At 38.0% G+C, this 246,073-nt stretch overlaps 8 protein-coding genes across 29 annotated transcripts; 2 read left to right on the forward strand and 6 right to left on the reverse strand.

Moving 5' to 3' along the window:
* Nucleotides 1–4,446: 4,446 nt before the first annotated feature.
* LOC117325794 (rho GTPase-activating protein syd-1-like) lies at nt 4,447–104,097 on the reverse strand. The gene is made up of 6 exons (XM_033882253.1): nt 103,376–104,097; nt 61,404–62,979; nt 16,569–17,705; nt 9,010–9,170; nt 8,078–8,279; nt 4,447–7,550 (listed from the first exon to the last, which is right to left on the reverse strand). Exons 1-6 carry the CDS (start codon nt 103,448–103,450, stop codon nt 7,450–7,452), a joined length of 3,252 nt encoding a protein of 1,083 aa, XP_033738144.1. The 5' UTR covers nt 103,451–104,097; the 3' UTR covers nt 4,447–7,449.
* Nucleotides 104,098–126,375: 22,278 nt separating this feature from the next.
* LOC117325795 (BTB/POZ domain-containing protein 19-like) lies at nt 126,376–134,342 on the reverse strand. Its single transcript, XM_033882254.1, has 7 exons — nt 134,179–134,342; nt 132,333–132,558; nt 131,251–131,304; nt 130,949–131,077; nt 129,620–129,751; nt 128,498–128,623; nt 126,376–128,129 (listed from the first exon to the last, which is right to left on the reverse strand). Exons 1-7 carry the CDS (start codon nt 134,259–134,261, stop codon nt 128,007–128,009), a joined length of 873 nt encoding a protein of 290 aa, XP_033738145.1. The 5' UTR covers nt 134,262–134,342; the 3' UTR covers nt 126,376–128,006.
* Nucleotides 134,343–141,370: 7,028 nt separating this feature from the next.
* LOC117325799 (small glutamine-rich tetratricopeptide repeat-containing protein alpha-like) lies at nt 141,371–155,300 on the reverse strand. 3 transcript variants are annotated; one of them, XM_033882276.1, is made up of 12 exons: nt 155,190–155,300; nt 153,969–154,077; nt 153,182–153,300; nt 152,069–152,150; nt 151,715–151,814; nt 150,692–150,796; nt 150,214–150,352; nt 149,635–149,733; nt 149,322–149,359; nt 148,845–148,910; nt 148,290–148,399; nt 141,371–147,925 (listed from the first exon to the last, which is right to left on the reverse strand). In XM_033882276.1, the coding sequence occupies exons 2-12, from the start codon at nt 154,066–154,068 to the stop codon at nt 147,888–147,890; spliced, it is 996 nt and encodes a 331-aa protein (XP_033738167.1). In that variant the 5' UTR covers nt 154,069–154,077; nt 155,190–155,300; the 3' UTR covers nt 141,371–147,887. The 3 variants fall into 3 exon arrangements, with proteins under 3 accessions (XP_033738167.1, XP_033738164.1, XP_033738166.1); XM_033882273.1 differs by having other exon boundaries at nt 147,703–147,925; nt 153,969–154,074; nt 155,190–155,293; XM_033882275.1 differs by lacking the exon at nt 155,190–155,300 and adding an exon at nt 155,108–155,123 and having other exon boundaries at nt 147,703–147,925.
* A 159-nt stretch (nt 155,301–155,459) lies between these two features.
* Nucleotides 155,460–190,286, forward strand: LOC117325796 (splicing regulatory glutamine/lysine-rich protein 1-like). Of its 18 annotated transcripts, XM_033882255.1 has the most exons (22): nt 155,460–155,749; nt 161,447–161,580; nt 161,928–162,028; nt 162,674–162,829; nt 163,306–163,481; nt 166,519–166,652; nt 168,416–168,626; nt 169,883–169,969; nt 172,548–172,571; nt 172,891–172,914; nt 173,117–173,155; nt 173,507–173,542; nt 176,847–176,897; nt 177,224–177,364; nt 177,785–177,826; nt 178,281–178,328; nt 178,659–178,706; nt 179,049–179,096; nt 180,014–180,061; nt 188,363–188,590; nt 189,255–189,329; nt 189,492–190,286. In XM_033882255.1, exons 1-22 carry the CDS (start codon nt 155,583–155,585, stop codon nt 189,775–189,777), a joined length of 2,304 nt encoding a protein of 767 aa, XP_033738146.1. In that variant the 5' UTR covers nt 155,460–155,582; the 3' UTR covers nt 189,778–190,286. The 18 variants fall into 18 exon arrangements, with proteins under 18 accessions (XP_033738146.1, XP_033738150.1, XP_033738151.1 ...); XM_033882259.1 differs by lacking the exon at nt 180,014–180,061; XM_033882260.1 differs by lacking the exon at nt 179,049–179,096.
* A 1,924-nt stretch (nt 190,287–192,210) lies between these two features.
* LOC117326495 lies at nt 192,211–193,713 on the reverse strand. Its single transcript, XM_033883247.1, has one exon. It carries the CDS (start codon nt 193,711–193,713, stop codon nt 192,211–192,213), a length of 1,503 nt encoding a protein of 500 aa, XP_033739138.1.
* Nucleotides 193,714–199,478: 5,765 nt separating this feature from the next.
* Nucleotides 199,479–206,035, reverse strand: LOC117325800. Of its 2 annotated transcripts, none has more exons than XM_033882278.1 (2): nt 205,871–206,035; nt 199,479–203,508 (listed from the first exon to the last, which is right to left on the reverse strand). In XM_033882278.1, exon 2 carries the CDS (start codon nt 203,466–203,468, stop codon nt 201,876–201,878), a length of 1,593 nt encoding a protein of 530 aa, XP_033738169.1. In that variant the 5' UTR covers nt 203,469–203,508; nt 205,871–206,035; the 3' UTR covers nt 199,479–201,875. The 2 variants fall into 2 exon arrangements, with proteins under 2 accessions (XP_033738169.1, XP_033738168.1); XM_033882277.1 differs by having other exon boundaries at nt 205,778–206,035.
* A 3,778-nt stretch (nt 206,036–209,813) lies between these two features.
* Nucleotides 209,814–224,979, reverse strand: LOC117325801. Its single transcript, XM_033882279.1, has 2 exons — nt 224,888–224,979; nt 209,814–215,953 (listed from the first exon to the last, which is right to left on the reverse strand). The coding sequence occupies exon 2, from the start codon at nt 215,704–215,706 to the stop codon at nt 214,420–214,422; it is 1,287 nt and encodes a 428-aa protein (XP_033738170.1). The 5' UTR covers nt 215,707–215,953; nt 224,888–224,979; the 3' UTR covers nt 209,814–214,419.
* Nucleotides 224,980–229,082: 4,103 nt separating this feature from the next.
* LOC117325802 (actin-binding protein IPP-like) lies at nt 229,083–236,951 on the forward strand. Of its 2 annotated transcripts, XM_033882281.1 has the most exons (6): nt 229,083–229,168; nt 231,182–231,543; nt 232,258–232,386; nt 232,709–233,593; nt 233,996–234,216; nt 235,495–236,951. In XM_033882281.1, the coding sequence occupies exons 2-6, from the start codon at nt 231,294–231,296 to the stop codon at nt 235,738–235,740; spliced, it is 1,731 nt and encodes a 576-aa protein (XP_033738172.1). In that variant the 5' UTR covers nt 229,083–229,168; nt 231,182–231,293; the 3' UTR covers nt 235,741–236,951. The 2 variants fall into 2 exon arrangements, with proteins under 2 accessions (XP_033738172.1, XP_033738171.1); XM_033882280.1 differs by having other exon boundaries at nt 229,091–231,543.
* Nucleotides 236,952–246,073: the final 9,122 nt, after the last annotated feature.

Below are 246,073 nucleotides of genomic sequence, written 5' to 3' on the forward strand. Positions count from 1 at the left end.
CGGTTGGTATCTCCTTGACACCCGTCCTTGTATGACCGTGACGGTTGGTATCTCCTTGACACCCGTCCTTAAATTACCCTGACTGTTGGTATCTCCTTGACACCCGTCCTTGTATGACCGTGACGGTTGGTATCTCATTGACACCCGTCCTTAAATTACCCTGGCTGCTGGTGTCTCTTTTTACATCCGTCCTTACATGACCCTGGCTGTTGATGTCTCCTTGACACCCGTCCTTGTATGACCGTGACGGCTGGTATCTCCATGACACCCGTCCTTACATGACCCTGGCTGCTAGTATCTCCTTGACACCCGTCCTTGTATGACAGTGACGGTTGGTATCTCCTTGACACCCGTCCTTGTATGACCGTGACGGTTGGTATCTCCTTGACACCCGTCCTTGTATGACCCTGTTGTTGGTATCTCCTTGACACCCGTCCTTGTATGACCGTGACGGTTGGTATCTCCTTGACACCCGTCCTTGTATGACAGTGACGGTTGGTATCTCCTTGACACCCGTCCTTGTATGACAGTGACGGTTGGTATCTCCTTGACACCCGTCCTTGTATGACCGTGACGGTTGGTATCTCCTTGACACCCGTCCTTGTATGACCATGTTGTTGGTGTCTCCTTTGACCACGTAAAACAACTTACTGTAATGTTCTTTGGAGATCCGACTTTACCCAAAGAAAACAATGATTTGGTTTATTCAGATTCAGTAGTGAAAATGTTTTAAATTCTCTAAAACAACTGCAGATAAATCAGAAGCTGTACGCGTCGTCTTTGGAATGCCGTCTTACAAATACTCTCTCTGCTTTGAAAAAGAATGAGAACCTTTACTAAGAGATGTTAACGTCAAAAGCTATAGTAGCTTTATACAATTTACAAGACAGCATGCCTCTTTCAGTATATTCTTCTCCAAATAACAAATATAAGGTCATACAACTATACTCCAAACAACAGACTTTCCAACAGCTCATTCATACTGTACCCTCCAACTATTCGGATTCGGGAGGAGCTTGACTCTTCTTGCAAAAATGCACCAACTCTTCATACTTTTAAGAAAGAATAGTAAAATCGCTGTAGCCCTCCTCATTTCTTTATGTGCGACAGAAAACTTCATAGTTTCATATCGAGGTTATAACACAAGTGTACTACCATAAATAGTGCTGTAGCCCTCCACCATTCTTCGATCTCATATACCATAAAAACATTAAAGGACATGCCTTATATAGTGTTGGGATGATATCTATCATCTGTGACAATGATTGAAAAGTTCAATAACAACAAAAACACTTCATTTTGACAAAAATATTAATTCTCCTTTATTTATTCAACTTATCGATATAAATCTATCTAAACCAGACCGTAGTTAATTACAATAGACAATATGTACATTACGGTATTAAATTACTTAAATTCAAATTATTAGTTCAGAAGTTCTGTAACCCGCACATGCAAAACTTCTTCGGAACGACATTGTTGGTATATGTCACTTCCGGACCTGCCCGGTTGACGTCGAGAGGTGTACGTCATTTCCGGAATTGATCGGCTAACGATCTGAGGATCTAATATTCTCGGGTAGGTATATTTGTGTCACCAGAGACAATGTTTCTAGTGTATTGAAGAAAAATGGACGATGGTAGATATTTGAATTTTCATAATGAGACATGTACTTGAAAGAGTTATGCAAATATTGAAACAGAACATAAAAAATGTTTCTGAAAATGGATTTCAATTCAAAAATGAAAACAAATATATATTAAGATTTCATATAACCATACGGGAAGCAGAAAATCAGATCATTTAGATTAAACATTGTATTGAAGGAAATCATTTAATAATGAAGAATTTATTATTACATTTTAACAAACTTTCGGTTCCATATGAAATTCAATGAGTAGCTCACACATGATCAACAAGAAACATTCATTCAAAATAAATACAACTGGTGTAAAGTAAAGTAATCCCCTGTGGGATTCTGTTTGTTCTCAGTTATGGTATTGCAGTTTAATCAACTACCCAAACATTTTACTCTCACAATCATACTGTCTCACAATCTACAAGTTTATATTCCAGACATTGTACATTGTAGTTATGTTAATATACAAACTCGCTATTGTCTTTATATCCATTCATTCATTCATGTTGTATCAAATCAATTAGCTCACCGACAAAACAGACCTTTTTCATTAATCAATTTCTTACCTAATCTTTCACATAAAACAACACATTATTGTCTTCCAGAGTGTTCAAAGTGTCGCTAATGTGTTTTTATTGCATTTGTTTTTAAATGTGAATTATAACCCGAAGGTAAGAAAATAGACAGTTCGATTTCTGCTGATAAATAGTAACTTTATCCTGTATATAACGTCGGGAAATGAGGTTTGCTATTTTCGGAATGGATACAATACACTGTATATTAATCGAGACTGTCCTAGAAAGCGACATTCGGAACATCTCTGATGACTAAGGAGATATTTTAGATGTATACTTTCCCATTCCAGTAACATACTACAGACGCAGCCGACACAAAATTATCACAACAGAATGAGAGACGAATTTAACATTCTTCCAAACAGAAATGAAATAGCTACGGGATATCATCAAAATAAACGAGTATTTGAATGTTCTATTTGTGTTACAACGACTAGGCTATGTCATGGAAATTCTCGAGGATTTCTGAATGGATTCATATCAACAGGATGTGTCCATTCGGAATGATATGTATACAGAATGTGCATGGTTACAATACGATAATAAAGTCCGAGAAAATGTCAAGCTACAATATCAAATTACTGTGTAGGTAAATAGTCCAATGTTATACCATGAATTACTTATATATATAACAATCTCTTTGTACATAAACTTTGATTTGTTTTGTTACTACATCTACTAAATAACAATTAAACGATAAACAGTGTTTATATATAATAATTTTGTAACACCAATTACAGCCGCCCCGTTGGGCATTAGAGTAGTTTAAGCGTTTGAACTATTCGGAACACCTCGGCGGTGACTAATATAAGGTATTCTGAGCAATCTCTAGGCTTTTCACGTCGATGTACCCGATTTTCACAGTAAGGCAAAGTAAATGATCCATCTTCATTACAATAACCAGTCATCAAAAGTATTCGCTTCTAAAAGAAATAAATCTATTTGGAAAAATTTCGATAAACTACCGAATTTACCCGAACTATTAAAGATCCATGCATTAATCATGGCGCGAGAAATAGCGAAAACTAACCTCAAAAGCTAAGATGGTCGCCTGTCAACCAGTCTCAAAATTAAACAGGCACAACAAAAATTTTAAGAAATAGCAATAACAAGGACGGCATACGTCCGTAAGACGGACATACGACGGACATATGACGGACACGGACGAATGGCGATTTGAACAGCCAAACTTATAATGGTGGTGGACTAATAATCTCAGCTCAAAACACAGCGGAAATATTCCAGAATATTGGGTGTGTAGATGTAAGTTTGAGTGGAAACATTTCTGAGGGAGGATATGTATAAAGCGAATAAGTGAAATATTGGCAAAGGAATGGTTTGTGTAGCCCACGTGTCTATCACAATACACACATCTAGATAATGATCAGACAGAATAGATAGGAAATTAACATATAATGGATATATCAATTACAAGGGTAGCTTAATATAATTTGTCTGACACAATATCAGCTGTTGGTAAATTAAAATTCTAAATATTCGATTAAAAATTCATTTAAAAATCTCATTAAAATTCAGACAGTGTATAACATTATTGATTTATATTTTATAACAACACATCTTAGTAATGAAATATTGACTGGAATTAGAACCTCGGGATATTTACCTGAATATACGGTATAGATGACAATATGCTTTTATAACAATGCTTAATAAAAGATTTAGTGTCGTACATTTTAACATTCAAATGAATATGCAGAATTTGTATCATCTTATATTGATATATTGAGTTTACATAACGGGTTTATAACTTTTCTATGAATGAGCCTTTTGGCGATTAAGAAATGAGTTAAATTTAACAATAAAATATTGATACGAATATTAGATTCTATTTATCATATAGTTTAGAGGTTCTTATCATCTACATCCATAAATTTAATACTAATACAGCCATACGAGTATTAGATTCAATTATCATATAACTAAGTGATAATTATTTTCTGTATAAATAAATTTGATAATAATTAATTTTTATATAACTAAGTGGTGCTTATTCTCTATATAAATAACTTAGTGGTGCTTATTCTCTATAAAAATAACTTAGAAGTGCTTATTCTCTATATAAATAACTTGGTGGTGCTTATTCTCTATATAAATAACTTAGAAGTGCTTATTCTCTATATAAATAACTTAGTGGTGCTTATTCTCTATATAAATAACTTAGAAGTACTTATTTTCTATATAAATAACTTAGAAGTACTTATTCTCTATATAAATAACTTAGTAGTACTTATTCTCTATATAAATAACTTAGTAGTACTTATTCTCTATATAAATAACTTAGTGTTACTTATTCTCTATATAAATAACTTAGAAGTACTTATTCTCTTTCTCTTTATAACGTCACCATAGTTTTATTGTAGGAGTGCTACATGCATACATATCGTTTTTATATATTGCCAATATACCTCTGCAGCATTAGAATAACTTTTATTATAATTGATATACAGACATATATATATATATATAATCTCCCTTATTTTCACACCAACAATAAATTGATAAGCATCTTCTATTATCAGAATGACGACATTTGCTGTTTCAGTCATCCGGAACTTATTCAAACCGGAAGTTTTCATTAAGCAGACAAATGAGGTTCCGCTGTAATATCGGGATGTCTTCGCGTTTAATATCTCTTAAACCAAATCACATCCGGGAGTTGTACAACAGATTTGTAGATTTTCTATTGTTTAACATTGTAATAAACAATGAGTAATTAAAACCTCCTGAGTAACTGAGAAACGTCGTCTAAAATGACGGGAATATGTTTTAAGTAGTATATTTTTTTTTATAATTATACTATATTTTAACAGAAGAACTTATATAACAACATTACACAAATTAAATACAAAAAATAAAAAAACAAATGTAAATAAAATCTCTTGGTCATCAAATACATCGCCATCTAGATTTAAGTACAGGTTGTCTCCCTTCCCACGTAAAAACAACATAGATCCCGTTACTTTGGCTTTGCTGACTATACAATAACCTCTGTTTTCTTTCATAAAAGACACATTTTACTACCCTCGAAGTAAAACTGGTATGTATATCGGGGAGAAGAATTGTCCTTCTTGTGTAGGAAATGTGTTAATTGCTTGATTCCAACAAGGAAAATATTTACGGCATTGTTTACCTACAGGACAGACCGATTATATCTTTGGTGGGGGTTTAATTTCCCGACTTCCTGGTTGCTTACGTTCATACTATTGCCGAAGTTAAACTTTTCTTAGTATGTAAAAGTAACTGTTCAATGTTTCTATGGTAAAATAAGTGAAGATCTCTACCAGTAACACTCTCTATATTACCCTGATAGGACAGGAGTCATTAATGAGCGGTTACACTATAAATCACAGAGAGATACATCATAAAACATACACAGCCAATAACACTTATCATTAACATACTAAGTAATTAAAAAGAGTGTGCAAATTAATTGCATGGCAAATCTTTTTTTTTTCAATAATACACGGCTTTGATCTTAAAGTCTTATTCTCTTAGCAATTTAATAGCTCACTATAATTACTTGAACTGATGAATAAAAGTAACGAAACTAAAAAAAAAAAAAAAAAAAAAAATCCACAGTTAAAATCATTTTTGAAAAAGCCACTAATATATTTGAAACTATAATGAAACTATATAAGATTAGCGTACAAAATTAACGTATAAAAAAAATAACCGCATAATTGTATTAAGGCAGTATGTAATAAGACTTTGAAGAACTTAGCCCAGATTTGCATTGGTCATATATTTGATTGAGGACGGAAAAGCCACGCCAACATTTCCCGCCAAAAACAAGAGTGGGAATAGACAACAGGCTATATATAGCAACACAAATCTATAGACAAATAGTATGTATATAAATAGGATGAAATCGATTTTCGAAGCAGACACAACCTTGTTCTTAGTGTTCGTTAGAGATATATCACACACTCTAGACAGTGTTACTAACAAAGATTTATAAAAACAACTGATAGATACTGAAAATCAATGAATTCTCTCGAAATCTTATTTTCGTGGTACTAGTCAGTAAATATTACCGAGGAGGGTAAAAATTTGGAATGCTCACCAAACCTCTTATCAATCACTCCTCAATCAACAGCCACACGAATATAAATAATGTCGATTGGAATTCGTGAAAATGATATCTTCCAAATCCCACAAATATACATGTAATTAGTTAGTAAGTCCCTAGACGGCAGTATCTAAACATAACAAGGTTTACTTTGTATATAATAGGGAATCTATGATATACTGTTTACGGGATCTCTTTGGTAAAAATATTGCTAATTTATATACAAGTGACTTTTTAAAAAGACGTAAAACTGATTTTATAATTATGTTTACACAAACAACTAAACAACACCCATTCAACTCTCCCTTCAAGAAACTCTTACTCGTAACCATCAAACTTTTCAAGTGAACGCATGGCAAGATGATCAGTATACGCTGAGGTCTCGCTAAACGCGAGATTTTGGAAACCGGATTTGACGAGTTGGTGTGCATGCACTCTTTAAAGACGAGTTCGTATCTGAAGACACAGGAAAACGTCCAAATTAATGGCATACAATATCGTGTTTTTGATGACATCTCTTCACCAGTTAGGTGTACAGAGCTGATTAAATCGACCTTTGGACAGGGACTGGGAATATACTGGTCATTCGAATATACATCCGTGTGTCTGGACACTGATTGGAAATCTCTGGACACAGATAGTTCGCCTGGCCCTGAGAGATACGTTAGAGACAGTCGTCCCTATCAACTTTAGGAGGGCGAAGTCTGGTAATTCAAATTTTGACTTGTAAATGTCGGATTGCTTATAAAGCTGGACTGTTAGAATGTAATTTGTAATAAATAAATAAAAACGATTAATTTAGATCTCAAGACAGATGAAATTAAATGTGACCATTTTGTCTTTTTGGGGTACTTTGATATTATTGCTTCCAATAAATAAAAAAAAATATTGATTGATCCAGAGAGGCGTGTCTCCTAACGCACTGATATAGATCAGGTCTAATTTAGCGGAGGGGGGGGGGGCAGGGGCAGCATATTTGACCTTCCCTTCATTGTTAAAAGTAATAGTTCTTTGTTAAAAGTAATAGTTTAGACAGGTCTGTTGGTTGATGATATATGTCTGCTAGGTAAGGTCGGATTGCTGTGCTGATGTTGAAAACCTTTGACCTTTAACCTCGACCTGTTGGTGATTACTTGACAGTTGACCTAGGCTGGTCCGGATTGGTCAGTCGTGGGTTTTGATTCTGCTCTTGGTTCCTCCGGTGTGGGTGTTTGGGTATCAGCACCGTTTTCAAGCTTGACCATCTCTGTCGAAAAATTAAAGAATGGTAAATGACTGAAGATTCCCTGTGGTTGTGACGTTCATACAATTCTGAGGTGAAACTGGTATTGTGGGTCACCAACACATTTTCTTTCAATCTAGAAAAAATATTTTAAAATGATAACACGGAGTTTTAATTCTGACTTTTACGCTAGCTTACGTATCATATGGGCTTTATAAAACTCGTTGAAGAGTACTTCATTTTAACTTGCCTGACAAAAACGAAACAAACTTATCCCGTGTGAGTTAAACCTCGTTTATGATCATCTATTTATACATTAATACCTGTCAATAAAGCGCGCTGCAAAGTACATCCATCGTTAGACGTAACCGGCAATATGTTACATAATCGTTCATTCTGGACGTAGTTGACACCTTCCAATGGATGCTCTGGTGTGACATTTTGGTGTTGTGGGGTTTTCAAACTGGTATTAATCAATAATTCTATCTTCGTTACCATATAGTGTATTTACGACCACTTAGAGCATGCTATAGAGTTAATTTATGACTTACCGTAATTTTCGGGCCAGATGTCGAGAAGGTACTTTAGAACCTCAATGTGTTTTTTGAAGTCCAGAGTTTCTGAAGAGGACGCTGGGGATGGACAGAGTAGGACGGGACCGAAACAGCCCGCGAGACTCTCCACCGTCATCTTGTTCTTGTCAGCCTTGGATGCAATCTTCTTGAGATGATTTAGCACCGCAGCCATGGTTTCCTGTTGTAACAAGAACAGATTCTTGATGGCGAATTTCTTCGTGTAAATACTCGATAGAAAGATCAAACATTTCTCTTAACGTTGATATATTACAATGTGGGATCGTAAAATATAAAAATATCTTCTAGTGAGTTACACAGGGCCATCATAGCGAAGTCAGCAGTGGTATGTAAGTGAATTGTCGACCTGTAGTTCTGGATATCATGCGATTCGTTTCCCACTGTTGTTAAGTGAAGTAGCCAACAGCTACAACAATGGAACTCCGCCTCAAACATGGTACTGGTTGTTCACGAAAGACAGGCAGACATACACTAACTTCAATTTAACGTTTACAACCTCTACTGGCCTAGAGCCTGTTTAAAGTAGTCAATACTTAGAGAGACTTAGGGTATCAAATGACTTCACGTCTAAGAGAGATACATGCCGTCAATACCACGTGACAACATGAAATGAGATCTGTCGTCATGACATCTACTTTCACAGCGCGAGATCTTAATTGTCACTATATATGATCAAATGTACATATACGACTGCATGTATGTACATGGTTCGAATAAATGCCTACATACATTGATAATTGAGATATATGAGATCCCTTGGCATTGTTAAACACTTTGTAATTGAGATATTATATGAGATTTGTGTGAGAATATATTAGATCAAAATATAGCATAGCCTATCCTCGTATCGTACGACGGTGGTTTGGAGAATTACAGAACGTATGAAATACCTGATTGGCTTTTGGAAGGCACTCCAGTATACTAAGCATGAGTTTGGCGCTTCCATCCGGGTCGCTTGGCAACCGTACACTGAGGGCGTCCAGCAACATTTGGTACAGCGCGTTAGTGAAGAGAGGTTCCGGAAGCTCTCGTAGGTAATCCTTCATCACACCTGTAAATAAAGTAGTCCATTTTAAAACCTTCGACAAAGTGGTCAGTCAACCATAACAACTAAACCATGCAAGAAGTGTTGCTTGAGAGGCCACTTTGGAATTTAGACTGACCGAAATTAGGGTCATTTCAGGATTATTCCAATTTTTTCGTTCCTCAATGTCCAGCGGTTGACACAATAATTTAGTCAAATCACATAACTGAAGGTTATATGACCATATATAGACAACCACAAGCTTGACGACAGTACTAATTGATAACAAGGTCACCACAACGGTTAGAGGGAAGTATCTCGGAAAATATCTCGATCATAAGACGAGGGAAGTGACCGCACTAAAATTATACAAAATTGGAGTTAGTGAGAATGTTGTTCGAGGAAAGTTACAACACTAAAATTATACAAAAAAAGCAGTTAGCGAGAATGTTGTTCGAGGAAAGTTACAACACTAAAATTATACAAAAATACAGTTAGCGAGAACGCTACAGAAGATAAATACATGTACCACATCAAACTAAGAGGAACAGCTACAGTTAGCGAGATCGCTGTACAAGGAAAGTTACCACGTCAAAATAAGAGAAACGTGAATGACGAGGAAAACTAAAATCCCGGGAGTAAATCTAGAAAACTAGTGTACGGTTAGCGAGACCGTGGTAGCAGGTTTACCACGTAACGGTGAGGCGAGAGACCACAGTACGAAAAACGTTACAGCCATAGCAGTAAGACTACCTCTATAACAGCAAGCCTCGCGTGACTTGTGGAAATATACCAGGAAACGCCTGTTCGCTTTGGACTACGGAAGAAAAACGTCTCAAAAGTCTAGTCAAATGTACATTACATCCAAGTCATTTAACGATATCACGATTTAATGATCATCAAAAATATCGGCAAAGTTTCCAGTTATATCCCTTCCCGACAAAATACCGAGCACCGACATATGTATTCATGTAATACTGGAAACATATCAAGCTTGGTCATATCAAACATTTCTGTAAAGTATGGAAAGCATTTTAAGATAAATCAAAAGCGTTATGCTTATAACCACAAAAAACACAATGGCTAATGGCGGAATGTCCATCATCGCAAAAGCCAATCCTAACAACTTCAAACCGAGTGTTCATTTTTAAACTCTGCAGAATCAGCAGTTTTATTGAATCAGGGCTAGTGCCAGTACAAACGTTCCCCCGGGGACCAAGTTTTAAAACATTGTCGATAACATTCCGTGTGTAATATCAATTTATTACAGATTAAAGCACAGTTTCCCGTATGAATATTTTTACTTTTTTTTTTCAATAATTGAAATCAGGACTGCTTTTGAAATGGGGTTATAACTAGCTATTTTGCAAACGTTTGCATTAATAAAAACGCATGCGTGATGAGCCATTTCCGTCCTGACCGCGGAAGTGGTTATAAAGACCTAATTCATAACGTGAATATAATCAAATACACAACATCCTTTTATGTATGTACCATCTTACACTATAATATGTACAGCCTAATTTTCACCTACATGTAAGAAGATCAATCTAAGATCAATTTACACGTGTACGTACTTGTGTACATTTGTATGTGACATGTAAAGTACATAAATGTGTGCAAGTGTTTTGATGTGTTTGGAAAGGGATATATGTGTGATATTTGGGTGTGTACATGTGCACACACAATCAAATATAAGAATAAATGTTTGTTGGCACCTCCGACAACTTTACACGAAGCCCGTGTCCTGTATTGATTGTGTGAACCCCATTCTTTGTGTCTGGCGGTAAAGATTGGCTAAGGTAAGTGTCTGGGTACTGCCTCTACAACCTACACAAATAAATATCCCTGTATCAGATTATCAATTCTACTACAAAAAGACATTAGCATCATCATTAAATATATTTATTTCTATACAAAAGTGATTGATTCAAAGTCGCGTATGCAGGTTGATATTTCAAATAAATTTTGGATTGAAAAGAAAGCACTGCAGGTAATAAATTTTAGTTAACACTGTATTAAGCTCGCAAGCACTAACCAGACCAGCTCTGCCAGCGTCAGGGCCCAGGCGCGTGCTTGTGCATCTCCTATCGCTCTGGAGCCGTGTTATGCAACAACTAGAGCTGGCAATGACTCATTGTCGTCGATGTCTGGAGCCCGGCCGACAGTCACATGTCCCGGTTATTGTCTGTCACCAGTATTCACTATTGTCCGTAATCAGATTTATATAATACATATCATCACTCAATCATTGCCAAGCCAGACCATGCACAGTTGTGCAAGGTAACTTTTGTCACTAATCATAAGTATCGTGTCGTCCAGTTTCCGGCAATATCCGTCGTAAGTCTCTGTTAATGTCCGTCATCAGTCTCTGTCAATGTCCGTCATCAGTCTCTGTCAATGTCCGTCATTAGTCTCTGTCAATGTCCGTCATCAGTCTCTGTCAATGTCCGTCATCAGTCTCAGTCAATGTCCGTCATTAGTCTCTGTCAATGTCCGTCATCAGTCTCGGTTAATGTCCGTCATCAGTCTCTGTCAATGTCCGTCATCAGTCTCTGTCAATGTCCGTCATCAGTCTCTGTTAATGTCCGTCATCAGTCTCAGTCAATGTCCGTCATCAGTCTCAGTCAATGTCCGTCATCAGTCTCTGTCAATGTCCGTCATCAGTCTCTGTCAATGTCCGTCAACAGTCTCAGTCAATGTCCGTCATCAGTCTCTGTCAATGTCCGTCATCAGTCTCCGGTAATGTCTATCATCAGTCTCTGTCAATGTCCGTCATCAGTCTCTGTCAATGTCCATCATCAGTCTCTGTCAATGTCCGTCATCAGTCTCTGTCAATGTCCATCATCAGTTTCGGTCAATGTCCGTCACCAGTCTCTGTCAATGTCCGTCATCAGTCTCTGTCAATGTCCGTCATCAGTCTCCGGTAATGTCCGTTATTAGTCTCTGTCAATGTCCATCATCAGTCTCTGTCAATGTCCGTCATCAGTCTCTGTCAATGTCCATCATCAGTTTCGGTCAATGTCCGTCACCAGTCTCTGTCAATGTCCGTCATCAGTCTCTGTCAATGTCCGTCATCAGTCTCCGGTAATGCCCGTCATTAGTCTCTGTCAATGTCCGTCATCAGTCTCTGTCAATATCCGTCGTAAGTCTTTGGTAATGTCCGTCATCAGTCTCGGTAATGTCCGTCATCAGTTTCCGGTAATATCCGTCATCAGTGTTTGGTAATGTCCTTCATCAGTCTCGGTAATGTACGTCATCAGTCTCCGGTAATGTCTGTTATCTGTCCCCGATAATGTCCGTTATCAGTCTCGGTAATGTCCGTCATCAGTTTCCGGTAATATCCGTCATCGGTGTTTGGTAATGTCCTTCATCAGTCTCGGTAATGTACGTCATTGATCTCCGGTAATGTCTGTTATCAGTCCCCGATAATGTCCGTTATCAGTCTCCGGTAATGTCCGTCAACAGTCTTCGGTATTGTCCGTTATAAGTCTCCGTGTAATGTTCGTCAACAGTCTCCGATATTGTCCGTTATAAGTCTCCGGTTATGTCCGTCAACAGTCTTCGGTATCGTCGTTATCTGTCCCCGATAATGTCCGTCAACACTCTCCGGTATCGTCCGTTATCAGTCTCAGGTAATGTTCGTCATCAGTCTCCTTTATCGTCCGTCAACAGTGTCCGGTATCGTCCGTTATCAGTCTCCGTGTAATGTCCGTTATCAGTCTCCGTGTAATGTCCGATATCAGTCTCCGTGTAATGTCCGATATCAGTCTCCGTGTAATGTCCAATATCAGTCTCCGGATAAGAACACGGTAATGTCCGCCATCAACCCTCGGTTATGTCCGTCATCAGTTTCCGGTTTTGTTGGAATATGGAATGTCGGTGCTAAAGCATAATACCTAAGAAGTATATACTAAAGTATAAAATGGAACGTGGAATACGGATGGTGTATTAAGCATTATTTTGTTATTATATTTCAAGATTGATATTATACGAGAATATGTTTTCATTCTAATTTCATGTCTATATGATTTTTTCGTTGTATTAAATATCACTCCACGATTTTTTGCCTTGGACAGTCAGCGAGGGTCGGCTCTCTTACATGTATGTCATAATTGAAAATTGCGTCAGAAACCCCGAAAGAAGTTATGTTACTTGTTAAGCTTGGATAAACACAGGATGTGATGATTTCCACTTTAGCCTGAAAATCTTGTTTTTCAATTTAATAAGAAGCTAACTTTCTGAAGGGTTACCACCGAAAATAGAGAGAAGAAATCCTGAAATCCGTACATACATTTGATGCTAAAACGTGGCTTGATATTTCAGAATTGGTCACGTTCGATAATAATCTTTACTTACGAATGCCCGCACATATCGGAAAAAACAGTATATCTTCATGTGTAACAGAATATTGACAAAAAGTCATAAGCGTTTTCGGAACCCGGATTTTGTTAAAATCGCTTGCAGAACAATCAAAATTACTTGAACCTTTTTTAATCTGGAAATGTAACAGTAAACCGAAGGAAAAATCACCTGCAGTTATATATGCCAGACACAATTACTCATATACCAAATAATACCATTTTACAGTGCAAGTAAGAAATTCTGATTCAATTAGACTCCATCGTAATTTAAAATTTCGGTAATAACCCAGAAATTTCGAAAGCGTAGACCGAACATTTAACCGAGTAGATTTATTTTATTGTGGCCTGTACATGTATACCACGTCACTGTTCCCGGTCCCGGCGTTTTTTCCCTGTGTTGTTCCCGTTCCCGGCGTTCTTTCCCTGTGTTGTTCCCGTTTCCGGCGTTCTTTCCCTGTGCTGGTACGGGTAGTGTAGGCTCTGTTTTATTTAATGTTTATAACTAGTTAGAAATCAAAATGTCGCCCACTTCTGTTGAGTGAGATGCCGTATCCAAACACATGTTGACGAAATACAGAGAATTTATACGTAATCGTTATCAGACTAAACGTTTATGGTATCAAGGAGACATTAGACCGCCATCCTTACACGTGGGAACGATTCAGCTTCAATTACACGCTTTTATTCTCCTCTGGATATTCAGAGTCAATCGAACACTTGGGTATCATTAAATCAATTTCCATCAAGCGCTCTAAAGCTTTCAATGTAAATTGACTGGTCAGCAAAAATTTAAGAGATGCAAATTTTACACGTAAAAGAGTGAAAATACAATTGATGTCTAAACAAAACAAATCACACACAAATGTCTGTCTAAGCTCGAAGTAGAATCAACCGCACTCTACGATCAGCACGCCTAATCCGTATTTTACGGCTATTGATGGTGTGGTGTGCAGTGCCACTGCGCTAAGGTAAGGAGCTAATCAGGTTACGGGGTCAATGAAAGTGTGCCGCTCCAGGTAATCAATCAGATTAAACCGGCCAATCTAAAGTGATCTTATCTGTGCATGTTTTCTTTGAAAAGTAGGATGACGTCATACGCGTGTGTTTGGCTGCTTTTGAAATTCCAAGAGAAACGCTTTTAACAGATAACGTTTAGTCGGTCTTTACCAGTTATGATAGTATACCGTACATACGGGGAAAACCTCTCAACCATGGAAAAATGGTAATATTTTACAAAAAGTGTCAAGATAGGGTTAAACAGATGTAGGAGGTATGTGCTTAACATCTTCAAGAGACCAACCAACCAATTGTTTTTCTATAGACTTTAGTGTTAACGTTTTGGAGTATATCATAAAAATTCTTGAATTCAATATGGCAATTATGGTTTATAACAAAAGGTTATGGTCTCATATAACACTTAATAAAAAAAAAGTTGGGTCCTTCAACTTTCTATACACAGGGGATGTTTCAAAAGTCTATTTTTTTCAATTGGTTGGTTGTTCCCTAAACTGATGTAGGAGTTGTGTGCTTAACACCTTAAACTGATGTAGGAGTTGTGTGATTAACACCTTAAACAGATGTAGGAGTTGTGTGTTTAACACCTTAAACAGATGTAGGAGTTGTGTGTTTAACACCTTAAACAGATGTAGGAGTTGTGTGTTTAACACCTTAAACAGATGTAGGAGTTGTGTGTTTAACACCTTAAACATATGTAGGAGTTGCGTGATTAACACCTTAAACAGATGTAGGAGTTGCGTGTTTAACACCTTAAACAGATGTAGGAGTTGCGTGTTTAACACCTTAAACAGATGTAGGAGTTGTGTGTTTAACATCTTAAACAGATGTAGGAGTTGTGTGTTTAACACCTTAAACAGATGTAGGAGTTGTGTGTTTAACACCTTAAACAGATGTAGGAGTTGTGTGTTTAACACCTTAAACAGATGTAGGAGTTGTGTGCCTAACACCTTAAACTGGTGTAGGGGTGGAGGTGTGATTTACACCTAAATCAATCAATTTGGTAAATTTTAGATACTGGATAATTTTAAAAGAAGTCATTTCTATTTTAAGAGTTAACCTACGATTTCTGTTCTTTTTATTCTATCTTCAGCGAATCTGTACTGATGTTTCAAATCATCAGATTTCAATTTAGTGATCTATCAGAGTTACTTCCCTTTCTTTCACTCAGTCGTTTATGGTATAGTGATCGGCTTGACAGCTGATAGGGCTGAGAATCATGATGAGTCAAACTTTGCTTAAGCACTTTGTTTCTTGTGAATTATATCAAAACCTAACTGATTATATTTGAAATGTTGTGGTCTATATACAAAATATTGGAAACGCAAATTCATTATTGCGTTGGAATGTAATAATGGATTAAAACCAGATCGCAAAACAGGCATAGAAATTACATAAAAGAATGTCTGAGAAAGTCGAGAATAATCTTGTATGTAGAATAAACGACACATTCGCTGTGTGTTAAAATACATCTCCACATATGCTTGTATACATGTATAACCATATCTTAACAATAGAGCTAAATGATATTATAAATAAGTAAACACGCCTTTAGTGTAATTAACTAGTAATTAATTTCTGTCTTTCTGGTTGGCAGACTAATTGGAGTATACCTACTGTCGTATTCTTACGACGGCCACAGTAATGGGTTCACATGTAATAGTCCCAACGCAAGTTTTCATGTCCTTTCCCAGACACTGTACATACTACATATTCCAGGAGATTAAGGGGACATTGTCTCGACATTTGTATGCGTTAAACATTTCACAGTGCTCCTTAAGTAAGCATGCAAAATGGCCGATCGCTGTTTTAAAAATAGATCACTCTTGATATTGGTATAAGGATAAGTACTGTACAAAATCAGAGAAGTTTTAGGTAGAGTCTTGGTCACACACGCAAACAGATCCGTACTTTTTGGGTACAGTTTGCCATTGACTCAAGGTTAAAAATGAATTCAATATATGTTTGGAGAAAAACAATTAATACAAGAATAGTATGCCGTTTTTGATAAAAAAAAGAAATGTAACTTAGAACAAACAGAACTGACCTGTAATGACATGGACGTCAGATACGTTTTCAGGAGAGAGACTGACCGCCATTACATTCATTTCGAAGGCTTCCCTCAGCTGAGCCTTACGTCGAGCCGACCCACAGAGTCGATGTATGCCCACCACCTCTAAGCCGCGCCGTTCTATCTCGTCCACACACTTCTGTATCAGAATTGGAACATTCCGTGATTCCGTCTCACGTTTTATAACTGTCTCCAAGTCAATACCGAACACACCATTTTTCCGAGGAGAAGAAATTCTTTGAAAGCACACAGCTGGATCACGGTATAGAAAAGTAACATATAAAAGACCTTTGGGCTCCATTTTCAACGCTACGCTTTTTTTACCACTTCCGGTGATATAACTAGGAAGCATCACGGTGCCATGGAAACAGAGACGATGTTTGAAATTTGGATCCCAATTGTATATAAGAAAGGACACATCTTTAGCGTCCTCGAGTTCAACATCGAATGCTTCATCCCAATCAAAATTAACAGCACCTGTCCGTATCATGGTCCTGGCCTTGTTCATGGAGTCTACAGAGACAACACAATACAAATCTCTAAGGGACATCTTAGAAGATTTTAGACCTTGTCCTGATAAAACGTGAATTCCCAGAATCCCATTTAGACCGGAAGTTCTAGATAACTCTATCCGTCTTCGCATATCTGCCCTATAAAATTCGAATTCACTATATGCTATTTGAAGAGGTTTCTTAACCAATTGTAAATCTTTAAACCTAGAAGATGGCCGAGATATAGTTTTCCCGTCCCTGTCTATTGTCTTTGCCCTACTTTCAGCCGCACTTGAGGTAGATAATGAAGCAGGTATTCCACCACGAGAAACTGGATGGTAACCGGGCATTAGTCTTTGGTCATGCGTATGGGAGGTCTCTGCTGTCTCAGCCTCGCTTTGATATGTCCTATACTGATGTAGTGCGTCTGCGCTATGTTTGCGCACGAGCTTTGTATGAGCGGGTGTCTGAGTAGATGCTGCCTTACGAGCGAGAGTGGGAGATGTAGTTTTGGGCCCTGGGGGTACTGGCGGTGGTGGTTGACGAGGACTACATATATAACTATAGTCATCAGAATCACTCGTTGGTACTTTGGGGACTGGCATCTTGGGCGTCTGTACACCTGAAATGTAATAAAAGGTATTAGTAAAACTCATCTAGAGCTCGTAATGTAATGTAGACACTTTCCAGGACATTCAGAACAAGGCCCCGTACGTCACACTGAGACATACAAATCCATCTGTTTTTGTGTAAAGGTCTGAACGTAAAATCGAAACAAGAATACGTAGCGTGTACATATTTTGTACGTTATTATTTTATATTAATACCACATTAAATATCTATCTACAACCAGATGGAAACAGCAAATCTCACTTTCACGTTTTTCTCCCTCTTTATTAACTACAATGTATTTAATTAATTGATGATCAAATTCCAACTAATGTTGTAACCATTAATATTATGGACAACATATCAAATTATTAGTATCGCCAACATGTGTCATGTTTGTTTGCTAATGAGTATTGACTATGCGATATACTTTTATTATTTTCTATAAACTCCACATCACGAAAAAAGAGACATTTACAGGTTTAGAGCTTTGTGAACACAGACTAGGGGAACGAAACAAGGTTTGACATATTCGTTATATCAACCCATGTGTAGATGTTCGCCATCACAGAGTTGATATTGCATTTTGGCAAACTTAAGGGTACTTCTCGCCCAAACAAATAAAAAGCATTATTGCGATACACGACCACATCGCCCAATGACGTAGGAGCAATCAATTGACGTCATAAGACAACGCAATGCTGGTGATCATACTCTGATTCAGTTTAATTCATTTTATTGATCTTTTTTTCAATTCATAAAAGATACCAGGATAACATTGTTACACAAAATGGTAAGAAAACTCCACATAAACGGTCCACACACATACACACATACACGACCCCCACATATACACGACCCCCACACATACACGGCCCCCACATATACACGACCCCCACACATACACGACCCCCATACATACACGACCCCCACACATACACGACCCCCATATATACACGACCACATCGCCCAATGACGTAGGAGCAATCAATTGACGTCATAAGACAACGCAATGCTGGTGATCATACTCTGATTCAGTTTAATTCATTTTATTGATCTTTTTTTCAATTCATAAAAGATACCAGGATAACATTGTTACACAAAATGGTAAGAAAACTCCACATAAACGGTCCACACACATACACACATACACGACCCCCACATATACACGGCCCCACACATACACGACCCCCACACATACACGACCCCCATATATACACGACCCCCACACATACACGACCCCCACACATACACGGCCCCACACATACACGGCCCCCACACATACACGACCCCCACACATACATGACCCCCACAAATACACGACCCCCACACATACACGACCCCCACAAATACACGGTCTCCACAAATACACGACCCCCACACATACACGGCCCCCACATATACACGACCCCCACACATACACGACCCCCATACATACACGACCCCCACACATACACGACCCCCATATATACACGACCACCACATATACACGGCCCCACACATACACGACCCCCACACATACACGGCCCCCACACATACACGACCCCCATTTATACACGACCCCCCACACATACACGACCCCCACACATACACGGCCCCACACATACACGGCCCCCACACATACACGACCCCTACACATACACGACCCTCACAAATACACGGCCCCCACACATACACGACTCCCACACATACACGGTCCCACACATACACGGCCCCCACACATACACAGCCCCACACATACACGACCCCCACACATACACGACCCCCACACATACACGACCCCCACACATACACGACCCCCACACATACACGGCCCCACATATACACGGCCCCCACACATACACGACCCCCACAAATACACGGCCCCCATATATACACGACCCCACACATACACGACCCCCACACATACACGACCCCCATACATACACTACCCCCACATATACACGACCCCCACATATACACGACCCCCACACATACACGACCCTCACAAATACACGGCCCCCACATATACACAGCCCCACACATACACGACCCCCACACATACACGACCCCCACACATACACGGTCCCACACATACACGGCCCCCACACATACACAGCCCCACACATACACGACCCCCACACATACACGACCCCCACACATACACGACCCCCACACATACACGACCCCCACACATACACGACCCCCACACATACACGACCCCCACACATACACGACCCCCACACATACACGACCCCCACATATACACGACCCTCCACATACACGGCCCCACATATACACGACCCCACACATACACGACCCCCACACATACACGACCCCCACACATACACGACCCTCCACATACACGACCCCCACATATACACGACCCTCCACATACACGACCCTCCACATACACGGCCCCACATATACACGACCCCACACATACACGACCCCCACACATACACGACCCCCACACATACACGACCCTCCACATACACGACCCCCACACATACACGACCCCCTCACATACACGACCCCCACACATACACGACCCTCCACATACACGACCCCCACACATACACGACCCCCACACATACACGACCCTCCACATACACGACCCCCACATATACACGACCCTCCACATACACGACCCTCCACATACACGGCCCCACATATACACGACCCCACACATACACGACCCCCACACATACACGACCCCCACATATACACGACCCTCCACAAACACGACCCCCTCACACACCTTCTTTCGACTTTAATTCAAGGCTGATGTATGTTGCCTGATAATACCATTACAGACTAATGTTAGTCTCTGAACCTCAAAATAAGTGTGATATTGATAAAATGATAATCGATAGATTTTAATCATTGTAGATATCAATGATAATGGATAGCATTTCTGATAGCTTATATTAGCAGCTACCATTTTTAATACGTACAAATGCAGGAAATATATACCCACAGCATTGTTATAGTATGTTTAATTCTCCTGAAAGTAATATCTTGTATTTTGTATATATGAGGGTTGGCGACTAACCATGTTCTACACTATAGGATGGTACAGTTGTAACTTTCATATATCCAGTGTGAAATTTAATTAATTATTAAGATGAGCAATTTGCTCATTAATATGCAGTACAATTATTTACTAATTAATTCAAGGCTCATGTGTAGCCTGATAATACCATAACTATTACAGACTAGTGTTAGTCTCTGAACTCCAAAAAATAAGTATGTGACATTGATAATCTATATATTTTAATCATTGTATAATTTAACAATAACGGATAGCATAATTGATAGCTTTTAATAGATTTTATTCGTAATTAGTGTCTCATAAGCCAATAATGGCTGGATGTCAATATGTATTTTATTGTTCTTATGTACATTTTTTAATCAAGTATTGTATTGACATGTGACACTCAAATAAAATAAAACTTGAACTTGAACTTGAACTTTACATTGAGTATTAAATGCTTTCATGTGTTGTGTAAACATCAGAGTATAGCAGTATCTATATGGAGAATGTGTTGTGTAAACATCAGAGTATAGCAGTATCTATATGGAGACGGAATGATCGAAATCATAGTAAATCTACCACCATTATACAATTGTATAACCGTGAGGCATACCAGGATCGAGACTTATCAACTTTCCCCGTAAAAAAACTCTCTGTATTTGTCTTTTTTCTTATTCCATTGTTTCCTAATATAACAACCATGTATAGGCGATGGAAACAATATTCATGGAAATAAAAATGGATTTATAAGAATAATACTTTTGTAGTTTTACAAAAATCTTCTAAAAATGCTACATTAAGCTAGCCATACGTTGAAGAGACCTGTACAATACGTTGTAGTAATTCATGGGAGCACGATGAAGGTTTATGATACAGGGAACTTCGGGATGACACCGTTGAGGCTATACACACTGTCCTCGTTGTCAATTAAGTGTCATTTAAATACATCGAAGGAGAACCCTCGGCAGACTGTGACAGACCTGTAAAACAACAATGTAAAACCCATGACGGCTCTTAAAAGATAAGCAATGGAATTCTTAACGTAAGTTGTTGTTATATTATCAAACAAAGCCGATAAACGAATGTGTGGTCGCTTGTGTTCGGACAGAACTGTCATTGAACGATCTTACAATGGTGTGGTTAGGACAAGATGTACATTGTATGGGAGGGAGCTGATACATATCATAGTTAGTCTCCCCTTGTGAGCTCTTCAAAAATGGAGATAAAATATACTTCCGATTCGCCTGGTAGGGCCGAAACAATATGATTATTGCGAAAATGTCCCTATGTGATGCAGGGACCAAGTAGAAGTAAAACAAATAAAACATTAGCTTGATGCGTTTCAGAATTGAAGGTAGTTACAGACATCTCACAAACAGAGAACTAAAGAATACCAATAACTGTTAAACTTGAAAACAAACACAAGCTTTCTAATTAAGGCGTACGTGTCGGTAAACTATGGTTTATGTAAGGGAACAATGTCGGGTCGGTACTCGGTGGGTTTCCCGTCCACAAAATGACGACAGCAACTTGTCAAGTTTTTTTTCGGGGGCGAGTCACGATTAGCGATGTCCACTTTCTCCGAGTATTGATATTTTCCTGTTTTTGGACCAAGTGAAGTAGATGCAAAGTTGGTAACACAGTTGATTACTACTACGGTTGGATTGATTGCTACCAGGTTCTATCTTCAAAACTCCTATTTCTCAAACTCGTATCCTCCAAACCACCAGGCTACCACGTGCACGCTCTATCTCTCTCTCCCAGTCTCCCAAATCCCGACCAACATCGTTGCATCTTCCAAACGTTTAGAAATGTCGCTTTGGCGTGTTGGCGCGGAGAAATGTCGCTTTGGCGTGTTGGCGCGGAGAAATGACGCTTCGGCGTGTTGGCGCGGTGAAATGTCGCTTTGGCGTGTTGGCATGTTGGCGCGGTGAAATGTCGCTTTGGCGTGCTGGCGCGGAGAAATGTCGATTCGGCGTGTTAGCGCGGTGAAATGTCGCTTTGGCGTGTTGGCGCGGAGAAATGTCGCTTTGGCGTGTTGGCGCGGAAAATGTCGCTTTGGCGTGTTGGCGCGGTGAAATGTCGCTTTGGAGTGTTGGCGCGTAGAAATGTCGCTTTGGCGTGTTGGCGCGGAGAAATGTCGCTTCGGCGTGTTGGCTCGGTGAAATGTCGCTTCGGCGTGTTGGCGCGGTGAAATGTCGCTTTGGCGTGTTGGCGCGGAGAAATGTCGCTTCGGCGTGTTGGCGCGGTGAAATGTCGCTTTGGCGTGTTGGCGCGGTGAAATATCGCTTTGGCGTGTTGGCGCGGAGAAATGTCGCTTCGGCGTGTTGGCGCGGAGAAATGTCGTTTTGGTGTGTTGGCGCGGAGAAATGTCGCTTTGGCGTGTTGGCGCGGTGAAATGTCGCTTTGGCGTGTTGGTGTGTTGGCGTGTTGGCGCGGAGAAATGTCACTTTGGCGTGTTGGCGCGGTGAAATGTCGCTTTGGCGTGTTGGCGAGGAGAAATGTCACTTTGGCGTGTTGGCGCGGAGAAATGACACTTTGGCGTGTTGGCGCCTTGTCGCCGTTTTAAAACGCGACAAGACGACACTATATCTTTGAAATCTCGCTTTGGCGTGGTTCTATTTGAGAAGTAATCGGGGCTGTAAATGCGAATTCAAGATTAATCAAACAAACAGATTTCTTTTAAATTAGATTTTGTAACCAATGTGACCGAGGAACGAGTTCGAACTCACGCGGTGTTGATCTACATATGTACCTCAATATTCACCCTTTAACAACCCACCTAAACAATACAAAAATCAAACAATTCTGAATCGGCGACAGAGACCTTGACTATAACTATTTATAGTTTTGTTAATTCGTATTAAGTAAGACATATATACTAGTATCTCGATAATGTGAACGGAGATATCAAAATTGATTCACATTTCTTTCAAATCTTGTTCGTCAACCCAACCCGATACCTTGATGAATGGTAATGAATACTACCGTCAGTGATGACTGATGTATATATATACCCCTTATGGAGCCCCATGTTGTTCAGTTGGTTGGTTAATCAAATTATTGAGCCCCCGAGACCACATTGACGTAAGTGCCCTTTTGGGACCTCAGTGCTCGTTAAATCTACGCAGTGAGCTTTCTCGATCGACATGACTAGTAAATCTCCCCATAGCGCCCCTGTATCTTCTGTAAGTAATAAATTCCCCAAATGGAGCCCCGGTACATGCGATTATTGAGAAGTCCTGTTTTGGAGACCATGTACCCTTAATGACTGGTACACTTGTACGTTTCTCGAACTCTCTATCGGGAACTCTGTTGATGCACTAATGCATATATATACTTCTGGCTACACATTATGGTGGTGACCAATTAATACCCCCATGGAGCCCCAGAATTTGGGATTATAGCGCACGTCGTCTCATTATCGTGTCTTAATAACCCCATTGCGCCCCTGTACGTATGGAGCCCCAATGCTCGTGATGACGGGTGAATCACCCGTAATCCATTACATGACATGATGAAGTTGCACGTCCTGAGGTGAGAGTTATCCGAGTCGTATGGATTCAGCATCTGACACACGGGCTGTCAGCAGCTGCATCTGCGTGCTGGAATTTCAACCTCTGGCCTCCAAATCTCAAATCCCTTACCCGCGGGAGAAGTTAAAATCAAGTAATTTTAATTATAATTCTATAACACATTTTCTCGTGTCAAACGATAGCATCTGTGCTAAAATGTAAATCAGGGGAATGCGAACTTTGATGTAAAAAAAAAAAAATGGCATCACATTTAAAACGATTCATTAATGAAAATGAGTGAATTCCTACAAATCAAAATTAATCTCAATCATTTGGCTCTGATTTACAATCCCATATCGTCTGTATTGTCCGTCGGTGCTACCAGAATAGACATTTAATACTTCGCATTGTGTTTCCTTAAGGGTGATGAGTTATAGGTATCCGACTATATGTCTTCGTACGAAAACCTGAAGTATATATATAGCATAAACTACATTTGTATATGTAGATAGATCCGTTTACACGTAAATAAGTTTTTATTCCAAAATATCGCTGTTTAGTGCTATATTTATGAAGCCGTGATTCTATACAGATTTATTAGCCTCGCTCCCAAGGCTATACAATGTATTGAGCTTTAGTGTGCTATGGATATTTTGTAGTGGTGTCATGACTTCAATGCGCTGTACGGAAAGATCCGCAAGGAAAGTCATGGATAATTCAAAAAGGTTTCCGAAATCACGAACTCATTTGCTTGAATTTCGACTTTTTGACATATTTGTAGCACATCGTAGAATAGATAAGACGATGGACGAATAAAACGGACACTATCAACATGTCACACACACGGTAACGAATGGAAGACTGATAACACGCCATCTCGGGTGTTTAAGACCTGTTATCATCTCGGATGTTTGTGATCTGTTATCATCTCGGATGTTTGTGACCTGTTATCATCTCGGATGTTTGTGACCTGTAATTATCTCGGATGTTTGCGACCTATTATCATCTCGGATGTTTGTGACCTGTTATCATCTCGGATGTTTGTGATCTGTTATCATCTCGGATGTTTGTGACCTGTAACTATCACGGATGTTTGTGACATGTGATTATCACGGATGTTTGTGACCTGTTATCATCTCGGATGTTTGTGACCTGTTATCATCTCTGATGTTTGTGACCTATTATCATCTCGGATGTTTGTGACCTATTATCATCTCGGATGTTTGTGACCTGTAATTATCTCGGATGTTTGTGATCTGTAATTATCACGGATGTTTGTGACTTGTTATCATCTCGGATGTTTGTGACCTGTTTTCATATCGGTTGTTTGTGACCTGTAACTATCACGGATGTTTGTGACATGTGATTATCACGGATTTTTGTGACCTGTTATCATCTCGGATGTTTGTGACCTGTAATCATCACGGATGTTTGTGACCTGTTATTATCACGGAGGTTTGTGACCTATTATCATCTCGGATGTTTGTGACCTATTATCATCTCGGATGTTTGTGATCTGTTATCATCTCGGATGTTTGTGACCTGTTATCATCTCGGATGTTTGTGACCTGTTATCATCTCGGATGTTTGTGATCTGTTATCATCTCGGGTGTTTGTGACCTGTTATCATCTCGGATGATTGTGATCTGTAACTATCACGGATGTTTGTGACCTGTTATCATCTCGGATGTTTGTGACCTGTTATTATCTCGGATGTTTGTGACCTGTTATTATCTCGGATGTTTGTGATCTGTTATAATCTCGGATGTTTGTGACCTGTTATTATCTTGGATGTTTGTGACCTGTTATAATCTCGGATATTTGTGATCTGTTATTATCTCGGATGTTTGTGATCTGTTATAATCTCGGATGTTTGTGATCTGTTATAATCTCGGATGTTTGTGATATGTTATCATCTCGGATGTTTGTGATCTGTTATCATCTCGGATGTTTGTGATCTGTTATCATCTCGGATGTTTGTGATCTGTAACTATCACGGATGCTTGTGACATGTAATTATCTCGGATGTTTGCAGGTTTCAATTTTCTATGCCAATGGTTATAGCTGACATGTTTAGTTAAATACGATTTTTTTTTAAAAGGAAGAGCTAATTAAACTATTTGACATGAAGTAACACTGATTTAAACGTATCGAATGATGTTGCTGTTTAACTTTCCATTTTTTATCTGTTATTCCACCAAGATCCATCAATCTGTCCATAGCACACGACTCTCAGAAACACGAACCATTCTTTTCCTATCAATAACAAGAGGTCTATGAGTTTTAACGGTAACCTGAGCCATGATATATCTCAGTCAACGTGACCCTTTAAGGTCCCATCAAAATGTGATTTCCATATATAAACTATAGTAAAGTTTACCCCTTCCCTAGGTGGATACGTGTGTCCCCGGGGTAATGAAATTCACAATTTTAGCAAAGCACCTTAAAACCCTTCTATAATTATGAAGTGTATTTGATTCTATCTTATTTGGGTCTAAAGATGAAACTTTTTGAAACTTCAGTCAGTTTGACCCTTTTTGGCCTGCCCGTAGTCCACGGGGGTGGCGACCATATAATTCATAGTAGAGCTTTGTATCGCACGGTGGGTGGCGATACGATTCGTATCACGATGTATGAGAAGCTGATGACCTACAGATATCTAGTATTCCATCGTACAGTAGTCATGTTTTGTTTGTGGTATTTCTGGAATATTTAAGTCTTTGTCTACATTTGTTACAAAAAAAACATACGTTTTGTCCGTTTCCCACAAAGCGTTCTCGACTTTAGATAATTTGGATTTGAAAGAACTCTAACGGGCAGCTTTATTGGCCGCTGGGACGGCCCTGTCAGCCATGTTGTTTACTACTAAACCTAAGCTGACGTTGGTCAAGGGAGGTTACTACAAATTTTCAAGCATCGCGATACAAATCAAGAATAGACGATGTAACGATGCTACCCAATACATCGATGTATCGGTGAATCGTTACACTACTGATTTACAGTTCTGGTTGATTGACCTTTGGTCATGGGATGTTTCTGCACAATTTCATTGAAATCAGTTCAGGGGTTTCTACGGAGTCAAAATGAAAATTGTTTACGGACGGACGACGGATTACTAAGTCCCAGGTGACCTAAAAACAACTATTTACATAACCTTCCTACTCACATTATTTTGGTTGCTATTTTAGATTAAAGATTAATACAAGATTTATGATTTTTAAACTTTTTTCGAACTACTTCTAATTCTCTATTCGATATGTAAATCATATTTTCAATCTTTACTAATTCCACATACGAGATATTCAATACCCTCAATCCATGTACGATATATAAACAAAAAATGCAATCATTTCTTATTCCCTGTGTGCTATCAAACTTAAGTAATTTCCGGTACAATATATAAATCAAAGATGCTTGAGCTTTCAATCTTTTCTTAATCTTGTATGAAAGATAAAACAAACACTCGTTTATTCGTTTGTAATACCTTGTATTGTATTATTTTCACGCGTACAAATTACACAACGACATCAATCAACAGTAACAGTTCCCAGATGTAACATTAATGTTAACATGTTGATGAGATCACTAACAATATCATAGTGGTAGTTCAGCAACCTTTAATCGGTGACGTCATATTTCCCATTACGTGGCTATAAAACTCGATCGAATGATGTGCCGTGTGCAAACGGAAGAAACACAAACAAAAAACCACCGGAAGTGATTTAATTGCGTTGAAAGATTTGAAGCTCTAGATGAAAACCCCAAAGGCTTAGTTTTATGCTTCTATAGTAAATGTCTGTGGGCAACAGCTATTTCGAGATTTTTTTTATTACAGAGTGCTTCATCTTGCAGTTAAATTTGAAAGTTTCTTTCTCAGTTAATGCAAGGCTTTGGGTGTTGGACCACGGCGCCGTCTTCTACACGACAATGCCGAAAATAAAAACGGCGCAGATATTGTGGTATCGTGTTCGGCAGAGACATTCATATTTATCATCAGTTCTGTTCATTTAGGCTTTAAGAAATTATCAAACCTGGTATGGATATTCTTACTTCGTGGTTGGTGAATTCGGCCGTCTCCCGTTGGCGCGTTGGCGGAGTGACATTGCGACAGTGACGATATTTACGCGCTATTGCGACAGTGACGATATTTACGCGCTATTGCGACAGTGCGACAACACGACAGAGTAAATATTGGAAAAATACACCACAATACGACTTTTATGTCACGTCGTCAGAGTAGTTTTGGTGCGTTGTAAGAAATATTAATGCAAAACCATAATCGTTTCGAACAGCGGCAATACGATAATGCGAAGAGCTACAGCGCGAAGAGAGATGAAAGTAACCAGCCAACGTATCATATAAATGGTGTGTTATCTCGCGTTTTCGTGTCATTTTGTTGTTTTGTCGCATTGTCACGCTGTCGTTCCCGCCAAAGTGAGATAGCCAAAATCAACCATCATAGGTTTTTTTTTTCTTTTCCTTTTTATATATACTTATAAACGAACGACCCAAATTAATTACAAATTCACATTTCCCCATTATCCAACAGAATCACACCGTCATATTGTATCGTTTTATCTTAATACTCATAAATTAAGACAAAATCAACGAATGAAAAACTCTACCAAAGTCAGAACAGACTCCCAACTAAGTTAGTATCGGTAATGTGTATCACACCGCTTCTCTGCTTCTAAAGCACATGTTTAGGATGTGTAATTCTTTGTTTCAAACTGTTGTTATTGAGTAAAACTTAAAACATCTTAAAACAAATGGCCCAGAATAAAGAATAATTAGCACAGTTGAACTTCCATTTTCAGTGATATAAATGTTGATATAGAAATGCCAAACATACAATAGGACGAAAATCAGATAGTATACCTATCTTATCTAGTGTATTCCATAGAGAGCCTGAAAGTTCGAAAACACCTCGCGCCAAAAAAGCATTTAAATGTCGGCAATATCCCAAAGTCTCTTGGTAACCCTAAAATTGTATAAGGTGTATGCTAACAAATACAAACGTACATGTGCCCCTCGGAAAGACGACTTTAATCTTTAATTTCAAAATGGATTCGTCTCTACTTTGATGTTGGCGATTTCAAAGCATATCTAGGGACGCAAAGTTACATTTTCTTAAAAACAAAGAAAACGTTGTGTTTTTTTATTGATTGAAATAAAAATCTAAATTTTCAATTTGTAACTTAGAGAAAGGTTTTATAGTGAAGATTCTGAAGGAGATTAGTTTACAAAAAGCAAATATGTGATTATCTAACGGAAAAAATATCCTAACCAAAACAGGGGCTGGCGACTCTTGTACACACTACGGAAATCATTCGATATTTAATACGTCCCTACTACAGAACATCTCGGAAACATAGCTCTCAACAATAACTCTACGACTTGACATTATACTGTGACTTCAAAATACTCCAAAAAGAATTTCAGTTTGGAGATAATTTGATTAAGATATCAGTTATGCCGGAATGGGAGTATTCTTTCTCCTGAAAGTTATGTCCGGGTCGGAGTTGTCTTTCTCCTGAAAGTTATGTCCGGGTCGGAGTTGTCTTTCTCCGGTAAGTAATGCCCAGATTGGAGTATTATTTCTCCGGAAAGTTATGTCCGGGTCGGAGTTGTCTTTCTCCGGTAAGTAATGCCCAGATTGGAGTATTATTTCTCCGGAAAGTTATGTCCGGGTCGGAGTTGTCTTTCTCCGGTAAGTAATGCCCAGATTGGAGTATTATTTCTCCGGAAAGTTATGTACGGATCGAAGTGGTTTTTTCTCCGGAAAGTTATGCCCGGGTCGGAGTAGTTTTCCTCAGGAAAGCTATGCCCAAGTCGGATAGTCTTTCTCCGGTATAAAGAGTAAGAGAATATTAGGTCGGTGACAGTATACAGAGTAAGGGAAAATTAGATCGGTGACGATATACAGAGTAAGAGAATATAAGGTCGGTGACGGTACAGAGTAAGAGAATATTAGGTCGGTGACGGTATACAGAGTAAGAGAATATTAGGTCGGTGACAGTATACAGAGTAAGAGAATATTAGGTCGGTGACGGTATACAAAGTAAGAGAATATTAGGTCGGTGAAGGTATACAGAGTAAGAGAATATTAGGTCGATGATGGTATAAAGAGTAAGAGAATATTAGGTCGGTGACGGTATACAAAGTAAGAGAATATTAGGTCGGTGACGGTATACAGAGTAAGAGAATATAAGGTCGGTGACGGTATACAGAGTAAGAGAATATTAGGTCGGTGACGGTATACAAAGTAAGAGAATATTAGGTCGGTGACGGTATACAGATCAAGAGAATATTAGGTCGGTGACGGTATACAAAGTAAGAGAATATTAGGTCGGTGACGATATACAGAGTAAGAGAATATTAGGTCGATGATATAAAAACAACAACATTGTACAAAGTTATTAGTATTTTACCTTCATACAAAATAAATATATAAATACACAAATGAATCTGACGAATGTCGCTATACCAAGAAAATGAGTTAAAAGGGTTTCTGTGACTGTCGATAATATGCACTGTTATCAGCTCAGGCGGCAAACCTATCCATACTATACACCACTGAAAAAAGTTCATATCCGGGTCTCTCTTCGTTGTCATGGGAAATGTTTCAAAGACATCAATTGTATCAACGATGTGTCACCACGTCACGCCTTAGTCCGTAATCGTGTTTGGCGGCTCGCGCGCTCGTGGAATCAATCAATAGCAAGGTGCCCGTTATAATTTGTGTTTTAGTCATCGAGTGGGAAATGCTATTTTCACCAGGACAGATTCACTTGTTTGACTTTAAATTTTAAAACAAAGCAATCTGGATTAGGGTATGGGTGGTACAACTTTAGATGGTGACATGAAGACGTGGACTTTCTAGTTCTAAAGCCATCCAAATATGACGTCATTGTCGCATGCAACAAGATAAAGGGTGATGTTGCTCTATAATTTCATGTATATTGTGTAAAAACATAGACACGCGACACTACACTTAATTTGCCTTAAATAGAAATATTAAGACAAAGCCCCGCCCCCAACCTCACACATTACGTACCTACGTCAATGACACCTTGTTATGCCATCACGATCCGACAAAGACGTACATGTACATGTACGTGGATTACGAGGTATCACCACAACTTGATCCCGCCGATCGTATAACATGTTCGTCCGATTAAAATTAATAGCCTAACCGTGATAGTAGTAATGTTGGCGTAAAATATTGCTATGTTTTACACGTGTATGTGGCCTAAACCACGGTTAGAGGCGGTTTATTCCCATCTCGGGTAAATCTAAGGTCATAGCAATCATTAAATCGGTTTGTTTTAGAACGGAAACAATATTTTTAATATTTCCCAACAGAGATTTTTCCATAAAAAATGTTCTTACAAATCCCTGATGAGACGTATTACAAACGTAACAGTCACGCATCTGACTTAACTCTTCTGAATGATAGTAACCAATAGAACCACACAATCACCAATGAAATCCTTTGTTTTTATCTTTTTGACTGTTGTTTCAAACATCCTATAACATTTATGTTTACGCGTTCAAATGAATTTATCTATTCCAATGCAGTAATGTCCGTTTTTTGGTCAACTGATCCACAATATATATATATACATTGAAATATTCATTATTGTGTGTATCACACATTGTGTTGTACGTAATACGACACCAAAATGATCGATTTCAGCTATCAGTCATTGTCAGTAATATACATCATACTATTACATGTATTACGATTCGGTAACACTGCTAGACTAGACACGTCCCTATGGACTAGGAGTCCATCACTGCTCAATGACGCATTGTTGATTTGTAACATTGGTATTTACCTATAAAGCATCCACCCCGACCAAATTGTCCATTAAAGCATGCCGTACCTGGATATTTCATTGCCCTAGTCACACTAAATGGAAAATCGAATTCGTCAAACCAGTGTTCTTGCCAATTCACGGAAGCAGATGGCTATCTGGTTGACATCAACAAGATATATGATCTGTAATGAGTATGTATTTCAATTGTCGACGAGATTAATGAAGTATGTTGCGATGTGGTCTTTCGCAGGCTTCAACAGGTATAGGCCATGTCGATAGAGGGTGGATAAATATCTCATCGGGGCTACGATAACAATAGCCAAGGTTAATTGTAATCTCGTAGTGACGTCGAGCAACCGTATCATAGCAATGTATCAGAAACCATCAAACCAAAAGGCCAAACATACCCGTATACTTAACCTGGATGTTCAGGCAATTGTTGTATCATTCCTCATTGCAATGCACATTTAAATTTTTCAAATACTTTTAATTTTTGTAGTTTTAGAGATATATATTCTTCACAAAGTTCCAATGATATATCACAGAACATTTAACTGAAATATGATCAACTGTTCAGTAGGAGTAGGCTATGATTGTCGAACTGACTTCCAACACCTGATATCTAGTACTTAAATACAATATTGTTTTTTCTCTGGAATGGTCGTGGGGGGATATCAACCGTGCTATACTGGACCTGGATCGCTGGGCCAGTCCTGGTAGCATGATTGTGAAGGTGTCGTCATGTCTAATAAAGCGCTGTCAAAATGACAAAAGGATGATGGAAGCATTACAGTGAAACGTGCCACGCCCCATTTTAAGTTAACTCGTACTTAAAACCAAGTTAACTTAACGTAGTTTCATCATTTGGAAGTATGTACTTTGTAATCTATCAGATCATTCTTGTAACGTTCATCCCAAATATCCGGTCGTTTTTCAGGTACGACCTCCACATTAAGGAGGTTCCACTATACACTATACGAACCTTATATAATCCAAACGGAATGAACTGTAAAATGAAACAACACCACATCGGCGGAAATCAATATAGAAACAAATCCAATACACCCAGATCGACACAGACGGCACGGATATTAGAAAAGTCCTTCTGGCAAGATATACGTGATTCAAGTTCAAAGTTCAGTTAAAATGATATTATTTCCATTGCCGTGGTGCAAAGCAATCGAAGACAGTCTCGTAGTCCCTTTCCCCACGGACTGTTGTGCGACATTGTGTTTATGCTGAATTCGATTAATATGATAAATGTGAAAACTTAGAGAGAGCCACTCTCAGAAAATGTAGAGGGAGCCACTATCAGAAAACGAAGAGGGAGCCACTGTCAGAAAACGTAGGAGGGAGCCACTGTCAGAAAACTTAGGAGGGAGCCACTGTCAGAAAGCTTAGGAGGGAGCCACTGTCAGAAAACTTAGAAGGAGCCACTCAAGCCACTGACACCAGTACATTGTTCCGTTCGTGATTTTATATTTGTACTTGACAATTTAGATTTAAAATTTGTCAATTCAAATAAGACAAAAATGTTTAAACACAATTTCCGACATTACTACATCCCATTGGCTAGTGAGCGTCAAGGTGAAAATATGAGAATCTAGAAGTAGAATGTTTCTTTCTCTTATATAAAATATTGAAAATGATATTCGTTTTGAAAGAATTTGTAATTGTGAATCAATAAGCCTCCAGACCACACACTATGTTAGAATATCAGAACAGCTTAATATATAATACAATCAGTGTTGAACGTTTTATACAGAAATATGAAAATTGGTATCCCCAGTTATATGATACAATCTTCGCCAGAGCAACCAGTATTTTGTAGATCATATAACTTAATATTTCACTTTCATCCATAAGAATTGAATAGAAGATAAACATTTTAACACAGATAAATGTTTATCGAAGTTTTTAACCGGGCAATTCAGTAAAAACGCACAAGAAATTAACTGTCTGTTACAGTTGGACTCTTAGCTAGGGATCTGTAGGTAAGGGCTCTGTCAGTTAGGACTCTGTCAGTTAGGACTCTATTAGTTAGGACTCTATTAGTAAGGACTCTGTCAGCTAGGACTCTGTCAGTTAAGATTCTTTAAGTTAGGACTCTGTTAGTTAGGACTCAGTTAGGACTCTGGCAGTTAGGACTCTATTAGTTAGGACTCTGTCAGTTAGGACTTTATTAGTCAGAACTCTATTAGTTAGGACTCTGTCAGTTAGGACTCTGTAGCTTAGGACTTTGTTAGTTATGACTCTGTTAGCTAGGACTCTATTAGTTAGGACTCTGTCAGCTAGGACTCTATCAGTTGATATTCTTTAAGTTAGGACTCTGTTAGTTAGGACTCTGTCAGTTGATATTCTTTAAGTTAGGACTCTGTTAGTTAGGCCTCTATTAGTTAGGACTCGGTTATTTGGACTCTATTAGTTAGGACTCTGTTAGTGAGGACTCTGTAGCTTAGGACTCTGTGAGTTAGGACTCTATTAGTTAGGACTCTATTAGTTAGGACTCTATTAGTTAGGCCTCTATTAGTTAGGACTCTGTCAGTTAGGACTCTATTAGTTAGAACTCAGTTAGGACTCTGTGAGTTAGGACTCTATTAGTTAGGACTCTGTTAGTGAGGACTCTATTAGTTAGGATTCTATTAGTTAGGACTCTGTCAGCTAGGACTCTGTCAGTTAGGACTCTATTAGTTAGGACTATTAGTTAGGACTCTATTAGTTAGGACTCTGTAGCTTAGGACTCTGTTAGTTCGGACTATGTAGGTTAGGACGTTGTCAGTGAGGATTCTATTAATTAGAACTCCGTCAGTTAAGACTCTATTAGTTAGTGATTTGTCAGTTAGGACTCTATTAGTTAGTGATTTGTCAGTTAGGACTCTATTAGCCAGGACTTAAGGCTATTAGTTAGGACTCTGTCAGTAAAAAGCTTTGTTAGCTAGGACTCTAATAGTTAGGACTCTGTCGGTTAGGACCCTGTTAGTTAGATTCTATGTAAGTTATAACACTTCAGATCTAAATATAATATCGATTTTACAGGGACGTTTAAAACAGTCATGTGCATATATCACCATTATGGTTCAAATTGAAATATTATCATTGATTTTGATAGATTTATAACTACACTACAGGGATCATCAAGCATCTGCGTACTCGTTTATTTACTTTATTTATTTATCTATTTATTTATTTTACTGACAGTAATAAACAAGAACCATTCTGTTATAAGTGTAAGGGGTATAGCAATATTTAAATGGAATGATCATAAACCAACTCCGAAATCCAAGGGTTCCGTTCTCCTTGTAATTAGACTGGACATTCCTCATTCTGATAATACTTCTCATAGCGTTAAAAATCAACAAGTAAAATAGAGGCTAGAGAACAAAATCGATAGTCGCTACACGTGTACACGATATGAATGGGACGGTCCGTAAATAATGCAGAGAGGGAAGATCGATGGTGCTGGGTGTTCACGTCGTGACCAATGAAATAATGGAACACATCACTTGTTTCATTTGATGAATGAATGAATCATCACCAATACTATCGATATATATGTGTGTCTGGTGGTCGATTTAAGGCCAGTCACCCCGTAGATATGTCGCCTTAATTGGAACATCAACACACAAGCTTCCTCGTCTTAGCTCACTTGTATTCATATAAGCCAGACCTACTCGAGTAACCTATTTACTGGGGAATGTTGAAACATTTCGTTTTTTTAGTTCTGGATGCAGGGTACATACACATTTGTAATTTATAAGAATTAATGTGTCTAGACGCCAATATATCTGGACGTAACAGTTGTTTCCAACAATAGAGAAACATTGTTCTAGTCAACAAAACACTGAGTATTACATTGAACCTGATTGTCCAATAGCAACATTAACATTATATTGAACTTGATTGTTATACAGCAAAATCTGTATTGTTTAACTTGAGTGTTTATAGCATAATTAGCATTTTATTTAACTTAATTGTTATAAATCAAAATATCATTTTATGATACTATATTGAACTTTATTGCTATATAGCAAAATTAGCATTATATTGAACTTGACAGAAGTATTGAATGCATCCGTGTGACTATGTTAAATATTCATAACAAATTGATACTTGTTTCATAAAATGTATCGTACATTATGGTCGAATTGGAATCCTATGTACGTATAAGATACAGCATACACAGCGCAGGAACAGTGACCTTAAGGTAAATCTGGTGTTATTTATGTTATCTTAGATGTCTCTAAAATACATTGTTATAAAACGGTCATATGTGATTGAATATTTAACTGATACACAACAGTGTAGGTATTACTAACTAATGCACTGATAAGCTGCGGTATGTCTGATATTTCAAGGAAGTTGATTCTAACGTAAAGTACAGTACAACGCTCATGATAACACAGTATATCCTTAATACAAGTAATAAATTTGATAAGGTAATGTTAATTTCAAATATACGAGTTAATATTCTTCTGTATACTGGTATACTGACATTGGAAAGTATATAGCAATGATATATAAAATCAAAAGGACCAAGACCCGTTGTGTGACAGAGTAATGGTTGTCTCGTAAGCAGCGGATATATTTCATTTCAGGAATTTAATATATATACATGTATATCAGTAAAGAGTTCGTCGATCTGGTAAAACTACCCATCCTATACAGACGTACAAATGTACATACTGTTCTGGCACCTCATAAACAACAAAAGAAAAAGAAAGTATCATTCAGTTTGTCTATCATTAAGGGATCACACACTTTACTTTGACAAATGTACTATTAACTATAAGATAGTTCATTATTCTAATCAATCAACTCAGCACGAGAACTACCTCACCCAATACGTAATGATGAGTTAATCAACCCACAGTCGCCTTTGAAGTGACTAGCCTACATAGCTAACCCGATCGATTAGTACCAGACATCTACGAGGTTATCTGATGTACAGTGTAAGTCACAAGGACCCTACTTTATAGAACAAACTCGACCTCGATATCATTCTCACAGTGTTGACCTGGCGGCGTGGACATTGTAACTGATGACCACATTGCATGATCGTAAGAGGCGACTAAATTTTTGGGATCTTAACTTTTCTCTTCTATACAGCGTTCTTCTTCCTAATTTCTGACACTGCTTCACGTTTGGCTTTTAGCTGAGCGTTCGCCCATGTGGGGTACAACTTTGAGTTCTGTCAGCTGGCCGAGTCACACAAGAGTCTCTCTAACGCTAAGGTAGATTGGGAGCAAAGGGGCTTGCATAGAAAATGTGATTTTCATTTTTTTATATGACAGTGCTTTGTGTAATCTGTTAAGTACAAGGCCGGAAACTCCGTCAAGAGCGAAACGGCACCCCATCTCACTTCAATCGACTAAAAACACATTTATTCAAACTGACACGGTGCACACTATATGCGACCGTCATCAGGAACCATTCATTTTTAACCTACCGTGTCACTCAATACGAATTGTCAGTGACCACCAGACTATCAGTGACCACCAGACTATCAGTGACCACCAGACTATCAGTGATCACCAAACTATCATTGACCACCAGACTATCAGTGACCACCAGACTATCAGTGACCACCAGACTATCAGTGATCACCAGACTATCAGTGACCACCAGACTATCAGTGACCAATGTCCCAAGTACAAGAGTTCACGAACATAACAATACCGCCTAAGGGTGACAAACTGAACACGTTATCGTATAATACAGGTAGTTGTTTCGGTAGCGAGGTAGGACCGGAAGACTCATTGGTAGCAATGTAGTACAGGAAGTTGTGTAGAAATGTAGGACCGGAAGTCGTTAGGTAACCATGTTATATCGGATTTTTTGTTGTGTAGCATATCAACACACGAAAACACTGATATGCGTTGTATTATCGTCATAAAAATGTCACGTTAAAAAGTTTCGGGCAAGATAGTAACTTTCGAACAGAATCGTTCTTTTTCATGCTTTAAAAACACGAGGTTTAGCAAACCTTCAACATTCAAATAATGATCACATCCGAACATCGTTCACCCATTCGAAAATAATGTCGGTATCACGTGTACAATAATGCTGAAGGACGTTCAACCATCAGAGATAAAATAACAATACAAATGTCCAACAAAAATACATTCAACCAACCAACATGTTAAACTATTAGAAGGTGAAAAACAAAAGAAAAAATAGAATAAAAATTAATATAATGTTAAGATTTACCTTAAGGTACAAATTAGAGTAAGGATTTAAAGCATCATGAAGTGAAATTTATGACGAATAATGCATTATCTTTTGAGCTTTGTTGGCTTTTATTTTCGCTTTAAAGTTTAACTTAATTGGCCATAATTTGATGAAATTGAAATATCTACGCATGCCATATATATCATTAAAGTTTTAATCCAAAAGCAGTTTCTTCAGTATAGAAACTTCAAAGATGACTTCAGTAAAACTGTCAGCCTTCAGGGCGGCTATGAAAAATAACGAAGTTTTAATTACCACTTTTACGACAACAGCACACACACCACACAGTAGAAGGTCTGAAATACGCCTGTTTGACTTCGCAGGCGATCATTTCTGGATATATATTTTTTAAACTTTGACGCGAGATAGAGATCATGAGTATGGTTTAATGAGACAGCACTGTACACGATATTGATTAAAACTGCACACTGGCTTAACAAGGGACAGGTGTTGTCTATTATAGCCAAACAACGCTCTAATAAATCATTCAATAACGCCATAAGTAATTTAAATAACGTCAAAATTGATAATCATATGAAACGTTAAAATTGCTGGTTTCTTTAGAAAATTGTTCTCTGTGCGCACGGAGACTACATTTCAATTAATTCTCAGAAAGCCTGTTTCGATATCATATTAATTTGATATAGCTTCGAGTCATTTGCCAGAGAATCGTTTTCACGTCGTACGAAACACCAGTACACGTGGTATACATATATATAATCAATTTGGCGAGGTACCGGCAGACTGGTGACTCATTGTGGAGCTTCGCACAGGGACATTTCCAGCTTAATGGTGATATATATATAAAACAATATATGTATAACAAAAGACAATGACATTATTCCAAACCGCGTGTTACATAATAACGGCACTCCTATTGATTACAAAGCAGTTTAAACCAGTAGGGTGACAGCTAACATTGGTCGCCATTGGAAACGTGAGATGTATTTAGAAGCAACCGAATATTGCACCGGAAGTGACAGTGAGGGCTCAAGATGATTGAATGCAATAGACAAGAATTGACGTCATAGTATTGAAAAATCGACCAGAGCGCCACCATACGGAAATAATCAATGTAAACTTCGACAGGAATAGTGAGTTTAAACATGTCTTAGGAAGATAAATAACATGCTAAAATAGCATCACAAGATTTGTTGTCAATACTCTACCGCTTGTTTACGAACACAACGAGAAGAAACATTCAACAGAAAAGAAAGAATGCAGGACGCCCTAAAGCTGGTACGAATGCAACCCCTTCCCAAGGTGTGACACCACACATATTTAGTCGTGAACAATATTGACAAGGGGAACGTTTTTCAGTAAAATACTTCAAGACTGCCGCCTAAATTAATTAGTTGTTGAAACGGACCATTTTTTAAGTCATATGGGTATTCTGTGTACTTCTGAGGAGCCTTTTCTCGGTACTAACACGATAACGCACAATTCACATTTAAGAGATATAATTGACTCTTATAAGGGCAATGACATTATCAGCATGTACTCTGGATGGTGTAACTGGGTGAGGGTTTAATCCCTTACGGATTGGACATTTACACTAACTTCTAACTACAACTATTAAAGTAATCATACACGAAAACGATAGAGGCCTCTTTAAAACTAATTACTACAATTATTTCTTTAAAAACTCATAACTTAATTGACTAAATACTTTTGGTTGATTAAAAAGATGAACAAAAACTACAAGGTTAATCCAAGGTCATCCTGATTATTGGATGTCTGTAAGAACACATTAACGTTTTGTTAGTCGTTAAGGTTACAGTAATGTTAATTAAAGCTCGATAATAAAACACAATCAGAAAGATTCCCGCAGTCTGCCATAGTGTTCTTAGTTTAACGTGTATACGGTTACAGGGCGTCACCAGGGCAACGTACCGTGTTCAGATCTAAATGATCACGTTAATATTTACTGTTATTTCATAACAAATGGGTTTTTTAAGTAAACTAAAAACACTTTAGTCGAAAAAGAACCCCGACTTTATTGGTAAGACAAGACCTAGAATAAGGCGGAGATATATAGACAGCAGACGTATAACTAACAACAGGCCTTCCTATTGGAAGATCAACAAAATATGTACACAAATGTCCCTCCTCCTCATAAAATCTTATTCCAATTCCTCACCATGTAATTATAATAAAACTTGAAATGTATTAATTTACATCACCAATTCGTAATAGTGCACCAATCGAGAAAGGTTTATTGGACTCATATCTGTTGACACTATTTCATATGACCTTCGGGAACGTTAAAAATCCAGCAAATACAAATGCCTGGTTATATAGGGTATTTTTGAGACGTATTAACTAGACATGTATATTGTGATACGTTCGATCAGTTGTTTTCAGTTGAATGACATGGACATCTTTGGTAAGCATGGAGCCTATCGACTACAACTACAATGTTCTTTACGTCACCGCTGCTCTCTGCGTTTGAACTTAATCATATTTAGCCTTCAAAATTCTGGAGGAAGGCAGAAAAATGATAATCTAATCTATATGCAAGTTTCATTGAAAAAAATGAATTCAACTGCATCATACAATTGTCAATGATACCTAGGACGTGAACAAAATTTCAAAATAGATAAATATATATATATATATTAATGTTCCGAACTTCTCCCGCGTACCTCCTTTCGTACCTGAGTGGCAGCATCATCAACACTCTCACCCTTTCTACCCTATCACAGTCAATATGTTATTGGGATGGTCGCCCCCTGTAGCGGCCAATATGATGCTCCGCCCGTTGTGATCGATGACACTGGTCCGCCGTCGTCAATACAACTCCCGATCTCCCTAACTAATAGAATTAGGTCTATCCGATAAATTAGTGTATCTCCGAGGAATGGCGCTAAACCAGGACTTAATCTACACTAATTGGTACTTTGCATACTATAAGGTCACCTTCGCTGTGTTATTCAGGTCGCGTGCTGGTAAATGTCACACTTTAACGCCGGAATTTGCATATTATGCAGTTTTTTGATCATCAAACAAAACATAAAACGTCAAATAGCAAAAATGGCAGATTTGATATTAACACAGGACTAATACAAATCCGTCAATAGTTAATCCTCAGATTTGATATTAAGTGAGGACTAACACAAATCCGTCAATAGTTAATCCTCAGATTTCATATTAACACAGGACTAACACTAATCCGTCAACAGTTAATCCTCAGATTTCATATTAACACAGGACTAACACAAATCCGTCAATAGTTAATCCTCAGATTTCATATTAACACAGGACTAACACTAATCTGTCAATAGTTAATCCTGAGATTTGATATTAAGTGAGGACTAACACAAATCCGTCAATAGTTAATCCTCAGATTTGATATTTACACAGGACTAACACAAATCCGTCAATAGTTAATCCTGAGATTTGATATTAACACAGGACTAACACAAATCCGTCAATAGTTAATCCTGAGATTTGATATTAAGTGAGGACTAACACAAATCCGTCAATAGTTAATCCTCAGATTTGATATTAACACAGGACTAACACTAATCTGTCAATAGTTAATCCTGAGATTTGATATTAACACAGGACTAACACAAATCCGTCAATAGTTAATCCTGAGATTTGATATTAAGTGAGGACTAACACAAATCCGCCAATAGTTAATCCTCAGATTTGATATTAACACAGGACTAACACTAATCCGTCAATAGTTAATCCTAAGATTTGATATTAACACAGGACTAACACAAATCCGTCAATAGTTAATCCTGAGATTTGATATTAAGTGAGGACTAACACTAATCCGCCAATAGTTAATCCTCAGATTTGATATTAACACAGGACTAACACAAATCCGTCAATAGTTAATCCTCAGATTTGATATTAACACAGGACTAACATAAATCCGTCAATAATTAATCCTCCGGTTATGACTACCACTCTAACAGTTTTGATACATAGTAGTTAATACTTGTGGGGTAAATCCCGACTCTTTGGTTTATTTTGTTTGACGTAATATTAGCAGACAGGGTCATTTAAGGACGTGCCAGGTTTCTGAGGTTGAGGAAAGTACCCGAGTACCCGAAGAAAAACAACCATATATATTATCATTTTACTATTTTTTGTCTATGATACGTGTATATGATTTTAATGTGTAATATTCTAGTACACGTCAGATGATGGTTAATTATCAAAAGCTATTCTTTCATTTAATCAAGACGAGTGATTTTTTTTTTCTTCCATGCCAACCTCCTGATTTTGATATCTTATCAGTTCTGACTGTTTCCTTATCTCTGCAGTTCCTGCATCGGTGTCTCCTTAGTTATTGTGGCCTTGTTGTCTCCTTAGTTTTTGTGGCCTTGGTGTCTCCTTAGTTATTGTGGCCTTGATGTCTCCTTAGTTATTGTGGCCTTGGTGTCTCCTTAGTTATTGTGGCCTTGGTGTCTCCTTAGTTATTGTGACCTTGGTGTCTCCTTAGTTTTGTGGCCTTGGTGTCTCCTTATTTATTGTGGCCTTGGTGTCTCCTTAGTTATTGTGGCCTTGGTGTCTCCTTAGTTTTATTGTGGCCTTGGTGTCTCCTTAGTTATTGTGGCCTTGGTGTCTCCTTAGTTATTGTGGCCTTGGTATCTCCTTAGTTATTGTGGCCTTGGTATCTCCTTAGTTATTGTGGCCTTGGTATCTCCTTAGTTATTGTGGCCTTGGTGTCTCCTTAGTTATTGTGGCCTTGGTATCTCCTTAGTTATTGTGGCCTTGGTGTCTCCTTAGTTATTGTTGCCTTGGTGTCTCCTTATTTATTGTGGCCTTGGTATCTCCTTAGTTATTGTGACCTTGATGTCTCCTTAGTTATTGTGGCCTTGGTGTCTCCTTAGATATTGTGGCCTTGATGTCTCCTTAGTTATTGTGACCTTGGTGTCTCCTTAGATATTGTGGCCTTGGTGTCTCCTCAGTTATTGTGACCTTGGTGTCTCCTTAGATATTGTGACCTTGGTGTCTCCTTAGTTATTGTGATCTTGGTGTCTCCTTAGATATTTTGACCTTGGTGTCTCCTTATTTATTGTGGCTTTTGTGACTCCTTATTTGCTGTTGTCATTTCATGTCGACTTGTTATATTCAATCAGAAGTGTTTTGGATGAAACATGTACTTTAACAGATGACGTCTTGCGACAATTAAATAAAACTATAACAGCATTACGAGTCGGTTGTAACACAACCTTGGAGTCGTTTCCTAGACATTTTGAATAATGTATAATGTATTATTAAAAGGTAAACTGTATTCAGGTAAAGTATCCCAGTATCCATAAAACAACATGAATCTATTTTAGACGTACATGTTCCTAACACTAGCGTTATCCCATATAAAGCTAGTAAAGTAAGATCGGCAGACCCAATCTGATTACCGGTGTACAAACAGCACGGCCTGACTGACGCTCGTCAGCTAGAGTGCTCCAACGCAAGATTTAGTGTGTGAAAGTGGAAGTTGAATAATTTATAGAGTAAGAGGGAGTATATGTTCAGTAAGAATCGCTTCGTCTGTTCAATTCCAATGGAGCCTGTACTACCCGGAGGTGTTTGGAAATATTGATCAAAATTAACCCTTAGTACTTATAAACAATATCACTTTTCTGCCTTTTTGAAAACTTCATTGTAAGTTTTACTGTGAATTAATTGATCATAAACTGTGTTTTGGGGTTGGTTCTTGGTTTTAAGTACGTTTTGTTAGATGTAGTTAGCTACAATAAGATTACACGTCCCGATGTTTATTATTTCTATCCTATTACCTTCGTTTTATTGTTAATTAACGCGTTTGTATTCTATTTTATGATATATATTAACTGTTATAGATACAAAGGGTTTGATAGCATCACGCCTCATTACGCTTACATACCCAAGGGAAATATTTACGATCACATATTTGAAAATTGCAACTTCAAAACATATAATGTCACTTTAATGGACGATATGATAGTCAGACCAATTAAGTTTAGGGAACCGGCGCGTGACATTTTCAGATACATACTATAATACAGTATAGTAAAAAAAAAATTATCTGCTTAAGTGGATAATTGCATTTGCCTGGTTAATTATGGTCAAAATTTCCCACGGTAAAAACTTCTCTGGTTCCCGATCTTTAGCACAGTTTTGTTGTCACACATCCTAGTTTATCAGGGAGACAAGATGTGCACGGGGTTTAAATTTCGAAAAAAGAATACAGCCAACTTAGATTTGTCTCCTCTTTTCGACAATGGACAACATTTCAGATAGTCATGATTGGCGAGCTCAGCTAATTGATTTCTCGTTTATTAAACATGCCTATCAAGTATAACTGATCAGCCACATGTAAACACTACAATTTACACAAGTAATACCGTAAATATGTTTTGTTTGACATTCAAGTTAACACTAAATGGACCGCCATTGAACCCAAATACACACCTAATGAAGAGTTATAGTTCGTGGTTGAACCGACATGTCTGTATAATCAATAAACATAAGCTCTAAGCATAAACAGGCTTAACCTCATGACATGTAACAATAGAGCAGTATTATCACAATACAATTATACCCGTTCTTTTGTTGATCCTTCCAGCTTGAAATTGGCTGTTTCTCAGAGACTGAAAGGCGTCGCGCACGAATCTATAATGTACACACACCAATCGGGAGACTGGCAGAAACATCAGTGGAAAGATACGCTTGTGGTCCTAAAATAAGCTCTCCTACATATATATCTATGCGGATCAAGTGACATGCCATTGTCTCCTACACAGCTGGATTATTTTGAGATGTCAATATCGCCCGGATCTTAGCACAACACCAACCCAACGACGTCAACAAAGGGTCCCGTTACATTGGTATATGGGAAAGGCCAATGTCCTCAAGGAACACATAAAGCATTTGTGGATACAAACGAGTAGGAAGCCCAGCTGTCGGTGTCAAGAGGAGCTTTCCTAAGACGTCAATCAATCGCGGAAACATTCTACATTTAAGCAAGAAATTGGCAAAAGAGAAACAATATATAGCATGAAAGCTACATGTAAGACGACTTATCCACCATATCATAACACATAACATAAACATTTCTAAATCCTCTTAACTAAACATAAATTATTTTCATTTTCATATTATCTACTATAAGTTCTTAGAAACCACCCTCCCTTCTTTATGAATAATAACATATCGATAAAATACCCGACTCTATCTCACAAAAATCTCATTTCTATACCTTAACCCTTCGTCTCTCAATAATGGAGTCAATATGTTGATTAGAAATCCTGTATCAGCATGGGGACAAAATCGCAGCCAAAAATTATCAATTAATCAAAGGATGGTAATGATGCATCAGTGAACTTGCCATTAAACACTTATATATGACCTATTGTATAAAGTTAATTTGGTAAATTCCAAATCAGATTAATAAAATGAAATAACAAGGAAGAGGGCGTGGGAGTTATTCCCATAATAAAACTTACCAAATAAGTAAGTTTTCTTTTACATTTTGGATAACGGATTGCACAAAAGACATGCTAAATATTTACAAATCTTACATACAAGTTGAGAATTAGATGCATCATGCAGCTGTTTCGCCATTCTAGGTCAGGAATACCAAGGGCCTGGAGTGTTGATGCATAGGAAACTTCCAAAGTAATGACAAAGTCTAGATGTGAGGTGCAATTGCCCAATAATTCATTTTCTAATTTTAAATATTGAATTTCGAAAATTCTGAACAGTGCCAGGTTTCAAATGAATTAAGAAAAATTAACGAATTAAAGCTCAGCCATTATAGTCATACAAATAGTCCAAAGTAAACAATGTTACTATAACAACCATACCTCAACGAAACAGATAACTCCATCAAACAAACAAAGATACAAAGGCATATACAGGTAGTCATAAGTACAAAAATGATTCATTTCCCCAAACAAAAATGGCTGTTAGGGTTTAGGCCCAGAACAATCATAAATATTCAAACAAAAATAAACAAGAAATAAACAAAAACAAAGTATAAAGATAATTGCGCTAAGCTTTCGATCTGAACTGAAATGTTTTTGTCGGTTAACCTTGAATACTTCAAATGCCCCAAACCTTCCTCATGTGAACACCCAGCGGGAGTAACAATATCCTGTCAGGTTTAGCTACTTATGGTTGGACATTCGCTGTAAATTGCTTTGCTGTGTACTACAGTGTGATACACAGGTAGAATGGTCCTAACATTATAGTGGATTAACGTTATATTATACCTTACTCTACATATAACTACTCCACGACATGAGACTAAAGCCTGGAAGAGCAGGATTTATGGTTTGTACGTTTAGTTTAGAGTATTTTAACTATTTTTCACGTCAAAAGTATGTCATTATGTATGTCTGGTCGACACCAGACTTATGACATACCTACGAGAACAGACAATGCCTCACATTTAGCCGCCGTTTTTGTTTTGGTGACCTATACTTACTGGGTGTCGTCGTGACCTATATTTACTGGGTGTCGTCGTGACCTATATTTACTGGGTGTCGTCGTGACCTACATTTACCGGGTGTCGTCATGCCCTATATTTACTGGGTGTCGTCGATTAGAAGACGTTTACCCTTCAGGAACACATAGTATTATTCTGTTTGTACTTTCTCGTATTTATAGATTTTGTCCTCGTTTGATGGATTTTGAGTTAGACTTACGGTTTCATTGGCATGTCGGTATTTTCTGCTTCTTGTCGAAAGGCTATGATTATGTTCACGAATAATACATAGTGAAACGAATAAAAAATACGTTGAAATAAAACTACCTGAATTATTACTCATATAAATGTTATAAAGGGGGCCTTGAATAGATAGTTCACTGTTACAAAGATTCCATTAAAAAATAAGTTATGGATTTTTGTTAAAGTTATGGTTTGTTTCCACTCCAGGCTGAACTCCTTTTATTATCAACACTAACGGACTGAAATATATCATTGGTAAATTCAATTATTTGGCCAGATTTTCAAAAACATAAAAATAGAAAAAGACGTTAGAAACGGACGAGTGGATGTTGATGGAAACGTCTAGGGGTCAAAGAGAGCGGCTCCCCGTTGGTCTGTAGCGAGGAATGCTTTTATCCTACTTAAGTAATGCACAGGCGCCGAAATCATCAATATTTTAGGCTGTTGTCAAAGGTTTCTTATCTTAAACGGAGTTCCCCACACGTGATTCGAACCTTGCTAATTCATACATTTTATATTCAAAATATTGAAATGTATATATACGCTGGGACCATTTGTTGAATTTAATCAGTTATCTTGGAAACAACATTACGGGCGAAAAAACAGAGATATTCTCTATGGTGTAATACGTAGATCAGACTGATCAAACTCCAACATATTTATCTTTATATTATAAAGATAATACAAACTCCAACATATTTATCTTTATATTATAAAGATAATACAATACAATGTGTAGAATATGTCTGTGACTGTTTACCTGTGTGTTGTGTGTCGGATATGTAGAACTGTTTGGTGTCGAATGCATGGGGGCTGTGTGGTATCAGATGTGTTGGGACTGTGTGGTATCAGATGTGTTGGGACTGTGTGGTATCAGATGTGTTGGGACTGTGTGGTATCAGATGTGTTGGGGCTGTGTGGTATAAGATGTGTGGGGGCTGTGTGGTATCAGATGTGTTGGGACTGTGTGGTATCAGATGTGTTGGGACTGTGTGGTATCCGATGTGTTGGAACTGTGTGGTATCAGATGTGTTGGGACTGTGTGGTATCAGATGTGTTGGGACTGTGTGGTATCAGATGTGTTGGAACTGTGTGGTATCAGATGTGTTGGGACTGTGTGGTATCAGATGTGTTGGGACTGTGTGGTATCAGATGTGTGGGGGCTGTGTGGTATCAGATGTGTTGGGACTGTGTGGTATCAGATGTGTTGGGACTGTGTGGTATCAGATGTGTGGGGGCTGTGTGGTATCAGATGTGTTGGGACTGTGTGGTATCAGATGTGTTGGGACTGTGTGGTATCAGATGTGTTGGGACTGTGTGGTATCAGATGTGTTGGGACTGTGTGGTATCAGATGTGTTGGGACTGTGTGGTATCAGATGTGTTGGGGCTGTGTGGTATCAGATGTGTTGGGACTGTGTGGTATCAGATGTGTTGGACTGTGTGGTATCAGATGTGTTGGGACTGTGTGGTATCAGATGTGTTGGGACTGTGTGGTATCAGATGTGTTGGGACTGTGTGGTATCAGATGTGTTGGGACTGTGTGGTATCAGATGTGTTGGGACTGTGTGGTATCAGATGTGTTGTGACTGTGTGGTATCAGATGTGTGGGGGACTGTGTGGTATCAGATGTGTTGGGACTGTGTGGTATCAGATGTGTTGGAACTGTGTGGTATCAGATGTGTTGGGACTGTGTGGTATCAGATGTGTTGGGACTGTGTGGTATCAGATGTGTTGGGACTGTGTGGTATCAGATGTGTTGGGACTGTGTGGTATCAGATGTGTTGAGACTGTGTGGTATCAGATGTGTTGGGACTGTGTGGTATCAGATGTGTGGGGGCTGTGTGGTATCAGATGTGTTGGGACTGTGTGGTGTCAGATGTGTTGGGACTGTGTGGTATCAGATGTGTTGGGACTGTGTGGTATCAGATGTGTTGGGGCTGTGTGGTATCAGATGTGTTGGGACTGTGTGGTATCAGATGTGTTGGGACTGTGTGGTATCAGATGTGTTGGGACTGTGTGGTATCAGATGTGTTGGGACTGTGTGGTATCAGATGTGTTGGGACTGTGTGGTATCAGATGTGTTGGGACTGTGTGTCGGGTGTGTTGGGACTGTGTGGTGGATGGCTTTGTGTTTCGGTCCGTTATCGTCCTTGGAAATCTTGACTTGATTACATTATTGCATGTTTTCACCTATTGTTGGTTTAGTGAGACAACAAAATGTAATACCCAAACACGTGTTAGACTCCATCAAGTGACTACCTTTATTTGTTTTTAATGTTTGCACCGAGCCCACATCATTTTATCAATTTTAGCAGACAGTCTGCATGCTGAACTTAATGGGTTTTCAATTGATTTCTTCTAAATCTTTTTCAACTTCTAATGATATTACCATTTTACTTTTGGGGGTTCCTATTGACACACCATACGCTAATCTTCCTACAGACATGTACATATTTATATCTAGTTATACCCCTCCATACTGAAAAAAAAACCTGAAGTATAGGATACACGTACGTCAGTAGTTTATCTTAACGTATGTACAGAGCAGAAAAAAAATAAAACTTTGTAATTACAGCAGGTTTGTATTTTGAGGCGAAATCTAAAATAAAATGTCGTATGATATATAAATTGATTTGCGTAATTGTAAATTACTGCACGACTACACATTAAGCCGACAACATCTCTATACACACAACTTTATCCGTGCTGTGTTTCTTTCAATTTTAATTTAAAACGAGTTCACGTCAGGCTTATTCTCTCGATAGCTGTCAGTGGCAGACATCTTATAGATTTCTGCCATGTCAGAATGTGGCACTACCATTAAAGACACTACAGAAATGTCAATACCGTGAAGGTCATAACACAAACGGAGGTATTTAATACATGTAGTTTATTGTGCGCCCTGCTTTGTATAGGATATCATGCCGAGTTAGACAACGACGAGAGTTGGAAAACGTAAGAGACGGTGAAAGACAACCAAGAGGGAGAAGAAGAAGAAGAGAACGCGACAGAAAGAGAAAGACAACTAGGAAAGGACAAGAGGCGAGAGAGACAAAGAAACGAGGACAGGACAACTAGAGATCTAGAAAGAAAACTAGAAAATGTCTGTAAGATATAAATGTCTGTAAGATATAAATGTCTGTAAGATATAAATGTCCCGACACAGTTTAACGAGGATCGCATCATCAGTTCCTGATTAACTAGTTACATTACATCGGGACTGGACTTAACGGACATCGGTAACACTATATGCCACCCTCCCTCCATTTAATGGCGGGACAGAATTAACATGGAAAGGACAACGGACCAGAAAGAGAGACGGACGAAGACAACGACGAGATGACATGGTAAAGACAAGGAAATAAAACGAGGAAAGGACAACGAGATAGACAGAGAAAGACGAGGAAAAAAATAGGAACAAAAGGTAGGGAAAATATCGTGGATAGGACAATGGGACAGAAGAAAAAGGCAACGACGAGAGGACAACGGGACAGACGAGAGCAATGAGAGACAGTGAAGGGACAAAGACAATGAGGAGAGGACAAAAGGACAGAGAGAAAAGAACAGACAGATAGGCAAAATAAACACAAGAGGAAAAAAGGGAGAAAGGGAGAGAGAAGATGAAAGAGAGACAGGGACAGACCGACAAGGAAAGACAAGGTCTGGAAATAGAACAGAGACAGAGTCAACGAGGGAAGTGCATATTTATTAAAACCTCTTCCAAAGTAAAGACGATCGTGCACAATCTACCTCCGATCTTTTCCTCCTTTGTTGAATAGCACAAAGTCTCTCCTGTCTACTTTGTATCTTGCTACTTAAGTATAATTATATATCGTAGTGAGATGCATTAGGTTCTAAATCATTTGTTTCTTATTCCAACGGTTTATATTTACTCGTGTTTTGTTAAAGACAATAATCTCTGTCGATTTCAAGCTGGTCCCCATTACATTAAACCTGGTTTGTAAAATTCTCATTTACAGATGTACCAAGACATGTTGTAGGTTGATATTTCACAGGCCATTGACTATATATGGACGAACACATCATAGACAAAAGAGTTTAATGTAAAGAATATATATGTTGGCATCCCTTAGATCTAGTCTGTTTTTAATTTGACAAAACCTTCTCGATTACACCACAAATAATATAAAATCACGTTTGCTGTTAAAGTTTGATATTAACAACTGCGCCCTGATTCGTTCATATCACTCTAGTTTTGTTTACATTCCTTACATCCAGTTCAATAATTGAAAGACATTTCCTGAAGTCGTTCTTACTTCCTAAAGTAAGTGCCAACCATATGAAAACAAACGGTGATTTGCCGAGGTGATATGGTACAAACTAAACTTGAATCAGTTGCTGCCGTAATATTTTATCAATGAGAATATATCTACGAACTTGATGATGAAAGAACATTTAGTGAAATGCACTTGAACATGTTTTCACACACTTATTGAACCTTCGGGCTAAGAGTAATCAAACAGGCTGACAATGAATGCATTCGAGTGATGACATTTAATGTTATATATAACTTAAATGATGACCGCGATGAATGACACACCGTCAGATTATTCGATTTGATTTACCAGTCTTTATGGTTTCTACATTAAAGTATTTTCAAAAATAACCACTCTAGCGCATGTTTCCGGTAGAGTGGGATATTTTCCCTGTTTAATGCACTTAAACCAATCATTTGTCTTATTTAATGATTTCTATAAACTATGTATTTATGTAAAAAGTTGTATCAAATAATTTGTTGAAATAAATGTCTTTGAACACAAACTCATCACCAAACACTGATTACCGACATGCAAACAAAACCGTAATTATATCTGAAAATCGATAAAAATTTGAACATAATAATGATTTGTATGGAGACACTCACATTATTATTTTAATAGTTTTCAAATTTGGGTTTTAACCATTATTTTTTATATCAAATACTTCCATATGAAAATGCTGGTGACTTAAAAGTCACAAATGTAAAGTATCGTTAAGTTATAAAGTAGTCTTTACCACTACTCTCTCGAAATATCACTACAAAAAATATCACATCAAAATCCTATTCTAAGAAACATTCAATTAAACCATGTTGGAAGTGTGTATCATAGAGAAAACACAAATCCATAATGATACAAGAAAAAACACGTTCTATTATAAATATCCAAACAACGGCATACTTCGCAATGAAGGCGTTATTTTCCTGTTCAGCTGTGATTCTGTGTAATTAACACCCTGGTTGTATGGTATTTAAAGTCAAATACTCTTTTTTTTTTTAAATAACATGTTATTGCACATGAAAAATTCCAAAATGAATCTTAATGATACATATACCAAATTGTTATCTGGTATATAGGTAAAAGCAATTAAAAATGTACGTGTATCAGAGATATTACGATCATATTCTGATTCATATTCATATTTTTTATTTATCAGTACCTGGTACTGTAATATAATTTAAATTTTGAGTTCATCGAAAAATAAACCGTGTTGTTAATCCTCGATATCGTGTATCTATTTGGTATATATCCACCAGTGAGCGAGGTCCATCAATAATAACCAATTGTATCTACTGGTACAAACAGAAACATATTAGTTCAGCTTTCAGATATATCGATCCAGTTCGCTATTATATCATCTAATACACACACAGCATTAACACCAGTCAGTTTATTGGAAAATTAAGTGGCGAAATGTATTGTGGATATATTCTATCAGAATACAGCATCCATTGATTAAAACAATAAACCAAAGATGAGTCAAAATCGATTTGTTTAGTTTTGTTGAACTGCTCTCACGCCCAAATGAAATTGTAACAATTCTTCTTAACAGGACAAGTTTAGTCAGCATACACACTACTGAGAAAATTAAAATCCTGCTTATATCACCAAAATATAGTATTTTGAAATACTATATCACAATTATACAAATACAATATTAATATATTGGACGGGGAGATATTCAGCGTACTGTAATAACATCATTGAGTGAAATATGGTTTTCTTTGTTAAGTTATCGTACAGTTGAAGCAGACCGACAGAGATGACCTCAACACACGTTGAGTGAGTATCCACTCGCACACATCACACGCCATGCACTTCGATCTTTCAATATGAATCATAAAGATCTGTTCGCAGCTTTCGTCCTCGTCTGCAGTGACGGGCACCTGATAGGCGGAGGTAATCATGATCTAGGGACGGACCATGGAATGAACTGCTCCCTTCAGTGGGAAAAGTTCAAATCTTGTCATTTGTGACAGGCTTTCATCGCTAAATGTAATTGAACAGATCTTAGTTATTCTATCGGAAACAGTTGCTGATGTAGCAAAACCAATTTCAGTAAGAAGCCGTTGTCTTGGCCTGTGGTACGATGAAATATCAAACAACAGTTTATGTCATACTGGGGTACATTATGATGCAGTCTTGTTACATGAATATTATATACCAACAACAGACACTATACATATTTTGATACACCATGATTAACAATTTTTTAGAATCGATTATTCCAATAATTAAACACAGCAGGATTCACCCAATATCAACGTTTTTCTTAAACAGAAATTTCATGAAAGGCACGTATAACATGACTAGTCTCCGAGTACGCAGTATTTAAAAAATGTATTGATCTATTGGTTATTTAAAGAATAGTTTTTCATTAAGCAAATAAAAACAGTTGCGCCCATGGGCAAATCTTTTATTGCTAATTCAAATAAGAGTATTCAGAATACTTCAAGCCAATAAAGTGATAACGGTTTCATAAGAACATGTATTGATTATAATCCAATGTAGATTGAGCTTTCGGTTATTCCCTTAAATGCGGGGCTTTGACCTTTCTGGATTCAAGTTTTATTAGGCGAAGCATTTTTATTACGCCTTTTGGCAAAAAAGTGTTACTTATTAGTTTCAGTAATTTATGCCTGAAGAGGCAGAAAGAAGGCGTGTTTGCAACTGAACTCGAAAATACACTCTAACGCTTTGAAATTATAATGGATTTAACCAGGAAATACAGCGTAAACAACATCCTTCATTAATTTGTTTTATTCACGGCAAGATCTTACTGTAAGTCGCTTTTTATGAAGGACACTTGAAGAAGAAATTAACATGCTTCACCAGGCTTTCTAAGTCGTTAAATCTGGAATTCTTTAAAATAAATCTGAAAAGTATATGTTCCACGACAAAAGGTCAGGATTCACATTCAAATCTAAGCATATCCTTAAAAAGCGATCTAACTGCAATTTTCAAGGTCATATTATAGACTAGGTCGGTCGATATGGGCAAGACGCTATAGGCCGTTAATTAAATCTACGCCGTTTATAACCCTCAGGGGCTCACATCGCGTTCGATTACGTCAACCCCGGATCCAGTATATCACCACAGTAATGTTCCAACGTTCTGCCATGCCGTGATTCGTATCGAACAAAACCGCGGATCCATTTCTAATCACACAAACTGTAAGACTATTATTTTGAGGTTATACCATATTACATTTCTGCAACGTGTACGACCTGAACAATATCCAAACCAGACACAGGGAATATTTATTACTGATGAAATCTCGCGCGACGAGATGAGATCAGCTGTTTTCATATCAATGTTTGGATCGCTTTAGACTCAAGACTGAAAACTTGAATCTGTAATGATACCGGTTGGTGATGTTACATTACAATATTCTACCGACATCTGTAATCCCAAACAGCTTTAGAGGGGATAAAAAGATCGCAGTATCTAAAATAGTGTTTAGAAGAACGAGAATCACACAGCATAATCTACATTTGGAGATCTTTCGACAAATTGGGGGTTTATGAAAAACATGCCATCTAGAAAAGTTAACCAGGAAGCCTTCCTCTGTGCCATTGTAGTGTTGGTAAACTGTAACTCTCTCTTCAAACAATATTTGATATTTTGGACTTTTGGACTTTTGGACCAAAATCAAATACACATTTATAACAATGAAGTGCTTTCAGGTCTCTTTGGATGACAAACCATGAAGTGACCTCAAACGTGGCTAGAGCTGTCGTTAAATACCAATATCAGTTTCCAATATTTTAGCACGAAACAACACCTCTGAGTTGATATCACCGAAGTAACATTTGTGGTTGTCCTATAACATTAAAGTCTAGACATTAGCTGGTATTTCACAGACACTTTCCTATTATATCACAGTACATAAATTGCCAGTCTAAGGTTTCAGCACATAACATTGATCGGGTCATCGTCATGGTTTCCACAATGACCATATATAGAAAAATACGAATTACCTCATCACCCAGGCAGTGGTAACACCACCCAGGCAGTGGTTACACAACCCAGATAGTGGTAACGCCACCCAAGCAGTGTTGACACCACCCAGGCAGTGGAAACAACCACCCAAGTAGTGGTATCACCACCCAGGCAAGGGAAACATCCACCCAGGCAGGGGTAACACCCACCCAGGCAGCGGTATAACCACCCAGGCAGTGGTATCACCACCCAGACAAGGGTGACACCCACTCAGGCAGTGGAAATAACCACCCAAGTAGTGGTATCACCACCCAGGCAAGGGAAACATCCACCCAGGCAGGGGTAACACCCACCCAGGCAGCGGTATAACCACCCAGGCAGTGGTATCACCACCCAGACAAGGGTGACACCCACTCAGGCAGTGGTAACACAACCCAGATCGTGATAACACAACCCAGGAGGGGTAACACCGCCCAGGTAGTGGAGTGGTTATTAACATAAAATTAGCTGACTTGGGAAAAGAAGGGGAAGAGTCTCAGAACAATGTACTTCCACAAAACTATGTTTTTATCGCACTTCTGCTCCGTGCATCGTGAATATTGATATGATGCAGTATCTGACAACAGGACGTGAGTGTATGATTCACTCAGGTTCTCTATCACATCATATTCTCTGGGCTGTACTTAATTACTTACATCATTCCCTGTGATAAGGCATTAGCGTGACAGGACAGGTGAATCATACCCACAATATAATAGTGAACATATACTTAAATGTCGAAAGTTTAATCAGGTTTTACTATCTCTGTCACAGCCCAAGGTCATATGAAGACGGGTCCCTTGAAAGACACCGCGAAAAACACATAAATTTAACGAGAAGAAAAACACTTCAGCTTTTACAATTGGGGTACATTTTGGTACTTGTCCCCAATACAGCAATAAACCAAAACGAAGCCACAATTCTTCAAGAGCTTCATCTTCTCGTGCGATAATATGTGGTGGTAGGCCGGTCTTGGTTTGTTCTGACATCTCCTAAGCAACATACATAAAACAACATTCCCAATTCTGTAGGGGTCTCACCTATGTCCCCTCTAAAACATGGTTTAAATCAAGTACAGTATATACTGTAATAACTAAAGCTAAAGGCACATGCATATGGTAGCTAGCAGAAAATCCTCTACTTTCCTTAACTAAAACGTTTGTTGGCAAATAGTAAAAACTGCAATAAACCATTGATGGGCCGGGTTTGAAGTCAGAATTTGTATCTAGTGACGTCCAAAAAAATATTTTCTAGAAAGACTCTAGATATGCTTAATCTAAAGGACTTAGGAGTGGAGAATTAATAGAATTCTATACATCAATGAATTCCTATTCCTATCTGCATTGTAATTACCAGGAAGTTAATTTTGTGTTTGGAAAAGTAAGAGTAAAATAAATTACATAATAAAGTGAATTATTCTTTATTAATACAATATTTAATCGCATAAGCTTTACTTTAAAGATCGTTTCCTTGTTTCCAAAATATCATTGTTAAACCACTATCATTATATTATAAAAATTAACTGTTGTGAATCATAAAAATATTCCTTATTCCATGTCTCTGTTACTATTACCCTTACAACACTGAAATTCCCCAAGCAGGAACATCGCTAAGCAATCGGTGTGTGACTTCCGTATTTAATTATATCGGAAAGGAGCCAAGGGAATTGTGGGTATTGATGTCATGGATTTATATTTAGAAAGCAGAAGTATTCTAAACCTTATTTCATGCTGCATGCTATTTTGAGCAAACCTTTTAGTAACTTATATCATCCAACATCTCATTGTGAAAACATTTTTTTTCATTTGAAATTAATTAACAACTTATCTGTTGTTCGATTTTCGAGAGGTTGAATTTTTCATCACAGCATCCAATTTACCTCCTGAACTGAACTGGTACTCTAGGAATTACAAAGCTTATTGTCATACCAATCTAATTACTTAATACAAAATTAATGAGGGCAGTTCTACCACAGGTTGGATCTGATTTCAATTGGTAGATTATGTATACTTATTCCTGAAATCGAAAACCTACAAAACATATATATATACACAAATAAATATCAATATGTAATTGTCAGTAGTATTCAAACAAGTGTTAGTTATGTAGTGTTAGTAGAATGTGTTATATATAGGTTAATACAAGTGTTAGTAGAATGTGTTATATATAGGTTAATACAAGTGTTAGTAGATTGTGTTATATATAGGTTAATACAAGTGTTTATAGACTGTGTTATATATAGGTTAATACAAGTGTTAGTAGACTGTGTTATATATAGGTTAATACAAGTGTTAGTAGAATGTGTTATATATAGGTTAATACAAGTGTTAGTAGACTGTGTTATATATAGGTTAATACAAGTGTTTATAGACTGTGTTATATAGTGGTATATAAAAATGTCAGTAGAATGTGTTATATAGTTGTATAAAAAAATGTCAGTAGAATGTGTTATAAAGTGGTTAACACACGTGGTAATAGAATGTCTTATAATTGTGTTATAAAGTGGTCAACACACGTGTTAGTACAATTTGTTATATGGTGGTTAACACGAATGTGAGAATAATATGTTATGTAGTGGTAATTACATGTGTCAGTAGAATATATTATGTAATGGTAAATACACTTGACAATAGAATATGCTATTAAGCGGTATACATAAGTGTTAGTATAATGTTATAAAGTGGTTAACACACGTGCTAGTAGAATGTGTTATAAAGGGATGCATGCAAGTGTTAATTCTATGTGTCATGTTGTTCTAAACACACATGTCAGTAGATTGTTTTAGACAGTGGTTAACCCAAATGTAAGTAGAATGTGTTATATAACGGTATACACAAGTGTTAGTATAATGTGTCGTATAGTGCTAAACACGTGTATCCGTAGAATGTTAGAAGAATGTGTAGTATATTCGTTAACACACGTAATAGTAGAATGTGTTATATAGCGGTATACACAAGTGTAAGTATAATGTTATAAAGTGGTTAACACACGTGTCAGTAGAATGTGTTATATAGTGGTTAACACCCGTGTTAGTTTAATGTGTTATATAGCGGTTAACACACGTGTAAGTAGAATGTGTTATATAGTGGTTAACACGAATGTGTGAATAATATGTTATATATATTGGTTAACACAAATGTCAGTTGAGTGTGTTACAAGTGTTAAACACGCGAGTTAGTTTAAAGTGTTATATTGTGGTTAACACACGTGTAAGTAGAATGTGTTATATAGTGGTTAGCACACGTGTTAGTAGAATGTGTTATATTGTGGTTAACATACGTGTCAGTAGAATGTGTTATATAGTGGTTAACATACGTGTCAGTAGAATGTGTTATATAGTGGTTAACACACGTGTAAGTAGAATGTGTTATAAAGTGGTTAACACACGTGTTAGTAGAATGTGTTATATAGTGGTTAACATACGTGTAAGTAGAATGTGTTATATTGTGGTTAACACGCGTGCTAGTAGAATGTGTTATATTGTGGTTAACATACGTGTTAGTAGAATGTGTTATATTGTAGTTAACACTTGTGTTAGTAGAGTGTGTTATATTGTGGTTAACACGCGTGCTAGTAGAATGTGTTATATTGTGGTTAACATACGTGTTAGTAGAATGTGTTATATTGTAGTTAACACGTGTGTAAGTAGAATGTGTTATATAGTGGTTACGGGTGTAATGTGGTTAACATACGTGTTATGTAGTGGTAATTACAGGTGTCAGTAGAATGTGTTATAAAGTGGTTAACACGAATGGGAGAATGATGTTATATATTGGTTAACACGAATGTTAGTTGAATGTGATATAGTGGTTTTCACACATGTTAGTAGAATGTTTTATATAGTGTTAACACACGTGTCAGTAGAATGTGTTATATAGTGTTAACACACGCGTCAGTAGAATGTGTAATATAGTGTTAACACACGTGTCAGTAGACTGTGTTATAAAGTGGTTAACGCACGTGTTAGTAGAATGTTATAAAGTGGTTTACACGAATGTGATAATTATGTTATATATTAGTTAACACGAATGTGTTATAAAGTGGTTAACACGAATGTGAGAATGATATGTTATATATTGGTTAACACGAATGTTAGTAGAATAGTAGTGTTAATTACATGTGTCAGTAGAATATATTATGTAATGGTAAATACTCATGACAATAGAATATGTTATAAAGCGGTATACACAAGTGTTAGTATAATGTTATAAAGTGGTTAACACACGTGTTAGTAGAATGTGTTATAAAGGGATGCATGCAAGTGTTAGTATAGTGTGTTATATTGTGCTAAAATATATAGGATATGTTATATAGCGGTTAACACTACTGTTAATAGAATGTGTTATATAGTGGAAAACACAGGTACCAGACTATTATTGGTATATGCACCGGTACCAGACTATTATTGGTATATATACCGGTACCAGACTATCATTGGTATATATACCGGTACCAGACTATTATTGGTATATATACCGGTACCAGACTATCATTGGTATATATACCGGTACCAGACTACTATTGGTGTATATACCGGTACCAGACTATCATTGGTATATATACCGGTACCAGACTACTATTGGTGTATATACCGGTACCAGACTATTATTGGTATATATACCGGTACCAGACTATTATTGGTGTAAATACCGGTACCAGACTATTATTGGTATATATACCGGTACCAGACTATCATTGGTATATATACCGGTACCAGACTATTATTGGTGTATATACCGGTACCAGACTATTATTGGTATATATACCGGTACCAGACTATTATTGGTATATATACCGGTACCAGACTATTATTGGTATATATACCGGTACCAGACTATTATTGGTGTATATACCGGTACCAGACTATCATTGGTATATATACCGGTACCAGACTATTATTGTGTATATATACCGGTACCAGAATATTATTGGTATATATACCGGTACCAGACTATTATTGGTATATATACCGGTACCAGACTATTATTGGTATATATACCGGTACCAGACTATCATTGGTATATATACCGGTACCAGACTATTATTGGTATATATACCGGTACCAGACTATTATTGGTATATATACCGGTACCAGACTATTATTGGTATATATACCGGTACCAGACTATTATTGGTATATACCGGTACCAGACTATTATTGGTATATACCGGTACCAGACTATTATTGATATATATACCGGTACCAGACTATTATTGGTATATATACCGGTACCAGACTATTATTGGTATATATACCGGTACCAGACTATTATTGTATATATACCGGTACCAGACTATTATTGGTAATATATACCGGTACCAGACTATTATTGGTATATATACCGGTACCAGACTATTATTGGTGTATATACCGGTACCAGACTACTATTGGTATATATACCGGTACCAGACTATTATTGGTATATATACCGGTACCAGACTATCATTGGTATATATACCGGTACCAGACTAGTATTGGTATATATACCGGTACCAGACTATTATTGGTATATATACCGGTACCAGACTATTATTGATATATATACCGGTACCAGACTATTATTGGTGTATATACCGGTACCAGACTATTATTGGTATATATACCGGTACCAGACTATTATTGGTATATATACCGGTACCAGACTATTATTGATATATATACCGGTACCAGACTATTATTGGTATATATACCGGTACCAGACTATTATTGGTCTATATACCGGTACCAGACTATTATTGGTCTATATACCGGTACCAGACTATTATTGGTCTATATACCGGTACCAGACTATTATTGGTGTATATACCGGTACCAGACTATCATTGGTATATATACCGGTACCAGACTATTATTGGTGTATATACCGGTACCAGACTATCATTGGTATATATACCGGTACCAGACTATTATTGGTGTATATACCGGTACCAGACTATCATTGGTATATATACCGGTACCAGACTATTATTGGTGTATATACCGGTACCAGACTATCATTGGTATATATACCGGTACCAGACTATTATTGGTATATATACCGGTACCAGACTATTATTGGTATATATACCGGTACCAGACTATTATTGGTATATGTGTACATGGATAGACAGATATGTGGGAAGCATGAATCATCGGTGTGAAGTGTGTGGTGCGCCCTGGAGCCTCGTTACATCGATCGATAATCGTCATTACCTGTTCGTTCCCGTGTAGAGAGTTGGCGCTGGAGTTTACACTGCTCCTGCTGTAACTCGTGTGACAGCGTGTTAAACTTCCGTAAGAGTTCCTCTAACTCCGTACTACTACTAGACGGTAGTTGAGGTATAGAATAGATAGGGTCATCATCACTCATACCACCCGCGTAAGTCTCGTAATCAGAGGAAAAACCCCGAGCATCTACCTGACTTCGAGTAGACGGAGGTGCATATATAACTTCCGAATCAGAATTGTAACACTCAGGAGAACGACTCCGAGGTAAGCGGCCATATTTGGCTTTAGAGTGTAACATTTCCCTGAATCCTCCTTGAAATTTCTTGGCCTGGTCGTAGCCTCGGTGTGATATGTAATCCTGAAGGGGCTGGCCCCCAGAGTAACTCTCTGACTGGGCCACCCTTTCCACCGCCTCGAACGTCATGTTACTTCTCACCGTCAGATTTGGCTGTTGTGTACCAATAGGAATAGCTTTTGAAGGTGATTTGGGGTTTAATTTTCTTGGCATTCCCCCACCATCAGAATACATGTACTTTAAGTAATCCCTGTCATTAGCACTGCCGTATTGACTAGGAGACAACGCAGGGCTGAAATAACTCCCAGCAGCTTCGTATGCCCCATCTGACATGTACCCCCGATGTCCGACGTAATGACTCTTACCGCCAGAATCAACACTCCTAGGTAGTGACCCCTCACTCGAATGTTCACTGTCTCCATCCTCATTCAGAAGTTTGGCCTCTGCCCTATGCGGACTGATAAATATACTTGCATATTGTGAAGCTGACCTATCAAATCGTGATGTACGCTTCTGTCCTAAATAATCGGTAGTGTAAGCACCTGAAGTGTATGGCTCAAATATATCCGGACATTTCTCGGTCTCCTCCAAAGCAGTGGCGGAAGATGACCGGCCTTTCTTAAGCACTACCACAGGTGGTTGCTCTTCCTGTTCAGTTATAGCTAACGACGGACATGAAGCATTTTTCTTATTGCAAGATTTTTTGGTTCGTATTTTGAGTATTAATTTCTTTGGAATGGACATTAGTATGACTACGTCATCGAGAGACATATGACCTACCTCCACTTTGTTCACGGTAAGAATTTCATCTCCTATATGAAGCAGACCATTGCTTTCGGCAACAGTACCCATCTGAATCCGAGATATAAACACTCCATCTTGCCTATCGATACCGTCCCCCTCACGAATATAAAATCCCAAGGTCTGGCCTGGCCGTTTCTTAATCTCCACGGTTTGGACAAGGTACGAGTTATCCATAGCTATGCTTTTTATTCCCATATCGGGGACACATCCATTGGAGGTAGAGTTATGAGATCTCGATCCATTACTTGGTGAGTCCCTGTCTATGCTCCCTCCGCCATCACCTCCGTACGCGCCGGCAGTCTGTGGACTCTGAGGCCGCTGTCGGTGTCGTCTGCTGCTTCTGCTTACAGCGCCACCTGTTAAGCTGACAGCTCTCGCTTTCGTTTGATATAATTTCTCTTCTGTGGAGCGTTTCGTCTGTTTGAGTCTGCCAGTCCCTTGTGCCATTGGATCCTCGTCTTCCTGCAAATAGCAGAGATATTGAATAGCATTCTGGTTTCTCTATAATATAATACTGTGTAAAGGATTGGGTTAACAACGTATTTTTCGATCGATAACCGGAAGAATGAGCCAGAGGGTCGCAATATCTGCTTTTACCTGGCAAAAGAGTTCCATTCAAGAGGGGATTATGCTGAATCCTGCATTGTCTACTAGCGGTGTGACGAGGTGAACAGACCTCTCTCTCACTCTCTGACAAGTCAGGGATAACAGTAGTGTCGGAGCATGTACGTTAACATTTAATATTGATAATAGTGGCGAAAGATCGATGGGGATGTGGAGAAAAATACCAAACTGAAATTGATTCTCGTCTAAGTAAACTCCCAGTATAATATACAACACCAAATATTTTCATGGGAAATACAACTGATAGCGATCTGCATTGTAACACACATTCTAGTCCGTGTATAAGAGTTTATCAATGATCAAAAATATTTTATTAATTTTCTTCACTTTCATTTAAATATCAACTAATAAAATATATATTGTTTGCTTACGTAAATATCTAGATTGTTCTATATGCTTTATTTGCGGATCTATATAGCTATATATACGGAGAGATTATGATCAGTTACACATATATCATTGCCACACCGTAGTTCCAAGTTGGGTATGATATCTTTAACATATTATATGATATACCTTCTTATGGAACATTACGATCCGTATAAATGTTTAATATGACATTGACTGAACGTCTACAGATCACACATAGTGTTCCGCGGCTCTATCAATATTTCATTTTCTTGGTTACGCAGAAATGAGTTGCATCAGAGGAAGCGAGATCTGATACATAATATGATTAATTAAATATTTATACAGATATGTGATACAGAATTATGTCAGTAGCAGCAGTATCAGATAAGGGAATTAATTCTACATTATCATGAATATAAAGTATATTGCCTATGTCGACCTTAATGAGGTAAAAATACAGACAACTTATGTCATAATTATAAAAGTACCATGATCCAATTAAATGGTTAAACACTTAGATAATAATTCAGGACGCGTACATATATCTGGAATATAGAAGATGATTTCATGGAAATCAGGTTCATTATACACCACAAGACATATTTGCATGATGAAGCATATTTAAAATACATTACTGAAATGGATTTTGCCGAGAGCTATTGTGTGTTGATATCTGGTACAGATTCCGATGCATTATAAAATGCACGGTTATAATTTCCGTCACGTTCAATGTTTTACACTGTATTTCAATTCTGTTTCTAATATTTTACTACACTTTTACCTGTATTAATTTGTTTGTGGCCAGATGACTTGTTACATAGATTTAAACTATTGTTTATAACATGCTTGATAAATTAGATTGTTTGTTTGTATCATACTGTATGTTTTTATTTTTTTTTAAAGAGTTTTATAACTTCCATGGTATTTTTAATGGGTTTCTCCTCGTTTTAACAACTTTTTCAGGCTAATGTTTAACGATTTCTATAAACGACAAAACAAAGTTTCTTAAATCCACTTATCTTGTAGGATTAGTACAGCGCTCATGTCGGAACACATCGTACTACATAGTGATCACACAGTTATGTAAGATGGCTTAACAACCAAATGTATTGTTATATGACTGACTTTCTGATTGTTCGAGACCAATGTTTACCGGAGATAGATGAACACCTGTTCCGAATTGGACATTGCAATCCCATAACCCAGGTTATCAATAAAACAGGGAAGTTCCGGAAGCTTCAGTATTTTTTACTAATAAAAAAGAGGACTGTCGATCATCGGGTTATAGCCATAGTAAACAAAACAGCAGACGAAACTATACTACCGGGCTTGATAAGAAACGTTTTAGCTGTACACTAATCTACATAATAACAAACATAGAAAAACGACATACTCTCAAGGAGACAAGGTGTAGATATTCAAACTTCAATGTGTATGTCTGATTGTGATGTTATATAACACGGGTCTGATTGTGATGTTATATAACACGGGGTCTGATTGTGATGGTATATAACACGGGGTCTGGTTGGGGTGTTATATAACACGGGTCTGATTGTGATGTTATATAACACGGGGTATGATTGTGATGTTATATAACACGTGTCTGATTGTGATGTTATATAACACGGGGTATGATTGTGATGTTATATAACACGGGGTGATTGTGATGTTATATAACATGTGTCTGATTGTGATGTTATATAACACGGGGTATGATTGTGATGTTATATAACATACGTCTGACTGTGATGTTATATAACACGGGTCTGATTGTGATGTTATATAACACGTGTCTGATTGTGATATTATATGACACGGGGTATGATTGTGATGTTATATAACACGGGGTCTGATTGTGATGTTATATAACACGTGTCTGATTGTGATGTTATATAACACGCGTCTGATTGTGATGTTATATAACACGTGACTGATTGTGATGTTATATAACACGGGTCTCACTGTGACGTTATATAACACGGGGTCGGATTGTGATGTTATATAACACGTGTCTGATTGTGATGTTATATAACACGGGGTCTGACTGTGATGTTATATAACACGAGGTCTGACTGTGACGTTATATAACACGGGTCTGATTGTGATGTTATATAACATACGTCTGATTGTGATGTTATATAACACGGGTCTGATTTTGATGTTATATAACACGGGTCTGATTGTGATATTATATAACACGGGTCTGATTGTGATGTTATATAACACGGGTCTGATTGTGATGTTATATAACACGGGGTCTGATTGTGATGTTATATAACACGGGTCTGATTGTGATGTTATATAACACGGGTATGATTGTGATGTTATATAACACGTGTCTGATTGTGATGTTATATAACACGCGTCTGATTGTGATGTTATATAACATGTGTCTGATTGTGATGTTATATAACACGGGTATGATTGTGATGTTATATAACACACGTCTGATTGTGATGTTATATAACATGTGTCTGATTGTGATGTTATATAACACGGGGTCTGATTGTGATGTTATATAACATGTGTCTGATTGTGATGTTATATAACACAGGTCTGATTGTGATGTTCTATAACACGGGGTCTGACTGTGATGTTATATAACATGTGTCTGACTGTGATGTTATATAACACAGGTCTGATTGTGATGTTATATAACACGGGGTCTGACCGTGATGTTATATAACATGTGTCTGATTGTGATGTTATATAACAGGGGTCTGATTGTGATGTTATATAACACGGGGTCTGATTGTGATGTAATATAACACGGAGTCTGATTGTGATGTTATATAACACGGTGTCTGATTGTGATAATGGACTTTGTAATCCTTATATGTAAAATACATCAACGTTCCCGAACACAACGCCGTGAAAATTCAAGCAGAAAAATTGAATTATTTTCTTGCGAAGAAAATCAATACTTTGGACTGTAGTCACACTTATATTCATTTCTCAAATAGATTTACAAAACCTCCCAGTAGAGCCTAACCAACAGGGCTTGATGAAAATCACATTTTTTTCCCTTTCAAAATCGATTAGGGTTCCAACCAGCGCACGTTTTGTGATTTCACCATCGTATATTGTGGTTCCACCACAGAGCAGACGACATCATTCATCACAACCGTCATCGTACTACATTAAAATGGGTAGTGTCAGTACGTCATTAGATACGACTACTTTATACATACGTATTCAATGATTTCAGTAAAGAAACGTATACCAGTACGTTTAAAAGTTAGTCCGATTTAATTGTTCTTGTAAACCTAAAACATGAATTACATGTTTCCTCCCACAGTAAGTGGGGTTTTCTGAGTCTTGGCGAGCAAATATTAAAACTTCAGGAAGAGTTTGATAAAATTTCATATAAAATGAAAACAAATTTAATATACTTTTTATCACATAACCCAGAAATCTTACATTTGACGGGTCTTAAAGTCAAAATGTAGATATCATGCAATGAAATTTCATTCAACATGTTTCACTTTTGTCGTAACTGTTTGTAACTGATAAAGTTAGCTATATAACATATGAAAACATATATATATATTACTTTCTTCTGATAATACAAGTCTTGAAATAAATTTGTTCGTTTGTTTCTTTGTTTGTTTTGTTTGTTTGTTGAACGTCCTCACAACAGCCTATTGTTCCATGATCAGTTCATACCGACTCGTGTTCCTCCCGAGAGCAGACATACTCATTACAATGTATATAAAAACAATTTGTTATTGGGCCATGCTTATTACATGTAAGATTAAATTTTGACACAAGAAATATTTTGTGTAAGTTTCGAGCATCAAATTTGAAATTTCCAATTGAAAAGTGAAAATGGTCTAGAGTCCCTCGGGAGGAAAGGCTTTGTTCAATATGTAGTAATAACTGTTTTGGTGATGGTTTTATTCAGTAATTACTTTAAGAGAATTGTATATACACACACAGGTATTACTGTACTAATTCAAATCAGTTGAAATGGAGGGAATATTTACCCTTGGCACTACTCGATTATTAACAAAAGGAAGTTTTATACAAAGAATATTGAACTTAATAAATATTTAAAAACGTCTCCACGTCATTTAAAAAAAGATACAGAATTGATACTCTTCATCGTTTACTCTGTTCTTTATTATGTGTTTGACTTCTTATTACACAAGTATACAGTGGTTTGATTGATTGAAATCAATCTTGAAATCTTGACAGCAACTTGGTAGGTGGAATACTAGCACGTGGATTGGTTCCGTTATCATGGCGTCAACTTGAAACTTTTTACAGTTAAACAGTTAAGTATATGGCCTACAATCAAGCTCCAGATAGTTTCATCCATCTATCTGACCACATGTTACACGTAGATGTAAGAACAGGTATGGTCATTTATTATCCCAGTGCTCTTAAACTTTCAATATTTAGAAATCATATACAGTGTATTCCAGCAGAGAACACTGAAGTTACGCTGTCTCTGACTTTGATGGGTGGTTATCCAATGTTAAAGGGGCAGTCTATTGATGATAAACACCGAAATGTACAGGAAAAAGGCATATCGTATACAAATATCGTATGTCTTTGCGGTAATTAGTGATACTTCGAATTAAGAATGTTTAGGACTTAATACTCGAAGAACCTTGGTTTATCTTGAAAGTAAAACTACCGTATTAATGGAAAGATTATAACTTTAACTACTTGGAAAAAATACATATTTTCCAGTAAGTTTAATTTTGACGACCTAAACTTTATTAAAACGAAGGAATGCCCCTTAAGGAAAAATAAAACTTTCTACTTTTTGTGCAACTCATAGAAAATTACATTGTCTGTGTAATCTTATGTTTGTCTTACACGGACAAACTTTATCATTATCGTGACTAAGGTCGCATGAAGGCCGTGAAGATGCATGAAATAACCATTCAACTGAACGACACTCTTACCGGCCGTATTTTACTGATACCCACATTACTATATAATGATTATCACACAAGTCGCCTCTAAATTTATCAACTTTCAGCAGGCAACAGCAAATGTGCGTTTTCTAATCCACAATCTACAAAAATCGGATAACAATGACATTAAGTATTGGCTAACAGACATACGATATGGTCATTGAAAATGCAACCAAAGTTTTCCGCTTTCAGAGATTACATTTGTATTCCCTCTAAAACCTCTTTATTTCACTGCATGCTGAGAGTGGAGTCGACTAAATGTAGGTACTCCTGCAGGCTCTTGTTTTGATTTCTTATTGCTATCTCATTGGCGCCTAGTATAACTCTGGCTGTCAGTGTCTGTTTGACAACCGTCTCGCATATGACCCCGGCTGTTGGTTTCTCATTGACGCCTATCCTCGTGAGTCTGGCTGTTGGTGTCTTGACACCAGTCCTCATATGACTCCTGTAGCACGTTTCATGATCCACTTAAGATTTCGGTCTTAGCTAAGTAAAATCTTAAGACTTAAGTCCAAGTTTAGTCTTAGACTTAAGTCTGCTTCATGATCCCGGGGCCAGGTTTCTCCTTGACACCAATCATCGAATGACTGGCTATTGCGAGAACATCACACCTCGTGCAAACCGACTTAGAATATAACCAAAGGACTGACAACAGTTACTGACACGTTATTGGGCAAACAGAGAGGAAAGTGGAGGGATGGTATGTAAACAGAACAGTATTGAGTGTTTTAATGATGATATGCACAGTCTGACATTCGGCGTTTGCGGCATTGTCCTGTAAAACAAATATCGTGATGGGAAACGACAACATTTAAATATTAATATGTATCAATATTGTAATTACAACTAGATTATCGTAGTTATTGATATCCGATAACTCCTGGCAGTAATAGGACTTTTCACTGTAGCTTTAATTAATATGTAAATAAGCATTAAGCGGGCATTGAGTACGAGTATGGCTATCCTACAAAACCTCTCATTAATTACTTCCGGTCTTTCCACACCAACAAAAGTGCATGTACACGCCATAATGGATCAGGTAAAAGAGGCGAAAAAAACGAAAATGGGGAGGAGGACATCTGTACGTTGCATTGTCATCGAAAAACGGCCGGCATTTTCTTCAATGGTTCAATCAAACGTGAGTTTTAATATAGGAAAACAAGTATATCAATCTATGTGATCTTCACCAGAATATACTGTTTAAAACAGTTGCTTTATTCATAGTTATATCAACAAAATATGCTTTATAAGTTAGTAAACTAAACCAGACATTTATACTGTATATAGAGACTCTATGGCTTGACGTGTCCTATGGACTAAATCAGTCCAACTTCTAAATTGTGCTGAACAAAAACACAACACAAAACCCAAAACAAAACAACAAACAAACCGTAGAATACAACACATTGTTCGTCTAGATCTGTGTATCTTCCCACTGGTTTCACTTTCAACTTTATTTATTTAATTCACTCCCACATCTATCGCATTATCGTCGGTGTCGGACTTTAAGGAATGCCGCCATTCCCCGAGTCAATAATAACCTTCATTTAACGAAAGTAGTTGGGAGGGTGTATAGCCACACCATGGATACACTCCAATTGGAAAGGAGACCTCAAGATAAATGTAAGGACAGTTTCAGGGGCTATGATGTGCAAGCTAGGAATTACTGGAAATCATTGGCTCTAAATATAGCCTGGTACCAAAGTATGACGATCGATACGACGCTACGGAATGGTTTTAATTTTCCGCCAGCTTCCCGGAATGTGGTGTTCCGGGGACACTATGTATCCAATGTAACTCAGGCATTCACCTGAAAGGAGGGCGGCTGTAATTCGCTTTCTGCATTAACGCCGTGTGTCTAAATTGTATAGCCTCCGAAATGACAAAAATATTTTTTAAATGGTATTAAAGAACTGTTGGGATTTCCATGGTGTACTATAGAAGGAGAGATGAACGTGTTTAAAGTGGATTCGGGGCACAAAGTAAATAATTATTTTAAATCAATCCGAAATGGAGACAAATTTGATTTGATTTATGCATTTTAGTGTTTTCTTTAATTGCGACGACCGTTGAATGGAACACTTAATCATCTCACAGACTCACTAAATCCCCCCTACCATCAAGGTTCGACATCTTCATTTCACTTCTCCTCCTTAACCAAAGTTCCGCCCCATCATTTATCTCTCCAATCATTCCCATCAAGATTCTACACATCAGTTTTTTTTCTCTCCATTCTTCAGAACAATTTAAGCTTCGAAATGGACCGGACTTGCCATTCCTTTACTTGACAGAAGGCCAAACCATGGAAATTCAGGTCATGCAAAGTCGCCGGAAATCGGAGAGACCAAGTCTACACCACGTTCGGGTAGATAACTAGCAATATTACCTACTATCGGCACGGAGTGTCCATGTCGAGTATCAAACAAACTAAACAGGCGGAATGAGATGAAACTATTTATTTGACAATTTATAGGTACATTCTTTGTATGTGTGTTTATTTACCCAAGTCTGAACTTACTTTGGAGAAACACGAAATAATTCGGACGAACTCGTGATTAGTGAAACGCCGCCGGAACCGTACACCTTGATACAAGATGCTCGCCAAGACGTTTCAGCTAACAAGTGTACAGGTTTATGTAAGATCAGTTTATAATTTGATTTTCGTAACTTGTCTACTTTTAAAGTCGTCAGCCATATTTTCTGGCCATATTTCGACAAAGCTGATAGTTTTTTTTAACACAGTCAAAATCTAATTTTACACTTTTACCTAAACAGTGTCTTGTATTTTCCCCGTCTGTAATGGACTAAATTGTCCAACAAAACAGCAGTCGTCCTTTTCATGTCTATGGCAACGCTTTGTGTACTCATTAACAACTAATCAAAAAGCCGTAAGGGCCTTAAGATCGATACTATACAAACCTTTAAAATAATGGTGGGCACAGATATCATTTCCTTGAACACAAAAACCCTTGAATCTAAAAAGGTTTAAATCTCGCAAGTGAAATAATCAATATCAGCAATTATTTTGTTGTTTATTTTCTCGACTAATTACCTCCCGACATCGGCAGGGGAACATTAGTACCCGGATGTTCAAATTCTGTCAAGCTTAATAATGTTTTTTTTACTGCAACATTCCCATGGATGGTGTCAAACGTCCTGAAGTAGTATACAGTCTTAATTAGTATAAATTAAAGTGATCCTCATCGGTAACATCAAAGATAGGATATAGTAATAATAATGGTCACTTAATAACACTTCTATTTAATATGCTAGATGACCAATTTTGATATTCGGTTAAGGTAGGACGTCAGTAACAGGAACTATACAAGGTTTGGAGGGGATATGTAGGACGTCACTGACAGGTACTGTATAAGGTGTGGGAGGGGATAGGTAGGACGTCACTGACAGGTACTGCATAAGGTGTGGGAGGGGATAGGTAGGACGTCACTGACAGGTACTGTATAAGGTGTGGGAGGGATAGGTAGGACGACACTGATACTGTAGGTACTGTATAAGGTGTGGGAGGGGAAAGGTAGGACGTCACTGACAGGTACTGTATAAGGTGTGGGAGGGGATAGGTAGGACGTCACTGACAGGTACTGTATAAGGTGTGGGAGGGGATAGGTAGGACGTCACTGACAGGTACTATATAAGGTGTGGGAGGGGATAGGTAGGACGTCACTGACAGGTACTGCATAAGGTGTGGGAGGGGATAGGTAGGACGACACTGACAGGTATTCTATAAAGTGTGGGAGGGGATAGGTAGGACGTCACTGACAGGTACTGTATAAGGTGTGGGAGGGGGTAGGTAGGATCTCTGACAGGTACTGTATAAGGTGTGGGAGAGGATAGGTAGGACGTCACTGACAGGTACTGTATAAGGTGTGGGAGGGGAAAGGTAGGACGTCACTGACAGGTACTGTATAAGGTGTGGGAGGGGATAGGTAGGACGACACTGACAGGTACTGTATAAGGTGTGGGAGGGGATAGGTAGGACGCCACTGACATGTTCTGTATAAGGTGTGGGAGGAGATAGGTAGGACATCACTGACAGGTAGGACGACACTGATAGGTAGGACGACACTGACAGGTACTGTATAAGGTGTGGGAGGGGATAGGTAGGACGACACTAACAGGTACTGTATAAGGTATGGGAGGGGATAGGTAGGACGTCACTGACAGGTACTGTATAAGGTGTGGGAGGGGATAGGTAGTACGTCACTGACAGGTAGGACGTCACTGATAGGTACTGTATAAGGTATGGGAGGGGATAGGTAGGACGTCACTGATACTGTAGGTACTGTATAAGGTGTGGGAGGGGATAGGTAGGACGACACTAACAGGTACTGTATAAGGTATGGGAAGGGATAGGTAGGACGTCACTGACAGGTACTGTATAAGGTGTGGGAGGGGATAGGTAGTACGTCACTGACAGGTAGGACGTCACTGACATTACTGTATAAGGTATGGGAGGGGATAGGTAGGACGTCACTGACAGGTACTGTATAAGGTGTGGGAGGGGATAGGTAGGACGTCACTGACAGGTAGGACGTCACTGATAGGTACTGTATAAGGTGTGGGAGGGGATAGGTAGTACGTCACTGACAGGTAGGACGTCACTGATAGGTACTGTATAAGGTGTGGGAGGGGATAGGTAGTACGTCACTGACAGGTAGGACGTCACTGATAGGTACTGTATAAGGTGTGGGAGGGGATAGGTAGTACGTCACTGACAGGTAGGACGTCACTGATAGGTACTGTATAAGGTGTGGGAGGGGATAGGCAGGACGACACTGATAGGTAGGACGACACTGATAGGTACTGTATAAGGTGTGGGAGGGGATAGGTAGGACGTCACTGACAGGTACTGTATCAGGTGTTGGAGGGGATAGGTAGGACGTCACTGACAGGTAGGACGTCACTGACAGGTAGGACGTCACTGACAGGTACTGTATAAGGTGTGGGAGGGGATAGGTAGGACGTCACTGACAGGTAGGACGACACTGACAGGTAGAACGTCACTGACAGGTACTGTATAGGGCGTGGGAGGGGATAGGTAGGACGTCACTGACAGGTACTGTATAAGGTGTTGGAGGGGATAGGCAGGACGTCACTGACAGGTACTGTATAAAGTGTGGGAGGGGATAGGAAGGACGTCACTGACAGGTACTGTATAAGGTGTGGGAGGGGATAGGTAGAACGACACTGACAGGTACTGTATAAGGTATGGGAGGGGAAAGGTAGGACGTCACTGACAGGTACTGTATAAGGTATGGGAGGGGATAGGTAGGACGTCACTGACAGGTACTGTATAAGGTGTGGGAGGGGAAAGGTAGGACGTCATTGACAGGTACTGTATAAGGTGTGGGAGGGGATAGGTAGGACGTCACTGACAGGTACTGAATAAGGTGTGGGAGGGGATAGGTAGGACGACACTGACAGGTACTGTATAAGGTATGGGAGAGGATAGGTAAGACGTCACTGACAGGTATTGTATAAGGTGTGTGAGGGGAAAGGTAGGACGTCACTGACAGGTACTGTATAAGGTGTGGGAGGGGATAGGTAGGACGTCACTGACAGGTACTGTATAAGGTGTGGGAGGGGATAGGTAGGACGTCACTGACAGGTACTGTATAAGGTGTGGGAGGGGATAGGTAGGACGTCACTGACAGGTACTGTATAAGGTGTGGGAGGGGATAGGTAGGACGTCACTGACAGGTTCTGTATAAGGTGTGGGAGGGGATAGGTAGGACGTCACTGACAGGTACTGTATAAGGTGTGGAAGGGGATAGGAAGGACGTCGCTGACAGGTATTGTATAAGGTGTGGGAGGGGATAGGTAGGACGTCACTGACAGGTACTGTATAAGGTGTGGGAGGGGATAGGTAGGACATCACTGACAGGTATTGTATAAGGTGTGGGAGGGGATAGGTAGGACATCACTGACAGGTAGGACGACACTGATAGGTAGGACGACACTGACAGGTACTGTATAAGGTGTGGGAGGGGATAGGTAGGACGACACTGATAGGTACTGTATAAGGTGTGGGAGGGGATAGGTAGGACGTCACTGACAGGTACTATATAAGGTGTGGGAGGGGATAGGTAGGACGACACTGACAGGTACTGTATAAGGTTTGGGAGGGGATAGGTAGGACGACACTGACAGGTACTGTATAAGGTGTGGGAGGGGATAGGTAGGACGACACTGACAGGTACTGTATAAGGTGTGGGAGGGGATAGGTAGGACGACACTGATAGGTACTGTATAAGATGTGGGAGGGGATAGGTAGGACGTCACTGACAGGTAGGACGTCACTGATAGGTACTGTATAAGGTGTGGGAGGGGATAGGTAGGACGTCACTGATAGGTACTGTATAAGGTGTGGGAGGGGATAGGTAGGACGTCACTGACAGGTACTGTATAAGGTGTGGGAGGGGATAGGTAGGACGTCACTGACAGGTACTGTATAAGGTGTGGGAGGGATAGGTAGGACGACACTGATACTGTAGGTACTGTATAAGGTGTGGGAGGGGATAGGTAGGACGACACTGACAGGTACTGTATAACGTGTGGGAGGGGATAGGTAGGACGTCACTGACAGGTACTGTATAAGGTGTGGGAGGGGATAAGTAGGACGTCACTGATAGGTACTGTATAACGTGTGGGAGGGGATAGGTAGGACGTCACTGATAGGTACTGTATAACGTGTGGGAGGGGATAGGTTGGATGTCTCTGACAGGTACTGTATAAGGTGTGGGAGGGGATAGGTAGGATCTCTGACAGGTACTGTATAAGGTGTGGGAGGAGATAGGTAGGACGACACTGATAGGTACTGTATAAGGTGTGGGAGGGGATAGGTAGTACGTCACTGACAGGTAGGACGTCACTGATAGGTACTGTATAAGGTATGGGAGGGGATAGGTAGGACGTCACTGATACTGTAGGTACTGTATAAGGTGTGGGAGGGGATAGGTAGGACGACACTAACAGGTACTGTATAAGGTATGGGAGGGGATAGGTAGGACGTCACTGACAGGTACTGTATAAGGTGTGGGAGGGGATAGGTAGTACGTCACTGACAGGTAGGACGTCACTGACATTACTGTATAAGGTATGGGAGGGGATAGGTAGGACGTCACTGACAGGTACTGTATAAGGTGTGGGAGGGGATAGGTAGGACGTCACTGACAGGTAGGACGTCACTGATAGGTACTGTATAAGGTGTGGGAGGGGATAGGTAGTACGTCACTGACAGGTAGGACGTCACTGATAGGTACTGTATAAGGTGTGGGAGGGGATAGGTAGTACGTCACTGACAGGTAGGACGTCACTGATAGGTACTGTATAAGGTGTGGGAGGGGATAGGCAGGACGACACTGATAGGTAGGACGACACTGATAGGTACTGTATAAGGTGTGGGAGGGGATAGGTAGGACGTCACTGACAGGTACTGTATCAGGTGTGGGAGGGGATAGGTAGGACGTCACTGACAGGTAGGACGTCACTGACAGGTAGGACGTCACTGACAGGTACTGTATAAGGTGTGGGAGGGGATAGGTAGGACGTCACTGACAGGTAGGACGACACTGACAGGTAGAACGTCACTGACAGGTACTGTATAGGGCGTGGGAGGGGATAGGTAAGACGTCACTGACAGGTACTGTATAAGGTGTTGGAGGGGATAGGCAGGACGTCACTGACAGGTACTGTATAAAGTGTGGGAGGGGATAGGAAGGACGTCACTGACAGGTACTGTATAAGGTGTGGGAGGGGATAGGTAGGACGACACTGACAGGTACTGTATAAGGTATGGGAGGGGAAAGGTAGGACGTCACTGACAGGTACTGTATAAGGTATGGGAGGGGATAGGTAGGACGTCACTGACAGGTACTGTATAAGGTGTGGGAGGGGAAAGGTAGGACGTCATTGACAGGTACTGTATAAGGTGTGGGAGGGGATAGGTAGGACGTCACTGACAGGTACTGAATAAGGTGTGGGAGGGGATAGGTAGGACGACACTGACAGGTACTGTATAAGGTATGGGAGAGGATAGGTAAGACGTCACTGACAGGTATTGTATAAGGTGTGTGAGGGGAAAGGTAGGACGTCACTGACAGGTACTGTATAAGGTGTGGGAGGGGATAGGTAGGACGTCACTGACAGGTACTGTATAAGGTGTGGGAGGGGATAGGTAGGACGTCACTGACAGGTACTGTATAAGGTGTGGGAGGGGATAGGTAGGACGTCACTGACAGGTACTGTATAAGGTGTGGGAGGGGATAGGTAGGACGTCACTGACAGGTTCTGTATAAGGTGTGGGAGGGGATAGGTAGGACGTCACTGACAGGTACTGTATAAGGTGTGGAAGGGGATAGGAAGGACGTCGCTGACAGGTATTGTATAAGGTGTGGGAGGGGATAGGTAGGACGTCACTGACAGGTACTGTATAAGGTGTGGGAGGGGATAGGTAGGACATCACTGACAGGTATTGTATAAGGTGTGGGAGGGGATAGGTAGGACATCACTGACAGGTAGGACGACACTGATAGGTAGGACGACACTGACAGGTACTGTATAAGGTGTGGGAGGGGATAGGTAGGACGACACTGATAGGTACTGTATAAGGTGTGGGAGGGGATAGGTAGGACGTCACTGACAGGTACTATATAAGGTGTGGGAGGGGATAGGTAGGACGACACTGACAGGTACTGTATAAGGTTTGGGAGGGGATAGGTAGGACGACACTGACAGGTACTGTATAAGGTGTGGGAGGGGATAGGTAGGACGACACTGACAGGTACTGTATAAGGTGTGGGAGGGGATAGGTAGGACGACACTGATAGGTACTGTATAAGATGTGGGAGGGGATAGGTAGGACGTCACTGACAGGTAGGACGTCACTGATAGGTACTGTATAAGGTGTGGGAGGGGATAGGTAGGATGTCACTGATAGGTACTGTATAAGGTGTGGGAGGGGATAGGTAGGACGTCACTGACAGGTACTGTATAAGGTGTGGGAGGGGATAGGTAGGACGTCACTGACAGGTACTGTATAAGGTGTGGGAGGGATAGGTAGGACGACACTGATACTGTAGGTACTGTATAAGGTGTGGGAGGGGATAGGTAGGACGACACTGACAGGTACTGTATAACGTGTGGGAGGGGATAGGTAGGACGTCACTGACAGGTACTGTATAAGGTGTGGGAGGGGATAGGTAGGACGTCACTGATAGGTACTGTATAACGTGTGGGAGGGGATAGGTAGGACGTCACTGATAGGTACTGTATAACGTGTGGGAGGGGATAGGTTGGATGTCTCTGACAGGTACTGTATAAGGTGTGGGAGGGGATAGGTAGGATCTCTGACAGGTACTGTATAAGGTGTGGGAGGAGATAGGTAGGACGACACTGATAGGTACTATATAAGGTGTGGGAGGGGATAGGTAGGACGACACTGACAGGTACTGTATAAGGTTTGGGAGGGGATAGGTAGGACGACACTGACAGGTACTGTATAAGGTGTGGGAGGGGATAGGTAGGACGACACTGACAGGTACTGTATAAGGTGTGGGAGGGGATAGGTAGGACGACACTGACAGGTACTGTATAAGGTGTGGGAGGGGATAGGTAGGACGTCACTGATACTGTAGGTACTGTATAAGGTGTGGGAGGGGATAGGTAGGACGACACTGACAGGTACTGTATAAGGTGTGGGAGGGGATAGGTAGGACGTCACTGACAGGTACTGTATAAGGCGTGGGAGGGGATAGGTAGGACGACACTGATACTGTAGGTACTGTATAAGGTGTGGGAGGGGATAGGTAGGACGACACTGACAGGTACTGTATAAGGCGTGGGAGGGGATAGGTAGGACGTCACTGACAGGTACTGTATAAGGCGTGGGAGGGGATAGGTAGGACGACACTGATACTGTAGGTACTGTATAAGGTGTGGGAGGGGATAGGTAGGACGACACTGATACTGTAGGTACTGTATAAGGTGTGGGAGGGGATAGGTAGGACGACACTGACAGGTACTGTATAAGGCGTGGGAGGGGATAGGTAGGACGTCACTGACAGGTACTGTATAAGGCGTGGGAGGGGAAAGGTAGGACGACACTGATACTGTAGGTACTGTATAAGGTGTGGGAGGGGATAGGTAGGACGACACTGACAGGTACTGTATAAGGCGTGGGAGGGGATAGGTAGGACGTCACTGACAGGTACTGTATAAGGCGTGGGAGGGGATAGGTAGGACGACACTAACAGGTACTGTATAAGGTGTGGGAGAGGATAGGTAGGACGTCACGTATAGGTACTGTATAAGGTGTGGGAGGAAGTGGCTAGGTAGGAAGGAGACCTATTCTTGGAGAGAATAACTGGTCAGATTTAGTTCGGTGATTGGGCTTCTCTATATCCACATGTACTTTAATTTGGTTGTTCTCATGTCAATCTACAGCCAAACTTTCCAATAGCGAATTACCATCTTTACGCCTGCCTAAACACGTAACCTACTTTATTATCTTCAGGTGTATATTTGAATTTAGCGCGATTTTCTTGCTATTCGCCATCCGTTTCCACGTCCATGATGTGTTCCTTAGCAACGGTTTCAAGACCAACCTCTCACCTCCACTATAACATAGAATTATATCATACCTACCTTCCCTGGGGTTATCCCTATTTAGACTCGCCTACCGATCACCATGGTGAGACTTGAATACATGTATGTAATGCTTCATTCACATCACCCATATCATTCCATATTGGCCTGAACTCTCCGAGACATTTTGGATAGGTAATTAAAGTGATACTGCGATTCTGTGTTTCTGATTTCGCCTCTGTGATATCGTTAGCCTAAGGTCATATTTCAAAACCTGATCAATATTGCCAATGTACTTTTACCGACTGACCAGTACAGTCGTCCGGCCACCTCGTTTGACCGCCGATCGCGATGACAATGTGAGCCGTTTATAACCCCCAGAACCAATATAAGGAAATTAATCGTTCTCCTCCGTTTGGTCGATATAGGTCGGCACGACGTTCGAGGTCACTGTGACAGATAGGATATCACTAGGACGTCCATACCAAAGGCTGGGCTATGATATCAGGAAAAGGTCAGAGGTCATTGACCACTTTAGAGTAAATATTAATTGCACAGGTCGATGATCAATCTCCACACAGAGATCGATTTAACGGTCCTACATGGCAATATATAGAGGTTACAATATGTGTTGTGAGACTATGACACCATTTGATCACATGACCACTATTGTGACGTCATCCTGAACCTAAGCTTAATACAATTGTTACATTGGTATTTGTACAAAATAACAACGCATGTTTGATATTTTGTATACATTATGAACTTATAGTGAACTAAATCGAGCGGTTCATGAGACATCTGGTACTTTCTTCGAAGAATCAACTTAACAGTACATGATATATTTGGCATATCTAACTGATTTTCTATTTATAGTATCAGTTACCTTAATCTTTGACCTCTGGGTTGCTCAAGCAATTTCGGGGAAGCACTGGCTAATGAGTGCAATCTGCTTTACAGATATTATACATATAAACTGGTTCTCAAAGCACTTCTTTTGATGAATACTTAATTTTCTTACAAAGAAATTCTATAATGCCATTTCTTTCTTTTTCTTTTAGTTAAGAAGGGTAATTTGTTTATCTGTTGCATTGTATACAATGTACTTATCCCTGACTTCCAGACACCAGTCACAGTGTAACTAGGACATACACGATTTACTCGGCAAGGTTATCTGACTGGCAGGAGACAGAGTAAATGGTTATGTTGTGTTAGTGAGAGTCTAGTTCAGCTAGATTGTATGAAGATATGCTTGCCAACAAACGGTGGTATATATTTCATGTATTCGTCAATGCAAGTTGAAGGTCGTATGACCACATCAAAGTACAAATAAAGTGTCCCGTGGTTGAGACGGTCGCTTGTCCCTGTGTCCCGCGGCTGATAAGGTCGCCTGTACCTATGTCCCGTGGTTGAGAACGTTGTCTGCCTCTGTGTCCCGAGAATGAGAAGGGAGGTCGCTTGTCCCTATGTCCCGTGAATGAAAAGTTCACTGGCCCCTGTGTCCCGTAAATGAGACGGTCGTCTGCCCCTGTGTCCCGTGAATGAGAAGGTCGTCTGCCCCTGTGTCCCGCGGTTGAGACGAACATCTGTCCCTGTGTCCCGTGAATGAGAAGGTCGTCTGCCCCTGTGTCCCGCGGTTAAGATGGTAGCTGGTCCCAGTGTTCCGTGGTTGAGAAGGTCGTCTGCCCCTGTGTCCCGTAAATGAGACGGTCGTTTGCCCCTGTGTCCCGTAAATGAGACGGTCGTCTGCCCCTGTGTCCCGTGAATGAGAAGGTCGTCTGCTCCTGTGTCCTGCGGTTGAGATGGTAGCTGGTCCCAGTGTTCCGTGGTTGAGAAGGTCGCCTGTACCTGTGTCCCGCGGTTAAGATGGTAGCTGGTCCCAGTGTTCCGTGGTTGAGAAGGTCGTCTGTCCCTGTGTCCCGCGGTTAAGATGGTAGCTGGTCCCAGTGTTCCGTGGTTGAGAAGGTCGTCTGCCCCTGTGTCCCGCGGTTAAGATGGTAGCTGGTCCCAGTGTTCCGTGGTTGAGAAGGTCGTCTGCCCCTTTGTCCCATGGTTGAGAAGGTCGTCTGCCCCTGAACCTCCCGTTAGTATATACCCCTTTACCTATACACTGTGCCTTGATCGGCTTTCGCACTCATTATTGTGAGTAGCACATGCTGACGGGGACCTGAATTCTGATTGTCTTGGGTTGATATGGTTCTCTCCAGACGTTAACAAAGCTCCAACATTACTATGTAATACTGGAATAGGTAAGAATAAGCAGACTTAACAACATCTCATGTCCTTGTGCTATCAACCGTCGACACAGTATCTCCAGATCTAGTATTGATAGTGTTGTTCCAGAAACTGACAAGGTCGTACAAGGTCATCCTACTTTGGGTCGAACAAAACCGAGCAATCACCGGCTTTTAGGGAAAGGTGCTAAGAGCCTGACGTTCAGTAACCTCAATAAAGCACAATTTGTGGTCTCGGAATACCGATATTGGGAGTCGATGGACCCAAGGCTGCAAGCGATGAGGAACAACGATTGTTGGTACAGCTGTGTACTCCATAAATGGACTTGACATTTCACAGCTTGTAAAAATTCAACATGAAAAGTACGAGGATATTACATTAGCATTTGGCACTCCGAAATTTGGAGTCAAATAACATCTAACTACAGAGGTATATCATGAAGTGAATTAATACTCTCAAATTAGCGTCTAAAAGAGGCTGAAAACTAGATTTTAAATGATATTTAAACATAGGTACCCTAACACAAGATAGACTTATTAGTACGGGGTGAATACGAGTCGTATGTTGTCATATCAACAGCGTTTACAGTAAAGTTTGCAATAAGACCATCGGTCCTGCTTCCGTTCTGTGCTAACTCAACTCAGCCTCAACATGTTTGCTTGTATTTCCCTTTCTTTTCTAATTTTTACTTTACGGAAACGGGTAGACACACGTGTGTCAAAGAAGATCCATTTGCAAGCCATATATAAAAGGGTATACATGCTTAACTAACAACTGAAAACCGTAATTTTGAAATTTTATAATGGTAAATAAAGATATCTTCGTGGTACCATTATTACAATGTCTCGTTCATGTTGCTTAATAACTTAAATAGTGTGATAGTTTTAGCTGAAAACAATCCTTTCGTCGTAACCACGAATCGACAGGAAATATATTCTGCTAACCAAAACAACGGTGTTCAATTTACATTTGTTACTGAGTAAAAGAAATCAAAATGTCGCATAAAACAGATCTCTGGTAGACAATATTTTCTGTGTGATCATAAAAACGATCGTACGAAACTAAATGTATTGTTCAGAATACACAATGTATGTAGATCGAAAGCCAGCAATCTATTTGACCTCACACCAATCTGTTGTGTTAATGGCTCCTCGGGCTAGACAAAGGTGGCACAACGCATCCGTCCCCAACCGAATCTATCACAATTTAAAGGGAGAAAGTGGAGAATGTGGGAAAGATTGAGTAGAGAGCTGGGATCTGGAGAAGGGATGGGACAAGAAAGATGGAAAGGCGTAGAGGGAAAAATAGTAATGGTGTAGTAGAGGGATGGTGATGTAACGAGGTGGGGGAGGGAGGATAAAGCAAAGGCGCAGGGGGGGGGGGGGGGGATGAAGCAACGCTGTGGGACAGGGATGGGAGGGGGAAAGAAAAGTAGCGGAGTGTGAGAGGGAAGAGAAGGTAAAGTAAAAGTAACGTCGGGGTAGGGATGGAGAAGGAAGGTGAAGAGTAACTGAATGAGACAGGGATGGGAAGGGAACGGGATGGGAAGGGTAAAGTTAAAAGGACGACCGGAAGTGTGTGTGTGGGGGGGGGGGGGGGGTGGTAGTTACACTGTAAAGCAACGCTCTGTGACGGGGATGCCAGGGAGGATAAAGTACGGTGGGGTTGGGAGGAAGTGAAGTAACGCTCTGGCACAGGAATGGAAAGTATTGGGTGGGAGAGAAAGAGTAAAGTAACGGAGTGAGTGAGGAAATAGGGTAATGAAATGGAGTGAGAGAGGGAGGGTAAAGCAACGGAGTGATAGAGGTAGAGTAAAGTAAAGGAAGAAGGGGGGAACAGAACTAGGATACGAGATGGAGGGTAATGGAGAGAGAGAAAAAAGGAAGGGTAAAGTAAAGGGTGGGAGAGAGGTCGTTAAGTATCTGGATGAGAGAGGGATGGTAAAGTTTCTTGGTGAGAGAAAGAGGGCAAAGTATTGGGTCGAGAAAGGGTAAAGTAACGGGTGGGAGAGGGAAGGGTTAAGTATATCGGGGTAACAGAGAGATGGTAAAGTATCGAGGTAACAGAGGGATGGTAAAGTATCGGGGTAACAGAGGGATGGTAAAGTATCGGGGTAACAGAGGGATGGTAAAGTATCGGGGTAACAGAGGGATGGTAAAGTATCAAGGTAACAGAGGGATGATAAAGTATCGAGGTAACAGAGGGATGGTAAAGTATCGTGGTAACAGAGGGATGGTAAAGTATCGAGGTAACAGAGGGATGGTAAAGTATCGGGGTAACAGAGGGATGGTAAAGTATCGGGGTAACAGAGGGATGGTAAAGTATCGGGACGGCAAAGGGATGATAAAGTATGGGGGTAACAGAGGGATGGTAAAGTATCGGGGTAACAGAGGGATGGTAAAGTATCGGGGTAACAGAGGGATGGTAAAGTATCGGGGTAACAAAGGGATGGTAAAGTATCAAGGTAACAGAGGGATGGTAAAGTATCGGGGTAACAGAGGGACGGTAAAGTATCGTGGTAACAGAGGGATGGTAAAGTATCGAGGTAACAGAGGGATGGTAAAGTATCGAGGTAACAGAGAGATGGTAAAGTATCGAGGTAACAGAGGGATGGTAAAGTATCGGGGTAACAGAGGGATGGTAAAGTATCGGGGTAACAGAGGGATGGTAAAGTATCAAGGTAACAGAGGGATGGTAAAGTATCGGGGTAACAGGGGGATGGTAAAGTATCGGGGTAACAGAGGGATGGTAAAGTATCGGGGTAACAGAGGGATGGTAAAGTACTGGGGTAACAGAGGGATGGTAAAGTATCGAGGTAACAGAGGGATGGTAAAGTATCGGGGTAACAGAGGGATGGTAAGTATCGGGGTAACAGAGGGATGGTAAAGTATTAAGGTAACAAAGGGATGGTAAAGTATCGAGGTAACAGAGGGATGGTAAAGTATCGGGGTAACAGAGGGATGGTAAAGTATCGGGGTAACAGAGGGATGGTAAAGTATCAAGGTAACAGAGGGATGGTAAAGTATCGGGGTAACAGAGGGATGGTAAAGTATTGGGGTAACAGAGGGATGGTAAAGTATCGAGGGAACAGAGGGATGGTAAAGTATCGGGGTAACAGAGGGATGGTAAAGTATCGGGGTAGACAGAGGGATGGTAAAGTATCGAGGTTACAGAGGGATGGTAAAGTATCAAGGTAACAGAGGGATGGTAAAGTATCGGGGTAACAGAGGGATGGTAAAGTATCAGGGTAACAGGGGGATGGTAAAGTATCGGGGTAACAGAGGGATGGTAAAGTATTGGGGTAACAGACGGATGGTAAAGTATCGGGGTAACAGAGGGATGGTAAAGTATCGGGGTAACAGAGGGATGGTAAAGTATCAAGGTAACAGAGGGATGGTAAAGTATCAAGGTAACAGAGGGATGGTAAAGTATCGGGGTAACAGAGGGATGGTAAAGTATCGGGGTAACAGAGGGATGGTAAAGTATCGGGGTAACAGAGGGATGGTAAAGTATCGGGGTAACAGAGGGATGGTAAAGTATCGGAGTAACAGAGGGATGATAAAGTATTGGGGTAACAGAGAGATGGTAAAGTATCGGGGTAACAGAGGGATGGTAAAGTATCGAGGTAACAGAGGGATGGTAAAGTATCGTGGTAACAGAGGGATGGTAAAGTATCGGGGTAACAGAGGGATGGTAAAGTATCGGGGTAACAGAGGGATGGTAAAGTATCGAGGTAACAGAGGGATGGTAAAGTATCGGGGTAACAGAGGGATGGTAAAGTATCGAGGTAACAGAGGGATGGTAAAGTATCGAGGTAACAGAGGGATGGTAAAGTATCGAGGTAACAGAGGGATGGTAAAGTATCGGGGTAACAGAGGGATGGTAAAGTATCGAGGTAACAGAGGGATGATAAAGTATTGGGGTAACAGAGGGATGGTAAAGTATCGAGGTAACAGAGGGATGGTAAAGTATCGAGGTAACAGAGGGATGGTAAAGTATCGTGGTAACAGAGGGATGGTAAAGTATCGAGGTAACAGAGGGATGGTAAAGTATCGGGGTAACAGAGGGGATGGTAAAGTATCGGGGTAACAGAGGGATGGTAAAGTATCGGGACGGCAAAGGGATGATAAAGTATGGGGGTAACAGAGGGATGGTAAAGTATCGGGGTAACAGAGGGATGGTAAAGTATCGGGTAACAGAGGGATGGTAAAGTATCGGGGTAACAAAGGGATGGTAAAGTATCAAGGTAACAGAGGGATGGTAAAGTATCGGGGTAACAGAGGGACGGTAAAGTATCGTGGTAACAGAGGGATGGTAAAGTATCGAGGTAACAGAGGGATGGTAAAGTATCGAGGTAACAGAGAGATGGTAAAGTATCGAGGTAACAGAGGGATGGTAAAGTATCGGGGTAACAGAAGGATGGTAAAGTATCGGGGTAACAGAGGGATGGTAAAGTATCAAGGTAACAGAGGGATGGTAAAGTATCGGGGTAACAGGGGGATGGTAAAGTATCGAGGTAACAGAGGGATGGTAAAGTATCGGGGTAACAGAGGGATGGTAAAGTACTGGGGTAACAGAGGGATGGTAAAGTATCGAGGTAACAGAGGGATGGTAAAGTATCGGGGTAACAGAGGGATGGTAAAGTATCGGGGTAACAGAGGGATGGTAAAGTATTAAGGTAACAAAGGGATGGTAAAGTATCGAGGTAACAGAGGGATGGTAAAGTATCGGGGTAACAGAGGGATGGTAAAGTATCGGGGTAACAGAGGGATGGTAAAGTATCAAGGTAACAGAGGGATGGTAAAGTATCGGGGTAACAGAGGGATGGTAAAGTATTGGGGTAACAGAGGGATGGTAAAGTATCGAGGGAACAGAGGGATGGTAAAGTATCGGGGTAACAGAGGGATGGTAAAGTATCGGGGTAACAGAGGGATGGTAAAGTATCGAGGTTACAGAGGGATGGTAAAGTATCAAGGTAACAGAGGGATGGTAAAGTATCGGGGTAACAGAGGGATGGTAAAGTATCAGGGTAACAGGGGGATGGTAAAGTATCGGGGTAACAGAGGGATGGTAAAGTATTGGGGTAACAGACGGATGGTAAAGTATCGGGGTAACAGAGGGATGGTAAAGTATCGGGGTAACAGAGGGATGGTAAAGTATCAAGGTAACAGAGGGATGGTAAAGTATCAAGGTAACAGAGGGATGGTAAAGTATCGGGGTAACAGAGGGATGGTAAAGTATCGGGGTAACAGAGGGATGGTAAAGTATCGGGGTAACAGAGGGATGGTAAAGTATCGGGGTAACAGAGGGATGGTAAGTATCGGAGTAACAGAGGGATGATAAAGTATTGGGGTAACAGAGAGATGGTAAAGTATCGGGGTAACAGAGGGATGGTAAAGTATCGAGGTAACAGAGGGATGGTAAAGTATCGTGGTAACAGAGGGATGGTAAAGTATCGGGGTAACAGAGGGATGGTAAAGTATCGGGGTAACAGAGGGATGGTAAAGTATCGAGGTAACAGAGGGATGGTAAAGTATCGGGGTAACAGAGGGATGGTAAAGTATCGAGGTAACAGAGGGATGGTAAAGTATCGAGGTAACAGAGGGATGGTAAAGTATCGAGGTAACAGAGGGATGGTAAAGTATCGGGGTAACAGAGGGATGGTAAAGTATCGAGGTAACAGAGGGATGATAAAGTATTGGGGTAACAGAGGGATGGTAAAGTATCGAGGTAACAGAGGGATGGTAAAGTATCGGGGTAACAGAGGGATAGTAAAGTATCAAGGTAACAGAGGGATGGTAAAGTATCGGGGTAACAGAGGGATGGTAAAGTATCGGGGTAACAGAGGGATGGTAAAGTATCGGGGTAACAGAGGGATGGTAAAGTATCGGGGTAACAGAGGGATGGTAAAGTACTGGGGTAACAGAGGGATAGTAAAGTATCAAGGTAACAGAGGGATGGTAAAGTATCGAGGTAACAGAGGGATGGTAAAGTATCGGGGTAACAGAGGGATGGTAAAGTATCGAGGTAACAGAGGGATGGTAAAGTATCGGGGTAACAGAGGGATGGTAAAGTATCGAGGTAACAGAGGGATGGTAAAGTATCGGGGTAACAAAGGGATGATAAAGTATTGGGGTAACAGAGGGATGGTAAAGTATCGGGGTAACAGAGGGATGGTAAAGTATCGAGGTTACAGAGGGATGGTAAAGTATCGGGGTAACAGAGGGATGGTAAAGTATCGGGGTAACAGAGGGATGGTAAAGTACTGGGGTAACAGAGGGATGGTAAAGTATCGAGGTAACAGAGGGATGGTAAAGTATCGAGGTAACAGAGGGATGGTAAAGTATCGGGGTAACAGAGGGATGGTAAAGTATCGGGGTAACAGAGGGATGGTAAAGTACTGGGGTAACAGAGGGATGGTAAAGTATCGGGGTAACAGAGGGATGATAAAGTATCGGGGTAACAGAGGGATGGTAAAGTATCGGGGTAACAGAGAGATGGTAAAGTATCGGAGTAACAGAGGAATGGTAAAGTATCGGGGTAACAGAGGGATGGTAAAGTATCGGGGTAACAGAGGGATGGTAAAGTATCAAGGTAACAGAGGGATGGTAAAGTATCGAGGTAACAGAGGGATGGTAAAGTATCAAGGTAACAGAGGGATGGTAAAGTATCGGGACGGCAAAGGGATGATAAAGTATCGGGGTAACAAAGGGATGGTAAAGTATCGGGACGGCAGAGAACATGTCACAGTACAGTAACAATATATATTGAGATTGATCTCGCATTATATCCTGCCGACGGGCGATTTTGGGATACCGGAATCAATACAGAGAAATTATCCTATAAATGTTGACAGTATGCCATTATTTGTGACGTATTATTGGTATTATCATGTGCTAATCGTCAATTTCCATATGTGCACGTGTAAAACACGATCGCTAATGTCGCATATTGACTCTATATATTGACTCGGTAAGCCGATACAGGCAGGCTGTCATCAATAATTAATTGAGGACAACTCGTTGTATCTAAGGATAATCCAAATAACTACGGAATGACATTTTATGTATGTATTAACAATTAGATATTTACACAATTGATCGAGAAGGAGAGAAATGGAAACACAAAGGTAAGGAATGTTTAATCAACTGTACCACAGAGCGGGAGAATTCAACACAGTCTTACCACTGGGATGAGGTACTCAACAGTCTTACCACAGGGAGGGGGTACTCAACAGTCTTATCACTGGGAGGGGGTACTCAACAGTCTTATCACTGGGAGGGGGTACTCAACAGTCTTATCACTGGGAGGGGGTACTCAACAGTCTAACAACTGGAATAAGGTACTCAACAGTCTTACCACTAGGAGGGGGTACTCAACAGTCTTATCACTGGGAGGGGGTACTCAACAGTCTTATCACTGGGAGGGGGTACTCAACAGTCTTACCACTGGGAGGGGGCACTCAACAGTCTTACCACAGGGAGGGGGTACTCAACAGTCTTACCACAGGGAGGGGTACTCAACAGTCTTACCACAGGGAGGGGGTACTCAACAGTCTTACCACAGGGAGGGGTACTCAACAGTCTTACCACAGGGAGGGGGTACTCAACAGTCTTACCACTGGGAGGGGGTACTCAACAGTCTTACCACAAGGAGGGAGTACTCAACAGTCTTAACACTGGGAGGGGGTACTCAACAGTCTTACCACAAGGAGGGAGTACACAACATTCTTAACACAAGGAGGGAGTACTCAACAGTCTTACCACAAGGAGGGGGTACTCAACTGTCTTACCACTGGGAGGGGGTACTCACCAGTCTTACCACAAGGAGGGGGTACTCAACAGTCTTACCACTGGGAGGGGGTACTCACCAGTCTTACCACAAGGAGGGGGTACTCAACAGTCTTACCACTGGGAGGGGGTACTCACCAGTCTTACCACGGGGATGGGGTAGTCAACACAGTCTTATCACGGGATAGGGAAGTCAACACCGTCTTATCACGGGGAGGGGGTAGTCAACACAGTCTTATCACGGGGATGGGGTACTCAACAGTCTTACCACGGGGATGGGGTAGTCAACACAGTCTTACCACGGGGAGGGGGTAGTCAGCACAGTCTTACCACGGGGATGGGGTAGTCAGCACAGTCTTACCACGGGGAGGGGGTAGTCAGCACAGTCTTACCACGGGGAGGGGGTAGTCATCACAGTCTTACCACGGGGATGGGGTAGTCAACACAGTCTTACCACGGGGAGGGGGTAGTCAACACAGTCTTACCACGGGGAGGGGGTAGTCAACACAGTCTTACCACGGGGATGGGGTAGTCAACACAGTCTTACCACGGGGAGGGGGTAGTCAGCACAGTCTTACCACGGGGAGGGGGGTAGTCATCACAGTCTTACCACGGGGATGGGGTAGTCAACACAGTCTTACCACGGGGAGGGGGTAGTCAACACAGTCTTACCACGGGGAGGGGGTAGTCAACACAGTCTTACCACGGGGATGGGGTAGTCAACACAGTCTTACCACGGGGAGGGGGTAGTCAGCACAGTCTTACCACGGGAGGGGGTAGTCAACACAGTCTTACCACGGGGATGGGGTAGTCAACACAGTCTTACCACGGGGAGGGGTAGTCAACACAGTCTTACCACGGGGAGGGGGTAGTAAACACAGTCTTACCACGGGGATGGGGTAGTCAACACAGTCTTACCACGGGGAGGGGGTAGTCAGCACAGTCTTACCACGGGGAGGGGGTAGTCAACACAGTCTTACCACGGGGATGGGGTAGTCAACACAGTCTTACCACGGGGAGGGGGTAGTCAACACAGTCTTACCACGGGGAGGGGGTAGTCAACACAGTCTTACCACGGGGATGGGGTAGTCAGCACAGTCTTACCACGGGGATGGGGTAGTCAACACAGTCTTACCACGGGGAGGGGGTAGTCAGCACAGTCTTACCACGGGGAGGGGGTAGTCAACACAGTCTTACCACGGGGATGGGGTAGTCAACACAGTCTTACCACGGGGAGGGGGTAGTCAACACAGTCTTACCACGGGGAGGGGGGTAGTCAACACAGTCTTACCACGGGGATGGGGTAGTCAACACAGTCTTACCACGGGGAGGGGGTAGTCAGCACAGTCTTACCACGGGGAGGGGGTAGTCATCACAGTCTTACCACGGGGATGGGGTAGTCAACACAGTCTTACCACGGGGAGGGGGTAGTCAACACAGTCTTACCACGGGGATGGGGTAGTCAACACAGTCTTACCACGGGGATGGGGTAGTCAACACAGTCTTACTACGGATAAGGGGTAGTCAGCACAGTCTTACCACGGGGATGGGGTAGTCAACACAGTCTTACCACGGGGAGGGGGTAGTCAACACAGTCTTACCACGGGGAGGGGGAAGTCAACACAGTCTTACCACGGGGAGGGGGTAGTCAGCACAGTCTTACCACGGGGAGGGGGTAGTCAACACAGTCTTACCACTGGGAGGGGGTACTCAACACAGTCTTACCACGGGGAGGGGGTAGTCAACACAGTCTTACCACTGGGAGGGGGTACTCAACACAGTCTTACCACGGGGAGGGGGTAGTCAACACAGTCTTACCACGGGGATGGGGTAGTCAACACAGTCTTACCACTGGGAGGGGGTACTCAACACAGTCTTACCACGGGGAGGGGGTAGTCAACACAGTCTTACCACGGGGAGGGGGTAGTCAACACAGTCTTACCACGGGGAGGGGGTAGTCAACACAGTCATACTACGGGGATGGGGTAGTCAACACAGTCTTACCACGGGGATGGGATGGTCAACACAGTCTTACCACGGGGAGGGGGTAGTCATCACAGTCTTACCACGGGGATGGGGTAGTCAACACAGTCATACTACGGGGATGGGGTAGTCAACACAGTCATACTACGGGGATGGGATGGTCAACACAGTCTTACCACGGGGAGGGGGTAGTCATCACAGTCTTACCACGGGGATGGGGTAGTCAACACAGTCTTACCACGGGGAGGGGTAGTCAACACAGTCTTACCACGGGGATGGGGTACTCAACACAGTCTTACCACGGGGATGGGGTAGTCAACACAGTCTTACCACGGGGATGGGGTAGTCAACACAGTCTTACCACGGGGAGGGGGTAGTCAACACGATCTTACCAAGGGGATGGGATGGTCAACACAGTATTAACACGGGGAGTGGGTAGTCAACACAGTCTTACTACGGGGATGGGATGGTCAACACAGTCTAACAACGGGGATGGGATGGTCAACACAGTCTTACCACGGGGAGGGGTAGTCAACGCAGTCTTACCACGGGGAGGGGTAGTCAACACAGTCATACCACGGGGAGGGGTAGTCAACACAGTCTTACCACGGGGATGGGGTAATCAACACAGTCTTACCACGGGGAGGGGATGGTCAACACAGTCTTACCACGGGGAGGGGGTAGTCAACACAGTATTAACACGGGGAGGGGGTAGTCAGCACAGTCTTACCACGGGGAGGGGATGGTCAACACAGTCTTACCACGGGGAGGGGGTAGTCAGCACAGTCTTACCACGGGGATGGGGTAGTCAACACAGTCATACCACGGGGAGGGGGTAGTCAACACAGTATTAACACGGGGAGGGGGTAGTCAACACAGTCTTATCACGGGGAAGGGTAGTCAACACAGTCTTACCACGGGGATGGGGTAGTCAACACAGTCTTACCACGGGGATGGGGTAGTCAACACAGTATTAACACGGGGATGGGGTAGTCAACACAGTCTTACCACGGGGAGGGGTAGTCAACACAGTCTTACCACGGGGATGGGGTAATCAACACAGTCTTACCACGGGGAGGGGATGGTCAACACAGTCTTACCACGGGGATGGGGTAGTAAACACAGTCCTACCACGGGGATGGGATGGTCAACACAGTATTACCACGGGGATGGGATGGTCAACACAGTATTACCACGGGGAGGGGGTAGTCAACACAATCATACCACGGGGATGGGGTAGTCAACACAGTCTTACCACAGGGAAGGGGTAGTGAACAGTCTTACCACGGGGAGGGGGTAGTCAACACAGTCTTACAACGGGGAGGGGGTAATCCACAGTCTTACCACGGGGATGGGATGGTCAACACAGTCTTACCACGGGGATGGGATGGTCAACACAGTCTAACAACGGGGATGGGATGGTCAACACAGTCTTACCACGGGGATGGGATGGTCAACACAGTCTTACCACGGGGATGGGGTAGTCAACACAGTCTTACCACGGGGAGGGGTAGTCAACACGATCTTACCACGGGGAGGGGTTGTCAACAAAAACTTACCTCGGAGAAGGGGTAGTCAGCACAGTCTTACCACGGGGATGGGGTAGTCAACACGATCTTACCACGGGGAGGGGTTGTCAACAAAAACTTACCTCGGAGAAGGGGTAGTCAGCACAGTCTTACCACGGGGAGGGGGTAGTCATCATAGTCTTACCACGGGGATGGGGTAGTCAACACAGTCTTACCACGGGGATGGGGTAGTCAGCACATTCTTACCACGGGGAGGGGGTAGTCAGCACAGTCTTACCACGGGGAGGGGGTAGTCAACACAGTCTTACTACGGGGAGGGGGTACTCAACACATTCTTACCACGGGGAGGGGGTAGTCAACACAGTCTTACCACGGGGATGGGGTAATCAACACAGTCTTACCACGGCGAGGGGGTAGTCAACACATTCTTACCACGGGGAGGGGGTAGTCAACACAGTCTTACCACGGGGAGGGGGTAGTCAACACAGTCTTACTACGGGGAGGGGGTACTCAACACATTCTTACCACGGGGAGGGGGTAGTCAACACAGTCTTACCACGGGGAGGGGGTAGTCAGCACAGTCTTACCACGGGGAGGGGGTAGTCAACACAGTCTTACCACGGGGATGGGGTAGTCAACACAGTCTTACCACGGGGATGGGGTAGTCAACACAGTCTTACCACGGGGATGGGGTAGTCAGCACATTCTTACCACGGGGAGGGGGTAGTCAACACAGTCTTACCACGGGGATGGGGTAGTCAACACAGTCTTACTACGGGGAGGGGGTAGTCAACACAGTCTTACCACTGGGAGGGGGTAGTCAACACAGTCTTACCACTGGGAGGGGGTAGTCAACGCAGTCTTACCACGGGGATTGGGGTAATCAACACAGTCTTACCACGAGGAGGGGGTAATCAACACAGTCTTACCCTGTGGATGGGATGGTCAACATAGTCTTACCACGGGGAAGGGTAGTCAACATAGTCTTAACACGGGGAGGGGGTAATCAACACAGTCTTACCACGAGGAGGGGGTAATCAACATAGTCTTACCAAGGGGAGGGGGTAATCAACACAGTCTTACCATGTGGATGGGATGGTCAACATAGTCTTACCACGGGGAAGGGTAGTCAACTTAGTCTTAACACGGGGAGGGGGTAATCAACACAGTCTTACCACGTGGATGGGATGGTCAACATAGTCTTACCACGGGGAAGGGTAGTCAACACAGTCTTACCACGGGGATGGGGTAGTAAGCTCAGTCTTACAACGGGGAGGGGGTAGTCAACACAGTCTTACCACGGGGAGGGGGTAGTCAACAGTCTTATCACGGGGATGGGGTAGTCAACACAGTCTTACCACGGGGAGGGGGTAGTCATCAAAGTCTTACCACGGGGAGGGGGTAGTCAACACAGTCTTACCACGGGGAGGGGGTAGTCAACAGTCTTATCACGGGGATGGGGTAGTCAACACAGTCTTACCACGGGGAGGGGGTAGTCATCACATTCTTACCACGGGGATGGGGTAGTCATCAAAGTCTTACCACGGGGATGGGGTAGTCAGCACAGTCTTACCACGGGGAGGGGGTAGTCATCACAGTCTTACCACGGGGAGGGGTAGTCAGCACAGTCATACCACGCGGAGGGGGTAATCAACATAGTCTTACCACGGGGAGGGGGTAGTCAACGCAGTCTTACTACGGGGAGGGGGTAGTCAACGCAGTCTTACCACGGGGAGGGGGTAGTCAACACAGTCTTACCACGGGGATGGGGTAGTCAACACAGTCTTACCACGGGGAGGGGGTAGTCAAGAAAGTCTTACCCGGCATGTATGAAGAAAGTTAGCAAGTCCGACTGCTGGAAATGAAACAAAATATTTCTCAGAAAATACGCGTGGGATTTTAATGTAAGTGAAAAACTAGAGACTGCGGCATCAGCTACAAAACCCGCGTATATCGATAGATTTGTCTGAGGACGCTAACAACATCCAACCACCCACTTAAAATAAATCTCAGCTCGGGTTTCTCTTCCTAATGTATGGAGGAGTAGTTATGGCATGGGTGAAAATAATAATCTAACCAGACAAAATAAGTAATCGGTCCAGGCGGAGAAATTACAGAACAACGAATCTGCCCCAACAAAAACAATTAATCTTCGGCGTATTTAAGAACATACATGTACATGTAGGTATAAAGCAATACTGAATCCGTCTGAAATACAATTTCTGCCAGGGCAGAATATTTTCATTTCACGTCCGAAAGACCATTTCTGTCCGGCAGATTATTTTCGTTTCACGTCCTAAATACTATTTCTTCCGAGAGAGGTTACTTTCAAACCACGTCCTAAATACTATTTGTATCTGGACACATCATTTTCACTTCAAATCTTAATACAATTTCTTCCCGGGCAGATTATTTTCAATCCACGTCTTAAAAACAATTTTGCCAGGATAGATTATTTCCAAACCACGCCCTAAATAATAATTCTGCCCGGACAGATTATATTTTGTATTTTCAAATCACGTCCTGAATACAAATCATTCCCGGACAGATTATTTTCAATTCACGTCCTAAATACAATTTCTGCCACGTGGGTTTTCTCCGTGTTGTACGGTTTCTCTTACAAAGACTTTATTCTATTTCTGTCTGTATAAATTATGATATTTCTATGCAGTTTGTTTTCTTCTTTTCTAAATAAGCTTCCGTATTTCAAATCCAAATGAGAAAATCAGATTACGCACACGACAAAAAATATGTATTTAATTATTTATGTATTTGTGGAATTGGATATAACAACGTATACATATAAAACGGATATGTTGAACTAACATGGTTCTGTATATCTCTCCGAACACTGAGCTCTGAGGTGTTTGATGTCTATAAAATGTTATAACTATTCGCTTACATTGTATATGGTATGAGTCGGCGGTAATAATTTATAGTGACGGACTATAGGACAACCATATTGAAGGAGCAATTTGAAATCTGTTTAAAGTCTAATCTGGGTATTTTCACACAAAGCTTATTTCAATCAGATTAAATGTGATTCGAGTATTGGAATTTTTAACATTGCACAAAAAAGTTTTAATGGATTTCAGCAAGTTATAAACGACTCATTCAAAACTGTATGTAGACATAGATTCATGAGTTGTTCACGAATGACATCATTTACTTTTAATTATCTTTAAAACTGAAGAAGATTGCTTCTAAATATTGAATGTTAAACAGGTATAAATGTCATAACAGGATAGCTGTGATATAGTAGGGACATCAGACCGGATGTACACCAATTTCACCATCAATATGTGGGGAATGTCCGTCCGGACGTACATCAATATGTGGGGGAATGTCTGACCGGACGTACATCAATATGTGGGGAATGTCCGACCGGACGTACATCAACACCAATATCACCATCAATATGTGGGGAATGTCCGTCCGGACGTACATCAATATGTGGGGAATGTCCGACCGGACGTACATCACCACCAATATCACCATCAATATGTGGGGAATGTCCGACCGGACGTACATCAATATGTGGGGGAATGTCTGACCGGACGTACATCAATATGTGGGGGAATGTCTGACCGGACGTACATCAATATCACCATCAATATGTGGGGAGTCTCTGACCGGACGTACATCACCACCAATATCACCATCAATATGTCGGGAATGTCTGACCGGACGTACATCACCACCAATATGTGGGGAATGTCTGACCGGACGTACACCAATATCACCATCAATATGTGGGGAGTCTCTGACCGGACGTACACCAATATCACCATCAATATGTGGGGAGTCTCTGACCGGACGTACATCACCACCAATATGTGGGGAATGTCTGACCGGACGTACACCAATATCACCATCAATATGTGGGGAGTCTCTGACCGGACGTACACCAATATCACCATCAATATGTCGGGAATGTCTGACCGGACGTACATCACCATCAATATGTGGGGTAATGTCTGACCGGACGTAAACCAATATCACCATCAATATGTCGGGCATGTCCGACCGGACGTACATCACCACCAATATCACCATCAATATGTGGGGAATGTCTGACCGGACGTACACCAATATCACCATCAATATGTGGGGAATGTCTGACCGGACGTACACCAATATGTGGGGAATGTCTGACCGGACGTACACCAATATGTGTGGAATGTCTGACCGGACGTACATCAATATGTGGGGAGTCTCTGACCGGACGTACATCACCATCAATATGTGGGGAATGTCTGACCGGACGTACATCAATATGTGGGGAATGTCTGACCGGACGTACACCAATATCACCATCAATATGTGGGGAATGTCTGACCGGACGTACACCAATATGTGGGGAATGTCTGACCGGACGTACACCAGTATGTGGGGAGTCTCTGACCGGACGTACATCACCATCAATATGTGGGGGAATGTCTGACCGGAAGTACACCAATATCACCATCAATATGTGGGGAATGTCTGACCGGACGTACACCAATATGTGGGGAATGTCTGACCGGACGTACACCAATATGTGGGGAATGTCTGACCGGACGTACACCAATATGTGGGGAGTCTCTGACCGGACGTACATCACCATCAATATGTGGGGGAATGTCTGACCGGACGTACACCAATATCACCATCAATATGTGGGGAATGTCTGACCGGACGTACATCAATATGTGGGGAATGTCTGACCGGACGTACATCACCACCAATATCACCATCAATATGTGGGGAATGTCTGAACGGACGTACACCAACATCACCATCAATATGTGGGGGGTCTCTGACCGGACGTACATCAATATGTGAGGGAATGTCTGACCGGACGTACATCAATATCACCATCAATATGTGGGGAATGTCTGACCGGACGTACATCAATATCACCATCAATATGTGGGGAATGTCTGACTGGACGTACACCAATATCACCATCAATATGTGGGGAATGTCTGACCGGACGTACATCAATATCACCATCAATATGTGGGGAATGTCTGACCGGACGTACATCAACACCAATATCACCATCAATATGTGGGGAATGTCTGACCGGACGTACATCAATATCACCATCAATATGTGGGGAATGTCTGACCGGACGTACATCAACACCAATATCACCATCAATATGTGGGGAATGTCTGACCGGACGTACATCAACACCAATATCACCATCAATATGTGGGGAATGTCTGACCGGACGTACACCAATATGTGGGGAATGTCTGACCGGACGTACACCAATATCACCATCAATATGTGGGGAGTCTCTGACCGGACGTACATCACCACCAATATCACCATCAATATGTGAGAGAATGTCTGACCGGAAGTACATCAATATGTGAGAGAATGTCTGAACGGACGTACATCAATATGTGGGGAATGTCTGACCGGACGTACATCACCACCAATATGTGGGGAATGTCTGACCGGACGTACATCAATATCACCATCAATATGTGGGGAATGTCTGACCGGACGTACATCAATATTTGGGGAATGTCTGACCGGACGTACATCAATATGTGGGGAATGTCTGACCGGACGTACATCACCACCAATATCACCATCAATATGTGGGGGAATATCTGACCGTACATACATCACCATCAATATGTGGGGAATGTCTGACCGGACGTACATCAATATTTGGGAATGTCTGACCGGACGTACACCAATATCACCATCAATATGTAGGGGAATATCTGACCGTACATACATCAATATGTGGGGGAATGCTAAGTCAAGGGAGTTAACTGTGATTATAAACTCGAAACCATGCTCATCATCAAACGGTTTAGAATACGTAGCTTTTGAACGAAACAAGCTACAAAAGTACATCCCTAGTAATTATGATCGATATAGTGTAATGGTATCCAAAGGCAGCGTCTCGGTGAATCAAAACGTAAACAAATACATTCCAGTGCTCTAAAGATTTAAAGTTCTGTTAGCTTGACGCTTGGTTCAGAATACCACCAACCACCGATAGACGCTACTGAAAGTCGTATATTAGTAATAAGGTCTGAGTTGAAACATAATAACAGCCTAAAATATGGTCACAACAAAAGTACATGTATATACAGATTTTAACTTAGGCGATTGAAATATTTTTACATCGATACAACACTTTTCCTTCTCAGCTACGTACAGTATATCAAGTAGTTACCGCCTCCACCCTACTTACAACACACATACAATACATGTATCTCCCACTCAAGTGACCACCACCAACCTACAGTTACCAGAAACACACCATATCTCCCACTCAACGTACTACCTCCACCCAACACTTACCATAAACAAACCATATCTCCCACTCGACGTACCACCTCCACCCAACACTTACCATAAACAAACCATATCTCCCACTCGACGTACTACCTCCATCCAACACTTTCCACAAACACACCATATCTCCCACTCGACGTACCACCTCCACCCAACACTTACCACAAACACACCATATCTCCCACTCAACGTACCACCTCCATCCAACACTTACCACAAACACACCATATCTCCCACTCAACGTACCACCTCCACCCAACACTTACCACAAATACACCATATCTCCCACTCGACGTACCACCTCCACCCAACACTTACCACAAATACACCATATCTCCCACTCAACGTACCACCTCCACCCAACACTTTCCACAAATACACAATATCTCCCACTCGACGTACTACCTCCACCCTACACTTACCACAAACACACCATATCTCCCACTCAACGTACCACCTCCACCCAACACTTTCCACAAATACACCATATCTCCCACTCGACGTACCACCTCCACCCAACACTTACCACAAATACACCATATCTCCCACTCAACGTACCACCTCCACCCAACACTTACCACAAATACACCATATCTCCCACTCAACGTACCACCTCCACCCAACACTTTCCACAAATACACAATATCTCCCACTCGACGTACTACCTCCACCCTACACTTACCACAAACACACCATATCTCCCACTCAACGTACCACCTCCACCCAACACTTACCATAAACAAACCATATCTCCCACTCGACGTACTACCTCCACCCAACACTTACCACAAACACACCATATCTCCCACTCGACGTACTACCTCCACCCAACACTTACCACAAACACGCCATATCTCCCACTCAACGTACCACCTCCACCCAACACTTACCACAAACACACCATATCTCCCACTCAACGTACCACCTCCACCCAACACTTACCACAAACACACCATATCTCCCAGTCGACGTACTACCTCCACCCAACACTTACCACAAATACACCATATCTCCCACTCAACGTACCACCTCCACCCAACACTTTCCACAAATACACAATATCTCCCACTCGACGTACTACCTCCACCCAACACTTACCACAAACACACCATATCTCCCACTCAACGTACTACCTCCACCCAACATTTTCCACAAATACACAATATCTCCCACTCAACGTACCACCTCCACCCTACACTTACCACAAACACACCATATCTCCCACTCGACGTACTACCTCCACCCAACACTTACCACAAACACACCATATCTCCCACTCGACGTACCACCTCCACCCAACACTTTCCACAAACACACAATATCTCCCACTCGACGTTTCGTGAGAGGCCTCTCTCTTACTCAACCTCCTCCCCACCTCTACCTCTCATCATCTTCCCCTATTTTCTACACAGATTTACATATTGCTACATCCGATTCATGTTTAGCAAATTTGATTAAAATGGAAACTAAAGTACGGTGATAAATCGCATTTTAATTTATTCCCAGGTAACTATGGAGTAGGTAACTCTTGATATGTCTCCTCCGGTAGACACAGTTCACCCTTCCCCAATACCGCTACTAATCCCTCCCCAAGCTAGTAATACAATGTTCTAATCCCGATAATTATCGTCGCCGGACACTCCTACACTCCCACAGCACCCGATGTAGTATTGATTATTTCTATTCTTTTTTACAGTTTCGGATCAGCTGTAAACTTACAACTAGACAAGACATGACAACATCTTTGAAATAACCGACACGTGTGTCAATAACACATTTACATGTATATATCTTGCACATACCCATCACCGATTTTACTACACCACCCACCATGCTTCAGTGAATTCAACAAACTTAAAACGACAAACATCTCCTCCCACGCTTCAGTAAATATCATGTTCTGCATGAGAAGCACTCCAGATGACGATCGCCCCAGCATCAGTACCAATTTTCTTCACATCGTCTGATCTTTAAAATCAATTTTGCCTACACTATCTGTAGACTCGCCCTCCCATAAAACAAACACAACTTCATAAATTGTTTATTAAAAAATCTACTTTCAATGACCTTTTTATGGGAGTTTTCCCCAAGACAATGCCATTGATTGCTATTTGTTTAACTGTGAAACAGTGTGGAGATGATATTTACAATACAGATCAAAGAGGTGCATTGTTGGGCAGGCGCACTTTATTTATGAAGTTAATAGTTAACTTCCGTGAGTGCTTCCGAGTTACAAACAAAACGTTCGGCCAAATGGCTGTTCAGTGTTCAGATAAACTGTATCAGTTCGTTTAGCTACACTTTCAAATGAAAGGTGATTTACTGTATTTCTAAGTTGAGATGTCATACGTGTTGCTGTCCGCGTTATTTTCGCGTTCGACTAATTGGTAGTGGACACGTGTCTACTTAGTATCTCAGTCGGTTGTTTGCCACTAGCGATTTGAAATTCCGTAAAACACGTATGATTTGATCCTAGGACCTAATATCGGACAGTTTTGGTTCAACACTCCGTTACATATTATCTAGGGTTGATCTAACCCTCTAGAAGTTCCATATCCCCCTTCATGTCAGGTTTGGCCCTAACATACAACCCCCTAATATCGTACATACATTTTAGGACTATGTGATCCAGCTGTGCGGTTGTAAAATATCCATGATTTTAGTATAATTTGGCTCCATTATAACCACTTGAAATTCTTTGTTCTATGGGAACTGATCACTGATATAATTATAATAAGATTTTATCTGATTTTGACAGAACTCAAAGGGAAAGTCAAAATTGGTCAAAGACAATAATTCTGATTCCATTAACATTGTGCAATATGAAGAAGCAATCAATGATTGATGACAACATTTTAAGGGTACCATATGGTCTCAGCCGACTAAAACGATATCAGAAACTGTTTTACTGTCCAAATTGGACCCCGTTAGTCTGGAAAACTACGCCGTCATCTGCCCTTTACTTGGGTCACTTTCATTTATACGGTTTTACCGGTTAAACCAGAGTTGTCATGTTATGGGTTCAGAGATGAACTATTGTAACCGGATGTCCCTTTCTGGTGAGTCTTGACAAACACACTTTTTAGGTCTGTATTAACATTTGCATGTCAGCCAAGACCTATCAATAAAAATGTCAAAATATCTTGGACGAGTCTGTCAGCAAAAACCAACATGTCCCGGGAGAGCACTGGCGATTGTCAGTGCTGTAATTCTCGCGATCTAAATCCCATCAGGACTACAATCAGCCTCGCGTTATACAATAACATGTATACCATAAGAACGTCATCTTGGCCATTGTTACAGAAACTAATTCAGTCATTTTAATTTATTACGAACAATACCCCCTTCATTATTGTTATTAAAAACGAAAATAATTTTAAAGAATCAACTTTTAATATATCCATATGAAATATTTCAGCATAAAAAGTACTTGTGTAGATCTGTATCCTCGAGAGCTGTATTGTTATATATGTATACCAAAAAACCAGTCAAACAGAGAAGCATTCATATTATCAGTAAGCATGCATACCCATACTTAACCAAAGGACGTCACACTTGACAATGCATACCTGTACATAATTCATAATTATAAAGACTACACAGAGGATCTGACTATAGACGCCATAGAAAGAAATCCGGAATAAAAAGACTCCGAAAATCGGTGGAAGTGCGTTAGCGTAATTTGTTTTTGGTCTTACTTTGCCAGTAAAGTCATAAATGCAATTTTGAGGGTATGATTCACAGTTTTATGCTATTTTAACTGCTAACCATATACAACGCCCATATTTAATCCACTGATGGTGCTAAACCTGACATTTCGAATAGCACCGTATTGCCATTAATGTAAAGGTCACATCAGCCCTCGGTTACAATAGAACACGACCATATAGCACCCTCTGTCACAGAAGGAGGAGGGGGTCAGAAGTTCAGTGATAATATCTCTCAGTGGCTATAAATATATATATATGAGATCAATTATTGTCATAGGGTATTGACAGACATACACCCGATTTATAATTCGAGCCACTGCCTCGCACGTTAAGGTGTTGTGTCGTGGACGTGTGTGACATTGTGATATAAATCCAAAACCAAGCTGGTCAGCAATATGTCAATGTAAGACATGATCACTGAAACTAATTACCACAAGCCTAGCACTCACCACCTCCCCCCACCCCCACTCTCCCCCATGATTAATCCATTCCTAAGACCCCTCCCCCATGTTCACATTTTAAACCCTAGTATCTGACATCGCTATTCAGAACAAAGTCGCATGTCATCAATATCAACACCCTAAACACCTGTAAAACCTGTAATCAAGGTTCTATAGCGGCATGTACCTGATCATACATCTTTTAAATATGTCAATATGGTATACGTTTCTCACCCCGATATACCGGAAATTGACACCCACGCCCCAGCATCCACCCCAAACCCCAACACGTGGCTTTTATGGCACGCGTAACGTGACATACCATAAGGGTACACTGTACCCGGAATGTTCACTTACCTCCTCTCGCCCACAGCAAAACATCACAGCGTTCCTCAAATCCAAAACCAAGCTGTTCAACCACGGCAAAAGCATGGATAAATGTTCCAATCATTTGATCCTGCAAGCTTTTCATATCTCCCTTAGATGTGATCTGTTAAAATCAGCTTCGATAACGAACTCATACATCGTTATAAGTGAATGCAGATATCAGTAATACAGATTATACCATGATGATGGGGATGGAAAGGCGAGTACCTGATATCTCCAATCATCGTCTCGACGTCCTTGTCCTGCAGGTGGAGGTGTCGGATAGAGTGTCGCCAACGACAGTCCAGCCACTGTAATATATGACATTCGTACCAGACATTTATCACAGTGTGTCACAGCTGTGCATTGGCACCCAGCACATTGTAAGGTATACGTGTGTGTACACAACAATGTTGACGGTCGAGGGTGTCTGCTGGAATATCGATGGCGATTGATCACAGTACATATAAAGGAGGCACTACACCACCAGTGCTATTCACACCGGAGAAAGTCCTCAAATGGAAGGGTCGGCGAGGATAATACAGACCATCGATACCAATATCCACTTTCCTTCGCGTCAGAACATTTCAGCAGAGATGACATTTGGTTATCGATATCCTTACACAGACTCTCCATCATCTGCCACAGAAAACATTCCCGCCATTTCTCGATCTATTTCGAAGCTGCTTGTCGTCTGCCGCCTCAAACCACGAGCCCCGCGCGCTCTAGTAGGTCGTGCTGGAGTGGACAGTCCACTGCGTGTACGTAATGCTAGGACCTATTGACTGACCGTTGACGCTAGGTGCCTTGGCTTTCCAATGGTTGGTATAGCGACCGTGTCTACGAATTGCAGCCATTTTAGATGCCCTAGCTCAATTTGATAGAAGCGTGCATTCATAAATAAAACATCAGGCGAATCTTTAAGGGCTTTGGCGGAAGTCGTAACTGCACGTTCCAGATCCGATTAAGCCCGCCTAGTATCGATATGTACTTGGTGAACGCAAGGTGTCTGTTAGGTAAGTAATAGTGCTACACAAACATTGGGTCCCAGGGTACCGCTGCCTAATGGTCCAATGTAAAAGATATACTAAAAATGTACTAAAGATGTACTTAAGTATAATAGTACCGTCACCAATCACTGCTCCGTCCACGAGTACCAAAGCTGCTAATATAAATGTCAAAGCCAACTATCACTAGGACGGTTACTTCCTCCGAATGTCGTCAAGTTCGTTCTCTGTGTAACCTTTCTATGGAGGCGGTGTCAGTATTGGAGGCGTTGTCAGCATTGGAGGCGGTGTGGATTTTTCGGAGGTGTTTTCATTTAAGCCTTTTATAATGTTTAGCACTTTAAAGATGTTGTCCTTTCGTTGAAGATGTTTCGACCTTTTAAAGTGGAATTGTTCGCTCCGGGGGCGTTCTGTTTTCTTTTTAACGTATTGGGGGCGTTATCTAGTTTTGGAGACTGTTGTACCCTTTTTCAGATGCTGTCCTTTTGAGGCAAGGCAGTGTGATCTGATGCTTTGAAGGTTTAGTTACCATTTCGCCTTAAGAGGTGTTGTCATTTGTATAGACGTTGGTACTTTTACATGTGTGACATTTTGTAGGCGTCAAAGTATTTGAAGTTAATGTGGCATTTGTGGGTGATTAATACATATTCAATGTAGACGTAGGTGTTATAGCGGTTACTACACGGTATGAAATGTGTTCAAATAGCTCTTAATGCAAACCGAAATTTATGAGTCTGAACTACATACCTATAACCTCACTGGCTGTTGGTGCAAAACAAGTGTTTGACTTTCTAAGAGTAAATTGTATTCTCATGCTAAGTATACCTGTGTAATTATATAATGACGTTAAAAGCTGTCATTAGCAGCTCGTGCGATGTCCAATAGCGATAATACTGACATCAGTGATAATTCCGGGTAATTTGTACCGGGATGATGTTATAATAACACGGGTACATCCTATATGTCGGTTATATAAATCCAGAGGTACTCGTACAACACAAAGCTATGCCGGCACTTTCTTAGTACATCACGTTTTGTGATGGTCACAATATAATGTGACATAAGTTGCCTGTCTGTAAGTCCTTAACCAACCATCCCTCTATTGACAACTGTCCCTGGGGTGGTCGTTTGTTCTACGTGCGCTTTTATCACATCACCACTAGTTGCAATAACATTAGTGATCATTAAACAACCAGACACTATGTGTGTCTGTAGAAACCCGTGTAACTGGTACTATCTAGCCTTAGTCATTCCGTCACCGATAAATACTATACTAATTTCTACTTCGCCATAACACTCGGACAACCTTGTGATTAACTTATCATCCCGAGTGATGGTTCTACTAGTATAAGCGTCGATAGACCTCCTTGTCGCCTTGCCGTCGTTACGGTTCGACGTGTAAGAATGCTTCAGCACGCACGTAACAAATAGGATGGTAAACAATGGTATATTAAGTTACTTTAGGTCATTACCACACAGGGTAACAATACCATCAGTGATTATAGGTCCCTTGGCCCTACCATTGATAAGGCCGTGCTACTATAGTAGTAGTAGTCGTAGTAGTAGTAGCGAGAATATCAATGGGCGCACGTTTGTTCCTCCCGAACAGATCAATATCTAATCGGAGCTCCTTGTCCGGCACCCTCACACACTAACAGCAATATCACGTGATCTCCAATAACTGTCCGACATTCTACCAACAGTCCATCATTACTTATTCCCAGGATTGATTATCCGTTGCTATGGTAACCACACATTTAAAAGGCACCGAGCGTCCTATATGACAGATCATAGATTGGTATTCAGTCTTCAATCGATAGGGAATTAGCCTTTTGCCACCAAAGCGTTTCTTCTCACCTTGACCGCTGGCTATTAAGGGGTTCTTTTGTTTAGCAAACGTGCGTCCAGTTCGTAATTTACGGTAGGAATGGTGCGAGCTACTGCTACAGAGTTTGCCAGGTACGACCAGCTGGATTAGAGAAATTACCCTTCCTGAAACTGACCGTTGTAATCATATTGTCAGTCCAGCCTCATTATCGATGAACTGATGTATGCGGTCAATCCTGGCGGCACGGCAGATCCTAGCGCCGTACTGGTATCAAGGTATTGGGCATTTACTGATTATCTGTTTGCGTGATTTGACCAGTGTAGTAAATATTTATTTCCACGTGTAATCACACTTATTGGTCATTATTGATCGACAGATAGTACACTAACCTCAGAAATTGCCTGAACCTAATCACCATCTGCTTTGAATCTCGATTTAATTCTTAACTTTCCTGAAACAATTTATCAGAATTCAGAATTGACTAAAAATCAGATATCATGTGTATTTTTACTACGTATAACTTCCTTTTTATTTCCAGATTTCGTTAACCCTCTTTCAATATTTCTACAATATATAGTAGTCAGGCGATGTCAGAGCTCAACCGCACGTCATTTGATTCCACAAATCAGGAATGAAGAGGCATGGTCACCTACTCTACCTCTAGGGTTTTCTTCGGGTATTCCGGGATCTTCCACATCAACACTTATTTGGGCTTCTATCCAGCCAACAAACATGTAACTGTATATTTAATCTAAAGTCCGATATACAGATCTAACATTATGGTAGAGGACATACAGGACAAAGTCCCTTTCCTAGGCGTGTAATCAGAGTTATAAAGTAGTTGTTGGGTATTGAGGTCTTACAGAGCTAACGATCCACTTGTCCGCCGGGAAGTCAGTAGATATAATTGTACTGTTAACATCGCTTTCCGTAAGTAACGGAGCGTGGTTTGAAACAGTCAACAAGACGCCAAACTATGACTCGAATTGTCTTAATTTGCTTTAGTATCGTAAAGCTAAGCCCTGTGAGGTACATTGTATGTTAAAACTAGGGGGAATCTTGTATTTGTACAGAATTTTGTACTTGGTATGGTAGCCAGTCCGCAGGGATTTGACATTGTTCTCTTACTGTGTACTTGTAACTGGAGAGGACGATCTACTTAGTATTTTATACTATTATCTGAGGGAAAACTTCGCGCCAGTGGTTCAATGTGAAATGGCAATATTGTTTGGGATTCTGTGGTCATGAACCACCGATTACAACCAACGAAAAAAAGATAATTGATACAAAATTCGAATATATTGGAACCCGTCTCCGTAACAAAGAAGGTATTTTTTTGTGAAGTACACCTGTAGACAATTAGGGGTTGAATAGAGGGGCCACTTTCTTGGCTCTGGTCCTGGCAGTATGTCCCTTGAAACATTAATTAATTATACGCATATAATATAATTGGTGGTCTTCAGAAATTCAATATAAAAAATTATGAATTTTATTGAACGATGTGACTATTACAACTCCCCAATACAAATATCGACATTTCTTTCGACCTGGTGTGTCATCTGTCGCCTCCTCCTTGGTATCAACACTTCACTAACGTGTCCTAGAAGGACGAAACTGATGTACAATGAAGTTTCATTCATATTGTCTCTGCTGTATCTAACTCTGGATTGGGTTTGAAAGGAGTTGCTATCTTGCGTGTCATTTGTACAATACTTTGACATATATTTCTTTCCCAACAGAGTCTTGATTTTTTTTTAAAAATCAAACAAAGATCTTTTAAGACTAAAGCAATATATTTCATCAGTTATTTGATAAAATAATTGACTTGCACTCTCTCCCACTAGCGATGACAATGGTTTTTCAAATATTCACTTATTTTCTTTTTTCTTTTAAGATAGGTTTCTCTCAAATCCTTTGGTATGACAGAATTCATGCCAGGATCATTTGAACCAGACGTAACACGTCACAATTTGAACGCCACACAATACACACGGGCGTTACTGGGCAGTGTACATATTAATCCCGCGTTTCTTACGTTTTATCACCACAAAGAATCGTTTACTCTCTTATGTCTTAACACAGCAAATAAGGTTGGTATTGATTGTAGAAAACAATTTAAAACTGATATTCTAATTTATCAAATGACTAAATTATTTTAGAAATAAATAAAGGACGGTCTTGTTAGGTTATATGTGGTATCTCATATTTTTGCTTTGTTGTCCACTATCGAAATCATCCCTTCTCTTGAACTAATCACCCCTTCGTTTGAAAGGGTAGGTTGAGATTAAGCATCCCTTCCCTTGAAAGAAATCGTAGTCATCGGGCTGATTTTCTTACTGTAAAAGAGACTTTGTTATATTCAAACATATACTACGTTGTGACAACGTCTATACAATGTAAATAAAACATATACCACATTGTGACAACGTCTATACAATGTAAATAAAACATGTACCATGTTGTGACAACGTCTATACAATAGGATATTCAAGAATCTTTCCCAGTGAATTGTCCTCAAGGCATGGGAAGATTCTAGATGTCACAATATGCTAATTGTAAGAATTTTACCCAATGTTCCCATTGCATGATCGTAAGAGGCGAAGAAATTTGGGAGCTTATCTTTTCTTAAAAAAACTGTCTTCTCTCTAATGTCTCCATCGACACCGTCTTCCTTTTTGGCCTTTAGTTTAGCATTCGACCCAGTGAGGAATTCTTCGAGTCTGTCCCATGGCCGAGACAAACCAGAGTCTATAAATTGGTAGTTGCTACTCCTGCTTAGCGCTCAGAATTTTTGGAGTGTAACGACTGAATTGCCTGTTGTCGGTATCATATGACCGGATGGGGTGTCCTGCTGGATGTCTTTGGCAGTATGTTTCGGCCAGGTAGCACTATAAGGCCTGGTCAGTTCTGTGCTTAGTCTTCCAAAACACAGACACACACTCACTCACCACACGTATACATCTCTCGCACAAGGGAGACCGTCCTTAAATGACAATATATGTTGATAGGACGTTAAGTAATACAAAACCAAACATGTTTATTGGCACAAAGATATATAATCCTTTATGTGTATACTATAAAGTATTTATAAGCATTAAAATGGAACTTATTTGGTTTATTATGTGTTTGAATTACTTGAGATCTTCATTATCTTCCATGATACACTCTACTTTATACTGATGAGTTTTAATCATAAGACAATTAAGCTTGGTTGTCAAAGCACTATCTATTTTCAAAAAAGAATGGGCATTTCCGGATCTTTTTAACACTGTCTTCCATGTTACTTCCGCTTTGTGATGGTAAAGTACAAATATTATTTTTTGTGATGATATCAGGAGGAAGTAAATAACTGTTTATCCACTTAACCTTTGTATCACTATCAATACTATAATCCTGTGATTTATTATCTCTGATATCGACCCGCATTCTCATTGTAAATATATAAGCATAAACTATTACCGATCAATGGTATAAGCTGCTAGTAGGGGGACGAGGCGGGATAATTGGGCCTGCTACACACAAGGCATTGATCTCTGTTTTATCATCAAATAATTGCCATTTGTATCAGTTGTTTCCCACGTCGTTACATGGACTATTTCGTCGCACGATAAACCTGTCACGGAGAGGCCCTAGTGTTCATAGATCCGCATGCAGTGCAATGTTGACTGTTCTCAACATTTCAAATAAAATTTTCTGAGTTAAGGACTTTGTGGATATCATTCTCCTTTCGAAAGCAATAAATATTATTGTGATACTTGATCGGTTACCTTCGAAATCAGTATATCAAAAAAGGAAGATGGAAAAATGAGACAGCATTTAACATGTTAAACACGCCTTTTCTCGTTCAAGTTGATGTTTTACACATTAAAACACTTAGTTTGAGTCGAAGTTTGTTTTGTCACTTTCCCACTTCAGTTGATATGATTTATATGCCATTCCTCTTTCACATGTGTACGTTGTCCGATGAATACCCGATATAAGCGTTTTGGTACCGATCCGGAATGACAAATTTCTCATTAGAGCCAAAACAAAGAAAAGGGTTATTTATCTAAAACTTAGCTACATGCCCTCTGAATGATTTACACATATGTTGAAAGTCAGTTTTCTAATTAGCTAGACTAAATTCGACTTTAATAAAATACTTCATCTAGACTGCCTGCATCACTTGACATTTACCAAATTGGCGTTTGTAACCTCAACGCTGATTGTCTCGTCAAGTCTCAACTCGATGAATGGGACAAGCTCATCAGCAACGAGTTTGAGTTAAAAAAAGAAGGTTGAACCCAGTGGGCATAAAACGTCTCGAGAACGTTGCATAAGGTTATATTTACATTCTGAATGTTTATTCTTCATATGAGCATACCAAGTGAAAATAAGCATTTGACCTTGAAGATGCTATGAATACAGTATGAAAACATCGTTCCACGTGCTGATTTTCCACACAATACATCAGTTAAATATTATTAGGCAAGAAAAATAGTCCCCGTTTCATTTCCGTAAATTGTGTATTCTTTGCCATCTATTCACATAAAATAAATCTAATTCACCGGGAATTATTGTATTAGATGTTACATGTATTTGATGTCTTTTTGTATTGAATTAAAAGGAAAAAAAAACGACTGGAAACTGCGGAAGTACACAGTAAACGATGGCATGGTGCATTGGCGGATGTTCCATTGATTTTGCATCTTTTCGTATATAGCTATCAAAAGTTAAATATGCTTTTTATTCTTATTTTTTTTTTTTTTTTTGATTTTCATTGCGGCTATGAATAACAGTAGCTATCCAGATATCTTCCGAGGTGCGCACCACGGGATATGTAGACAGCTACTGCTATTTATTATCTTTTTTTTTTTTAAATCCATTCAATCCCTGTGTAGTAACGTTGCAAATGGAAGTTTTGCTGAACGTTTTCATACAACGTTCTCAGATCGTTAATGTCGCAACGTTTTATTTACATTGTATAGACGTTGTCACAACATCGCACATGTTTTATTTATATAGTATAGACGTTGTCACAACATCGTTCATATTTTAATTACATTGTATAGACGTTGTCACTACGTGGTACATGTTTCTGTACCCCATCTTGAAGCACTACAAGTCAAAAAATTGTAATGCTAAGTTAGTCCGTGATAGACTCTATATCAACGGGGAATTATATACTGGATCAGGGGAGGAACTAGTAACAGGCGACAGAAACAATGTTCCTAGATGGACCCGTGGGTCCTACAGTGACGCTGTGACTGCACCACCCAGCGTACCCGACAACACCCCACGCAGGAATCCAATGAAACGAGCCCGTATCTCATCCTCGCCTATGGAAGCCACTCTTGGACCACGGAACGTTGGTAGTGATATCATAACTGTTAACCAACCACCAAACCAGCTACCAAAGTCTGTTAAGGGAGTTAGCAATGGACATGTTATCCAGGTGACGGCGGACGTTCATAGTTCAGAACCTTACGAAAGGCGATTCGCGAATGCAAAACATGAACAGTGTGGTAGGAACGATTTCGCGAATCAGAGAACCCGTCCAATCCACGACGATGGTGTTGACGATGATGGGATAGTGACAATCTCGGAAACCAGACCAGGGTATAACCGGCGGAATCTACATGATATCAGCTATTAGGATTGTGTGGAGGGAATCTCCATAACATCATGGAACATTTGTAGGAGTATCGCTAGTAAACTCGAGTCGCAAGACTTTGTTAATATTATAACTAAACATGATATTATTTGTTTATATGAATGTTGGGTGGAAGAAAATGAGGTGATAGAACTGGATGGGTATGACTGTTTTGCTTTCCCTCGTATGCATGGGAAAGGTGGTGGGATTGTTATATTTATTAGATCTTCTATTTCCAATAGCTGTAGTATTGTTGATAATATTTATGACAATATAGTGTTAATCAAACTAGCACGTGCGGTAACTAATGATGACACTGATGTGTATATATTTTCTTGCTATTTCCCTCCAATCAATAGCACTTTTTATGAAAAATGTGATACTGACCTGTTCGTGACTTTGGAAGAAATGGTTGCTTTGTATAAAGGTATTGGTAAAATATTTGTTTTCGGTGATTTTAATAGTAGGACTTCCTGTAAGGACGATTTTATCCGAGATGACACTATAGGGCATGATCCTGTGAAAGTTATGTCAAATATATCGTGTTACGCTCCAGATGTAAATAATTTCAAACGTAACAGTTCGGACAAAGTAATTAATCAGTTTGGCAGACAGCTTTTATCTTTATGTAAATCGACTAGCCTACGAATTGTCAATGGAAGGCATAAAGACGATCCCAATGGAAGTATTACATTTTATAATCATATAGGATCAAGTCTGATTGACTATGTAATGACGTTTGATGATAGCTATGATAGCATTGCCTGTTTTGAAAGTGGAGTTTTTAATGTTTTTTCTGATCATTCACCAGTATGTATTTCTCTACGAACTCAGGAGGTCAGCAATGAGTCAGAGAACAAAAACTTAGAACATAACATAAACTGTCCAAGTGTAAAATGGAATGAAGCGCATACGGAAATTTTTTTGAATATATTAGAATGTAACAGAGACGAATTATTAAATGTTTGTATGAATTGTGAGTTTACTCAGAAAGGAATTGATTATTGTGTTGACAAATTTACTAATACTTTGAATAATTTGTTGTTACCTTTATATTCGTGTACTCGTAAATCACGTTCACGATCAGGAAATAAGGTTAAAACGGAAGATAAACCATGGTTTAATGATGTTTGCAAACAAAGATATAATGAATATAAACTGGCATTGAGTATTTTCAATTCGAACAAATCAGAGGGGAATAGATACATTCTTTTATGTAAAAAACGAGCATATAAAAAACTAGAATACAAATTGAAAAGAGAATACAAAACTCAGCGGGGCAATATGATGAACTTCATGAGAAGGAGTAATCCAAAAATGTTTTACAAAACGTTTCAGAAAAGGAATAAAACAAGTAAATCCAATTGTTCCTTAGACGAACAAGCGTTCTTCAGGCATTTCCATGAATTATCTTCCACTGAATTACCTGATAATAAAATGGTTACCGATTTTTTAGATACATATTTTGATGGTGATATTGCAGGTTCTGTGTATCAAGAATTAGACTGTGACTTTACTGAAGGAGAAATTTTAAATTCTATTAATAATCTGCATAGTTCCAAAGCTTGTGGTAGGGACTTACTCATTAACGAATATTTCCTTAAAGGTAAGGATGTACTTATACCATGTTTAGTCGAATTGTTTAATAATATTTTTAAGTCAGGAAAGTATCCAAAATCTTGGTCTGTTGGCAATATAGTTCCGGTCTTTAAAAAAGGCGACAGGAATGATACAAATAACTATCGAGGCATCACATTAATTAGTTGCTTAGGTAAACTTTTTACATCAATTTTAAATAAACGCCTTATAGATTTTCATATGACATATTCGATGATTAGTGACGCTCAGTTTGGCTTTAAGAGAAATATGTCAACAGTTGATGCTATATTTGCTCTTCAGACAGTAATCAACAAGACGCTTAGAAACAAAAAGAAATTATATTGTTGTTTTATAGATTATAAAAAAGCATTTGATTTTGTAAACAGGCAAAATTTATGGTTTAAACTCATCAAAGAAGGGGTGACAGGGAAAATGTTGAATATTATACGGTCATTGTACAATGATGTGAAATGTTGTGTGAAATATAATAACATCATGACACAATTTTTCAGTTGTAAAAATGGATTATTTCAAGGGGAAAGTTTGTCTCCGATTATGTTTTCCTTATACGTAAATGACTGTGAAATGAATTTTTTAACGAATGAATGCCCTTCTATCGAATTACAAACATTAAACCTATTTTTATTAATGTATGCTGATGATATGGTATTGTTAGCTGAAACACCCGAGGGCTTGCAACAAATGTTAGATGCATTGCTAAATTACACCAATGAATGGGGTTTAACAGTGAATACAGATAAAACTAAGGTGTTAGTTTTTAGAAACGGGGGAAAATTAAGGTCAAGTGACAAATGGTTTTATAATGGTCACGAATTAGATAACGTTGATAACTTTAATTACTTGGGTGTCTTGTTAAATTACAACGGAAAATTCAGAAAAACTCAAGAAAAGTTAGCCGAACAAGGTAAAAAAGCACTTTTCGCTGTAGCCAATGTATGTAGGAAAAATTATTTCAATGTTGAAACACAGCTTCACGTCTTCGATATATATGTTGCCAGTATTTTAAATTATGGTTGCGAAGTATGGGGAATGCACAAAGCACCCGATATAGAAAAATTACACTTGAAATTCTGTAAGAATTTATTAGGAGTCAAGAAGTGCACACCAGATTGTATGATATATAATGAATTAGGAAGAATACCAATAAGTCATATTCGCAAGTTAAGAATTATCAAATATTGGTTTAAATTAAAAAAATCAGACAATTGTATATTACAAGCCTGTTATCAGGAAACGTTATATAATGAGAATGGGATATGTGAATACGTCAGAAATGAACTATTCCGAATGGGATTAGGATATATGTGGTATCAAGACAGTATGAGTGAAAGAGATTTTGATATTGTTAAATTTAAGATACATGATATTTTTCAACAAGAGTGCAGAGAAAAGATTGAATCTTCTTCCAAGTGTGCATTGTATATGCATTTGAGTGATAATTTTTGTCTACAAAAATACTTAGCAATGCCTATAGATTCAAAACATTTAAAAGAAATAATTAAAATAAGGATGTCATCACATAAGTTAAAAGTAGAGGTTGGACGTTATAATAATATATCACGTAACCTTAGGAAATGTAATGTTTGTAATAACGGAGATATAGAAGATGAATTTCATTTTATAATCAAATGTCAATGCTTTAAAGAGTTGAGAAGTAAGTTCATAAAAAAATATTATTTTACTAGACCAAGCATGTATAAATTTATTAAACTACTGTGCACTGATAACATAAAAGATATGGCAAATTTGGCGAAATTCATTTCCTTAAGTAATAAGAAACGAGACCGCCTGTTACAATGTTAGGCTGAATATTGAATAGTACGTATTGTACGTATTTTCGAAATTACTTTTGAGCAATTTGCTAATATATATGTTATTGATATATAAATGTCTAGAATATATAACTACAACATGTTTTTAATCCCCTATGCACTTTTGTAATTTCCATGGCAGAATTTGTAATTTGTGAAAACAATGTACTTAATTATTGAAGTGTGAGAGATATTCCTCTACACTATTCTAGATGTAACCGACCGGTGTTCATATGTGTGGTTCAGTGTGAGTGTGTGGGTATAGGTGTGTATGTGCTGTAGTGTACATGTGTGGATTGGTGTGTGAGAGTTTGTCTGTGGATCAGTGTGAGTGGGTGGGTGTGGATCAGTGTGGGTGTGTGAGTGTTTGTGAGGACTGTGAGAACTTGTTGTACATGTAATTTATATACTGATAAACCATGTGGTTTAAAGTAATAAAGAACTTGAACTTGAATTTACATTGTATAGTCGTTGTCACAACATCGCACATGTTTTATTTACATTGTATAGACGTTGTCACAACATCGCACATGTTTTATTTACATTGTATAGACGTTGTCACAACATCGCACATGTTTTATTTACATTGTATAGACCTTGTCACAGCGTGGTATATGTTTTATTTAAATTGTATAGACGTTGTCACAACGTGGTATATGTTTTATTTACATGGTATTGACGTTGTCACAACGTGGTAATGTTTTATTTACATTGTATAGACGTTGTCACAGCGTGGTATATGTTTTATTTACATTGTATAGACGTTGCCACAATGTGGTCTATGTTTTATTTAAATTGTATAGACGTTGTCACAACGTGGTATATGTTTTATTGAAATTGTATAGACGTTGTCACAGCGTGGTAATGTTTTATTTACAATGTATAGACGTTGTCACAACGTGGTATATGTTTTATTTACATGGTATAGACGTTGTCACAACGTGGTATATGTTTTATTTACATTGTATAGTCGTTGTCACGTCGTGGGACATGTTTTATTTACATTGTATAGATGTTGTCACTACGTGGTGCATGTTTTATTTACATTGTATAGACGTTGTCACAGTGTGGTATGCGTTTAATTTACATTGTATAGACGTTGTCACAACGTGGTTTATGTTTTATTTACATTGTATAGACGTTGTCACTACGTGGTACATGTTTTATTTACATTGTATAGACGTTGCCACAATGTGGTCTATGTTTTATTTAAATTGTATAGACGTTGTCACAACGTGGTATATGTTTTATTTACATTGTATAGACGTTGTCACTACGTGGTACATGTTTTATTTACATTGTATAGACGTTGTCACTACGTGGTACATGTTTTATTTACATGGTATAGACGTTGTCACAGCGTGGTATATGTTTTATTTAAATTGTATAGACGTTGTCACTACGTGGTATACGTTTTATTTACATTGTATAGACGTTGTCACAGCGTGGTATGTGTTTTATTTACATTGTATAGACGTTGTCACAGCGTGGTAATGTTTTATTTACATTGTATAGACGTTGTCACTACGTGGTACATGTTTTATTTAAATTGTATAGACGTTGTCACAACGTGGTATATGTTTTATTTAAATTGTATAGACGTTGTCACAGCGTGGTATGTGTTTTATTTACATTGTATTGACCTTGTCACAACATCGCACATGTTTTATTTACATTGTATAGACGTTGTTACAACGTCATACATATTTTATTTACATTGTATAGACGTTGTCACAGCGTGGGAATGTTTTATTTACATGGTATTGACGTTGTCACAACGTGGTAATGTTTTATTTACATTGTATAGACGTTGTTACAACGTCATACATATTTTATTTACATGGTATAGTCGTTGTTACAACGTCATACATATTTTATTTACATGGTATAGACGTTGTCACAACGTGGTTTATGTTTTATTTACTTTGTATAGACGTAACTAAAGGTTAAAATATCTGTCGTTTTCCTCCTCGGTTGTATCAGGTTTTTGCTGCTTGCTTCTAATCAGTGTCTCATTCGGTGTCTTCCTTATCAAAACCAAACCTAAGATTCAATAGACGCCCACGTTCATGACGACATATCTTTACGAGTTGCGAAGAATAGTGCAAGACTGGAGAGTTAATTCCATCACTGCTGAGCATGTTTATTCGTATTCAAACTCAAGACTGGCCACTATTCCATTACCTTATGACAGAACTATAACAATTTACAATGATATGCGCCAATGTTATTGTGTAAACCCCTTGTATCATTTTGTATGTCAATAAACCTGTGTACATGTTTGTATGTATTATTCTATCTGGCCTGCCGTCATTTCTCCTCTACCTCTCCACCTATTTCCCTAACTAATCAGTAGTGGCCAAATTGCATATGCTTAAAAGCAGACCGATTTACTGAAGCACCTAACCTTTTTTTCTGAATCCTTGTTTATAGTAAACCTTGCGACATGTTGTTTACAAAACGTTAAATACCGTTGAAATCTAATCCTCTGTAATTCAGAACATAGGTTTTTACTTGGTAGATCGATTTATTAAATGTTATCATGTTATACTATAGATGTGGTGATAGGCGAGACGTATGCTGGTGAGGATTCCCGAAATCATCATTAGATTGGCGTATTGAAGGAATGCCCATAATGTCAAGCATTTTGAAAAAAATATGCCTTATACACTCTGAATAGCCACAATGTAGCGGGAAACCTTTCTTCAAGATTCGTGTTTAGTGTCTTCCATGTTGAAGGAGTTCACTCCGCACCACGTTTCTCAGGTGATCACTCTCCGTTTTTTATGGGTTTTTTTCATGTAATTGTACTGTTGAATATTTATGTTTAATCATGTTGTTATTATCACTTATGCGCCGATAGGTCCACGGAATAAAATGAACTGTTCTGACCAGATTGATATAGAAAGTAATCGAAGTTTCGTTTTAAGAAGAAAACAATGTCATGTTTATATCCACGTGCCAAACAATTCATTCGAAACGTTTGCGGTCGATCAATTTAAGTGAAAACAAAAGTTGGTTTCCATACAATTTCCTCATTGTTGTCATTTACAGGCTTAGTACTGACGAATTGGGTAACTGTATCAAAGCGAGATAACATCTTTGATTTTTTGCTTCCATTGTTAGTGCCAAAACGCTCGCGGGGTTTTACTTTCCTTGCCGTTGAAAGATTTGCCTTAACTACCACACAAACCGTTCGGTTATTAAAACAGAGCCAATTACTCATGGTTCGTTACTTGTAATAGGTGGCTGCTCCAAATCGGCAATACGATGGTCGAATGGGGTCAGCAGAAATGGCCACCAATCCTACGTTATTGGTCTAGCATAAATAAATCAAACATACGATCTGACTTCATTTGTCCGGCAAGAATGAAACAGGATTAACATGATTCGACGTTATTTGGCCTTTATGTTTAGTGGCGGCTTCTTGTCCTAAAAAATCGCCCGTGTGCCAACAGCAATAATTCTATCCAGGAACAATTACATCAAATGCATTTTTTTTTTTTTTTGCATATATGAGTCACTGGAGTGAAGACTTTCTAAAAATGCAACAATGACATATACGCCACGAAACACCCAAAATCAAAATCCATTAAAAGAGCTTCGCCGCTGAGCAAGAATATCATATTGCATTGAACATGAAGCATTGCAATTTCCAGAACACATATAATTCTATAAAATATACATTGTAAACATAAGTTGCTAGCGAGAAGCTTACATCGGGACCAGACGTACTTGTCTACACAAGGATCAGGCGTACTTGCCTACATCGGGACCAGACGTACTTGTCTACACAAGGATCAGACGTACTTGTCTACATCGGGACCAGGCGTACTTGTCTACATCGGGACCTGGCGTATACTTGCCTACATCGGGACCAGACGTACTTGTCTACATCGGGACCAGACGTACTTGCCTACATCGGGACCAGGCGTACTTGCCTACATCGGGACCAGACGTACTTGCCTACATCGGGACCAGACGTACTTGCCTACATCGGGACCAGACGTACTTGTCTACATCGGGACCAGGCGTACTTGCCTACATCGGGACCAGACGTACTTGTCTACATCGGGACCAGACGTACTTGTCTACACAAGGACCAGGCGTACTTGCCTACATCGGGACCAGGCGTACTTGCCTAAATCGGGACCAGGCGTCCTTGCCTACATCGGGACCAGGCGTACTTGCCTATATCGGGACCAGGCGTACTTGCCTATATCGGGACAAGGCGTACTTGTCTACATCGGGACCAGATGTACTTGCCTACATCGGGACCAGGCGTACTTGCCTACATCGGGATCAGGCGTACTTGCCTATATCGGGACCAGGCGTACTTGCCTATATCGGGACCAGGCGTACTTGTCTACACAAGGATCAGACGTACTTGTCTACATCGGGACCAGACGTACTTGCCTACATCGGGACCAGGCGTACTTGCCTACATCGGGACCAGACGTACTTGCCTACATCGGAACCAGACGTTGTTGCTTACATCGGGACCAGGCGTTGTTGCCTACATCGGGACCAGGCGTACTTGGCAAGTTGCCTACATCGGGACCAGGCGTACTTGGCAAGTTGCCTACATCGGGACCAGGCGTACTTGGCAAGTTGCCTACACGGAAACATGAGAAAGAGACTGCATCTCTACTGTGCCATGAGTTCGGTGTAAGAAAGGTCGGCTTACTTAATGTGAAAAAAGTGAATGAGTTAATACTACACTAAATACCATAATGTTATCGAAACGAGTTCCATTTCTGAAATAGTTGTCCCAGCAGACCATTCCGACGATTCTTTGTTTGTTCCTTGCTTCATCAACTTCATTAACTCCTTAAATATCTTAACTTAAAACAAATAAGAAAAAAAGTTATCGTATTTAAAGAAATAATCTTGATTAAGGATTTTCCCTTTAATTGTGTGTAATGCTTTCTGATGGAAAGTTTTAAGAGGAAGTCACTTGTGTTAAGGAATTCCGATGAAGCGGGGGCCTACCTCTCCATAATGTTGTCGGTATCATCTACACCCCCTCTCGGGTTAACGATGGGGTTTCCTAGCTCACTTTAAACCTTTACTTTGTTCCTGTGTGCAAGTAACCTTGTTACAGCTATTGATGGATTTAATCAAATCATTAATTTGCCAGAAAAATGACGTCGGTAATCGAGATAATTATCGAAAGTGATCATTCCGTAAACAAAATAATAAATTATGATCAACGCACAAACTGTTAAAAGTAACATAAAGTTTGATCAAAATGCAATATAAAGCATCTCTTTTAACTATATAATTTTGATATCATTGTCCCCAAAGTTTAAATTCTAATGAATGGTTCACAATAAATATAATAATTATATTATGCTTATTTCGTGTTCTTTTTCAATCATCTGTTATCTCAAAAAGACAATTATTTGACGGGAGTATTCGCCTCTCAGTCTATATCTTTAACATGTGTTAAGGCCCATTTCGATTGCGAAACAAGTCATACTAAATTATGTAAATTACTCATGTTGGCCCGGATGGAATGCGCGAGAGGTGTTAGCTATACAGACGATCGAATCCGCTGAATGTTATGGCTCAGCATATATTGTTCTTTTACTAAATTCATATTCAAATCTGTTATTTCCGCTGAAAACTTGAGCAAAAAACAAAACGAAAAACAAATAGTGCGTAATAAATGCATTTTCCTTTTCGTAGGAACACAATATACAGGTATGGTAAACAACGACTAAGTCCAGCATTAATTGGAGATAGTTTCTGCGCTAGTCCGAGATTTTAGGAAGAAACTGTAACATAATACAATCAGTATAACTCATTCAGCAGTAAGTTCAACAGAGACCTTCAGTAGTTACTTTTAACAATTCCAAGAAAAACGAATTAAAATCAACATTGTAAGAAAGAAAACTTGAATGTTAAAACCCATATGCAATCTTCACTCTCTGAATGTTAAATCCAGAAAGGATTTTAATTTGTCAACTTTGTGTTACAAAATATACAACCTATGAAAAATAATAAAAAAAACAAAACAAGAGGCTCATGAGCCTTAACGGTCATCCGAGTTCGAAATACACACTGATAGTTGATGTTTTTGATTTTTAATTAAGAATTGACCAGTGTGACCTTTAAGGCAGGTCAAGGCCATTCAATTAAACAATTTTTTTCAGTCTGTTATCAAAGCATGTCACTGTCCGAATAGCATGACCCTTGGCCTCCTGGTTACCGAGAAGATTTGTTTGAAGATTTTAACATATTTGACTCCTGTGACCTTGAAAAAAGGTCATGGTCATTCATTTGAACAATTTTATTAGCCACTCATCCTAGCATACTACTGGGCCAAAATCTTGACTCTAGGCCTCTTAATGAGAAGTCATTTCAATATATAACATATTCGAACCCTGTGATCTTGAAAGTACTGGCCCAGTATCACGAGTCTTGACCTCTTACTTATTGAGAAGAAGTTGTTTAAAGATTTTAACACATTTGTCACCTGCGACCTTAAAAGTAGATCAATGCCTTTCATTTGAACAAACTATGTAGCCCTTCATCCCAGCATTACTGGCCCACAAATACCATGACCCGGGCCTCATGGTTATTGAGAAGAAATCAAAATGTAAATTGTTTATGATGCAGGAAGGACACTGAACAATGCCAGACAAAACGTGATTACATTAGATTACTTGAGACTTCACCTCAGGTGACTTAACAAAATGCCCATCTATGATTGGACTAAACACATACATGTTTATCAAGTGATAGTTAACTTAACTCCTCAATAGTAAAATATTGATTGTCTAAAATTAAGAGAAGTTTGGAATTCCAGTAAACAAACATTTCAAGTGTGGCCTCAAAATATGACAATAGCTCAGGTGTAGTCTTCAATAAAACAATAGCTCAGGTGTAGTCTTCAAATAAAACAATAGGTCAGGTGTAGTCTTCAAACATAACAATAGCTCAGGTGTAGCCCTCAGGTAAAATAAATAAAGTGAAATATTTTTCATCAATCATGAAAATTGATTTAAATGACAATGTAAATTTGACCCCGATTCCATAAACTAAACAAATAATGTTTAATTTCTTTATCTGTGAAATTTATTTTCAAATGATGTAGCTGTACAATGTTGGCCTTTTACCCAGCACAAATGAATAACTGCTATTTCATACAAGAGATACAGATTTTCATAATAAAGCTCAGTAATAGATTGTCACATTGGAAATAAACATCGCATTATGAATTGTACTGTGGAATTTGTTATGCCATACAATTACACTGTTGGAGCAAGAATAGCAAGTTTAAGAGATTCTTCACAAATTCAATGACAATCAGATATTACATATTTATCATCCAGGACCAAAACTAGGTTAAAGCAATGATCCAAGCTACCTTACAAAATTACACAAAAATAATTTGCCTTTAAAAAAGATTTTCTTTTCAAAACCACAATCTACAGAGAAATAAATTTGAGACAAATATTTCCAATCTCTGCCTACATAGTGGTATTACAAGACTGGTAAAATCTCTCCAAGGCTTTCGACAAATTAGTGAGAGTTTTGGCTGTAAAAATGGCCTTGGTGGGATCATATATCACAAAACATGGCACGAGGATAAATATTTCAGCAGTAGAGTAAACTATAGGTGATGAAAATAATCTCTAACCCTCAATCTGATACACAAAGGTACCTTGTTATTCTGAACCTAATTGTCAAACAAAAATTATGTTCCCAGAACTTATTTACCATAAATTGGTAAACCAGAAAAGGACTACTCCTCATTTTTTCCAGACTATTTTTCTGGCAGCAGAACTTATCATTTATCATGATAGTTGTAGTGATTCGTCATAAAGCTTCATGCTACAATTATTTTTTTCGGTTCCTAAATATCTATGGGAGACAACCTCTTATATAATATCAACACACAATATACTATACCTTCCAACTTAATGGTTGTCTACTAGTCTCTACAAAGTGGTAGCCACGAAAACAGAAAACATCAGACTCATATATAAATACCACCACAAACAATTAAACAAGCTGTTTTTAGTACGTGAATCTCTTGATTATGATATTTTACAGTCAAAATCAAGAAATTTATTGTAAAAATAATTAATAACTACTTTTAGTTTTTTTTTAATTAAAAGAATATTTAAATGTGTGTAAATATCACATACCGCTTGCCATTCAGTAATGGAATTTAGAATGATAATAAAAGAAAAACAATTACCATCACAGAATGGTGATTGCAATTCAAAATGCTGTTAAGTTCATCTCTTTGTTCAGTCAATACCAGTAGGGACAGCATAATGAGCTGCTTGGGACTTGATAAGTGTAGGATTACAAATAAAAATCTTTAAAATTTATATATACACATACAAAAAAGTACATTTCTCCAAAATATTTAACATACATTTATGTATATATACATGTATGTGGAACAAACATAACAAACTGCATCACTAACAAATATGTCAATTTCTCCAGAGCTTGGGTACCTTGCTCAACAATAAGAAACTGCAAAAATGTTAAACATGTATATTTGATTTGACCTAGATCAATATTACCATTTGATTTCTTAAGGAGATAACTAAATAAGCATAGATACACAGTCCAAGTTTCCTCTGGCCCTGACACCATGTCTGTAAAACCAGACATAGCGTCAGGGCCACAGGAAACCAGACATGGTGTCAGGGCCACAGGAAACCAGACATGGTGTCAGGGCCACAGGAAACCAGACATGGTGTCAGGGCCACAGGAAACCAGATATGGTGTCGGAGCCACATGAAATCAGCTATGGTGTCAGAGCCACAGGAAACCAGACATGGTGTCAGAGCCACAGGAAACCAGACATGGTGTCAGGGCCACAGGAAACCAGACATGGTGTCAGGGCCACAGGAAACCAGACATGGTGTCAGGGCCACAGGAAACCAGATATGGTGTCGGAGCCACATGAAATCAGCTATGGTGTCAGAGCCACAGGAAACCAGACATGGTGTCAGAGCCACAGGAAACCAGACATGGTGTCAGGGCCACAGGAAACCAGACATGGTGTCAGAGCCACAGGAAACCAGACATGGTGTCAGGGCCACAGGAAACCAGATATGGTGTCGGAGCCACATGAAATCAGCTATGGTGCCAGAGCCACAGGAAACCAGACATGGTGTCAGAGCCACAGGAAACCAGACATAGCGTCAGGGCCACAGGAAACCAGACATGGTGTCAGGGCCACAGGAAACCAGACATGGTGTCAGGGCCACAGGAAACCAGACATGGTGTCAGGGCCACAGGAAACCAGACATGGTGTCAGGGCCACAGGAAACCAGACATGGTGTCAGAGCCACAGGAAACCAGACATGGTGTCGGAGCCACATGAAATCAGCTATGGTGTCAGAGCCACATGAAATCAGCTATGGTGTCAGAGCCACAGGAAACCAGACATGGTGTCAGGGTCGAAGGAAACCAGACATGGTGTCAGGGCCACAGGAAACCAGACATGGTGTCAGGGCCACAGGAAACCAGACATGGTGTCAGGGCCACAGGAAACCAGACATGGTGTCAGGGCCACAGGAAACCAGATATGGTGTCGGAGCCACATGAAATCAGACATGGTGTCAGAGCCACAGGAAACCAGACATGGTGTCAGAGCCACAGGAAACCAGACATGGTGTCAGGGCCACAGGAAACCAGACATGGTGTCAGAGCCACAGGAAACCAGACATGGTGTCAGGGCCACAGGAAACCAGATATGGTGTCGGAGCCACATGAAATCAGCTATGGTGCCAGAGCCACAGGAAACCAGACATGGTGTCAGAGCCCCAGGAAACCAGACATAGCGTCAGGGCCACAGGAAACCAGACATGGTGTCAGGGCCACAGGAAACCAGACATGGTGTCAGGGCCACAGAAAACCAGACATGGTGTCAGGGCCACAGGAAACCAGACATGGTGTCAGGGCCACAGGAAACCAGACATGGTGTCAGAGCCACAGGAATCCAGACATGGTGTCAGAGCCACAGGAAACCAGACATGGTGTCAGAGCCACAGGAAACCAGAAATTGTGTCAGGGCCACAGGAAACCAGACATGGTGTCAGGGTCGAAGAAAACCAGACATGGTGTCAGGGCCACAGGAAACCAGACATGGTGTCAGGGCCACAGGAAACCAGACATGGTGTCAGGGCCACAGGAAACCAGACATGGTGTCAGAGCCACAGGAAACCAGACATGGTGTCAGGGCCACAGGAAACCAGATATGGTGTCGGAGCCACAGGAAATCAGCTATGGTGTCAGAGCCACAGGAAACCAGACATGGTGTCAGGGCCACAGGAAACCAGACATGGTGTCAGAGCCACAGGAAACCAGACATGGTGTCAGAGCCACAGGAAACCAGAAATGGTGTCAGGGCCACAGGAAACCAGACATGGTGTCAGGGTCGAAGGAAACCAGACATGGTGTCAGGGTCGAAGGAAACCAGACATGGTGTCAGGGTCACAGGAAACCAGACATGGTGTCAGGGTCGAAGGAAACCAGACATGGTGTCAGGGCCACAGAAAACCAGACATGGTGTCAGGGCCACAGGAAACCAGACATGGTGTCAGGGCCACAGGAAACCAGACATGGTGTCAGGGCCACAGAAAACCAGACATGGTGTCAGGGCCACAGGAAACCAGACATGGTGTCAGGGCCACAGGAAACCAGACATGGTGTCAGAGCCACAGGAAACCAGACATGGTGTCGGGGCCACAGGAAATCAGACATGGTGTCCGGGCGTCAGGAAACCAGATATGGTGTCAGAGCCACAGGAAACCAGATATGGTGTCCGGGCCACAGGAAACCAAATATGGTGTCAGGGCCACAGGAAACCAGACATGGTGTCAGGGTCAAAGGAAACCAGACATGGTATCAGGGTCGAAGGAAACCAGACATGGTGTCAGAGCCACAGGAAACCAGACATGGTGTCAGAGCCACATGAAACCAGAAATGGTGTCAGGGCCACAGGAAACCAAATATGGTGTCAGGGCCGCAAGAAACCAGACATGGTGTCAGGGCCACAGGAAACCAGACATGGTGTCAGGGCCACAAGAAACCAGACACGGTAGTATATGTCCTTAAGAACATTTTTTTCTTAATATGAAAAAATTCTAAAAAACTCTTTCTGAGCGTGAATAAATCAAACTCATTTGTATGCTTTGCATGCTTTCAGATATTTGGTTGCAATGTTATAATAGCAAAAGCTTCTTTGTATGAGTGTAAAGAAAGTATAATTTAAGCTCTGGACAAATGGACAATTGGTGTAGCATAACAAACAGATGGCAGCCATACAGCTCTGACAGAGAGGGATTAGTGGAGAGGATTAGGTGACATTTCAATGTTACTATACAGGTGGTCATAGGATTGTCATGCTGGTCTGGTAATGTATTGCTGAAAAGTCTGTGTTTCTGAGCTGAAGTGGTCAGAATGTCATTATCACAGACAGATGGCATTAGGCAGCAGAGAATTAAAAGTGTAGACAAATCACAATACTCGAGTAGTAGGACAGTCATATCAACCTCAACTCCGAGTCGTGGTCTGTATAGAACCAATACTTCTCGGGATCCTTATTTTAAAGATCGGGAAAGCAAATGGAACTCCTACAGAGGTCATGTAAGAATTGATTGAAGTTCGGGTAAATCACTGTTTTGACCAATAAGAACACAATATACACTATAATTAGTAATGGTGATTACACAATCATTATATGTGGAAACTTTGATTTTTGATATAATCTGTGTGGAAATATATGATTAAATAACTTCAAAAAAGTTTTTTATAAACGACAGTAAATGTCTAGAAACTTTGATACAATATATTATGTTGTTTTGTACTAAATCATTATTTTAATGCTTGTGATTAAATTTACTTATATCAAAGGCTTAAAGACATTTACTCCATACATCACAAATGAATTAGCTATAACATTTTCTACATACAATGTAACTAGACAACAAATGTTTATTTTACATAATATTGTAATTTCAGCTAATATATATACTTTCCATACACTGTACACAAGAGATGGCCAAGACAAACAAGAGTTATGTCCCTTCAATAGATATATGGTATTCAGAGCTAGTCGGCCACATGTAGTACAACATAGCCTTCTAGTGGCCTAGTATGCGATTGAGTGGTGTCCATCGTTCAGGGCAATGGGAAATGTCAGTGAAACAAAACGTTTCAAACTTCAATAAAATCATTACAATATAAATATACATTTGTGTATCTCTAAGCAATTTTTTATAAGCGCAGCAAACTTCTAGCATGAAGATATTTTTTGACAATATTAAGGAGCCTTGTTAGCTTTCATTGTGGCAAGATGTTTTCCATGCTTGGAAGACTTACCAGTGCCACAATCTTGGCTCTACTAGTGTTACAGCACCACCAGATATATCCCATCGTAAGCTGAGAGGATCATACCTTATCTTATATTTTCATTTTCTGATTTTTTCGTCTTCAGCTGTGATCAGCTCTTATAAACAGTAATACAATTGTAAGATAAGGAAATATTTAAAAAAAAAATGATAGCATAACTTCTTTACAGACCATCCTATCTTCAAAAAACAATTATATGTTTTATGAGTCCTAGACAAAAATGTTCACTGAATAACTTAAAGCTAACCAGACATTCTGAATCAGAACCATTCAATAAGGCATCACAAAATATAAGTAAATTCTATAAAGCGTTGTCATCTTATTCCTAAATATCTCAGTGCCCCAGAAATGTGTGGTGTTCACGGTTCATCGTTCCTGCTCTTTTCCTCTGAAGTGGGTTTTCAGCTTCACATTTCTTCATCGCATGGAATTTCCACGCATTGTTAAAAGATTCAACCTGGCAATGATAAACATTTTAATCTTGATATCTTTATGTTTGATATATACCCTGAAACATACATATATAGAAAATCTTTCCATTTTCATATTAGTATTTTTTTTCTCCTAAAATGTAAAATAAGATAAACAGAATATTTAATAGATTTATACTCATATGTGTTTTACAAAAAAAAATCCATTAGCAACAGGATAAGGAGTACCAGTAATATTTAAGTAAGATAATAAATCAATATGCTGGGTGTAATATCTGTGATACAACTTTATTTTCTGTTTTTATTGCCACCTAGGTAAACTAAGGCAGCCATAATTTACTTCAATGAATCTTACAAAAATGTAGATTTAAAATGATTTATTTTTTCCACTTACAGGTACAAGGTTATCTTTCCTGTTATCCTTTTCTATTTCCTCAATTTCAGATGATGCCATCAGAGCCAGTCTGACTCGAGGGATCACTTTCCGTGCTACTTCAGACACAGGCTTGTTTAGTACAACCTGGGAGTGAAAAAACCATTGGGTCATGTCAATACACAATCAAATGACAGATAAGTGTTATTTTTACAAGATATACATCATTTTCCCCTTCATTGTTGTTCCTGTTCTAACAAACAACATCGTTCATAATTTTAGCGGGTGATGGTCGGCATATTGTAAACAAGAATACCGCAGGGTCAAACAATATATGCTCGTGGAATGATATATATATATACTATACTATCTTGTATTTTCTGACAGTTTGAGGAAAGCAAGTACAGTGTACTCAATTAAGTCTTCAACATCAGAAATTGACAGCACTAACTTTTGGGAAAATAGTTGAAATTTTCAGAGAAACATAACTCTATATCATGACTCTAATGCAGTCTAAGATTCAAAGAAATCGGTCAAAACATGTATGAGAAAAATCCTAGAAAACAAATACTGAATCAAACAAAGGGAAATAACTTTTGCAAATATCATTGAATCAAAATTCTTTTCGGGGAAACATAACAACATATCAAGTCAAGATGATGAAGCCTACCAAGTTTCAGAGAAATCAGTTGAAAATGTAGGAAGAGATATCTGGACAAAAAAAAAAATTATACTGAAACAAAAAAAGAGGAATAGCTTTTTCAAAAAGTCAAATCAGATTCTTTTCCAGGATACACAGCTTCAAATCATGATCATAATATATACTAAATTTGAAAGAGCATTGTCAAAAAATGTAGATAGCCGGACAGACCAAATATGATAGGCATATCAAAACCTAATAATGTCAATACAAATTATCCTAGCTGTTCAATAACAAAACATACACAATTGTTTAAAAGTAGGATACATGTATTTGAAACTATGAGAACTACAAAAATCTGCCGATGATTTATATACTACTTAGAATATGTAGTTAAAAGACTCACTCAACTTCAGCAATCAAAAAGTGATCATAAAATTTTCTGAGACTTGAATTTTTTAACAGACTCAAGTTTCCTTCATGGAAAGTCTTGTATGACTTACAGCATTAACCGTGGCCCAGTCCTTGACAAAGTTGAAAATATCTAGCTCATCCATCTGTAAACCATCACTCCCCAACAGTTCCACCATGGCGTCCTCGGACAGCTCCTGGAAACCTTTTGACTTGAATACATTCTGAAATAGAAATCAATCCGAGGTGAAGACAAGGTCACCAGAATTGTCAGTATAAGCAACAGTCAGTCACTCTTGTATAGTATCTCCATTTAACTCCATATGACCCTAGCTGATATGTCATGTGACCTGCTGATATGTCATGTGACCTGCTAATACTGTATACCTGGTATTTTTCGCCCCAGGTTATTTTCGCCCTTGAGCAACACAAAATATATTCGCCCCGTTTTTATTTCGCCCTACACTACTTTTAAGAAATGTCTTTTCCTCGTTCACAATCGGAAAATTCCGTTCGGAATTCTCAATACAATTGCACTCGGAACACTCGGGATTTATTGTGTTCCCCCATTTTCTTTTCTTTGCATATCCCGCTGAGGTGTGAAATGTAATCAGGTGTGAAATATACAACGTTTACCTGTGTTCAGATTTACTTTTAGCCTATATTGATACAAATAGTATCAGGTATGCATGGTCTATTTTAAGCAAACACAATGAGTGGTAAGTTCATCGTGCCATGACTAATCAGAAGTCTACTGACCAGTGTTTTCTTTTGTTCATTTGTCATCGATGGAAGCCACAAGCGACGGTGAACTCATAAAATCAGCCTTCACAATGGCAACAATTTGATGCTATTTTGTGTGCATCACTTCAAAAAATGATTGGATTTTAAAAGTTACTAAGTATTAATAGCTTTTTTTAAAATCAAATATACTAAACCTAGTACGCTGTCTTAGCCCATATTCTCCATGTAACTCCACGTGATATTGCAAATTTACAAGGCCTAGATTTAGATCTAGATTTTATTTCACATGCATAGATAAATTGAATAAAACAATAAATTATTTTATAAATTTAGTGTAAATATATAACACGTGTTGCTTGTAATTGTAGGATAAAACACACTTGAAAAGTATGAGGGTATGTTTTGGATCTGACTACATTAGCTTATGTACGATAACTTGTAAATCCTGCAATTGAGCTTGAAATTTTCCGCTGTCATCTTAAATTCGCCCTATCATCAAAGGGCGAAAATGGCAAAAATTAAACGGGACGAAAATTACCAGGTATACAGTATGTCATGTGACCTGCTGATATCTCATGTGACCTGCTAATATGTCAGGTGACCAGCTGATATGTCATGTGACCTATGTCATGTGACCTATGTCATGTAACCTATGTCCTGTGAACTCTGACCCTTACATCTGTGTGTTCATCTATGAAGACAATAATGTGTTCCCGTAATTCATCCTGGTTATACGTGACTGCTGCCTGTAGACATTCTGGGGCATTCTGCACACTCAAGTTCTCCACGAGGTACTCAGAAGACAGCTGCAAATACACACACAGGCTCATTAAAATATCAACATTCTACACAACGTTCCAGTGACTTTACTGCCACAAAATCTCTAAATAAATTTTAATATTTGACTGCATTAAAGACACATAGACCTCAGTAATGTATAATATTTATTACCAGGTCAGTATGACCATGTGATACTCACCCTTCTTAGTTCATCCAATCCGTACTCCAACGATGTGGCCAACATATCAATTGCCTGAAAATTAAGAAAATATTTTGTTTTATGAAAAAATTTAAATTTAAATTCTTTATTTACTACTGCTTCATTCCAGTTTCCATTAATGTTACAATATCTATATGATATAGCTGAGATTAAAATGTGACAGCATTAGAAGTCATTTCCTTAGAAAAACAGAAAATTTCAGTCCATGGCTATTCTATCAATTCTAAAATGTTATCTCCACCTTTTAATTCTTACATTTTGGTAGAATATAACTACATCTTAATATTAGATAAATGTGAATCATTAAAATATCATGAATTTTCAGAATTCTAATGATTTTGATACACCAAAGCAAGTCCTTCCCAGAAGCAGAGTCAAGTTAAAGTCAGTTTTTCAAAATGTTCCCAAACCAGAAACACCATTTTAGTATTGACCTTCGGTTATTAAATCTTAATTTACAGTTTTCTGCATCAACAAATTCCGTTAAATTTCCACCACTGACACACAAATTGTATCCATACACATTCTTATCAATAAACACTGATCAGGGTACATAGTATACATCACACTACTTGAAGCATGTTTTTTATTTGCCTTTTATCCTTCATTTAACCATGACCCCACCAAAACACTGACTTCAGAACCTAAAACCATGGCTTCACCAAACCTTGTCCATGATTAACAAGCTTAGGATCCCTCACAGCAAACCTCATACTGTTAATTCAAAACTATTGAAACCTTGACTACAGGGCCGGCTAAACCATTCTCTAGACTTGGAGCTTTCCACAAGCCAGGAGGGGTGAGCTTACCAACATCAGTAAATGACCCACCATGGAAACTCAAGTTATGCTGTGGAAACAATCATCATATCCTGACACTGTTTGGTTGTAAACTTTAAGGATTATTTAAAAATTACTATGATGATGATGATGATGATGATGCAATAATGATAATGATGATGATGATGATGATAATGACGATGATGACCAACAACGATGACAGTAAAAATGATGATAAAATCAATCATTTGACAATGTCTTTTAAAAAGCACAACATCTTACTATTTTTGGCGTGAGTGTTACACAGTTTGTGTACAGGAATTCCATCAGGGCGAGGAATACTTCGGGTGACATGTCGGACAGAACGAATGGCACATCTCGATCTCCACTGGATCCTCGCTGAGCCTGGTCAGCAAACATTGCTTTAAACACTGCACATCGTGCAGACAAGATGACACGGTGGGCATATATTGGCTTTCTATTTGGTCCAATCAAAAATTTAATATCACTGAAATATGAAAGGCATATTATATTTAGTTATCTGGTGATAAACAAGAGAAAAGTGGGCTACAAATGTACAGACATATTAGATCGTACCAGTAATTCATTAGACACAAAACAGCTCAATCTTTATGACATTATAAAGACAATTAACACCCATAATAACTGATAGGAAATGCATCATCTAATTGTATAAATGTACTTTGTCCTCTCAACTATGGTTCATATCACCTGGCAGTGTTCCAGAGACCATAAATGCCAGGTATAGAATTATACATATACATATATATATGTGTGAATTATGGGATGGTTGTACTCAATTGGAGACTGAAAAGTTAGAGAAGGTGCTTGTTTAATTAACAGGCCTTCCTTCTTATGCAAGTATTGAAGATTTACATTTTGAAACAGAGTTAGATACTAGCTCTTTCTAATCATCAAAAATGAAGACAATTCCAACTTAATATAAGGTGCACAACCAGTGAAGTAACACCTGATGATTTGAACAATCTCCTCCGACCTACTGTAACTAAAATATATATAATACTGTCTTAGAAATGACAATGATTATAGACTTCCTCCTTTTGGGCTTTTTCTTACAAATATCTCCTTCATACCTTTCACTATTCCTAGCTGGGAGTCATTAGATATATCAGTGCAGTCATTGCCCTCCTTTTATGATTTAAAAACTCTCTCACCTTGTCAGATAAAATGGTAAGGTCAAAGGATTTTAACTAGACAAGGGACATACTGTTAGATACATATCATGTACTGAGTTACACAGTCAATTATTATATATATAGATATAAAACTATTAAAATAGTAAATCTATCTTTACACTGAAAAAAGGATGCATCATCAAAATCAATTACAAATCAGACTTTGCTGTAAGCCTATATATAAATGATAATTTTTTTCTTACTTTAGGTACATGATGTTATAGCTCTAATAAATTTTATTATATCATATTCTTTTCTATATATTTTTACTACAAGTTCAAGGATTACATATGCATGCACGTACACTGTCAACCTGCACTTAATTAAAAATCCATGCAAGCAGGTTAAATTGAAACTATAGTTTTGCATTTTTCAGTTAACAAAAGTTATAAATATACTGTAATTTTTCAAAAAAAAAATTTAAAGATTTTTTTATAATGAACATCATCTGTTGCTCTGTTGAGGCAGTTCCTGGTCAATTAATTCCATTCCTTATAACATGCAGTTAAATGAAATAATCTAATTTGCATTAAAAAAGAAATTCCAAATGTACCCATGGAGCTATGTGGGTAAGTTTAGAATTATAACTGTTTCAGCCCATTGTATACAGGTCTGTGAGGTCATTTCCCTTCATTTACAAAACAATAGAGCCATTGTACTATGGTTTTATTGTAGCCTTAAGCAACTAAAGTTGATTTAACCAGTTATTCATACCGTGTTTGTGAACTAGTCATTAATATATATGTGTATCCAGATACATATAGATAAGTGTTTATACTTCTGAAAATAGATATGAAATTATATTGATGAAAATGTCCCGTTACTGCAAGGCTATCACATGTACAGTACCTACAGTCGAAGACAAGTGTTATATATACAGATACCTTGTCTTGAAAATTATTTAGACTTACCTGTGTTCTTTGTTGTTAACCAGTTTCTTCATTTGGACGGCAAAGTCCAATATCTGTCCTTTCATAACCTTTTCCCCTGCCATATTTACAAGTTACAGGCACCGAAATAAGCCAATGATGAAGGTTCGTTTTCGTTTGTTGTCAAGCACCTGCTAATTTGTGTACTCAAACAAGTGGGTCATGTGCGTCAAGCGAACCCCTGAGTAATAACGGAAATAGCTAATTACAGGTAATGCTATTCTGAAAACTGACAATTGATATGATTCAGGCAAAAGTAATAAGTACAACAAAAGCTCTGTATTTTCCTTCATTAAAAAACGACAGCATTGAATTATTATGTTAACGCCATGGAGCAGATCAAAAGTTAACCTGTGAATACGAGTTATCGCCCTTAGGTTAAATTTTAGGTAGGCATTTTTTCTTCTTCTTTTTTTTTATGATTTTCTTTCACTGTTTTGTAAATAAATAAACAAAAGGGCCAAAAACGGATCTTAGTTTAATTGTAAGAAAAAACTGTACCACAAACTGAATTTTGAAAATTCTATTAGAGAAGCTTGTTTTTAAATGACATGCAAAAGTTAATATGAAGTGAAATACTTTTTTTCTTTAAAATGTTTGAACTTTTTACCAAAACTAACCTATGGACAGTTTAGTTTAAACACATTTATTGACTAAATCAATGACAAGATGATTAGGTACAAGTTATTACAACATAACCAACGTCAAACTCTTGAAGAACCTGTACCGTAATAGTTGAAGTCTGTGAACCAAGGAAAACAATATAAAAATACCAGCAGGCTCCTCCTTAATTAATTGATACACGATGAGTGTATCTAAAGCTATTTCATTAACGTTATATAGATTCTGGAACCATTCAAACCATTAATATTTACAGATAGGACATTTCAAAGAGAATGGCAGGCATTTCCACAAGGAGATCCACAAATACATGTGGATGTGGAATTATCGACGATATTGACTCTAAATCAGTCATAATTTAGAGAACTACAGTTATACCTTAATTTGTATGAATTATATTTAGCTTAAAACCGTAAAATAGTTGGAAGAATTTTTATCTTATTCAAACGAGATCTTTTTTTTAATCTTCCGAAAGTGACTGAAATATATCTTAAACAATGATATCGAGATTATTCCAAGAGCACAACTCGAAAACAGGAAAATGATTTTTAACTGCGAATTAGTATAGTTAGTGTGGTATTTTTTAACAATACCCCAACTAAAAATACTAGGATTCGAGGAAGGAAAATGATATATATATGAATTAATGGGGAAACGTAAATAATTACATTTTGTATACCTATGACTATAGTAAATAGTTCTTATGAACCCGTTTTAATTAATTGAACTGTAAAAGAAAATGAAAAAAAACCCAATAATAATCAAAATTAAAGAAAAAAGAAAGAAAGAAAGAAAGGCATGCTTGTATGTAGTTCCGTTGTCACCACTCTAACTTTCTTGGAGATTGTGACATAACCTGGATATGACCACGATTTGCAAGGCGTCTGTCGGGCACTGTCAATGTAACGGAAGACGTTTGATTACCCTGGAGCACCTGGTCCTATTACCCTTGTACCTTTATCAGGAGTCTCCACACAAATTTATATTTCTGTTAATTTTTTGTCCTCGTTTAATCAATTTGGAATTTGTTGGTTTGGGTATTATTTCGGTATTCTTTGTTAAATTGTTTTTTTAACAAATATATCGGAAGAAACCCCATCACATGTTATTATTACACAATACATGCAGTGACACAAGACGTGAGAACAAGTTACAGTAATGTTATCAACATTACCAGTCTAACAAATATAAACAAAGATTCATCTACATTAGCATTAACTTTCAATTTTCGCTTAAAATCTATGCACATTATTCAAATTTTGTAAAGTCACTAAATTCCTTAAATATATGTTCACTCGGTCCACACCGAATGAGGTTATAGTTACTGAGGCCCCTATATACTTCAGTAATCAATAAATATCTAAATATCATAATATAGGGACAACAGTTATGATTATATTAATATTACAAGTTTGTTATTTTTTTTTGGGGGGGGGGGGGGGGGGGGGGCTATGGATAATTATCGGCGATTACAGAGTGGGAAGCAGGAACTTGGTAAATATAGATATTTCAAATCTAGTATTGTGGTGACTGTTTAGGACAGACCTCCTAATACCAAAAAATTGTCCAAATTATAAGTGATCCGCTATCTTTAATATATTAAAGCAGATAACCTCAGAACATTCGGACTAAACCAAATACAGAAGCAGATACTTAATTTTCTAACTATTAAAGAATGTTAACAGTAAGAAAATTGCGAGGAACAAAACCTTCTCAATCCCGTATAAACCACAGAATTCTTCTCGAGATAATCCTACGCTTTCTCGAATGACAATCTCGATTCGGGTCATTTTCTATTCAAAGCATTATTGAGCAAACGTTTTAAAAGGATAAAACGAAACTTAGGTTCCTGTGCGTAAAATTAGTTACCTGACTTAATTCATAAAGACATATGTCAGTGTTCGAGCAAAGGTAGACTATCTTAAGAGTCCACATGTAGCTATTCACAAACATACTTGTTAGTCCCAATGGGAGGCTTTACAAACCTACATTCGAATGTTGTCTTTTGACGACATCATTACAGAGTGGGTTTAATTTAGATTTGAAGACGAGGCTACATTTCTCCGCTCCTTATCATCATTTCATATCTGACCCATCAGCTTGGCATGCACGAAAAAATATGCATTCAGAAAAAATACATTTTTATTTGAATAATCTTTACACAAAACCACGCAGGGAATTAGCCCTGGTCCTTTCATTATCTCACTTTTTATATTAATTTTCGCGTGTCTTCTTGTCATTGAGGCATTTGCTTGAAACATGATATTTCACAGATAATTTTGACACCTTCGGTAAGGAATAAAAACTAATAAAACGATAACATATTTGTCCCTTTGGGAATCGGTGATAATCAATAGAAACATTTCTATACTATGGGTGTTGGTAATAACTAATAGAAACATTTCTATACTATGGGTGTCGGTAATAATTAATAGATACATTTCTATACTATGGGTGTTGGTGATATTTAATAGATACATTTCTATAATATGGGTGTTGGTAATAATTTATAGATACATTTCTATACTATGGGTGTTGGTGATAATTAATAGATACATTTCTATACTATGGGGGTTGGTAATAATTTATAGATACATTTTTATACTATGGGTGTTGGTAATAATTAATAGATACATTTCTGTACTATGGGTGTTGGTGATAATTGATAGATACATTTCTATACTATGGGTGTTGGTGATAATTGATAGATACATTTCTATACTATGGGTGTTGGTGATAATTGATAGATACATTTCTGTACTATGGGTGTTGGTGATAATCAATAGATACATTTCTATACTATGGGTGTCAGTAATAATTAATAGATACATTTCTATACTATGGGTGTCGGTAATAATTAATAGATACATTTCTATACTATCAGTAATAATTAATAGATACATTTCTATATTATGGGTGTTGGTGATAATTGATAGATACATTTCTATAATATGGGTGTTGGTGATAATCAATAGATACATTTCTATATTATGGGTGTTGGTGATAATTGATAGATACATTTATATATTATGGGTGTTGGTGATAATTGATAGATACATTTCTATAATATGGGTGTTGGTGATATTTAATAGATACATTTCTATATTATGGGTGTTGGTGATAATTGATAGATACATTTCTATAATATGGGTGTTGGTGATAATTGATAGATACATTTCTATACTATGGGTGTTGGTGATATTTAATAGATACATTTCTATACTATGGGTAATAATCAATAGATACATTTCTATAATATGGGTGTTGGTGATAATTAATAGATACATTTCTATAATATGGGTGTTGGTGATATTTAATAGATACATTTCTATAATATGGGTGTTGGTGATAATTGATAGATACATTTCTATACTATGGGTGTTGGTGATATTTAATAGATACATTTCTATACTATGGGTAATAATCAATAGATACATTTCTATAATATGGGTGTTGGTGATAATTAATAGATACATTTCTATAATATGGGTGTTGGTGATATTTAATAGATACATTTCTATACAAAGGGTGTCGGTATTAATAGATACATTTCTATATTATGGGTGTTGGTGATAATTGATAGATACATTTCTATACTATGGGTGTTGGTGATAATTGATAGATACATTTCTATACTATGGGTGTTGGTGATAATCAAGATACATTTTTATACTATGGGTGTCGGTTATAATTAATAGATACATTTCTATACTATGGGTGTTGGTAATAATTAATAGATACATTTCTATACTATGGGTGTTGGTGATAATCAAAAGATACATTTTTATACTATGGGTGTCGGTAATAATTAATAGATACATTTCTATACCATGGGTGTTGGTGATAATCAAGATACATTTTTATACTATGGGTGTCGGTTATAATTAATAGATACATTTCTATACTATGGGTGTTGGTGATGATTAATAGATACATTTCTATACTATGGGTGTTGGTGATAATCAAGATACATTTTTATACTATGGGTGTCGGTTATAATTAATAGATACATTTCTATACCATGGGTGTTGGTGATAATTAATAGATACATTTCTATAATATGGGTGTTGTTGATAATTAATAGATACATTTCTATACTATGGGTGTTGGTGATAATTAATAGATACATTTCTATACTATGGGTGTCGGTGATATTTAATAGATACATTTCTATACTATGGGTGTCGGTGATATTTAATAGATACATTTCTATATTATGGGTGTTGGTGATAATTAATAGATACATTTCTATACTATGGGTGTTGGTGATAATTAATAGATACATTTCTATACTATGGGTGTCGGTGATATTTAATAGATACATTTCTATACTATGGGTGTTGGTGATAATTAATAGATACATTTCTATACTATGGGTGTTGGTGATAATTAATAGATACATTTCTATACTATGGGTGTCGGTGATATTTAATAGATACATTTCTATACTATGGGTGTCGGTGATAATCAATAGATACATTTCTATACTATGGGTGTTGGTGATATTTAATAGATACATTTCTATACTATGGGTGTTGGTGATAATTAATAGATACATTTCTATACTATGGGTGTCGGTGATATTTAATAGATACATTTCTATACTATGGGTGTCGGTGATATTTAATAGATACATTTCTATACTATGGGTGTTGGTGATAATTAATAGATACATTTCTATACTATAGGTGCCGGTGATAATCAATAGATACATTTCTATACTATGGGTGTTGGTGATATTTAATAGATACATTTCTATACTATGGGTGTTGGTGATAATTAATAGATACATTTCTATACTATGGGTGTCGGTGATATTTAATAGATACATTTCTATACTATGGGTGTCGGTGATAATTAATAGATACATTTCTATACTATGGGTGTTGGTGATAATTAATAGATACATTTCTATACTATGGGTGTCGGTGATATTTAATAGATACATTTCTATACTATGGGTGTCGGTGATAATTAATAGATACATTTCTATACTATGGGTGTTGGTGATATTTAATAGATACATTTCTATACTATGGGTGTCGGTGATAATTAATAGATACATTTCTATACTATGGGTGTTGGTGATAATTAATAGATACATTTCTATACTATGGGTGTCGGTGATATTTAATAGATACATTTCTATACTATGGGTGTCGGTGATATTTAATAGATACATTTCTATACTATGGGTGTTGGTGATAATTAATAGATACATTTCTATACTATAGGTGCCGGTGATAATCAATAGATACATTTCTATACTATGGGTGTTGGTGATATTTAATAGATACATTTCTATACTATGGGTGTTGGTGATAATTAATAGATACATTTCTATACTATGGGTGTCGGTGATATTTAATAGATACATTTCTATACTATGGGTGTTGGTGATAATTAATAGATACATTTCTATACTATGGGTGTCGGTGATATTTAATAGATACATTTCTATACTATGGGTGTTGGTGATAATTAATAGATACATTTCTATACTATGGGTGTTGGTGATAATTAATAGATACATTTCTATACTATGGGTGTCGGTGATATTTAATAGATACATTTCTATACTATGGGTGTCGGTGATATTTAATAGATACATTTCTATACTATGGGTGTTGGTGATAATTAATAGATACATTTCTATACTATGGGTGTCGGTGATATTTAATAGATACATTTCTATACTATGGGTGTTGGTGATAATTAATAGATACATTTCTATACTATGGGTGTCGGTGATATTTAATAGATACATTTCTATACTATGGGTGTTGGTGATAATTAATAGATACATTTCTATACTATGGGTGTTGGTGATAATTAATAGATACATTTCTATACTATGGGTGTCGGTGATATTTAATAGATACATTTCTATACTATGGGTGTCGGTGATATTTAATAGATACATTTCTATACTATGGGTGTTGGTGATAATTAATAGATACATTTCTATACTATAGGTGCCGGTGATAATCAATAGATACATTTCTATACTATGGGTGTTGGTGATATTTAATAGATACATTTCTATACTATGTGTGTCGGTTATAATTAATAGATACATTTCTATACTATGGATGTCGGTGATAGTTAATAGATACATTTCTATACTATGGGTGTTGGTGATAATTAATAGATACATTTCTATACTATGGGTGTTGGTGATAATTAAAAGATACATTTCTATACTATGGGTGTTGGTGATAATTAATAGATACATTTCTATACTATGGGTGTTGGTGATAATTAATAGATACATTTCTATATTATGGGTGTCAGTAATTATTAATAGCAACATTTCTATATTATGGGTGACGGTAATAATAGATACATTTCTACATTATGGGTGTTGGTGATAATTAAATGATACATTTCTATACTAGGGGTGCCATGTATTTTAGAGAGAACTTCTCTGTAAATACTGTTGGTAACACTTTTATATACTGTATAGTATTGTAAGCTGTACATGGATTTCCAAGGAAGAAATTGTTTACAACTTTTCATCGTTAAAGGTGAAAAAACAAACAAAGGTAAGTAATAAAAAGGTTAATGACATTTTATTCACAAATGTACAACTAATTATCAGATATTACTAATTATAAGCAGTACTTTACTAATGTTTTCGAAGTCAACATACTACAATGCATTGGCAACTTGAAATCTTATTTCATAGTGTACATTGTGTATAATTTTCATGAAAATGGTCACTTTCTTTGATTTGGTGAAAATTTTGTTCTTGCAAGTGCTACTGGAAAATAGAGTATTTGAATTTTCGATGGATATTCATAATTTCAATGACTCCCTGTTGAAGTTCGAAAAAAAAAAAAAATCAAAACAAAAACGTAAAGATAACATAATTTTGGTATACACAAGGGTTGACTTTGACAAAATGCCTTTGGCAAATATGAGCCTAGATAAGCAATCATATCACTTCTACAATGAAAGATAGTTTGAGAATCTCTAGGACAAATATTTTAAAGTTCTGCACTTGATTTTTTCATTGACTAGAACCACCAATATGCCAGGTGTATTACTTTTACCATGTATACTGGTTGTCATGACTATGGTAGGGTCCTAACAAGGGTTGGTATCTTACACATAGCACTACATAGAAGTAGTATAGTCCATTAAAGGACACACTCCTAATTATGAACTGTTCAATTGGTCTTTCACTTGCATACACACTTCACATTTACTTATAAAACCTGTCCTTACATCCCTAAACACCAAAATAGAGTTCTAACACATTTATATTGGAGAGGTCAAAAGATCAATTATAGTTGGGGAATCTCTTAAAAAATTAACTAAATGACTCTGGTATCCTACTCGTTTGCAACGAGACCATAATTATAAATTATGATTAATTATAATGAATATACAGCACTTGCAAAATAAGCCTTTTTAAGCAAAAAGTATTAACCAAAATAAGCCCTAATTATATAAGCATTAACCAAAATAAGGATCAAATAAGCCCGAAGAATTAACCAAAAAAATGGAATAAGAATATTAACCCCTACATATGGTCCATTCCTCAAGGTGCATTCCATTACATATATTACACTTGAAAAAAAAAAGATTTTGTCTTGAAAACAAAAGTTGCTTTTCCTGAAGAAAGAAAACAAGACCAGCATAAAAGTCTGGTATTTTTTTCTTTTGTTTTACTAATACAAATTACAGTATAGTATATACAATGTACTATTTATGAACATTTGAATATATACAAATCTTGTGTATTTCATATTATTGATTTTTATTTATATTACATGTATATCTAGATTCTATACAAAATTTTAGTGTGTTTCAGATTATGAAGATACACATACATGTATATAGAATGCAAAATCGGACTTAAAACCCATTTCAGTGACAGAAGTCTTGTAATGACACAGATAGGCCTATTATTCCACATTTACAAAACTTAGAAGTGATAAACATCCTAAATTCTATGTTCTATACATTGTATTCGGATCCACTGTACTGTTCCATGTTTAGTTATAAACAAATCTCACAAATTTTCAACTGAAACTAATAATTAATCTGAGAATTTTTTTTTATTTAAAAGATAACATTTCCCAGAAACTAATGTTTATAAATAGAAATACAAAGTAATTTATAATACTATGTATGAACACAACCACCAACAATTTAAAGATGCTACATCTTCAACAAAGAATGATTATGATCAATTGAAAACACAAAAAGGCCAATGTTTATTTTTATACAGTACCAAAATTTAATACTGTACACTAATACCCCTCCAAATCTTTTGAACTTCTAATTTATCTTTCAAATTCAAAATGAATAAATAATTAATTGCATCCAGAAAAAAAATTAACCATGCCCAGCCTCTATATTTTGTATGTCTTTCTGTCTTACAAGACAAAGTATTAGGACAACGTTATTTACTTGATATTCTTTTTTTAATTTGTAAATAAGATATATCTATACTGTGGGCACCATTTTATGCCATTTTGTGAGAAATGGTATGTATACTGTCGCTGATGTAGCATCTTCAAATCCAATCCTCGCTTTTGAAAATTAATGAAAGACAAGCTGATATTTAAAGTCATTTATGATAATTTATACAGTCACTTATAAATAAATATTCTTAAGAAAAAATATCTATCATTCAAAAGGCATTTTTCAATTTGTTATATACATAGAATTTATGACATGATATCCCTGCATATATTCTAACGCAATGATAAAATAGAATTTAAAAGGCAACTTCTGTATGCTTTATTCAGGAAGAAAGAAAAATTCTTTAAACAAAAAAAAATATTGACATTTAGTTTTGAATACATTTTGTATCGTGATATTATTTAACAATATCTATGGTGGCAATTTCTAGTGTATTTGTAGATACATTGTAATAAACTAGAATCTAGTCAGCCAGATTATGAGGTAAAAAAAAAAAAACAATCATTGAAGCTTGGCAAGCTCCTGTTCATGCAGACAATTTGACAAGACCCAGCTGTTCAAAATTTTCTAGCTGATATATCATGTTTTTAAATTAAAAAGCGTTGAATCCCAATATTTTAAAATTTCCTCTGCACTATTATACTGTGGTATAAACTGTAGTAAGCCAGCAGAAAAAAAACACAAAATTTTAAAAATATCTTGTGCATCATATTTTGTGGAGTGATTCCTGTTTACTGTAAAAATAGCATTTATTATATAACTATACACAGTAAATGTTTCAAATGATAAACATTTTTAAATATCTGAAACCTTTTGTGTAGATGAAGATTTTGAATCACATAATGCTAATTTGTTTGCAGATTTTATCAAAAAAATACACTTGTATAAAAGTTATGAATTCAGGAACTGAAGACTTCAAACATCCTGACTAGTAAATGAATTGTCATCATGCCTGATAATTACAAACCAATAATCACCAAACTATTCTTTATACTTTAATTTATAGGAGATTTATTAAGGGTTCATATCAAAACAGTATAGCACTGTTCTAGCCCTGGTAAAATGGAAGTATAATCTGCTAAAAAAATCACCCGAAGCAATTTATTGCAGGATAACACAGTATTTAAAATAAATCAGAAGTCAAACTGAAGTCAGACTGTAACCTTGGTATTCTCAGTATCCATGGTAACAAAGTTCTCAATGCCACTTTATCCATGTAACAAAGTTCTCAATGCCACTTTATCCATGTAACAAAGTTCTCAATGCCACTTTATCCATGGAACAGGATTCTTTAAGTGACACTGTATCCATGGTAACAAAGTTCTTAAATGATAATGACGCCACGATAACAAAGTTCTCAAACTGGCATCAGTTCCATGGTAACAAAGTTCCCAAAGTGACATTTCGTACATGGTTACAATGTGCGAAACTTCAACTTTAACAAATTTGAAATATTCATGATACTATGAATGTCACTGAGAAATAATTCTATAAGAAAAGCTGGTTGTGTTCCATTTTCTATCATTTAGCACATTCTCAACCACAACAGCTTATCACTTTTCCATCGGTCAGAGTGAAACTAAGGGAAGTAACTCTGGAAGATCAAACAGTCGTGAGCAGGTCCAGTACAATTAGACAACCGGGTAAATTTTAATGATTATTTTTCTAAGTATATATTTATAACTCTTAGTATTTTGGCCATTTGTGGACTCTAATGGTCTAGGTTATGAGCTACAGTGCTACACAACCAGTTATCTAATCTGATAGTCATTGAAATACATAAAGCTATCTTGCCTGATGGACCTTGGGGTACACAAAGCTATCTTGCCCGATGGACCTCGGGGTACACAAAGCTATCTAGCCTGATGGCTCTCAGGGAACACAAAGCTATCTTGCCTGATGGCTCTCAGGGTACACAAAGCTATCTAGCCTGATGGACCTCAGGATACACAAAGCTGTCTAGCCTGATGGCCCTCGGGGTACACAAAGCTATCTTGCATGGTGGACCTCAGGGTACAAAGCTATCTAGCCTGATGGCTCTCGGGGTACACAAAGCTATCTGGCATGGTGGACCTCGGGGTACACAAAGCTATCTAGCCTGATGAACCTTAGGTTACACAAAGCTATCTTGCCTGATGGACATCAGGGTACACAAAGCTATCTAACCTGATGGCCCTCAGGGTACACAAAGCTATCTTGCCCGATGGACCTCGGGGTACACAAAGCTATCTAGCCTGATGGCTCTCAGGGAACACAAAGCTATCTTGCCTGATGGCTCTCGGGGTACACAAAGCTATCTAACCTGATGGCTCTCAGGGTACACAATGCTATCTAGCCTGATGGCCCTTACGGTACACAAAGCTTTCTTGCCTGATGGCCCTCAGGGTACACAAAGCTATCTAGCCTGATGGCTCTCGGGGTACACAAAGCTATCTAGCCTGATGGCCCTCGGGGTACACAAAGCTATCTTGCATGGTAGACCTCAGGGTACAAAGCTATCTAGCCTGATGGCTCTTGGGGTACACAAAGCTATCTTGCATGGTGGACCTCGGGGTACACAAAGCTATCTAGCCTGATGAACCTTAGGGTACACAAAGCTATCTTGCCTGATGGACATCAGGGTACACAAAGCTATCTAACCTGATGGCCCTCAGGGTACACAAAGCTATCTTGCCTGATGGCTCTCGGGGTACACAAAGCTATCTAACCTGATGGCTCTCAGGGTACACAATGCTATCGAGTCTGATGGCTCGCGGGGTACACAAAGCTATCTAGCCTGATGGCCCTCAGGGTACACAAAGCTTTCTTGCCTGAGGGCCCTCAGGGTACACAAAGTTATCTAGCCTGATGGCTCTCGGGTACACAAAGCTATCTGGCATGGTGGACCTCGGGGTACACAAAGCTATCTAGCCTGATGGACCTCGGGGTACACAATGGTATCGAGTCTGATGGCTATCGGGTACACAAAGCTATCTGGCCTGATGGCCCTCAGGGTACACAAAGCTATCTAGCCTGATGGCTCTCGGGTACACAAAGCTATCTAGCCTGATGGCCCTCAGGGTACACAAAGCTATCTAGTCTGATTGCTCTCGGGGTACACAAAGCTTTCTAGCCTGATGGCCCTCAGGGTACAAAAAGCTATCTAGCCTGATGGCCCTCGGGGTACACAAAGCTATCTAGCCTGATGGCTCTCAGGGTACACAAAGCTATCTAGCTTGATGGCTCTCGGGGTACACAAAGCTATCAAGTCTGATGGTTCTCTGGGTACACAAAGCTATCTAGCCTGATGGCTCTCGGGTACACAAAGCTATCTAGCCTGATGGCCCTCAGGGTACACAAAGCTATCGAGTCTGATGGCTCGCGGGGTACACAAAGCTATCTAGCCTGATGGCCCTCAGGGTACACAAAACAGTCTTGCCTGATGGCCCTCGGGTACACTAATATTCCTACATTGTAGCACCATTAAAAATGCTGATTCTCTTGTTGCAGTACAATGGCAAGAATGTCAGGATGTTTCACAAGCCTCAGTAAGGTGTTGCTATCCCCAGCTTCCCATTACAAACAATTATCTCCCACACATATACATGTTTACTCTTTACTTTATTTCATCTAAAACATATCTCATAACTTGATAATTAACAAATATACATAAAGGACATGGACATGTTTAAGATATTAAATGTTTTAAGGTATAGGCAGTTCAATGAATGGCTGATATTCAATTTACATATTAGAAATGATCAGTGAACCAATCCAGGAACAGGAAAAAATGCTTTAAAAGTTGTGGACGACCACATCATGAAAATGTAATATTTACACAAAACAATAGGTCACAATACAATGTGGTTTGCTAATGTATACAGTTATATTACAATCACACAAAACTTTATCAAAGCAAGAACATGTACATGGAGGACAGTCAGATTTTCTGGAAATACAGTGTACTTAGAATTACCTAGTAATGAGTAGATGGAGGAATAAAGGCAAACTGTTACTTCAAATGGCACCAACTTCTATATAAACTTCTGAAGAGATTCTGGATTGGTCCACCGATTTATTAACTGAAATCTTTAAATAATAGTTGTATAACATTAAAAATATGTCAGAATTAACTCTTAACCTGTCAACATTCACTCAACAATACCCAGTAAATATTAGATGACACAGGTTAAGAATCGTACACACAGCACTTTGTAGACTTCTGTCTAAATCACAGGTCAAGTTGAAGGTGAAGGATGAAAACCCTGCGGAAATAATGTTATGGACATATATTCCTGTCTTTGTTGGACAGGTATCACATCAGAGGATCTGCCACGCTCCAGTAAACAGGTACGCAAACACAACAAAAACTTGCACACTGTAGTCATGATTGGTCATGTGACTGGCCCGGTGTGTCACATGACTGACATTGTGACTCCTATCGTAGTCGTTTATGATGGAATTTTTTAATTCTTAGTTGTATACTCTTAGTCGTTTAACTCCTGCTTAAGTCATAACTCACATATATGTCACGTAACTTATATTCAAACCATGTGACATTTCTTCCAATCTGATGTTGAAGTAATGCGACATCTTTTGATACAGGAAATAATGCCTAGAAAGGATGAGATGGGCCCAAGCAGTGTCAGTTTGTATTACTGGGCAGGAGGTTCTGGGGGTGGTGGGTTTCCTCCTGTAAATAACAAAACATGTAATGAAAGGTCACTCAAGTTTTATTTCACCATGGCAAATATCTTAAAGAAAAATGTATTTAAAAATTAAACATACCATGCCAAACCTCAACCATCTAGTCAACTTATCTCAAGTTTAAGATAATTTGATTCACAAATTTTCCAATATAAATACTAAATTCTGTCCAAGTTATGTTATTTTTACAACAATAATTGTTTTTTCTGGTATTAGCAAATGAATCTTCAATTCTGTCCAAAGCTCTTCCACAACAATTAGATTGATGGTTAATTGTACAATTTAGTGGTTTAAATGAAACATGAGCATTTTATGGTGGATTAACTTAGAATTTATTGTGAACAATTTACCCTGGCCTGGATCATTTGGGTTATCTTCATTAGGCCTTCCCATCTGTTCCCTGAGTTGTGCCACTAAGTCAGGATGACTTTCCTGTACCTGTGCAGCTAGCTGCTGTCCTCTAAAGCAGTAAATTTTCACACAAATGTTGAAAAGAAAAAAATAATGCAAAAAAAAGGAAAAGTTACCTTTACTTTATAAGCAGACAGATAGCTAATCAAAAATGCATTTATTCTCAAGTACAAGGCTTGTAGACTTCATCTGATAATAAGTTCATACAATGGCTAAGGCAAACCAATTAATGAATATTACAAAAGTTAAACTTTGATAACTCTGCCGATGTTTTATAAAAATAAAAAAGACTTTAACAATTCTTTTCTATAACATTGAAATGAACTTGAAACAGTTCTAAACCTTCAAGACAAAAATACAGTCGGAGATATGAACTTAGATAATCACTGTACAAATGATAATAACAGATACTGAAAATATATCTCCAAAAAATGATTAAAAATGAATAATTAACTTTAATTAAACAGTTAATGGGTACATTTAGAGCTACTCACACTTGTAGGAGTCCTAAGCCACCTTCGTTACCTCCTGCCTGGGCCCCAGACATCATATTGGTCATCCTATTATCATCAACAACACATCACCAGTAGATAGAGGCATCTATTTCTTAATTATACTATTTCATGTTTATGAATTTAATACTTTCAAATCATTTACATGATCGTTCATCTACCAATGCATAAACTTAATGCATTCAACTTTATCTGAAAAATACATGTACCTTTTAAAGTTTAAATTAATTATTTTTATAAACCTACAAATTTATCTAAAATAATAAAAGAACATTCAAAAATTTATGTAAATGTACATTTATCTGATAAAACCTACAAACCATTTGATAGATGAATATATGCACCAATTTTTAAAATCATGCCATCATTCTATGAAAAAGACAAAGATTATATTGGCCTTAAAGCATAATAATGATGATGACAAATTCAGGATATTAGTAGGAGAGAGATTTAACTTACATTTGTTGTAGTCCTGGATCCTGCATGAATGTCCTAGCCTGTTAAATATCAATACACATATCATCTTAATACATTTAATGGGTATTGTAACGACTGAACAGCGATACAGAGAGGAGGACAAAATTTTGTTAGGTGTTTTGATTTTAACAAAAATGACAAAGGTAAAATTTGGTGTTTAAATATTATCAATAACATGTTGTCACATCTGTATTATATGTTCATGTATACTAAATCGAGGTCAAAGGTTCATGGCCTAGCACATTTTACTATTCTCTGTACTTAGCGTTTCTCAAAAACGATTATTATAAATTACCATATTCATCATAGCAGGGTTGTTAAACATTGCAGCGAGGTCCATTCCAGGTAGTCCTGGCATTCCTTGCATACCTGCTGCTCCCAGGTTAAAACCAGTCTGAAACAGATGACATGACAATAGTTGCATATAACTGTAAAGAGAAATCAACAGTTCACCAGGGCTGTTTTCGTTTTTGCGGTCCAAACGGTTGCACCAGTTGGACCGGTGTTGTTGAGTTCGTTTATGAAATAAAGACGGACCTGGTGATTTTATATTGTTTTCAGGCGAGCCTTGACAAAGACTTCCAAGGCCTGTATTAACATTTGCAGGTCCATCAAGATATATGTTTGAAATATTACATTTAAAAACTGACGAACCGGTCTGTCCACATAAACGAACAGGTCCCAGTAAGTTATAACAATATGAGTAATAATATATGTATGTCATATACACATATAAAAAATGGGATACATAAAGTTAAAGGTGTGTAGAAACTTTCAATTATCTGTTACAATTTAAGAATTATGTTTCGCAATTCATGAAGGAGGAGTAAGGGAGAGAACTCTGTTAATATATATATTTATCATGTTAAAACACCTGTGTTGCCCTTTCCTTTAGTTTCTGTTCAGATATTTCCAGATTATTCTGATGAGTCTGGTTGCCAGGATCAAGATCAAGAGCCTTTCTGTAGCATTCAAGGGCACTTTCATGGTCATCTATAGCTGTGTATGCAATTCTAGTGGAAAAAAATACTACAGTTAATAACACAAAGTCATGGAATCACTTCAAGTCTGGTACTTTATAATACAGGAATACATTGAGAAAAAAAATAGCATCTATTCTATTATGAACCCATTTAGTTTTCTGTTATCTCCTGAATCCATATTAAAGTGATATAATTTCTTTTTCTATACAAAAATAATAAATCCCACATAATTTCGTCGGGTAGGTAAAGAGAGGTTGTCCGACACTACCCCTTAAATGGTAAACTTACATTTTACTTTACTGATACACATTACTGTAACAGTTTAAATGAAGTAAAGTAAACTGATAGTACCACTTGACATATACTAACCCCATTCTTCCATAAGCTTTACTGTAGCATGGATCTATAGATAGGGCTCTTTGACAGTCCTCTATGGTTAGGTCGTGTTTGTTTATTTTACTGTATGCTGCTGCTCTGAAAAACGAAGAATCCATTTAAGTATTTATTTGTTGGTGAACAACACCAGTACCCCATTACACTAAATGTGAAGTGGAATAAGCTAGAGATCTGTTTTTGACCTGTTTTTGTAAACCAAAACATGCCTCCTCCTCTCCCTTACTATCTAGGCTTAGATATGTTTTGCATGCAATTGACCTTTGACCTTGAGATCAAGGTCGAAATAATCCAAAGACATAGCACTGTGTTTCCTCAGTGAGGTGATGAAGGCATTTAGCATCTTTCAATGAAGATATCTTAAAAGTATACTGAAAAGTTTCATCAAAATATTTTCAATGGTTCAGAAGTTATGGCCTGTACATAATTAACACACATTTGACCTTTGACCTTGATGTCAAGGTTGCAATGATCCAATGACAGATCAAAAGGTAAAGTATACATCAATTTTCATTACAATAGCATTAATGGTTTGAAAGTTTGAAACATTTGGAAAATCTGCACTCATTTGATATAGCGGTCAAGATCAGAGTGACCAAACTGCTGCACACTTTAGGTAATGCAAGTATACTGCAAGTTTGGTCATAGTATCTTCAATGGTTTAGAAATTTTGGCCTGAACAGGAACATTTGAAAAGAGACATCATTTGTCTCCCTTCATTTGAAATCTCCAGATAACCTTAATGCATAACACAAGGGCAAAATTGTATCCCCCGCAGAAAGCTAATTCCAGAATGTAGTGACAGAGATGCTTGTCTGGAATGTAACTTAATATTGAATACTCATTACTGACGAAGAATATAACTTTTTATAAGGTTACAACTGGAAAAAAGGTAATTTCAGTCTTATAAGAAATTTAGTTTTCCTTTCTATATATAGGAACACTTTTAATTTAATCTAAGTAAATGGAAAAAAATTGATATGACAAAGACAGTTATACCTGTTACAATAGTAGACTGGATTTTTGTTGTCAAGCTTAATAGCTTGTGTGTAGTACTCGACTGCATCTGAATACTTCTCAGTTTTCATAAACTCATTTCCTGAAATAGGAATTTTACACTTTAAGATAAAATATGTGGTCTTTGAAAGATTTACTTTAATTAAGACTTGATAATTATCTCATAATTTTTAAGATTAATTAAGACATCCTCTCAGAACTAGGATCCTTCCGAAAAAATAAAAACATAACAATACATCTTATTGATTCAGAAGTTTTTCAAGTATTCAAATGAAACTTAAATTGGATTGATTAATAATTGTCATATAATTAAATCTATCATTTTAAAAACAAAACCTTTTGCTTTCTTTTCCTCTGCTTGTAGTTTCTCTTCTTCTGTAGGCTCATGTAAGGATAATGTTGAAAAATCAGAATCAGGCTGAAAATAAACAGTCACAGATAAAAATGAATCAGATTAATTTAGAGATAAAAGATTACACATTAGCTGTTACCACCCTGTTCAACTGATTCCGTATTATTACGGTACTTGAGAGAAATCAGTAACCAGTATTATTTTTATATTTATATGTTCACTATCTTTCTAAAACTGGAACAAATAATTCAATTTTCCAGTTTTAATATGCAACACTTTTTGTTTATTTTTGTTTAATGTCCTATTAACAGCCAGGGTCATTTAAGGACGTGCCAGGTTAAGGAGGTGGAGGAAAGCCGAAGTACCCGGAGAAAAACCACCGGCCTATGGTCAGTACCTCGCAACTGCCCCACATAAGTTTCAAACTTGCAACCCTAGAGCTAGTGATAAAGTGTTAGGACACCTTAACCACTCTGCCACTGCGGCCCTAAATATACAACACACTAATATTGAATAATGTTGAAAATAATAAGAATAACTCCAATATTTCATATAACCGATAATATCTTATCATAGTTTTTATTTTTTGCTCTGAACTTATAACCGTTATAGTATAAACAAGTTGGAGGGAGAAAAGAACAGACTTATTGTTGGGCTCCCTTACAATACCTGAAGAGGTGTTTTTTCCCTGTAGGGAAAATAAGAGATCCCATGAATAGGGCCTACAGTATCTCACAGCATGTTAATCTTGAGAGATGACTAAAATAGACACAGTGGAATCAATTTTTTTGTTTTGTTTATCCTACTCTAGAGAAATTAAATGACTATAGATAAGATCTACTGCCACATGGCAGCATTTTAAAATCTTTATTTTTTCCTTCTTTCCTGTCTATTCATTCTTTCTGTGTGTATGTGCTTGTCTCTCAAAAATCTCTCTAGTTGTTATGAGATAATTATACCCTAACCACAATAAAGATAATTATTGAACACAATTATATTTGTTTTTTTTTTTTACATTCCTGTTGCATCATTCATTTAGCAAAGACAACAGGCTTCAGCCAGTAACAATCTAGAGATATTTCTTATGTGGTACTTACCTCTAAACTAATTTGTGCGTTGAATATATCCAGAAGGTTCCTCTGTACCTGGTATTTAGCAATCTGACTAGGGTCGGTCATATCCAGACCATATGCATTGGATAAGCACTGTAGTCCAACTGTAATTAGAAAAGCACTGTATGTAGTCCCACAGTAATCAACAACACTCAAGCTTTTCTTCTTCTTTTTTTTTTTTTTAGATATTTCGTCTTTCTTTTTACAGTGATCAACCTACAATTTGTTTTCATGAGTCTTTTTCAACTGTAATGCTTAAAGGAATAAAAGTGTTTTTTTTTTTTTTCTAAATGACTGCTTTAGTCTCATTTTTCAAGTCTGGATGTTAGACTTGCATTTAAGCAGGAAATACAGATCTTAATATTGATACAAAATGATAGTACATGTACAAGGTTTATTTGCCTCACATCTGTTCCTATTCCTAGTCTATAGAGCATAAATCATAAATTTTAAGAATCTTACCCACCTGCATCTGACTGTATGAAATGGGAGAGGTTTTGTTGTCATATCAAAACAATCAAATGACCTATATGGAAGCGAATTAACATTTTTTAAAAGCATTTCCTGTTAATGTCTTAAAGCCAAAAACTGCATATCAAATGAAATGTGAAAATCATTGATTTATACTCTGCACAAGTTATTAATTTATATCTTTCAAATGACTGATTGCAAATAGCAAAATGATTATCTATCAACAGCTTTTAAAACTATTACACAGCTAATTCATATACATGGCAGACTGGTGAAAGACTTATAAAGTAATGCCACTAACCCTCGAGACTCTCCAAGGAATCTTCATCCAAATCCCCAGTTACCTTCTGGTCCTCCATGAACCTCATTATGGCAAACACCAATTTTTTCACGTCTGCCATCTTGGTCTACTGATGAAAGATTGTAAATGCATCACAGATTTGACAAGTTTGTTTCTAAATCAATAAGAGTGGTGGAGCTACAAACATATTGGTTTTAGTATTGGACAATTTGGTGTAAATTTTGCCTTTACCATAAAGATTTTATATTGTCCAAGTAACTTATGTAATGGAAAGTGTAGTATTAGTAGTTTAGTACTGGTGAGCTGTGCCCTTTCAGTCGAGCATATTGGTAGCTAGATATTAAACCAGCTGGATATTACAATGTACAAACTTTCTTTGTAAAATACCACAAACTAAATACTTCTATAGATGTTTAGATGGAGTTGTGATAACACAGAAGTGTAACAGGCAGACTAATGGTGCTGTTGCTGATTGACATGTATATATCATTTAGTCTAAATCCTAGATGGGAATACAGTGTACATCAAAACTCCACACTCACACATCATTCTGTCCTAACGTATGAATCAATTCATTACTATATATACAATATCTTACATTGGAGTATCATCTGAAAGCCAAAATCTGCAACACTAACATGATGAAAACACAATGAGATCATATGATTACCAAATATAACAAGTATGTATGTTGATACCTGTCAAATATGAGAAGGAAAATGCAACAACCAGACTGTTGATGGGAACTTGAGCAAAGAGGCAAAAACGTCTCATTTCAACGACCATTCATTTACAATTTCCCCATCATTTCGAAGTAATCGGGATATCCCGGATATGACTTGGTTTTAGATTTGTCATATATCCGTATGTTTAGATTATAATTACCCCTGCATATTTGCAGGTTGTCCATACCTCAATCTCGTGGGCATAATAATAAAGAAAATGTTCACATATACACTGAAATTGAATGACATTGGTGTACAGATGAACATATGTATACTATATAAATGTTATGATACACAACATTGCACACTCAGGAACAGTCGTTCGAGTACAGCCTCGGGATACAAAACGTTACATTCTGACAATATTTGTCATGGCAGGATCATAGGATGGGATTGTCATTTCAGTAAACTTACACTTTTCGTATTATAACTTGATTTTCTTTTGGTGTAACAGAGTTTCACACAAATTTAACTATTAAATTAATCCACCAATTACCTTTTCAAATCAACGGTTTCAGTTAAAATCTCGAAATTTCTTAAGTTGCACACCACACCGGTTGGGGAAAATTAGACCGGAAGTAAAGCGCACACAGGAAGTTGACCGAAAAACGGTTCTGGTCCTTTCTCGATTACGACGAATATCTTTATCTATGTATTCAAAAATTGATTATTGTTGTAGAAATATTTTTATGTAAGAAAAATACCTTATTTTAACAAAATATGTTTATTTTAATGTTTATTTTATTTTAGCAAAAATATAATTTTCAACAACCAGATTACGGTCGTAAAACTAAAAGCACGCCATCTTTGAACGATTTATTGCGTGAAAAATCGAACAGAAAACGTTTAAACGTTCCTGTGCTCATTTGCATCAATCCTGCCGTCTACAATGTCTTCGGAAAAGATAAATACCCGTGTCATCCAGGTGACCAATGTCGCGCCTGCTGCATCAAAAGACCAAATGAAGACGCTTTTCGGCTACATCGGCAGAATCGACGAAATCAAGCTCTATCCTCCTGAAGCCATTCTCCCAGACCCCGATTTGGACCCCATGATGTAAGGCAGTTTGAAGGGAGTTACTGACGCTATAGCGTTTAGCTCATTTGTTTCCTTATTTCCATAGCACACTGCATAACCCTCCCTATGTGTGTGTTAATTTCACTCCAAATTGTTGATTTTATCGATATCTTGCACACAGCTTCGGTAATGTTTTGTTCATTTTTTTGACAGATACTTGACTAGTTATCTCTGGAGCATGGAGTTTTCAGAGATTTGATTTTAAAAAGCATTTGTCTATTTCTATTTTTTATAGTCCCGTCAATTTATTCAAAATATCTCTAAAGTGATAGCCTTCAGACTGGCCCCTACTCCTATAACCACAGGTGCCTGACTCGTTTTATAAAATAATAGCCTTTAGACTGGCCCCTACTCCTATAACCACAGGTGCCTGACTCGTTTTATAAAATAATAACATATAGAGTACATATCAATGAGAAAGGTTCTGAACTCCCCCAGGCTTGAAATCTGATGTATTTATTTCTAAGTACCGTAGCTTCGGTTGTTTTGGGTGGATTTTTTCGAAGTAGGACTTAAATTGAAGAGAAATGGTCAATCTTTAAAATAAGCCATAACATGTTGTTGATTTCTCGATATTAGTTTACGAAATCGGGCGTGAAACTTCAAAATCCCCTCGATTTTGTTTAGTCGGACAAGTTGACGTATCGGGGTCACCACACTTTGACTCTATTGGACATAGCTTTAAATACGAAGTCCACGGGTTAATCAAGAGGTATGCTTCATCAGATCACCGAATACAACTCTGATTGGTTATAGAAAATGTGTTTAACCAATCAGAATGCTTGTTCAGATTTACCGCGGCTGACACAACATGGCTACTCAAGGGGAAAATCTGCTATTAGTATGCATAAAAAGTCCCGGGGCCGTCGATAGGGTGCTCGTCGATACATAAAGTAAGTGTATGTAATAGTTGTATTCGGTGATCTGATGAAGCGTACCTCTTGATTAACCCGTGGACTTCGTATTTAAAGCTATGTCCAATAGAGTCAAAGTGTGGTGACCCCGATACGTCAACTTGTCCGACTAAACAAAATCGAGGGGATTTTGAAGTTTCACGCCCGATTTCGTAAACTAATATCGAGAAATCAACAACATGTTATGGCTTATTTTAAAGATTGACCATTTCTCTTCAATTAAAGTCCTACTTCGAAAAAATCCACCCAAAACAACCGAAGCTACGGTACTTAGAAATAAATACATCAGATTTCAAGCCTGGGGGAGTTCAGAAGCTTTCTCATTGATATGTACTCTATATGTTATTATTTTATAAAACGAGTCAGGCACCTGTGCTATAACATAAGAGGCCGCTGCTAGCTGGTCAGCTCTTTTTCTATCGGATATGATTTTGCCGACTGCGACCTCTTATTTCCGAAGCACTAATTCTTTGATGCAGTTTCCGCCTGAAATCCAGGCGCAACGAAATATGCTTGAAAAAAACACTTCAGTGGCATGACAGGTCATTACAACGATGTCTACGCATCATGTATGTGTAAAAGTTCAAGGAGTAGTAGTGTGCAGCCAGCCGGGATCGAACCCGTGACCCTCGGCTTACAGGTCCGCCGCTCTACCGACTGAGCAAAAGGGAAATTCCCCCTAGCCGGAAGCTAGAAGGCGACCATACAACTATGTACAGTATTTACAATTAAAACCCAGCCTGCTACATATGCAATATATATCCAGTATGTATGTCACAGACACAAATATATAGTATAATCCGGTATAGAACACACAAATACATGTCCATGTCGTTGTAGCACTTTTCTAGTCGTTTTTAAAAATGGCTGCCTAAAGGTTGATACAAAATAGTCTGGGTTATTTCAAACAGAACGAAATGATACAGACTTTGTAATCCATTTTTGTATTAACCGGCAAATCACGTGGTATTTCTACTATCACTACCGGCAGTATTGTCTGCTTGAGCTCTGCTTCGCTTCGGAAGAAGAAAACTTCATAAGTTGTGTGTTTGTTACGAAATTATTCTCATTTAATCATGGGATTATGGAAAGAAATATATATTGGACCCTGTTGATCATTTAAATGTAAGTTGACACGCTATATTTTTTCAATATACAAACTTTGAAAATTTCATCGTCAGCATCGGGAAAATCAGCTATGGGCAGTTAGAGGTTACATGGCACCTGTCAAAAGTATCTCGCCGTGTAAAACCTCTACCATTGTTGGAGTAGACTGGCCCCCAGTCTCTAGAATTAAAGTTATAAGCTTTATGATTTTGGTCTCTAGGACATGTCTGATCCTATGTTTCAAACTAGGGGCAGATAATCTAGTATTAGAATTTAGCTTAGCAATTCTCAACAAAAAACTTTAGGGTCTGAGCTGGTAGCCAGTCTAGATAGCTCTAAAAATTGGTATGGCTTTGAAAATTGCATGAATACTGTACAAAACACAATCTGATCAAGTAAACAATATAAATATTATAAATGCAATTTGCGAAACCATACCAATTAATATATTTTAATTATTTATTGACAAGCATTTGCGAGACGAGTTATGCTGTTCTCAAACGGCTCTTGTTTTCTGCCTTATTTGTATTATGCATGGACAAGTCTTACAATATATTCATTCACCCCATACCCATTTAGCAATAATGCACTTCCGAGTTGGTCCAGTAAGCAAAAATGTTTTTTTTTCTGACCCGAGTTTATAATTATCTGGAGGGAAAAAAAAACATTATCCCAAAGGTGCATTTTGGTAGACTTTTTTTTCTGTTGCAACACAACAATGATTATGAAAACAAAAAAATAAATTTTGTTGCAGTTATGTTCGGGTTATGAAATCAAATCAATTTAAATGGACTTGGTTATTAGCAGCATTAAGACTATATATATTTAGAAGTGCAATATTCAACTTCAAGATGTATTCTGCAAAATACTGAGGTAGCACACCACAGTAAGACAGCCTGGCCATGGGCAATTTTTTTGTTAAGCAAATAACTCCTGTATTATGATATGCATAAAAAATGAAAAAATAAATGTACACTATAATTGGTATATTCAGTATGAAGTAGTACATACAGGCTTCACATTTATTAAAACAAAAATCAATAAATTGGTTCCGGATTTTAAATATCCGGATTTTCCGAACGTGTGTTTACACAGGAAATTTAGTTTTGCCTACAGCGCAAAATGGAAGCCCACAGAAAAGGTAAGATAGCGGAAAAACTTAATTTACAACATATGTCCAAACAAGATTAATTCTGTCTTTGGGATAGAGATATTTAATTTTAGATAGGTTTCAGAAAAAAAATTGTGTAGAGAATTGTGCCATTTTGGGTCAAATATAATATTTTGCAATTTTTGAGAATTTTTTAAGCTGTTACCATGGTATTCACAGCTCTAAAAATCACAGAAAATATCAGTTTACTTATCCTTCAGAGCTCTATTAAAATTGCAAATGTTGTACAGATTTCAAATAAATATACTTTATTAGAGGTTATATGTAAGGTTAACTGGCAATGTTTACATATCTAAAACATGTGCCATATTTTTCAGAATTTAGCATTTTTACTGTACACTGCTACCTGAAAATCGTGAATTGGAGCAATGTTTCTGAAATAAATTTATACACCTCATACCGTATTTGACCTAATAAGGGCGCCCCTACCTTTTTTCAAGGAAATAAATCTTTGACTGAGTGTCAAAATGGTGTTCAAAAGTAATAATTCATGTGAAATATTTTGCTACTTTATGTGTTCAATTTTCTTTAGCAAATTAAGTAACTGGAACACGTTTTTGCCACATTTTGTGTATTCCTACAGGCTACAGATGTCAATGCAAAGAGCACCCAAAACTAAACGCACATACACATAATAACTTACCATCTTTATTTGAAGATAAAGTAAAGACTTCATTCTTGTTGATAAATAATTTTTGTTCAGAACAGAAAGCTATAGTAAAAGACATTGTAAATCAATTATTAGGTCAAAGAAAACGATGTCTGATATGATCTGGGAAATCACCTGTTTCTATAAATAGAACACAAAAGATCTAGAGTTCCATTTGAACATAAATGGTGGAACACATGTTCTCTGGTCTAAAGATCAGCTGGCATGGTTTACAAGTTTACAGGAGTATTCAAGTGATGTTTAAGCTTAATATATGATAATGAATAGATATCTTCATCTTGAATATTTTTATGACTGAATATTTTACCGTTTCCACAACCTTGGGTATTCTGCTATCAGGTATAGTCTGTTTCATAAAACTTCAGAATAACTCATCTTAATAAGGGCTCCCCCAATGTCAATTACCCGCGCCCTGCGCCCTTATTAGGTCAAATACGGTATATGAGATACACTTTCACCATTTTTAGCTCACCTGGTCCGAAGGACCAAGGTGAGCTTATGCCATACCGTGGCATCCGTCCGTCAACAATTGACTTATTTGACTTCTTATTCATAACCGCTGATCGGAATTTGAACAAATTTGGTCAGAAGCATCCCTATGGGTAGGAGACTCAAAATTGTACAAATGATGGGGCTGACCCCCTGGGGGCCTCTGGGGCGGGGCCAGAAGGGGTCATTTTGGCGCTATTGATATAAATGACTTCTTCTCTGAAACCAAGCAATGGCTATCACTCATATTTGCCTGTTAGCATCACTATGGGGTGGGAATTCAAAATTGTACAAATGAGGGGGCTGACCCCCCAGGGGCCTGAGGGGTGGGGCCAAATGTGGTCAATCTGGCTATATTGATATAAACGACTTCTTCTCTGAAACCAAGCAATGGCTATCGCTCATATTTGCCTGGTAGCATCATTATGGGGTGGGGATTCAAAATTGTACAAATGATGGGGCTAACCCCCCAGGGGCCTGAGGGGTGGGGCCGAATGTGGTCAATTTGGCTATATTGATATAAACAACTTCTTCTCTGAAACCTAGCAATGCCTGTCGCTCATACTTGCCTGGTAGCATCACTATGGGGTGGGGATTCAAAATTGTACAAATGATGGGACTGACCCCCCAGGGGCCTGAGGGGCGGGGCCAAATGTGGTCAATCGGGCTATATTCATATAATTGATTTCTTCTTTGGAACCAAACAATAGATTGATATCTCTCATATTTTACTGGTAGCATCACCTTGGGGTAGGGATTCAAAATTGTACAAATGACGGGGCCGACCCCCTGGGGGCTGAGGGGCGGGGCCAAAAGGGGTCAGTTTTGCAGAATTGATATAAACGACTTCTGCTCTGAAACAAAGCAATGGATATCACTCATATTTGCCTGGAAGCATCCCTATGGGGTGGGGATTCAAGATTGTATAAAGGAAGGAGCTGACCCCCCAGGGGGCAGAGGGCAGGGTCAAAAGGGGTCAATTAGTCTAAACAAGATCTTCTCTGAAACTAAGCAATGGATATCACTCACATTTGTGTGGTAGCATCCCTATGGGGTCGCGCCAAAAGTCAATTTCATTTCATGGATTAATGCACTTTTTGGCATTTTTAGTATTAAAATAAAACCAATGTACATGTACCTATATAAAATGCTTATGATATATATTGACATAGCAATACCAGCGACAAATATACTTGAGCATCATTCTTGTTTCATATCTCATGAAACCAGGTGAGCGATACAGGCCCTCTGGGCCTCTTGTTTTTGTTTTCTTGTTGTGCTATGTTGTATACCTATATAATCTCTTGTACTATTTATGTTAACAGGCAGCCTGAGAGCCATGTGACCCCTAAGGTGTGCTATGTCAAATTTGATGATGTCACAAGTACTGGTGTTGCCCTGCATCTTACTAACACTGTCTTCATCGACCGTGCTCTCATTGTGGTTCCAGTTATGGATGGTAAAGTTTAATTACAATCTGCTTAATTAAAAATATAATGTCAGATTTGTTGTAACTTCTTTATATTCATTGCTTCATATGCATTTTCACCAAAGATGATGAACCTATTGCTGATGTCAATCTTAATTTCAAACATTTGAGCATGCAGAATATGTAAATAATGTCACAATCTTGACTATTAACCTCAGTTATGCTTATTGCTTGACAACAGGCTTTCATATAGCACTTGTGTATTAAGGATTGGACAAAGGGAAGGCTTATGTCAGGGCTGGTTTATGTCATACGTATGATAGGGGTACTAAATGACTTGTGTATGCATATGTTTAATTCATTTGTGGATTTTACAGGTAAAATTCCAGACGAGAGCGTCGCTCTACAGCTTGCTCCATCTGCTGTGGCAGGTATGATGCCAGGACAACCATCATGGCCGAGTAATGTTATGAGTCAGGTAATATATTGAGGATATAATATATATATTTAGGTCATCTGACCCAATGTGTCAGGATTAATTACATATAGCCATCATTCCTCCTCTGTACACCATCTGTAAACTTTTCACATTTCAAACTTCTCGAGTTCCACCATGGGATTCAGCTCTTAACTTACCTGGAATAATCATTTTAAACAACTTCTTCAGTTCCACTGGTACCATTGAGCTGAAAATTGCTAGGAATTTTAAGGGAAAATAACCAGAAAAGTGTTGCTATTTTTCCGCCTTGTAAAAAAATTGGACATGGCATTCATGGCGGCCATTTTGTAACTTGATAGCACAGTCATGATTTTCCTGAACAACACCTATTTTAAAATTCTCAAGTTCCACCAGTGTTGTTTCTTTTTTCTGTCTGAAATCCAAGAAGGCCATAGCCAGCAATACCATTGAAAGTTATTCGGTTGTGATATTTTCACTACATTGTAAGCATATTGCAAGGCATTGATGTGATCATGAATTGTATCCATGAAAATTAAATGAAGTTGTTGTTTTTTTATTTGAAAATTTAACGTTTTCGACTTTTTGTCTTAATTTTGAAAAAGCAAAAGTATTGAGTGTTGATAATGATTTATAGTCAACATATTCGTGCAATATTTTCTTCAGATGACTGGAGTTGGATCAAGCCAGATGATCACAACCTATGATCCACGTATGACAGCCTTGGGACTGCCCCAGTACCCACCTCTACCAGGAAACACTGACCCCACAAAGATAGAGGAAATACGGCGCACTGTGTATATTGGCAACCTTGACCAGACTGTAAGTAGCTCCTGAGTTTACCAAACTATACATGCTGTAGCTTAATTAGACTTGAAAGACTGATAGGTTATCTTTTCACCTGGCTTTTAGGAATGTCATTACAAAGTTTGATAAAAATCAATCAAGGTTTATGACAAGAAATTATCAAGTTATTAATTTTGCATTCAACAGTGTTGTCTGTTTATCAGTACTTCAGTTTAACACACGATTTGTTGGTTATGGTCTCATGACTCAACACTTGACATTGATTTCTTTTTCAAGATTAACTTGTCTTATTTGACATACATTTGTATATAGTGAATGATGAAATACTTTAACCTGTGACAAAATTATACCTATGTCTTGATATCAGACAAATTATAACTTCTTTCATTTTTTTCATATGATTAATGTGACTAATTTGAGCAGTGCTCTTATTGTGGCTTTTCAGTCTGATATAGTACTTATACATCAAATGACAATAAACTTTTTTACAGGTAGCCGCTGATCAGCTTCTGAAGTTCTTCTCTCAGGTTGGGGAAATTAAATATGTGAGAATGGCTGGAGATGAAAGCCTGCTGTCTCGATTTGCATTTGTAGAATTCACAGACCAGAGATCTGTCGCCACTGCTCTCACTTACAATGGAGTGGTGTTCCAGGGCAGGCCAATCAGGTAAGTCCCAAAATGATATGTTATTACAGTTACAGATTTGTGTTTGATAGAAATTGTACCTTAAACTTATAAACTTATTTGTTCATTTCAATGGCGGTATTGCTAACACTTCGTTTTCTTTGAACACTTATCTTTTCTCTTCTTTCTGGCAACTTTCTCCTTCCTAATGTGTCCCATAACACTATCTCACTTTTGGCCTTTAGTTCAGTGTTCGCCCCTGTGAAGAAGGCTATGGGTCCTGTCCTCTGGCTAAGACATACCAAAGTCTATAAAAATAGTAATTGCTACTCCTGCTAAGTGCTCATCATTTTAAAAGTGGGACAACTGGTTTAGCTGTTGTCAGTATTATGTGACCGGATGGGGTGTCCTGCTTGGTAGTGATGGGCTGATCGAAAATTAGTCTGAAAAAAATGAATAAAAGCGATCATCGATGACAATTTTGAAAAGGAATTTAATAGGATATTTCTGAAAGTGTTTGTAAATCTTTGGCTTTGCATATTTTTGTTATGTCACCGAACGAAGAAGTAGTTGATTTTGTATTTTACTGATAAGCAATAAAGGAGATTTAAAAATGTAACAACCGTTTAATGCTTGTTCAGTATTAGACATTTTTGTTACAAAGACTAAGACGTGTAATAAATGTTCTCGATCTGTACACATAAATTTTCTACAAAAGGCCAATTTGCTAAATTTAGAAACCAATTATAATCGATTAATTCCGATTATCGATTCTAAAAGTGTAACCAATTACTATCACCACTGCTGACTGTCTTCGATACCATGCTTCAGTGAAGTAGCACTATAAAGTTTATCAGTTCACACTTTTCGTGCTATCACAAGCAGACACACGAACATACAACATCCTCCCAAAACACACACAAAATTAATCATGAATCTCGCACACAGGGGAGGTTGTCCTTAAATGACCTCAACTGTTGATAGGATGTTAAACATAACTAAAACTAAACTTCTTTGAACTCCATTTTAAAAAGACTTACTGATACTTATACATAGCAGTTTTGTACTTTTGTCTCTGCAGGTTAACAGGAGTACGCAGACTATTTTGAATCTTACAAACAACTAAAAATGTTATATTGTGACAAAGAAGTAAATGAAAGGAAGTGTTTTGAAGTAGTTTGATATCACTTTTTAGGTCATCTGACCCGAAGGGTCAGGATGACCTATAGTCATCATGCTTCGTCCGTCGTCGTGCGCCGTCCGCCGTCCGTCGTGCGCCGTGCGTAAACTTTTCACATTTCAAACTTCTTCTCAAGTTCCACCAGTGGGATTGAGCTGAAACTTGCCTGAAATGATGCTGGGATGGTCCTGACCAAGTGTTGTTATTTTTCGGGTCAGTCTGAAATCCAAGATGGCCGCCACAGCCGCCATTTTGAAAACCCATTTTAAACTTCTTCTTAAGTTCCACCAGTGCTGTTGGGCTGAAACTTGCCTGAAATGTTCCTGAGATGATCCTGACCAAGTGTTGTTATTATTCGGGTCAGTCTGAAATCCAAGATGGCCGCCACAGCCGCCATTTTGAAAACACATTTTAAACTTCTTCTCAAGTTCCACCAGTGCTTTTGAGCTGAAACTTGCCTGAAATGATCCTGATATGATTCTGACCAAGTGTTGTTATTTTTCGTGTCGGTCCGAAATCCAAGATGGCCGCCAAAGCCGCCATTTTGAAAACACATTTCAAACTTCTTCTCAAGTTCCCCCAGTGCTTTTGAGCTGAAACTTGCCTGAAATGATCCTGATATGATTCCGACCAAGTGTTGTTATTTTTCGAGTCGGTCCGAAATCCAAGATGGCCGCAATAGCCGCCATCTTGAAAAACACATTTTAAACTTCTTCTCAAGTTCCACCAGTGCTGTTGGGCTGAAACTTGCCTGAAATGATCCTGAGATGATCCCCACCAAGTGTTGTTATTTTTCGGGCTGATCCAAAATCCAAGATGGCCGCCTTAGCGGCCATTTCGAAAACACATTTTAAACTTCTTCTCAAGTTTAACCAGTGCTGTTGGGCTGAAACTTGCCTGAACTGTTCCTGAGATGATCCTGACCAAGTGTTGTTATTTTTCGGGTCGGTCCGAAATCCAAGATGGCCGCCGTGGCCGCCATCTTGAAAAACACATTTTAAACTTCTTCTCAAGTTCCACCAGTGCTGTTGGGCTGAAACTTGCCTGAAATGATCCTGAGATGATCCCCACCAAGTGTTGTTATTTTTCGGGCTTATCCGAAATCCAAGATGGCCGCCATAGCGGCCATTTCGAAAACACATTTTAAACTTCTTCTCAAGTTTAACCAGTGCTGTTGGGCTGAAACTTGCCTGAAATGTTCCTGAGATGATCCTGACCAAGTGTTGTTATTTTTCGGGTCGGTCCGAAATCCAAGATGGCCTCCGTGGCGGCCATCTTGAAAAACACATTTTAAACTTCTTCTCAAGTTCCATTGGTGCCATTGAGCTGGAAATGGGTGAGGATCTCAAGGAAGGCGAGCCAACATAGTGTTGTTATTTTTTCAGCCTCGTTAAAACTTTGACATGGCAGCAATGGCAGCCATTTTGTAACATGATTGCGCAATCATGGTTTTCCTAAACAACATCTATTTCAAACTTCTTCTCAAATTCCACCGGCGGGATTCAGCTCTAACTTACCAGAAATGATCCTTAGATGGTCCTTACCAAGTGTTGTTATTTATTGGGTCGGTCAGAAATCCAAGATGGCCACCATGGCCAACAGTGTCACTATATTCTTGCTACAGAGAATGCATACTACTATAATATAAGGGTTTTAATTTAGAGTCAGATGACCGTTAAGGCCCCTGGGCCTCTTGTTTCTAATGTTATTTCACACTTAGAATTATTATCTGCTAAAGGAATGATACTGTTGTTTGTGTGCTTCGTCAACAACAGGGATCATCTTGAGACAGGGTCACCTTGTAGTAGTAGTAGCAATCCAGTTTGCCTCACTTTGATAATAATTTACCATTTAGCTGTATGTTGCTTTGATTTTCTATTGATTGATTTATCATTTCAGTGTTGGCCATGCAACCAATGCCATTTCAAAGCCTATAACCAAGACCCAACAGGCAGCCCAGCGGGAGATAGAGGAAGCCATGAAGAAGGTGAAAGAGGCTCAGTCTCTTATCACTGCTGCTGTTGACGACAAAGGTAGTGCTGTAATGTGATATAACCATAACTACTATTGCAATTAGACGAAATGTTCTTTGATATGAAGTAATGAAGTTTAGGTTTGTAAATCTATGGAGAAAGCTGATATGTTCATTTTAAGTCACAATTGCAATTTTGCATCAGGGGTGTAAAAATATTTTTCAAACCACTTGCCCTGGGCAAGTAGAGCCCAAAAATCCACTTGCCCGAACATAATTTCTACTTGCCCCAATATGCGATACAAAAAGGAATATTTTGAATCATATGAGTGTTAACAGAGTTTTTTAATCGCAATTTAGAAATACAATCACTCAGTATTTTATTTCTTCAAAAATATTCATCTAAAATTAAAAGAATTATTTTTTATAATTAATTGTGAACCACAAATATTAAGATTTTACAGTTTTTCTTTATTTTTTTTTCTATTCCGGAACTTTTGGTCCAGATTCCGCCTTCATTATTAGTTGCCAAATTGTACTTCCAGCAAACATAAACAAAGATCGTTTTCACATGTTAAAACTTTTTGCTGCTGTCTTATAAGAACATTTAGGCATAGATTGCAGTAAGTAAACTCTTCCATCACTATTTCATACTTCAGATGCAGTTTCTATTATTTTTATCAGCATAAATGTCCTTAAAATGTCTTTGAACTGAATGTGCCTCTGGCGACCTAGTTTCCTCGGCTTTGGAACACGAAAATAAAGTAGTTTCAATAGCTAATTGTTACGTTTATAATATATTTCAATATATATATATCCAATTCCACTACAATAATTCTTCTGAATCACATATAACCCGGGACTCTGGTAATCCAACATGAAAGTCAAGATAGAGACAACATTTTTCACTTGCCCGAACTCAAAAACTACTTGTCCCGGGGGTCGGGCAAGTGGATTTTTACACCCCTGTGCATTTAACAGAATTTGTTCTTATAAGTTTGTCCATTGTCTATCAACCTGTTTTCAAATTGGTTTTTCTACATTTTGTTTTTACCAGATTTAATAAATGAATATGCAGTAAACATTTTAGATAGACCTGTAGAATTCACAATGATTACAACTAGTGCTTGGCCTCTTCAACAAATCATTTTGTTTTGGATTCAAAGTTTATTTTTTAGCTTTCACGCCTTTTCCATTTAAACATCTTCCACATCTCGGGACTCAGGTTCTTACTGTAGTTAACCTGAAGATTTCTGATATTTTATCAGCATTTAAAAATCTGATATGGGCAGCCTAACATTAGAACTCCTGCCAGAGTGAAAATGTGGGGGAAAGCCAAGTCAACCTCAAGTTGGCACTTCAGTGTATGGTTCCATCTATTCAATAGTGTCATATGGATAGAGAACAACATGTCTCTGAAATGTTTTGGTTTTGGAGTTGGATTATAAAATGAATGGAATGACCAGTTTATGTATGTTGACATGTATGCCTGTATGATAAGGTATGTCGAAAAATGATCAGTGTTTTGATATATGAGTTTTCTGTCCATACAAATGTATTGATTAGTTGAAAACATACATGTACACTGAAGTGCCAGTCTGAAATCATGTCAGCTTTTCCCCTTATCACTATTGCAGTTCTGACGTGTCAGTCATTATCATATTTTTGAAAGAGCGATAAAACATCAGAAATGTTTGGATCATAACGTAGTCAGCCTCAATGAGGTATCTAATTCCACAAATTATATACTATTATCTTATTGAAGTACAAAATATGCTTGTTAGGGATATCTCAAAAACTTTTTCTGCATTTGTTACATTTCAGGAAGAGACAGAAGTAGGTCACGTTCTACTAAGCGATATCGGTCAAGATCACGTTCAAAGAGGCGTAGTCGTTCCAGGTCAAGGAGGCGTGACCGTTCTCGTAAAAGGTCAAGGTCTAGAAGAAGATCTAGGTCGAGGTCGCGTAGAAGGTCGAGGTCACGAAGATCTAGATCAAGGAGACGATCTAGGTCGAGGTCAAGGACTCGCAGAAGGTTTGTAGAATAAAATTGAAGGAAACCTTGGCAAATTGAATATATTTTAAAAAATCTTCTTAAAAAAATATTCTGTTGGGAAGTTTTAAGTATGGCAGACCCTGGAAATGGAAATTCATTACAAATCACTGCATGTCTTTTATATGTTATAATGTTTCTAGAAAGAAAAACCTTTCCTTTACACCTGAAATTCATCTTAACTGTTTTTGGTATCAAGTGGTCTTAAAGCTGGACATACTTTATATGAGATCTTGTTCAGTGGATTTTTTTACCAACAGCTCTGACATTGCCTATAGCTGTTAAAAGATGTTTCTTTCTGGTGCAAATTAGGAGTCATAGAATGAGCATTATCAAACTAGCACTTTCATTGCATAAATATTCACCACGGTTGTGTTAACAAACAAACTTTTAAGTCCTTGAAATGGACCTTTGTTCATGCTCAGCATGTGCTCAAATGTCGACCACGACAGAAACAAGATGGCTTTTCCCACACATGACCTTTGTATTTCTCTGCATTTTTATTTAAAAACTTCACTGAAAACTTCAGTTTTTAGCCAAAAAATACTTGACTGGCTCAAAGTTTTGTAATATTTTCTGTCTTCAACTAACAGCTAATATTGAACAGAAAAAAATAGGGTCTACTATGCTAGATGTGTTCCATTCTGTTTTTATTCTGTGACAGCAGCAGATTATGTAATGGACTTGCTGGAGAACAAGATTATATTTGCTTCAATTATATGTATTTTAATTGGGTAGATAATGGGTAGATATCAAATATATCCATACACTGCTCATCATGGAATAAAATTGACTACTGACCAAGATTGATGAGGGTTTGTATTTTGAGACCTAGTTAATCTTCCACAAAATAGATGGTATATGTAGAATGCACAATATAATCTGACATGGTGGCCTGGCCATTTTAGTTATATTTGAAGAGTCCAAAATTCTATATCTTTGATATACTATTACAATAATTTTTTTAAAAATCAAGCAAAGTATATGTTACCAACTTGTATGATAGCATGTTGTGGCCGACACAAACCTCAGGTTTATTGTGTTAAAGGTAGTTTACATTTAAAGCGCCACATTTAAAAGTCTTTTTTAATGCACACTTTATTTTTCTGTTGTTAAATGGAACTCTACTGATAGATTTGTTTATTAAGAGTACCAATCTTGATTACCAGGACCCTGTCTCCATACCTTTTCCCAGTACTATTCAATATATTTATTGTGTTCATAAATCATTGCAATAGGTCACGCAAGAGGTCACGTGAACGATCTAGGCACAGGAGTCGATCAAGGTCCAGAAATCGAGGCAAACGTTCAAGATCAAGATCAAGGTGAGAGCGGCTGTGGTTAATAGCTAATGTGTGCAAGTTGTCCTCAAAATGTGCATACATTCTTAAAAGTAATAAAAGTGTTGTTCAAAGTTTGATTAACTTAAAAAAAATGCTTTATTTCTATAAAGTTAATACATTTAAATTATGAATTATAAAGGAAATGTTAAACTATTTCTTAGTCAGTCTATAATAAAATGTAAAAAACAAATTTATAAAAGTTAAATTTTGGTGTTTGTTAATCAGAGTTTGAACAACCAATTTTGGGCAGTATTGCCCTGTTCTTTTAAAATTTCAATGCTTCTCTCAAAAAGTAGTGCAACACTAGTTGAAGATATGCTTATAAGGAAACAAAAGAAATGGTTGAAGTAGTATGACCCTGGAACATAGTGGTTATGACGTTTTGATTTAAGACACAAATCAGAGCACTAATCTGTCTATTTAGATTCATTCTCTCTGTGTGAACGCTGACAGATTATCTCAAATAAGAGGTTATTTTCATGTAGAAAAATTACTGTGATACATGTACTCTGTTGAAGTTTTAACTAGAATAAAAACCTTAGATGTTCCTACTAATCCACCCTGTTGCTTTCTAATCCGTCAACTTAGTAGTAAGCCTCATTCTACACAAGTATAACATGATCTTTAATAAGACATCACAGGCCAAGCCTGGTGCATCTAAAAGTTCTGTTAAACAAAATGTGAAGTTTTGTCAGATCATATGTTTTTAAGTCTTTTCTTGAAGCATCTTGCTGCTTCCATTTCCAAGTTATCTATGTAGACAATAGATAATTTAATACCTGCTGCAAACCCAACGAAGCTGTCAGTAAATAGTGCTCACTCTGGGCCTCCTTCGACGAGGTATTTTTGACACGGGAACATATATCTTGGGGTGAAAATTTCACTCAAGCACAAAAGATGCTGACCTGAATCACTGTCCCCACCCCCTTACAAATTTTTACACCACCTATTATGTGGGAATAACAAGAATGAATGTCCGTCCCACACATAGTATATAATAAACTCCATGTTGATGTTCCTTAGCCATGTTTTCTTCGTGTGGCAAGATTTACGTAGAACATTTTCTTCCACTATGGTCTATGGTCAACTTAATAATTGCACCCAAGGGCACCACCTCTTTGTGTGTGAGGATGTCTTTCCTTTCACTTTCATGGCCTTTTTTGTTTGATCTCAGATGCAGAAATATAAGTTTTAATGTTCACATCTCTTACTTTAATCTATCTTGACACAGGAATATAGGTTTCTTCTTGACATCTCTTTAATTTCATGTCAAATACAGAAATAGAGGTTTCAAGGGCATATTTTGACCTCTTCACGCTTTGTATGTAGGTACAGCACAAGGAGGTTCCCCGTCCCACACTGTAATAATGTAAGCACTCCCTGTTTATAAGTGCTCAGTTTCCACTTGGTTTTATACGTGGACATCAGAGTATCGGACACTACATACTAATCAATATTTGATTATCATTGGCATTGGCAATGTTTTCTTGTACCTTTTAAACAAAATACAGGTTAATTGTTTTCAGCATATCTCCCAAAATTCACAAGATTCCTAATGGAGATCATATTTGTAATGCATGTTTATCATGATCAAGTGGGTGATGTGTCACCTACCAAATTAGGGTCACAGCAACTGCAACCGTCTACCTCTTTGTCGTTTTATATAAAAACTTATTGATTGGAAGGGTTTCACAAAGACCCTGCTTCAGATAAGATTTAGTTTAATGAACATCTAAACCAAAAATCAGATGCTGTAAAAATATTCCAAAAAAAAGGCAATGCTTCAATTGGTTTTTAACTGTTGTTGGTGTTATTTTCATATAATTGACATATATTGTATTCACTAATGAACACATTATATTCACTAAATCAACACATCGTAATTATTTTAATTTAGTTTAGAAAGGTTCAATTTGATTTTTTTGTTTGAATCTGTACATGTTACAGGACATGTTTATCAAACAGTGGAGTACATGTACAGTAAATAGATAAATCTTCAGGACTTCCATATGTACAATTATAGATTTCTTAAAAAGGAAAGACTACCATGTAAATATTGGTTGCCATGAACTCTTTCTTATTATCAAAACTAATGTGATAATCTTGATTTACAAATTGTTTAAACCTCTATTGGGCATCAACTGTAAGTCCATTTTATAGTGAAATGATACTGCATTTGAAAGATGCCCCCAATTTCTTGTACATTTTATATATTCTTACTGTGGAACTAAGAGATTAAACAGAGCTACGTTTGTACTGATACACAATTAACAAAAATATAACTAATCAATATTTACCATACTGAACTGCGACAAAGGATGATGTAGTTTTTATGGGGTTAACTAAACAAAAACAATCTGTTTTCTGATAACCAAAAGATCACACTAATTCATATTTCATGACAGAGGAGGTTGTCTTGCATGAGTTTTATAAGATATCATGCTCATCAATTGATACCTTACATTGGTATTATATATACAGCACTGTATATATATATAAAAAAAAAAACTGCCCTTTTTGACAAGTTGAGTTTTGAGTTTAAGGAAATTGTTTATTACAGATCCAAGCAGGGATCAACTGAAAAGTGAGTTTTAATATGGAAAAGAAATGATATTATAAATGTACATAAAATATACCACTGGTTTTCTGAATGGGCTCAAATGCATGGTGGTCCTGCACTTCATACATTAAATGATGAAAATCTTTCCTACATATTTTGTTACAAATGATGAAATCATTAGAGAAGTGTGAGGGGATAAATTTGCTTGTGAAAGTACGCTTTTAATTTAAAGTTAAATATGATTAACTAAGAACATCATAATACAAAACAGAGGACAGACTTGATGGCTGAATTCTTGTATTTCTGTTTCACAAGATTCTTACAGGTAGTTTATTTATTGCAGATCCAAGCAAGGGTCGACAGAAAAGTGAGTTTAATAGATTGAAACAACATAATTCATTCACAATTTTAGTAATATAAACCATGAGAAAAAATGTAGAAATTATTTTAACATCTTATTCAGATTTTTTGATTAATTACAAACAATGAGTCAGCAATTTATATTTCAAACTGACAATGGCTTGAAGAATAGATTTTAGTTATAACAGACTCTTCTTTCCCTTTTGAAGAAGTACTGACGAGAAAGGAAAGAACTATTTCCCTACAAGGTAAATAGAGCCATAGTGTTTACCTGTTTACCCACTGCTTTCATTAACATTCATCACTGATTTACTAAAATAAAAATTGAATACAAGATTATTTTTCATATATTCATGTATAACATTTACCCTCCATAAGTGTTAACACAAGAAATGACATTTGCTGAATTGAAAAAAAAATACAAACTGATCATGCAATCATAATTTCATACAACTTTCAAATGAAATAAACAGGTTTTAGGTACGATTGTTCATTTGTGTTTTAAGAAACAGTTTTTATGATAACTGAGGCAGGGTTTCTTTGTTTCCTGTGCATGTGGTGGTGCTCCCCTCTAAATGTAAGCTTTGTTTCCTGTTTAGGGGTCCACTGCGGGGTCAAATCATCTTCCCAATCAGGTAGTATGACCCCCTCGCTCTACTCACTAAAATTCTTCTCTGTGGTACTTTTCTTCGCGTGCATGTCATCTCCTAGATCTGTGTTGTACCAGGTACATGTGATTTTGAATATTAAAGAATTGTTCTCCACCAATTTAGAGTTAGACATCTTGGAAAATCATTTCCTATTGGGGACTACAACACAGGAAATTCATGGTGTAATGTATTGTCAATTTATATCTGTGTGTACTTCTGATGAGTTTGTAGCTTGAAGTGAAAATTCTTCCAATGCATGGAAGTACCAACAAATCCAGGATTATTAATTAACTGTTGGTAAACATCCTTGTTCTTGTGTAGTAGATTGTATCTGGAAATGGATTCAAATATCATCCAAGTGGTATTATAAATTAATAGTGCCTTACTAGCCTAGTGTTGTGCACAGATTATGGTTGTAACATCTGTGCTTGAGAAAAAAGTAATTTCCTCTGATCATAATGGTATTATCCTTATACTGGTTTTAGTTAAAATGATGTCCTATTCCCTTTTAAATAATTCTCATTTTTCAATGGTATATTGTATAGAATTATTTTTTTTAAACAATTAAGTAGTGGGGGGATGTTCTGATATAATTAGGTCATCTGAGACGAAGTCCCAAGTGACCTATTCTAACCATCTTTTGTCAGGTGGGGCCAGAAATTTGAACTGTCAATTAAATAAACTTAAATATTTCAAATATCATGTGACTGTAAGGGCCCATGGGCCTCTTGTTAATTAACTAATCGTTTAACATCAACTGATGCTATATAATCAGTTGTAATTTTCATAATCAGTCACCGGTTTTACATTTCCCTGTGGGATAGATAAAAAAAGTTAGAATATAGTATATAATAGAGATGTCTATATTAACAGATTTCATTCATATAGTTTTTAATGCTCAATTGGCAAGTTATGCATTGTCAGGTTAAATCTACAAAACAAAAAAATGCAATAAAATATTTGACACACAGCTTGTACATCTGAAAACCACCTTGGTTGTAAATGATAATTGATTAGGAATTTTATAACTGATGTCCCATCAATAAATTATATACAGAGATATAGATATTATGAACAGCTTATGTTGAGTGTAGATTTTATAGGTAAATAATCAGATAATTGCATTGATCATTGAAAAGCTATGTTGTGTACAATCAGAATAAACTCAATACTGTGTAAATCTACTTGTATATGTATTTCTATTACAGTGCACATGTGAAGCAAAACTTAACCAAGTTTGCAGAAGTTGTGATTTTATTAAACACCCCTGAATACATCTTAAAATATTTGAAATTAAATTAAGGGGTATTACATTTTTTGAAACTTTTTTTTTTTAATGAATGTTTCATGGATTTTAATCTTGGATTTGAGAAGATACCATAAAGCTTGGAATTTATCTGACATTAAAACTTCTGATAAACTTTGTGAGAGAAGGTTCACAGAGGTAGAAATGGTAAATGCTGTATAAGGCATGTAATTATTCTTATAAGTTATATTTAATAGATATACAAAAAAAAAACCAGAACAATCAAAATGAGCATTTCATCATCAAAGGCATTGTTATGTTATGATTTTGTGGTATTTTGTATTAATTAAATGATCAAGGTAATTGATGATTGCAGCAGTAAAATGAACTCAACACTGTCAAGAGGATATGCCTTTAACTTAAATTAGAAATCTAACTACAGGACCAAGAATAACATTAATTTGTTTTCCTTTTGTATGACTTAATGCATGTTTGGGTCCAATTAGTATGGTGTGCACAAGAAGTTTCAATTTACTCAATGAAAATAAAAAACGTAACAAAAAAAACTAACCAAATCATGCCATTCTAAAAAGAAGTTTTAAACACAAACACATTTTTAAGGTCTCTTTGTACTTATAGATAATCCAAAGTAATTAAGGTTGATCATAGATAATCCAGAGTAATTAAGGTTGATCATAGATAATCCAGAGTAATTAAGGTTGATCATAGATAATCCAAAGTAATTAAGGTTGATCATAGATAATCCAGAGTAATTAATTAATATAAGGATGATCATAGATAATCCAAAGTAATTAAGGTTGATCATAGATAATCCAGAGTAATTAAGGTTGATCATAGATAATCCAAAGTAATTAAGGTTGATCATAGATAATCCAGTGTAATTTAGGTTGATATAGATAATCCAGTGTAATTTAGGTTGATCATAGATAATCCATAGTAATTAAGGTTGATCATAGATAATCCAGAGTAATTAAGGTTGATCATAGATATACTCCAGAGTAATTAAGATTGATTATCCATTTGTTTGAAATACACACAATCCATTATCATTATTGTGATTATGATAGTTTTATTAAAAGATAAACAACTCATTACCTGTAGTGAAGGTTCCGTTCAGTATTTTTATATATTTACTTAATAAACCAGATGTTGGAATCTTTGCACAGTTTATTGCATGATTTAAGTGACCAATGATGTGTCTCCCTTGCAGATTAGTGAACAAACTGCAATAATTGTAAAGATATTGATACAAATTGTATAGGAGTTCCGAGTATCCACACTGCAGTATACACTATACTGAGGTCTGAAGTCTGTGTTGTAAAATATTAGTAGGGGAGGTTTATAGCAAAATTATACAAAATAATAAAAAGGAACAACTGTCATTGAAAAGACCTGCAGTGAGAAATGTGTTTAGATTTGATAATATCTAACCTATGTAAAATCTGGATTTATAAATCAACATAAACTACCAGCTCAAAATGAGCTGCTTATTAATATAACTAAATGTCTCTTGCAGATTGGTATGCCAACTGCAATAATTCTATGGACATAAAAAGTGTTGACTATCAAATTCTGATTTAACTAAGTACTCCACACAGACAGTTAAACTGGAGACATTAGTGAACTGAATCCATAAATATTAATTTGCTAGTGTGCTGAATTCATGGATAGAAAAAAAAATGTATTTGAAAACGGGGGTCTTTATAATTATCTCCAAGGGAGATAAGTCATCAGGTAATGATATACCAACATCTACATTTGTATTAGTATGTGTTGTAGGTGTACAGAGAAGTATACTTATGGGCTAAAATGAAGGTAATAGATTTTGTTGTCAATACCTTTGTAACACAATTTCATAGTTTAGGTCAACATATCCTGTTTATGTTTGCTGCACGTACACTCTCCCTGACAAATTAGAGTATGTAGAGTAAATGTTATGTCAGCATTTTAATTTTGATTCTTTGAATTAATTAATACTTTTCCTGAAATGAAACTTATGATTTCTATGTTTTTATTTTGCAGGCGTAAGTCAAGGACCCCTCCCAGAGCCTATACTCGTCGTTCAAGGTCAAGGTCAGATATCTTTCAAGATTAATTTCTGCAGTCTTAGAACAGTTGTATGATATTTGATGACTTTTATACACTTGATGTTTATGTTTCAAGAGCAGATGTATGCATTATTACATTTACCTAAGACATTATTGTGTATTATAAGCTCACCTGGATCTTGGTACCCATGATAATCAACTCAACAAAGTTTCAGTATATATTATTGAATATACTATACTTCTATTTTGTAACTGCTTTGTGCTTCAGTAATTTGATTCCTTTTCCTTATGATTTATGTGTACCATTTGTATTGGTTATGTATGAAGCAAAGTCTTTTGGGTTTTTTTCAGGAGTCGTAGAAGGAGCCGTACACCAAAGCGTTCTCGGTCCAGAGAAAGGAAGAAGTCACTGTCACCACCAAAACTGGAAAGGGAGGATAACAAACCTGGCAAACAAAAGGAGGAATCAGAGGCTCCTCCTGCACTCACAGAGTCAGTACCTCAATATTCCCCAGAGAATCATTTTAAAATTCATTTTGTAGCCTTGCATTAGAAAATGTTGTGTGTTTTATATAATAGTTCCATCCTGGCAAGATAGATTAGTCTTGCATTACAGACCTCATATGCTAATGTATAGATATTTGTGAAATCATGAACAAAAAAATCTACCAAATATTAGTTCTAATTTTACTTCAAAAAAGATTTATTTAGTAATCTCTGATTTTCTTAACTATAAACCATTTGATGTGATGAACAGTTTTATGCACTTACATGTATTAACACAATTCTTGAATTCTGCTCCATTAAATACTTGTGAAATGTAACCATTAATAGTAGTTTTAGCCTAAATTTTACAGCATACATTGACTGTGAGAAACCATATTCATTTTGATGTGTTTTTTTTTAATATAGTTCCCCAACAGAACTGGCCAGCACTACCAAACCATCCCAAAGGTAAAATATGTTTGAATAAATGGGAAAAGAGAAAACAAATATGATAACCTGAAATAGGACAATCCCTGAAAAAGTCAAATATTTGATTTTCTACATTTCTGATTTGTTGCAAATATGTGAAAGTGTAGTCTATTTCAGGTTTCATATAATGGCTATATTAATGTTCAAGTGTAAATTGGTCCTTGTTATTGTAGCAGCTGCCTGGAATTTTCTGTAGTGATGATAGGTTTTGTTCTGTGTTGTATCTGTGTGATGCATTCATCAGTAGAAGTAGTAGCTCGGAGTATTGTAACTGACAATGTATTATTGGTGTAGGAAACCACTTTTACTTTGGTAGATCTACTTAGTATTGGACAAAAAGCCTAGCCTATCAAAGTCCTTACACTTTTAAATAGTCTGCTGTTATGGTATAAGATGTATCTATATATTTGAATCTCTGTTTTGTCGTATGTAGCCCCTCTCACCCTTCAGATGTAAAGATTAAACAAGAGCCCCAACTCAGGTAAACTCTTTTAAATTAAAGTCTTGTGTCATCTTCATTTTTTAATTTTTAATTTTCATGCACCTGGTGGCTGGATTATAAATAAGTTCAAACTTTTATTGAAAACAGAAAAAAAATCTATCACTTCAAATAGATTTCTATGCCTTATTATTTATGATGTAATGTATTTAATGGTATAAGTGACATATATGTACTATATATGACTGTGATGTTATGGCATAAGGTGTGTCTACAGTATATCTATCATTTCCTAGTTGCTATGAGCATGAGGCAGTCTTGCCCTACCCTATTAATGGTGTTATATTTGAATGTCTGTTTTGTCGTATGTAGCCCCTCTCAACCTTCAGATGTAAAGATTAAACAAGAGCCCCAACTCAGGTAAACTCTGTCAAGTCTTTTGTAATCTTCATTTCTAAATTTTTAATTGGCATGCACTTGGTGGATAGATTATGAATAAATTCAAACGTTTATTGAAGATAGAAAAAAAACTTGTAATTTTATGTCTAAGGCTTATTATGAATGTAATGTACTTACTTGTAGTGATATAAGTATCATAAATGTACAATATATGACTGTGATGTTATGGTATAAGATGTATCTACAGATATATATATCAGGGTATATCAATGATTTGTAGCTATGAGCATGAGCTGAAGTCTTACCCTACCCTATTAATGCTGATCCCTTGTTATATTTGAATGTCTGTTTTGTTGTGTGTAGCCCCTCTCACCCTTCGGATGTAAAGATTAAACAAGAGCCCCAACTCAGGTAAACTCCACACTTGTATTGGCTTATGCTAAGTCTTTGTCATCTTTGATTTTAGACAAAGTCTCCAGTAATCTATTGTAATTGCCTTTCTGTGGTGCCGTGTGTACATAAACTATCTACATTTTCAACTTTTTGTGAACTGCTGGACCAATTTCAATGAAATTTTTCAGAAACCTTCCATAGTCAAAGGTCAACCAAAATTTTGAATTATATGGTGCTCACCCCCAGGTGGCAGGCAAAAAGGAGTTAAATTGACTGAAATTTCCAAAATCTTCTCAAGATCCAGATAAGGCAGGGTACCGGTAAAATACTTTCCTTAGATGGAAGTGTCTTCGGTGCCTGACCAAAAGTTTGAATTTTTATTGCCCTTGGGTTTCAAGTTTCCCCATAGGAAGGGGGTGAGATTTTAAATTTACTATAAAAGCTTATAGGGAATCACAATTTTACCATGATATAATATTGGTTAGAATTATCAGTATGAGATGCCAGTTTGATGGTATGCACATATTGGCCCTGGCTGACCCCAAGGGGCTAATAGGCAGGACCAAAATGGGTCAATTTGAATAAAAAAAAACAGTGTACTTTAGGACTCACTCAGGTAACAGATAAGGCCCATGGTCCTCTTGTTATCTGAATTCATTTTCATACACCTTGTGCCTGGATTATAAATAAGTTCAGCTTTTTATTGAAGACTGAAACAAAACTCATAATTTTATGTCTGTGGCTTATTATGAATGTAATACACTAAATGGTATAAGTGACATATATATATACACAATGTATAATGTATCTACAGACTCAGTATATCAGGTATATCAATGCTTTGTACATGTAGCTATGAGCATGAGTGAAGTCTTACCCTACCCTAATAATGCTGATCCTTTGTTATATTTGAATCTCTGTTTTGTTGTGTGTAGCCCCTCTCACCCTTCAGATGTAAAGATTAAACAAGAGCCCCAACTCAGGTAAACTCAGTATTTGACTAACATGTATGATGAGTCTATGTCATCTCCATTTGTATTAAACGCACCTGGTGGCTGGATTATAAAGAAGTTCAAACTTTCAATTGACTCTTTATGTTAAACAATTTCACAAGTAAAATAATATTTTCCTTAAAATTTGAAGGATCAGCATGTTAGAGAGAAAAAACCCAGAGTAAAATTTATCAAAAGGGCCTTCTCAGAACCCTGTTTAATTAGTGTTTACCAATATCATCATCTGTCAGACTTATGAAAGTTCTCAAAACCCTATTTACCAATATCACCATCCGTCAGACTAAAGGGGCATTCTCAAAGCCCTATTTACCAATATCACCATCCGTCAGACTAAAGGGGCATTCTCAAAGCCCTATTTACCAATATCACCATCCGTCAGACTAAAGGGGCATTCTCAAAACACTCTTTAACAATGTAATCATCTGTCTGACTTATTAAAAGGGCTTTCTCAAAACCCTAGCTGTTTACCAATAAGAGCATTTGCTAGAAAATAAGTGTTAATCATTAAACATGTACTTGTCTTGTGGAAATCTGATCAATCGTACAAGTGATCAGTCACAACACAACACTCGCCTTGTGAACAACTCGTTATAATGAAACCATGCTCAGGTATAGTCACATTAAAGGACACTTACCTTATGAACGTCAATGATAGGAAACTATACTCATGTTTAGTCAGAATGCGGAACATTCATCTTGTGGACATCAATAAAGAAGCCATACACCTGTTTAGTAATACTCATACACAAAATAATAAAACCATAGTCAAGGGTAATTTTTGATAATTTGGTTGTTTTGAACATTCATATGTCTGGGAAAAGGTGATATCTTATGAAATCGTTAAATGTCTCATGTCAACTGACAGCCCTGATTGTAATATATATTAAACTTTATCTCCATAAATTCTCTTTAACATAATGTTAAATCACCGGCTTAGGGCTGTTGGATAGGACCAACGTACCACTCCTTAAACACTTGTTTATTTTGTTGCATTCTGCACTTCAGTACACCGTTCAATTTCACATCACCTGTTAGTCCTTTCACACCCACTCATTAACCTTGTTTTGTTACTGGTTCCCTGGAATATTGTTTATAGAGCACCTTACTTTTAGTATTTTGAGCTATATTTCACAATCTGTCATGTAACGTCTTGTCTTTTGCAATTTTCTACATCTAATCAAGAGAGTTGTGTTTAGATGAGTCGTCACTTAATTAATCAATTCTTCAAATAATTGTGTTTTATCACCAAGTGTGATTTAAATGTTTTGGAAAGGAGATGCATGTCTAAGAACAGGAGATCATGGCTCTCTCAATTTGGTACTTTACTTTAAACATATTTTATTTCAATTAAGGAAAAGGGATTAGGCACAAGTTATTGCAACTTACTAAGGCCTTCTCCTCAATTTGGTTGGAATGTAGTGCCTACAATTGTGATATGCATGTAGCCTATATGTTATCCTGACTGACTGTTTACAGTCGTGATATAGACTGTACAACTCCTGACTATCTACAGTCGTGATATAGACTGTACAACTCCTGACTGACTCTCTATGGTCGTGATATAGTCTGTACAACTCCTGACTGACTGTCTACAGTTGTGATATAGCCTGTACAACTCCTGACTGACTGTCTACAGTCGTGATATAGCCTGTATAACTCCTGACTGACTGTCTACAGTCGTGATATAGCCTGTACAACTCCTGACTGACTGTCTACAGTCGTGATATAGTCTGTACAACTCCTGACTGACTGTCTACAGTCGTGATATAGTCTGTACTGTCTACAGTCGTGATATAGTCTGTACAACTCCTGACTGACTGTCTACAGTCGTGATATAGTCTGTACAACTCCTGACTGACTGTCTACAGTCGTGATATACTGTACAACTCCTGACTGACTGTCTACAGTCGTGATATAGACTGTTCAACTCCTGACTGTCTACAGTCGTGATATAGCCTGTACAACACCTGACTGTCTACAGTCGTGATATAGCCTGTACAACTCCTGACTGACTGTCTACAGTCGTGATATAGCCTGTACAACTCCTGACTGTCTACAGTCGTGATACAGTCTGTACAACTGCTGACTGTCTACAGTCGTGATATAGCCTGTACAACTCCTGACTGTCTACAGTCGTGATACAGTCTGTACAACTCCTGACTGTCTACAGTCGTGATATAGCCTGTACAACTCCTGACTGACTGTCTTCAGTCGTGGTATAGCCTGTACAACTCCTGACTGTCTACAGTCGTGATACAGTCTGTACAACTCCTGACTGTCTACAGTCGTGATATAGCCTGTACAACTCCCGACTGTCTACAGTCGTGATATAGCCTGTACAACTCCTGACTGACTGTCTACAGTCGTGATATAGCCTGTACAACTCCTGACTGACTGTCTACAGTCGTGATATAGTCTGTACAACTCCTGACTGACTGTCTACAGTCGTGATATAGTCTGTACTGTCTACAGTCGTGATATAGTCTGTACAACTCCTGACTGACTGTCTACAGTCGTGATATAGTCTGTACAACTCCTGACTGACTGTCTACAGTCGTGATATACTGTACAACTCCTGACTGACTGTCTACAGTCGTGATATAGACTGTTCAACTCCTGACTGTCTACAGTCGTGATATAGCCTGTACAACACCTGACTGTCTACAGTCGTGATACAGTCTGTACAACTGCTGACTGTCTACAGTCGTGATATAGCCTGTACAACTCCTGACTGTCTACAGTCGTGATACAGTCTGTACAACTCCTGACTGTCTACAGTCGTGATATAGCCTGTACAACTCCTGACTGACTGTCTTCAGTCGTGATATAGCCTGTACAACTCCTGACTGTCTACAGTCGTGATACAGTCTGTACAACTCCTGACTGTCTACAGTCGTGATATAGCCTGTACAACTCCTGACTGTCTACAGTCGTGATATAGCCTGTACAACTCCTGACTGACTGTCTACAGTCGTGATATAGCCTGTACAACTCCTGACTGTCTACAGTCATGATATAGACTGTACAACTCCTGACTGTCTACAGTCATGATATAGCCTGTACAACTCCTGACTGACTGTCTACAGTCGTGATATAGCCTGTACAACTCCTGACTGACTGTCTACAGTCGTGATATAGCCTGTACAACTCCTGACTGTTTACAGTCGTGATATAGCCTGTACAACTCCTGACTGACTGTCTACAGTCGTGATATAGCCTGTACAACTCCTGACTGTCTACAGTCGTGATATAGTCTGTACAACTCCTGACTGTCTACAGTCGTGATATAGACTGTACAACTCCTGACTGACTGTCTACAGTCGTGATATAGCCTGTACAACTCCTGACTGTCTACAGTCGTGATATAGCCTGTACAACTCCTGACTGTCTACAGTCGTGATATAGCCTGTACAACTCCTGACTGACTGTCTACAGTCGTGATATAGCCTGTACAACTCCTGACTGTCTACAGTCGTGATATAGCCTGTACAACTCCTGACTGACTGTCTACATTCGTGATATAGACTGTACAACTCCTGACTGACTGTCTACAGTCGTGATATAGCCTGTACAACTCCTGACTGTCTACAGTCGTGATATAGCCTGTACAACTCCTGACTGTCTGTCTACAATCGTGATATAGCCTGTACAACTCCTGACTGTCTACAGTCGTGATATAGCCTGTACAACTCCTGACTGACTGTCTACATTCGTGATATAGACTGTACAACTCCTGACTGACTGTCTACAGTCGTGATATAGACTGTACAACTCCTGACTGTCTACAGTCGTGATATAGCCTGTACAACTCCTGACTGTCTGTCTACAGTCGTGATATAGTCTGTACAACTCCTGACTGTCTACAGTCGTGATATAGCCTGTACAACTCCTGACTGTCTACAGTCGTGATATAGCCTGTACAACTCCTGACTGTCTACAGTCGTGATATAGACTGTACACCTCCTGACTGACTGTCTACAGTCGTGATATAGCCTGTACAACTCCTGACTGACTGTCTACAGTCGTGATATAGACTGTACACCTCCTGACTGACTGTCTACAGTCGTGATATAGCCTGTACAACTCCTGACTGACTGTCTACAGTCGTGATATAGACTGTACAACTCCTGACTGACTGTCTACAGTCGTGATATAGACTGTACAACTCCTGACTGTCTACAGTCGTGATATAGCCTGTACAACTCCTGACTGTCTACAGTCGTGATACAGTCTGTACAACTCCTGACTGACTGTATACAGTCATGATATAGTCTGTACAACTCCTGACTGACTGTCTACAGTCGTGATATAGTCTGTACAACTCCTGACTGTCTACAGTCGTGATATAGCCTGTACAACTCCTGACTGACTGTCTACAGTCGTGATATAGACTGTACAACTCCTGACTGTCTACAGTCGTGATATAGCCTGTACAACTCCTGACTGTCTACAGTCGTGATACAGTCTGTACAACTCCTGACTGACTGTCTACAGTCATGATATAGTCTGTACAACTCCTGACTGTCTACAGTCGTGATATAGACTGTACAACTCCTGACTGTCTACAGTCGTGATATAGACTGTACAACTCCTGACTGACTGTCTACAGTCGTGATATAGCCTGTACAACTCCTGACTGTCTACAGTCGTGATATAGCCTGTACAACTCCTGACTGTCTACAGTCGTGATATAGTCTGTACAACACCTGACTGTCTACAGTCGTGATATAGTCTGTACAACACCTGACTGTCTACAGTCGTGATATAGTCTGTACAACTCCTGACTGTCTACAGTCGTGATATAGACTGTACAACTCCTGACTGTCTACAGTCGTGATATAGCCTGTACAGCTCCTGACTGACTGTCTACAGTCGTGATATAGCCTGTACAGCTCCTGACTGACTGTCTACAGTCGTGATATAGCCTGTACAACTCCTGACTGTCTACAGTCGTGATATAGACTGTACAACTCCTGACTGTCTACAGTCGTGATATAGCCTGTACAACTCCTGACTGACTGTCTACAGTCGTGATATAGACTGTACAACTCCTGACTGACTGTTTACAGTCGTGATATAGCCTGTACAACTCCTGACTGTCTACAGTCGTGATATAGACTGTACAACTCCTGACTGTCTACAGTCGTGATATAGTCTGTACAACTCCTGACTGTCTACAGTCGTGATATAGACTGTACAACTCCTGACTGTCTACAGTCGTGATATAGCCTGTACAACTCCTGACTGACTGTCTACAGTCGTGATATAGACTGTACAACTCCTGACTGTCTACAGTCGTGATATAGCCTGTACAACTCCTGACTGACTGTCTACAGTCGTGATATAGCCTGTACAACTCCTGACTGTCTACAGTCGTGATATAGCCTGTACAACTCCTGACTGACTGTCTACATTCGTGATATAGACTGTACAACTCCTGACTGACTGTCTACAGTCGTGATATAGACTGTACAACTCCTGACTGTCTACAGTCGTGATATAGCCTGTACAACTCCTGACTGTCTGTCTACAATCGTGATATAGCCTGTACAACTCCTGACTGTCTACAGTCGTGATATAGCCTGTACAACTCCTGACTGTCTGTCTACAATCGTGATATAGCCTGTACAACTCCTGACTGTCTACAGTCGTGATATAGCCTGTACAACTCCTGACTGACTGTCTACATTCGTGATATAGACTGTACAACTCCTGACTGACTGTCTACAGTCGTGATATAGACTGTACAACTCCTGACTGTCTACAGTCGTGATATAGCCTGTACAACTCCTGACTGTCTGTCTACAGTCGTGATATAGTCTGTACAACTCCTGACTGTCTACAGTCGTGATATAGCCTGTACAACTCCTGACTGTCTACAGTCGTGATATAGCCTGTACAACTCCTGACTGTCTACAGTCGTGATATAGACTGTACAACTCCTGACTGACTGTCTACAGTCGTGATATAGCCTGTACAACTCCTGACTGACTGTCTACAGTCGTGATATAGACTGTACACCTCCTGACTGACTGTCTACAGTCGTGATATAGCCTGTACAACTCCTGACTGACTGTCTACAGTCGTGATATAGACTGTACAACTCCTGACTGACTGTCTACAGTCGTGATATAGACTGTACAACTCCTGACTGTCTACAGTCGTGATATAGCCTGTACAACTCCTGACTGTCTACAGTCGTGATACAGTCTGTACAACTCCTGACTGACTGTATACAGTCATGATATAGTCTGTACAACTCCTGACTGACTGTCTACAGTCGTGATATAGTCTGTACAACTCCTGACTGTCTACAGTCGTGATATAGACTGTACAACTCCTGACTGACTGTCTACAGTCGTGATATAGACTGTACAACTCCTGACTGACTGTCTACAGTCGTGATATAGCCTGTACAACTCCTGACTGTCTACAGTCGTGATATAGCCTGTACAACTCCTGACTGTCTACAGTCGTGATATAGCCTGTACAACTCCTGACTGACTGTCTACAGTCGTGATATAGCCTGTACAACTCCTGACTGTCTACAGTCGTGATATAGCCTGTACAACTCCTGACTGACTGTCTACAGTCGTGATATAGCTTGTACAACTCCTGACTGTCTGTCTACAGTCGTGATATAGTCTGTACAACTCCTGACTGTCTACAGTCGTGATATAGCCTGTACAACTCCTGACTGTCTACAGTCGTGATATAGCCTGTACAACTCCTGACTGTCTACAGTCGTGATATAGACTTTACAACTCCTGACTGACTGTCTACAGTCGTGATATAGCCTGTACAACTCCTGACTGACTGTCTACAGTCGTGATATAGACTGTACAACTCCTGACTGACTGTCTACAGTCGTGATATAGACTGTACAACTCCTGACTGTCTACAGTCGTGATATAGCCTGTACAACTCCTGACTGTCTACAGTCGTGATACAGTCTGTACAACTCCTGACTGACTGTCTACAGTCATGATATAGTCTGTACAACTCCTGACTGTCTACAGTCGTGATATAGACTGTACAACTCCTGACTGTCTACAGTCGTGATATAGACTGTACAACTCCTGACTGACTGTCTACAGTCGTGATATAGCCTGTACAACTCCTGACTGTCTACAGTCGTGATATAGCCTGTACAACTCCTGACTGTCTACAGTCGTGATATAGTCTGTACAACACCTGACTGTCTACAGTCGTGATATAGTCTGTACAACTCCTGACTGTCTACAGTCGTGATATAGACTGTACAACTCCTGACTGTCTACAGTCGTGATATAGCCTGTACAGCTCCTGACTGACTGTCTACAGTCGTGATATAGCCTGTACAGCTCCTGACTGACTGTCTACAGTCGTGATATAGCCTGTACAACTCCTGACTGTCTACAGTCGTGATATAGACTGTACAACTCCTGACTGTCTACAGTCGTGATATAGCCTGTACAACTCCTGACTGACTGTCTACAGTCGTGATATAGACTGTACAACTCCTGACTGACTGTCTACAGTCGTGATATAGCCTGTACAACTCCTGACTGTCTACAGTCGTGATATAGACTGTACAACTCCTGACTGTCTACAGTCGTGATATAGTCTGTACAACTCCTGACTGTCTACAGTCGTGATATAGACTGTACAACTCCTGACTGTCTACAGTCGTGATATAGCCTGTACAACTCCTGACTGACTGTCTACAGTCGTGATATAGACTGTACAACTCCTGACTGTCTACAGTCGTGATATAGCCTGTACAACTCCTGACTGACTGTCTACAGTCGTGATATAGCCTGTACAACTCCTGACTGTCTACAGTCGTGATATAGACTGTACAACTCCTGACTGACTGTCTACAGTCGTGATATAGTCTGTTCAACTCCTGACTGACTGTCTACAGTCGTTATATAGACTGTACAACTCCTGACTGACTGTCTACAGTCGTGATATAGTCTGTTCAACTCCTGACTGACTGTCTACAGTCGTTATATAGCCTGTACAACTCCTGACTGTCTACAGTCGTGATATAGACTGTACAACTCCTGACTGACTGTCTACAGTCGTTATATAGACTGTACAACTCCTGACTGACTGTCTACAGTCGTTATATAGCCTGTACATGATCTCGACTATAGGTACTTCATTGATAGAACATTGATGTTCAGTAGTCTGTACTAACTATGTGTATTCCTACACTGATCAATTATTTGCTATATTGTTAGAGATATCTGGGGGGGAAAATCATATGTTCTTTATATTTTGCAGATCCTCCAGTGAGACTCGCAGTAGAAGTCGAAGTCCTGTTACAAAAGGTTCTACAAGTCCACGGAAGACCTCTCGAAGTCCACCACCCAAGAGGAACTCTCGCAGCCCTCAAAAAGTGTCGCGTAGTCCTACAAGGAGGTCATCCCGCAGTCCTCGCAGAAGTCCACGGAGGTCATCTCGCAGTCCCCGTCGAAGCAGACGGTCACGTAGTCGTAGCCGAAGCAGGGGGTAAGAAGTTTTACATGGAATATTAGGAATATTCATGTTTTTGTTGTTTTTCGACCATTGATTATGAATTATAAGCAGGAGTTAGTTAACATGGGATGATCAAAGTCGAACATCATAGTAAAAATCATAGTAAAAAGTACATTGATTCCTTAAAGTGGTTGTTTGGATTATTTGATTTTGTTTGGTTTCAAATCTTATTGAGAAACAAAATGACCTACACTCTGCCATGTTGGATATTGACAGAAGTTTGTTATCACTATTTCTTGACAATAACTGGAGGGATATTTCTTAAACATCACAATGTCATGTAGCTCCCCCTTGGTCCATAGTTGTACCCATTAAATTTAGTCTGGTCAGGAAAGCAAAATGGCGGACAGGCAGCCATCTTGGAATGTCATATGAAGATTGTTATCACTATTTCTCAGAAAGTTCTTCTAAAGTCTTCTTAGATTTCAAATGAAGGTTTTACTTGTAGAAAAAATATGAGTCTTTACATATATAGAACCTTTACATATATAGAACCAATAAAGAACATTCAATTGTGGGTGTAAAGAGGCATAGTCATGATATTTACTACTTAGGAACTATATATTTCCAGTGCAAGACCAATTAAACTTTAAGTCAAAATTGTCCTTTTAATAGTATGTTCCCTTGTTATTTACAGGAAGAAGTTGAGTAAGAGAAATAGACGCAGTAGGAGTACATCTCGTCGGAGATCCCGCTCATCTTCACGTCACAAGTGAGTCAAAACTACAATTATTTACTTTAATCAAATTGTTCTTCATTTAATGCTTTTAATTTGGAAAATTATTTACTTTTATCAAGATGATTTTTAAGTAATGACATATCTATTGCTGTGAATATGCTGAATCCATATCATTATAGATCAAATATTTTTCAGGTCTAGGAAGGACAAAAAACGTGACCGCAGTCGAGACCGGGATCGTGACCGTGATCGTGATCGCGACAGGGAAGGGAAGAAGAAACGCCACAAGGACAAAGATAAGGAGCGTGACCGCGATGACAGGCATAAGGAGTCAAAGGCCAAGGACACAAAGGTCATACGTAACTATGATGAAGAGGAGAAGTTGCTGGAGAACAGTAACAGTGAATCGGAGGATAAACCTGTGAAATCAACGCCATCAGACATCAATCTTCAGTCTGTAGATATGGACATGAGTGATTAGTGCCGAGGTGCTACATGTATCACAAATATTCATTATCTGAGGAATTGAGGATGTTTAAAATTCTGTATCACAGACTTGATTTGAAATAGAATTGAGTATATACTGGTAAATGGTTTTGGTTCAAGTGACATTAAGGAATTAGGAAAGGTATCAAGATAGGTCATACAAGTTATTTGAAATCATTTGATTCCTCAAGTTAATCTGTTATGGATTCCTCTAGATGTATTCAGTTGTCTCTAGTTGTATCTTAGTGTTGCATGTCGTCTTGTATCACTATCGCCTGCTATTACTCACTGAAGTTAAAATATTCAGGTCTTGTGATTTTTACCATATGTTACACCATGTTACAATATTTTAAACTCTTAGTAAGCTTACATTATTTGGTGGAAATAAAGGTTTACATTTATTTTGGAACATTGTGAAAAGTCATTTGAATTTTGCAAGACATGACAAAAGCAACATAGGTGTCAAATCATTTTTAATGTGCTTCAATAAAATCATCAAATCTACAACTTATTTGTTATTTCTGACTTGTAGTGTTAGGTATAACAGTCAGTCCATGTAATGTGTCATTGTATTGTCTAATTCTTTAAAGGCATTCGCTCCGCCATTTGTTTTATTTTACTCACTTCAATTTTGACAAAATTTAGATTGCTTTGTCTCATTTCAAAATTGATAAAACCTTTAAATTTTGAAAGAGTCACTCATTCGGAAACAAGCATTTCATATTAAATATTTCTTTCAGACCCTACCTCATTTGTCCATTCCAGTAGGCAGTCTTTATAAATACCTAGTAGTGGGTACAAATGTCTGATATTTTTATGTTAAACTGTGTCATTCAGGTTTTTACTGGGAAGTATCAAGACAATTTCAACAATACAAAAAAATCTATAAATATTAGATTCTTCTTCATTATCATAATTATAGACAATTACAGGTAATTATAATTTTTTTTTACTTTCAAATAAACAAAGGGGCCACTTATCAATACTCATTGCATGGTTTAATGACGGGGAAATACATGTTGAAAAATTGAAGTTTAAAAAGAAACACATTATTCAAATACTTTGTCATAACAAGATATCAAGTTCACATGTGTCTCCACAATGTTGATTAAGGAAAACAAAGGATTTGTTTAGTAACATGTACATTGTATCTCTTGCTAAAGAGTTAACAAAGACATTGAAAGCCACAAGTAAAACAATTTTCTATCAAGTTTTGAAATATCAAGCACAAATACAGGCTAACTGGTTTAAAGGTACATGAAAACTATAAACATTTATATATACATGTACACCAAAAAGCTGAAAATAGTTCGAATAAAAACACCCTAGAACCAGACCCTTTTACTGAAGAGTTATCCTCCCTGACTAAAAAATATACAGTTAATACTTAAATAAAAGGAAGCTTGAGTTGAGTAATTTGATGTACCAACCAAATTTAACAGAACTTTGCAGTCAAGGTGTTAAATATGGTTGGTACCACGTATTATTCGGGAGAGATGAGTTTATTATTACCTCATCCAGCCCAAAGGGGTTATGCTGTGGTGAGGCATCCATCATCATTCTGGTAATTACATTTTTATGACTAATTCTCTAACACCAAAAGGCCTGGAATCATGTTGGGTTCCAGGGATGAAGCCCAACAAAGTCTACGAAAAGAAATGACATTGACTCTAATTCAAGGTCACGGGTGTTAAATTGGTTAAACATCCAAATGACTTCCTCTGATGAAGTAATACCTGGTGTCCATGGGACAGAGCCTGGCAATGTTTGCGAAATAAATGATCTTGACCCATGTTCGAGGTCACAGGGTCAACTTTGTCCAAACATTTGAACAAGTTCTAATGCTTATGGCTTGAAGCTTCCTGGGATGGAGCTCAACAAATAGAAAAAAGAAATACTTTTGCCCTTAGTCGACATTACAGGTGTCAAATTTGCTATAAAATTCAAATGATTTCTGATTAAGTAAAAGGCCTAGAACCAAGATATTTAGCTGGTTGATTCCTGAAATGAGGTACGGCAAAGTTTGCAATAAAGGAAATGTCCTTGATCCTTATTCAAGGTCATAGTGGTTAAATTTGGTAAAGTACTAGATGGGAGAGTCGGGGCCCATTGGGCCTCTTGTATTGTTAACAAACATCTAATTAAATGTCAATAAAAGACGGATGCATCTCCATGAGCGTTTGTAGTTATGAGCCCCATCAAAATCGAACAACTGCACAGTAATCAACACAATGCTTCGTAAAATATTCACACATTATCATATAGATAATCAAATTATACAGATATAGTCATTAACATCATCAATCTACAGATAATATTACCTGATCTAAGTAATATTCTTATTTGGTTTACACGTCTTTTTACAACATGCAACAGCTAGGTATTTATTGTGTAATGTCTGGACACTACACATTTAGAATCGGTCGCATTACGGGTCGTATTTGACGATGTGAATCTGCCCATCGCTCTGTGCTACCCATAGCCAGTTGATGTTGTCAATGCCGACTGCAGTTGGGTTCATCAGTCCATCATCTGCCGTCATTAAAAACTTCTTGAATGTCCCGTCACTTGTTAATTGGTGTATGGCGTGGTTCCAGAAATCAGAAACTATGAGGTGATCGTCTTGATCCTTACATAGTCCTCTGGGATGGAAAGTGCTCGCTGGCTGCGACCCTATGGTTCCAACATAGCTTTCTTCTGTTGCAACATTAACAACACTTCCTGGTTGGAAAGTTTTCGTTGGAATGACATCGGAAGTGATAAGAGCGTAGATGTCTGCAGCTGTGTGAACGTAGTAGATAGGCTCGGCCATATATTGATAGGAAATGATATTACTTTTTTTTAATTTTACACCATTGTTGTTGTATCCATTCAATAACATTTGTCTGCCTGTAGAATTATGGTTGTTGGCTGTTTTGACCGATAGAACCGTGCCAGTATGTGATATGCGAAGGCTTTGTGATGGATAGTACTGGTCAGATTTGAAATCAGCAAAGTGGTGTACCTGCCCGTCCACTGTGATGTGTTTGATCACAGTACTGTCAGTCTGTTGTACATATATACCACGTTCTGTGACCGGAGTGATGTACTTAACTTCGGTCATCAGTGGTTCGATGTCGGCCCTTGTACATTTAACCTGGGTAGAATCAACAAGATACAGATGACCTTCTGTCACCACAAATGCCTTCTTTGCACCAATTGGTGAGATTTGACTTATTTGTGAATCACAAAATTTGAACTTGATTGCTTGTTGGTAACTGTCTTCAGAATCAATTCCAGTCACATAACCAAACCACTTCCCCATTTTGTCAGCATTCCCCATCTCTGTGGTGAATGTCCATTCATCCAATATATCCACATCCAATATATCCCTAGTGGTGTTTTCAAGCATCTCTAAAACTTGTACAAGTTTTGTACCGCCAATACAATCGCCACACTGTGGATTTCTCCGAAAATGTTCCATGATTGCCAAACTTGTTTCTGATTCAACAAGGGACTCGTTGAGTCTTCTTAGCATTTTCTGTTGTTGTGTCCTAACTACCAACTGTTGATTTTCACTCCAAGATTCCAGCCTTTGGGAAAAATCTGTTTTTCTGTTGTCAATTTCCATGGAAAGATTCTTGCTATTTTTCATCACATTTTCTTTCTCCTTTTTGACCTCATTCATATTCTGTTGTATTTTACTTATCATTTCCTCTCTTGAATGCTCTATCCATTCTCCTAATTTTTGTCTTTTTTCGGAGACCACATCATCGATTTCACAAAATGTGTGATTACTATGATCTCCAGCTATGACACAGGATGTACATATTTCACTTTCACATGTCTTGCAGAAAAGAGAGACTTCTTTTTCACTATGTATAAAACAAAACGTTGACTTGGACTCCTTCAAATATTCCATTAGAGTTTGCATTTCGTCAGATGGTTCCATCTTTGTTTTGAGTTCTGCCGGTTCTCTGAGGTTGATTTCGATTTGGTTTGGTTTGGTTTGGTTTGGTTTGGTTTCGGATCTGTACCTGCAGGATCCACCTTTTCAATTTAAATCTATCCTGATTGTGCTGATGTGTACTGAAACGAAAACAGACAATTCTGAATATATTTATACTATTCATAGAGAAAAGAGAGAACTATTGCCATAGATATATTTTTGTGATTCTGGTTAAGAAAGCATTTGCTTCCAAGTCCAGTACTGTTTCTCGCTGTACAAGCGTTAAACAACAATATAAGAGTTGACAAATTTAATGTTTCGTCAAGGAATTTCAATATTCAACTTGTGTGATATTTACGTTTGAAATTGGACTTATTCTCCTTTTCAAAGACATCGACAACTCGCACTTTCTCGACATTCCTAATACAACATATTTGGAAACTAAGAATAATTCCTTCACCCCCTATCCACCTAAATCAAATAACGCATATACTTGTTTGTATGTTCATGATAATACTTTTTCCCTTTTGCAATGGCCTTTTATCTGTTATCGTTCGTCGGGCATTGTGCACTGCAGGTTAATTAACTTTTTCTTGTGAACACGATAATTTCAGTAACTATGAATGTCAATATCATATCTGATTAGTTTGGCGTCCGTGGTCTGTCGTCCCTCCGTCCGTAAACAATTATTGTTATCGCTACTTCTGAGAAAGTACTGAAGGAATCTTTCTGAAATTTTATATGCAGGTTCCACTTAGACTGTAATTAAGCATATTGCATTTTGGGACCAATCGGAAAACAATATGGCCGACAGGCAGCCATCTTGGATTTTTACTACTGAAGTTTGTTATTGCTATTTCTCAGAAATTACTGATGGGATCTTTCTGAAATTTCATATGTAGGTTGCCCTTGGTCCTTAGTTATGCATATTGCATCCTGGGACCGATCAGAAAACAACATTGCCGACAGGCAGCCATGTTGGATTTTGACAATTGAAGTTTGTTATCGCTATTTCTCAGAAAGTACTAGAGGGATCTTTCTGAAATTTCATATGTATGTTACCCTTGGTCCGTAGTTGTGCATATTGCATCCTGGGACTGATAAACAAACATAATGGCCGACAGGCAGCCATCTTGGATTTTGACAATTGAAGTTTGTTATCGCTATTTCTCACAAACAACTGAAGGGATCTTTCTGAAATTTCATATATAAGTTGCCCTTGGTCCCTAGTTATGCATATTTCATTTTGGGACTAGTCGGATAGCAATATGGCCGACCGACAGCCATGTTGGATTTTGACAATTGAAGTTGGTTATCGCTATTTCTCAGAATGTTTGAAGGGATCTTTCTGAAATTTCATATGTAGGCACCACTTGGTACCTAGTTATGCATATTGCATTTTGAAACCCATCTGAAAACAACATGGCTGACAGGCAACCATATTGGATGTTGACAATTAAAGTTTTTTATCACTATTTTACAGAAGGTACTGAAGGAATCTTTTTCAAATTTCATATGTAGGTTCCCCTTGGTCCGTCGTATTGCATTTTGGGGCCAATCTGAAAACAACATGGTCGACAGACAGCCATTATCGCTAAATCTCAAATTTCATAATTATATAAGTTCCCCTTGTTTGAAAAGTACTGGAGGGATGTTTCTCAATTTACACAGATTAGTAAGAGGAAGGGAAAATAGATCAATCAGACATGGAACCTATAAAGATCATTCAATAGTGGGCGCCAAGATCCCTCTGTGATCTCTTGTATATAAATTAGGCTGGTCCGACCTCTGAGGACAGAGGGGCGGGGCCAAAAATGGGAACTTTGATGACTTTTTCCTTTAAAACCTTACTCCTGCTTAACCATTGAATAGATTACATCCAGATTTGGTGGGAGAAGGCGATTATATTTAATGCAAAATGTCTATTATTTATGGTCTCATGAAAATAGATTTGATATCACATTTTTGATAAGTGATAGGCATGTCCATATAATTAAGCTAACTTACTAGTTTTATTGGTCACAAGAAAAATAAACAAGAGATAGTGACTGACTACTTGTGCTCTATTATACTAGGTAATGTAAAAACTACTGAAATAGCACTCGTTCTTACGACGGCCCAGTATTTCGGAGTACAGTAGACATACTTGAGTATGTCATACCTTATCCAGTTGTGAAATGTAAAAGGCCCACAGGGCATGTAATTATCTTGTTTACACTATATTAAGTGCGGCATAGCTACCACTTGTCTACGTATCGGGATATATCTTTATCCCATATTTGTTAAAGACATTTGATGCTTTATTGCCACATCACTGAGGATAATTTTGTAATTTAATAAAGTGGTTTTCAATTTAGCAAATCTCTATGTTGACGTTTAGTCATCGAAAAAAACCCATTAAATCATAACCTTTGTCCGTCATTTAGAACCATTTCAAAAATGTATTCAGCAGTATGTATCCTTTGTACACACAGGTTATTTCAGAAAAAAAATCATCTTTGAGGACAAGGTAAAATGTCAGATATTTTAAAATCCTTTTAATGAAAGGCAGACATAAAGAATCTACATTATAACACGAAAATGATGCTACTTTATGTGAATATGACGTAATATAATATACTTGTAATTTAGAATTAATAAATGTTATTAAAGGCCGTACCTGGTGATAGGCCATAATCCAACAGTGTTGGAAGTATTCTCATAAAAAAATGTTTGCGTAAATGATAAATACATTTGTTTGAAAAAATGGAAAGCAAAATTGGCGATGTTTGTGTGTTGGTAACTAGTTGTCCGATCTCTATCCATTTACCTTACATTAGAACTGTTCTCTATATTTAGCTTTATGGAAGACATATCCTGCTGGATGATACGGCATAAAGGATTACGAGGAGTTCTTTGCATGTCATGAAAATTTCACTGCATTTCCTTTGAGATGCATTTTATAATAATACATATGCCAAGTAAGTGTATTGCATCAGTTTTCTAACAACCAAACTTGGATATAGTGTTTTGCTTTTTGTCAACTTAATTCAGATGATCACAACTTGTATGAAATTCTTTGCATGTGAATGTTTATAGGTCTTGTTTTTGGTGAGAAGGTGACTAAAGTAGTAAAAGATATCGTATAATGAATTTGAAAAAAAAAGATATGATATGTGATAGAGCCAGACTTGTCCGCATTGAACGCTATCCGAACATTGTTTTATGTCTTGGGTTTGTGTTGAGAACGTATTTGTCCCTGGACGAGGACATCAGCATTCTAGTACACCCATGCCTGGATCACCGGTCCAGGTGTTCCTCAATGTACCCAGAAGCTTGCTCGATTTGATAGGCGTCATATGTAGCGGTTTTCAGGTATTCCATAAAAACCTCTGGAAAAGTGTTTTCTTCCATGCTGATCTTACCCTTTGGTATTAAAATATCCTATTAATATCTAGCTTAACACCATCATAAGATGTTTGCTTTTCAATAACAATAATATATAACAAGTCAAAGGTCAAAGTGAATACTTTCAGGACAGTCACCGTGTTCCGTCCGTCGTCGTCCGGCGTGCGCCGTTAGACTTTTGCTTTCAAAATGCTACTCCTTCACCACAAAGCGGATTACTATCAAATTTTGTGTGAAACATCATTGTGGAGGGCGATCGTATTTTTAGCCCACCATCATCAAATCGCCTGGCGTCCGTGGTCTGTCGTCCCTCCGTCCGTAAACAATTATTGTTATCGCTACTTCTGAGAAAGTACTGAAGGGATCTTTCTGAAATTTTATATGCAGGTTCCCCTTAGTCTGTAATTAAGCATATTGCATTTTGGGACCAATCGGAAAACAATATGGCCGACAGGCAGCCATCTTGAATTTTTTCTACTGAAATTTGTTATTGCTATTTCTCAGAAATTACTGATGGGATCTTTCTGAAATTTCATATGTAGGTTGCCCTTGGTCCGTAGTTATGCATATTGCATCCTGGGACCGATCAGAAAACAACATTGCCGACAGGCAGCCATGTTGGATTTTTACAATTGAAGTTTGTTATCGCTATTTCTCAGACAGTACTAGAGGGATCTTTCTGAAATTTCATATGTATGTTACCCTTGGTCCGTAGTTGTGCATATTGCATCCTGGGACTGATAAACAAACATCATGGCCGACAGGCAGCCATCTTGGATTTTGACAATTGAAGTTTGTTATCGCTATTTCTCACAAAGAACTGAAGGGATCTTTCTGAAATTTCATATATAGGTTGTCCTTCGTCCCTATTTATACATATTTCATTTTGGGACCAGTCGGATAGCAATATGGCCGACAGACAGCCATGTTGGATTTTGACAATTGAAGTTGGTTATCGCTATTTCTCAGAATGTTTGAAGGGATCTTTCTGAAATTTCATATGTAGGTACCACTTGGTACCTAGTTATGCATATTGCATTTTGAAACCCATCTGAAAACAACATGGCTGACAGGCAGCCATAATGGATGTTGACAATTAAAGATTTTTATCACTATTTTACAGAAGGTACTGAAGGAATCTTTTTCAAATTTCATATGTAGGTTCCCCTTGGTCCGTCGTATTGCATTTTGGGGCCAATCTGAAAACAACATGGTCGACAGACAGCCATTATCGCTAAATCTCAAATTTCATAATTATATAAGTTCCCCTTGTTTGAAAAATACTGGAGGGATGTTTCTCAATTTACACAGATTAGTAAGAGGAAGGGAAAATAGATCAATCTGACATGGAACCTATAAAGATCATTCAATAGTGGGCGCCAAGATCCCTCTGTGATCTCTTGTATATAAATTAGGCTGGTCCGACCTCTGAGGACAGAGGGGCGGGGCCAAAAATGGGAACTTTGGTGACTTTTTCCTTTAAAACCTTACTCCTGCTTAACCATTGAATAGATTACATCCAGATTTGGTGGGAGAAGGCGATTATATTTTATACAAATGAAGCTGGTTCGACCCCTGGGGAGAGAAGGGCGTGGCCCAAAACGTGGAACTTCACCTCAAAGCGGATTACTACCAAATTTGGTGTGAAACATCATTGGGGAGGACAATCATATTTTATATAAATGAGTCAGGTCCGACCACTTAGGAGAATGAAGCGTGGCCCCAAAATGGAAATTTAGCTGAAAGTTTGCTTTAAAACGCTACTCCTCCTTAATGTCTTCATGAACTACACCCAAATTTAGTCTGAAGCATCAGTGGGGAGGGCAATCATAAGTTGTATAAATGAGACTGGGGCAAAAGGATGAGGCCCCAAAACACTAGCTTGGCTGACATTTTGCTTTAAGATGCTACTACTCCTTTAAGCCAAAATGAACGAAAACCAAATTTGGTCTGAAACCTGCTGCAAACAGACAATTTATGGTAATGATGCTGGTTTGAGACCTTTAGATTGAGGGGTGTGTCCCTGTTGTAAGTGTTTGTCAAATGACCGTTTAGGCCCATTGGTCTCTTTTTTCTTATAAGTTCTTACCCGGCAATAATGTTTTAACTGTTAAAGATATTCCAGTGGAAGTTGCTGTATACCTTTATCGCCCTACCTGTACCGACAAAGTGCAGTGCGACCTTGACCTATAGGTCAAACCTCAGTTGAGTGAAAAAATCAGTGAATAGAAGGGGAGAAGGGAAGACATGTTTTTCTTCACACACAAAAAAAACCTCTAGTTAGTAAATGACATAATGTACACTCATGAAATCCCGTCTTAATCAGTGTTTGTTAAGAATAATACTGATAATATTTAACAATAAAAATAAACGAGCATGTGTACTTTGCAATGATTTCATTTTTATTTTCAACAAGATAACTGACATGTCAACTTGTTATATTGTATACAAAACTCCAAAATATCTCGCAACATTCGCTGTCTTCTTCGTTTATAATGGTGTTTCACGAATATACATATTATACTCGAAATTACCTCACTATCTCATCCTTCCAACAGTACACTAACCATTCGCCATTGAAGGCATCCCTCATTTTAATCGAAGTTTTCATGATAACCCACATTTTTACCGTGGCGTCCGGCGTCCGTCCGTCCGTCCGTCCGTCAACATTTACCATTTTATATCAACAGAATTTTATGAAACTTTATATGCAGTCATATCTCAACAAGATCTCGGACGAGTCCGTAAATGGAAATTTTTTGACTGATACTTACAGAGTTATTGTCCTTTGTAATAATATTATTATTGGACCTTCTGAACACGATAATTCGATCTAATGTCAAACAAATTTGATGAAACTTCTTATGCAGCCATATATCATCAAAATATCAGATGAGTTCGATGATGGAAATTATTCGACAGCTACTTGCAGAGTTATTGCCATTTGTAATAATATTATTATTGGCCCTTCTGAACACGATAACCCGAGTAAATATCAACCAAGTTTGTATGCAGCTATATATCGCCAATATCTTGGAACTTGGAAATTATTTGACAGTAACTTACAGAGTTATTAGCCTTTTGCATAATATTATTGGACTTTGTGAACATGATAATTCGAGTAAATATCAACCAGGTTGGATAAGACTTGTAGCCATCTTGGTGGAGTTCGAAAATGGGAATTATTCAACTATACCTTCCAGACTTACTGCCCTTTGTAATGATACATTGTTTAGCTCACCAGGCCTAGGGTAAATCTTTTTAAAACGCTACTAGTCCTGAAAAACTAATGAATTTTAATGAAATTGGGTCTGGAGAATTATTTGGCAATGTTGTATGTTGCATAAATGAAGAATGTGACAACCTTGGGGCGGGAGGAAGGAGCCTAATAGGGGAAATAAAGCAAAACAAAATCCTTTAAAATACCTTTTCTTTTTCAAGAATGACAGGATTTAGTCCACTTGAACCATTGTACGAAGAAGCAGTTGAAAAGTAGGAAAATAGCTGAAATATAACTTAAATCAGAGTATTTTGCTATAATTACTGAAATAACCAGATGAGCGATGCATGCCCTCTGGGCCTCTTGTTAGCAATTTCTACCTATCTCACTGCGCCTCTTTTCACAATATTGAACGTTTCAGAGTATATTATTGAACTTGAACTTGAATATGGGATTTCCTAAATGTACATATTTTCGCGGTAATCTTATTTTAGCGGGTTTTCATTGAAAACATTACGTTAAATTAGATTTGCGCAAAGATTCGTTATATTGTTATGTATGGCACAAAATTTGGATCCGTAAAATTATAAATGCGGCTATCTGTGACTCTAGATGTCAGACGATGATGTGATCGTCTTAATCCTTACATAGTTATCTGGGTGAAAAGTGCTCGATTGCTACGGCTATACATGTATATATAGCTCTAACGTATTTTGTTGCTATTTCAACATTCATAATACACTCTGGATTATAAAGCATAATTGGAAGTTCGCTGGAAGTGTTCAGAGCGTAGATGACCGCGGCTGTGTACACTATGAAGGTAAAGACATTTTTATATTGATAGTAAATAGTTTTACTTTCATTAAAGTGTATTAATTGAATATTAATTGAATTAAATCAATTTGAGCACGCCATAAGAACGTTTACAAATTACAAATACAGTCCGTTAAGTATACCTCGCACATCAGATCGTAACAGTATCACCAATCTACAGATCTAATGAAATATAATTTCATCCAGATACAATGACATCCTAGAAACATTAACCATTTTTGCAGTAGAATTTTCTTTAAAATCTTAATTGTTCTCCTTTTGCTTAATATATACGTAGACAATGTGTCAGTATAAATCATGAATTGTTTTAACTACTGTAGGTTACAAATATGAGTGAACATGTATCTACTTTATGCTTGCCTTAGTGTAATTTTCGAACCATTTTAAACCACCAAATAGTGTTAAGAATTTGAATGCATCAAAATTGAGTAATACAGGACTGAACTAAGCAGCTACATCCCGATAAAGAATGTCTATTAGTCAAGCAAAGCTTACGCAATCCAATTGAAATTATGCTCTCCAGTCCTCTCCAAACACCCCAATTAAAGGAGCGCAATACAAATAGGATGCTGGCTAAGGGCTGTCAAAAATATATGAGTTCAGTATAAAAGCTGATTTCTAAGCAAGATAAAAGGAGAAAATCTCCTCGCAGTACAAAAAGTTGTGGACTCATTCAGAGTCTAAACCGCCGCCTTGGTTACACCAACTGAAACCGATGGCAATATTATGGGTCGTATTTGACGATGTGTATCTGTCCATCTTTTTGAGCTACCCATAGCCAGTTGATGTTGTCGATGCCGACTGCGGTTGGGTACATCAGGCCATCGTCTTCTGTCATTAAAAACTTATTGAATGTCCCGTCACTTGTTAATTGGTGTATGGCGTGGTTCCAGAAGTCAGAAACTATGAGGTGGTCATCTTGATCCTTACATAGTCCTCTGGGGTGGAAGGTGCTCGCCGGCTCCGACCCTATTGTTCCAACATATTTTGTTGCCGTTTCAACATTAACCACATATCCCGGCTGGTAAAGCTTAGTTGGAAGTTCATTGGTATTGAGAGTGTAGATGGCCTCGGCTGTGAGGACAAAGAAGGTACACTCATTATGATATTGACAGCAAATAGATTTACTTTCATCTTTTACACCATTTTTGTTGAATTCATTCAATACCAAGTTTGTGACTTTCACTTGTCTGCGGGAATGATAAGTGACATTTGTTTGGACACATGTCAATAGAATCGTGCCAGTATGCGATATGCTAAGGTTACCTTCCTGTGAATACGGAGACGAATCGAAAATAGTGAAGTGGCGTGTCTGACCATCCACTGTAACACGTTTGATCACGTCACTGTTAGTCTGTTGTACGTATATACCACGTTCTGTGACGGGAGTGATGTACTTAACTTTGGTCATCAGTGGTTCGATGTCGGCCCTTGTACATTTAACCTGGGCAGAATCAACAAGATACAAATGGTTTTCTGTCACCACAAATGCCCTTTTTGCACTAATTGGTGAGATTTGACTTATTTGTGAATCGCAAAAGTGAAATTTTGTAATTCGTTGATGTCTGACTTCAGAATCGATCCCAGTCACGTGACCCATCCACCTCTCCATTTTCTCAGCCTCGCTCATTTCCGTGGTGAAGGTCACAACATCCGACACGAGCCTGGTCTGTTCTCCAGTAGCGCTTTCAAGCATCTGTAAAACATGTACACATTTTTTATCATCAATAAAATCGTCACACTTCGGATTTCTCCGAAAATGTTCCAGAATCGCAAGGCATGCTTCTTGTTTGACGAGGTACTTATCGAGGCTTCGTAGCTGTCTCCTTTCCTGTGTCCTAACTAACGCCTGCTGAGTTTGACTCCACGCTTCAAGTATTTGGGATTTTTCCGTTTTTCTGTTGTCAATTTCCACAGACAAATATTTGAATTTTTTCAACACATTTTCCTTTTGTGTTGTGATCATGTTCATGTTCTGTTGTACTGTTTTAGTCATGTCTTCTCTCGTCGACATCTGTTCGAACAACTGTTTTCTTTTTGTGGGGACCACGTCGTCCGTTTCACAAAAAATGTGATTAGTGTGATCTCCAGCTATGATACAGGATGTACATATCAGTTTTTCACATGTCTTGCAGAAAAGAGATATTTCTTTTTTAGTATGTATGAGACAGAACGTTGATGTCTCTTTCAAATATTGCATAACAGTTGTAAGCTTTTCCTCAGATACTTCCGTCTTTATTTTGAGTTCTGTCGGTTCTCCAGGTTGATTTTGATTTGGGTGAGTTTCTGACTCTGTACATGCCTGATCGTCTGCCATATTTTACAGCTAATATCCTGCTTCTTTATGGTGACACGGGCTGAAACGAAACAGACAAATCTGAAATAAAATGATACAATTAACAGAGAAAGAAACTATTGTCATAGAATTTGAAATGTATGTGATTCTGGTAATGGGAATCCTGGCGATCATTCTTCACTCAGCACACCTCGGCTTATTCTCTACAGTCATCTAACGAGGTATAATGTAGGGAACCGGGATCGGCCGAGGTTAGCCGATTGGACCATTCTTATGTAAAATGTATGTTACTAGCCCAGTGCTGTAACGTCTGAGATACAGAGAATTTCTCTGTAGCTGTGCCAGCGTAAAGTTACATATCAAATATCAGACTGGACTTATATTCGTTAATTACAATACTTGTCTAGTGTGATATTGTGTTGTCGGCGCCTAATTATTTTTAAAACAATTTTATTCGAACCGTTGAAAACTTTTATCAAAGTGATAACTTATACAAGAGGGGGAAATGAAGCCGCTTCGTTTTCTATGACCTCTTGTTCAAACAAGGGTTGAGTGTGATTTACATTGTTTACATTAATCTACCGTTGGCATTCATACTCATTTTGTTACGGTTTATAATACTCAAAATGGACTAGGTTTATACTGTGACAACGCAGCGTACGAGTAAATATTTACATTTGAATGTCGCCTTATCCCCTTTCCAATGTATTCATAGAACTATTAATAGGTATTAACGATACTCCAGGCTGGTCCACTGGTCAACATTCTGGATATAGTTCTTTGGAAACTTAAGAATATTTTTATCTTGACAGTATTTTTCTGCTTCTCCAACATTCTTCCCAGATATAATAAAATATGTAGTGAAAACATCATTTCCCGTCAAGCATGCAGTATCGGTAACTAACAAAACTTTTTTTTTGTTTTTTTTTTTTTGACGTCCGTCATTATTTCAACTGTTAGTCCCTGGTAGATGTGGAACGTCCATGTCGTGCTTTTTTCATCTTGGTTGGTATATGAATCTACATATAACTGTACCTACATGTATGCAGCATGTCCGTGGAATTTACTCATTCAACTTCCATCAGATAAACATTTTCTGATTAATTCACTACATGAAACGCATGATTATAGAGAGTTAAGTGAAACACAAAAATATGGATACGTCTCACTTGTCTATAACAAGAGGCCTAAAGGTCACCCTGGGGTCAGAAAGCCAACATTTGGATACCATCAAACTGCCTTCCAAAGCTGCTAATTCTGACCAAGATGGAATTACGTAATTCAAATAGAAATACGACAAATGATAGTCAAAATGTGATTATCCTGTATAAAGTATAGGAAAATTAACCCCTCCCCAGGGACAAACGCGATACCCCAGGGTCATTACATTCACATTTTTGATAAAGCACCTTAAGTCTCTTCCATCTATGAAGAACATTTTGATTCTACCTTAATTGGGACTTGAGAAGAACATTTTTGAAATTTCACTTTATTTTGGTCTCGCCCATCAGCCGCATGGGTATAAATACCATCGAAGTGTTATCCCAACCTGCTAATTTATACTAGGTTAGAATGAATTCCAATAGGAAATCCAACAAATCATATTCAAAAATGTGATTTTCCTGCATAAACTATAGTTAAGTTTACCCCCTCCCCAGGGGCAAACGTGATACCTCAGGGTCATAAAATTCATAATTTTGGTAAAGCACCTTAAGAACCTTTCATCTAAGAGGAGTTGAAAAGACATTGCGGTTGAAAGTAAACTTTTTCCTGAGTGCAAAATAAATCTTTTTTTCTTTTCTGAGAGGAAGGTCAAAGGTTAAAACGTAGGGAAGAATGAACTACTTATGATACATGACACACTGCCTCACCTAGATGAACTTGTATCCTAAGTATGAATTTCATGTGAAAAGTGGCGTAAGAGATTAAGCCTGAACAACATATTTCTTTGAAGTAAGATCAATTAGTGAATGATAGAGATCCCGTATTAATTAGTATGATTTAATGTACATGTATATTTTCTAATTTTGATTTGTCCATTCTCTACACAATTTATTGTGTCTGTTCAACATGCTATCATGCAGTGCCCGCCAACTGAACAATGTATGAATTGTTATTCATGTTTGTAAAGATGAGCTGTAAATCTCAAGGTTAATAAACAAAACAAAAACAAACAAAAACTAGGTGTAAGCCTAAGGTAAAAATGTAGGCTAGAGAGATACATGATACACCGCCAGATACCCCAAGTATGATGGTCCAGTGACAAGAAGTAGATATAGCCCAGAGAAAGGCGGTAGGACAAAAGAATCGACAGATAATGATATAAATACCTTTCATGTCTAACCGCTGGTCTGTCAATTTATATTTGGATGTTTATGCCGACTGTTCTATCTCTGGTGTAAATCTAAGGTATACATACATACCTCTCTGTGTAGAATCAGCACTTCACCTTCTTCGTAACTGTGAACATATATAGAACGACAAAGGTTGTCAAGTCATTTGTAACATACATTTTCATTGGCTAGTCATGACACATGGTAATGTACGTAACAGATGATAATTGAGATAGGCGTGTCTATCGTGTTTATATATACAGCCTTTTGATAATGCAAAATGTCTATCATTTATAGTCTCATAATAAACGAAAATATAGATTTTAAAAATCGATATGTAAGTACATATACGAGGGCTGATTGATAAGTTGTGAGTGTCGTATTGAAGGAAGTACTGATGAGGATGGTTTTTTTTAAATCCTACTATTCTCTGTCTATATCCGGCCGTGTTCCCAATGACTGATCTTATTTGGTTATTTAATATCGACGAGGTAGCACTCTAAATTAAACAAGACAAACGGCTTTTGCAAAATGGACAAAATCGGTTAGGATTAGGGTTAGGGTGAAAGAGTCTGTCATTGCCATGGCTGCAATTCACAATTGAGGCTTTAAATTGATTGAGCATCCGCCTTATCCACCTGATCTCGCTCCATCAGACTTTCATCTATTTTCAAAACTGAAAACAACTGTTACAGGCACCATAACCCTTACCCTAACCCTAACATGCAGTGGATGACTTTCTGAACAAACAGGAAAAGGAGTTCTATAAAAGTGGGATTGAGGCCCTTAAACACTGCTTGTTAAAGTGTATAGCTACTGATGGGGATTATGTTGAAAAATAATACAATAGGTCCGGCAGAATTGACACATGATACACCGCCTTATCTAGGTGAACGAATACCCTGAGTATGAGGGTCCAGTGACAAGAAGTAGATATAGCCCAGATAATGGCGGTAGGACAGGAGGATTGAGAGATAATCAATATAATACCTTTCATGTCTACCCGCAAATAGAAAGTGACAGTGAAGGATCCTTAGTGGTATGTCATGAAACATTCTTTAGGAATTTTTCAGTCTAACAAACTGAAATAACGTATAATTAGGTCTAGGAAAATGGCGGAGTGCAATGGTATTAAATTACAAACACCAGATGAGACTATCAGACTGTATCAGACTGTCCGTAATCAACTTCCTGTTTATCTAAGGGTTATGTTTTAACACTTTATCAAACCACAAATGAGGAAGTTAAATAAATTACGATGGAGATCATTATACAGAATTAACATAACCAAAATGCTTATACTCATATTGATATGTATGAGAGTTAGGGGCCGCTGGTCTGTCGATTGATATTGGGACGTTTATGCCGACTGCTCTATCTCTGGTGTAAATCTAAGGTATACATACGTAACTGTGAACATATATAGAACGACAAAGGTTGTCAATTCATTCATGACACATGGTAATGTACGTAACAGATGGTAATTGAGATAGGCGTGTCTGTCGTGTTTATTTGATAATTAAAGAGATAACCGGTCCTGGGGAGCGTAAACTAATTGACGTTATAATACAGCCTTTTGATAAGGCAAAATGTCTAAATGTCTATCATTAATAGTCTCATAATAAACGAAAATATAGATTTTAAAAATAGATAGGTAAGTACATATACGAGGGCTGATTGATAAGTATTTGGTTATTTAATATCGACGAGGTAGCATTCTAAAGTAAACAAGACAAGCGGCTTTCGCAAAATGGACAAAATCGGTTAGGATTAGGGTTAGGGTGAAAGAGTCTGTCATTGCCATGGCTGCCATTCACAGTCGTGGCTTTAAATTGATTGAGCATCCGCCTTATTCACCTGATCTCGCTCCATCAGACTTTCATCTATTTTCAAACTAAGTAATAAGGTATGGATAAGGAATATTATGTTCGAATGGTTTTGAACCATTTGAAATGCTAATTAGTCAAGGGAAAACTAAAATGTAATGATGGAATCGAATAAGTAATGAAGGAATCGAATAAATAATGAAGTAACTGGATAAGTAATAAGGAATAGAATGATCGACAAGATTATGGAAATGTGTAATGGTTAGTTTTGAACCATTTAAACTCTGAATTAGTAAGGAGAAAACAAATAAGTCATGAAGGAATCGAAATAAAATAAAAGTTTGATTACGTGAGTTTTAGTATCTACCATCTGATAAAAATGAAATTTTATTAAGGTTATACGAATCCACATATTTTTGGTTATTTCCAACGTGCAGATAAATCTTAATTTTTGCATTTGTGTGGTGCTTCATGACTAAATAAATGCGACTTGGACAAAAATTATAACAAGTTCAGTTTAAATTAAGTGATTTAGGATATTTTAGTAACAAAGCTATACCTCAACTGGCATATAATAGGCAAGTTTGCGTATTATACACAAGTTGGTGGTTTCTTTAACCTGAATTACAGAACCGTCTTCCTTTACATTTAGTAATTCAATGGATAACAATGACCATGTAAACTCAGTTAACTTTGGTAGTCCTAGTAATACCATAGACAGTGGTGTACTATTCCCCAACACGGATCAGACGGAACACTGCCATGAAAGGGCACAGGCAAATGTGGCACAAACGGGAGATTCGAAAACCACAAATGCATGTCGTTGTGATACTCGATAGGGATATTCGGAAACGACAATCAGTAATACAGTGGTAACATACACGAAGGAATGTGGTGTAAACAAACTGTTGATCATAAGGTATCAAAAAGAAAGAAGTGACATTTTCTGAAATAACTGACAGTAGTCATGACCAAATATATTCCAGTACACCAATGATACCTCCAGTAAACAGAGGGTCAGATTCAGTTTCACTGGTTCATAGTAAACCCCCTTTTCAGAGACATTCATGTCCATGTTCAGATCATCATCCATATGAGATACAGAAGCACATTTCTTGACCATAGCAATGAAGGGTTACATTCAGCATCATTACCTTCACATGGGGTTTCAGGGTAATACATTCCTCCCCATGGGAGCAACATTGAAGGGTTAGTGTTTGGGTTCACAAGTTCATTCTCTAGTCAGATAAAGGTATTCATATCATCTAATAGACGATTTGTCAGTATGATCATATCAAGGATTTAAGAACGTGGATGTGGTATGAGCTGTGGGTATTTCGATTGGCTAGGCGATTAGGTGCCGTAGACCATGATTTCAAGGCCCGGTCAGGGCACAAGTCATAAGATTGTCTTCCTTCGTCATTTATGTTTCTTTGTTATAAATCGAATTATTAGCACAATGTATCGTATTCACTGTGTTGTTGATCCGAAGGTAAGGATTTAAATTTCCTGTCGTAGTTGTGCTGTGTTGAATATGTGTTATATATGTACAATTTACATCCATTTATGTATATACATTATGACCTAGGTATTCATATCACCTGATAGACGATTTGTCACTTTATTTCTTCATTTCAGGGTATCGAGCCGAACATCACTGCGCCATTGAAACGTTCTTTTTAGCTAACTTGGTCCGAAGGAGGTCAGTTTGGCTTATTAATGAAAACGACTTCACTGAAACTATACAATGGATAACACTCATATTCAATTGGTAATATCTTTATGGGGTAGGGATTCAAAATTGTACAAATGGCCAAAAGGGGTCCATATGGCAATATTGATATTAATGACTTCTCCTCTGGAACTAAACAATGTATGCCATTGACATTTCAGTGGTAGCATCCCCAGGAGGCTGGGATTCAAATTTGTACAAATAATGGGGCTGACACCCCATCCAACCTCACCCCTTGGTTCTGGGATCTTTCCCCAACCCTGAAGACGTATTTCTTTTGTTTTATCTTTTCAATCATTCACAATCCTGATGTCACGTTGAAAAATAGGCCCAGGGGTCTTTCCACAACCCAAGGGACTTATTGTTTTTTTTAAATACAATCATGTTGAATCTTGACTTCGTCTCTGGGTTTTATCTTAATGTAGCCGTTTCAGAAGAACACACAATCTCTTGAACGCCAGAGTTTCTAGTCCAGGTGTTTATTAATATGAGATAGAAGCCTACAATTAAATAAAATACTAATAATACCAATGGACAGGATAATTGTAGGAAATTAATAGATAATAAGAGATAGAATATACTTTTACATGAATATTATAATATAAATGAAGATATTATTACACTTTTATAATATTACTACATAACAACAGTATACTGGTTAGTCTGTCTTACCAGGTTCCAGGGAATGACAGGCCAACCGCCCAGCTCCATGCCATAGGTACAAGTGAGAATACAAGGGATTGAGGTGTGTGAGGGCATGTGGCTGCGCATGCGCCTTAGAGTATTCTCGAGATGCATGCACAGTCACAGGTGATTGATACTCATACATTCCACTCTCTCAATCAAGCGACACCAACATGCACACATGGACAGGCTAGGCCCGGATTATGTATTGAGTAATATATATAATACAACTATACAACTGTATAAATATATACACAGTCTACATTAAAAGCAGTTCCCTACAACATATTCATACATCAACAAATAAAGTTATTAGCAAATGGAACATAAACATTATTTTGATGTTTGCTCTAATAAACAAGGTGAGCGATACAAGCCCTCTGTGCCCCTTGTTTTAGTGAGTCATTCAAAGTAATCATTTACCAAAAAACTCTTTACAAACCGGCTCTTCTTTTACTAAACCAAATACAAAATGTTTCACACGTGAAATTATTGTAATATCACACATTCTGATATCGGAAGGAACAAAAGTAACACCAACAATAATAGTTTAATGTAAATACGAAAACCAAATATAAAAAGCTCTACAAAAATAGATTATCTAGCTTATATGCACAGAAATCTAGACACAAAGTTGCCGATTTATATAAAAATTTACGACTCTCCTTCTACTAAACCAAATACAAAATCTTTCACAGGTGAAAATATTGTAATATCACACATACTGATATCGGAAGGAACAAACGTAACACCAACAATAATAGTTCAATGTAAATACGAAAACCAAATATAAAAAGCTCTACAAAAATAGGTTATCTAGCTTATATGCACAGAAATCAAGACACAAAGTTGCCGATTTATATAAAAATTTACGAAATTATATCAACTTTAGGAAAATGTAATAAGAAATAACACGAAAGGAAATAAAATGACTAATCAGCTAACATTGATTTAATGTAAATACTCATTGAAAAACAAGAATACGGCATAATCGATATGTAGTTGAAATTGAAATATCTACTGTATACAAAATTGTGAAAAACAATCGGTAGTAAGCTGATAACATAATTCCATTGGACCAAAAAATTCTAATTAAGAGTTACTTAACCTTAACAAAAATATACAATTTTACATCAAACATCAAATAAAGTTTGGGTTGAATACGAGTGATTTAATGTATCATATAGATTGTAGTTGATAACATTTACGTTGCATTTAATTTCGTTCTTTTCGCCGTCCCTAAAGATGACTTAATTTCCCTCTACACCTGGTCGAAGCTCAACCTTAAGGCCATAGGCCAAAAGAAAGAGTCATATATCAGAAATGTTTTAAAGACTGCACCTTTGGCAAGTCAATTTGTTATTTATTCATGGAGCAATGTTGATCCAGTATGTAACCAAATTACATCGTACTCATAGTCTCAAAATATATCTTTATCTTTGTTTCCTCTAGTTTTGACAGGACACAAACTACAATCCCCGCGACGTCCAATAACTTCAAAGCATAAATTGTTATTTAAGGTTTATGTACAATGTAAATAGCATATTCAATGATAATTTAAAAGCATAACAGCACGGTTATTTTGTGCAATATAAGTGATCCACGTGAGCTTACTGTGTTCTCATGAAACTTGCATTTTTACACACATTTTGTTCCATTCCACCAGAGTAGTGATTTATAGGCTTGTAAAATACCACTGGATTTGCTATTTAGATTAACCTTAAGACGATACTAAATGATTAGTAACACTTCATACTACTTATAGATAACCATGTACTATACACGTACAGAGTTTGTGGTAATCTTATCATAACAATGCTCAGGTTGAAAACATTATGCTTAAGTGCGATTGCGCAAAACCCAAGTTTCTTGTATATATATTTCAATCCGCAAATCACCAATGCGTCAATTTGTTGATATTTTAATGTGTTAAATTTGCGTACGTCAATGATAATGTTTGAAGTATACAAATAGTTTATTTAGTATATGTCACACAGTACAGAGGTAACAGCAACATCAATCTATATATTTAAGGGACGCCGGTTGAGTATGTATTCCCATTTTGTGATATCACTTAAACGACTAAGTGATATCACTTATCAAAGCTTAAACATGCAAGTGATATCATTTATGAAAACCAGGTGATCTCTGTTATATTTTTGATGCTGGCCTGACCTGACGGTTTATTGAAGATAGCTGGGTAGTGAACATTCATTCTTTTGGAATTCTTAAAAACGTCTATTTTCTAAGTGATATCACCTAATATTTGGAATGGTTGATATCACTTAACCGACAAAGTGATATCACTAAGAGGTTTTAATTAGGGGATTTCACTCATTCGCTCCGGAAATATTACTTAAACGACTAATGATATCATTTAAACATTTAAGTGATATCATTTAGTCAATATTTGAATAAGTTAAATCAATTATTTGTTGTAAATATTATTTCATTATTTGTAAGCGATATAGTCTTTCAAACAGACGAGACTGGTGAATTGAATTAACATTCGAAATGCTTGTTTAACACGAATCTAACGGAATGAATTAACATTTGAATTATAACACGAGACTGGTGAAATGAATTAACATTTGAATTATAACACGAGACTGGTGAAATGAATCAACATTTGAATTATAACACGAGACTGGTGAAATGAATCAACATTTGAATTATAACACGAGACTGGTTTAATTGAATTAACATTTGAATTATAACACGAGACTGGTTTAATTGAATTAACATTTGAAATATAACACGAGACTGGTGAAATGAATTAACATTTGAATTATAACACGAGACTGGTGAATTGAATTAACATTTGAATTATAACACGAGACTGGTGAAATGAATTAATATTTGAATTATAACACGAGACTGGTGAATTGAATTAACATTTGAATTATAACACGAGACTGAAGAAATGAATTAACATTTGAATTATAACACGAGACTGAAGAAATGAATCAACATTTGAATTATAACACGAGAGTGAAGAAATGAATCAACATTTGAAATATTAAAATACAATAATATTCAGTGTGCTACATTTCTGTTATGATTATATACCACATTCTTCAGCATAAATCCTGACTTATTTTCAAAATGCCGGTAAATGAATGTACGTGCATACTAGAATAATTTTCACTTTCACCACAAAAAAATTTCGAGTCTCATGAAGACGTCAGAATTTGATCAGAGGAACAGAACTAAGTAGCAACATACCGCTATATCCACAGTTTGTCTTGTTTAACTTACCTATAACATAAATCCTGGACTAGTCGTAAGTATAAACCGCTAGATACCTATAACATAAATCCTGGACCAGTCGTAAGTACAAACCGCTAGATACCTATAATATAAAACCTGGACTGGTCGTAAGTATAAACCGCTAGATACCTATAATATAAAACCTGGACTGGTCGTAAGTATAAAACGCTAGATACCTATAATATAAAACCTGGACTGGTCGTAAGTATAAAATAGCTAGATACCAATGATATAAAACCTGGACTGGTCGTTAGTATAAAATAGATAGATACTAGTACCTATAATATAAAAGCTCTACTGCTCGTAAGCATAACGCGCTATATAGCTATGATATAAAAGCTGGTTACTTGTAAGTGTAAACCGCTTGATGAATATAATACAATAAAAGCTGGACAGGTCGAAAGAAAAACAGCTAGATACCTATGAAATAAAAGCTGAACTGGTCCTAAGTATAAACAGCTAGATACCTGTAATATAAGAGTCCCGTGGGCATTAACGGTCATCTGAGTTATGAAATAATTCGGTCAATTTGAACCCTTTAGGCACCGCCACTCAGTTCTCTGGGGAGGGGGGGGGCATATAATTCACAATTTTGGTTTACCTTTTGCCATGGAAGGTTTCCACAATTTCTTTTTTGGATTTGATTCAGAGAAGACGTCGAAAATGTAAATTATTTACGGAAGGAAGATGCACGACGACGGACAAAAGGCAATAAGAATAGGTAATTTGAGACTTTGTCTCGGGTGACCTAAAACGCTGGACTGATCGTAAACATTTAACAGCTTGACACGTGTAATATAAAAGATTGAATGTGATAACATACTGATTACTGATAGAAAGCTGGTAGTCACAAGTGTTTGTGTTTAAAAATCAAACCGTTTCAGTTACACGAATACGACTGTCATGTAGATGAAACACCCATCACTCCATTTACTGCCAGAATTGTTAACGAATTCATTAAAAGGTCATCACTTGTTGACATTCTGTGCAATGAAATATATGTACCTTTAAATTCCTCAGTGAGAAATACAACAATAAACCAAGATAGTTTTGTCTGTGTAAGGATCACGTGATATCATATGACTGATCTATGGACTCTACTCAACCTTCTGCAATCGATGGCAGCGTTACGGGTCATATTTGACGATGTGTATCTGCCCATCTTTCTGTGCTATCCATAGCCAGTTGATGTTGTCAATGCCGACTGCGGTTGGGTTCATCAGTCCATCATCTTCCGTCATTAAAAACTTCTGGAATTTCCCTTCATATGTTAATTGGTGTATGGCGTGGTTCCAGAAATCAGAAACTATGAGGCGGTCGTCTTGATCCTTACATAGTCCTCTGGGGTGGAAGGTGCTCGCTGGCTCCGACCCTATTGTTCCAACATATTTTGTTGCTGTTTCAACATTCACAACAAATCCTGGCTGGTAAGGATTCTTTGGAAGTTCGTTGGAAGTCTTCAGGGCGTAGATAGCACCGGCTGTGTGGACGCTGTGCGCAAACTCATCCTTATATTGACAGCAAATATTTTGACTTGTTTTTAATCTGACACCATAGCTGTTGTATTCGTGAAACAACATGACTTTTTTGCCGAAATGGTCGTCAAATCTTATGACTGACAAAACCATGCCAGTATGTGCTATGCGAAGGCTTTGCGATGGATGGAACTGGACAGATTTAAAATCAGCAAAGCGGTTTTCCTGACCATTCACTGTAACACGTTTGATCACGTCACTGTCAGTCTGTTGTACATATATACCACGTTCTGTGACCGGAGTGATGTACTTAACTTTGATCATCAGTGGTTCGATGTCGGCCCTTGTACATTTAACCTGGGTAGAATCAACAAGATACAGATGGCCTTCCGTCACCACAAATGCCTTTTTTGCACTAATTGGTGAGATTTGACTTATTTGTGAATCACAAAACTTGAACTTGGTTGTTTGGTGTTGGCTTGCTTCAGAATCGATCCCAGTCACGCGGCCAAACCACTTCTCCATTCTGTCAGTGTCGCCCATTTCTGTTGAGAGAGTCATTGCATTCCCTTCGTGAATGACTTCTGATACATTCCTAGTTGATGCACCGGTGGCGCTTTGAAGCATCTCTAAAACATGTGCAAGTTTCTTGCCATCAATATTCTTACTACTCGGATTTCTTTGAAACTGTTCTACAATTGCGAGGCAAGTTTCTGATTCATCAAGGTATTTTTCCAGATTTTCAAGTCGCTTTTCCTTCTGTGTTGCAACTAACGACTGCTGAGTTTGACTCCAGGATTCCAGCATTTCGGATAATTCCATTTTTCTGTTGTCGATGTCAGCAGACACTGTTTTGCAATTTTTCAAGACGTTTTTCTTTTTGGTGATTTTTATATTCTGTTGTAGTATTTGTATCATTTCCCCATTCATCTGAGCCATCCGTTCATCAAACTCTAGCTGTTTCCTGGAGACAACGTCAAGATGTACAAGCTAGCCGGTCACATGTTCTACAGTAAAGAGATACTTCTTTGGTTCTGTGCATCAGACAGACCGCTGGTTTCTCCTCCAAGTATTCCAGGGCATTTGTAAGCTTTTCGTCTGATGCTATGATCTCAGAGTGTGTCTCTATAGCCACATTGCTCGCCATCTTTGAAATCTTGGTTCGACTTTTATGCACTGGAGTAGGCTAAAACAAAACATGGGATTCATTACAGTTCATTGAGACCATAACATTTACAGAATCAGCGAGAACACGAACGAATTACTAGTCCTCGACTTGTTTGTGAACCTTGTAGCAATATTTACATCAGTCATTTCTAACTGGTGTTAAAAAAAGTGAGAAAAAAAACAACAGAACTACGATACTATATATATTATTAATCGATATCTAATAATGTGTGTTATGGTCTTATGAATCGTAATACTGCCTATTGATGACAAACTTCCTGAGGCCCTGGAGAGTTCTTTTAGCTGTAAAGTATGTGCTGTGACAATGTCGTTAAAATCCTGATCATGTGATAATATGGTGTGTATGATAGTCTGAAAAGATAAAGCCACATCTTTAATTCCACTCCAATACTCTACGTCAACGGACCATTGACTAGAATTTAGAGTATCGCAGAGGAATTTAAAATCTGGTTTTAATCAGATTGTCTCTCTGGATAAAAAAATATGTATATACTACCATGCTTTGTTTAGATTGCCTGTGGTAACAATACGTGTAATAGGACCATGCAACACAATGTGCTAAAACATGTATTGTTAAATAAATCGACTAACAACAAAAAATGTACAGCAAGTCAATTTATTTTATGAATGTCCCTTGCAGAATATCCAGAACGCCTATGACATCTGTCTATGTCTGGGATAAAGCAAAGTTTTTTTGTTACCACATCGGGTAGTATGATACTGTTGTGCAGGATGACCGAATATACAGTGTTATATACTCAATATCTATATTGCCGACAATGACAGGTGTAGTCTACGATCACACAAGTATGGGTTCGTAAAAATCGTCCTAATACGAGCTTGACCAAGTGTAGACTACGCCGATTGTAGTCACGTACGGCCGAACATCACCTTCCGGACGAGGCGACATAAACACCTTCGCTTAGAGAAGTCAACTCATCACGTACATTCACAACAATGTCTGGCGAAGGTAAATAGAAAATGTTGAGCTCGTATACGTTAAGAATTCTAACTACAGATTGCTATTTTGTTTTGTGTTTGATTTTAATGGAAATACTCCCATACATGCCAATTACTACAACTGATCCCAGAGGGATATTGGCGCCCTACCATTGAATGATCTTTATTGGTTCTATGTAAAACTTATCTTTACTCTTCATTTCCCCTCTTTCCCATTTTGGTCTTGACCATTTTATAATAAAAGCTGAAGGAAGCCTACATGTGAAATCTAAGAAAGATATAAGAACTTTATGAGTAATAGCAATAACAAGTATCAACTGTTCAAATCCAAGGACTGCTACATGTTGGCCATTATCTGTTTTCTCGATCAGTCTGAAAATTGGGAATGCGCATATAGATGCCAAAGGAACATGTAGGTGAAATCTGAGAAGGATCCATTCAGAACTTCAACAGTTAGGAGAAGAGCTATCATATTAACAAATATCCTTCCAGTACTTGTAAAGAAATAGTGATAACTAACTTCAACTGTCAAAAATTCAATAGGGCCGCCTGTCGGCCATTTTATTTTCCGATCAGTCTCAATATCGAGCACATCTCCCAAGGACCAACGAGAATATATGACATTTTAGGACGATATATTCTGTGCTTTCGGAGAAATAGCGGATAGTTTACGGACCTCATACGTACCACGGGCGATTTAAATATAGTGGACTAGTGCCATAACATAATTAATTGAGGAAAATGGGCTATAATTTGGGTTTATCACCACAACAAAAACGATACAACTACATACAGTTGAGTGTAGACTAAAGGTTACACAAAGTGCATTCCGAGTGCACTCCGTTTGGACTTGGAGTGCACTCCGTTTGGACTCCAGGTAAACTTGGAGTGCACTCGGAGTGCACTCCAAGTTTACCTGGAGTCCTATCAGGCCCCAATCCTACCTGGGTCCACATGTATCACATGTACCTGTAACCAAGTACATATATACATAATGTTGATAGATAGATGTATACTCTTATACATTTTGACTCCTTAAACATGTAACAATAAGATATGTGTTACTGTTTTATCTTTGTATATATATCATCTTATTATTTTGTTGGTTCATTTTTAGTTGGTTAGCTAACAATATCTAATATAATAGATTTTTTCTATTAGTAAACCCTATATAAAGTGAATAGATCTGGCACTTTGTTGAAAAAATGTATGATAGCATTCCTTTGATTTGAAGAGTTTTAACAAGCCACGTAAATTAATAGAAATTGGTAATAAACAAAACATATTTGGCAAGCTGTTTGTGGTCTCTCAAAATGTAGAGTTTGATTGTGTACTGGAAATATCTTGTACTCGAAGTACTACTGTTTTTAATATTTCAAATGCTTTTCTTCCAACAGTTTAAATTAATCTTAACATACAATACAAAAGAATTTTTTTTTTTATCACCTTGATAGCATATTCCGGATCCAATGCCTCATTAACTCCTGGTCATAAATGGAGTTCTTTTAACAGTTATATATGATACAATCCCCCCCCCCCAACTTCCAGGTCAACATTTACCTGTATATCATGATTACAGGGGTGTGGAGAAAAGACAGACTTACACTGACCCCAATAATGACCCCTTCCTCCAAGTTTACCTTATAAGGTGTGAAGATCTGGACAGGTGTACACATGGTCATCTAACTAGATAAAGACCCCCTTAATTGTTAGATGGAAACTGGACATCACACCTTACCTTTACCTAGCCCGAGTTTCCTCTGGCCCTGACACCATGTCTGGTATGGTGTCAGGGCTAGAGGAAACTCAGGCTGACCTATACCAAGGTCATACAGAATATAGGTACAGACTTGTGACTGTCGATATCTGACACTTTTGAAATGATATGATTGTCCATTCCTATTACAGTATTATCAAAACAGTTATAAGTCATTTAAAAAAAATATTTGAAAAAAAAAAATTCAAACTGGTACTATTACTTTATGTCTTTGATATTATAATGGAAGTATGTATAGAGTATTAGAAGTCAATATGTAAATCAACATAGATTAATATGATTCTCATGTTTGAGTTAAGTAAATACTTATCAAACATTCCATACACCAACTGCAGCTGGCCTTATGTCATTTTTTTTTTTTTTTAAAGTTTGAACATTTAAATTTATGATTTTATAATTGGCTTGAACAACCATTGTACATTCATGACCTGTATCTGTTACATAAAATGTATGAGTGACACATATCATGATAGATATTGACTGAATGGGAATAGAAAACGATGTAGTTCCAACAGGTCAGTTTTACAGGTAAATGGTACGTAGGTTGCCGTGTCCAACTGCCCCGAGGCAAATTGTACCTCAGGCTCTATAATCTTATTTCCTGGACGAGAACAATGTGTATACTAATTACGGGTATAAGGCTATAGGTTGGTTTTGGGAAATGGTGAATTTACATTCATTATACCATTTGGAATTACACTGAATTTATTTATTTTTTTTACTTTAATCTCTTTCTTTACAATTAATTTTTCAAAGCAATGTCTTTATATTTTTGAATATAACAAGATAAGAACTGCATCATTTCTTAATTTGATTTGCATTAATTTTTTCTGAACTTATATCATTCAACATTGTACCTCTACATACCGTACACCTGCATAAACCGGCCAATACGTTTGGTCTCAATGACTTACGGTTTAGACAGGTTACAATGTAATAAGAAACAGCTTATTTTTACTTTCTAATTTCAGTATAGAATGACTTCATTTCAATAGAGTTGGTCTTCTTAAACCTGTTAACCAATTTGTTAATGATTTTACAGCTTATCGTTACATTTCCACCTTAATTACACTGGTATTTCATTTATACATGTAATTTTGGTCTGATTAAGGCCTCTCAGATGGAGAGCTACAATCCTTTCCTTCAAGTCAGGAGATAATCTTACTGTTCCGTTAATTGGCCTGAGGTTATAACACACCCTGCTTTGCAAAGCTTCATCATTTGAAGCCATGGCTAACAGTGACAAAATTGACATAGGTATTTCTGTGAACCCAGGACAGTACCTGTAGCTGGCTCCTAAAACTCACCTGGCACAGGTCTCAGGTGTGTCAGACCAGAGTTAGTCATGCATGACCAATAATAATAGCAATTAAACAGATACTGTCATTCATTATGGGTAGTCCAGAACTACATACTTGTGTTTACATTATGTAAGAACATTAATTTAACCAGGTAATGCTCATAAATATGTACAGTTGTAAATGTATATTTTTCTAATGATATATAAACTAAAATGATTATGTTTATTTTATAATTACTTGCCTGAACTGAGTACATATATGTAGAGAATGTCTTATTAAAAAAACACATAATTCATTAAATACTGTAAACTTTAAATATTTTGAATAATCAATAACATAATATAGACACATTATCTAAACTTCCTTTAAAGTACATGTGTAATGATATATGTACAGTAATAAATATTCTAATTAAAATAATTTTCAATTCCTTAACAGAATGAAATACAATTCACTTACATCTTAATAAAATATGAAATAATAAGCAATTAACTTTCATAGAAACCTGTTTATAGCATAAATTGTATAACTGTCTTTTATGGATCTTAATAAATATAAATTTAACATGTAGGCATTATTACCATGTATTAACAATAAAATAAATATTCTGAGTAGACTAAACAAATGTTAATAGTAATATTAAGAGAACAAAAGTAATTTGTAAAAATCTATTTATTTATATGTAAATTATATTAAAAGCATTAAAGTATTAATACATGTATATATGATATAGTCTGATTATAGAACTGGGGTATAGGCATGGTGTCTTATAGGACTCCAGGTAGACTCGGAGTCCACTTGGAGTGCACTCCAAGTTTACCTGGAGTCCAAACGGAGTGCACTCCAAGTCCAAATGGAGTGCACTCGGAGTGCACTTGGGTGTAACCTTTAGTCTACACTCAACTGTACATCATTCGCCATGCTATGATCAGTTAACGGTTGTCTGTGTGTCACGTGATATCTAAATCCGGATGCACAGCGGCAGAGTATTTTGCGGATTTTCTGTTCAAATATGGAGAGATGTGACGTGGATATGTAGTCAATCTCTCCTAGAGTGTATTGCGGTTCCCTTCATAACACGTTATTGGGCGAACTTGATTCTGACGTGCCGGTCTGCCGGCGACAGGGCGGCATTGCGGCAAAATTACTTCATTGTGTCCCGAATATGCGCGCGCAATTTCGGCACTTAAATTCCTGCCTGTTTGGAAGCACCGGCACACCGGCAAATAAGACAGCGACGTGTTCAACCGAATGATTAGATTAAGTGAGAAGTTAAATAATTTCAACTTGTTTTGAGTCTGTCATGACTATTTTAGTCATACCTATTGCAAAATACGTTGATCTTGAATATTTGAAATATGTTTATCCATATATAAATACATAAAATAAATAAAGATAAATATGTTTTGGTCTATGTCGGCCATATTGCAACTAAGCCGCTTTGCTTGAATGTACGTGCCGGCGGAAAAGTTCAAAACCGGCAAACGGCACAAAAGGCAAGCTAGAATCAAGTTCGCCCAATTGACTTCATTGATTGCAAGGTTGGTTTTTATGATTGACGTTAATGGGTTTTGAGTTTTGGCATGCTCACATGCCGCTTTAACATGCTAACATGCTAATTTAACATACTAACATGCTATTTTGACACGTTAAATTGCTAATATTGAGCTTGATATGTGTATAAATTGCAGAAAATGTGTAAAAAAGTGTAAAACATGCAAACAATAAATAAATAAATAAATGTAAAATTATATAAAATTGTGCAAATAAAATTTGTTGAAAAAATATCTTCAGTAAAAATGCATCAAATTGGTGAAAGAATTGGGCCAAAAAATGTTCAAAAAATATTAAAAACAATTGTAAAAAAAAGCAAAAACAAATATCAAATAAAAAAAATAGTAAGAATATGTTACGGTGGCTGATTTGTGCCATTTCGTCCTCTCATCATTTCGCCCCGAAAAAACGAAAATCAACAAACCTTAAATTTTCGTCTTTTCGCCACGAAAAGTCCAAACATCATAAGCAAAAAGACGAAATAAATGCACGCAAATTAGCGACTTTATTTATCGTCTTTTCGGGTACATTAATTTCGTCTTTTTGACTTATAGCCGCGAAAAGATGAAAGTAAGCTTTAAAAAAATGGCAAAACAATGTAGAACAAGAGATCCCAGAGGGATCTTGGCGTCCACCATTGAATGATCTTTATTGGTTCTACGTCAGACTGATCTCTCTATTTTCCCCTTCTTTCTTCTTTTTCTCTTAGATTTTGTTTTTCTGATAAAACTTCAATTCTCAAAATGCAAGATTTTTTTTTTCTAATGAAAAATCTAAATTCATTCGGCATAACTAGTGACCAAGGGGTACCTACAGATGAATTTTTCCAGTACTTTTCAAGATATGGCTGTAAAAAAACTACAATTCTCAAAATCCAAAACAGACGCCTGTTGGCTATATTATTTTTCTGGTGAAAAATCTTAATTCAATTGGCACAATTAGTGACCGAGGGATACCTACACATGAAGTTTGAGAAATATCCTTTACTGACTTTTCAAGATGTAGTGATAACAAACTTCAATCATCAAAATACAAGATGGCCACCTGTCGGCTATTTTGTTTTTCTGACCAAAAATCTAAATCAAAATGGCACAACTGGTGACCAAGGATAACCTACACATGAAGTTTGAGAAATATCCTTCCAGTACTTTTCAAGAAATGGCGGTAACAACTACAATTCTCAAAATCCAAGATAACCGTTTTTAAGCCATTTTGTTTTTCTGATCAAAAATCTAAACTCAACTGGCACAGCTAGGGACCAGGGAGTACCTACACATAAAGTTTGAGAAAGATCACTCCAGAACTTTTAAAATAAATAGTGATAACAATCGGCCATTTTGTTTTTCTGATAAAAAATCTCAATTGAAATGAAATTGCACAGCTAGGGACCAAGGGAAACCTACACATGAAATTTGAGAACTTTTCAAGAAATAGCTGTAATAAACTTCAATTCTCAAAATCCAAGATGGCCTCCTGCCACGCTGATTTGAAATGCTAACGTGCTACATATGTAATTTGACAAGCTAAAGTAGTCATAATCAAAGTTTTTTTTGCCATAGCTGCAATGTACTCATGACAGAAGCAATCTCTCATCAAGATGCATGTAATAGAAGAGTCTTAGACGAATGACGACAAAGATACGACAAGAATTTGTCAAGTCATTTTCTACAAAAAAAAACAGCATCAAAATTTTTTGCACATTTCACTATATTTTCTTACTAAATTTACACTTTTGTTGACATATTTTTTTGCCAATTTTATGAATGTTTTTATTGAAGATATTTTTCAACGCTTTTTTTTGCTCATTGCACTTTATATACTTACTATTTATTTATTTTGGCATGTTTTTTTTCAAATTTTGGTGCAAATTTTTCAACGCAATTTTTTTTACACGTTTTGGAATTTTTTTTTTATACATATCAGGCCAAATGTTTGCATGTAAAACTAGCATGTTAGCATGTAAAAACAGCATGTTAGCATGTAAAAACTAGCATGTTAGCATTTTGAATTAACATGTTAAATCAGTATGTCAAAATAGCATGTTAGTTTTTCAAAGCAAGTATAAAAGCTTTTAAAAACTAGCATGTTAGAATGTCAAAATAGCATGTTGAGCTAGCAGGTCAAAGTAGTATCAGCATGTGAAATATAGCATGTTAGCATGTCAAAAAGGCATAACTTGTTAGAATAGCATGTGAGCATAATAAATTGGCATGTTCACATGTCAAAACAGCATGTTAGCATGTTAATTTAGCATGCTAGCGTGTATAAATTAGCATATTATCATGCTAAAACTCAATAACGACATGAAAACCAACCCGGCAAGTATTATACATATACCCTAACGGGTTCCCATGGCATTTGCCCAACATACATCTTGCTGTCATATCAACTATAACAACATAGTCGATATGGCACCAATATGTATGGTGGGTAAAATGTAACATGGGAACCCTAACAGGTATGCCCTACCATACATCTTGCTGCCATATCGACTAAAACAGCATAAAATTGGGAAAAGGCTTCATATAAGTTTGAAAGCCTTTGTCCAATCCTTTTGTATACATACTTTACCAGCATGCCAAAATTCAATAACGTCTTTATTTTCTCAAGGTGTATATATATATACAGAGAGAGGTGACGTGGTATATGGGGGTTTCCCCCATGATGCATCATCCAAGACGGCTGCCCTAAAAATAACTCCTATATTGTCGTCATATCTCGTAATATGGTATTTATTACATCACAGTTAGTCACAAATATGAGTGTAAGCTTCTTTCATTTATAAATCTTTTAAATTACTTTGCAACTCCTACCTTAAAAACTACCCAGGCCCAGGCAATGTTCGTGTGGCGAGTTAAAGATTAACAAAGATAGATGTTCGATAAAACCAGAGACATATATGTCTCTGCTAAAACATGTCAGTTTGAAAGCCGATGTCACAATTAAATTCAATTTTATCAGCATTTTTGTAATTACAGATGTAATTTGATATCAATAAATATGAACCAAATGAAAATAACAAGATAATGAATACAAAATACTAAATCAAACAAGTACAGGCCTGTCTTCCTCAGCTCTAATTACCGTTCTGTAGTGTGATCTTAAATGCGTATTTGACGACGTATGTGTGTAATCACTTAATTAGGTTTGGGTTAAAAATGACCGCAGCCTGGAGATAGAATAGGATCTAACCGATTGGTTCATAGGGCAATGGAAAAATAAATACAATTCATCTTCAAGTGAGTTACAGGTTGTACAGTCTTTGCAGTCAGTGAATTTTAAATCTACATTAGCTACCATTTCCGTACACTTTTACATGACTAACATAAGCCAAACTTACCTATTTATAGCCAGAATTTGTTTAAAACCTGAATTCTCGAGTCTCTATAATCTGCAAACTTCCTTGTTTCTGCTGCTGCGTCACCGTTCACGTTGTTCGTTATAATTATAATGGTTTGTCAACGGTTAATGTGTGGGCGGGGCTTGTGCAGTAATTTAAACCTCGGCATTACAGATATTGTGTGTGTGTGTGTGTGTGTGTGTGTGTTTTTTTTTTCAAATTCCATATATCAAAACAGCTACGACAACTTTTGAAAACCGGTATTTATATGAAAACCACTCGGTGGAAAATGTTAACCCGCAATGAATTCTTTAAGAGACATTAGAAATCAAAGTGCTGAAAACCCTACTAAGAAGCATATTAAGCTAAAAGGAACCATTTCAGATTTTCCTAATTTCTCTAAAAAAAAAGTGGTCCGAAGTCAGGCAAATCCGTTTTCATACAGAAAAGTGCAAATGATGCGCGTGGGGAATTCCAATATAGATGAAATTAATTACAGCCTTAAGGAAGATGCAGGAGTACTAGAATTTGTGAACTTCGAAAAAGACATCGGTGTCACAATAGACAATAAATTATCATATGATAAACATATATGTGAAAAGGTGAATAAAACCAACTCGATCATTTGAATTTTACGGAGAACAATAGAATACATGAGTCTTGATAGTTTTAAGTTGTTATACACAGCTTTGGTTAGACCACATATCGAGTCTATGCGAATCAATTTTGGAACCCTCATCTCGAAAAACGCATCAAAACAATAGAAAATGTCCAACTTCGAGCAAAAAAACAAGTGCCCGGGCTGAAGGACTTACCATATTCCACAAGATTACAAAAACTGAATCTACCAACACAAGCATATAGGAGATCACGTGGCGACATGATAGAGGTCTACAAAATACTATCTGGGAAATATGATTGTGAAGTGTCAGATATTTTTACAATCAGGGATTGTTCCTCAACACGGGGGCATAGCCTCAAGATCTATAGAAAACTTTCTAGATTAAATGTTAGAAAATATTTGTTTACACAGAGAACTGTTGATGTATGGAACACTCTCCCGTCGAATGTAGTAAATGCAAACACTGTCAAGGCATTTGAATATAAGTTAGACGAACATTGGAAAAATCAACCACAATAAAAAATATTATTTTTTTATATATTATTTTAGTTTTAGCATATTATTTATTACAGAGCGGACTGCCAAAGAAATGTTATTTTCTATTTCAAGTGAAAAGTTTAGGAACCAGGAGCAGAACAAATAGAAGTTTTAGTTTTTCTGGCTTCAGGCTACTAGCTCTTGTAAAATATTCGTTGATAATTTATGATATATTAGTCAAAATCATTATTCTTAGAAGGAACTTTTAAAAGGTTCAAATCCACCATGAAGATGCTTAGGTTCCTTTACATTTCATTACTAACATTTCCGTACAATGGTATGTTCCTGGGGAAAATTACATATCAGCCTCATGGTAAATAGGACCTAGAGTTGTGTAAAATGTGTGGAACTATTAATAAGAGTACCATTGGGCTGAACAACATACACCCATTCCAATTACTGACAAAAATAAAGTGTTTATCAAGTAAATACGAATGTTAAAAGTTGTTTATTCTTGATACTAATCTGTTGAAGTGAATATCAATTATTCTTGACTGAGAAAACATATGAAATGCAAATGACCATCCGACCAAATGTTGAGTTTACAACAATGATATTGCATACAGTCAATGCATATAAAAATATAAGACCAGAGAACTGGATTGAATTACTGTTTATTAATGTTACCAACTAGGTCGACGGCGTATAAATTTCTAGGTTGAAAGGTTACTTCACGTAATCCCAATGGCGCTCAAATGGTAGGACTAGGACTGGTCATTTATGAAATAAGAACGGCCACATGGGCATTTGCCTTTATACGAGCCTTAACGAAGAAATTCGAAGCACCTGTGCCTGAAACATTACATTTAAACAAGAGGCCCACCTGGACACCGGGGTATTTCAGTAAATATGACAAAATACTCTAATTTAAGTTATATTTCAAATATTTTCCTACATTTTGAACTGCCTATCCCAACACTGATTCAACTACAGGTGGAGGTGGACTAAATCATGTTATTCTTGAAAAAGGAAAAAACTAAACTAATTTCAAGTTTTGATTTTTGTTTGTGTTTTCTCTCTTTTGTTTGCCAGGTGGGGAGGCCACAGTACCCGGCCGCTCAGTCATAGGGGAAGTGTAGTAAATCCTTTGAAATCCATCTTCTTCTTACAGGATATTGGTTTGAAGTGTCCTTGAGTGAAGGGAAATTAATTTTGTTTAAGAAGTTGATCTGACCCACCTGGGCTCTGAGGGGCGGGTCCCATAGGGAAATTTAGTAAACGCTTTAAAATTTATCTTATTCTATATGAATGTCAGGATATTGTTCACAATCGGGTGAACAAGATTCAATTTTGTATTAGTGGTGGGACTGATTGATAATGTTGATTTTGTCTGATTTTCATTATGTATATGAATATGATTGGTTAAGTTGTATTTAAAAGGACAAATCACTTACCTTGATATTAGTTGCAGCATATATCGAAAAATAATATTACAAAACAGTATTATCATTTCCTAATTTCCTGGTTGTAAAAGGGGATGAATAAACTGTATAAACACAGATATGTGGTCTTACCTAGTTTCATTTAATTAAGTTAATTAAAAGTTGTCCGCTAGGGAGCATGTCTGCATACTAACTGACAGACAAAAATGCATACAAACTATATGTGAAACCACATCATATTGATGTTTTCATACCCCTGCGAAGAATGTATAATCAGTCAAAAGTGTCACTGAAGACATTGTCATTCAGCTAGTATTTAAGATTCATTGTATCTAATCCAACAAAAGAAGGATAACGTGGATCATGTTCATCGTTGAACATTTACATTTGAATATGCTAATCAATATCATAGTTACTCTTAATGACCGGGTGTAATAATTGAAACGTAAAAAATGGACCCAATAACGTGTTGAACCATTTACGTATCAAATATTCAAAATGACACCGGTTTCGTATTTAACGTTCAATGGGGTTCCCAAGTTAAGATCATCGAAATGAAAATATCAACCTTTACCAATAACTATTCAACGTTGAAAATGGACCCCACAACTGATACTGACCCATTTCTATATTATAAGTTAAACAAGGCACCGGTTCTATATTAAAATGTTACAGTGGATCTCGGTTTATGAATAAATAACCGAACGCTTAGTAGGACAAATTGTTTATCCACGTTGATCAATATCAAATACATATGTACATGAATATATTATTATTGTTAAAATTTATACGAAAGGTCATTATATGGGTCAGCCAAGGTCAAAGGTTATGACACACTTTTCAACGGGTTCCGTTTTCAACAGGCTACACGTGGGAAAGAGAGACCTGATGGGGTCCATTTTCAACAGGAGAGTCAGTTTTCCACGGCGTCCCGGTTCCATTTTCAACGTTGAAATTTCAAATGGTTCCATTTTTAACGTTACACCGGCCAATACGACTTAGTGTGAGTCATATGGTAGTATTCCATCAAATCAGAAAATACTATTTTATGATGTTTTTATCTTTTATCCTTCGTTAGGATAGGTCTCTGGTTAGGACATCAGAAACATGCACAATTTCTATTGATTAAATTTATGTCCGAGCGATGAATATATGAGTGTTTGTGCATCACATGTAATGAAATTAACGCCGAAATGTACAAGAAAATGACGTATCCTATACAAATATATACCGCATGTCTTTGCGGTAATTAGTGATATTTCGGGTAACAGGTCGTTTCGGTAACAAGTCGTTTCGGGACTTTTTCGGAAGTCGTTTCGGGACTTTTTCGGAAGTCGTTTCGGGACATTCGGAAGTCGTTTCGGTAGAAGTTCGGGTCGTTTCGGTAGAAGTTCGGGTCGTTTCGGGAGAAAGTAATCTTCTAAAAATGTTCGAGTTAAGAATTTTCAGGAGTTAATACTCGAAGAACTTTTGTTTATCTTGACAGTAAAACTGTCTTATTAACGTAAAGATTATAACTTTTACTACCTGAAAAAAATACATATTTTCCAGTAAGTTTTATTTTGACGACCTAAACTTTATTCAAACGAACGAATGCCCATTTAATCACGGTTAAATTATGTCAGCCTGCTCGATTGTACCCATTCGAACTCGCCGAGAATCCAACATGGACGACACGGTGTCGTACTCTGCAAACAGCTCTCAGTGGCTTTAGCATAATGGCAGCACATAGCCCTTCAGGTACACGTAAGGGCCACTTTTATCGACATGGAGGCCATATTTACCGACAACTGGTCTATTTCGTTTGGATTTGTTTTGCAGACACCGCCAGCTGCACTGTATAACGTCAGCTCTCTACATGTCTCTCGTCATTTTGGCAAACTTCTCACTTACAATAAATATAAAACATCACAGGGGCATGCCCAGGAATCTTATATTTTAGAAAATAGCCATAGATACCTATATCTTAAGATAAACTTATTTCTGGCTATTTTTTCAACATAAGACAAGACATACCCTAGACAAGTGCTGTTATATTATAAGATAAACCTCCACACCCTTTCAATTCCAACCATACACATCCTCTCGAACATTTTTAGAAGACGCACCCCGCATTGATGTTCATTTACATCTCCAGTTTTTTTTACAAATGACAAGCCTAGCTGATAGATATATGAAAAATACAGCTGACGTACGCTGTCCTGTAGGTAAGATGTACATGTATGACACTGTCTGCACCCCTCATAACATGATTGTAAGAGGCGACTCAATTTGGATTACTACCTTTCCTCTTCTTTCTAAACAACTTTTTTTCTATTCTAACTAATGTATTGTTTGACACTCCTTCACGTTTGTTATTTAGTTGAGTTTTCACCCCTGTGAGAAAGGCTATTAAAGAGTTCTGTCCCCAGGACGAGATAATACGACACTACTTCAGCTACAGTGCTAAAGGTCTCTGGCTGGTTTTTTGGTTCAGACGCACGCTGTGTTACCCTCTTAACATTTTTGCAGTAAAAACTACACATACCAGAGTCTCTAAAATGGTAGTTTCTTCTCCTACTTAACACTTAGCATTTCAGGAGTCAGATGAATAGTTCAACTATTGGTTGAATAATGTGACCTGGTGATCATGAGGTCCTGCTGGGTGTCTTCAGCAGTATACTTCACCAAAAACAAAACAGGAATATATCACATCCTCCCAAATCTTGCATTCACACATGCATGCAGTTTCCTTAAATTATCATGTGACCATAGTGTAATATTAGATGGAAAATGCAGCAACCAGACTTTGATACTCAAACCTGGACCTCCAAACTCTAGACAGACGCTTTAACCATTTGAGCTACCTGGCTACCGGCGTTCAGTCCAGTCCAATTCTGCTTCATTCCTCCCTCCTTCAACAAAGTCTTCAACACAAAGACACACATGAAACCCTATCGATATACCACCTCCGTGGGTAGTTAATTGGGTGCCAAATGTAACAGGAGAGGAAAAATGCAGCGAACTGACCGGGACTCGAACCCAGGACCTCCAAACTCAAGACAGATGGTCTAACCATTTGATCTACCTGACCACCGCATTTTGCCTATAGACCTTTCTGTTATAATAATTGTTGATCATGATAGGACATTAAACCATATCAAACCAATCAATCAAACTTTGACTCAAACAGGTTGGGAATTCTCTTGGAAAGCCGAAAAATTTGAAGTTTTATATACAATGCACTCAGTCATAAAATACAAGGTTATCTTGCAGAATTGATCCATGCGATAACCTTGACTTTCTGAGGGAGTTTCCAACCTGACAAATAGTGGTAAATAATTACACAAATGTATGAATATTGAATATGTACATGATGTACATGTATATATACATTTAGAAACATGTCTTTCTGTCAGTAAGAATATACAAGTATCATGATCAATATTGGATATTTTACACTGTACTAATGTATCGGGTATATCAGACTCTTGTGTGTTTGAAAGCAATAATTTTAAGATATGATAATTGTCTGCATCTAATGGACAGTGGAAGTAAAAGCACTTATGGATGCAAAAATGTGCTTACTTGTATTCTGTAACATTATCGATGAAAATCAATAGTAAAATGAAGAAGATTATGATTTATAAATTAAAGTTGTAAAAACAAAAAAACAAAAATCTGCACAAATGTAGCCTTTTTCTCTCAAAAACAGAACAGTTACATGTACTGCTACTAACCTGTGATTATAAACGTGTACATTTCTATTTTCAGAGTCTAACCCTTGTACTGAAACACCTGATTCATATGACATTAAACCACACCAGACCTGAACCAGGTATACTGCATGTGAAAACTTTCCCTGAAGTCTATATGTGACTCAATCATGGTGTTAAACTATCCTGAGCGCTTCCTTGAAAGTCTCTACCATTTGTGGGAGGATGACATGTTCTGTGATATTTGTATCCAAGTGGGAAGCCAAACCTTCAAGGCCCACCGTATTGTGCTGTCAGCAGGCTGTGACTACTTCAAGGCCATGTTCGAATGTGGACTGATGGAGCAAAAAGCAGACTGTGTAGAAATTCATGACATGGATCCGCTTGTGTTTAGAAATCTACTGAATTTTATATACACAGGTAAAGAGATATGCTTTAGATCTATTGATGACTAATTGTTGATAATATCATACACACATTCTACTGTACATATGTAATAAGTTATGTGTGAATAATGTGTGCATCTTTTTAAGTTTAATGTCCTGTAGTCACAGTGGAAAACATTCGGATTCAATATATATGGGATGTTGGACATTTCATATTTCTTTAAAATTTTGAGTACAGCTGTTGCCTTTCACACATTTCCATCATTCATTAAAGTCTCTCATCAATACTATTTAATCTAGATTGTATTCACTGGAGTATAGACTCATTCTAAGATCATATAAGACAATAGTTATTTAAGTTTAATGTGATGTCATTTTGGCAGCATGTTGAAGTGACCTGTGTTACATGAAAGGAGGTTAAAGTGTTGGCCTCAGGTAAAGATCCGAAGTGTGTGGTTTGATACTCCCTACCTGTACATGTGGCTATTTGTGTTTCTAGAGTAGCTGAGAAAAAGACCAGTCTGTCATGGTTGTGTCCTTGAGCAAGACACTTTAATGCACAGCAATGGGCCTCCTGTATGTTGTTCTGTTAGGTAGCCACCAGCTACTACAAAGGAGACCCTCCCAATAAAAATGATCCTGGTTGTTCAAAGGGTGATCAACCAAACAAACAAACAAATACATGTCATGTCAATGCTAACACATGGTTTGCCAACCAAGTATATCATGTATTTCTCACTTTTGACAGGAAAGGTTGACATCAAGGAAGAAAACTGTCAGGATGTCCTTGCAGCAGCAAACATGTTTGGGCTACAAGAGATAATTGCCCTTTGTTGTGTGTTTCTGAAACATAAGCTTCACCGTGAAAACTGTCTAGGTAGGTAATGTTAGTCTCTATATACAGGTACATACAGTTTATAGGATGTAGGATCAGTTGTTTTTCATTTGTTTTATTTTGTACTTTTATAATAGATCTAGATCTTCTGACACAGGTTTTGTCTAAAGATAACAGATCTTTCACTACAAGAAATTACCTAAGTTTACTCTGGCCCCAAGATAATGGAACACTTTAGATTTACCAGCCATAAATCATGTTATGAGGTTTTATTGAATATTAGTGCATTGATAATATTTTAGTGAAAACAAGTTTTTAGTAGTAAAAACTTGATTTTAATTCAAAGTTTTTTAATGCACTTCAGGTATTTATCAGTTTGCTGAGGCACATGCTTGTAAGGAACTGAAATCAGATGCTGAGAAGTTTATAAACAACCACTTTCTGCACCTGTCAAAGGAGGAGGAGTTTTCTTGTCTACCTGTGGATTTACTTATCAAGCTTCTGAAGAGCGAGTATCTGTGTATAGAAGATGAACACCAGGTCCTACAGGCGGGGCTTAACTGGGTTCTTCATGACCCCAGCAGCCGGAGAAAACATATATTTGATATTTTACATCAGGTGCGAATCCCAATTATTCCAGAAAGGCAGCTATTAGACATCTTGGATAGTTGCAGTGACCTTAGCACAAAAGTTGTCATCCAGAAGTTTGTACAGGATTTTCATTTGGAGAGACAAATTTCTTTAAAATTGCATCAAAATAGAATCAAGCCTCATATGCTTAACCCAAGGAAATGTGCCAGGAAAAATATTTATGTTATTGGAGGTAACAAACAATCTGATGAATGGAGATGGAGTGATGGTGTTACCGTGCCAACTGTAGAAAAATTTGACACGCTTACCATGGATTGGACAAGCATGAGTGACATGCAGTTTTCCAGGAGTAGTCATGGTGCTGTGGTGTTAAATGGACAAATATATGTAGTAGGTGGAGAAAATGATTCATTGATCTGTGATAATGTGGAATGTTATGACCCAGCCAGTAACAAGTGGAGTTCCCTCCCTTGTCTAAACTACCCACGTTGTGGTCTTGGACTATGTGTGGCTAATGATTGTATCTATGCATTTGGAGGCTGGGTTGGAGAGGAACTAGGTGACAGTGTGGAGAAGTATGATCCAGAGACTAACCAATGGACAATAGACTGTATAATGCCGACACCCAGGCATGCTATGGGTGTGCTGGGATGTGGAGGTAGTCATTTTGTATAAATCACTAATTGTTGGAAATAAGATATTAATGACATAAGAGATGACTTATCACACTGAAGTGAAGAAATTTGTGTTTATGTTCTTAGGCCAAACAAAGTTATGTGTCTGCTGTTCAATGCTATTTCCAGGATAAGTTAGGACCGACAGGAACTGAAGAATTAAAAGTAGGCTAGAGAGATTTCAAAATTTTCAAAATTCATTAAATACACTTAATGATATCATAACCTTGAATCTATGTGCTGAAATATACATAAAATTTTTAAGTATTAAAGCAGAACATTTTGAAATTTTAGTCTTTGTTCCAAATTTGATTGCTATGTTTATATGTTGCCATGTTGTATTGGCGTTTTCCTAATATAAAGTATCACACTGTTTTCTGTTCCAGGGCTGATATACCTGATTGGTGGGTTGGATGCTGATGAGACTGACCTGACTTCTGTTGACAGTTTTAATCCTGTAACTAAAGAGTGGCAGCAGTTGCCACACCTTAAGGTCGAGAGGTCACACCTGGGTGTGGCCTCCCTAGATGGAGTCCTGTACGCCATTGGGGGACTAAACCATTCACAGGGTGACCTCATGTCTGCAGAAAAATATGTTCTTGATTCTGTAAGTGTTCTTTGTCTTGGATGATGAAAACAGTATATAGATAAGATTTTGTCGAGAGTCATATTTGACTGGATATATATATATATATGTATCTTACAGCAATGGACATCAGATCATTGACGATATTGGCAGCCTAATAAGTAGTCAAGTCAGGTTTATTGATTTGTCAATCGCACACAACAGGAGGTGTATTAGTTTTTCAGTCGGTTGTGTGAGTGAGGAAATACCTTGATTGACAATTATGTAGGCGGGTCCTAATTAGCTAGGCTACAGCTAGTCAGTAGACGAGCGTGTTCAATTGGGTGTGCGAGCGAAAAAAATACCTTGATTGACAATTAGGTAGGTGGGGCTTAGGCTACAGCTAGTTGGAAGACGAGTATGGGAAAACATGTATTTTGATGTTTGACTTTCATCTTTATTTTATACAAAAGTGATGGACTACAATTCCCTGAGATCTGGACTTTCAGATCCCACATTGCTGCATCTTCGCTTGCCAAAGGTGTTCAATTTGATACTCTCATTTTAGAAAGTTACAAGATCATAATTTTGGCGTACCGGTATTTGCTGTTGAAAAACCTATTACTGTAGACATACTGGACTAGCGCTCGAACAAGACTAGTACTTTTAACACTCTTTTAATATTCCTTTCTCCATTCAAAAAATCGACTGATTCCTCCATTCCTGTTAATTTTGGGGTATAGATCTACTGACAGATGAATACTATTTTAACATACCTAATCAAAATCTGGCTATAGGCAGACCATGATACAGACCCTCATCAAAATAAACTGTGACAGAGCTTGTCTTAAGTATTGGTATGAAAAATATTTATCCAACCATAGATGTCTGCACCAGTGAACTGGTTTGTATTTATAACAAAATTATTAGCACCTACCGCTACTAATATCATAAAATTCTAATGAGCTTGTCTTAAGTATCGACCACACATGTTTACGTCTCTATCTGAAGCTCTGGCCCCTTTCACTTGGCAGCACAAGATGAACCAGTACATTAAAAAAAAAATGAACAATGGGACTACCTATTAGGCTGCTGATATTGTCAATGCTCTGATTTCCATGATAGTAACAGTTGATCTCTCTTTTACAACATCTACATATATATTCTAATATATAAGCCTTTTATATATAGAATTAACTGTTACATATTCAAACTTCATTCAGCGAAAAAATGGATTTGAAACAGATTTGGGAAATAGATTTGGGAAATAGAAATAGATTTGGGGATACTTAGTTAAATGTCTCTTTGTCTTGTCTCCAGGATGGCTGGGAGGAGATCGCTCCCCTGTCTGACAAGCGGTCAGCTCCCTGTATGGCCGCGGTAAATGGTCATCTGTATGTGATTGGTGGACAAAAGTGGACAGACCGGTTCTCTAATTACAGGCATTATTGCAGTAACCCTGTCACACTTGACAGTATGGAATGTTACAACCCGAAGAACAACGTCTGGTCAAAGTTGCCTTATATGCCCATGGACCGCTGTAGAGCAGCGGCTGTAGTACTTTAACACTACTGCTACTAACCTGGACTGTTATTACCGTGAATTGACCTACTCTAGTCATACTGTTACTTCCTCAGACTGTGGTATTGTAAGTGTGCTGCATAGTTCTCAATGCCAGTGATTTTGTTTCTGTATTACCACAGTGCCAGAATGGTAATAGTAAAGGTATTAACAAGTTCATCAACACTGCCAAAATGGTCAAGCATAATGGATTGATTTTCATAAAACAAATGGTGATGAGTGCAATACTTAATCTGTTCTAAGTAAGTGCTATTTAAATGTATTTCAAATTTGCAACTGGTTATTACAATTATTTGAAACAATGCCTTTGTGAGATTTGCAGATAAGCTTGTGTGGCTTTTGGTCAGTAGTGAATATTTTGCTCTAAGTTGTAATGTTTGTTACTAGAAATGCTTTTGTGAGTTTAGAGAAATAAATACACTTTTGTGTGAGGGATGGTGCTGGCAAGCTGTAATACTATTGTGATAGTTAAACTACCATACTGTTTAAGTGGTGATTTTCTATAGTGGTGCAGTGGAGTTATTTGTAAGTAGTGAATATAGTTATGTTGTTTTAAATTTAATCAATGGCTACAGATATATTTATGATAGAACATTGTTTAAAAGGTATTGTTTTTTAGGTCACCTAAGACAAAGTCTCAAGTGATGTAATCAACTTCTGTCCGTCATCGTGCATCCATAAACAATTTACATTTTTCACTTCATCTCGAAATTTGCAGAAACTAATTATATGGTCCCCAACCTCCAGGCGACTGGGGCAGGACGGGCAGGACGGGCAGGGCAAAAGGGATCAAATTTACTGAAATATCGAAAAAAATTTCCTAGGACGCAAATAAAGTAGAATCAAATACTCTTCATAGATGGAAGGGTCTTAAGGTGTTACCGGGGTATACCAAAACTGCGAATTTCACAGCCAAGGGGGTCTCATGTGACCCACAGGGACTGATGGGTTGGCCCAAAAAGGTTAAAATTTACTGAAATATTTAAAAACTTAGGTGATCGTTAGAAAGCCTATGGGCCTCTTTTTTTGGATACTTTTGTTTTATATACAAGGTTTATAATGAAATGTTATCACTTATCAGATGGGTGGACAATAGGTAGGTAGTATATGGGCAGTAAAATATCTATATACTTCCTACCTATTGGTATCAATAACAAATCTGATACTCTGACATATCATTCTATAGATTAGGAGGCCAGGCTCCTGTCAGATGAGTCTTACAAAGTTAAAGGACAAACTCCTATTAGGATAAGTCTTAGGAGGCCAGGCTCCTGTTAGATAAGTCTTGTTTAAAAGATTATTAGGCACACACAGTCTGGTACTCTTATCATTAAAATCCATGAGTAAAGTGATTCTTGCCTGTTTATAACCTAGATCTGGAATGTTATTTTGTGTTACATACATGTATTTATTGACCACGTCGTGATATTTATTTTTGACAAACATGAAATGATATATGGTGAAACCATAGTTTAATACATTTGGAAACTTTATTTATAGTGTACCAGTATACGATCACACCAATTACTTTAATATTTTTGAAATAAAGGTGTCAAGAGGTACCATGTTTTCAATACCTGAGTTTAAAACTTATCTCAGATATCACTTGTTTTTAAAACGTGATATTGTGTATGTTTACTCTTTGGAATATTTTTGTGATCTAGATTACATGGCAATTTACAAATATTATTCATTAAACCATTAAGTGGTGAAGTTCAAGTTGTGTAGATTATACAAAGTATTAACCCACACACACATTTTCACAATGGGTTTCTCTATACATGTACTACTATTTACATGGAAATTTCAATTTTGTGGAAAAAACCTCAACACGTTTAGTTTATCATTTAAAATCATGAAATTCAACCCCTGCAGAAATAACCCAAACATGTGTAGTTTATTTATAGAAATTACGAAATTAAACTCCCACAGAAATTATCCCCACACATATATTTTACCTATTGAAATCACGAAATTAAACCCCCGCAGAAATAACCCCTTCATGTTTATTTTACCTATTGAAATAACAAATTAAACCCCCGCAGAAATTACCCCACATGTATGTTTTACCTATTGAAATCACAAAATTAAACCCCCGCAGAAATAACCCCTACATGTTTATTTTACCTATTGAAATAACAAATTAAACCCCCACAGAAATAACCCCTACATATTTATTTTACCTATTGAAATAACAAATTAAACCCCCACAGAAATAACCCCTACATGTTTATTAGCCCACCATCATCAGATGGTGGGCTATTCAAATCGCCCTGCGTCCGTGGTCCGTCGTCCGTCCGTCCGTCCGTCCGTCCGTCCCTCCGTCCGTCCGTCCGTCCCTCCGTCCGTAAACAATGCTTGTTATCGCTATTTCTGAGAAAGTACTGATGGGATCTTTCTCAAATTTCATATGTAGGTTCCCCTTGGTGCCTAGTTGTGCATATTGCATTTTGGGACCGATCGGAAAACAACATGGCCGACAGGCAGCCATCTTGGATTTTGACAATTGAAGTTTGTTATCTCTATTTCTGAGAAAGTATTGAAGAGATCTTTCTCAAATTTCATATGTAGGTTCCCCTTGGTGCCTTGTTATGCATATTGCATTTTGGGACCGATCAGAAAACAACATGGCCGACAGGCAGCCATCTTGGATTTTGACATTTGGAGTTTGTTATCGCTATTTCTGAGGAAGTACTGAAGGGATCTTTCTCAAATTTCATAAGTAGGTTCCCTTTGGTGCCTAGTTATGCATATTGCATTTTGGGACCAATCGGAAAACAACATGGCCGACAGGCAGCCATCTTGGATTTTGAAAATTTGAGTTTGTTATCGCTATTTCTGAGGAAGTACTGAAGGGATCTTTCTCAAATTTCATATATAGGTTCCCTTTGGTGCCTAGTTATGCATATTGCATTTTGGGACCAATCGAAAAACAAAATGGCCGACAGGCAGCCATCTTGGATTTTGACAATTGAAGTTTGTTATCGCTATTTCTGTGAAAGTACTGAAGGGATCTTTCTCAAATTTCATATGCAGGTTCCTCTTTGTTCCTGGTTATGCATATTGCATTTTGAGACTAATTAGAAAACAACATGGCCGACAGGCAACCATCTTGGATTCTGACAATTAAAGTTTGTTATCGCTATTTCTGTGAAAGTAATGAAGGGATCTTTCTGAAATTGCATATGCACGTTCCCCTCAGTGCCTTGTTATGCATATTGCATTTTGAGACCAATCGGAAAACAACATGGCCGACAGGCAGCCATCTTGGATTTTGACAATTGAAATTTGTTATCGCTTTTTCTGTGAAAGAACTGAAGGGATCTTTCTCAAATTTCATATGGAGGTTCCCCTTGGTGCCTACTTATGCATATTGCATTTTGAGACCAATCAGAAAACAAAATTGCTGACAGGCAGCCATCTTGGATTTTGACAATTAAAATTTGTTATCGCTATTTCTCAGAAAGTAATGAAGGGATCTTTCTGAAATTACATATGCAGGTTCCCCTCAGTGCCTAGTTGTGCATATTGCATTTTGAGACTAATCAGAAAACAACATGGCTGACAGGCAGCCATCTTGGAATTTGACAATTGAAGTTTGTTATCGCTATTTCTGTGAAAGTACTGAAGGGATCTTTTTCAAATTTCATATGTAGGTTCCCCTCAGTGCCTAGTTTTGCATACTGGGACCAATACGAAAACAACATGGCCGACAGACAGCCATTATAGCTAAATCTTGAATTCTATATATAGGTTCCCCTTGTTTGAATAGTACTAGAGGGCTGTTTCTGAATTTACACAGATAAGTAAGACTTAGAGGAAGGGAAAAGTAGGGAAAAGATCAATCTGACATGGAACCTATAAAGATCATTCAATGGTGGGCGCCAAGATCCCTCTTGGATCTCTTGTTTTACCTATTGAAATAACAAATTAAACCCCCACAGAAATAACCCCTACATGTTTATTTTACCTATTGAAATAACAAATTAAACCCCCACAGAAATAACCCCTACCTGTTTATTTTACCTATTGAAATAACAAATTAAACCCCCACAGAAATAACCCCTACATGTTTATTTTACCTATTGAAATAACAAATTAAACCCCCACAGAAATAACCCCTACATGTTTATTTTACCTATTGAAATAACAAATTAAACCCCCACAGAAATAACCCCTACATGTTTATTTTACCTATTGAAATAATAACAAATTCAACCTCCGCAGAAATAACCCCCACAGGTATATTTTACCTATTGAAATAACAAATTAACCCCCTGCAGAAATTATCCCCACACGTTTAATTTACCCATTGAAATCACGAAAGTAAACCCCTGTGGAAATATATAACCATGTTGACAGTAAGTATGTCATTTATTGAAAAAAGGTTTTGGTTAAACATTAGCACTGTCAGTATTTACCTCTTCATATGCATAACTATCATTTTATTTGTACAGGGAACGCATAGGACAATTAATACATTATGGATAGTACCTTTAAATTAGCAGATTCCTAAGGTATTGGAGTACATGTATTTATTGATTAAAATAAATGGAATTTATTGTTAAAAATGTCTATTATTCTAAACAACACTATCCTGTTTGTAACAGGAGACTAGAAGTCCCCGGTTTGTAATGATGGATGTATTGTTAATCTGAAGTTCCAACAGCTATGTGATGTAATGTTAATCCAGTGTTTTATGTGTTTGAGTATGGTATGCTACACTGAATCATGCAATGGTGCAAAATAAAGTTGTGAAACACAAATTGGATTTTGTGCTATAATGTTATCCTGGGAGGGGATATTGAATTAACATCTATTCATTTGGTGATATCTTTTACTGATTACTTATAGAGATACGGTTTATTCAGTGTCAATAAAGTTATATAATCATAATTATATAATATAATATTGCTGATATCTTTTACCAATTTATTTGCCCACCATCATCAGACTTCCCTATGTCAGTGATCTGTTGTCCAACAAGAAACAATACCTGTTATCACTATTTCTTGAGAAGTACTGGGAGGATACAAATATGTACATCTGTCCTTGGCTTCATGTAACCAAGGGGAGTGCACATATGAAGTTCCAGAAATATTCTTCCAATACTTCTCAAGAAATAGCGATAACAAACTTCATATATCAAGATGCAAGGTGGCTGCCTATCTGTGATTTTAATCATCCATCTGTCTGTCCATCCACAAATTCAGTTTTTGGCTATTAACTTTAGTATTCATCGACCAATTTATACTAGATGTTCTGTTAACAAAAATACATACTGAGGTAAAAAAAAATCAAGAACAAAAGTGCAAAAGGTCAAGATGTAGCTTATCACTGATGAATATTTTGTTGGGTGGATTTATAAACAAGGAGTCACTTGACCAAAGATCAAGGTCATTTGGTTCCAAAGGGAGTGTTTTGCACTGAAATAACGAGGTGAGCAATACTTGCCCTCTGCTTTATTTATTGCTTGGTGTTTTGTTTTTGACTTGCCCTTTAACTTTCCAGAGATAGTGTTCTGTCAGCATGATAATCATTGTTGTAACAGCCATTACATAAAAATGCTACAAAAATAACTTTAACCATCAAAAAGGGTTATTGTAATGCTGCTGTCTGGCCAGCTACACAACATTACTGGACAATAACTCAGTTTCAAGGGGACAACCAAACCCAAGCTTCACACACTGCTTCCTTCTTGAGTGCTTGCTTAATATTTTCCTTTCATGTCAAAGGTCAAGGTCATGGTTACCATAAATAGAAAACGTGTTTCCTAGATGGCAATAACTAATGTTCAAAAGTTCCAATCAAGCTCAAACTCCAAACACTGCTTCCTTATTAACACCGCTAGCTAGTGATGTGAAACGTTGAATGTCAAGGTCATTGTAACTGCTAGAAGTTAAATTTGTCACATTATACTGACAGCAGACAAACCACTCCAATAATTCTGAACGTTAAGCAGAAGTAGAAACTACCATTTTTATACACTATAGTATGTCTCGGTCAGGGTACAGAACCTAAGCCTTCCTCACAGGGACAAACGCTCAAAGGCAATATGTCAAGGGAGACGTAAGGAAGAAAGAAGAGAAAAAATAATATCATAAATTTAGTCGCCTCTCACGATCTTAGTTACTTGCTGGACGGATAATATAATGTATACATTTGGTTTGGTTTTATTTATTTAACGTCCTATTAACAGCTCAGGTCATTTAAGGGAAGCTGCAGTATGTTCGTGTTAAGTCTCCTTGTGATAGGCCATAACTTTTGCCTATTTATAGTGCTACCTCACTGAAGCATACTGCCGAAGACACCTAGCAGGACACCCCACCCGGTCACATACTGCCAACGGGCGAACCAGTCGTCCCACTCCTAATATGCTGAGCGCTAAGCAGGAGTAGCAACTACCAACTATCATCAGATGGTGAGCTATTCAAATCGCCTTGCGTCCGTGGTCCGTCCCTCCCTCCCTCCAACCGTCCGTCCGTAAACAATTGTTGTTATCACTATTTCTAAGAAAGTACTTAAGGGATCTTTCTCAAATTTCATATGTAGGTTTCCCTTGGTCTGTAGTTATGCATATTGCATTTTGGCACCGATCAGAAAACAACATGGCCGACAGGCAGCCATCTTTGATTTTGACAATTGAAGTTTGTTATCACTATTTCTCCGAAAGTGCTAAAGGGATCTTTCTCACATTTCATATGTAAGTTCCCCTTGGTCTGTAGTTATGCATATTGCATTTTGGGACCAATTGGAAAACAACATGGCCGACAGGCAGCCATCTTGGATTTTGACAATTGAAGATTGTTGTTGCTATTTCTTCGAAAGTACTGAAGGGATCTTTCTCAAATTTCATATGTAGGTTCCCCTTGGTCTGTAAATATGCATATTGCATTTTGGGACCAATCGGAAACCAACATGGCTGACAGGCAGCCATCTTGGATTTTGACAATTGAAGTTTCTTGGCGCTATTTCTCAGAAAGTACTGAAGGGATCTTTCTCAAATTTCATATGTAGGTTCCCCTTGATCCCAAGTTGTAAATATTGCATTTTGGGATTGATTAGAAAACAACATGGCCGACAGGCAGCCATCTTGGGTTTTGATCATTGAAGATTGTTATTGCTACATTTATTTTTATATTTCTCAACAAGTACTGAAGGGATCTTTCTAAAATTTCATATGTATGTACCTCTTGGTCCCTAGTTATGCATATTGCATATTGGAACCAATCTGAAAACAACATGGCCGATAGGCAGCCATCTCGGATTTTGACCCTTGAAGTTTGTTATCACTATTTTACAGATGGTGCTGGAGGGATCTTTCTCAAATTACATATGTAGGTTCCCCTTGGTCTGCAGTTATGCATATTGCATTTTGGGACCAATGTGAAAACAACATGGCTGACAGGCAGCCATCTTGGATTTTGACAATTGAAGATTGTTGTTGCTATTTCTTCGAAAGTACTAAAGGGATCTTCCTCAAATTTCATATGTAGGTTCCCCTTGGCCTGTAAATATGCATATTGCATTTTGGGACCAATCGGAAACCAACATGGCTGACAGGCAGCCATCTTGGATTTGGACAATTGAAGTTTCTTAGCGCGATTTCTCAGAAAGTACTGATGGGATCTTTCTCAAATTTCATATGTAGGTTCCCCTTGATCCCAAGTTGTAAATACAGCCATCTTGGGTTTTGACCATTGAAGATTGTTATTGCTACATCTATTTTTATATTTCTCAACAAGTACTGAAGGGATCTTTCTAAAATTTCATATGTATGTACCTCTTGGTCCCTAGTTATGCATATTGCATTTTGGAACCAATCTGAAAACAACATGGCCGACAGGCAGCCATCTTGGATTTTGACCCTTGAAGTTTGTTATCACTATTTTACAGATTGTCCTGGAGGGATCTTTCCCAAATTTCATATGTAGGTTCCCCTTGGTCCGTCATATTGCATTTTGGGACCAATGTGAAAACAACATGGTCGATAGACAGTCATTATCGCTTAATCTCAAATTTCATATACAAGTTCCCCATGTTTGAAAAGTACTAGAGGGATGTTTCTCAATTTACACAGATTAGTAAGAGGAAGGGAAAAATAGAGAGAAGATCAATCTGACATGGAACCTATAAAGATCATTCAATGGTGGGCACCATGATCCCTCTGGGATATCTTGTTAAAGACTATGTATGCCTCGGCTAGGGGACAGAACCCAAAGCTTTCCTCACAGCGGCGAACGCTCAACTAAAGGCCAAAAGTGAGGCATTGTCAAGGGAGACATTAGGAAGAAGAAAGTTGTTAAGAAAGAATAGAAATGATAAGATCCCAAATTTAGTCGCATCTTACGATCATGCAATGGGTGCAGCAGGTACAATTCGTACGCCCTACCTGCAGGGCAGAATGTCTTACTTAGGTCAAATGATCATGACTTAATAAATAAACAGGTATGGACTAAGCATATAGAATGCACCGTGTCAGTTTGAATAAATATTTTTAAATAGTTGATTGAATTGAAGTTCCGTTTCGCACGTGGCAGAGTTGTCAGCCTTGTACCTTCCAAAGTACCCAGACCCCTGTCATATTATTATGTTTTTAATAAACTTTTTATATGCTGTTGCAAGCACCTGCATGTGGCCTACACGACTAATTCGTCAAAGCAGACGTTGTACATGTCATTTTAAACTTGCATTTTCGCTTTAAAATTATCGACTCGTCTGCAATATTAATATGCTTATCAAAATTAAACACGACATAGGCCTATGTCATTCTGCTCGAACTAGATAATATGGGGGAATTGATTGTGGCCTGAAACCATCAAGTGTACAGCTTGCAAATTGATCGATAGTATCCTTCTGTTGCAAAGCGGTCTTTTCGGAACACACCAGAGGAAGAAGGGAAAATGACATATTATATATATATAACAAATGTTTGGTTTAAAGGGTGTATAGAGGTTCCCAAAACATGAGGACACTAATTATATATAACCCAGACTAAAGAGGGCCTCTATAGTTACAGAAAAAAACAACCCTTTCAGAGCGCCTAAGGTGATTTCTCAATCCCCCATGACTTAAGAAATCTTCGAGTTTAATCAGTTTATATATATCTATAATTACCCATAAAGATTGGGGCGCCTTTATTCGTAAATATTTACCACTATTCCCTTAACGGTTCGCCAAAGGTGGCTTCTAGTTAAGCCACAGGTGCCTGACTCGTTTTTATAAAATAATAACATATAGAGTACATATAAATTTATATGTACTCTATATGTTATTATTTTATAAAAACGAGTCAGGCACCTGTGGTTAAGCCTTGGTGCAATAAGATAACGCTAATGGAACTGTTAGTTACATGCCCTGGGAACTAGCAGTTTTGTTTGTCCCCTTGGTGTTCCCATTAAAAGGGAATCCAAATTATAATGTATATACTGTATCAGAGACATATATACAGAGAGATTAGTAACATCGCTATTTCCCCGTACACGTAGTGGCTCCCTTTATTCGTGACCACTCAAGCATATCACCTTATCGAGAGCGTCCTGTCTCCTATCAAACACACGCGAGCGCAGGTAAATCGGGCTATGCGCATGTGTGTATCATAGTATTGGAACTTATTCGACATGTTCTGGTTAATCCGCCATTACGTCAGACCAAAACATCGTCATTTTAAATACACACAGAAAGCACATCGTTTTATTTTGGCCACTACAAAAGTTACCACATTAACCAAAAACTATCTAACTTATGGGATATAGTCTTATTGATCATGCACATTGTTGCCATTCATCCGTATTTTCTAAAATCCATTGGGTCCTATTCGACATGTCCATGTTTGTAAATAGCCTCCATTACGTCAGACCAAAACATCGTCAATTTTAAACGCACACAAAAAGCACATCGTTTTATTTTGGCCACTACAAAAGTAACCACATTAACCAAAAACTATCATACTTATGGAATGTGGTCTTGATTATCATGCACATTGTTGTCATTTATCCGTATTCTCGAAAACCCCATAGGGACTTTTCGAAAATTGGAGATTCCCGCCGATCTTTCCTGCGTTGTGCTTGACTTTCATACTCAAAATACAAACACTTGGACAGCAAATTGTGATATATTTCATATTGATGACACTTCTGCACTTTGATATTAATAAAATTAAAGCACATAATTGGATCTTGGTGATGATTTCAAATAGAAATTATCGATAATTATGTGTCTGGTTTTCAAGTTTTCTCCAATATGGCGTCTAGATAAGACTGAACCGAGCGACCGCAAAGGATTGTGGGAAGGTCAGGGGCCACTATGTAAACACAAG

This window comes from Pecten maximus, chromosome 4 (assembly GCF_902652985.1).
Source record: "Pecten maximus chromosome 4, xPecMax1.1, whole genome shotgun sequence".
Classification (NCBI taxonomy): domain Eukaryota; kingdom Metazoa; phylum Mollusca; class Bivalvia; order Pectinida; family Pectinidae; genus Pecten; species Pecten maximus.

Excerpts from the sequence above, each read along its gene's own strand:
- LOC117325799 (XM_033882276.1), bottom strand. The coding sequence starts at position 154,068 with ATGGCAGACGTGAAAAAATTGGTGTTTGCCATAATGAGGTTCATGGAG. Across the intron at positions 151,815-152,068 it reads AGAGGAAAAGAAAGCAAAAG|GAAATGAGTTTATGAAAACT; the intron begins GTTTTGTTTTTA and ends TTCCTATTTCAG. Across the intron at positions 148,911-149,321 it reads GATCCAGGACTACAACAAAT|GATGACCAATATGATGTCTG; the intron begins GTAAGTTAAATC and ends TGATGATAATAG.
- LOC117326495 (XM_033883247.1), bottom strand. The coding sequence starts at position 193,713 with ATGGAACCATCTGACGAAATGCAAACTCTAATGGAATATTTGAAGGAG.
- LOC117325794 (XM_033882253.1), bottom strand. The coding sequence starts at position 103,450 with ATGCTTTTGCCGTGGTTGAACAGCTTGGTTTTGGATTTGAGGAACGCT. Across the intron at positions 17,706-61,403 it reads CTCTACACGGGAACGAACAG|GTGTACAGACGCCCAAGATG; the intron begins GTAATGACGATT and ends ATTACATTTCAG. Across the intron at positions 8,280-9,009 it reads GCCTTCCAAAAGCCAATCAG|GAAACCATGGCTGCGGTGCT; the intron begins GTATTTCATACG and ends TTGTTACAACAG.
- LOC117325800 (XM_033882278.1), bottom strand. The coding sequence starts at position 203,468 with ATGGCAGACGATCAGGCATGTACAGAGTCAGAAACTCACCCAAATCAA.
- LOC117325796 (XM_033882255.1), top strand. The coding sequence starts at position 155,583 with ATGTCTTCGGAAAAGATAAATACCCGTGTCATCCAGGTGACCAATGTC. Across the intron at positions 172,915-173,116 it reads AAGCAAGGGTCGACAGAAAA|AAGTACTGACGAGAAAGGAA; the intron begins GTGAGTTTAATA and ends TCCCTTTTGAAG. Across the intron at positions 178,329-178,658 it reads AAACAAGAGCCCCAACTCAG|CCCCTCTCAACCTTCAGATG; the intron begins GTAAACTCTTTT and ends TGTCGTATGTAG.
- LOC117325802 (XM_033882281.1), top strand. The coding sequence starts at position 231,294 with ATGGTGTTAAACTATCCTGAGCGCTTCCTTGAAAGTCTCTACCATTTG. Across the intron at positions 231,544-232,257 it reads ACTGAATTTTATATACACAG|GAAAGGTTGACATCAAGGAA; the intron begins GTAAAGAGATAT and ends CACTTTTGACAG. Across the intron at positions 233,594-233,995 it reads GGGTGTGCTGGGATGTGGAG|GGCTGATATACCTGATTGGT; the intron begins GTAGTCATTTTG and ends TTTCTGTTCCAG.
- LOC117325795 (XM_033882254.1), bottom strand. The coding sequence starts at position 134,261 with ATGGCAGGGGAAAAGGTTATGAAAGGACAGATATTGGACTTTGCCGTC. Across the intron at positions 131,305-132,332 it reads TAACACTCACGCCAAAAATA|GCAATTGATATGTTGGCCAC; the intron begins GTAAGATGTTGT and ends CTTAATTTTCAG. Across the intron at positions 131,078-131,250 it reads GATTGGATGAACTAAGAAGG|CTGTCTTCTGAGTACCTCGT; the intron begins GTGAGTATCACA and ends GTGTATTTGCAG.
- LOC117325801 (XM_033882279.1), bottom strand. The coding sequence starts at position 215,706 with ATGGCTCAGATGAATGGGGAAATGATACAAATACTACAACAGAATATA.